Genomic DNA, 207,500 nt, shown 5'->3' with positions numbered 1-207,500 from the left:
TGCCCAGCTTCAGCCCACTTACTCATCCCCTGTCTAATCCCATTTCAAGACCTGGGTGCTGGCTCCTCACCGTACAGACCCCTACCCTCTCCCTTTGCCACCAGGGCTCCCTTCCCTCTTCCTGGCCCTCCTCTCGGCCATAGCAGCCACCAGGAGGCAGAAGGATCCAGAAGGGACACTGAGCCCTGGAATTCTCTTCTTCCAATAGAAGATCTGGTGCAAACTCTGAGGACGGACCTTGATGTGAAGAGTTTGCATGGACAGCAGGCTCAGGCATTGCCCCAGCCTCAGCCGCCGCTGCCCAACACTGCAGGCCAGAGGGACCATGTCCACCTGGCCCTGGACGCCAACATTGCCCTGACTTTCTGCTGGCAATACAGCCCCAAACATATTTTTTGCTTCTCCCTCTAGCATTGAACCTTGGGGATATTTCAAGGGAAACACAAGTCTGCCCACTTCTGATTCATACCCACTGAGCTCATCAAAACCAGAAACAATTTGGTAATCACTGCTGGGTTTACTGGATGGCCTCTGGGATCTGTTAAAATCTTTGTTCTGCCGGGCGTGGTGGCGCACGCTTGTAATCCCCGCGCTTGGGAGGCGGGGACAGGAGGATTGCACTGGTTCGGAGCCAGCCTCGCTGGCTTAAGAGATCCTGTTTCCACATAAAAAAGTTAAAAAATAGGTCTGGGAGTGTAGCTCGTGGGAGTGTATCCCGGGAGTAGAAGGGCTTCCAGGAACCCTAGTACAACCAAAAAAAAAAAAAAAAAAATCTCTGTTCCTCAGAAACAGGAAGTTTCAACAGAAGGAAGGAGGCTGGTTGCAAAAATCAACATTTGAGTCTTCTCTGCCTATTGGAAAGGCCGGTGCTCCAACACTTCCTTCAGCCAGTCAACAGATGGGCATATGATGCCTACTGTGTGCAGGGGCTGGGAGCACAGAGACGACTTTTGAAAGGGGCTCTGCATTACCACGCCCCAGCGGCTGTAACACAGCACCATGCGCGGCGGGGGGGGGGGGGGGGGCTCACACGGCAGAAATGGACTTCCTCCTAATTCTGGAGGTGGAAGTCCTCAGAGGTGTGGGCAGGGCTGGAGAGACCTTTCTTCCTCTCCCCTTTGCTTGCAGAGGCTGTCTTTTCTCTGTTCTCTCTGTGTCTTCCCAGGGTAGTCCCTGTGTGTGTCTGTGTCCGGATCCTCCCTCCCCTCTTCCCCTCTCCTCCTCCTCCTCCTCCTCCTCCTCCTCCTCCTCCTCCTCCTCCTCCTCCTCCTCCTCCTCTTCTTCTTCTTCTTCTTCTTCTTCTTCTTCTTCTTCTTCTTCTTCTTCTTCTTCTTTTCTCTCTCTCTCTCTCTCTTTCTGTCTCTCTCCCTGTAGTACTGAGGATTAAACTCAAGGACACATCCCTATTTTATTTTATTTTATTTTATTGCGGGCCTGGGGATGGAACCCAAGGCTATTCTACCTTCGAGCTACACTCCCTGCCCTATATTTTTTTTATTCTTTATTTTGAAACAGGGTCTCACCAAGTTGTGGAGGGCCTCACTAAGTAGCTGAGGCTGTCCACGAACCGTGATCCTCCAGTCTCAGCCTCCCGAATGCTGGGATTACAAGCATTCGCCACCACGCCCAGCCCTATTTTATTTATTTATTTATTTATTTATTTATTTATTTATTTATTTTTGGTGGTACTGGGGGTGGAACCCAGAGGCTTTCTACCTCTAGGCTATACTCCCAGACCTATTTTATATTTTTTATTTGAAAACAGGGTCACACTAAGTTGCTGAGAGCCTTACTAGCTGAGGCTGGCTTCAAATCTGTTTGATTCTCCTTCTCAGCCTCCCAAGTGCAGAAATAACAAGCGTGTGCCACCATGCCCATCTTATTTTTTTATTTTAAAAGATGGTCTCACTTAGTTGCTGAGGTCTTCTATAAGCTGCTGAGGATGACTTTGAACCTGTAATCCTCCTGTCTCAGCCTCCCAAGTACTACGATTATAGGTATATACCACCACATCCGACAGATCTCTTCTTATAAGGACACCAGTTGTGTTGGAGTAGGGCTCACCTGGTGATCTCATGTGAACCTAATTGCCTCTTTAAGGGTAATTTCTCCAAATCAGTCAGATTCTGAGGTGTCGTGGTTAGGATTTCAACATGTGAATTTGGAGGCAGGAGAACGCGTCTGCGCACGACAGCCCCAATCTCCAGAAGTCACGTTCCCATCCCACGTCCTCTTGGGTCGCTGTCTGAGGTTCGAGCCTGGGTTGAGGTCATTTAGGGAGCTTCCTTGGGCTGTCGCCCCTGTTCTACGACAGGGTGATTCAGGGCGCCGGCCACCGCACCATCCGAGCAGGACACACGTGGGTTCTCCTTCACTCCTAGCTGGGTGATGTAGGCTGAGTTACAGAACCCTGAAGCCTTGATTTCCTTGGAAATATACAGGATAATGTCTGTCTCACAGGGGATGGTTATAAAGATTCAGAAAGACAACCGATGTCGTACACAGCCTCCTGCCTGGGGACGTAGTAAGTGCTCATAAAAGGAGCGGTGTTCTTTTCCCACTCTTGCCACTCACATTTCTCTAGTTCTGTCCACAGATGTTCAGAATATCCTCAGCCTTGGTTAGCCAGAGCTCCAGGGTCCCACTCAGGGAAGAGAGGAGACAATAACCAAATAAGAAAATTTCCTTAGCTGAGCATTGTGGTGCACGATTATAATTCCAGTACTTGGGAGGCTGAGACAGGAGGATTGCAGGCTCGTAGTAACCTAGTGAGAGGTTTTTGATGTGCTCAAAACAAAAACATGAAAAGGACTGGGGCTGTAGTTCAGAGGTAGAATGCCTCTGTGTTCAATCCACACATGCAAACACACACACACACACACACACACACACACACACACACACACACTACACTCCTTTGGCAGCCATGCTTTCCAAGGATAGGGGAGGAATTGTTCTTCCCTGTGATTTTTTTTTTTCCAGGTCTGGGGATGGAACCCAGGGGCATTTGATCTCCGAGCTACAACCCTTGCCCTATTTTCTATTCTTTATTTTGAAACAGGGTCTTACTAAGTTGTGGAAGGCCTCACTAAGTAGCTGAGGCTGTCCACAAACCGCGATCCTCCAGTCTTAGCCCCCCAAGTGCTGAGATTGCATGCATGCGCCACCATGCCTGGCCTCCCTGTGACGTTTTGCAAAGGTTTGTAAAGAGTTAATGTAGTCTAGTCATCCCCCTCCCTTACATAAAGGCATTCTACCCAGAAGGAATGTGGGAGTCACGCTGAGCTCCAGGGTCAGGACTAAGGTCTGGGCTGTGCAGACACTGGGAGTCACAGACTCTGGGGCCCCTGAGCGCCACGTCCAGTGTCCAGCAGCCTGGCCTGTGCCTATAATGGACGAGTCTGTGTGAGTGCCGGCAGTGACCTGGCTCCCTAGTGGAGGAGACTTGAATGGTGATGGTCCTTACCGCAGCTACTGTGTACAGAGCACTGACTACAAGTGGGCGGCCTGCAGAGAGCTCGCCACATGGTCCCTGGCATCCCCCCTTCTCCCGGGAGCCATGGTCTCTTGAGGACACGAGGCCCTGTCATCTACCAGCAAGGCTACTGTTCATTGGATTCCAAATCTTGACTAAGGGTGAACAGATGGGTGACCATACCTTGTGTTCTCCTGCCTGGCCCAAGCACCTGAATTTAGCACTGTGCCAGATACTGTGGATAATAGGATGAACTAGCCGGACATCACCTCTGCATCTAGAGAAGCATGCTGGCCCCTGGTCTCCGCTTTCTAACCCGGAATAGGCACTGTTATCCCTGCTCACTGGAGCTGGGGAGCATTACTTGGCTCTCTTACTCAGATGCTAAGTCTTCAGGGCATCTCTGCTTTGATCTCTTAGTCTCTGCCCTTGACTTATTATTTATTTATTTATTTATTTATTTATTTATTTATTTTGCGGTACAGGGGATGGAACCTAGCGGCATTCTACCTCCAAGCTACACCCCCAGCCCTACATTTTATTCTTTATTTTGAAACAGAGTCTCACTGAGTTGCAGAGGGCCTCACTAAGTAGCTGAGGCTGACCCTGAACGGCGATCCTCCTGTCTCAGCCTCCCAAAGCTGGGATTACCAAGTGTGCGCCACCACCCTCAGCTGTGCCCTTGACTTTGACATTTGGGTTCATGGTCACGGCACATCTCCTTCCAGGTTGGACAGGCCCCTAATTGCAATCGCAGGCACGCCACTTCCAGCTGCTATGCCCACCAGCTTGGTCGACCTTCCAGGTCTATCTTTTCTTGACCCACTGCATCTGAGGCCTAGAGGCTGACCCATCATCCTAACAGGCCTCCTGTAAATATTTACGAAGCTGAGTCAACTCAGCAGTGGTTCAGAAATTCCAGGAGCCTCTAGAAGAATCCAGAGGAGTTGGCTGCCGTCTAATGGAATGTTCCAAGTTGAAAACACCTTTCGTTCATGCTTGTGGTTTATTTATTTTATTTATTTATTTATTTATTTATTTATTTATTTATTTGGTGGTACTGGGGTTCCTGGAAGCCCTTCTACCTCCGGGCTACACTCCCATACCTATTTTTACATTTTTACTTGGAAACAGGGTCTCCTAAGCCAGCGGGCGCGGCTGGCTTCGAACCTGCGCGATCCTCCTGTCTCTGCCTCCCAAGCGCGGGGATTACAAGCGTGTGCCACCGCGCCCGGCCATGCTTGTGGTTTAGAAATTTAGAAAACAGTGGTAGATGTCGTGGTGGGCGAGTCGGTGTGGGAATGGAGGCAGCTCTCCACACCGGGCTTGCACACCCAGGGAAGGCTGGCAGGCTCGGCCGAGCCCCTCGTTCCTGGCCCGCACAACCCTCCACTGGGAAGTGCTGGAAACAGGTTCTGCCTGTTACTGGCTGCTGGAGAGAGCTTCTCACCTCCTCACCTCTGCACAGCAGGCTCTGCCCCCACGGGAAGCAGGAGCCCCACCTGCCACGGCAGCTCCTTGTTTTTCTTGAGCCTCTTTGGGTTTTTTGCACAGGCTATTCATTCTGGATTAGAAACCTCTTGTTGGATTTGAGAGCTCCCATCATACTCAGCAAGGTAGGTGCAGATAACTGGCGTGGGGCACCAGAGCTGAAGCCCAGTGAAGCTGGTGATCAGCCCCCAGCCGAGGGGCAGCCGGGGCCACGCCTGCCCTCTGCTCCTTGTAGCCACCCTGTGCCGGGGCCCAGTCCTAGCAAGAGTCGAGGTTCGTGCGTTGGTGAGAGAGAGCCGAGGTCGATGAGAGAAGATTGCCACACAAGATCAATCTTCTCCATTTTATTCAGGATTTGTTACAATTTTTATATTTTTTTTGGCAGAAAAGCAAGCGCATAGTCATGCAAGCAGGATCTCCAAGGACAGGAAAAGTTATTGTTTACAGACTTCAGGGCAGGGTATCAGACACTTAAATAATCATAGTATGCTTTGTATCCCTTCACAAGGCTGACTACGGTCAGTTTGAACTTAATGTTTGACCCAATAACTTTATCCTTGGAAAAATATCTTTGCTGCCTGAGTCTCTCACAAGCCGCTGCCCATCAGTTTTAGTTATAATGCTTATACATAAAATTCCAATTATACATGTTGATCCAAATAATCCTAAAATAATTTTTTGAAGAAAGGAAAGCTAGACATACTTCATGGGGATCTACACCGTTGCGGATCCCCTGACTGAGCTTTCTCAAGATCTGCATGAGATGCTGTAGCTGCCTGGTCACCAATGGGAGCACACTCGGGTTCTTGTTTACAGTGAGGTCAGACCTTCTCCTGAGTCATTTTTGTTTCTTGTTGATTTCTCCGCTGGGATTAGAAAATGATTTTGTCTTCTGAAAGACTGAGAGTGCCTGAACCTTCACACCCGGATTAGCGGCCTGGAAGTTGACCCCCATGTCCCAGTATCCATGCCCTCACCCGGAGTCACGCATTGTCCCAACAAATGGGATGCGACAGAGGGATGGGATGTCACTGCAGAGACTAGGTTATAAAAAGACGGCGGCTCCTGCTGCCTTGGGCATTTGCTCCTTCTCTCTCTCTCTCTCTCTCTCTCTCTTTCCTCCCTCCCTCTTCTTTCTTTTGTTTTTTTCTCTTTCATTCTTTTTTCTTTCTTTCTCTTTTTCCTTTTTCTTCTTTCCCTCCCTCCTTCCTTTCTTTCTTCCTTTCTTTCTTTCTTTCTTTCTTTCTTTCTTTCTTTCTTTCTTCTTTCTTTCTTCTTTTCCTTCTTTCCTTTTTTCCTTTCTTCTTTCTGTCATGTTGTCAGCAACACTGTCGAGAGGCCTTCACGGTGCCACGAGGAATTGAGCTCCTCAGCCCAATAGGCGGCGAGGACCTGCAGCCTTAAGCTCCCTCATGGTAAGCCCGGTAGTGGATTCTTCCTCCCTGTTGCATCTTGAGATGACTGCAGCCTTAGGAGAAGTTCTAAGCCAGGATCACTCAGCTAAACTGCGCCTGGACTCCAGACCCATAGGACTGAGAGGTAATAAATATTTGCTATTTTAGGTTGATCTAGTTTCTTGATTCTGAGGATTGAACCCACAGGCGTTCTACCCTAAAGCGACACCCCCAGCCCTTTCTATTTTTGAAACAGGATCTTGATGAGGGTCTCACTAAATTGCTGAGATCCTTCTGCCTCAGCCTCCTAAGAACTGGGATTACAGGTGTGTACTACCAGGCCTGGCTTGCTAAGTTTTTAAGTAACTTGTTTTGCAGCAAAAGATAAATAACACAGATCTCACAGATGTTGGAGCTCCAAATACACAGCTCTTTCCTAGCTACTCATTCATAACCTCCTTGCCATCACCTTCTCTCCTTATCAAGGTGGCTTCCAACCCATGAGGCACCTTTGTGCCAATTAGGAAAAAAGTCTCGTTCCTTAAGATGCTTTTATCCCTTTGTGGAAAATTGTCATTAACCTTTAATTTGTGATGACTAAGAGGGGCGTGGAACCCAGTAGATACGTCGCCTTTGTGCAGTGCACAACCTGCACCACTGCATGTAGCAACCCTGCCCCCTGCCCTGCTAAAAATCCCCCTTCCAGTATCATCAGTGATTTGCTGTTTTGCAAGCCTGATGACTGTTCCTTCCTTCTCTCCTTCAGCGGACTTTGTGAGCCACACCCTCACCCTTACAGCTTGTTACATAGCATCACAGGAGACAGGACTGAGATAGAATAAGGACACGGTGGTATAGGCTGGAAAGATCAAGCAGCCATTGCAGTCATCCCAAACCCCAGCACAACTAGGCTGGTCCTTTGTGGCAGATGTCTTAGTCTGCTTTTTGCTGCTGTAACAAAAAACCACAGACTGGGTGGTCTATAAGCAATAGATGTTTATTTGGCTTAGGTTCCTGGAGGCGGTGAAGTCCATGAGCATGGGCTCACATCTGCCTTTGCTCTCGGCACATGGACAGCCCATGGACTCTCCATGCCAGCATCAAGCCCAGAGCCTTCAAGACATCACTGCCTTCCTCTCCCAAGTGGAGTCAAGGCAGAGACTAACTCAACCATTATTCTTTCATCAGTCTCCATCTGCTACATGTAAGTTACATGAATTGGTCCAACTTCATTGCTAGGGTTGAAATTTGACAGAACTCTGATCTGATAGGTGATTTTCAAGTGCTTGATGGACAGAGGACTTAGAAATATAACCGTAGTCAGCAAAGGGCCAAAAGGGCCTGCATTTGGTTTATGCCAATAAACTTGTAATTGTCCCAGGAAAGGAACGAATGAAATCTTAGAGTAAGCTCCTGGGTGAAATATTGTACAATTCTTTCTATTGCCTTCGAGGTTTTGTGGGCACAAAACACATGTAAACCATTTGATCTTTGGAAAGCTGAGCCAGGACTTGTGGGAGGGGGTGGCTGGTTTATGGCTACAGTGGTTTTATTTATTTATTTATTTATTTATTTATTTATTTATTTATTTATTTTTTAAGAACTGGGGGGGGGACCCAGGGATGTTCTACCTCTGAGCTATACCCTCAGCCCTATTTTTTATTCTTTATTTTGAAACAGGGTTTCACTAAGTTGTAGAGGGCCTCACTAAGTAGCTGAGGCTGGCCATGAAACTATGATCCTCCTGTCTCAGCCTCCAAGTACTGGGATTACAAGCGTGTGCCACCACACCCAGCTCCAGCCACTGTGTGTTAGAAGGCTAAAGCACTCAGGTTGTTCTGGGCATGGGTCCAGAGATAAAGGTGGGATCAATCATTCCGTCAGAAGAGCACCACTGCCCTGTGGGAACAGCAGTAGAAAGCTGTCACTCAGAGAAGTGGGAAGGCACGCAAAGCTTCTGGGGGGAAAGGCAGTAACGTGCACAGTGTAATCAAGCTGTGTCGTGCAGTTGTGGTAAGAAGGGATTACAAGGCTGGAAGCGGGGCAGTGGCCCTGGCTGGGAGAAGCTGAAGAGGAATTAAGGTCCTATTTGGAGTTGGATCTGGACAGCTGAAAAAGTATTGGGTTCCACGGTACAGACGACGTGCTCTCCCTTCCCCCGAGGCCCGTCCCCAGTCCTCAGGATGCTTAGCAGAGGCCAGGGTGGGTGACACTTCTGGCCCAAGCTCCTGCCAGAAGGTTTCTTACGGGTGGGAAGAAAGGGAATGAGGTGAGCATGTCCCCCTGAGGTGGCTGTTCTTCTAACCTACTGTGGAAAATATTGAGGAAACCTGAACTCAATTTTAAAGTTCTCAAATTTTAATGTGTCCCTGAATCATTCAGGGATGAGGTACAGCATGATTACGGCAGAAAAATATATATATATGGGTTTGTTGAAATACAAATTGCTCTCTGTAGTCCTGAAAATTCAGGTTCTGAAGGTTGGGGTGGGGCTTAGTAATCCATCTTTTTTATGAGCCCTCCAGGTGATGAATGCCAGTGGACTTTGGACAGTATTTGAGCATATTCTTAACTCTGTGGAGGATATCTAATCATGCCACACCTCTACTTTAAAAAAAAAAATCCTTCCCTGTTGCCTATGAGACTGTCAAAGGCATCCTGGACCAAGTCCAACTCTTAAGCACAGCTTTTATGTTTCTGCAGTTTCCCAGACCTGAGTCCTAAGGAGGATAACACTGCAGGAGACACGGTGTCTCACCAAGGAAATAAAACATCCCAAGTGAGTTTTAAGAAAACACAGCACAAGGTTACCGTGAGGCGGGCACGCCCTGGGCCCCTGGTAGAAGCCTGTTTGCGCCTGTGCCTTCTGATCAGCCCCGACCATCTTGATGTTTCCCAAACTGCTCACCATTTACTCTGCAATTCTGTGCAGAGGCAGACGCTGTCCCAGCTGCTTGTTCTCCCTCCCATTGGAGGCAGCCCTCTTTCAAAGCCAGGCTCCCAGCCAGGTGTGGTGAGGCATGCTTGTAATCCCAGCATTCGGAAGGCTGAGACCTGAGGATCACGGTTTGCAAACAGCCTCAGCTACTTAGTGAGGCCCTCTGCAACTCAGTGAGACCCGGTTTCAAAATAAAGAATAAAAAATAGGGCAGTGTTGTAGCTTGGAGGTCGAATGCCCCTGGGTTCCATCCCCAGACCTGCAAAATAAACAAACAAACAAACAAACAAACAAACGAAACCAAAAAACAAAGCCCAGCTCCAGGCCTCATTGTGCCTCCTTGGACTCTATGTGAATTTCTTGCCCCACAGCCCCAGGTGTGCGCTTTCTTACAGCTTGCACCACATCTGGTTATATGCCAATTTCTTCATCTGGCTGTAAGTCCTCAATGCTGTGGCCTCTGCCCAGGACAGATGACCCCCCCACCACACACTCCTCCAGAGACATCTCCGTGGAGCTTTACCCCACGGAGCTGGAGTGCAGAGGCCTGCGTTATTCCCTCATTCGAGAGCGCTCAGTGGGTCGCAGGTGTGGGATGATGGGTCCTAGCCACACCTCTGCGCCTCTGCTCAGCTGCTTCCTGGGACACAAAGCTTGTCAGTCAGGAGCCCAACCCCGAGCTGGAGTATGTGGGAAGGAAATGTCAAATTTACTACTTGCATGCTTTTTTCATCTAAAGGAAGAATTTTGCCTTCCTAATATTTTATTTGTGGCTAGACTCCGGTGATCGCAGGCGTCACATGTCATACGCCCCATGGGCAGTTTCCTTTTTATAATGCTGTGATGATTGTCTTGCAAAGTTATCAAGTACCAGAACCAGAATTTGAAATTATTGTAAGGTTGGGGCAGGGCCGGGAGCTAGGAGGTGGAGCCCTGCGATTCCAGGGACCAGGCCTCCCGCCCCGGAAGAAGAGGAGCAGAGTTCAGAGAGGACCCGGAGAGGGAGGGAGGCATTCTCTCGCCCGCCACCGGCCCCCGCGGCCACGCGGGGGCTGGAGGCCGATCCCCCACGAATAAAGCCTCTCATAACTTATTATGGATCTCGGCGTGTCTCTATGCTACTGGACACACACACGCTCATACAATCTTACAATTATGTCATCAGATAAGGTAACAAGAAAACTGGCAAAGCCAGGCACAGTGGTGCAAGCCTGTAATCCCAGGACTTGAAGGACGAGACAGGAGGATCCCAGGTCCAAGGCCGGCACATAGTAACTTAGCAAGACCCAGTTTCAAAATAAAATGAAATAGGGCTGAGGGTGTAGCTCAGAGGTGGAATGCCTCTGGGTTCCATCCCTAGTACCACATACAAAGAAGGAAAGAAGGAAGGCAGGCAGGCAGGCAGAGCTGACACGCATCTTGCAGTAAGGGTTCTTTGTACCACAATGATGATCTGATCGCGGCTGACAACCCTGGGCTTACCCAGCAGTCTAGGTTGAATGTTGGGTTGATGTGCGCCCGCCTGGGTACTGCCCAGCCCCTCCCATGTGATAGGAAGCCATATCGACTTCAGGGCTTTTGAACACTAAGCGCACTCAGGTTATGTCGACAAACCAGTCTATTATTTTTAAATAGCAGTGTTTGAAATCACAGAGTTCTGAATTCAATACTTTGCAAAATTTCACTTCATGATAGATGCTTGGAAACTTTCTCCCCCACCCCGCCTCCTGCCTTTCGCTTTTTTAGGTTCCTTATTAGCAGTGGCAACGTGCCACATGCCATAATGACTAACTACAACAAGGGAAACCACACAACAACAAAAGCAGTAGGTACTGCTTGCACACACGGTTGGGAGTTGCATAGAAAACATTGCCAAGTGTTAGACAAATTCTGAAGCACTGGGCAGGTGGCTAAAATGTGGATTGTTTAAAAAAAAAGACATGCCTTAGACTATGGTACTTGTTGGATTATTTCAGTTATGAAATATACAGTGTGTGTGTGTGTGTGTGTGTGTGTGTGTGTGTGTGCCAATAAAGGAAAAATGTACCAGTGAAGATATAGTCTCAACAGAAAAATTTACCTTTGTTTTTTTTTATTTTTATTTTATTTTATTTATTTTTTTATTTTATTTTATTGGTGCACTGTATTCATACATCATAGTGGGATACAAACTTTTGTAGACATACATGCACACATCACCTAGTCAGCCCCCACCCGATCCCCACCCCATTCTCTCCCCATCCCTCCTTCCCATGCTTGGCTTAGTGGTTGACATCTAGTATTATAGCAATTTATCCAAAATTAAAAATGATAATCTCACATAACAGTTTCATTTGTCTGATACCAAGCGTTTGATGATTTAAAGATAGCATTTCAATATTTCTTTTTGCTTTCTTTCTTACTAGAGCATATTTTTTTTCTGTTTTTTTAGGTGAAACTATCATATATTTATATATTTATTTTTCAGAAAAAAATCTATCCTAATATGGAATATGAATTCTAGATACCCAAAACGATCTTGAAAAAGAACAAAGCTAGCAGATATATATTTTCTGATTTCAAACCATATAAAGCTACAATAATTGAAACAGTGTAGTACTGTTCTAAAGGCAGATATATAGACCATTGGAGTTAAATACAAGCCTAGAGCTAAATTCTTCCCTATTTGTCAAGTTATTTTTGACAAGGTTTCCACGAACTTTTGGTGGTGGAAATAATAATCTTTTAACTAAATATTGTTGAAAAATAATAATTACATGGAAAAGAATAAAATTGGACCTTTACCTAATCCCATATACAAGTATTAACTCAAAATAGATAAAAGACCTAAATATAAATCTTAAGACTATAAACTTTTAGGAGAAAATCTGGGTCATAAAACCTCACAACATTGAAATTGGCAGTGATTTCTCGGATATGATTTCAATGGCACAGGCAACAGAAGAATATACAAACTCCCTAAAAAATAAAAGAAAATATTGTATATCCAAAGACAATGTAAACAGAGTTAAAAGTTACTAATAGAATTGGATAAAATATTTCCAAATGCTATATCTGAAGGTATATTAATATTCCAACTAGAAATCCTAAAAATTAACAACAATAAAGGCAAACAATACAACTTAGAGATAGGTAAAAGACTAACATAATGAATCTCCACAGATAACCAATCTTAGTTGTCTGTTGGATGGAAACTCTTGTTTCTCTGGTTCTGGTGAGTGTTACCTATTTCTTCTTTGTAGTTAATCTCTTTGAGTATTTTCTCTAGCGCTGGTTTTGAAGACATAAATTCCTTCAGTTTCTGTTTGTCATGGAAGCTTCTTATTTCTCCATCTAATTTGATAGAAAGTTTTGCTGGATAGGAAATTTTTGGCTGGAAGTTGTTTTCTTTCAGAGTTTGGAATATGTTACTCCAAGCCCTTCTGGCTCTCATGACTTGGTTTGGGAAGTCTGGAGTGATTCTAATTGGTTTGCCTCTGAATGTCACTTGGCCCTTTGTTTTTGTTGCCTTTAAGATTCTCTGCTTGGCTTCCACATTGGTCATTTTGACAATTATATGCCGTGGGGATCCTCTTCTCCGATCCTGTCTAAAGGGAGTTCTATAAGTTTCCTGGATCTGTGTATCAACCTCTTGCTCTATATTTGGAAAATTTTCTGCTATTACTTCCTTGAAGAGATTGTTGATCCCTTTGGTATCACTTTCTTTTCCCTCCTCTATTCCAATTATTCTTAGGTTAGCTCTCTTAAGATGGGCCCATATTTCTTCAATGTCAGATTCCTGCTGTCGGATATTTTTTTCTAGATTAGAAACTATGCATTCATTTTTGGATTGCTCATCTTCTAAGAGCGAGATTCTGTTCTCCATGTGGTCTAATCGGTTGTTTGTGCTTTGAATTGAGGCCTTTACTTCATTAATTGCATCCTTTATCTCTTTTTGGCTCTCTCTGAGTTCTTTTCGAAGCACCTCTATTATTTCTACAGTTATTTTCCTGATTTGATCTTCTAGAAATCTCTGATTTTCTGTTTTATCAGGTTCTGATGTTGTGGGGTTGTGCACATTCATTACTCCAGTGTTATTCCTCTTTCCCATGATTTCGGAGGTTTGTGCCTTCTCTGGGTTCTTCCCTTGGGTCACTATGGCTTCACTTAAGGTGCTCTGGATCTCGAGTCTGTATTATCTCAGACCCTACTACTCCTTTACTGGGTTGTATCACAGAGTCTCCGACCCAGGGAGTCGATAGAGGCTGCTTTAAACTATGGGGGGTGCCAGGTTGCACGTTCTCCTATGGTGTGATATCTCTGCCACCACCACTCCCTCACTGGGTCAAGTCCCAGGAGGCCCAATACTGCGATTTCTCCTCTGTGGCCCGCAATTTGACTCACTGTTCTTGAGTACGCAGATGTAGCTGTACTGGACTCGGTGAATTCACTGCTGCTGCCGCCGCCGGTGGCAATATGGCGCCGCGGCCACGCCCTCGGCCATGAGGCTGGCGTATTTTTTCTTCTCTGGTTTTGATTTCCACTCTGAATCCCTGCAGCGTGTGCTGAGCTCAGCCACTGGGAGCTTTAAATGCTGTCTGCGCCGAAAGATCCCGCCTGGCTGTTCCGCAGCGGCTCACCTGGCTTGCTGTAGCCATCCGTTGAGTTCGCCGCTGCCGCCGGCAGTATGGCGCTGCTGCCGCGTCCTCGGGCGCGTGTGTCTCCTCTGTGGCCCTGAGCTCTGTTCTCAGTCCGCTTTCTCTCTGGAGCCTGGTGGGTTTTTTTTGTTTTTCTGGTGATGGTGTTTTCTGGCTATGAAAGGCGCTCTTTTTGTGGTAATGGAGATTGGTTGTTAGTGGGACTCTTAAGCCCCGCTTTTCTCGGTTGCCATCTTCCCGGAAGTCCAAAAATTTACCTTTGTGATGAAAAAACTTTTGTTTGGGGGCTGGGGTGTAGCACACTGATAGAATATGTGCGTAACACATGCAAGGCCCTGAGTTTAAAAAAAAAAAGTGCTTTAACTAGAATAAAAAGATTCTTGGGCAAGAATACAAAGACAGTGGCATGAAAGACATACTTTCCATTGCTCTGTTTATTGGCAAGTTAAAGCTGCAGCGTGAGATGTATCCAATAGGTGACAGAGTAGCGGCAAAGTGATAATTGTCACAAAAACAAGACTTCAGGTATAATAGGATTCGCACAACACCCTGTAATGACATAAGGGGCCGTCAGGAAAGTATTCTGGCAAAATATTTATGAGAGCAGTCAGCTTGAAGATGAATTATGCACTTTTACATCAATAGACAACTTGTTTCAAACTTGTACCCTTTTCTGTGATGACAACTGTCAGTATCAAATGTGTTTTTTTTTAAAAAAAAAAAAAACTCTAGGAAAGAAGAAGAAACAATTGCTTTTTGAAAGTAACTGCAGTGTGGGGGTGTAAAGGTGATTTTTAAAAAATAAAAGTCAGGGCAAGCCAGGTATGGTGATGCACGCTTGTAATCCCAGCATTTAGGAGGCTGAGACTGGAGGATCATGGTTCGCAGATAGCTCAGCCACTTAGTGAGGCCCTTTGCAACTCAGTGAGACCCTGTTTCAAAATAAAGGATAAAAAAATAGGGCTGGGGGTGTAGCTCGGAGGTTGAATGCCCCTGGACTCCAGACCCACACACAAAAAAAAACAAAAGTCAGGGCAGATGTTCAGAAATGTGGCTGCTGTTAGATGATGCTGCAGCTGAAAATGATGAGCTTTGATTATTCAAAACTCTCGTGTCTGTGTACATTAAAAATTGGAGGTAGCCAGGTGTGGCAGTGCATGCCTGTATTCCGAGTACTTGGGAGACTGAGACAGGAGGATCACAGGTCCAAGGCCAGCCTCAGCAATTTAGCAAGATCTTATTTTAAAATAAAAAATAAAAAGGGCTGGGGGTGTACCTCGGAGGAAGAATGCCCCTGGGTTCAATGCCCAATACAAAAAAAAAAAAAAAAAAATTAGAGGTAAACCCTTTCAACCCGTTTTAAACTTTTTATAATGAAGAATACCACTGGGGTTTGATCACTTTGCAGAAATAAGACACCCTAGCCAGACATGGTGGCACAAGCCTGCAACCCCAGTAGTTGGGAGGCTGAATCAAGAGGATTACAGTTTTGGGGACAGTCTCAGCAACATAGTGAGACCCTCAGCAACCTAATGAGACCCTGCTTAAAATAACAACAACATACAAAAATAATAAAAAGGGCTGGGGGATGTAGCTCAGAGACAGAGTGTTCCTGAGGTCAATTTCCAGTATCACACGAAGAAAAGAAAATCAAAGGACACCTTTCAATTAGGTTAGCCCTTCCAAAAAAATTGACATTAGGCAGAGGGGTAAATTATTACTGAAATTCCAGCAAAGTCTTTGAAGTTGAATGAGAATTGTAAGTTCATTATCACAACCCATAGAGTATGTTTTCCTTTGGAGTGGACCATTTTTGTAGTCTTTTCAGCTGTGGTAATCTTCGAAATCAAGTTTATAAACAAAAGTAGGCCCCGGGCCGAACTTCGCGTAGCACGCCAGACTCCTGGAGAAACCGGGCCCAGTAAGACGCTGGGTTCTGGGCGGGGGTTGCGCGCAGGGAACGCCAGATGGGACCCGGGTCGCGGGACTCTGGGCCCCGGACCGAACTGCGCGTAGCAAGCCAGTCCCCTGGAGAAACCGGGCCCAGAACAGAAAAAGATAAAGAAAAATATCAGAGAGGAGGTAAGAAAGCCGTTATGGATGCCAGGACACTGGAGATGCAGACAAAACTTATCTAAATGCACTGGAACTTATGGAAAAATTCCCCGTGAAGGAGGACTGCTATTTCTCTATATTGTTAAGAATCTCAGGCATCACCTGTAAGGAGAGAGTTTAGCGGAGACCAAGGAGAAAGGCGGTGTAGAAAGAGGTCTCCGTGATGGTGGTGGAGACTTGTATTCAGGAGAAGCAGAAACCAGATCCTACCAACTTTATTTTTTTGGAGAAATTACACCAAATGTCGAATGCTACCATAACGCATGCTTAGGAACACTGGACAACATTCAGAGTGGAAAAAGAGCCTGGGAAGGATTTGAAACGGTGCAGACAGTGGCAATGCCAGTGGCCAATACTCAGGGGAGGCAGAGAACTGATACATTACACCTGGAACCTTTGAAATAATAACCATAGAGACAGTGATCGGAACCTGCTGAGGGGTTAGGCAGGCACCGGGACCAGTGGCCGACATCGGAGCTTGCTGTGAGGCAAGGCCACTACTGAGGCCTGCGTGGCCGGGATTGGAACCTGCCGAGGGGTTAGACCGATGCTGGGGCCAGCGAGGCCGGCATTGGAGCCTGCCATGAGGCAAGGCTTGTGCTGGGGCCTCCGAGGTCGGGTCCGGAACCTGCTGAGGGGTTAGGCCGGTGCTGGGGCCAGCGAGGCTGGCATCGGAGCCTGCTATGAGGCAAGGCCGGTAGTGGGGCCTCCGAGGCCAGGATAAGAGCCTGCCGAGGGGTTAGGCTGGTGCTGGGGTCAGCGAGGCCAGCATCGGAGACTGCCATGAGGCAAGGCCGGTGCTGGGGCCTCCGAGGACGGGACCGGAGCCTGCTGAGGGGTTAGGCCGGTGCTGGGGCCAGCGAGGCCGGCATCAGAGCCTGCCATGAGGCAAGGCCAGTACTGGGGCCTCCGAGGTCAGGTTAAGAGCCTGCCGAGGGGTTAGGCCGGTACTGGGGCCCAGTGAGGCCGGCATCGGAGCCTGCCATGAGGCAAGGCCGGTACTGGGGCTTCCGAGGCCAGGATAAGAGCCAGCTGAGGGTTAGGCCGGTGCTGGGGCCAGCGAGGCCGGCATCGGAGCCTGCCGTGAGGCAAGGCCGGTGCTGGGGCCTCCGAGGCCGGGATAAGAGCCTGCCGAGGGGTTAGGCCGGTGCTGGGGCCAGCGAGGCTGGCATCGGAGCCTGCCATAAGGCAAGCCCGGTGCTGGGGCCTCCGAGGCCGGCATCGGAGCCTGCCTTGAGGCAAGGCCGGTACCGGAGCCTGCCAAGGGGTTAGGCTGGTGCTGGAGCCAGTGAGGCCGGCATCGCAGCCTGCCGTGAGGCATGGCCTGTGCTGGGACCTCCGAGGCCAGTATCAGAGCCGGCCGAGGGGTTAGGCCGGTGCTGGGGCCAGCGAGGCTGGCATCGGAGCCTGCCATAAGGCAAGGCCGGTACTGGGGCCTCCAAGGCCAGGATAAGAGCCTGCCGAGGGGTTAGGCCGGTGCTGGGGCCAGCGAGGCCAGCACCGTAGCCTGCCATGAGGCAAGGTCGTTACTGGGGCCTCCGAGGCCGGGATTGGAGCCTGTCGAGGGGTGAGGCCGATGCTGGGGCCAGCGAGGCCGGCATTGGAGCCTGCCGTGAGGCAAGGCCGGTGCCAAGGCCTCCGAGGCCGGGATTGGAACCTGCCTTGAGGCAAGGCTGGTACTGGGGCCTCCGAGGCCAGGATAAGAGCCTGCCGAGGGGTTAGGCCGGTGCTGGGGTCAGCGAGGCTGGCATCGGAGAATGCCGTGAGGCAAGGCCGGTGCTGGGGCCTCCGAGGCCGGGATTGGAGCCTGTCGAGGGGTGAGGCTGATGCTGGGGCCAGCGAGCCCGGCATTGAAGCCTGCCGTGAGGCAAGGCCAGTCTGAGGCCTCCGAGGCTGGGATTGGAACCTACCTTGAGGCAAGGCCGGTACTGGGGCCTCCGAGGCCAGGATAAGAGCCTGCCAAAGGGCTAGACCGGTGCTGGGGCCAGCGAGGTTGGCATCGGAGCCTGCCGTGAGGCGAGGCCAGCATCGGAGCCTGCCGTGAGACATGGCCAGTGTTGGGGCCTCCTAGGCCGGGAATGGAACCTGCCGAGGGGTTAGGCCGGTGCTGGGGACAACGAGGCCGGCATTGGAGCCTGCCGTGAGGCTAGGCCGGTGCTGGGGCCTCCGAGGCCAGGATTGGAATCCTGCCAAGGGGTTAGGCCAGTGCAGGGGCTAATGGCCAGCATCGGAGCCTGGCGTGAGGCAAGTTCACTCCTGCAGCCTCCAAGGCCAGGACCAAAGCCAGCTTAGGGATTAGACCAGTGCAGGGGCCAGTGAGACCAGAACTGGGGCCTCCCATGAGGCAAGGCCGCTGCTTGAGCCAGCGAGGTCTGGATCAGTCCACTGAGTAGCCAGGCCACTACTGGGACCATCAAGAGTGGGATCGGTACTTGCAACGCAGCATGCACAGAGAAATATCGCAGAAAATATAAATCAGACGCTTCTCTTAATCAGCAATAACTAGGAGGAAAAGGGCAACAGGAAGAGGTTGAGCTATAGAAAGGGCCCTATAGTGAAGCAACTAATGTGACCAATCAGAGGGTATGTAATACTGGAGGACGGAGCCTCTTTAAAACTCAGGAGGTACATTAACAAATGTATCAAAGTAAATCACCAAAGAAGCGTGGGATGGAGGGAGGGGGAGGGAATGGGATGGGGGCTGTAGGAGGGCTAATTGGATGATGTGTGCTTGTATATCCTCTCAAGTCTTGTACTCCAATGTGATTGATATATGACTACAATGCACCAATTTTAAAAAATAAATTAATAAAAAAAAGGTGACCAAAGAGAAAAAATAAATAAATAAAAATAGTTCTGCTGAATAACTCGTTCACAATAAAGCACAAGATGGTTATTCCTCAAAAAAAAAAGAAACAAAAGTAATATAATTTTAAATCAAGATTTTAGGCTGGCCGTGTTGGTGCATGTTTGTAATCCCCGCGCTTGGGAGGCGGAGACAGGAAGGAGGATTGCGCAAGTTCGAAGCTGGCCTCACTGGTTTAAGAGACCCTGTTTTCAAATAAAAATATAAAATAGGTCTGGGAGTGTAGCCTGGAGGTAAAGGGGTTTCCAGGAACCCTAGTACCACAAAAAAAAAAAAAAGATTTTAGAAGGCGTGAAGTACATTGCATCAAAACAATCTTATTATTTTAGCGAGAGCAAAAGGGCTTATTTCACTTACGTCTTGTTTAAAATGTTCTCTTTTTCGTTATTGTTTTGCAGTTTGTATGGTGGGTTAATACAGCAATGCAAAAATATGCAATTTATAAACAAGAGCCTCTGTATTGGGCTATGCCAGCTCTTGCTGGGCAGGTACCTAATAGAAAGCTGGGGATTGGCACGACGCACTGACAAGCTGGCCTCGCCGTGGCTTCCCCGTGCCGGCGCTGGTGGCCTCATGGGCACTGAGAAGGGCTGTCACTTGTTACATTCACTTGTCAGCTGATGGGAGGAAGGGGGACACAGGCTGGTCAAGGTGCTCCAGGAATCACATCAAGTAGGAGGACAATAGCACTGAATCGGTAAGATTCGGCAGAGCAACAAAAGCAATGGAATAAAATATGAATTTGAGGTGCTTCGTATAAATTATATTAATAAAAACTAATACACCCCATGCTCTCAGCCCGCCAGGCAGTGCCCTGGGCCTCCTTGGGGACCTCCCCACATGCTCACAGCAGGCTGGGTGCTGGGGGGTTCATTTCATAACACTGTGACATCATCTGGGAAGAAGAGAGCTTTCCCTGGTGCCAATTCAGAAAACTTCGTTTCTTTGTCTCTCCAGAGGATTTCAATCTCAGAGAGCCCAGTCCTGTGCCCTGCCAGGTAAAATGGGTTACAAAAATAGAACCGGAAAAGAAAGGTCGAAAATGAGCCTCATATATATAGTGACATTATCATCGATTCGCTGGTCCCAGGAGATAAGACTCTGAGCTGTTTTCCCAGCAAGTGCGAAAAAACCAAGCTGCTCCACAGGCCTCCACCCAGCTTCTACCCTGGGGCTAGGCACCTTCGTCTCTAGGTAGGTGGCCCCTCTCAGCCACCTCCTTTTTTCCTGCTCACACACGGGGCACGGAGGTGTGGGCATAGCCTGTCACTCTGGCACTGAATGGCATAGGCCAGGCCAGCTTTGTGGGTATGAGACCTGTGATTCATTTGTGGCCCTGTGGTCAGAAGCCCCATGCCTGGTTTAGTGCTATGCTGACACGGTCCTAAAATTCTTAATCAGCTTTCAACAAAGGGCCCTGTATTTTCACTTTGTACCAGACCCTGCAAATTATGTGCCTGGGTTTTAGGTCTAGGCCAGAGTGGGGACTACCTGTTGGTGACTCGCTTGGAGGACTGGATCCAGCTGGTGTTCAAATCCAGGTCCACTGCCACCTTTGAAATTACTAGAAATAACTTGATTTTGAATAGTTGTATTGCAAAGTCCCCTGGCAGAATGGGCAGCAGAGGCAGTTGCCCACAGGGTGATTTGGTGGCTGGCTGGAGAGAGCCTGTTGTTCCTTTATTCCTGGGCCCTGAGGTTGGCCTGCCAAAGATGCAAAGTAGTGCAAGAAGGCAGTGCTGTCGGCCTCTTTCATGGACCCATAGGGACAGCAGTAAAGATAGACAATTCAAAATCGAATCTTAACAGCGCTCACAAAGAAGAGTCTGATGTGTGTCCCGTGGCTGCCTGCCCATCTGAGTGTGAGCCTGGAGCTGCTGCCTCAGTAGACGGGCCTCCCTGGAGGTACCAGTGTAAGTCTAAGACTCTGCTAGAGACATGGAAAGGCAATCATTTTATTCTAGGCTCAGGCTGAACCAGGGTAGTGCCGGAGCCAGCCGGCAAAAGTATGGGTTCTGAAGAGAGGAGTTAGGAAAATAATTCAATTCTAAGAATTTGATTCAAAGAATATTTAATTCTATTATGGAAGGATTGCCAGTACACTCAAAGGTTGATATCTTTACTGACCGATCCCAGGTTTATCACTCTCATCCTATTTATACAGCTCCAGGTCAATCAACCCTCGTGCCATCACCACCTGTGCGCATAACGGTCAAGTCAATCAGTCCCACCTGAGCTTCTCTCAGACCGTGAACTTTCCATGACCCCAAACCTTATTGACTCTGGGCAAAGGACAGTCAGAAGTATTCTTTTAGGGGAAGACCTTAATGGCTCACCACAGGGTAGGCAAAGCGCTCTAGGCTGGGGAGAACAGGCCGATGGATGTCCTTCTGCCCCTGGCTTGCACACAGAGAGGAGTGTGACTAAGCTCCCATTTATCAAGCACCTGCTGGGTGCCAGACCCTTTCCTAGTTTCCCACGGATCCACAAATGGCCCTTCTGGGGCATGCATCGTCCTGTTTTATTACACTTGGAGAAATAAAGTCATCCTAGGCTTCGAATCCTTTTTCACTTCATCTAATCCCCAGCTCCCTGACTCCCCAGGCAGCGTCCACTCTTCAATCACTGGGCCTGATTATGCGGGAGATCTTAATGGATCATGAAGAATGAAATCCAAACAACTAAACTCGTGTTTGTGTGGATGTAACAAGGTGCCTGTTTTTTTCTTCACTTTTCTTTTCTTTTCCTTTCCTTTCCTTTCCTTTTTTTTTCTTTCTTTCTTTCTTTCTTTTTTTTTTTTTTTTTTTTTGCAGTACTGGGGATGGAACCCAGGGGCATTCTACCTCTGAGCTACACCTCCTGCCCTATTTTTTATTCATTTTGAAACAGGATCTCACTGAGTTGCAAAGGGCCTAAGAAGTAGCGGAGGCTGTTTGCGAACCACGATCCTCCTGTCTCAGCCTCCTGAATGCTGGGATTACAAGCGTGCACCACCACATCCAGCTATTTCTTCACTTCTTACCCTTGCTTCCTTCCATGTGCCCACTGCCTGGGACTGTGTGAAACCAAATGATAGCAGCATGCTGGCCATTGCCCGACACATCCAGAGACCCATAGTGGTGCACTTCAGGTCTCTCCAGGAGGGCAGAGAGGCCCTTGGCAGATGGCGGTGCCAGTCACCAGAACAGCCTACAGGGGCAAGTCTTCCAGACATTGACTAGAAATGCAGGGGGTGCACCCTCAAGAAGGGTCCCTCTGCTGTGCCCAGGCGAGCTGTGAGGTTTTGCTAATAGACACCAAACTTGTTAATGTCCCACACGGCTATAAAATACTTGAGGTTATTTTAATAGTCAGAAATCCAGAAGTCAATATAACTTCATCGTGTCTGAACTCTAATCAAATAGTAAACAGCAAAGTCAAACACAGGCTGCCGGGCGTGGTGGCGCTCGCTTGTAATCCCCGCGCTTGGGAGGCAGAGACAGGAGGATCGCGCAGGTTCAAAGCCAGCCGCGCAAGCTGGCTTAGGAGACCCTGTTTCCAAAATGAAAATGTAAAAAATAGGTCTGGGAGTGTAGCCCGGAGGTAGAAGGGCTTCCAGGAACCCCAGTACCACAAAAAAAAAAAAAAAAAAGTCAAACACAGGTACATTCTAAACATTTCTCTTGGATGAGCTTGTTAAACATTGACAGGACACGTGGTCACTTATTTCTGAGTTTGGGATACTTTATCTTAACAATATGGTATTTAGCTTTCAATAAATAAAAGTCTGTGGTGTGGATCAGATGAGAATGTATTAAAGTTTTGTAAATGCCAGTGCTAGATATATTTTGACAGTATGATTCCCTCACAGAGCCCTTGAGTCATCTATTGGAATCAGTGCTGATACGGGAAGGAAGGAGAGATCTAAATGTGGAAAACCTATTTTTTTTTAACATGTTTCACTTTCATTTAATTTTTTTTGTGTGTGTGTGGTACTGGTGGTGGGACTCAGGAGCTTTCTACCTCCGGGCTATCCACCAGACCTATTTTATACTTTATTTGGAAACAGGGTCTCACTAAATTGCTGAGAGCCTCACTAAGTAGCTGAGGCTGGCTTCGAACCTGTGTAATCCTCCTGTCTCAGCCTCCCAAGCACAGGGATTACAAGCATGCGCCTCCATGCCTGGCTTAAGTTAATTTTTAAAGTCATAGATTACTAACCAGATATAACCAGGTTGCATTCTTCAGACAAATTGGAAGCAGAGGAACCATGATGTCACCATGACCTTGTAAAGACATGTTCTCTTTTCACCTAGATTTTTATTTTATACCTCATTCACTGGGAACTTACTGCTGAAATTGGTTGTTGTATATTTTGGGATCACTTCCCTACTCCAGACGCTAGTGTTCATCTTGAATGTTCTGCTGTGTAATGAGAGGGGAGCTATCATTCATTCCCTCTCCTCTGAGTTTTGGTTTCCTAGACTGTGAACAGGAGATGGGACCAGGGAGGTATGAAGTTTCATTATGCATTAGGGGGCCTGTCCTACTGTATGCATTCTGTCAACTTTCCTTCATGTGACTTCCTTTATACTAATATTTTCTCACTAGCAATTACAGTTCCAAATCAAAGGTGGCCTCACATTACAGCTATCATTCCTATGGAATCGCTGCTAGCTCACTGCTCTGCCCAGCGTTTCTCTAGTCCAGCCAAATGACTCATCTTCCTCTGTTTTTCTTTTCTTTTCTTTTTTTTGATTTCTTGTCATCCCTATACACATACGTCTCCATCTCTCTACCAAGATGGAATTTCCCCAGTATCTGCAGCCCCATCTCTTCGGCTTCTGTCCAAATTATCTCTCCATCTTTCACAGCTCAGTTAATTCCTAAAGCCTTTATGAATGTTTTAGATCAGGTTCCATCCACAATATTATTTCTTTTTGGAATTCAAAAGCCTCTATGGGAAATACCATGGAGTGTAGCTTCCTCAGGTTAGGTGGTTTTGTTCATGGTGTAGCTTTGGGGATCATCCAAACTAGACTGAACAGTTTCCCTAAAATACATGAAGATGGAAATATCCAGTGTATACAGGTTGAGTATCCCTGACCCAAAATGCTTGGGACCTGAATTGTTTTAGATTTGGGAAATTTCAAATTTTAGAACATTTGCATATTCATAGTGAAGGTATCCTGAGAATAGGATACAAGTCTAAACACAACATTCTTATCTGTTTTAAATACCCTTATACACATGGTCTGAAAGTAATTCTGTACTATATTTTCCATGTATGTTTTTTTTAATTAATTAATTTTTTAAATTGGTGCATTGTAGTCATATATCAATCACATTGGAGTATAAGACTTGAGAGGATATACAAGCACACATCAATCAATTAGCCCTCCTCCAGCCCCCATCCCATTCCCTCCCCCTCCCTCCATCCCATGCTTCTTTGGTGATTAACTTTGATACATTTGTTTATGTACCTCCTGCGTTTTAAAGAGGCGCCATCCTCCACTATTACATACCCTCTGATTGGTCACATTAGTTGCTTCACTATAGGGCCCTTTCTATAGCTCAACCTCTTCCTGTTGCCCCTTTCCTCCTAGTTATTGCTGATTAAGAGAAGCATCTGATTTATATTTTCTGCGATATTTCTCTGTGCATGCTGCGTGGCAAGTACCGATCCCACTCTTGACGGCCCCAGTAGTAGCCTGGCTACTCAGTGGACTGATCCAGAGCTCGCTGGCTCAAGCAGCGGCCTTGCCTCATGGGAGGCCCCGGTTCTGGTCTCACTGGCCCCTACACCGGCCTAACCCCTCAGCTGGCTTTGATCCCGGCCTTGGAGGCCGCAGGAGTGGCCTTGCCTCACGGCAGGCTCCGATGCTGGCCATTGGCCCCTGCACCGGCCTAACCCCTTGGCAGGATTCCGGCCTCAGAGGCCCCAGCACCAGCCTAGCCTCACGGCAGGCTCCAATGCCGGCCTCGTTGTCCCCAGCACCGGCCTAACCCCTTGGCAGGTTCCGCTCCGGCCTAGGAGGCCCCAGCACTGGCCATGCCTCACGGCAGGATCCGATGCTGGCCTCCCTCATGGCAGGCTCCGATGCTGGCCTCGCCTCATGGTAGGCTCCGATGCTGGCCTCACTAGCCCCAGCACCGGTCTAACCCTTCGGCAGGCTGTTATCCTAGCCTCGGAGGACCCAGTACTGGCCTTGCCTCACGGCAGGCTCCGATGCAGGCCTCACTGGCCCCAGCACCAGCCTAAACCCTCGACAGGCTCTTATCCTGGCCTCGGAGGCCCCAGTACCGGCCTTGCCTCACGGCAGGCTCCGATGCCGGCCTCGCTGGCCCCAGCACTGGCCTAACCCCTCGGCAGGCTCTGATCCCGGCCACGGAGGCCCCAGCACTGGGCATGCCTCACGGCAGGCTCTGATGCTGGCCTCGCCTCATGGCAGGCTCCGATGCCGGCCTCGCTGGCCCCAGCACCGGTCTAACCCTTCGGCAGGCTCTTATCCTGGCCTCGGAGGCCCCAGTACCGGCCTTGCCTCACGGCAGGCTCCGATGCCGGCCTCGCTGGCCCCAGCACTGGCCTAACCCCTCAGCAGGCTCTTATCCCGGCCTCAGAGGCCCCAGTACCGGTCTTGCCTCAAGCAAGGCTCCGATCCCGGCCTCGCTTGCCCCAGCAACCTAACCCCTCGGCAGGCTCCGATCCCGGCCTTGGGGGCCCCAGCACTGGGCATGCCTCACGGCAGGCTCCGATGCTGGCCTCGCCTCATGACAGGCTCCGATGCCGGCCTCGCTGACCCCAGCACCGGCCTAACCCCTCGGCAGGCTCTTATCCTGGCCTCAAAGGCCCCAGTACTGGTCTTGCCTCAAGCAAGGCTCCGATCCTGGTCTCGGAGGCCCCAGCACAGGCCTTGCCTCACAGCAGGCTCCGAAGCTGGCCTCGCTGGCCCCAGCACCGGCCTAACCCCTCGGCAGGCTCTTATCCCGGCCTCGGAGGCCCCAGTACCGGTCTTGCCTCAAGCAAGGCTCCGATACCGGCCTCGGAGGCCCCAGCACCGGCCTTGCCTCACAGCAGGCTCCAATGCCGGCCTCGCTGGCCCCAGCACCGGCCTAACCCCTCGGCAGGCTCTTATTCTGGCCTCGGAGGCCCCAGTACCGGCCTTGCCTCATGGCAGGCTCCGATGCCGGCCTCGCTGGCCCCAGCACCGGCCTAACCCCTCGGCAGGCTCTTATCCTGGCCTTGGAGGCCCCAGTACCGGCCTTGCCTCACGGCAGGCTCCGATGCCTGCCTTGCTGGCCCCAGCACCGGCCTAACCCCTCAGCAGGCTCCGATCCCGGCCTTGGAGGCCCCAGCACTGGCCATGCCTCATGGCAGGCTCCGATGCTGGCCTCGCCTCATGACAGGCTCCGATGCCGGCCTTGCTGGCCCCAGCACCGGCCTAACCCCTCGGCAGGCTCTGATCCCGGCCTCGCTGGCCCCAGCACCAGCCATGCCTCACGGCAGGCTCCGATGCCAGCCTCGCTGACCCCAGCACCGGCCTAAACCTTCGGCAGGCTCTTATCCTGGCCTCGGAGGCCCCAGCACCAGCCATGCCTCACGGCAGGCTCCGATGCCAGCCTTGCTGACCCCAGCACCGGCCTAAACCTTCGGCAGGCTCTTATCCTGGCCTCGGAGGCCCCAGTACCGGCCTTGCCTCATGGCAGGCTCTGATGCCGGCCTCGGAGGCCCCAGCATCGGTCTAACCCCTCGGCAGGTTCCAATCCTGGCCACGGAGGCCTCAGTAGTGGCCTTGCCTCACAGCAAGCTCCGATGTCGGCCACTGGCCCCGGCGCCCGCCTAACCCCTCAGCAGGTTCCGATCACTGTCTCTGTGGTTATTATTTCAAAGGTTCCAGGTGTAATGTATTAGATGTCTGCCTCCCCTGAGTACTGGCCACTGACAATGCCACTGCCTCCACCGTTTCAAATCCTTCCCAGGCTCTTTTTCCACTCTGAATGTTGTCCAGTGTTCCTAAGCATGTGTGACGGTAGCATTCGACATTTGGTGTAATTTCTCCAAAAAAATAAGGTTGGTAGGATCTGGTTTCTGCTTCTCCTGAATACAAGTCTCCACCACTATCGCGGAGACCTCTTTCTACACCGCCTTTCTCCTTGGTCTCCGCTAAACTCTCTCCTTACAGGTGATGCCTGAGATTCTTAACAATATAGAGAAATAGCAGTCCTCCTTCACGGGGAATTTTTCCATAAGTTCCAGTGCATTTAGATAAGTTTTGTCTGCATCTCCAGTGTCCTGGCATCCATAACAGCTTTCTTAACTCTTCTCCGATATTTTTCTTTTTCTGTTCCCTTTTTTTTTTTTTTTTTTTTAATAAGAGAAGACAGTATATGTGGTTTGAGGAGGTAGTGGGATCAGGCACTCACTCAGTAGCACTGTAACCCGGTCGGTTTCCCCATGGGTCCAGAGTGCCCCGCACTACTCCGCCTGGGCCCGGGTCCCGCGACCCAGGCCCCGGCTGGCGTGCTCCATGCGACCCCTGCCCGTAACCCAGGGTACTGAGTCCGGTTTCTCCAGGGATCTGGCGTGCTACATGTCTTCCGTCCCGGGGCCCGTAGTCCCGTGACCCTGACCTGGCTGGCGAGCCCCACGTGACCCCTGCCCGGAACCCAGCATGTTACTGGGCCCGGTTTCTCCAGGGGTCTGGCGTGCTATGTGCATTCCGGCCCGGGGCCTGTATCTGTGTTTTTATTGTGATCCATTATGTGAGTTTCGGTGTGGAATTTTCGACTTGTACTGTCAGGTTGGTACTCAAAAAAATATCAAGTTTTGGAGCATTTTAAATTTTTGGATTAAGGATGTTCAACCCACGTAGAACCACCAGTTTTAATAGTACTTCTCATGCATTTTTAAATTTTTTAGGCTATATCTGGTGGGGATCAGGGACCTGGTAAGACCACTCTTCACATTTTTTTTTAAGCCTGGATTATTCTGATAGCGTACACTGCAATCCCCGACCCAAGTGAAGGCAGACTTGTAGGTTTGAATTCCAAGCTCCTTTAAGTGGGGAACCAGAGGAATGGGAACTTGCAGAAATGGTATTAAAAAGAGGTGTGGTTTTAAACTCTTGGATTTAATGGGCTATCTTTGTTGTTCCACTGTCTTAAGGCAGAAGCACACACTGGGATGTGTGGCTCTGTCGGGCATTTTGCAGAGTGAGGAGCAGGGAAGGTATGCCGTGCACATTGAAGAGAAGTAGAAAAGGAGCCCAGGAGAATGCTGAAAGGGAGTGTGGGCTCTCTCCATTTTTTTTTCAAAAGAGAAACAATGAACCCTCATGAGAGGAAGGCAGGCAGCCTGCATCCCTCTTCCTGCCCAGCTCCCCCATTTCCACCTTTGGACTTCTCTTCCCCAACAGTCTGGGCTCTCCTCCTCCCCTTTGCAGGAGCAAACAATCCATTAACATTTGTGCAGTGTTTTAAAGATACAGAGCACTATGATACACAGTTTCTTACTTTTTCAAAAGTGAGTGAATACTCTTATTCCAATTATTTTATAGATAAGGCATCTCAGAAATTGGGGCTCAGGCTGGTGAAGGGGTTTGCCTCCCAAAGCTGCCCCATTTCAGTAGTGTACCTGGGTCTATTTTTGTGTATGTGGTACCGGGGATTGAACTCAGGGGCATTTTGCCCCCAAGCTCTAACTCCAGCCCTGTTTTATTTATATTTTGAAACAAGGTTTTGCTGAGACTGTCCTCAAACCTGCGATCCTCCCGTCTCAGCCTCCCAAGTGCTAAGATTACAAGTGTGTGCCACCTCGCCCGGCTTGACTCAGGTTGTCAACCCAGGATCTGGGGCCAGAGAAAGACTTAAAACGCAGACGATAATGTCTACTTCCCTGGGTTCTTTTTTGTCTTTATTGAGGTGAAATTTACATGGCATACAATTAGCTATTTTAAGGCGAGCCATCCAGTGTCACTTGGTGCATTCAGTGTTGTGCACACACCACTTGGATTTGCAAAATGCTTCACTGGCCCCTCCCTGGGCTTCTGCAGAATAAGAGAATCTGTCTGAGGCATCCCTGAGTCTGGCCCAGGCGCGGGCCAAATGAGCGGCAGCCTGTATCTTCCAAACCTGCTAATGTAGAACTAGGAATTATTGCCTAAATGTAGCACGCTGAGGAAGTCAGGTTGAGGACACATGACATGGTCGCATCCCAATCTTCTTTCCTTTTTCTTTTTCTTCTCAGACATGTCAGACAAGTCTTCTCATGACATGTCAGAATGGCTCTCTGCCAGGGAAGCTTCTCCCGAGGGCCTAAAATAGTCTCTAAAATAGTCCGACACATCTAGCTACATATGCCCAGCACTCAGTTAATTGTGCCCTGTCATGTAGCCGCTTGTTTGTTGAAGGAGTTTGACTTCCCAGCCAGGTTGAGACGTGCCCAGCAGGGGAGGCGCCACCAGGCACCACAATGCTCTCCATTGTTCTGGGCACAAAACAAGACAAGTACCGAACAGATATGCTTTGGATTCGACAGTGGTCAGCCAGCTCCGAAATTCCAGCTACCGCCCGATGACCGGTGTCTTCCACTACCCTGAAAATTGCAGGTTTGGTGTGCGAGAGTGCACCTGGTGTTGTGCTGAGTTGGAGCCAGACAGGCAGCTCTGCCCCTCTGACTCCCGTACCTGTATACTTGATAGGTGGGAGGTGAGGGCTGCAAGCAGGCTAAGCCAAACCAGATAGCTTTTGGCCTTTATGGAAATTGGCCAATTCTGGGAGCACAGGCCTGGAAGAAGCCCAGGCTCTCCCCCCAAAAAAACAGGCTCCAAGAAGTAGCAATGGTCTCTGTGGCTTCTAAGCCACCAGATGCTGAAGCAGTGCGCCTATGATGGTCAGGGCTGCTGCAGGCCGGGGCTGGGCAAGGAGTGTGGCTGGGAAAGTGAAGGCGTCTAGAAGTTGGAGGTGTTGGGGCTCACTGGGTGATCTGCCCTCTGGCAACATCACATGCCTTTCCATACACTCAATGCCAGGACACCGATGACCAGGCTCACAACCGCCGCCACTGGCACAGCCCAGAAGGGCACCTTGGGGACTTTTCCATCTGAGTCTGGGAGGAGCTGGCTGTTCTGAAGAGTGTAGAGGTAAGGGCTGTCCTGCAGAGGAGGAAAGGACGGACAGAGGTTAAGGGGCTGCGTGAAACCAATCATCACCCAAGACCTTCTCAGCCCTCATCATCATAACTTTGCGAGTTTTCACAGCCCATCCCTGTTCCTGAAGCTCCTTTATCGACACTGTACCAAACATTCTGTATGAGGCTGGGCCTGTCATATGACCAACGCCCAGCTACATCTGTTCTTTGGTTTCTCGTCAGCATCTCCTGACCTGATTTTGAAAGACTGGGAACTTATGGAAGAGAGGTTAGTGTTGGGAAAGAGGTGGGGGAGTGGGTAGAGCGCTTGCCTCTAAGTTCTCCAAGTCACTACTTGACATTGTGTCCCAGCCTCCCAGCGCACGGGTGCCCAGGGACCAGGGAGGCTGATAGAGAAGGACAGCTGGATCTCTGGTGGATTATGATTCTTACCCCCAAAGTGGAAAAAATCATAACAAACGGGTACCAACAAAAAGAGGAGACCAAAGCAGGGGTGTGTCTGGGGGCATCGATAGGAGATTGAGAAGACTAGGCAGAAGAGTAGCCCAGAGAGGGCAACATCCGGGCCTGAAGGAGAGGAGATGGGATGAGCATCCAGGAGCAGACGCTGGAAGGGAACACAGACATGGGCAACATTGAGGCCCGTCTGGGAGGGAGATCCGTTTCCCAGGAGCGCGGAGTGTATCGTAGCAGGAAGTGGGCTTGTCCTCTGGATTCTGGTCACTGGGCAGTGAGGACCAGGAAAGGATTTCAGCAGCCTTGACAAGACTGGAGTAACTTTTTAGAAGGCTGATCAGTGTCTGGTACAGTATAAGACGATGGAGAAGGTAGAGGAGAGCTGGAGAGACAGGTAGGGGCTTTGTGAGTGGTCCAGAGAAGGCAGTGGGTGTGCAAAGGAAAAAGAGGTCTGTTGGTCCTGGGAAAAGATGCTGCATCTTATTAACCTTTGCCTCCTGGTCTCTGGCTTGTATAGAACCTGGCAGAAACCTTCCAAATGAGGGTGGTCCGTCACGTGGCCATGGCCTGGGAGCTCGATGTCTGTTTAAGACCAGGGGGCTCTGAGCCTTTGGAAGTTAGCGAGTGTCTCAAGGCATCTGGCCAGGACTCACTAGCCATCTCCCTGAGCGGCTCTCCTCCTGCCGCTGGAGCTGTGGGACCCTCCCTCCCCTACTCTCTGGCTGCCCACCCCTGGGATATTTCAGTGGAGTGAGAAGGGACAGTCCAGAATAAGGGAGAGTCCAGAATAATGGCAGAGAGGAAAAGTGTGCCAAGGCCCCAGGGGTCTCTTTTGTGTCTCCTGGTGGCAGTCTCCCACCCCCATGCCAGGCATCTTCTCCACCCCCCCCCCCCAGGTAGGTTTACTCACAGCGGAGGGGCACTTGAGTTTGGCTCTGCTGTAGGTGAAATTGTTTGAGGTCGTCTTATTGCCCACTGGTTCCAACTGGAGAGGGGAGAGAGATACTTTGATTCTCTTGAGAGCTGGGAGAGACTTCCCTGCCAGAGGAGGTCGCTTGCATTGGGTCCCCTCCCTTTGAAAGGAAAGTGGCCAGACGCATGGCAGAGGGCAGTAGCCTCAGCCTGAGCAGGGACTGACTTCTGACTCACAGAGTGATGAGTCAGAGTCTGTCTGAGCAGGGCAAAACCCTGAGATGCTGCCCCTAGATTTACCAAGGAAGACACAGAGGCCTAGGAAAGACTGGCCAGTCAGGAGTCCACAGTGAGTTTCTGATAGAACTGCGATCAGAATGCCCATCTCCTGGCTCCACCCCTAGGCGGCTGTGATTGCAGACACGGCATTTTCAATTTTATAAAATGATGATAATTATATTTACCAACTTTTCCAAGTGCGTGGGGCTAGTCAATGTCAGGAAAACTTTGAAAACATACTGGTTGCCATGACATCCCTACTACACTTGGCTTTTTCAGCCTTAAGAAATTGGAATCTTCTCACTTGAGCTGCTGGATATAGTTGTCACATAGATGAAAAAATTTACATGAAACACCCCAGGGAGCAACTGTGGTCCCATGGGGTTCTGTGGAATCTCATCCCAGGACTCCAAGTGCCAGCTAGCAGCTGCTGTGCCCTCCCCAGAGACTTTGTTCAGCAACCTTTCCTGATGTGTGTCCAGATTGGGGAAATCAGACCTGGCCCTTGCACCTGGTTGCAGACTCAGCCTTGAAGGTCTGGCTTCTACCTACTGTATAATCTGCTTTCTGCCTGTTCCTGGCCATCAGGGTCTATCTGTGTGGGAACTGAAAGTGCTGTCTCCAAACTGATGTCCACACCTGGCCCATGTTCTGTTGTCTTCGAGCACGCACTCCTTCCTTAGTAGCATGATTGGAGGAGGAAGGTCCTGGGAGGGACACCACAGTGATGGCACTGAGCACCGCAGGCAGATGGCTGTGTCCAGGGTCTGCCAACAGTGACCGTGTGGTGCCAGGCAGGCTAATAACTTCCCCAAGACTGGAGAGAGGTGTTCAGTGCTGACCTGAAAACTCCACACACAGCTGTGAGCATCAAATGAGATGCTGGGTGCCTGATGCAAGTGTGGTGGCATTATTTCTACTTTCCTGGAGCAAAGGAAACGCAATTGTGTTCCAGTGTAACGGATTGCCAGAGCACGGAGGGGAGGCTAAAGGCCAGGCCCAGATTCCCAGGGCTGCTCCAGGAGCCATGGCACAGAGGAAGGCTGTGGACACACAGGTTTGGTGAGCACGTGGTTCCCCTGTCCGGCTGGTTCCTTCCCATCAGCACTGTCTACACTGCAGTCTCCCTCCTCAATGCCCTCTCCGCCCTCACAGTCACTGTACTGCCTTGGTGGTACAGTGTGTCCATCTCTGCACACAGCCAGAGGGTAAGTCAGGGCGCACCGCTCCCCCAAGGGCCTGGCCCTGGCCACTCACTTGACCTTCCCGCCCCTCAGTCACACTGAGTGTAAGTTCCTCAGACACTTGAAGCTCACTCCTGACTCCAGGCCCACGCAGGTCCTGTCTCCTCTCCGTGGAACACCGTGGCCCTCGTCCTCTGCCCGTGGCATGCGGTGCTCAGTTCACGGGTCTTGCCTTCAGAGAGGCCCCCCCCTGCTCGGTTTCATTGAACATGCTAGCTCGCGAGGCTCACAGTGGACCCCCGTACGTGCACATGACATTACTTGGTCTGTTTCCTTCCTCGCGGCTCCTTTCTCGTTCTTCTCCCTCCCTTGACCCCTCTCCCACTACTCTTCTTGTCCTTATTCTTATCTTCGGGAGGTCCCTTTTCTTTCCTTTTCTCTCTCCAGCTTCTATATATATGAGAGAAACCATGCGATCCTTCATTTTCTGAGTGTGACTTATTTCATACAGCGTTATGTTCTCTGCTTCCGTTCATTTTCCTACAGATGACATAATTTTGTTCTTTATGGTTGAGTAAAACTCCATTGTGTGTATGTTGTGTGTATATATAAATGCCACAGTTTATTTATCCATCTATTGATGGACACCTAGGCTAGTTCCATAACTCCGCTATTGTCAACTAGGTTGCTATAAACATGGGTATGTGTCTTCCACTCTAGTATTCTGATTTTAGTTCTTTGGGAAAGATAATGAGGAAGCCGGGCATGGTGGTGCACACTTGTAATCCCAGCCTTTGGTAGGCTGAGACCAGAGGATTATGGGTTTGACAACAGGCTCAGCTATTTGGTGAGGCCCTTTGCAACTCAGTGAGACTGTGTTTTAAAATAAAGAATAAAACAATAGGCCTATGGGTATAGCTCGGAGGTAGAGTGCCCCTGGGTTCCATCCCTAGTGCTGCAAAAAAATAAAAAGTAAAGATACTGAGGAGTGGGATAGCTGGGTCAGATGGTAGTTCCATTCCTAGTCTTTTGAGGAACTTCTATACTAACCTCCATAGTGATTTTATTAATTAACAGTCTCACCAACAGTATATAAGTGTTCCTTTTCCTCCACAGCCTCACCAGAATGTGTTATTATTTGCATTCTTCATGATTAGCATTCTAACTGAAGTTAGATGAAATCTCTGTACTTTTCACATTTCCCTGAATGCTAAGGATGTTGAACATTTTTTTTTATATTTGTTGATCACTTGTATTTCTTCTTTTGAAAAATGGCTGTTTAGTCCAACTGCCTATTGATTGAGTTATTTGTTTTTTTATGTTAAGATTTTTGAGGTCCCCATGTATTTTGGGTATTTATCATGTTAAAGAAGTAGCTGGCAAAGATTTTTCCTATTCTGTAGCCTCTCTCTCTTTATACTGTTGTTTTGTTGTTGTGCCGAAGCTTTGAATTTTATGACATCCATTTATTAATTCTTTATTTTATATCCTGAGCTTTAGGGGTCTTTTTTTTTTGGTGGTACTGGGGTTCCTGGAAGCCCTTCTACCTCCGGGCTACACTCCCAGACCTATTTTATATTTTTTATTTGGAAACAGGGTCTCTTAAGCCAGCAAGGCTTCGAATCTGTGCGGTTCTCCTGTTTGTTCACCTGGCTGTAACTGTGTGGATTTGTTTCTGTATATTTTAATCCACTGACCTATGAGTCTGGTTTTTGTGCCAATATCAATACCAGTCTGTGTTTTGTGCCACTAAAGCCTGTAGATTCTCTCTAAATTCATTCCTTTGGCCTTCTTTTAGCTCACTTCTTTTTTAATTTGGTGGTACTGGGGCTTGAAACCAGGGAATTCTACCTCTGAACTAAATTTTATTTCTTATTTTTATTTCCAGTTTTATATCTTATTGGTAACAGGGTCTCATTAAGACCCTGTTTTTTCTGAGGGCCTTGCTAAATTGCTAAGGCTTTGAACCTGAGATCCTCTTGTCTCAGCCGCCCAAGTACTGGGATTACAGGTGTACACTACCATGCTCAGATAGTTTGTAAGTTTTTTGTTTTGTTTTGTTTTTGTTTTTGTGGTACTTGGGATGGATCCCAGGGGCTTTCTACCTCTGGGCTATACTCCCAGACCTATTTTATACTTTATTTGGAAACAGGGTCTCACTAAGTTGCTGAGATCCTCACTAAGTAGCTGAAGCTGGCTTTGAACCTGCGCGATCCGCTTGTCTCTGCCTTCCAAGCGTGGGGATCACAAGCGTGTGCCACCACGCCTATCTCCAGTTAAGTTTTTGAAGATGCCTGTTTCCTCATGTTTTCAGAGGACTTAGAATTGTGCATCTGTTGAGATGAATTATTATTATCCTTTTATGTGGGAGTCCCTTTGGCAAATACTTATTTCTTTATAATAAGTCTCTCATTTGGGGATATATCATAGTTTCAACACATCCAGACAACACAATCAAGATGTTAATTACATCCCCCAATACCTCTTTAAAAGGAGAAGGCACCTGCAAGTTACAATGGTTATTTAAGAGTAGGCCATCTATCGATCCACTCTATAAATGTGATTACTAATGGTCTTCTCTAGAACCCTTTAATCAGGGAGAAATGTGTGGGCACTAATGAAGAATAGGCTGAATAGATTATGATGAATGTGTGTTAAATTGAATCAAGGATATGGAATGAAAAATTAAAAAAATTTGAAAAGAGAAAAATAAAGAGGATGGGAGAAGAGAGGGAGACAGAAGTTATCGGAGTAAAATGATGCAGGAGAGGGGATGAGAGTTGGGAATGAAAAAGAAGAGACATTGGGATGATTTATGTGAGAAAATACATAGAATTAGAAATCTAACAAAACACAAATTGCAGAGGGGAGAGCAGAATTTCTTTAATATAAATAAGTGTATGCAGATCTTATCGTATAGGTGCTTGGTATTCTTTCTGGAGATGTGGAGGCGTGTCCTACTGTGGGGGAACTTCTTTGGGCCCTGTGTGGCTTTGGGCTCTGACCCACACTGGCCAAACTTGTTTGTTAAGTCAGTACGCTGAGATCAGGCCCCTACCTCTGCTGGGCCAGAGAGGTGGGCAGGCTTGTTGTCTATTTCAGAGTAGACTTCATTCTCAAAATGGATTTGCTCTTGCTGTATTCAGGGGCTTCCTTGCTTGTTTCCTTTAAAGGTTGGGAGGGGGCTGGAAGTTTAAAGGTAGGGGAATGACTTGGTCAGGTTTTCTTTTATAAGATTACTTAAATCTGTGAAGAGTAGATCTAAGGCATTGGTTCATAAGCCCTGTAACCCAAAATCATCTAAGAAGCTTTTAAAAGCGTTGAATCTAGGACCCACACCCCTAACCAATGAAGTCAGGATAAGCACAGCTGCATGTGTATATTATTAGGGACTGAACCCAGGGACATTCTACCTTTCAGATATATCTCCAGCCCTATTTTATATTGTATTTTGAGACATAGTCCCTCTAAGCTACTGCTCACTGGCTTCAAAATTGTAATCCTCCTGTCTCAGTCCCCCAAGTACTGGGATTATAGAAGTATGACACCAGGCCCGGCCTGGTACTCTCTTCATGGAGTCCCATGTGCGTAGAAACAAGTACAAATCACAGGTGAGCAGTGAATCAATTTGATGAGGAAAACACACTAGCATCCAAGAAATAGATCATTAGCAGTAAGTACTCAGAGGTATCTCCCTTCCAGTACTCGACGCCCAGTAAGAGAGACCACCCTGATGACTTAACATTACAAAAGAAATTGCTTGCTCTAAAAATATATATGTGTGTGTGTGTGTGTGTGTGTGTGTGTGTTTGCATACATGTTTTTGAAGTTTGCTAGCTCTTGTTATATAAGAGATTCCACAGTTCGTTTACTCAGGGAGTTTCCAGTTTGGAGCTATTCTAAATAGTAAGGTATGAAAATTCTTGTATGCATCCTGTGATGAACATGTGTATGCCTTTCTTTGGGAGATATACTCAGTAGAATCGTCAAATCTCAGAAAATAATCTATATTTCGCATTACTAGATATGTCAAAGAGCTTTCTCAACTGGTTGTTTTTAAAACATTGTTTTTAAAAGTTTTTAATATGTAGCCAGAAAGCTGAGAATTGCTGTTCTAAGGGCCGTGAGGCTGGAGATAGGATGCTAGTTAGGAAAAAATGCAATTATTGGCTGGAGCAGGATTTGTAGAGAAGAGGGAGCCTGCGGGATGAAGAAACAGGCCTCAGAAAGAGAATGAAAAAACTATAGAAGACGAAAGAAGGCAAAGGCAGACATTACCTGGTGCTGCTGGTACTGAGGTGTGAGCCATTGAGAGCGGCAGCGCAAGAGATGAAATAGTTTCAGGTGTGTGTGTTGCCCAAGTAGGGAGCCCAGGGAGCAGCAGCCAGGCCTGCAGACACTACGCCATAGGACTCTAATTATAAGACATGCGTTCCTGGCTCCGTAAGCTCGTATCAGGTTGGGGGCAGGAAGGAGGTGGGTGCTGTGGCCGGGACCCTCGGGGAAGACGTGGAAGACCCAGAGTCTCGTCCCTGGTGTGCCAATGACTGACTGTGTGATGCTGAGCAAATGGCTTTGTGTCTCTGCATTTCAGTTACGGAATGTTCTGGCTAGATGACCTCACAGATCTGTTCTAGTTCTAACAGGCTATTATTTACTTGATGTCACTCGAGGGGTGAAATTCCAGAAATATCATTGGAAAAGTTGGCACGATGCTACAGTTTTATGTCTGAGGTAGTTTGGGCTGAAAACATTGGACTCTGTAATTACTTCTCAAAATGATACAGTGCAGAATAAGAAACTCTTGGGTAGTTTGACTTTAGTTTTGCTTTGTTTCTGTTATATTTAAATTTGGGGGTATGACTGAGATAATGACAGCCAGGAAGCCAGGGACAGTCTTATATTGTTACCAGTATGGCTCCACAGCAGTGCCTGCCTTTCATTTTCTTCTCTATATTCCTCTTATCTGCTTTCATAAAACAAAAAGCCTCTCATCTGGGTGAATGAAAACAACTTCTGGGATGCTTTGGAAGAGGCCAGAACTACATGGTTAATTCACACAGAAAGATACCAATGGGCTCTGCCACGTTTAGATCTTAATAGGACCGCTGAGCCCCAGGAGACTCCTGAGGGCTCCAGGCTTGGCAGGCTTGGAATGCCACCCAGGAAGAAGGGCCACATTCTGATGGAAAGGCTGGGAAGGAACAAAGGCTTAGCTTTCCTGTTTTTCTTGAAATCTGTGTATTTCCCTGAATTCTTAGGGGAGAAATAGGACAGGAACTAAATTTCTATTCTTTAAGGGAAGTATGTGTGTGTGTGTGGGGTGGGGGAGTACTGGGGATTGAACTCAGGGGCATTCTGACTCTGAGATATCCCCCCAGCCCTTTTTATTCTTTATTTTGAAACAGGGTCTCACTAAGTTCATAGCTGAGGCTGGCTATGAACCTGCTATCCTCCTATCTCAGCCTCCCAAGTCCTAGGATTATAGGCATGTGCCACCATGCCCGACTCGGGGAGGGAGACTTTAAAAGGAATTGAAGTCACGTGAATTAGCCACTGAAGAGCAACTGGCCTTCAAACCAAAATCTACAAAAGAAACCTAAATGGTCTTAGGAATTCTATTGTGCAAACTTCAATTTAAACAAAATACCATGGGGGTTGGGTGGGTGGGAAGAAACTCAAAGATAATTGATGGCAATTCAGGGAACTAAGCCACAAGAGTATGATATTACAATTTTAGAAGCAGACAGATAGAAAATGTCCACATCTCTCTGATCATCATTTTACAAGGTTCCTTTCTCCCCCTGGGAAAGGATGGAGTAGGTTTGAGGCTGGGAGGACAGGCTCTGTGGCTCTTTTCTTTTTGATGTTTAAAGGAGGAAAACCCCAGGACAGCACAAGCAAAGGAAAGCTGAGTCTGCACTTCACTCAGCCAAGGATAAGACCTCTCACACGTGTCTTTAAAAAGAAGAGGTTGCTAGAGAGGGGGAGGTGGTGTAGCTAAGGAGAAAGTCAATATTGTGAGTCAGCTGCGGAAGATACTGGACATACGGGAGGAGCTGACAGGTGTGGGGATATTTGCACAGCAGTGGTTGGCAGACACCTTGGGCTGGAAACTGCAATAAAAGCAGCAGGATTGTAGCTTGTTCAGTTGCCATGGGAGAAATGAGGGAGCATGCAGATCAGGGTGAGGATTGGGTTACACACCAAGCTTAGATCAAAGGAAGCGACTGGACAGGGAAGACATTTCATTTGCTCCATGCAAGAGGATACAGGTATCAGGGTGGCCAGCCAAGTTCTGCAAACATAGCTGATCCCAGTTCAGTAGTGAGCGGCCGACCTCAAAGGGCAGAGGTGAGGTGGTCCCTGGGCTGTGTGTTTGCAAGGTCCCTGCCTCCTCCAGCAGAAAAGACTGGGACAGGTGTCACCCCGGGAGAACAGGCTGTGCAAATCTTTCCTTTTTGATGTTTAAGGAAATAATAGCTGGGAGTATGTTGAGACTGGATTTGTTGAAAGCTGATTATTGCACTGGCCTCTGCATACACTTATGTCAATTAACTTTGTTTTGTTTTCACTTTTTCATAGATGTTGATACAAATGGCCAGGGAGATAGATCACTTGCCCAAGATCCCACAGTAAAGGGTGAAGCTGGTTATTTTCATTCAGTCTATCTGATTACAATGTTATCTTTGCACCTGGGCATTGCTGAGCAAACAAAGTTCATACACACACACACACACACACACACATACCCTTTGAAAACACATCAGGATGCACAGTGTGCTGCCATTTGGGGCTTTGGGGTAAAGGGAGCAGGTGGGACTTGGAGACAATGTCCTGGGGCTGGCTGTCCCCTGGACACAGCCCACCCGACCCCCAACCACTCACCATGTTGTTCCAGAGCGCGATGGCCATCTCAGCGTGGCTGCGTTCTGAGAAGTGCATGCAGTCTTCAGAGAAGAAGGTGTGGTCCGTCCCGCCTCGCTGTGACCAGAGGCAAGGAGGTCACCATCCTGACTTCGACTCCAGGACCTGCACCTTCCCCGCCCAGCAGGGACCTGGCCAGGTCTACTCTCACCCTGTCAACTCTGCTGCTAACTAGTTCAGGACATATGAAAAATCTCCCAGATTTTGGAATTAAAAACAAAAGAGGAAAAAAAAAAAGACATAAGTTGTAGTCACCCATAGTCCATTCCTGCCCGGAAGTTGAAAAGCTGTTATCATCATTTTAGAAAGGTATCTATCTCAATGCAGCAAATTATCAGGACCATGCCTGGGGAATGTGGCCACTATTAGTTTTCTTTTCAACTATATCTAAGTTCTAGTCATACTGAAAGAAAGAAGGAAAGAAATAAAAAAATGTTAAAAGATAAATAACCAGGCATGGTGGCATATGCCTGTAATGCCAGTGCTTGAGACAGGAGGAACACAGGTCTGAGGCCAGCCTCAGCAACTTAACAAGACTCTCAGCAACTTAGAAGGCCCTGTCTCAAAATAAAAAAATAAAAGAAGCCAGGTGTGGTGGCGCATGTTTGTAATCCCAGCATTAGGGAGGCTGAGACCGGAGGATCAAGGTTCATAGACAGCCTCAGCTACTCAGTGAGGCCCTCTGCAACTTAGTGAGACCCTGTTTCAAAATAAAGAATAAAAAACAGGTCAGGGGGTACAGCTCGGAGGTCAAATGGCCCTGGGTTCCATCCCCAGACCCGCAAAAATATATAAATAAAATAAAACAGGGCTGGACATGTACACTCCTGGGTTTAATCCCAGTGAAACAAAACCATAAACAAACAAAAACAAACAAGCAAATAAAAACTCCACTTAGGGAAAGGAATACACCCATCACCTAAGGTAAGACTTCCATACCCAAGCCTTCCAGAAATACCCATAGCTTACCTTGTTCAGTGGGGGAACAGTGGTCCGGAAGAAAGGCTGAATGACAACGGCAAAGTCCTGGTGCTTCGTGTACTGGTCCCCAAGCCTGGAGATGCCGCTCTGGGGGCAGGAGAGGCTGCTCACCCCGCCGCCAGGTCTGCTCCTGCCGCCCCTGGAGGGCTGTGACAGGAGCCTTGCCCGCCCTAGACAAAGGTGACTTAACGGGCTACGCTAGTGCAACACCTGCTAGTGTGAACACACTCTTTCATTCTATACCCTTTAACGAGCACCTGCCTATCACGGCTCGTGCCGGTTGGCAGGATCCAAGCTGACCGAACCCAATGTCGGTGGGTGGGGAGCCCCCTCTGCACCGACGCACCCTGCTCCTTCTGAGGCCCCTGCAAGGCTGCTTTTGGCCGGCTGGCCACCCCAGGAGGCCGGCTAGCTCCAGCTCCAATGGGGAGCATCTCAGCACCAGCCCCCAGAATGCCTGTGGACTTTGGGGGATGAGAGCACATTTGGAGCCCAGCACCAAACATGAAATGTTAAAGGAACAGTCTAGATGGCCTTATCCTCAAAGAGTCCATCATCCATCTGGGGAAAGGGAGATAAGATGTAAAGACAGTGGAAACAGAGAGCGCTCTAGGTCAGCCAGTGCAGCCTGAACTCCATCCGGAGGGACACCTCGGGGGAGGTCTAGTGGAGCAAGCTTTGCAGAGGAGGGAGGAGGACTGGCCTCGTGGATGAAGAGGGTGAATCTGCAGAAAAGCTCGGGGTGACGTGTCCAGAGCGGGAAGGGTGGGGGCAGAGACGAACAAGTCAGGGGTGCAGACAGGAGGGGGCTTGGGAGGAATGGGGGGCTGGGGTGAGTGGGGTGGGGCTGAGCCTCAGGTTCTTGAGGAGGGTGGAGGGGAGCGGAGAGGTAGGAGACGGGTGCAGTGACCCCATCTTCCTCCTCCGGGTGGAGGTGTGGCTCACAATGCAGGTTCCTTGTGGGGGATGGACCCCACCCTCCTATGGGCCAACCCTGGGGGGCCATTCCTGGGGGCCGAGTGTTCTGACTCTGGCCTGGGAGGTGGGGATTGTCCCAGTGTCCACTTTGGTGTCTCCCCCAACTCCTTTCCCTGGTCTTGGTGTTCAATTTGCCTGGATAAGTATTTAGAGGGATGCAATCTGCCTTTTTATTGTTTTTATTTTTATTTTTTTGTGGGTCTGGGGATGGAACCCAGGGGCATTCTACCTTTGAGCTACACCCCCTGCCCTATTTTTTATTCTTTATTTTGAAACAGAGTCTCACTGAGTTGCGGAGGGCCTCATTAAGTAGCTGAGGCTGTCCACAAACCGTGATCCTCTGGTCTCAGCCTTCTGAATGCTGGGATTACAAGCGTGCGCCACCACCCCTGGCTCAATCTGCCTTTTTTGGCGTGACTTGCTGAACCCATGATTTCTGCATGCCGCTGGGGGACATTGGGGCAGAGAGGGAGGGCTCACCTGCAGGTCCCGGTTCAATTTCTTCAGGTTTTTCATGGCCAGGGAGTTCTGAGCATGCTGGAGGCAGCTGCAGTTTCCCCTGTGAGACACAGACTCTTGTGCTGGGCTCCCTAAGGCTGCCTGGCTCTGTCCTCCCGGAGGCGGCTGCTACCCACAGGGACCTGCAGCCTGTGCTGCCTCACAGGGGGTGGGGGTGACACACAAGAGCCCCCACAGCACGCCCTTTGGACTCTTGGACCAGCTCACAGAACCGTAACTCCGGGGCCGTGGTCCAGAGCTGCTTGTTTGAAGCTGGAGGAGCGCCCCTAATGCCAGGTCTCCTGGTGCTCCTTCCATTTGTCCCTTGTACACTCCCTCCCAAGCCTCTGGCCCCTGGGGTTTCTGCAGAGGGCTAGGTAGAGAGGGGCTAGAGTTTGGGGAAGACCAACCATGATGGCTCTGTGTGTGGGGACAGTCATTCCTCCTGCCCTCGGGGCCCCTCGGCTCTACCTCTGAGGCCTTAGGACTCCAGTGTGGGAAGACTACTGAGACCCGGGGAGGGCCAGCTTGAGCCACCTCTGACGAGGGAGGTTTGCATTAGAAGTGGTCCCCTCATGCCAGGAGAATTATTGCTGAAGAATGGAGGAGCCATTCAGAACAATGGCCACTCCACCTGGGAGGCCTGGTTCCTAGCAAGAATGGGAACCAGCTGGCCACCTTCACAGCCAATCCGTTTGACCTCAGAGAGGACACCTCAGTGACCGCAGGACCACAGCGACAAGCACACTCTCTCAGAAAGCCCCTCCAACCTCAGGAGATGGCACCTTCCAGTCAGGGGCCTGCTGATCTTTAAAAGAATCTCAGCCCCCAAGGCAAAATTCTGCCTTGCGCACCAGGACCTCATTTCCATGCCTAGCCTTCAAGGATGGAATAAAAGTTGCTATTTCTTGCAAGCCTGGCCCATCTTACAAGAGTTTCCTCCTAGGACAAAAATGATGACATCGTATCTACCTTGCAAGGTAGGTGTTATCCCTGAGGAAGAAAGGCCCAGAGGGGTTATGAGGTCTGCTGAATGGCAGAGCCAGGATATGGCTAATGGCTCCTATCCACCCTGTAAACAGCCCGACTGCCTCTACCCGCACTGCCCTACCAGGCCTGCAAGCCCAGCATTCTCCGGGCGGCCTGGGCCCTGGGGCTGTGACCCGTTCACTTACTGAGCTGCCAGTGGCATGACACATTTCTTGCTTTGTCTCTGGTATAGGCCCGTCAGCTCCAGGATCTCCACCACATTGATGAAAGCCCTCGGGAGCTGTGGGGAGCAAAGGGGTGGGATTCAGAGGTCTCCAGGCAGACCTGGGAAAAGACACAGCAGACTGCTGAAAGGAGCGTGGGGGAGGGCCTTCAAACTGTTTTCAAATTGTTTTTGCTGTGCTAGGGATCAAAACCAGGGCTTTGCACATGCTAGAGACATTCTCTAGCCCTGAGCCACATCCCCAGCTGCTAGAAGATTGTCTTTACTCTAACCTCACCCTCCCCAATTAGAAACTGAGCCCAGAGAGGGAGTATGACTTGTTTGATCTCACTGCATCTTCTGTAGTGTCTCCCTTTATCCACCTGGAAACTGAGACCCAAAGTCCCATTGCTAGTAAACCCAGGCCAGCTGGCTCCAGGGTGGGTTCTTTGCCACTACACCGTCCAATGAGCAGAGAAGCTGGCGCTGCTGCCCTCCCATACTGCCGGGTGGCCGCTCCTGGCGCATCTCTGCTCAGGGGACATCCCATTGGACATGACTTGCTCAGATGCGCCAGAGAGGAAGTTCTGCCTCCAGCGAGGTGGCACACAGGTGCGTGGCGGGCAGGATGCAGGAACGAGCTGCTCGTCATTCCTACCTCCTTATAGAGGATGTCCAGGGCCTTCTGGACGTGCTGGACGTACTCCTTAGCTATGTTGTCCTCCTGTGGAGAGAGGGGTGGTCCTCAGCTGCTGCATCCTACCCTGAGAGGGGATAGAGCACAGCCGCAGGGGCTGGGTCCATGGCTTCAGTGGTCCTACCCAGTCCTGCTGCTGGTTAACCCAGAGTCCCCTGTTAAAAGTCCTCCCTTGGTGCCTGCTAGACGCCAGGCATAATTCCCCCCTGCCCCACATGGTCTCAGACCCACAGGCAGAGCCTGGCAGCTCTGGGCCAGGTCCGCCCCCTCCCAGCCTCATTTATTGACACTCTCAGCCTTCTCTGGCCATTTACAGGACCCCTGACGACTCTCTTTTCTCTCGGCTTTGGCCCAGGTAGGTCCCACTGCCTGGAACCCTCCATGCTCCTGCATTCCTCTACCGTCTATGCCTGTGACTCTGTCTAAGGTGCTCCTCTGACCCAGCTTCCTGACTGGAGGCTGATTTAGCGGTGCCCCATGGTGCTCTGGGTGATGTGTATGGGGTACACAGTAGTGCTCCGTAATTGTTTGTTGACGGATTCTTGGGGCTTTGCTTTATAGCACAAGGAAGATGCTATATGGGTCTGGGCTCCTCAGAAGGTACCAGAAGCGAGACCGATACCACAGGGTGGGCGTTACCAGAAGCTCTCATCCCCAGGATGGATGAGTGCCAGGCTGCAGGAGGTGAGGCCAGGAGCTGCCTTAGGTATTCAGGCGGGAGGCAGGAGCTCAGGCAGCCTGTTTCTTAAGACACAGAGCTGCAGCCAGCTGAGATTCCATCAACTGAACATCAAAAGTACTCCATGGACACCTGATCACAGATACAAGTCGTCCATAGATTCGGGGTCTGCCCCGCTCCCTTCCTCAAACTTGGCTTGAGTTACCTGGAGCCCTTTGCATAAAAGCCTGCTCTCAGGGGTAGAGGCCTGACTGTCTGCAAGACGGACAGCTGTTCTGGGGCTGCAGAGGGCATTCCCCATTCTAGGTGTCCACAGGCAGCCCTGGGCCACCTCTGGTTTCCAGGTAGCCTTGTAGTCCAGACACAGCAATATGTAAACCACCAGGCAGCTGGATCACCCCTGCCTCTCCAGGCTGCGCAGTAAGGGAGAGGAGGGAGGAGAAGGGGCTCAGCGAGGCCGCCCTGGGTGGTGGTGGACGGGGCACGATCTTGCTCGTCGCTCTTCACGAGCCAAGAAGCCCCACACACTTCTCCCTGCCCGAAACTGCCCGTCACTGTACCACAGCCTCGAAGTCGGGGCAGCTGCCTCCTTCTGGCCAAATAAAATACAGGATGTCCCCAACTTAGAACAAGATGTACTTAGAAAGTTACAGCTTCCCAAAGTTTGTAAGTCTGGACATGTTTCCCCATAGAAGCAACACTGGGAATGGGGTCCGGTTCCCAGGCCAGCGGGTTGAGGTTGGTGAGCTCGTGAGAACCCTGGAGGCCAGCAAGCCACACTCAGTTATATCCAACCTCATTTATGACGGGGTTTGGTTTTTCTTCCAAAAATGGGCAGGGCTCCGGGCATGGGATGCAGAATTGCCGGCCACCTATTTGGATCCAGAGGGTGGTACTGTGCACCCAGGAGACGCTTCACCCTTAGCTCCAGAGAGTGGGCTCCTCCTTCATCTTGTCTGGCTGGCTGGCTGCCTGCCTTCTTTAGGCTGGGGATTGAACCAGGGGTCATTCTATCTCCAAGCTACACCTCCAGCCCCATTTTTTTTTTTTTTTTTTTTGCAGGTTTGGGGATGGAACCCAGGGGCATTTGACCTCTGAGCTACACCCCCTGCCCTATTTTTTATTCTTTGTTTTGAAACCGGGTCTCACTGAGTTGCAGAGGGCCTAAGTAGCTGAGGCTGTCCGCAAACCTCGATCCTCCGGTCTCAGTCTCCCAAATGCTGGGATTACAAGCGTGCGCCACCACACTGGTTCCAGCCCCATTTTTAAAGTGTGTGTGTGTGTGTGTGTGTATATATATATATATATATATATATATATATATATATATATGGAAGCAGGGTCTTGTTAAGTTACTGACAGCCTCATTTAGTTGTTGAGGCTGGCATCAAATCTACAATCCCCGTCTCAGCTTTCCAAGTTCTGTGATAACATGTGTGCACCACCATGCCCAGCTTCATGTAGACCTTTCCTCTGGAGTTGGGAGGGGGTGGTATTCAGGCAGTAAGAAAGGCTAAGCCTCACCTGCTCTGTGTGAACTGGGGGCTCCCTGGGTAGGTTCAGGTGCCTGAGGGCCCAGGCAAGTGTGACCCTGGGAGGGAGGGTCAGGCCCTAGGCAAGAATAATGACCGAGGTCAGCAACTTCATTCTCGGTCCCCATTGCGGGTGGCCAGGGGCCTACCAGGTTCTGGCAGTAATGACACAAGTCCTTGCTCCCTACGAAGAGTGTGATCAGCTTCCAGTCTTTCTTCAGGTTGATCTCCTGAAGCGACAGATCCTGAGTTTAGGCCTGGGGTGCACATGTTGGTGATACTTACCCCGCCACCCGGCCAGGTTCCTAAGAACCTTTTCTTGTACCACGACAGAAGGAGCATGAAGGGTCCCCACCCTCACCTGATGCCACAGAGAGAGCTGTGTGGGGGCATCAGCCCACCCAGGGAAGAGGGGGGACTTGCGCTTTGAAGTGCATTCGAGAGCTGCTGCGGGTAAGTGGCGAGGGGCCTGTCCCAACCTCCCCGAGCCCAGTAAAGGCCTAGTGGATTAATATGCCCCCCCAAAATATGACCTAAGGAATTCAAAGGACCAGACCACAAGGATGCAGCTGGAGTCAAAGCCAGAGGGCTGGTGTTTGTAGGGCCTGAGTCTGGGGAAGACGAGGAGGAGCCAGGGCCCCATTGCGGGGCTGGGGGGAGGCCTGGAGGCTTCCTGCTCAGCCACCACCATCACAGGAGGCCTGCCAGGAGCTCCATTCCAAGGCATAAACATAGAACATAAAAAAAAAGTGCAGTAAGAAGTTTCAGAGGGGCCGGGAGAGCAGGGAGAAGACAGGGTTGGAAGGAGAAGCCTATTTTTAGTACCTTGCGTTTATATAATAGGGCTCTGGGACGCCAACTCTGAGGTGAAGGGGGAAGATACCAAGGACCAGGCCTCACTCAGCTCTGGGCTGGCTCTGCCTTGGCCTCCTGCAGCTGGCGGGGTGGGGTGGGAGCTAGGTGGAGCCTTTGGGCTCCCTGTGAGCAGAGCTGGGGACAGGAGTCGCTGCTGTGCACTCCCAGGGCCAGTCCCAGCCCAGCCAGGGAGAACCCACACCTTTCGCCTTTCCATGTGGCCCAGGGGCCTGCACTCACCGGGCTGCTCTTTATCTTTTTCACCAGGAGCCGGGCCTGGGCGGGCATGTCCCTAGGCAGGGGAGAAGGAGGAGGCTTTAGAGTAGCTCAGGATGAGGGCTCAAGCCCTGGGCTTGAGGAAGGCTTCAGGAAGAATACCATTCTCCAAAGGTGATTCCTTCAGGACCCGCCACGGGCTGTCCCTGGTTCAGGCCTCAGGCTCCTGCTAATCAGAGTTGCCAGGCACCTCCAGGCCACGTTGGGCCTGACCCTGTCACCCCATGATTGGTCTCCCAGCACCCTCCTCAGTGGGGCCGCTGGGGTTGGGATCCCATTGACCTTCCTATACTAGTGAGGAGATAGAAAGGAAATAGGCAGATAGGGAAAAGGCCTTGGTAGAAAAAAGTTAATTTCCTGAGTTTCCTGAGGGGCGACAAATGCCTGAAATTCCAAAGGCTCAGAGATAAGAAGGCCAGAGCTTCACAAAGCCATCCTGATTTTCCTAATCAACAAACCCACTTAGCAAGTCTGGCATTCCTGAAAGGAGACCCTTCAAAGGACTTGCAAATGCCCTATGCAAATTCTCCTTGGAATCCCAAAAGTCACCCTCACCAAAAAAAGAATGGCAAAAGGGGGACTTTCCCGATCGGGACTCCCTCCCCTTTTGGGGAGCTGTTCTCTCTCTCACAGGTCATGTTGGCCCTGAGAGAAGGCAGAGTGCATCTGAGGGCACGTGGCTCGGGCGACTCACCTGAAGGCCTCTGCTGGACATCATGGCTGGCCAGGCCCCTAAGGGGTGACCTGTACCTCTTTTCTGGCAGATCACATGGACTCTGGGAGAAAGTAGTTTGCAACTGATGGGCATTTGGCTCGGGCGACACTTGGGTAGTGACCCTGAAGGCAGCTACTGGACCCCGGAGTTCCAACCGCCCCTATGGGGTGTTCGGCCACTTTTCTCTATTCTTTTGGCAGATCGCGTGGACTCCGGAAGAAAGCAGCCTGCACCTGAAGGCAATTCGGCTTGGGCTACTCTCAAGTATTGTCCTGAAGGCAGCTGCTGGACCCAGAGTTCCAGCCCCTTTGGGGGTGTTCAGCCACCCTTGCCCCATTCCCTGCTGCTTCCAATAAACCTTTTACTCCCCTTCCTGAGGTCTGTAGGTGTCATTCTTCGCTCACGGTAGACATGAATTCGCCGGGTTTTCTCTCAAGAAACCCCGTTTCACTGGGGGTGGAACCCAGAGGCTTTCTACCTCCGGGCTTTACTCCCAGACCTATTTTATATTTTTATTTGGAAACAAAGTCTCACTACTGCTGAGAGCCTCATAAGTAGCTGAGGCTGGCTTTGATCCTCCTGTCTCAGCCACCCAAGCATGGGGATTACTAGCATGCGCCACCACGCCTGGCTATTAATGACTCCTTTAACCTTTACTTCCAATCCCTGCACTCTGCTCCTGTAATAATTTCATTTTTCTTCTCTGTAGTTACTTAGATTTCTATACTACTCCCATCCATCCCTGCACTCCTCGCTCCCAGCCAAACAGGATTAATTCTCCCTTCATCCCATAGATGCCCACTGAAAGGTTAGAGCTGCCCCTGCCCCACAATGGGGCAGGGCGGGAAGCTAGGAGGCAGAGCCCGGTGATTCCAAGAGGGGACCACGCCTCCCGGTCAGGAAGAAGCGAGTTCAGAGTGCAGAGGGGAGCCTGACAGGGGAGACAGAGAAACGCACTCTCCCCCACCAGCCTACGCGTGCACGCGGGGGCTGGAGGCCGACCTCCCACGAATAAAGCCATCCATATCATATTATGGATCTCCGCGTGTCTCTGTGCGACAGGGGGACGCGCCAAATATCTTTCACCCACCATATATGAAACAATGGCACTTGGCATTCTGGATAAGTGATGTATATGCTGATTAAATACTACTCAGCAATAAAAAAAGGTATGAGTAACAGCTTCACTCAACAATATAGATGAATCTCAAAATATTTTTACTGGGTGAAATAAATCAGACTGCAAAACACAGACTACATGCTCTTTGATTCCATTTATATACAATTCTAAAGAATTCCCCTTCCCCAGCCTCAGGGGAATGGATAAGAAGGAAGAGATCATAAACAGGCACAAGGCAGCTTTTGCAAGTGAAGAACATGTTTAGTATCTTGAAGGTGTCAGTGGAGCCACAAGAATATGCATATGTCAAGACTTACTGAATCACATACTTTTAATAGGTCCAGTTTATTGTGTGCCAGTTGTATTTATTTCTTTGAAAAGATAGGTGTACAAGAAGTTAGGTTAGCAGAATGCATCCAGCCATGGCAGCGTCCATGAAAGAAGCCATCAAGACAATAACCAAGAGCCAGGCTTGGTGGAGCAGGCTTGTAATCCCAGTGCTTAGGAGGCTGAGACAGGAGGATCACAGGTTTGTGCCCAGCCTCAGCTACTTAGTGAGGCCCTCAGAAACTTAGTGAGACCCTGTTTCAAAATAAAGAATAAAATAGGGCTGGGCCTGAGCCTTGGAGGTAGAATGTCTCTGTGTTCTATCCCAAGTACTGAAAATAAAAGCAACTGATGCAGGGTGGCCATTTCAAATCTATGATAAGCTGAGCGCACAGGGCACCGGCCCTGCCCTTATTTCTCATTGAGGAGAATGTCACATCTAGGATATTATCCTGTACCCTGAGCCTATAGATGGATACACCAGAAAGCTGCAAAGAAAGCCTATCCTGGGTAAAGGTGATCCAGGAAGTGTCTCTATCCTTTTATTAGGTTCCAGGTGTGACTAAGGGGATTCATGGGTGTGAAAAGCCCTCTCCTAGGTCTTGGGGGAGGAATATCCACGGCCTCCCTCTTCCTGGCCATCTTCTTCACACCCTCTGTCCAGGCCCAGGACCAGTCCACATGAGGCTCCTCTGCACTCCTTTATCCACATCTCCCCTATTCTCCTTTTCCCTCCAGGTCCCAGGGCTCTGGCTTTCAGCTCTACTCCTATCTACTGTGGGAGCTGCACAGCTGGGGTTGACTCCATCTTGTAGAGGAGGGGGTGGCTGGAACATTTTGGGGGTCCTTGCTGAGCGTTAGCTGCTGTGCCAGGTCCCAGGCCTGGGCTCGCGTGTTTTTAGGTAGGAGACAGCTGTCTGTTGACTACTCAGCTCAGGCTTTATTGTTCTGGAAACTATAGTCTATGACTAAGTATCAAATTATTTCAGTTCGCAGTGTTGTCATCCGCAACACCATCTTTTCCCAAAAGTCATTTCCTGTTTGCTTCCTCTCTTTTTAAGAAGACAGAAAGCTCTTTGTTGTAAGCAGGGAGTTCACCTTTTGATTCTTTTATATCTCTTAGAAACCTTCCTGGGGCTCAGTCCCCTGCAGGTTGTTGAATAAGGATTCTTGCTTACTGATTGATGGAAGAGGCGTTATCTGTTCAGTAAAACTTTGAAATTAAATGTTGGTAAATATATGTTGGTAAATATCGGGACAAGGAGTGCACAGCTGGACAGCAGAACAGATTTATTTGGGGATAAATCTGGGAGGAGGCACCTGACCGGGGAGAGAGTTCAGGAGCGTCAGGGGCCCCTGCCATCCAGACTAGGGGCTTTTTATGGGGCATCATGAGGGAGGGATAGTTACACAGTCATGTGCCACTGCCTCATCTTCCTCTGTGTCTGCGTGCGTCACCCTGCGTGCATGACGTGGCACATGCTTAAAGAAAGCAAGCCCCAAGGCCAGAGTACTCCTTGCTCTTATATATTCTTTCATAACTATTGTTCTTTTGGTAATGATTCTATTAACTTTCCACACAAATTGCTCTGGTGATGTAAAATCAGGACTGTGGGAAAGACTGAGTCCGTGGAAGATAAATTTTCTAGTAATATGTCCAGTCATTTCAGATTTCTCTCCCAAGTCCTGGGATAAACCCCCACGTTTAGTGCCGAACAAGGACTTGAAGGAGTTTTACTTGGTAAGAGAGGAAAATCGCTGCAGAGAAGCCTCTGCAAAACACAGCCGAAGCCTTTGCCCATCTTCCAGGAACTAAGTCCCAGCAGTCTAAGTGCTCCAACTGAGCTGGACCCTTGCAGTCATGGCTCTTCCCCATTGGTGGTCTTGACAGGGGACCTGACAGCTTTATGGGCTGGTGGATGGGGACTGGTTAGGCCAGAATTCTTTGTTCTCCACCTCCTCTGGCCTGGCCTCACAGCCAGACCTCACAATGCCCACATTAAATATCCTGATACAGGCAGACATTTTATCTGTGCGTATATACTATATACTGTACTAAATTCTTTCCAAGAACTATTGGTTTCATTTAATCCTTGTGAAAAACGAGAGGCTGAAGGAACAACCCTTCTAAAATTATTATTCCTATTGATGAAGGAAATGGAGACACAGGGATGCTTAGCCATTTGCCCAGGGTCACACAGCTAGCGAGTCTCTGAAATGGGATTTGGACACAGATGCTATGACCCCAAACCTCATAATCTTAGGAGATCTGCTATGGTATTATCTCTCTTTACAGGAGCTGATGTTTATCCAGGCTGATAAATGACAGGGTGGAGATAAAGGAGAGTCATAGGATGATTCCCCAGTCTTACTCCTAAGTCAATGACTCACTCTCCTTTCCCCTAACACTGGACACCAGAAATGAAGGTCTCAGCCATATTTCTTGCTACTAATCCTGCCTGGCAGGGATGCTGAGCAGCCGTAAATAGATAAGGCAGAAAGAGAAGGGTAGCAAGGAGATAGGGGCTCCAGGGTCAAAAGAACAAGGAAAAAGCCCTGGTGAATGAACCTTGGGCTGAACAATAATAATAGCAAATGATGATAGTAGTCAGAATCATTAGATGTTGGTTTGAAGACCCCACAAAAGCCAGGTTTTGTAGAAAAATAAGTCCTTCCTGCATGTGAAGTGGAAGAATTGACACGCTTCCTGGCTCCGAGACTCACGCAGAGCTGGGGGCCTGGTTGCTGCTTCTGAAAGGAACATTTCCTGTAAACAGTGACTGAAGCCAGTACCGCGTTTCCCTGGTGATCTGAGCAGAGCAATCCTTCTACAAAGCAAACACCCAGCGCGCTCTGTGCAGAAAATCAATGAACCCAGTCAGGCATTTCAGCTCTAATGATCCGGGTTGTTGTCAACAGCAGAGATCCCAGGGAAAACAAACAGCCGCCAGGCTATCTGAGGGGCCCTGACATCTGACTCCCCAGCATCAGAATACAGCCTTTCCAGTTCTGAGGCGAGGCGGGGAAGAGGGGAAGGGCGGATGCTCATGAGGTCCTGCACTTAGTTTCTCCGGGTGCTGAAAGCCTCCCTGCCTGTGTGCCTCTGCTGGGTGGGAGGTGGAGCTGGGGTCAGGAGGAGAGTGCCCGCCAGGGTGGTAGCACACAGAGGTCAGGGCTGCCTTCAGGACTGGTCTGATCCTGGCTCTTCTGATAACTTGCTAGGCGACCTTGGCTGCTCAGGAAACTTTCTAAGCCTCAGTGTTCATCATAGTGCCCACGTCCAAAGAGGTAAAGAGGACATGAGCTAATCTAATCCGCATGGAGGGTCTGGTACAGGGAAGAGCCCCTGCAGAGTGAGCATGACTCAGCTGGGACCAGGCTCCCAGCCACCATCTTTCTCGCCCCCTCCCGTGTCCACCTCCATCTCTCAGCCTGGCTCCCACTGTCCCTCTTGTACCTAAGTCTACTCACCGAGCTCTGGCCTCTTCTGCTGCTACATTTAATCCTGCCGTCGCCTGCGAGGTACCGGTGGAGAATCCAAGGATGGAGGGGTTGAACTTCTTCAGAATGTCTTTAGAGAAGAATGAGACAGAGCGGGGTGAGGGGAGGCAGGAGCCCTGGGAACTGAGCTGGGCTTGCAGTCTCGGGCCCCAGTGCAGGCAGGAGGTTCGAGCCTTCCCAGGGCTGCTGATGTTCCTCCCTGCAGATAACCTTGTCTGCAGTGCTTCTCCATGTTGGCTACTTACTGGGCAGCGTGGTGTGGGTCTCCAAAGCCCCATCTCCGCCAATGCTGGGGAAGATCAAGCAGCCCTGTTAAAATCACCCTGACACACGTGTCAGAACCAGAGATCCTGCCCCTGAGTGTCACTCCATCACCCCCCGGGCTCACACAACAGCACCGAATCTCCTTGGGTCTCAGCCCTGGTCCCTGAAGACCCAAAACTTGCCCCTGGGGAGGGGGAGTAAGAGGAAAACACCCTCCTCACACCTAGCTGGGGAGCACTGCCAATAGAGAACAAGCCAAGAACATCCTCACCTCCAGGAGAGCCCCCTCCAGGAGGTGAGCAGGGCTCCGGGGTTACTCGATCGAGCTCCCATCGCTGTCTGTGAAAAGCAAAGAGAAGCTTCCAGAAGGCTGCCAGGCTGGGGTGCAGGCCACAGGCACTGGGAGAGGCCCTTCTGGCCCAGGGGAGCAACTGGGGCCCAGATTTGCTCTGGTGAAAATGGCACTGGATCTTCCAATCCAGAAGCTCTGGATTGATGTATTCTTCTCCCCAGATCTCTACCAGCAGCCAGCAAGCAAGGCCTGTGGACTCTTCTCCCCCGCCAAATCTTCCTAGCATCGGTCCCTTGTTTTGCTCTCTGTCATATTGCTGGTGGAGATGCTCCTCTCCCTGCCACGGACAGCACTTTGGCCTCTGCTGGACCTCGCCATCTCTAGTCTCCATTATCTTCCACCAGCAGGGCTGCCACCCGCTGCTTTGAGCGCATCTCTCTCCACACCACCCCATCCTTCAGCGCATCTCCCTCACCCTCAGGGTCAAGGCCAGGCTCCGACACTGACGTGGACACTGTAATCTGGTGTCTGCTTTCCTTCCCCTCAGTGGCTCCCTCCTTCCCCAGCCACACAAGCCTCTATGTCTAAGCACACTCGGCGGTCACTTTTTCCCAAGCATGAGGGTCGTGGGCCACACTCCACCCTTCCTGAAGTGCGGGACACCCTCCTCTCCAGCATCCTCAGAGATGTCCGTCAGTTCCCACCTTCTCAATAAAGCTTTCTCTCTATGCTCTGTCTTAAACAAAAGACCAAAGGGAACTCCTCGTTGAAACTTATAAAAGTAACATATGCTCACCACAACCAGTGAAGCAATGAATAGATGTTTAAAAAACGAATAATCTACTCCCACCTTAAGAATCTCACCCCTGCCACAATTCCACGCCCCCTCCCTTGCACCCACACCCACACCCCACCAGCACGAACTCAGGGTTATGAGCTTGGTAAGTGCCTCCTGAGGCTCGCCTATGTTTGCACCAGCAAGATAACATATTCATACACACACGGGGATGGTTTCGTTTCCACAGAAATACTCTCATCACACTCTATTTTGAAAGTTCTGCATGTCACCTTAGGAATGTGCCTGTTTCTAGTCCTAGCCAGGGGCCCCGAGTCCTGTGCTTCTTTTCTTTCAGAATTGCAGATAGAGCATGGTGCACACAGCAATGGCTGGATAGTTGGCTAAGTCCATTCAGTTAGTGACTGTGCCATGTGCTGGAGGTGGGCTCCCTCTGCCCCAAGGAATGCATCCTTAAGTGGGCTGCAGCATAGGGCAGGGCACGACCTACCACTCTTTGGATCTGGGTTCATGAGGATGAGTCAGGTGCTTTGGACAGGTGCAGTCGCACCCATGGAAGGCCTGGGAGCAGTGGGGCCAGAGGAATGGCTTCTCCTGGGGGTGGAGGGGTCCTCGAGGAGAAGGTGGAGTTTGAGTGAGAACAGGGATGGTGGAGGGGCAGTGTGCATGCTTTGGTGCCTGGCACAGCCAGCCCTCCCATGGTAAGGGACTCAGTGCCGACCACAGAGCCAGAGCTGAGAAAGCCAGCTGCACGGGAAGGAGCCTGGCTGGGCTCCCAGGGGCCCAGTACTCACAGTCATCGAGTCACCCAGGGCGGCCACCACCTTGATGTCTGCTGGTCGGAGCTTATGTACTAGGAGAACCAGGCAAAAAGGAAGATGATTGGGAGGGGGATAAGAAATCTGCCTTTCAAAGTGGGAACTCTACCAGGGGCTATGACTCTGCCTCAGTCCCATAATCCCCCATAGCATGTATTTCTGTCCATGGAAATTATTTTCACGGTTTTGATGGCTTTCACCCATCCTGACAGGAGCCCAGGGCACACTAGTGGCTCAGGAAAGTTCTAGCTGCAAGGTCACAAAGCTGGCAGACTCCACCCCAGAAGGGGCCTGCCTTGCCGTGCAAGGAGGCCTGGGGCTGCCACTGGGACTACAAGAGACGAGAAGTATGGTTTGGGGAAGAGGCCTGGGCACCTCCACATGGGATCCCAGCCATGGGGGAGGCCAGCTTCCCCGGCTTTCCAGATATACTCTGCATGAGAATCCGCAAGGCCTTTTCAAAGCCTTAGGGTACATCTGCGAGGTCTCCCACCCAGCCCCACACTTCACAGGGCCCTTCGCTGCAGGGAGTGGTGATGTTTTCACTCACCTGAGGTGGGCACGCTTTTGGAAGAACTCAGCTCCGTACACAGGAAGTCACTGCCCCAGTTCTAAATCAAAGGGAGGAAGCACACGGCCAACAGTCACTGCGTAGCAAGCAGCCGCCCAGAAAAAACAACTAGGGATTTTTTGGTAGAGGTTAGAAATACGTCACTGGAGGAGGTCAGGGGGGTGAGGGCTGTTAGGTGTAGGCTGAGAGGGAAACTGGAGGAGAGCATTGGGTTTCTCCACATACCGCTCACGGTGCGTGCACGACATGTGCACTCCACGCCTTCCCATCCCAACTTAGCTACACTCTTGAAGGCAGCCCCAAAGCCAGGGAGAAAACCGTGGCTTCTTACTACAGGTGTTCTCCCCAAAAAACACAGGGTTTGGGTGCTTAATACAAGAAATTCCAGATGTGCTCTGGTGTTGTTGACATTAAACCAATTGACAGTAGTTACAGCGCTAGGCTCTAAACCAATCATAAGTTAAAATAGTTTTAGGAAAACAAAAATGATTGCAAAGCTCTTGGTTTCCTGTGTTTTCTCTATATACCTGCCTATCTTTTTGCATAGTTAAGAGTTATTCATTGCTGGTACCTGATGATTGCCTACATGTTATGGTTTGGATCAGGAGTAGACCCCCAAAAGCTCATGTGTTGAAACCTGGTCTCCGGTGCGGTAAGGTTCAAGATAGGGCGTTGCTAGAGGAGGCGGGTCACTGGAGGTGTGTGGCCTTGAGAACATCATCCAGGTCCTTTCCTTCCCCTCCCCCTCCACTTCCCACTGCAATGAGAAGCTTTCCTCTGCTTCATGATGTTTCTGCCTTGGAGCCAGCCAACTCTGGACTGAACCTCTGAAATCTTAAGAGCCAAATAACGCTTTCCTCGTCCAAGTTGTTCTTGTCAGGCATTTTGACCACAGTGACACAATGGTAACACATGGTGACTTTAAATATGTTTGGTCACTTTCCTTTTCTGTGTAACACAGAGCACATTTTCCAGGTGCTGGTAGAGAGAAGAGGGGAAGTAGAGGGCAGAGAAATGACTAGGGCCAGAAAGCTGGTGGAGAACCGAATCTCTTTCTAAATCCCTACATATCTGCATGTTAAGTGTGCGGAAGGGCTCCACTCACAGATGACTGACTGTCGAGCAGTCACCAGCAGAGGCTCTGAAAGCTAAGCTCATCTGTTTGGTCAGATGATGATGAACACAAGCCCTGTTAAAATGTCCCTTTCACCAGAGAGTGAAAACACAACTTCTCTCCAGTATTATTTGCCTAATCCAGTGGAATTTAGTTTTTTCCAAGGGAATGCTCAATTCGCTGCACTGATGGATTTCTTCCTCTCTTTGGAAGGAAGCTCTAATGAAATCAAGAAAAGGCCTGTGTGCAGATGACAAATACTCATAGAAAACTCAATTAAAATAAAAAAAGTTACCCAGCTGTCAGCACCTTAGAAATATCTCTGATAGCTGGGAAGTCAGAGCCACACATTCCCTGTAGTTTAACAACACAGACTGGAACTTGAGCACGTTTGTCTGTCATAAGAAAAGAACCCGCATTTCCCATCCCAAACCAACGCATCCCCATCCCCTGGGGATCTTGTGAAGTTAAAGCTTCTGATGGGCTCCTGCCCAGGACTCTGCATTCCTAACAAACCCCCAGTGATACTGATGTGGCCTATCTGTGGCTACTTTAAGTGGCAAGGCCTGGGTTTTTAACTCTTCCCGCAGCAAAAGAAAAGATATATGAAAATGAAGGTACAGGAGGACAGGCCCGGGCTCAGTCTGCTCACCAGTCTACTCAGAACTCAGCATAGTACCGGCTCCATTTCAGCATTCAGTAAGTAAATGTGGAATAAAGAAGTAAGTGTCTGATTGACTAGATATAGCTGACATGTTAATTAAAATAGAATTTGGGGTGTATTCATTTTGAGTCACCCCCCCCCATGCCATTTTGGCATGGGGCTGTATATCTCTTTTCTGTGTTTCTATTTTTCTAATAAACTTCTTTAAATCTTAAAAAAATATATAGAATTTGGCCACTGGTACAAACAGGATGTGACTCCATTGGGTAAAGTAAGCTGGAGAAAACCCAGCTTGAGAAAGCACAACCCCAGCAATGAGGCTGTTACTTATTTTACCCCGGGGCTTAGCATCTGGCAGTTCTTCAGTAACTCAATAGAGGTCAATCTCAACTCTCTGGTTGGCTTGTAAGAGGTCCCTTCGCTGGGTGTGGTCCACACTTGTAATCACAGTACTTGGGAGGCTAAGATAAGGAGGATCACAGATTTAAGGCCAGCCTCAACTACTTAGTGAGGTCCTCTGCAACTTAGTGAGACCCTCTTTCAAAATAAAGAGTAAGAAACAGGGCTGAGGGTGTAGCTCAGTGATAGAATGCCCCTGGATTCAATCTCCAATACTACAAAAAAGAGAGGCCTGTCTCCCATCACTAATCTCCAATCCATTCCTCACCCTGCAGTCAGGGAGACCTCTTAAACACTTGAGCGAGACCCTGCCACCACTCCTAAAACCTCCAAAGGCTTCCTACCTCTTCATGTGAAACCCAACCTACTGAGGGACTCAGGCTCTGCGCAGCCTGGCCCGAGCACCTCCTCTCTCATCTCACCTCCCACCTCTCCACCTCACTTCCCACCACCCCCAACCACGCAGACCTTCCTCTTCCTCTCTCTAACACAGGCCTGCTTCCGAGCCTCTGTGCCCCCTGGTGCCTCTGCTTGGCACTCTGTTTCTGGCTCTTCACACAGCTGGCATCTTTTCTTCTCACACACATCTGTTCAAATCTCCCTCCTCACAGAGGCCCAGCCTGTATGACGCGCCTGGATTTTCCACCCTTCCTCTGGCCCAGCGCTCTCTCAGAGCACTGTCCTCGGAGACATTGTCACTCTCTGAAATGATCATTTTAAGCAATTTACTGGATGCCTCCCTTAGCAGATCGTAAACTTCATGAGAGCTGGGACCCATCTGTCTGTCTTCTCCTGGAACTCTCTGAACTGGCGCCTGGTGCATAGTAGATGCTCAGGAAGTGTAGAATTTCTATTGGACTCTGACTCCCTCGGGTCAGAACCATGTTTGTTACTCCTCTGAATCCCCATCAGCCCCTAGGGTAAGACTGGTGCGACATGGGTCTGAAACCTTAGGGATGAAACCAAAACTGGTAGCTTGCAAGGCTTGGTGTGGTCCAGGATCCTGCCGGCCATCTTTAAGAGTTGCAGTCCCTAAGATCACAGGCTCTGAGTGCTCAGAGCTGGAGCAACTGACTTGGCTCAGCCAAACCCCCCCCCTCTGGGGGGGGGGGTCCCGTTGGATATGCGTCAGCTTCCTGCCGGGCCTTGCCCCTGGCACCAAGAGAGCCCTTCTTACTTGTCTTCCACCTTCAGAGAGTGTGGCATCACCCCCACAGCCTCCCTTCACCCCGTGAAAGGCTGAGCTGCCTGCACAGAAATGATGTGGGTGAGCACAGGATTGCCAAGGTCAAAGAACGCATTCATACAGGCGCTTCTGGTTGGCTGTGACGTCAGGCAGGCAACTTGAGAACATGTCAGGACAATCCTGGGGCTCTGGGGCTCGGGAACCTTTTTGGTACATTCCAACTCCCAGTATGTCAGAAGGGCACACTTCTGCTTAAGCTAACACCCTGAGACTGCACCACGCCCCGGACCCTGGCAAGTGGAAATGGCTTGTGTCTGAGACAGATGTGAACCAGGGGTTACCTCAATGGTAGGCCTGGTGGAGTATGTGTAGTTACTGTTCCGGGAAGTCCTCAGGAAGGGCTTATCCTAAGAGAGAAAAGAAATCACACGAAGAGTTGTCAGACAGACCAAAGGTTGCTTCAGAACTCACCCTCAACCCTCTATTTTACGTGGTTCTTCTGCGTGTAAGTAGAGCGGTATAAACACATGCATTCCCTGCAGGGTTTTACACAACAGGTTGGCAAAGGGTGCCCAATAAATGGCTTAGAAAGGGTTCCACACCCAGCCCAGTCTGGGCTCCAGGTTTTTGTCTTCACTCTAGCAATTGAACAGCTCCCTAATCCTCAGACTGACTTGCTCTTCTTTGTAATTCCTATGGCAAAGGATTCATAGTTGAGCCTTTTTTCTTCTCCAGGAAGTGTTGTGATTATCAATATATTTTTATTATCAGTCACTTTTATATTTCTGCCTCCTTTGAATTACGTGTTTTATCCTCTTTAGGTTGGCTTCCTTTTTTTTTTTTTTTTTTGGTCTCTTCTTTCTTTTCTTGTTTTCTTCTTTTGCAACATTCTCTTCATTTCTTACCCACCTATCTATTTCACAATCGGTTTTCACACAAGCCCAGTCAGGACTCCAAGTGCACCCAGTTGCAGGTGAGGGGTTAACCAAAGACGGAAGACAGAAGTGGACAGAGAAACAGGCAAAGCCAGCCAGGGAAGAAATGCAGAAACGGGACTGAAGCCTGGTCCAGTCAGTAAAGCCAGGTCAGGAAATAGCGACTCGGGCCAGTGGCCAGGGGCACGTAAAATGTTCCTGTGGAGTAGGGACAAGGGTCTGGGAATTTGGAAGTAAAACGGAAATAAGAAAGAAAAACCAGAATGTTGAAAAAGTCAACTCCAGGGGCTGAAAACTGGGCTGAATCCAGGCAGGAGATGTTATAATTTGTTTTGGCTGATGAAGGAGGGAGTGAGGGAAGGGAGAAAAGGGAGAGAGAGGAGGCAAGGGAGGAGGCAAGGGAGGAGGCTCTCCCGCTTTCTTCAGTTCTGGTCGTAACCACTTTCTCTTGTCTCCTGGCTGACCCTGTGTGCACAGTCATGTCCCTGCCTGGCATATTAAACATCTTGGCTTTGCAATCCTCCAAAGTCCCCATTTTACTGATAAGAAACAACTGAGGTGCAGCACTTGGGGAAGGGACCTGACCCAGGTAACAGAGCAAATCATGAGGCGGAGGTGGGTCTGGTTCCAGCCCTACCATGACAGGCCTCTTGTCTGGCTCCAGTCTTCACTCAGAGCCAGGCCAACTGAAGACCCTGTTGGTCAGATGTGGGGAGCCATTAAGGTTTTCCCCTTTAAGAATACTTCTGACTGTCCTTTGCCCAGAGCCAAAAAGGTTTGGGGTCATAGAGAGTTCAAGGTCTGAGAGAAGCTCAGGTGAATTGATTGGTTTGACCTTTAAGCGCATAGGTGGTGACATCACTAGGGTTGGTTGACCGGGAGCTGTATAAATAGGACGAGAGTGATAAACCCGGGGTCGTTCAGTAGAGATATCGACCCAGGGATGTACTGGCGATCCTTCCATGAGAGAATTAAGTATTCTATGAATAAAATTCTTGAGTACAATTCTTTTCATTCTCACATCTCTCTTCAGAACCCGTACTTTTGCCAGCTGGCTCCAGCAGTCAGACAAAGAGGGTCCGTTTGGAGCACAAAGACTATATACACAAAGCTCTTGGCCCCCAGCCCAGACCCTCCCTCCCGGGCTTCAGAGGAGCCTCTCCTCTTCTCGGAGTCATGCGTTCCTATCTGCAGTGCCGGCCAGAGGACAGCCTTTTAGGGAGAAGCACTCGGGGCCAAGGGCAGGAGTGTGCCCCAGATGTCTGCAGGACAGAAGAGAGCTGGCAACTGCATGTCTGCATGGCTAACGAGAGGATCCTGGTTCAGTATGCTCGTGTCCCCTGAACAGTCACCTTGGGGGAGGGCTGTCTGGAAGCATTGTATAAAGAAGTGACCCCCACACACGCAGCAGCTCCTATGTTCAGAGCGGGTTCTGGCAGCAAGATGAGGGCAGTGACATAGAGGCGACAAAGCATTTAAGAAAAGCAGGTCCGATAAGTGCAGGAATTGGTAAGGAACTACTGCAAGCCTTGGGGACAGGTTCTCCCCAAAACCAAGACTGGGGGAGGAGGTGCAAGTTCTAATTATGATTCTCCCTCCATGAAGGAGCGCTGCCTGGGCTCAGGGTCCAGGGGCTGGAGCACTAGTTCCAGAGTAACCAGCTCAGGAAGAAGCAGATGGCCAGACGCACACTGCCCTTTGGGGGGCCTGTCGGTCATGTGTATTTAACGACAGGATGCATGGTTGGGGGAGAGGAGACAGCACTGTAGGGAGCAGAGGTCTAGGAGGTGCTGGAATGCAGGAGGACCCAGGTCAGGACAGGAACCTCTAGAACAGGTTCAGGTGCCCGGCGCCCAGGGCTTTTTTTGTTTTGTTTTATTAACCACTTGTTGCATATGCAAGTGCATGGGTCTGAGCAGTTTGAGGCCTGGAGTGGGCCAGGTCTGGTGGAAGGGGGGATTCCACAGGGTCTGACTGGCTCTGGAGGATTGGGTTTGTAGCACACAGGTAGCAGAAGAGGTCAACTGAAGGCCAGCACAAGGAAGCTGTCTAGTTTCCACTGTGCAGACTGCGCCTGACTCCTAGGCAGAGCCAGGGCAAGCACCTGTTGTGGGCCAGTGGCTGAGTCAAGGAGTCAGAGGCTACAGAGAAGAAGGGATGCTGCTCTTTCTGCAGAGCACAGAATCACCAACTCAAAGGGTGCCACATTCCAAGGAGAGATGCCCCCATGTGGCAGGGCTGCGAGAAATAAAGGGTTGAGAACCTGGGGGGGTGGGGGGGGCTGGGGCCAAGGGAAGGTATAACAGTCTTCCATGGGGCGCCCCTAGGTTTTCTGTCCAGTTCCATTCCATTCTTTTCAGAACATGCTGGCTCTTTACCTACATTGATGGCACAACCTGCTGCCGGGTAGCCCCGTCAACATGGCCGTTTGATAAGCATGCCTCAGGAGAGCGTGGAAGGGTAAGCAGAGGCAGGGGTGCCTTGGGAGGGATGTAGAAGAACTCAGTTACTATATGAGAGGGGGGGAGGTAGGTAGGTATCAACAGATTGCTAAAGCCAATCCTAAGGTCCTCTAATTCCCTGCAGCTTTATGACAGGATGCAGGAGAAGATAACCTCGCACATGCTGTGATGAATGGCAAGAGGGGCAGGCAGGAGGTGCACTGGGAAGAGTCTCTTTGGAGAGGGTGGCTGCAAATAACTGGCATAATGGCAAGTGCCAAGGAGCAGAGGGTTTGGGAAGACATTTATTTCCTACGTAGACTTTTCTTGCTCAAAAAATTATGCTTTGACTGACTGTTGGGTTTGAGGTAGAGGTAGGGTTAGGGCAGGATTAGGAGGTTTAGAAGCTCTGAGCATTAAAAAGATAACAGTGGACTGGGTGAGTAGGTGCTCTCTTGTAATCTCAGTAATTGGGAGGCTTATGCAGGAGGATCGTAGGTTCAAAGCCAGCCTCAGCAACTTAGTGAGGCCTTCTGCAATTTAGTGAGACCCAATTTCCAAATAAAAAATTAAATAGGCATGGGGGTGTAGGCTGGAGGTAGAAGGTCCTTGGGTTCCATTCCCAGTAAAATACACACACACACACACACACACACACACACACACACACACACCAGTGTCTCCATAGGTAATCCAAAACAGAAAACTGCTAACCAGTAAGGTTTAAGGGAATTCAATGAACAACTTTTTCTTTTCTCATGATACGAGATAGGATGAGGCGCAGGACATCTTTTCAGGCCCTTCCCCATCCTTCCTCCTTTTTCTTCCTGCTTCCCCGTTTTGTTGGTTCCCTGACCATACATTTAATGTTTGGGGGCATCCTTACATCATATTGTGAGCCTCCAAGAGAAAATGTGTTTTAAGGACTGGAAATACAGAATTGGAGTTTGGGGAAAAAAGAAATGAAGACACAGATTGAGGGAAATGATGTGTTAAAATTAAATGGGAGACTTCCGGGAAGATGGCGACCGAGAAAAGCGGGGCTTAAGAGTCCCACTAACAACCAATCTCCATTACCACAAAAAGAGCGCCTTTCATAGCCAGAAAACACCATCACCAGAAAAACAAAAAAAACCACCAGGCTCCAGAGAGAAAGCGGACTGAGAACAGAGCTCAGGGCCACAGAGGAGACACATGCGCCCGAGGACGTGGCAGCAGCGCCATACTGCCGGCGGCAGCGGCGAACTCAGCGGACGGCTACAGCAAGCCAGGAGAGCCGCTGCGGAACAGCCAGACGGGATCTTTCGGCGCAGACAGCATTTAAAGCTCCCAGTGGCTGAGCTCAGCACACGCTGCAGGGATTCAGAGTGGAAATCAAAACCAGAGAAGAAAAAATACGCCAGCCTCATGGCCGAGGGCGTGGCCGCGGCGCCATATTGCCACCGGCGGCGGCAGCAGCAGTGAATTCACCGAGTCCAGTACAGCTACATCTGCGTACTCAAGAACAGTGAGTCAAATTGCGGGCCACAGAGGAGAAATCGCAGTATTGGGCCTCCTGGGACTTGACCCAGTGAGGGAGTGGTGGTGGCAGAGATATCACACCATAGGAGAACGTGCAACCTGGCACCCCCCATAGTTTAAAGCAGCCTCTATCGACTCCCTGGGTCGGAGACTCTGTGATACAACCCAGTAAAGGAGTAGTAGGGTCTGAGATAATACAGACTCGAGATCCAGAGCACCTTAAGTGAAGCCATAGTGACCCAAGGGAAGAACCCAGAGAAGGCACAAACCTCCGAAATCATGGGAAAGAGGAATAACACTGGAGTAATGAATGTGCACAACCCCACAACATCAGAACCTGATAAAACAGAAAATCAGAGATTTCTAGAAGATCAAATCAGGAAAATAACTGTAGAAATAATAGAGGTGCTTCGAAAAGAACTCAGAGAGAGCCAAAAAGAGATAAAGGATGCAATTAATGAAGTAAAGGCCTCAATTCAAAGCACAAACAACCGATTAGACCACATGGAGAACAGAATCTCGCTCTTAGAAGATGAGCAATCCAAAAATGAATGCATAGTTTCTAATCTAGAAAAAAATATCCGACAGCAGGAATCTGACATTGAAGAAATATGGGCCCATCTTAAGAGAGCTAACCTAAGAATAATTGGAATAGAGGAGGGAAAAGAAAGTGATACCAAAGGGATCAACAATCTCTTCAAGGAAGTAATAGCAGAAAATTTTCCAAATATAGAGCAAGAGGTTGATACACAGATCCAGGAAACTTATAGAACTCCCTTTAGACAGGATCGGAGAAGAGGATCCCCACGGCATATAATTGTCAAAATGACCAATGTGGAAGCCAAGCAGAGAATCTTAAAGGCAACAAAAACAAAGGGCCAAGTGACATTCAGAGGCAAACCAATTAGAATCACTCCAGACTTCCCAAACCAAGTCATGAGAGCCAGAAGGGCTTGGAGTAACATATTCCAAACTCTGAAAGAAAACAACTTCCAGCCAAAAATTTCCTATCCAGCAAAACTTTCTATCAAATTAGATGGAGAAATAAGAAGCTTCCATGACAAACAGAAACTGAAGGAATTTATGTCTTCAAAACCAGCGCTAGAGAAAATACTCAGAGATTAACTACAAAGAAGAAATAGGTAACACTCACCAGAACCAGAGAAACAAGAGTTTCCATCCAACAGACAACTAAGATTGGTTATCTGTGGAGATTCATTATTTATGTTAGTCTTTTACCTATCTCTAAGTTGTATTGTTTGCCTTTATTGTTGTTAATTTTTAGGATTTCTAGTTGGAATATTAATATACCTTCAGATATAGCATTTGGAAATATTTTATCCAATTCTATTAGTAACTTTTAACTCTGTTTACATTGTCTTTGGATATACAATATTTTCTTTTATTTTTTAGGGAGTTTGTATATTCTTCTGTTGCCTGTGCCATTGAAATCATATCTAAGAAATCACTGCCAATTTCAATGTTGTGAGGTTTTATGACCCAGATTTTCTCCTGAAAGTTTATAGTCTTAAGATTTATATTTAGGTCTTTTATCTATTTTGAGTTAATACTTGTATATGGGATTAGGTAAAGGTCCAATTTTATTCTTTTCTATGTAATTATTATTTTTCAACAATATTTAGTTAAAAGATTATTATTTCCACCACCAAATGTTCGTGGAAACCTTGTCAAAAATAACTTGACAATATAGGGAAGAATTTAGCTCTAGGCTTGTATTTAACTCCAATGGTCTATATATCTGCCTTTAGAACAGTACTACACTGTTTCAATTATTGTAGCTTTATATGGTTTGAAATCAGAAAATATATATCTGCTAGCTTTGTTCTTTTTCAAGATCGTTTTGGGTATCTAGAATTCATATTCCATATTAGGATAGATTTTTTTCTGAAAAATAAATATATAAATATATGATAGTTTCACCTAAAAAAACAGAAAAAAATATGCTCTAGTAAGAAAGAAAGCAAAAAGAAATATTGAAATGCTATCTTTAAATCATCAAACGCTTGGTATCAGACAAATGAAATTGTTATGTGAGATTATCATTTTTAATTTTGGATAAATTGCTATAATACTAGATGTCAACCACTAAGCCAAGCATGGGAAGGAGGGATGGGGAGAGAATGGGGTGGGGATCGGGTGGGGGCTGACTGGGCGATGTGTGCATGTATGTCTACAAAAGTTTGTATCCCACTATGATGTATGAATACAGTGCACCAATAAAATAAAATTAAAAAAAATTAAATGGGAAATCCTGGAAATGGATAAGTCATAGAGTGAACGAATGTGAAGAGAAAAGAGAGCACGACTGAGACAGGAATGTTGGGGAGGTCTACATTTCTAGGATTAGTAAAGAAAAGGGGTCATTAAAAGAGATAAGAGGAACAACCAGAAAAACAAAAATCAAGGTTGTTTTGCGTCCTCGAGCCAAGGGAGAAATCAGTTTCAAGAGGAAGGAGTTATCTTTGACAAGACAGATCAAGAAGAATAAAAGCAGCTGGGCACGGTGGTGCACACCTGTAATCCCAGTGCTTAGGAGACTGAGACAGGAGAATCACAGGTTCGAGGTCAGCCTCGGCAATTTGCTGTAACTATTTCAAAATAAAAAATAAAAAGGGCTAGGAGTAGTTCTGTCCCCAGTACCAAAATAAATAAGTAGACACATACATACATTTGTACATATATGCATACATAAAACAGAAGAATAAAAGCTGAAAAAGGATGCAGCTGATCTTACAGATGGTTTAGCCAGCCGCCCTGGGGTTAAGAAAGAAGTGGGCAGAAAGCCAATTAAGGCAGAGAGGGAAAAATAGAGACCACAGAACAAATCTAAAGTTGGCTATAAAGTAATTCATCCAACCTAAAAATACAACAGAAATCTGTGGAGCGCTGTTAGCCACCCTACCTGGCAGGGTAGAATGTACTAGCAGGGTGTCTGGGGCTGAGGGAGGAGAAGGGAGGAGGCTGGAGATGCTCCTCAGCACACACATTCGTCTTGGCCACCTCCTCCCCTGCATTCTGCCTGTTGCTTCTATGTTTAGACATTGCTAGGATGAAAATATGTGCTGCCTGGCCCCTATCAGCTCACGCTGAGATGTTGGTAGACTTTTGCAGGGCTTCGAGGCACATATGGGAGGGAGCAGATGGAACCTGAGCACAGTGCCCAGGGCTGGCCAACAGATGGACCCCTTTGGAATGGGCTCCAGGGTTGCTTAGCAACTGCTTCTCCTGGGCGAAGCTTCTGCTGGCTCAAAGAGGCTAGGTTGGCTCTCCAAATGGCTGTGGGTGCTCTGTCCAAAAGAGAGAGGCTGAGCCCATTGTAGCTCAAGATGTTGGGTGCTGGAGCATCGCCCATTTGGGGCTCCCTTCCAGGTCTGAGGCAAATAGTAGCAGACGTTTCCATGGTGGCAGGGATTTCCCTGATCCTATGTCTAGGCTCCACATTGGCACTTATGTTTGTTAGGAGAAAGAGCAAACAGTGGTTGCTTGGTGTACATTATTACTTTTACTGTTTGATGGAAAGGGAGTCGGCAGCTTGGAGAGGGCCTTTCATGGCTGATATTCAATATGACCATGTAGCTTGTTCAAGATATTAATACTTGTAGAATGACTCATTGCTTGAATCCTCAAATGTTCCACTACCCAAGTTGCCCTGACCCCTCCCTGGAACCCCTGGACATCCTCAGGATCTGGAAATTAAAGGGCTGACGCCTGGCTCCTGGGGACCTCGTCTGGCTGGCCCTCTGTATCTGTGTGGCACTGGTTCCTCCATGATCGTCCTCTCGCCTTTGCTCTGAGCAACCAAGGCCTCTGCTACCACTTTTGTTACTTCCTGTCTCCTCCTTCCTGCCATTCTGGCTCTCCTGGTGAGGCTGGTGGTATGTCCCAGCAAGCTTGGGCAGGGGTATCCCCGCTCTTAGGCGACCCGGCAGACACACAGGGGAGCTGCAGGCCCACTCCCAGGCCCTGGGCAGCTGGGTGGGTGAGAGAGGTTGGTGCAGCCTCTGGCTTAGGTCAGGCCTTGTGCTTTTATTGCCATTGAGGGCTCTCTGGCCTTGGCCTTATTTGGTTAGAAGCCATAAGACAGGACCTAGAAACTGGAGCTGAATGGGAATGTGAACCTGCCCCCACCCTAGGCCTAAAATCAAGTTAACAACCGCTTACTTATCCCTCCTTAAAAGGAGCTCCAAGCTGATCCTCACAGATCGCAGGAGGCTGATCCTCCTCCGCCCTCCTGCGCACAGCTTGCCTCTCCCCTTTGCTGCTTCTGTGACCCTCTGCTTGTCAGAAGCCCCCTTCAGGCTCTATGCTCTCTGATGGCTGCTTCTGAGCCTGCTTGGGCCCTTGCTGGGCCCTCCTATCTGCAGCCACATGTTCCTGTCCACCCCAAACACCACTGTCAAATCAAGCCTTCATACTCTCCTCCAGGCTTCTGTCCACCTTCTTAAAAACCCCTTATGGCTCCTGGTCAACTCCCTCTGCATGGGCCCCGCTGCTCCTGTGCCTTCCTGCCTGGCCTGAGCCAGCTCAGGGAAACAAGGAAGCCAGGCCTGGAGATGCGGGCAAAGGCAGGTCCGAGCTCTGGTTTCTAGAGAAGAACAAAACAGGCCTCCCTCATACCTGGGTTGGGCAGAACAGGGGGATATCTGCTGCCAGGTCCAGGGTTTGTGTTTTATTTCCCAGTGGTTCAAACTGATGAGAGAAGAAAAGAGAAAGATGTACTTATTTATTCCCATGGAAGTAGACATTCCCTGGTGGCCTCCTACAGTGGAGAAGGCTCAGAACTTGATTTCTGGGGCCGGAAGTCCACTCCTGGCTCTGCCAGGATCCTGAGCAAGACCCTCAGCTCCCCTGGGATTCAGCTTCTCTTGCAGGGCAACGGAGGGGCTAAATGAAATCACATGGCTTAAACCGCTTAGCACAGGTGCTGGCACATGGAAAATGTTGAATAACCGTGGAGTTTCTGCCTGGCTTTTATGAAGAGAGCACCTGTTTCGACAGTTCTGAACACAGAAGACATTGTGTAGTGGAAGCTGGGCCTGGCCCCTTCCTATAGGAGCTGGTGCTAGATTAGAGTTCCAGGGACACACTCTTATCTTACCATATTGACCCAAAGGGCTCTGGCGAGCTGGGAATGGAATTTCTGATTTGGTTGGATACAGTCTGGGGCAAAGAAGGATGTATCTAGACGCCCATCCTGAAAGAAAAAAAAATACACTTCCTCAAGACCCTTTTGGGTTACAGGGAGCCATCATCTACTGGCTAAACTGGGACTGATGTCACAGTGCCCTCCTCCTCCTGGGAGTGCTCCAGGTTGTCATCCTTCTAGGGCCTGCTCCGCTTAAGCAGATGAGAGCAATCCCTGGGCTGACTAGCTGTGAGTGATCCCAAGTCTCACCCCATTTCTGGCTCCACAATTTTCCCTCGAGTTTAAAAAAAAAGTCCTACATTTATTTTGGGGCACATTTGTACCATGCCCTGGCCCGAGCCGTGGGTGAGGGCATGAGCTTCCAGTCTCTGGGGAGTCTTGACCAGCTGGGTGAGAAAGGCTACGACCTGGTGTCGACTCACTGCTCCGGGTGGTCGTAGTAGGGAGGAGGGAGCCGAGCCCTGGACAGGCCTGGGCAAAGCGGGCACCACTGCGGGCTGTCACCTGGCTCCAGCTCTTCTCTCTGGGGCACTAGTGAGCACAAAGCCATTCTCTTCTGGCTTCTCTCCAGTTACAAGAGGCCCCGTGGGTGGAACCCTTAGCTCACTCACAGATCTATTGGAAGTGCCAGGCAGAGACACGATTGGGGGAGGAGATGATAGCAGAACTGTCTCTTATAACTCTCCGAGAGACAGCAGAGAGTTAAGGATGTGGACTTAGATATCTTTGCATCTTGCTTCTCTGTCCCTTATATCCTGTCTGACTCGGGGAAGGGTACACATCTCTGGCCCTCTGTTACAGGGGGATGAGAATCCCCCCCAGGGGCAGGCAGGGTGGTTTTATCTAAGGGAAGCACAGCGCCTGGTGTGTGGTGGGTGTTCAGGGCGGTCGAGGCCGTTCTCAGTTGCTCTGGGGACTCTGGCACCAGGCTGCCTCGGGGAGCACGGCTCAGACGTTCAAAGGCCTGTTGGAACAGTGTCTGGAGAGCTCTCTGGGTCTTTCCCACTTCATCCACAAGCCTGGAGAAGCATGTGGCGTCTCTGCCTTCACTGTCCTCTAAGGGCGTCCACATAGGCTACCCCCTGAGCCTGCAGTAGCGGCAAGGAGCGTACCTCCAGGACAGGGACCTGGACGTGGTAGAAGAAGGGTTGTAGCACCACGGTGAAGTCCTCCCGCGTGTCATAGCGGCCAGACTCCACCAGGTCTTGTATGTTGTCCTGGAGATGAACACACACACACACACGCAGGGTAAGGGCAGGGTGTGTATGTGCTGTGGGCAATGTCCCTTACCCCATCTCCCTGGATAGGGGAGCTGACTCAGCCCATCCCTTGAGAATAGAAATGCTTGTGATGGCAAATCCCTTTCTGGAGATTGGAAACGGGGTTTGTCACATTTAGGTTTGGGATTTAAGTGATCTGCAGTCTCTAAAGTGCCGGGCAGAGAGTCCCACAGGAATCTCGGGGACCTAGGCCTGTAGCCACCTTTTTTGTGGCCTGCCTGGGAGTGGGGAGAGTGAGGGAGAGCTGGAGGTAAGAGGCTCCTGGTGGTCTCAGGGGCATGTAGGGCCACTGGCCAAGATTGTGGTTAAGCTTGGCCATGACACCCTTGTCACCTGGGTGCCACGGGAATTATGCTCAGCGAGGTATGGCAGAAGAAGGGGCCTGGGGTGGCTGATGTCTCCCATCAAGCCCTGAACAACTCTCCCCAGAAATTCTCCCCTTCCTGGGTTCAGCCCCAGCTTGTGGTCTTAGAGTGAGTCTCACCTGGTAGGCCTGGGTGAGGGTCTGCAGTGCGGCCAGCTCCTGGGAGTTGTTCCGCAGGGTCAGGACACAGTTACACAAAAAGCTGCACAGAGATGGGGAGACAGGAGAGTCCAGAGTCGGCCCAGGCTCACTCAAGCCCTGATTTAGGAGCAAAGGTGTCTTGAGACTCCAAGGCATCTGCTCAGTTGCAGGTTTTAGGGGGACTAGAGAAAGGGCCCAGCAGGAAGCTGGTGTTTGAATTTTCTCCTCTATTTTTCTTCCAGTGCTGGGGATTGAACCCTGGGCTTCGTGCAGGATAGGCAAGTGCTCTACCACTGAGCCACACTCCCAGCCCAGGAAGCTGGAGTTTGAATGAGCCCACGTTCTCACAGTTCCAGGACTGGACCGCAGGTGATGGGCCTGCAACAGATTACGCTGATCAAAAGAGTTTAGGTGGTTACGAGTGCACTTTTAATTATTTAGTTAAAAGTAAAACAAAAGTGTATCCTGTGGCATTGGAGCAGGTGTTTGGGGCTCACAACCTCACACACCCTCTTCAGTGCCACACAGACCCCTTTTGTTTTCTGATGAGTTAGTTCGCATAGATATGTATTTAGTGTTAAAAGAAAGATTAATGGCACTCCTCCACTTAGAAGTCCATGGTGAGTTGAAAATATCTGAAGTCAAAGTGCAATCACTACGCCTGCCCTGCCTAACATCACAGCTTAGCGATGCTGAACGCGGTAGGGTGTGGGGCATGTCCACTTGTGATCCTGGGTTGACTGGGGGCCAGAATCGCTGCCACCATCCAGCTCCACACCACCAACCGGGAAGAGATCAAAGTCAAGATTACAGTACGGTTGCTACTTAATGGGGATGGCTTTTGTACCATCATAAAGTCATAAATCCCAAGTCAGGGATTGTTCTTATTTCTACAGCACTCAGAACAGTGCCCTGTGCACAGTATGTTCTGTGTGATTTGTTAAGTCAATAAATGTATGTATAAGAAGTGAAAACATCCCATGTACTGATCACTCAGCTTAAGTAGCAAGGCATGCCTGATCTGAAGTTCCCTTGGGTCCCTTCCTGTTCTCATCTTGCCCATGAGGTAACTATCCTGTGTGTTTCTTCTCTGTTCTCCATTGGCTTTGATCATATATGCGTACCTCCCTACAGGTGACCTCTCTCATAGTCTGGTCTATACTGTTTCTTACACACCAGCCCCCACTGCACACACTCCTAGTATCACAGACCTAGTACCTGGCACCTTGGGATTGGTAAGGGCAGTGGGGTCAAGGCTCTGACCTCCAAGAAAGGTGAAAGTCCCCTTTTATAGACATGGACACATGGACAGACCAAGTCACAAAGATCCGGATGCATCGCCCTTGCATGTGGGCCTGGCCATGGGTGAGGGCATCTCCAGCCTGGGATAGCCAGCGCCTGCCTACCTGACCTGCTGGACAGGGCACCTGTCTGTGTTCCCCAGGACCACCTGCCGCACGACGCTGGGGTCCATGAAGTCCACGAGGTTGACCAGAGCTCTAGGCACCTATAAAAAAAGCTGCCGATGAGAAGGGGCTACAGGGCCTTCTCCTCCAGCTGCTGTGGACCCTGAGAAGTGGTAGTTCGCTACTGGTCTCCCCCTCAGTTCATCCCTGAGTGGGGCTCCAAGGAGGAATCTGCACACTTGGACACTACAGGCCATGCTTTACAGAACCGCATGGCTGCAACCTGAACCACACTGCCTAGAGCAGAACAATAAAGGCTCAGAGTTCAGCTCTGTCCAGGTGCCATTTAGTGAGCCCAAACACCTTAGTTTTAAATTTGGTAAGATAGGTGCCCTGTTTGCCTGGCCACTGTCCTTGCCAGCTCCTGCTAGCCCAATCAGACCTAACTCTGCTACGGAGAAGGCACAGGGTCTCAGCACCCCGCAGAACGCCCAGTGGTCAGAATGCTCCCTCCTTGCAGGGGATGACAGCAGGCTGGGTGCAGAACCAGACAGGGGTTGCTCTAGACACACCCCGTGGCTCAGAAGGCAGTGCCCAGCCTGGTGCCATGTGGGTGCTGTCTCCAAGGAATGCAGGGACATGTTGCTTTCATTTCTTCTAACTTCTGGATTGATTCCAAATGGAAACAGGCTTGTTTGGGAGTAGACCTCAGCCTCGGGACAGGGAAGGAGCCCAAGCCCTTGGCTCTCTTCTCCAGGGGAAGGAGACTTCTATCATTCTTTCCCCTGCAAACCTTCACCTCCACCATGCTGCAGTGGTACCAGCTGTGGGAGCTCTTACCCACCTCCCTGTGCAGGATGTCCAAGGCATTGCGGAGATGGTCAAAAAAATTGGCTGCAGAATACAAATTCTGGAAAGAGACCAGAGGGAGGAAAAGGAATTGCTGGTTTGGACAGAGGGCAGTGTGGGCAGCTGTGGGCCTCCCTTCCGGCTCCATCCCCAAGGTCAGAGTCTCCCTGTGACCTCCAACTGACTAGCTCACAGCTGACCACCCATGGTTGTCAAAGAGGGGGCCAGCCAGAAACCCGGAACCATCAGCCAGAGCTTTAGTTTGGGAGCAGAAAGTAGAGTGCCCTCTCCCAACTACTTGAGGTCTACAATTTCTCCTGAGTTCTCAAGCGGTTGAAGATAGAGGAGATGCACCATGCATCTTCCACCTGACCACCTAGGGTGTAAAGATGGCTCCAGGAAGGGGCTGTGGGTTACGGAGAGTACGTGTGCGCGTGCGCGTGAGCGCATGCACACAAGCATGTGCCTGGATAGTCCTAGGGTGGGTTCTAGGGGTTCTCCTTAGAGGATTTCCATGGCCTACTGGTCACTGTAGGATCAAGGAGCAGGCCTGCCCCTGCCCCATTACCGAATCCGTGCAGTGGTCACATAAATCACTGGCTCCGATCTGCACTGTGATGACCTTCCAGTCTTCACGGAAATTGACTCTCTACGCAGAGTAAGGAAAACATTTGATGATTTTCCAGAAACAAAGAAGTGAAAATATCACAGCTCTAGGAAATCCACTCAACCCATTTGTGATTTCTTTGCCCGCTTGAAATAATAGGACCAGAATCTCAGAGGTGAAGGAATTTTAGAGGTTTAATGGTAGATCACAGATTTGTGCATCGGGAGGAACTATCAAGGTCTCTGTGACCAGCGACAGTCATTTCCCCATTGATGTAACGTCCTCTAGAGAGCACAGGACAGGGAACCTCCCTGCCTCTGCTCGGATGCCTCTGGTGAGAGGGGCTCACTGCTTTTCATGACAGGTTATTCTGTTTGGGGACTTTAGTGGGGGAGAAAATTAATGTTTATAAATAACCATAAATTGGACTTACCTGATCATCTCTCATCCTCTGCACCAGAATCTGGACTTGGCTCGCAAGTTCCCTGAGAAAGAGAAAATCAGTTCTTTTGTCCTGGACCAATGACTGTGTGTGTGTGTGTGTGTGTGTGTGTGTGTGTGTGTGTGTGTATATATATATATATATATATATATATATATATATATATATATATATATATATATATATATTGTCCTCCTAAGAGGCCTAGAGGTTTCCTGATATCATCCTCACTGCATGAGCTGGCAGAGACCCTGAGGCTCAGAGACCAGAAGCTACTTGCCTCTTCTAGAGAGTTATTCCAACAACCTTTTGAAAGGCCAATGATGTGTTTTTCCTAAAGGTGTAGTCAGAGTTACTTCCAATAACTCTCATGCTCATGATCTTCTTTCTAGGGCTTGACATGCAAATGTCCTCTAGAATCACATGATAAGAAACCATTCATCTCTTTTGAAAGACTGCTATAGATCCTGCAATTAGACCTATAAACATCTTGGCATGCTTTCTCTTCCCCGACTGCCAGGAAGCTGAGAGTTTGATGCTCACTCCTAATAACTATAAAAATGCTCACGCTGACACAGCTGCTTTCTCTTTGTTTCCCCCAGTAGCTGTGCGTTTTCCTCTCCTATTAAGTCTATGTTATGCTATTCTTGTGAACCTATCTAGATGCTTGTTCTAGAAAGAGGCGGAGAGAAGGTACATATTCTGTATGTGCCTAAGTTTCTAAGTCATGGGGGGAATAGGATTCAGGCATTTGAGTCTCTCTTTTATCAGCCCTAAGTGACAGATCACAGCATGTGACCTCCTGGGACACAGTGGTGGGACTGTCTGTCCTAAGCAGTTCCTATTACCAGGAGGAGCCTCCCCAGGCTGGCTGGGCATGTCTGGGGGCCACGCCCAACACCCAGGGAGTGTGGCAGAGGCTCTAATGGCTGAGTCAGAAGCTGCCAGGGGCAGGATCCCCAGGCTTCTGGGGCCTCCAGGAGCTGGGTGAAGGCCCCGTTTAGAGACCATCCCACAAGGCCCAGCAGCTCTTCTGCGTCAGCAGCCCCTGGGCATCTCCACTTTCTGAGGGAGAGGACATATTGCTTAGAGGCCTCCCGGACTGGATGTTTTGGGGAATTGCCACTCACAAGGCTCTGAAGAGAGCAGACCTCTCTAGCATCATTAGGCCAGGGTAAGTTGTAAAAGTGGCTAAGTTGGCCAGTTAGTCCAGTTCTTAGAAGATGCTGCACAGGAAAGCCAGGCCAGGATCTGGGCGAGCGTTGCAGGAGCGCTTCCCAAGGCCGCAGCCCTCTAGCCTCCTTGCTATGGCTACAGGATGAGTGGCCCGGGCCTCTGAAATCAGTTGTTGCTGAAGAGATGAGCATTGTGATCTCGGGGAGACCATGTGCCTCGACGCCCACTTTGACCCCCAGTGCCGTACCCAGCCTTTGCTCCAGGAACAGCCAGGTTGAGGAAGGCATTTGTGTCGTTGGCATCTCCGGTGCCCACCGAGTAGCCTATGAGGTTTCTGTTAAACTCCCGGAGGATATCTGGAAGAGGAAGGTGGGCAGGGCACAGAGAGCTCAGGCCAGGAGGTCTCTTCTTGCCTAGAGCCCTCACCACGGGCTGTATCATCACCCTCACATTTCCTGGGGATGGGCAGGGAGGTTGTGAGTGCCCCATAGAAGCGGGGGCCCCTCTGAGATGAAACGCTTGGGTGACAGATGAAATGCCTGGGTGACAGGGGGACCACGGCAGCAAGAGCGCCTCACTTGAAAAGTATTTTTATGCAACTCATGGCGCAGTGAAGGGTTTCTGTCTGCTGGGCCATATGAAAAAATACTAAGGCTCATGTGTGGTAGCTTGCCCTAGGTCACCCTAGAGGCACATGGAGGGTCAGGCTTGGACCCAGGTCTCTAAGCTCCAAATCCAGTGCTCATTCCACTCCCTCCAGCTGCCTGTCTACGGCTTCCGCACCCACCTGCTTGAATGGTGCCCCAGAGGGAGATGCCATTCCTCCCTTTCTTGGCTGGGAGGCACATGGAATGAGGGGACACATTCTAGCCCTTGGGAGTTACTTACTAGGTAAGGTGGTCACGTTGTCCAGGGAACCATCCCCGCCTGAACTGCAGGAGGTGAGAAGCCAGTGATGCAGAGACTGAGTTAATGCACAAGCTTTGCAAAAGAGGCGCCCGCCCCTCTGTGCCCATCAGCACCTGCTAGGTGTACCAGACGCATCTCTGTATTTAAGCCATCCTGAGAGAACCTTAAATTCACCAGTGGGTTGGTTTCCCTCTAAATCCAGGACTAGAAGGCAAGAGAGTTGTTTCTTTTCACCAACACAGGAGGGAGAGCCTTTAGTGCGGGGTATACCATGGGTCCTGTGGGGACTAGATTCCCTGCATGAGTTCTCGCTCCTCTCCCAAAAGCTTGTGAGGTAGACGTGCCTGCCTCCACTGGACAGAGTAGAAAACAGAGGCGCGCAGAGGTTAGCTAAGTTCCTAAAGGTAACTAGAACCCAGCCTGAGCTGGAAACCTTTAGAACACAGATAAGCTCTTCTCTGCCCAGTGTCAGGTAAATTCCACTGGGAGGTTCAGAGGATGACCTCCCTCTGCCCCATCAAATTTCTTCTAACTTCAAGACATGCTCTAAAAGAGTTCATTCACTTTCACGTGCTTAAGTTGAGCACAACATGCAAGAGGCAAGAAGTATTTCTTTCCTTTCTTTTTTTTATGGTACTGGGGGTGGAACCCAGGGGCTTTTCTATCTCCAGGCTACACTCCCAGACTACACTATACTTTATTTGGAAACAGGGTCTCATTAAGTTGCTAAGAGCCTCACTAAGTAGCTGAGGCTGGCTTCGAACCTGTGCAATCCTCCTCTCTCAGCCTCCCAAGCGCTGGAATTACAAGCATGCGCCGCCCGGAAGTCTTTCTATTGACTAAAACTGCTCAATGTGCAGAGTATCTTCAGTTTATTTATTGTTATTTTTCTTTTGTGCCTCTTTTCTCCACCCCAGCATTGTTATTCCAGGCCAGTAAATTTTAAGAGCACAGCCTTACAGCCTTAGGGTCCAGCCCACCAGTAGAGACTTCTAAAGGACAGGCTGGAAATCAACCAATCATAGCTGTTTTTAATTCAAGAAATGCTTGGAATGAAGCTGACTCTTCCTCATATTAGGCTGGCCACAGTCTCAGCAAGCACCCAGGGGAGAGGGGAGGGGGACAGACATGAAGTAAGCTCTGCCCTACTGCTGCCCTCAGGCCTCTCTCCCCCTTCCCATAAGCTGCCTGAACCTAGGTTGACCAGTGCTTGCCCATTTGTTAGTGCTTCTGGTTCTTCTACAACGGTGCAAAAGTTCCTGATCCTTCTTTGTTTGGACCAAAGGCAATGAAACAGAACATCTTACATTTGAAAGGAAATTAGAAATCCATACATTCCCTCCAATCTTTTTTTTTTCCTTGTGGTACTCGGGATAGAATCCAGGGGCCTTCTAACCCCGAGCTATACCCCCAGCCCTATTTTTTTATTCTTTATTTGGAATCAAGGTCTCACTAAGTTTTGGAGAGCCTCACTAAGTCACTGAGGCTGTCTGCGAACTGCGATCCTTCTGTCTCAGCTCCCAAGCACTGGGATTACAAGCGTGAGCCATCATGCCCAGCTCCAATCACTACGTTCTAACTCTGCCCCCCTTTCCCTTCAATAAACATACATAAACAGAGAAACAGACACAGACACAAAACACACTGAGAACGTTCTACTATAATTCTAGTTTAAAGGCGTCTTGCTGCTGAAACAAGTGCGGTGGGCAGACCAAGGTCAAAGGCTAAGAAAACCTCTCCCGGATGCCATTCTAGAGTAAAAATGTCTACGAGGAGAAAAGACAGCTATCCAAATAAATATGGAGAAGAGCTATTCAAGTCGCCATTTCGATCAGAACTACAACAGGAAATGGATCCTGTCAAATAGCTCGTCTTCCTTAGACCATTCAGGGATAGAATTTATATGACGCGGTAACCTCGATGGCTGGGCTCTGCTCATCTGCTCTCACCACAGGGAGTAGAGGAGATGCTCAATAATGTTTACTGAAGAAGCTCCAGTAACTAGATTGAACTCTTAACAACAACAAAAAAAGAAATGCACTTTTTGGTAAATACATTTTATTTTGGTCCATTGACCAATCTCAAACAAGTCAGCAGAGAAGCCCTTCTCTAAAGACCTCCAGCCTGGTGAGCTAGGTAAAGCTGGAACTGTCCCCTGGTGTATGACTCCCAAGGTTCAAGGGGCCTTGGAAATATACACAGCCAAACGCCCTCTGCTGGTCCTGCTCATGGCCACCCTTCCCCAAGAATCCAGGGTCCACTTCTCAGCTAACTACGTAAGGCCCACTCTTTCCCCTCTGTGTCCCTGGTAGAAGAGAGGCAGGCTGCACTCCTAATTTACCTGGAATTATTAGTTACATACTATTTCCCTTCTAGAAGCTACCATGGCTCAAAAAACTTTTTTTCTTTTTCTTTTTTTTTCTTTTTTTTTCTTTCTTTTTTTTGGTGGTACTGGGGGTGGAACCCAGAGGCTTTTCCACCTCTGGGCTATACTCCCAGACCTATTTTTAATATATATTTTATTTGGAAACAGGGTCTCACTAAGTTGCTGAGAGCTTCACTAAGTAGCTGAGGCTGGCTTCAAACCTGTGTAATCCTCCTGTCTCAGCCTGCCAAGCACAGGAATTACAAGTGTGTGCCACCACTCCCAGCATAAAAATTAGCTTTTTTTTTAGATCAATCTATTACATAAGTCTTTCCCAGGGAATGTCCTTAGGTATTACAAATGTAGAAAAAATTCTGGGATTAAGAGAAATGCTGGGTTAAACAAAACTTCTATTTTTTTTTTTTAGCAGAGTTTCTCAGAGCCTTTAATATGTTAACAGGCATGTGGCTTCCCCAGAGAAAGGCTTTAGTAGATTATAATTCCCCCAAAGCACAAGATTTTCCCCTCTAGGATGGAGTCAATGTTACATGGAACACACATTGATAAACACTTAGTCTACCGTGAGTGAAACTCTCCGGCTCTGACCTGAAGCTTCCATCTTTAACACAGGTGCACTGGGCAGATCTCTGAAACACTTAGGACAAATAAGGCTAAGCAAGTCCTAAGGGTCCTAAGGGGTCCGTGTTCAATAGCAGCCATCAAACATGGGGCATCAACATCGAACAAGAGAATGCAGGCCTGTCACTAGTAGGAAGAAACAGGACAATGGCAGGATTTTCCCATAGCTTCCGAGAGCAACTTTTAGCAGAAAATTGTATTTGCATCAGAATCCTGGGGGCCCAGCTAGTTGAACTGTCTGAAGTTAGATCGATTGCCTCGTTTCTGCAGGCTGCTCCCCCGGGTGTGGCTCACCAACCTGTTGTATGATTCACCGGCTTCGTTTTCTTTTCTTTTCTTTTTTCTTTTCTTCTTCTTCTTTTTTTTTTTTTTTGTGGTACTGGGGTTCCTGGAAGCCCTTCTACCTCCAAGCTACACTCCCAGACCTATTTTTACATTTTTATTTGGAAACAGGGTTTCCTAAGCCAGCGCACGCGGCTGGCTTTGAACCTGCGCGATCCTCCTGTATCTCCCTCCCAAGCGCGTGCGCCACCACGCCCGGCTACCGGCTTCATTTTCTAAGTCCTCAGGACATGAAGTGAGGCCACTGCTGTCTCTGAGACCAGGTACAGCGGCTACAACCCCATTTGTTTTCAGTATTACAGCCAGCCCTGCTTGAGCCTGTTCTCGCCTGTCTATTTGTCTCTTTCTTTCTCCACTAAGGTTTTACCTTGTCTCATGCAGCCTCTTAGAAACCACCAACCTGGCTGAGCACACATGGAAATTCGGGGACCTCTGACTGGGAGGCACTGACCTCAGCTTTGGGAAGAAGAGGCCCTGCCCTCCTGCTAAGGACACACTGGGGCCTCCCTGCAGGTGGCTACCAGCTGTGCCATGATACCTCTCTCCTGCCCTGGAAACCCTTCTCTGTGGGACTCTCCTCAGCTCTGACTGCAGCAGGGTCACAGTCCTGGTCACCTGCCTCCTCACTCTCCTTGGGGCAGACATTTCACAGGAATTCACCCTGAGGAAGGGAGGCAGCAGGCATGTTCACGTGGGGCCGCTGTTCTCAGCGCTCTGCCCTCTTGTGGCTGTATTTGGTCCAGAAAATTCTGAGCCTTTTGCCTATTACTTGCAAGCATACACAGCACAAACTTTATTAGCTAAGAGAGAAACTTTAGAATCCCTATACCCAGTGCTCATGGACGCCCTGTGCTCGTCTACTGTGTCTGAGATGTTTTGTCTCACCCCATCCTTATCCAATGGCAAATTGTTCAAGACACACTGGGCACCACCTTCTCCAGGAAACCTTCACTTCTCTGCTGACAGGGGAACTATTCTCTCTTCTCTAGTCCTCTATCACTAGAGTATCTTTCATTTTTTAATTTATTTAAAAATTTTTGTACTAGGATTTGAACCCAGGGACATTCTACCTCTGAGCCATAGCACCAGCCTTTTTAAAATTTTGAAACAGTGTCTTCATTAAGCTGCCAAGGCTAGCCTCAAACCTGTGATCCTCCTCCCAGGTACTGGGATTATAGGAATGTGCCACAGTGCCTATCATATTTAAAAAAAAAGTTTTTGTTGTGGTACTGGGCATTGAACCCAGGAGCATTCTGTCTCTGAGCTACACCTCCAGCCCTTTCTATTTTTTACTTTTGAAACAGAGTCTTACTCACTAAGTTAACACAATGGCCTTGACTCTACAATCCTCTTGTCTCAGGCTCCCAAGTATTGGGGTTGCAGGCTTGTGCCTCTGGGTCTGGTGGCATCTGTTATTTTCAAAGGGCAGATCTGGGCTTCTGCCTTACATCCAGCAGCCTCACCCATCCACCTCCCTCCTAATGCTGTGCCCATACGTAGGCAGGTTCGGGTTGTGACACTGTCTCAGGTTTTTCCTCCTGAAGCGTGTGCGGGTTTGGAAAGTTTTGTATACAGATGTTTATGTAAATATACATAAAGGCAGAGGTGTGACTGAAGAATGACATGAACAAACACATAGAGACGCAGGAACATCGACATGGGCGCATATACATGCAAGCTGGTGGGGAGGGGCTCAGGGGTTGGTGCTTTTCGTGTACATTTCCAAATGCATTTGCTGACCCAGGAGTCTGATAAGAACCTTGATTTACATTTTCTGCATAATTTAAAAATAAAAAGATTATCAGCAGCAAAATACTGTCTCCATCCATCATATGTTCACATGTTACAGAAATATATAGGTCATCCTCTGAAAGCCCTTTCCAGGCCTACTCCTTGTCTGGGGGAATTGTGCATTTATGAGTCAAATCCCACTCAACTTCTGGAGATGAAAAGGTCAAGGGTTACCTTTACCTGAATGACAGTCCCCGGTACTGAGTAAAGATATCAAAATGATTGCCTGGTCTGGAGCCAATTCCATTGCCGGCCTTTGAGAACACACCAAAACACAGAGGAAAAGCAAGTCAGAGGAGAGGGAGGCTGTGAACACGCAGTGCTTCCAAGACGTGGTTCCCGGGGCTCTTGTCACAGCTGGAGCAAAGCAAGAGATGGAGCCAGGACACGCAGGCTGGCGTCTCCCACCTCCCTCCTGGCTCCCTGCCTTCCCTGACCTTGACATCTCTTCCTGGACGCTTGTGATCCAGGCCAATTTGGATTATAGTTGTAAAGACTATTTTGAAGTCTCACATGCTTTACAAATCCAGTTCTTTACGAGTGGGAAGGAGGAGCTTGTGGATTTGCCACTGCATGGAGAGATGCCTCATCATCTCTCATTTCTCTGCTTCCCCTGCAGGACCCTGGGTAAGGCCTTGGCGGAGCCCTAGGCTTGCTCCCAGGAAGCCACCAGAGCCCAGTTGCCGGGAAGGCGAGCAGAGCGTCTCCCGCCTCTGAGGCCTCCAGGCTGCTTTCTGTGCCCACACAAAGAAGCAACAGATGTGGGCGTCTGAGCCAACCTTAAAGCAAAATCCAAAGAAAAAAGAGCACCCACACTGGCAGGGAGAATTTTAAGTCAAAAGAATATATTTTTGCCTATGTTTAAAAAGTGCTGCTGATGTGTTCAAAACCTCCGCTGACACATTTCAGCGCACTCCTGAAAAAGATTTCCCCTCCACACCTGCTTCAGAGAGTAGTCAGAGATCTAAGTACAGTCACTGTCTTGGACTGACAGGGCCAGGACAGAGGGGCAAGAGAGGTCAGAGGGCAGGAGAGCAGGTCCTGGTGTCAGGAGGGCTGGGACCCAAGTGGCCCAGCCACGCCCAACCCGCCCTGGGCCCAAGGGTCCTTACAATGAGAGTATCCCCCAGAGCGGCCACCACCTGGATATCTGCGGGCCTCAGGGCATGCACTGGAAAGACAAGTGGACACGCTTGAGATTGCGGGAAAGCAGCTGCGGTCAGTGTAGCACTTTGTGCTTTAAGCGACACCGGAAATTCCACCTGCCTGTAGGTTTTGACTGCAGTTTTGACCAGTTGTCTCTGCTGCCGTGAATGGAAGCAGAGTTTATGCGAGCAGTTTCCCAAACAACCTAGCCCTGGTCCTATGTCAGGGGGTGAAGAAAGGAGAGAGAAGCGGAAAGAAGGAAGGAAGGAGGAAGGAAGGGAGGCAGGCCGGCCGGCCGGCCATGGTAGGATCTGAGCACTTTAGTGAGAGGCAGGCTGCGGCCTGCGCACACACCAGACAGGCACTGGGCCAGAGAGATGAGGGGCAGGGCTTGATGTGCGGCCCATTTTGAGCTGGGATCTAGAATCTTGAGGAATAATCACGGGGGGCCTCTCCCTGCCCCCAAGTCTCTTCTGAAGCGCTCAGGGAATCTTCCAGGCCGGGCTGCAGCAGCAACCACAAGCCTCGGGCCACAGGTTCACTGAGGTAGCCTTCTCGTGGCACTCCCTGACCCCCTCCCACCTAGGAGCTTCATTGCAGAACAAGATGGAGCTCACGGGGCTCCTCCATCTGCGCCGCTCCAAGAGGCTGAGGCCAGACAGCAGCACGGGACCCCTGGTGTGACACTCCGGGAGGGGGCAAAGCAGACCCTCGCCCCAGCCTGGAAGCAAGCGTTAGTCATACAGTGCAGGGAGCTTATGAAGGCGGTCAGGCTGCTCGCTGTGCAAGTCCTTGTGGAGGGGCCCTGGGTCCTGGGATGTCATGGGGCTTACCTGAAGTGGGGGGCGAAGGAGAAGGGCTTCTTTCCCGGCATGGCAGCCAGGTCGCGTGGCCCTAAGGACATACAATGAATCCCAGAATATCAGGGGTCAAACAGGCTTACTGGGCAAAGGCATAACCAGAGGGCTTGTTTTGTTGAGTATGTATGTGGTACTGGGGATTGAACCAAGGAACATTCTACCTGAGTTACACGCCCAGGGCTATTTTTTATGCTTCATTTTGAAACAAGGTCTAAGATGCAAAGGGCTTTATTAAGTAGTTGAGGCTGGCTGTGAACCTGCGATCCTACTGTCTCAGCCTCTCAAGTACTGGGATTACAAGCGTGGGCCACCATGCCCAGCTCTGGAGGGCTTTATACAGATTCTTGGGTCCTACACCTGGGCAGGGGCCTCAAATGGGCATCTAAAGAAGGCTGCATAGGTGATTTGAATATCGGCCACATGGAGATCATCTGTCAACCTGGGTCAGACTCTTCCCTCATCCTGGAAGAGTGACCCCAGCCCATACCACCTCCACTCCTGCCAGATGGTGAGGACACGTGTTTTTCCCTGTGTCTTCAGGTGCTGTGGTATAACTGGTTGGATGCCATGCCATGAGCAATGGAGTTTGGTCTGCCCTCCATCCTATCTAAAGGCTGAAGTGGTCTTTATAAGAGTGTGATCCCATCTGGCCACCTGCGGAGCTCTCACCCACTTCCACGCCCACCCGTTGGGCCAGTCCCTACTTGGGGGCTCCCCACTGCACAGCCCAGTGAGCTGATACCTGCAGGTTGTTCTTGTAGGTGCTCAGAAATGGCCAGACCTGTGGGAAGAAGGGATGCATGCTTGCAATGTGTCTGTCTTGCTCTGTTTATCAAACTGTGATAAGTGCCCACCTGGACACACATGCCCTTGGCCTCCCCAGCTCCATCCTCTCAGCCCAGGCCCTCTCAGGCAGGCCAACCACTGGGGGCTTCCTCCCAGGATGCACTGGGGCCTTCTCTGCAATCCAAACCCAACATCAATACAGAATGAATAATTCAGGTGGCTCCCAGGATCATGTAAGCCTTCCCTCCACTGCCCGCCCTATTGGCTGAGGACACTGTGCCACCACCTCTGTCTCCACCCCACCAAAGTGCAGCTCTTCCTGCAAATAAAAATCCCTATCTCCACTTTGCAACCAGGCACATCCCGCCCTGCATCAACCTGGGCTCTTTCCTGCCCAAACAACAAAGGTCCATGCAAGTCCTGGCACAGTTTCCCAGTGTCCAGCTGGGACCCTCCTGGAAACAGAAGGCTTCATAGGGGTAAAAACAGCTTCAAGAATCAATCTGGAAGTTTATGGGTGAAAAGCCCTCTGGTTCTGCTCCCTTCCTGGTTAGTTAGCATCTGCGTTCCTAGCTCCAGCTTCCAGTTCATCACCCTGTCCTTCATCCTCTGTCCAACCAGTAATTATTCTACATCTTGGTTTCTCATCTGCCCCAGATGGTCACGGAGGTGGCTACATGGAGACAGGGTATCCTTCTGTCCCGCCTGCCCTTGAAGCTCTCCCCTGCTCCCAGTCTTCAAAAGGAGAGATGAAAGTGGCCACCACTTTCCTCCTGCCTGCCACAAAGAGTGGTGTCCAGCCAGAGCCCTTGGCCGTGTGGGAAGACAAGGAGTGCTCAACGGCTCTGGGTCAGGGGGCCAGCGTCCCACTAAGTTCAACCAGAGGGGGCATGGTGGGTGGCTGACGTGGAGTATTCCATGGGGTGGGTAGGTGGGCAGAACAGGGACGACATGAACTGAGAAGCAGATGAGAACTGGGAACCTGGAAAGGATGCTGTCCTGAGAGCACCGCGTTTCTTACTCTACCTGGCTGGGACACACGATGTCAATCTTGTTATCAAAATTATGATTTCTTGTCTTCTGGCCCACAGGTTCCAGCTAAACCAAGAAGCAGGGAGATGAGAAGTGGGGAGGAGATGGTTGGTGGGAAGGTCAGGGCACACGCAGGTCAAGGGTGAGGGAGGGGGAGCTGTTCTTACCATGTTTTTCCAGAGGCCTCTGGCTGCATGGGCGTGAGCCTTACGGTGGAAGTGGAAGCAGTCGGGGGCGAAGAAGGAGGTGTCAGGCAAGCCCTCCTGGTCACCGGGCAGAAAAAGAGGCAGTTACAGAGATATGGAGCCCCCGTGGGGCATCTGGGGGCTCCACTGATCCGCGCTGCGTGTTTTCTTTACCGAGGTCCTTGGCAAGTCCATAGTTTCAAAAAATGGCTGCACGACCACTGTAAAATTTTCCCGCGTGTCATATCGTCCACTGTCAATCAGCTGCTGAGTCCAGTTCTGCAGGGGGAAAGGTGGCAGAGCTCAGTCAGCTCTTCCTGCATCTGTTTGGCCCTGGCCCCACCTCTTCTTTGACACAGAAATAAACAGAATCTGGTTGTTGGGTAAAATGAGTCTTCGAAAAATCTCAACTGATCAGGAGGAGCCAGCTAGCTGCTCTTTGATTCTAGCCCTAATCTCACCCGAGGTCCCACTTCTGACGCAACTGCATATATTGATTTAGGCTGTGAAAAAGGAAAGGTGAGAAAAATCCAAGGGTCCCTCTGACCCCCTTTTAAAGCGGTTCAGATTAAAGGCTCAGAGGATGGTATTTGATTAAGCGACATTTTGCATGATCCTTACATTTACTTCTGTCCTACATTCAGAAAATTCAAAGGGCGGTCAGTAACGTTTAATGTGTGCTTTTGTGGCTCGTGCGCAGGATGTGCTTCTTTGAGGCTCTCAGGTCAGTGTAGGAGGGTAACAGAGTGATAACCTCACAGCCTCTGCTTAGGCTCAGTTCTAGATAAACCAACCACCTCCTTCTGGCTCCCACTCTGGTCAAACTCTGCCGAGTTACGGTTCACCAGGGTTTCTAGCATTTGAGGCCAGGACTCTGGCGGGAGAGGGGAATCGGGGCTATAGAGCTGGGAATATGTCACTACAGAAGTCAACCTGCACTTTTAAGGTGAATAGAAGGAGAGCCCCTATTCTAGAGAAGCCTCAGGTCTGACCCCCTGGGCCTGTGTCCTCCAACTGCAGGCAAAGCCTCCAGTGTGGCAGGAGGAAGGGAAGAAGGCGGTCCCCCGGAAGAGGAGAGAAGGTGCTGCGGTGCTAACTAGCTGTGTGACTTGTAGCAAGTGGCTTTCCTCTCTGGACCCGTTTCCTATCTGCAAGTGGAGGATGTTGGGCAAGACCTGGACCATCTCTTAAGCCCCCTCCAAAGCTGCTGATTTCTTGGGGTATCATCCATGGTGGTTCACAGTTGTACAATTGAGAGAAGCATAGTGAGCGCTAAGTGACTGTGGTTATTAATAACAAAGTTTCTCTCTGAGGAGAGTGATGAGGACGGCAGCTTTTGCTGGGAGAAGGTAGGAGTGAGATGATTCTGAGGGTGCGATGGCCTACTGTGGCTGACGTATGAACGTCTCCAGGACATGGTATCTGAGTCTCTGGCTGAGGACAGACCTGGGAACAGCTGGCCAGAAACAGGGAACAGAGGTCCAGGAAGGTAACTGTGTGACTACAATCATGTCTCATCATCTGTTAGAGATGGATTCCAGGACTTCCCATGGATACCAAAATCCATAGATGCTCAAGCCCCTTATATGAAATGGCACAGTATTTGCACATAACCTATCTATGCACATCCTCCATATACTTTAAATCATCTCCCGATTTCTTAGAATACCTAACACAATGTGAATGTTGTGAAAATAATTGTTATACGGTATTGTTTAGGAACAATGCCAATAAAACAATAGCATCAGACCACAACAGCACCAGACAATGTTCAGAACAGAGGCAAGTTTTCTCCTGCTCTGAATATTTTTGATCCGTGGTTGGTCAATCCCATGGACATGAAACCTGCAGACATGGAAGGCCAGCTGTTTCTCCTCTTTCCCTCTTAGGCATCTGAACCCACTTCCCACATCTGGAGACACCACTTTGGAAGAGCAGTCTGCCTCCCATTGGAGAAGCTGGAAGGCAAATGCTAACTTTCTCAACCTCCACATAACTGAGGCTGTCCACCCATGCCCCACCTCAGGTACAGCACACATCTAAGTCAACAAGGGCGGCAACTGTTCCAGTTCCTGGAAGCAGCTGTGACAGTGATGTCAATGATGCCCTTTAGGGACAAAGTCTCTGGCCTCCTGTTGATTCTTATGGCTCAGCTTCTAGAATCCCATGATTCTAATTCCTAGTGGTCTACCTCGGATCCTAGCTCTCTAGTTCTTCCAATATTCTACTTATATATTACATCTGCTTAAATCAGTCACTATCTGCATAAGTTGCTATTGCTTGCTCCCAGGAACCAGCCACGAACAGGGCTGCTCTTATGGCCATAACTTCAGCTGCCTTCCCTGTCTTGGTGCAAGCTGTGGACTTCCTCACCAGAGTAGAAGGCAGTGTGGCTAGGTGTTGGAGACAGGGGATGATGAATAAAGGTTCATTTTTTGAAGTCCTTGACTCCCTCAGCTGGTATGGCTACCTTCAAAAGAACTTATCCAAGCTGCCCATGGACTTTGCAAGGATGAATCCTCTCTGCAAGATGTTTCAATTCTACTCCAAAAGGACATCATGGTCCCCTCCAAGTGACTGGACAGTTGTTTGAGGTGAAACTCAAGACAATCAAGGAGGCCAGGCATCTGGTCGAAGAGTTGGCAGCAAAGTGACTAAAAAGGACAACCTGCAAGATCTTGGCCATCTGAGGACCCTTCTCTGGCACTCCACAGGAACACCTCCCCAGGGAGGCGAAGATGGGGAAATGCATGTCATTTTCAGATCTGTAAGGCCCTTCAGGAAGGGGGTGTTGGAGCATCTGCTTCCTACCCAGGAGTCAGCAACTCAGAGAGTTGGGGTTTGGATCTAGAAAGACCCACACTGAGACTTCTCTCCATGATACACACTTGTCATGACAACTAAACACATTTGTTTTCACGTAAAGACCAGTAATTGGGATTCAGTGAAGCACATCCTATGGTTTGGTTCCATAGCTTCATCCAAATAAGCGGAACCAAAGCCCCTGTAGCCCCTGGGCATCTTTATACCAGCATGCTGGTCAGTGGTCATCGCCCACCCAGTCTGGTCAAATGACCTAGCATCTGTTCATCCTCTGAAAGCAGCAATCCAATCCCAGGGCAGCTCTGTCCGACTGGAGGACCCCTTCTTGGCTCACCTGATAGTTCCTGTTCAATTCGATGAGGGAGTTGAGTGCATTTGAGTTATCATCTAACATTATGACACAGGGACACACAGACCTGCAACAAAACCGAGAAGATGCCCCACCATGATCACCAACTGAATAAATGATGTGCAAATGTTGGCTCAATACTCAGGTTGGCCAACCTGTTGAATGGGCCCAATGAAGCTGAAATGAGTGTCCCTGAGCCGGATTTGTTTTTGAAAATGAAACAGTCCTGACACTGTAGGAGTGACATTTGTGGAGCTGAGCACCTTAGGGCTGTCTGAGGGGAGTGCTGCAGAGGCCTCCTCCTCCTGGATGAGAATTGCAATCACAGCAGCAGTTATCGCCGAAGTACATTGTGTGGTAATTGAGTCAAGCAGCATGATGAGAGCTTTATTTAATCCTCACCACTATTCCAGAAGTGGAAATATCATTATCCCCCCCTTTATAGAAGAGAAAACAGAAGCCTGGAGTAGTTAAGTAACCTTCTCAAAGGCACACAGCCATATAAAGGCTGAATGTGGCAGCAGGTACTTGAGTGAACTCAAGTCTCTCTTGCTCTGAGCTGGAGTTCTTAATTGCTGTATTAAACTGTTTCTGTCCAGTCTGCAGCTCCACCCTGGTGAGCCACTTGGCAAATCTGAGTTTTTGGTACAGGGGAACGAGATGATAAGAGGTCAGGTGGCTCAGAACAGACCAGCACCCAGCAAAGCTCAGCCACTGAGTCAGAACACAGCTAGGAAGGGAGGACAGAGAACCGGAGGGCTGCAGGACAGGGGACCCCGTATCCATCCGACTCTGAAGTTCAGTGCCTTCACTATTTCAGATCTTCAAATAGACCTGGAAAATGACCACCTGAACCTTGAGTTTAAGTCTAAAAAGGCCAGCAGTGATGGGTAACAGCAGACTTTTGGGAGAGCTGCTCTGAGTAGAATAAATAAAATACACTGAACACATGTGGCCTGGTGACTGGGGAGGGCAGAAGCCAGCCGATCAGCCAGCAGTTGAAAAGAGCTCACGTGGAACCAGGGCGTCAATAGCGTGTGTCACTCAGCGGCCACCTGTCTCTGCTCACAGTGCCGATGCCTTCTCCAGGGCACCTGGGCATAGCAGACCGCCCCAGGTGAGGCCTGGCACGGATCTTCAGGGGCTCAGCCAACCTGCCCCTTAATTTCCAAGAACAAGGCTGTCTCTCATGAATGATGCATTCAGCCATTCAGCAAGTGGCCGCCGAGCTCCCTTGCTGTCAAGTGGTGACTCAGTGCCCGGGTGATGGGGAATAATTACCACGAAGTAATTAATAGATAATTACCACGTAATGTGCTCAGGGACAGGGTGGTGGCTTGTACAGAGATACAGAGCTTGGGGGACGGTGTTTGCAGAGCCACTGTGACCTATGTAAATGGTCCAGAGGACTTGCAAGCAGAAACACTGTGGGAAATGGTAGGGCTTCAGTGAGAAGAGCATTGTATTATTATTCCTCCTCCTCCTCCTCCTCCTCCTCCTCCACCTCCTCCTCCTCCTCCTCTTCCTCCTCCTCCTCCTCCTCTTCCTCCTCCCTCTCCTCCTTCCTCTCCTCCTTCTTCTTCTTCTTGCAGTACTGGGGATTGAACTTGAACTCAGGGCATTCTACCTCCAAGCCACACTCCTTTACCCTATTTTTCATTATTTATTTTTTGAAACAGGTCTCACTGAGTTGCAGAGGGCCTCACTAAGTAGCTGAGGCTGTCCACCAACCATCATTCTCCTGTCTCAGCCTCCCAAATGCTGGGATTACAAACGTGAGCCACCACGCCCGGCAGGGCATTGTACTTCTGAAGTGCAACACTAGAAGGGGAGCCATAGCTGTTTGGCTCTGGAGGCTGAGGGGTGAAGACGGCCTCTTAGAGGCATCCTAGGACCAGGGCTTCTGTTCTCTGGGGAAGATGCTACCTCTGGACTCTGCTGAGTCTGAGTTGGCTATCTCCTCCATTAGCAAGTGACAGTAGCTTGTATTTGTGAAAGTCCAGCCTGGAGCATACACACCAGCGAGGCACTATCTGTCCTGAAGACAGGCCTCAAGGAGGGGTGGGGGCACTCTGAATACACCATGAAGTGTGTGTGTGTGTGTGTGTGTGTGTGTGTGTGTGTGTGTGTGCGCGCGCGCGCGCGCATGTGTGAATAGTACTGGGGATTAAACACAGGGCATTCTACCTCCGAGCCACATCCCCAGTCCTTTTTATTTAGTTTTGTTTTTGAAACAGGATCCCATTAAATCACTCAAAGTCTTGTTACATTGTTGAGGCTGTATTCAAACTGTGATTCTCCTGACTCAGCATCCCAAGTGTGAGATTACAGGTGTACTATACCACACCCGGCCGGAATGGGTCTTAACCATACCCTGAGTGTTCCCTGAGCTTTGCCCACACAGCCTGACGCCACTCCTTGTCTTGCTCCTCACTCGCTGGAGGATAGCAGGTGCTGTGTGGCTACCATGGCAACAGATGTAGGGCTGGGTTCCAGAGCACACCCTGAGGAAGGTAGCTGAGGATTTTGCTGGGGTCAGAGCATCCTGGGATGTCCCCCCATGAGACTTTTCAGGTTAAAAAACAAGGTGGTCTTAGCACTCCTCACACCCAGCCCTGGGGATTTTCTAATGAATCTGCTAAGAGTCCACAGCCCTTTCCAGAACAGGGACATAAGTTTCTGTCTGACCTGAGGATATCCTGCGGGCAGCTGATTCTGGTCTCCTTGGACATCTCCCTCAGTTTGATGATCTCAAATGTCGTCACCATGTTCACAAATGCCCGAGGAACCTGTGGAGAACAGACAGTGGCCAAGAAGGTGGCGGGGCCACACCAGGCTCTTCTGTGGCCTGGCCTGGCACATCCTGCTGAAATTCAGAGCCAGGGCTTCCTGTCTGGCTCCAACTACTTCCTTCCTCTTTCCCTTCTCCCTCCCTCTCCCCTCTCTGTGATACCCTTGCACTCAGGCTGCTGGGGTGAGACCTAGGGACCTGCCAGGGGACCTCAGCAGGAAGCAGAGGGCCTCAGGTGAGGTCTGAGGCCCAGGTGGAGCTGCTCAGGGGCCGCACAGCCCCATCGCCGTACCTCAGAGTGGAGGAGGTCCAGGGCCAACCTGATGTTGGCTGTGAAGTTCTGGGGAGAGAAGTGGTCCTGCAGGAAGAGAAGGCGTCATCTAAGCCCCATCCCCCCACATCATCTTCTTACAGACCAGGGCTGTTTTCTCTCTTGGCTCCTCCTCTTCCTGTAGTTCAGAGTGGGCAATATTGAAATAGAGGGATTGTCTTTGGGGCCCCGGCCTCCACCTCAACCCCATAGTCCTCAGGTTTGTGGCCGTGACCTCAGGGAAATCTACTTCTTATGAACTGGACGCAGAGCCTTAGCTAAGGCATGTCTCTCTCCAATACCATTTAAGATGATGGTGTTGAAAGATGGCTTCTGAGATTGCCTACAACCTGACCGGGCTCTGGTCCCATGCCTCTATCTCGTCTTCTTTGGGTCTCATATGTCTGGGATGCTGTATCCTACTAAAGTGTTGTAAAGAAATTTCAGGAGAAGAAGGTCTTGTGAACCCTCCTTCCACCCCAAGCATTAATACACTTTTACTCTTATCTCTTCTGATCTCAATATTTGTGTTTCTAAATGTTTAAAAGCACTGGAACTCTTTCCTTCACTGAATTCTAACCAAGAGTCTTGCTCTATGAAACAGATCAAGCCTTGTCTCTTAGGGGGTTCTGGAAGGAGCCTGTAGTCCCAGCCCCTCCTCTGCCTCAGGTCCCCATGTGTCTTTCACATCACAGCTTGAAAGCCTCTGCCCCTAGGTGACTTTGGTCCAGGAAGATGGACTGTAGGAGGCCAGGGAACAGGGTCATCCCTCTGGGCAGCTCAGAGCCTACTGCAAGATCACCACCCCTCACCTCACTCTGCTGGTCCCCTTTCTGCCTGTCCAGAACACCCATCTTCAATCCCTAGCTGGGGGGGGTGTGTCTCTGGTGCTGTGCTCTGATCACCCAACCCCATGCACACACCAAGTTCCCTGAGCAATTCTGATTTTAGACTCTCGTCTGTGTATACCAACAGAGCTGTACAGTGATGTCTTACCTTGTTATGATGAGTAGCCTGTCTCTCCTCTGGTGAGGAGACAGAGGGGAGGGCAGAGCCTGTGTTTCATTTGCTACCGCTCAGCTCCCAGAACAGTACCCAGCACAGGCATGTGTGTGTGGGCAAGAGACTCAGTGGTCCTGAGAGTTTCTCTGCTCAGAGACACTGGGATTCCGGGAAAAGGTGCAGCAGCACTTGAGTTTCCCTGGGAAACCCAAACTGGGGAAACTTGGGTTCCCCATCAGCCCTGAATGATGTGGCTCTGAACCTTGCTAAATGGCCTCATAGGAAATCAGTTTTCTCTACCAAAGTGGCAGAACAGAAGCGGGGCATGGTCAGGCTGGTGAGTGCCAGAGAAGGAGCTGACTGAGAAGATCTATGAAGATAGGCAAGACTTTTCTAGATCATCATAATGTTATCTTGGCTTCCAGAAAGATATGATCAGGTCCCTGTGTTAGGACACTTCATCAGAATCAGTCTTATGACCAACCCTGCTTGCCCTGATGCATCTCTTCCTAGAGGTGAACGCCCTCTGGGTCTCAGGGTGAATCTCAGGCTGGATCCAAGCCAAACCTCAAGCCAAGTCCCGACCCAGCCACCCTGGTCTGGGAGCCAGTGAGCACCCATGGAAATCCTCCTTGAGGAAGGGTATTGAGCAAAGGGCATGTGACCTACCGGATCATTGCAGGAATTACAGAGATCGTTGCCTCCAATAAACACAGTGATTATCTTCCAGTCCTCCTGGAAACGTATCCTCTGAAATGGACAGGAAACAAACACATCAGCACCCATCCCAGAGTCAAGTCAGGGAAAACACAGTCCTGAACACTGAAAGAGCTGGGTCCTCCCAGCCAGATAATTCAGTAGACATTCACAATTTTAGTTCTGTCGTTTAGGGTCCTGAGATCATCGGTGCTAAATATTGGTATGCATATTTTAAATGAAGTCACTGGACTTTCATACATGTAGCAGACTGTCCTGGTGGATGAGGATGCTCTCAGAGCTTTCTTCATCTTTAGCATGGCAAAGGTGTGTGTGTGTGTGCACGCGCGTGGAAAAGCTGGGACTGGCCCTGGGGAAGGACGTTTTGTTTTGGGATGCTCTAGAAATCTGGAATGTCTTCCATCAAGAGGGACCACTCAGATCCTTCATGAGTCGAAGCTGCCCTGAAGAAGTCAGCTACAGAGCTGGTCAGAACAACGAGTGGCTGCCAAGCACTTGCTCCGAGAAGATCTCTCCACCTTTGGAATCTGCCTCCTTCAAGAGGAATCCTTCTCTGATACCCAGGGAAGTATCAGAAGTCACGGGGCTGGGAGGAAGGGGGCAGCCATACACTTTTCATAAGTGGTGGCCCGAGGGCTTGTGGCTCTCACAGCCTCTTAGGTTGTCCCTGGCTTACAGTTTTGCTTCTCTGATCTGTTTCCAAAACAGGTGGGGGAAGAAAGATGGAGAAGAAAAAAAGCCAGAAAAGTTTGACATTAAGGATAGAAATATTCTGAAATTTCCTGATAATAGACTTTAGAGTACATTTAATTTTATGCAAAACAACAAATCCCAATCCCCCCTCTTCATCCACCTGGGAACAGCTCCAAAACAAAGTCTGCACTATGAACCTGCTTTGGTTTGACGGGTAGATAACCTAACGCTGGTCTTTCCGAGCCCAGCGTTACCATCTCCATGCCCTTCTCTGGCCTCCCAAGCAGAGGGCCCATCCCTTCTTCTGCACCCCTACTCCACCTTACACACAGCGCTCCTTACATGTCAACTTTTATCATTTATATTCATCCCCTTGATCTCTCCTCCTAAGCAATATGAAGGTAGGACTGTATTACATTCCCTGGCATATTTCCAGCCCGATACCCAACTAGTTTAATTTGAATCCCTGGCTGGCTGATGTACTAATCAAGTGAATGGGAACCCCCTTTTCAGTGAAGAAGAGCGTCAGGCCTTTCTAACATGCCTGTTAGAAACCCAGCCCAGCTCTCACCCCATCGCTAGCCTCCTCTGTGGCCCTGGGTCTCTCGGGCCCACTTCCTATTCTGGGGAGACCCCCCACTCTCACCGAGTCAGTCTTCATCCGTTCCACCAGGTTCCAGGCCTGGGCTGCTAACCCCCTGCGGGCACAGAGAAGAGGAAACAGGTGAGGACAGGGGCTGGGAGGGGAACTTAGCAGAGAGATCAGAAATCAGACATGCAATGGAAGAGGATTGCGGGGCGGGGGGGCAGCCTGCAGGGTGGAGGAGTGCTGGGGAGGGCAGAGCGCTACACATTTGAGGGGATGACTCTCGGTGTTACTCTTTGGTGGTGGCAGTGTTTGATAATCTACTTCTCTTTCTCTCTCCAAGCCAGCGGAGATTTCCCGTCATGGTCGCTCCAGCGTGTGCCCACCGCAATCCCCTCGCTCTCAAGGTGACATGGTGGGGGGCATACCTGCCTTAAACACTTTGTTGCCTCGTGGTAACTGGGGAAAAGTAATTTGAATTTTTTTTTTTTTTTTTTGGTGGTACTAGGGTTTCTGGAAACTCTTCTACCTCTGGGCTACACTCCCAGACCTATTTTTATATTTTTATTTGGAAACAGAGTCTCTTAAGCCAGCGCGGCTGGCTGGCTTCGAACCTGCACGATCCTCCTGTCTCCACCTCCCAAGCACAGAGATTACAGGCATGTGCCACCATGCCCGGCCAAGTACCTAGAATTGGAGGTTATATCATCTACAGGAAAATGGATGGAACTAGAGAATATTATGCCAAGTGAGGTCAGCCAGTCTCAGGAAGTCAAGGGGCCTAAGGTTTTCTCTCATATGTAGAAGTCAGAGAGAAAAGGGACTTTAGATAAATGAGGACAGAGACCAGTAGAATAGCAGAAAGGGGGCTAGGGGAGGGAGGTGGGCGGTGCAAGCAAGGCTAGAGGAAGAGAACAGTTCAAACAAGGCTGTGTCTGTACAGGAAGGTATCACCAGAAAGCTCACTAACTGCATGGTGGGGGAGGGGAGAGCAGGTGGATCGGAGGGGAGCGCACCAAGTGCTGTGTGCCTGGAACGTTTCTAGCACTTCGAACCTTGCTGTTATGCGGAATTGCAATGCACCAATAAAAGTAAAAAAAAAAATTATCAATTTAAAAAGAATGCAAAATGGAGGCAAACCAACCTGTTTTAGAGGGTCATCTGGGAGCTAGCAAATAAAATCAACAAAGTAGCCCCCTGGAGTAAGCCACTGTTGGTGCCAGATAGCAGGGACTTGAATTCTGCTGTCACCACTGTCCAACTCTGAGACCTTGGCGAAGACTTTACCTTACAAACCCTCACTTAATTTGTCTCTATTGTAAAATGAGGACGGTAAGCATGCCTTCTTCACAGAGTTGTTGGAAGAGTTAAATGAGGGTGTCATATAAAGAACTGAGAGCAGTGCCTGACACATGGTGAGCGTCCATTGAATTACTTCTATTTCACCACCACTATCACCATCAATAAAGTCCCTGGCTCGGTGCCTATCAGGAAACATTAATTTTCCTCCTTTTCTCCACTTGATGACGAGCCCAGTGGGCCTGATCTTGATCACAGTACACTAGGTATCAGATAACCTAGGAGGGGACTTTGAGTGAGTCACTTAACCTGGTGGAGCCTCAACTCCCTGACTGGAAATCTGAAGTGAACAGGGCAGCTGCTCTGTCTGGGGCCAGAGTTGGGGGTGGTTCCTGGACCTCTCTGAGCCTCAATTTTATCATGAATTCAACATGGGACTCCCGCCCTCTGCTCTGTCCATCTCAGAGGCACTGTACAGGACAGGGGTGAGGACCATGGAGGCACTTTGTGCATGGTGCACTGTGGTACGTGTGTGAGGGCTGTCATCAGGCTTGATGTGCCTGCAGACGCAAGGCCAGACCATGTGGTCACCATGACGCATCTGGCCAGGCCATGTAGCCTCCTTTGTGTACTTAGTGCCAACAGAAATAAGGGAATAACAATCCCCCACTTTCTACCACCCATGATGGCTTGACTGCTCACATGGAGAAGCCCCAAGGCCTCGGGAAAAGCAAGGCCAGACCCAGGGCCAAGTGATTCACGCTCATTTTGGTTACTTCTACGCTCCCGACTCAGAGGCTCCCTTCTTGGATGCCGCCCTGACATAGCATGCTTGAGCTGCCTCCACTCTGATATGACTAGCTGCCAGGCGCTTGGAAAGAGTAAAGTTACAGTGATACTAAAGCAAGTCAGAAATCTAAACCTGTGTGTCAGTAACCTTTACCCCACCAAAGGGAAACAGACACCCAGAATCCATTGCAAAACCTGTTGGGCTTTGTGTGATCAATTTTCCTATCGGGGAGAAATGGGGAAGCTACTTAGTTGGCCTGTAGCCTCGGGATGCGGCTGAGAGCTGGGAGCTCATTGGGGAGTCTAGGAGCCAAACCATAGGAATCCTGGGAACTGCATGGAAAGTGAGGCTGGTGATTTCTCTAGGAGAAAAATAGCATTAAATAGAAAGGATCCATCCATTTCTTTTTCCTCAATTGGGAGTTGCGTTTCCGTGTTTTCTAACCAGGCAGTAAACCCCAAGAAGCACTCAGTCGGCAGTGGCGGCTCAGGGCACAGGAAAGCTAACCCGCTTCCTCTTGAGACTTGCATGTGTGACCTCTGTCCCCTAGCAGTTTCCCCAGCTGAGCCCTGCCACATCACTGCTGGGCCCGCTGTCCTGAGCCAGTGTAGACACCACGCACAGCTCAGCAGTCCTGAGCCAATGTGGATACCACCCACAGCTCAGCAGGACCCCTGCACCCATGAGGAAAGGCCAGAGAGAGGGCTGGGAGGGAGCTCTAAAAGAATGTCACAGGGAGGGACAGACTCCAAAACGGAGCAGGAACAGGGTAGCAGCTGGTGTCCTGTGTGAGTCCTCTGACAGCGACTATTTTGTGTGGCTGTGAGATTTATAGACGAGGCCAGGAGATCTGCTCAGAGCATATGCCAGGCATCAGAATAAATTGTGACAAGTTCCTGGGGTAGGGTTATGGGCACACTAGCAGCTTTCTGGGCTCAACAGCAAGGGACACCCCCAAGAGAGGCCAGTCCAGCCTCCTACCCTCAGACCCCTTCCCAGACCTGCAGCCATCGACAGACTCAGAACCATTTGCTGCCACCCCGGGGTGCCGACTCACTCTGATGCTTCTCCTGTCATGGCCAGGTTTAAGAAAGCCCCAGGAGTTTGAGGTCCCCCAGTGCCGACGGCGAAGCCCTGGAGGGAAGGGTTGAATTCCCGCAGGATGTCTAAAAATATAAGAGAGAGACATGTTTAGGAATTATCCCAAAGCAATCTTCACATTCCTTTGATGAGAACCCCAGTCACCAGGACAAGGCAGAGTCCCCACCCCACAGCCCTTGCACTCAACATACTGGTCACTCGGCACGAAAACAAAATGATCCTTAATCACACGGGCAGCACACAGTAGGTGCTTAATACATTATTGTTGAATAAATGTGAATCTGGGTTACCTGCTTTTCTTATGCATTTTTTGATTCTTTCAAAATATATTAAGATGTACTGAGATATAATGTATACCATAAACCCACCAATTTATTTATTTATTTACTTATTTATTTATTTATTTTATTGTGGTACTGGGGTTCCTGGATGCCCTTCTACCCCTGGGCTACACTCCCAGACCTATTTTATATTTGTATTTGGAAACAGGGTCTCTTAAGCCAGCCCGGCTGGTTTCGAACCTGTGAGATCCTCCTGTCTCCGCCTCCCAAGAACGGGGATTACAAGCTTGCGCCACCACTCCCAGCTAAACCCACCAATTTAAAAGAACACATTTGACCAGGCGTGGTGGCACATGCTTGTAATCCCAGAATTTGGGAGGCTGGGACTGGAGGATCGTGGTTCGCAGACAGCCCAGCTACTTAGTGAAGCCCTCTGCAACTCAGTGAGACGCTGTTTCAAAAATAAAGAATAAAAAATAGGGCAGGGGGTGTAGCTCAGCAGTCCAATGCCCCTGGGTCCCATCCTCAGACCTGCAAAAAAAAAAAAATACATTTGATAGCTTTTATTTAGTATATTCATATAGTTATGTAAATATTACCACACTCAATTTCAAAAATTTTCACCTTCCCCTGCCACCTCTACTTCCTTTTCCTCGGCATCTGCGTGAAGATATTCCCACGCAAGAAATTGGCTAAGCTTAAAGAAAGCAGAGCCCTGAGGGAAAGTGTTGTCTCTGGCCAAAGTATTCCCCTACCCTTAGATATTCTTTCATAACTATTATTCTTTTGGTAATGATTCTTTTAACTTTCCACACGAATTGCTCCAGTGATGTGAGATCAGACCTGTGAGAGAAACTGAGTCCGTGAAAAATAAATTTTCTAGTAATTTGTCTAAGCCTCTAAACGCCCTCGGCTTTGCTCAACTGGTAATAAAATCTAGTCAGAATTCAGATGCTGTGGAAGCATCCAGCTACTGCAATTACAAACGCAGAATTCCTCTCTATATCTGACCTTCATTCTAATCATTAACCTATAGTAAAAGCCTTAAGAGTCAGCTGAAATCATTAGCCCTAAAAACTTGCAAGGGAGGCAACTGGTGCCTCTGTTTACCCCCTCTCCTTGTGATCCGACCTAGATACAGAGAAGATAAACTTTGTGTGTGATTTCAAAGCAGCCTAGTTGATGAGCAGTCAATACTGCCCAATACAATAGAGCCGAAGGCTAGGAAGATTCTTGACCTTTACACCCAGTATGTGCGCTGCCTGAGACAGGGAGGTGCCACGTGGTTAAGAAATGAATATGTCAGAACAAAAAACAGATACAATAAATGTGTAAGTGTGAAAGAAAGGAAATATGGTGAGAATAAGAAAGCATTTTTGTATGAAGAAGAGCTTATCCTAAGATTGTCCCAAATGCGAAAGAGAATCAGGGTAATCAGGAAAAAAAAGGAAGTTGCAGAGGGTTTGTGATAGGAAAATGGATTATTAAAAGAGGAATAGGCTTCTAATAAGCCTGTCATTTGAAGAAAAGTGCTCAGCAGCTAGAGAAGTACATCTGACAACTAAATTTAAAAACTTCATGTTACTTTTGGTGTTTATCTACTAAACTGTGTTGTGAGAGCTTCTTTAAGCTTTCAGACTTTGGATGGCAATGCAGACAAAACCCAGGAGACCTCCATCGCAGCCCCTTAGATCGCCATATCTCCCCATGCCAGCCATATGGACTAATCCCTAGGAATGGAAAGTTCTGAAAAGAGTTAAAGGAGATTCCATGAGAGGCAGAATTCTCCAAGCCCTAGATGTGCCTGTACCTTCTGGAATTTGCCCTTTGGAGCCGCCTGTCTGCAAGGGCAGGGGGCTCAAGGGCAGGGGGCTGGATTTGGTCACAAGATCCAGAGCTAATTATGAATGCCGGACTAGTGTCTTTTTGTTTACATGTCCTTCACTATTGTTTTGTAGTGACCTTCTTCTTCTTTTTTTTTTTTTTTTTACTATTAATCTCACTGGAGAAGGATATAAATTTTCCTGGGTTCTTGTAATAAAGTGTCAATTGCACAAGAGGCATTTGTCCATGTCAGATTTTTTCCTGGAGAGGAATCTCCACTTTTAGCGTTGTGAACAGGAACGTAAAGGAGTTTATTTCATAAAAAGGGAAAAAATCACTGCAGATAGGTGGCTGCAGAACTGCAACAAAAACCTTTGCCCACCTTTCTGAGAAACTCGATCCAAAACTCAGTGCTCATATTTAATGCTCGGCTAAGCCAGTCTGCCACATTCCCCAAAAGCACACTGTGCCCATCAACAGTCAGTCCCCATTTCCTCCAACTCCTGGCAACAACTTATTTATTTTCTGCCTCTAAAGATTTGCCTACTTTAAATATTTCATATAAATGAAGTCATCTATCTATGATATGTCTTCTGTAGCTGGTATCTTTCGCTAGCATAATGGTTACAACATTCACACATAGTATAGACTACAATGAGTACTCCATTCCTTTTTAATGCTGAGTAATATTCCACTGTATAGATATGCCGCATTTTAAAAATTCACTCTTCAGTTGATGGACATTGGGGTCATTTCCATTTTGGGATATTGTGAATAATGCTGCTATAAATATCTTTGTACAAATTTTTGTGTGGCTTTCTCTTGGAATTGTTGGATCATATGGTACTCTTCTTTTTTTATATACTAGGGATGGAACCCAGGGGCATTCTACCTCCAGGTTATATTCATTTATGATTTTGAAACAGGGTCTCATTAAGCTGGTGAGGGTCTCATTAGGTTGCTAAGGCAGGTCTCAAGCATCCATCCTTCTGTCTCGGCCCCCCAAGCACTGGGATTACAGATGCGTGTCACCGTACTCAACTAAAAACTCCTCTTAACCTTTTGAGGAACTGCCACACCTTTTCCCCAAAACCAGCTATGCCAACATTTATTACATTAATTGATTTTGATGTCTTTAAAACCTTATATTTCTGGGCTAAATCCCACTTGATTTGAGGGTATAATGCCATCATATGTTCCTGAATTGGGTTTGCCAGTATTTTTGGGGGGATTTTTGTGTCTGTTTTCCTGAGAGAGATTTGTCTGTAGTTTTCTTTCTTTGTGAAAATTTTGTCTTATTATCGAGAAAAGATTCATAGAATGAGTTGGGAAGCGTTCTCTCCCATTTGGAGGTGGAGTTTGTAGAGAATTGGTAATTGCTACTAATGTTTGATCGAATTTACTAGTGAAACCAGAGAAGCGAATCTCTGGGGAAGGTGTTGAATTACTAATTTCATTTCATCGTTATCAATCAATTCAGATTTCCTACTTATTATTGAGTGTGTTTCAGTAGTTTATGCCTTTCCCATGCTGGGTCTACACTTGACTTTTCACCTCCCCATCTCTTTACCTTGGCTGAGAACTCCTCAGAGCAGGGTCCATATATATACCCCAGAACCTCATATATTGCTCAGTAAATGTTCCTGGACTGAACTAGGATTAAAGCGAAGTTCAGAGAGGCTGGAGGAGTTGTTCAAAGTCATATACCAATGAGAACGGAAGCCTGGGCTAGAAGCCTGGTGTCTCAGCTCTGACACAGCACTTTCCCTGTACCACACTCCACTAGGAGGTGGGAAAGGACGGCCTGGGGCAGCCAAGACATTAGGGCCTCACGCCCTGCATGTTCTCTAGAGCCAAGCCCTGCCGCGGGGTCTACCCAACACAGGTGGCTAAGACTCATCCAGTGAGTGTGTGACCCATGGTAGAGTGCTTGTCTAACATGCCCTGGGTTCAGTCCTCAGTACCACATACCTACACACAAATTCCAATAATTTCTTACCTCCTCAGACCTGTGGCTTCCACAGAGAAACTGGGAAATCATCAGAGCTGCCTGAAAGTCTAATGGTTTGTGGGAAGTGGCGGGTCCCCCATTACTGGAGGAATCCAGCAGAGGCTCCGCAGCTATTTGGCAGCAATGTCATAGAATGTCAATACCCCCTGGATAGGGGCAAGAACAGACCAGTCCATGCAGTGGTCTCTGCCAGGAACATTCCATCCCCTCTCCTTACCTGGGGAAACCTAGTTTTTTTTTTTTTTTTTTTTTTTTTTTGCTGGTACTGGGGTTCCTGGAAGCCCTTCTACCTCTGGGCTACACTCCCAGACCTATTTTTACATTTTTCTATTTGGAAACAGGGTCTCCTAAGCCAGCACATGCGCCTGGCTTCAAACCTGCACGATCCTCCTGTCTCTCCCTCCCAAGCGCGGGGATTACAAGCGTGCGCCACCACGCCCGGCATGGAAACCTAGTTCTTGAAGTGTCTTTCCAGAAGACAAGAGTCAGCAGCCTTCTTATTTACTTCCCCTAAGCTCCGTGCATGGCTGTGACCATCAGTTCATGTGCCTGCCTTTAGGGGGGCACGTCCCCAAAGACACTTGAGTGAAGTCGTCAGGACACTGTCCTCCTGCTTCCCAAGCACCCAGCCCCGGAGTGTCTGTTGGGCTGAATTGAACGGCATCGGGCAGAGGTTCGTTCTGACTTTACATACTCATAAGCTTTGATCACATTTCCATCTAGTTATTTCCCCCTGGATTCTGTAGCCTCTGTCATCAAATTGTCTTTAACTCTCTAGCAAAGAGACTGGCTAAGGGTACTGGGGGAGTCCACCTGAGGGGCGACGTGGCCTCAGTCCTTTGTAAAGCACTTTCATGAAAACTTTAAGCTAGATGATTTCCAGTTGTCCACAATAATGTCTTAGGAATGAGAGCCCAGCAAACTGTCGTATATGCTAAGCAGCTCACACCCAGGCTAATCATACTCACAGAAGCGTCCTGGACCATCTCCTATCAATCAGGAAGCTTATTTATACTCTTGTGTATAGGCTAGAAATGGAAAGGATGGGGAGTTCTCGTGGCACAGAGCAGTTCCTACTTAAATTCAACACAATCTGCCAATAACCCAAACAGATAACAAGTATAAAGTCCAAGCCTTGGTGACTTACAGTGTGGTGCATGTCTGTAATCCCAGCTACTGGAGTCTGGGGCAGGAGGATGGCAAGTTCTAGGCCAGCCTGGGTATCTTACAAAACCCTGTCTCAAATAACTTTAAAAGGCAGGGGAGCGGGTGTGCGCGCGCGTTTGTGTGTGTGTGTGTGTGTGTGTGTCTCAGTGGGAGAGGGCTTGTCTAGCATGCCCAAGGCTCTGGGTTCAATACCCAATACCACATATAAAAATTAAAATAATTTCTTAGTTCTTCAAAATATATTACAGAGGAATATATACCAGAGAAATTAATGAGAACGAGACCAATTAAATCTCTCTGGCAAAAATTATTAGCCAGAGGTTTCAAGAAGGAAAGAATTCAGCATTAACACGTATCCCAGGTGATGAAGCAAAATTATGTGTGTTGCACTAAAAAGAACAAAAATTTGAATGAGATAATCCCAGTACTTGGAAGTCTGAGACAAGAGGGTAGCAGGATCAAGGACAGCCTCCACAACTTCGTGAGATCCTCAGCAACTGAGCAAGACCTTATTTCAAAACTAAAAATTAAAATACAGACTGTGGGTACATAGAAATTAAAATATATTAAACTACATTAATATTAAAATTTAGTACTGGGGGTATAGCGTGGAGGTAGAATGCCCCTGTGTTCAATCCCTAGTACGCCCTCAGCCCCCTCCCCAATTTTTTTTTTTTTTTTTAGTAAAACACTATTTGGAGCAAGTAGCCAGGCTTAAAGAAAAATCTTACCAATAAAGCTGTGGGCAAATAATTAAGGAGAATGGTGAGACTCACAATGTCTGTGTTTGTATTGCCTGAGCCAAGTAACTTCATCTGTTGTTGCTGCGATCACAGCGGTTCATAAAGGGGCGCACCACCCAGAGGACGGCAGTGCCTGTGAGTGGAGATGGTGCCTTGGATTGTTCAGGGCTCTGGACAACAAAGCAGATGGGATTCCAACCCTGTTTCTTTCTTGAATCATCTTTTAATGACTTGCACTAAGATTCTGTGTAACCTCTCTTTTCTTCTCTATCTCCCTTCCTCAGACAAAATCAGTATCTTTTTTAAAAAGCCAAAACAAAACAAAAAACTCCAGAGCTTTAACCCCACCGGGGAAGCTGAGCCCATCTCGCAGCTGGGGAAGCAGCGCCCCCTGCTGCACGTAGCTGGCTCCACCGGAGCCTCCAGCACACAGGCGCACCCCGCCCGCCCAGCCCTGGCCGCGGGAACTCACTGGGCAGAGTGGTCACGGTGCTGATGTTCTGGTCGCCGCCGCCGCTGTGTGTGGGAACCGAGAAAGAAAATAAAACTTTAAAATATCAGCGATGTGAAACACATCAGATGTAACCAAACAGACCTTGCTCCTTTGGCCAGTCCCATCCTAATTAGCCATGACGTTCTGCTGCACAGAACTCTTACTAGCAAAAACAGTGTTTATTTTATCCTTTTTTATTTTTTGGTGGTACTGGGGATGGAACCAGGGGCTTTCTACCTCCAGGATATACTCCCAGACCTATTTTTATACTTTATTTGGAAACAGGGTCTCACTAAGTTGCTGAGAGCCTCACTCAGTAGCTGAGGCTGACTTCGAACCTGTGTGATCCTCCTGTCTCAGCCTCCCAAAGGCAGGGATTATGGGCGTGCACCACCAGGCCTGGCTTAAAACAAAAAAAAAAACAAAAAAAAACCCGGTATTTTTATTTTTAAATGTTGCTCTTCCGCCCCCACCCCCCTTCTTCTCTTTTAGCTTGAAAAGCCATTTTTTTCAGCTGGGCGTGGTGACGCACGCTTGTAATCCCAGCATTTGGGAAGCTGAGACTTGAGAATTGCACTTTGCCGACAGCCACATCTATTTAGTGAGTCCCTCTGCAACTTTGTGAGACCCTGTTTCAAAATAAAGAATAAAAAAATAGGGCAAGGGTTGTAGCTCAGAGGTCAAATGCTCCTGGGTTCCATCCCCAGACTTGAAAGGGGGGGTTGGGTTCCAAAAGATGAGTTCTAGACCATAAGTCCTCTCCCAAGCGAATGCTAAAATTCCAAGGATATCAAGACACTTAAGGTTTCCAGGCATGAAAAGTCTCTGCTTTTCTCTAGCGCCTTGCTCTTTGCCAAGCACATCTGGGAACATCTCAAAGGCTCCGGAGACATTCTGGGTTTCTGCGGAGTCACATGAGGGAGGTGGCCAGGCAGTCTGCACTTGGGTTAAAGCCGGTGTGGGAAGGAGTTGCCAGATTCCAGGCTGAGGAAGCACCAACTGCGCCCCGGCAGCATGTCAGCCCACTGTGTGAGCCCCACTCGCCACAGCTTATGGCAACAGGTAGATCGTAGGTGAAGCAGGAACCGGGCAGCACAAAGTAAAATGTGCTGGGAGAATGTGCCAGTTAGGGCTCAGGAATTCCCTCCTCCTCCTCCTCCTCCTCCTCTTCCTCCTCCTCCTCTCTTCCTCTCCTCCTTTTCCTTCTCCTTCTTTTGCAGTACTGCAGCTGGAACCCAGGGGCATTCTACCTTTGAGCTCTACCCCCAACCCTGTATTTTTATTCTTTTTTTGTGTGTATAGTACTGGGGGTAGAACCCAGGGGCTTTTCTACCTCCAGGCTATACTCCCAGACCTGTTTTATATTTTATTTAAAACAGTGTCTCACTATGTTGCTGAGAGCCTCACTAAATAGCTGAGGCTGGCTTCGAACCTGTACTCACCGCCTAAGCTCGGGGATTACAAGCATGTGCCACCACGCCCGGCTTTATTCTTTTTTTTTATTATTATTATTTTTTTGGTGGTACTGGGGTTCCTGGAAGCCCTTCTACCTCCGGGCTACACTCCCAGACCTATTTTTACATTTTTTATATTTGGAAACAGGGTCTCCTAAGCCAACGCGCGTGGCTGGCTTTGAACCTCCGCCATCCTCCTGTCTCTGCCTCCCAAGCCCGGGGATTACAAGCGTGCGCCACCATGCCCGGCACCGGCTTTATTCTTTATTTCAAAAAAGGGTCTCATTGAATTGCAAAGACCCTCACTAAGTAGTAGCTGAGGCTGTCCTCCAACCACAATTCTCCTGTCTCAGCCTCCCAAATTTTGGGATTACAAGTGTGTGCCACCACACCTGGCTGAGGTATTGTTTTTCAGAAGGCTCTGGAGTCTTCAGGGTCCTCTGTGCCCTTACTCACCTCCAGGACAGGCCTCGGTACTCAGTCAAGACTTCCATGATGTTCCCAGGCTGGGCCCCAGCCCCATTAGCTGACTGAAAAGGGACAGACACAAGGGTTGGGTTCCTGCTTTTCCCTGCCCCCCCCCCCCCCGCCTGCCCGCCTAACAGTGGGTCCAAGGTCTCAGCCCGGCCAGCACGCCTGCGCACACCCTAGAGCCTGGAGTCTAGGTGGCACAGTATCCCGATTCACACCCGCCTCATCAGAGATGAGGGAGAGCCCCTGGGGAGCCTGGTGCCATGCCCTGCTCAGCCTCAGTGCACAGCTCTGCCTCCGCTGAGCACCCCTGCTGGACCCAGAGCTCTGCAAAACAGGCTGCGACACGACTTCTCAATAGTGCATCTTTTAGGATACTCCTTTGATTTATTTTGAAACAGGGTCTCACTGAATTACAGAGGGCCCGGAAGTAGAATGCACTTGGATTCAATGCTTAAAAAAAAAAAAAAAAAAAAAAAGCTAGAAGTGAAACCTTCTCTTTCCACCCGCACACTCTCATTCATCAAAACCTTCCCTCTCACCCCTTCAATCAGAGCGGCTTACCGTGAGAGAGTCGCCCAGGGCCCCAATGACCTTGATGTCAGCTGGCTTCAGCCTGTGAACTGAGAATACAAAGTAGGGTGACTGGCAAGTGTGGGATAGAGGGCAGCACCAGGCCTGTCTCCTCTGGAAACCAGTGGCCACTTTCCCGCAAAGTGAAAAGTCAGCTTATAGCAATAGATATTGGACAAAGAGTCCGAGAAGCCTACCCTGTCATAGAACTCGGCAGTAGCAGCCAGAAAACCCTGGCTGGTCCCCACTCTGGGACACCTGGACTCGGGGCTGGGATCTAAGACGTGGACACTGATCTAAGGGGGACCTTCAGCTCGCAATGTGGGTGGCATGGGCTGCTGGCAAGCCTTTGGCAGGTGATTTTGGAGTAAGAAAGGAATCATGGTGAGATGCGATCTGTGCTCAGTCTATTCTAGGCTCTGATGCTATTTGGAATAAAATGTTTCAGCATCCTCTGAAAGATCCACTCCATTTTGCTATCATAAAAAGGGAACTGCTTTTACAAAACTGGCACTTTTGGTGGTACTGGGGCTCCTGAAAGCCCTTCTACCTCTGGGCTACACTCCCAGACCTATATTTTATATTTTTACTTGGAAACAGGGTCTCGTAAGCCAGCACGGCTGGCTTCCAACCTACGTGATCCTCCTGTCTCCACCTCCCAAGTGCGGGGATTATAAGCGTGCACCACCATGCCCAGCCACCACTGACATTTTTAAAATGAAAGCCACATAACATAAACTTAACTCTTGTAAGGTACTGCTTCAAGAGCATTTAGGGCAATCACTATGTCAAATCACACCCAGTATCCAGTTCCATAACATTTCATTACCCCAAAAGCAGATGCTGAACCCATCAAGAAATCACTGCCCATTCTCTTCTCCTTCCAGGCTTTAGCAACTAGTAATCTACTTTCTGTTTCCAGATTTACTCATTCTGTATATTTTCTATAAATATACCAGTCAGGCATAGTGGCACACATCTGTAATTTCAGTACTTGGGAGACAGAGAGGAATGTTGCAGGTTCGAAAACAGCCTCAGCAAGCAATGAGACTCTCATCAACCGTCTCAAGATAAAAATAGGGCTTGGGGTGTAGTTTTGAGGTAGACTACTCCTGAGTTCAATCCCCAGTATCAAAAATAAATAAACTGATCACAGGACATGTGGCCTTATGTGTCTGGCTTCTACTTTGCAAAATGTTTTGAACAGTCATTGCTGTTATCATTTATAATTACACTCCCTTTCCTTTTTAGCAGACACGGTATGCCTGTGCAAAGTTTTTCTTACCCATTCACCCATTGATGGGCTTTTGTGTTGCTGTGAACAGCAGTGCGCAAGTCTTTGAAAACTGACTTTCGGTTCTTTGGGGTATATGCCTGCGAGTAGAATTGAGCCACTCATATAAAACTTCTATATGTAATTTTTTTTAAAAAAAAGAACCACCAACTTCCCTCTGTAGACTGGATCCTTTCTTTCTTTTTCTTGCTTTTCTTTTCTCTTCTTCCCTCTCCCTCTCCCTCTCTCTCTCGCATTTAAGCATATACTATGATGTGTCTGAGCATGAACTCATGCAACAGCAATGCTGAACACCAGGCAGTGGCTGGCTGCCCCGAGACACCACAATGACCAGATATGGGGAGGGCCCTCTGGAAGCTCCCAGGCTGAGGAGCTCTGGAAGGGCATCCCTAGTTACAATCAGTTATGGCTTGATGAGCTGTGGGAGATACAAAGTGATAAGAAGGTCCAGCGCTGGAGGGAAGAGCTTCTCCTAGGGTCATGGCAGGAGAGCCATAAGAGCCTTCCTGAACAAGGCCTCAGAAAATGGTGCGATGAGGGTGAGGGCGGGCTCGGTGGGTGACGGGCGGGAAAGCAGGAGGTATGGTAAGGTGTGTAATGTCTGTCAAGCACAGCCAGCTGTGCAGTCTGGCTTATGTGAAGGTATATGAAGGAGATGAAAAGCATTGGAAAGGTAGAGCTCCAGGCTTTTTATGCCTGGCTAACAAGTTAGGAGATTCACATGGGTATTGTTATCTACGTAGTTACTTGCATACATGTGCCTGTCCTATAGCTGTCTGTTCCCTTCTACCTTAAACACATGCCCATATGAATTCAAGTGCATTTTGGGGACCACGACTCAATTCCTCATGCCAGTCCCTCAAGTCATACACTTACCTCACTCCCCCCAATACCTTACTCCCAGGGTCACCCTAACTTTGCGATGGCTTTGCTTGTGCGTGTCCCTTCTGTCACCTCTAGTGGCCCAGTGTTGCTGCACCAAATTGTTTAATGGCTCTCCTGCCAGCCGGGCGTGGTGGCACAAGCTTGTAATCCCCGCGCTTGGGAGGCAGAGACAGGAGGATCGCGCTGGTTTGAAGCCATCCGTGCTGGCATAAGAGACCTTGTTTCCAAATAAAAAAGTATAAAATAGGTTTGGGAGTGTAGCCCAGAGGTTGAAGGGCTTCCAGGAACCCCAGTATACAAAAAAAAAAAAAAAACTTAAAAAAAAAAATAGCTCTCGTGCCTTGGAGGAAGCCTAATACAGAGCCGGAGCTGGGAACTGCCCAGCCAAGCTGAAGTTGTTCATCATGTCAGCGGGCTCTTGCTTACAGCGGAAAAACTCAAAGCTGTCTTCAGGACACGTCCTTGGCAGCTCTTCTTGCAGAGACAACCTGTAAAGCCTGCAGGTGATACCGTGGACAAAGCTGGAGTACACACAAACCAAAGCACTGCTCTGACTCCCAATCACGGTTGGGTTATTATGCCTGTGGAGGAAGCTCAGTGGAAAGGATGCCCACAGGGGTCTCCAGGTCTTGTCTCCTGTCGTAGAGATGTTTGGGCCACCGTTTCTTCTGCTACCTTCAGAGGAGCTGACACGCCCACTGAGCATTTGCTCTTATTGGAAAATAAAAAGTCCCTGCCACTTCCTAGGACAGGTTGCAAACAGACACATACATAGTTCTGAATGTAGGTATTGATGCAAAATGGATGAGTAGTCTTCAAACTTGATCATGCATCAGAGTCACCTGGGCAGCTTGTTAAACACCAATGACAGCCTGCCCTCCCAGGTTTTGCTTCATTAGGTCTGGGGTGGGTCCAAGAATCTGCATGTCTAACAAATCCCCAGTTACTGCCTGTGCTGCAGATCTTGTCTGGGTATTATGTTTTGGGAATTACTGATAGAGATCCTTTTAGTTTTGAAACTGTTGACAGAGGTGCACTTCTGCATTTGTTGGTGAAAAGATGAGAGCCATTTCTTCCATGCATATGCAAATGCTTTCTTAGCTCACACACAACTGTGGCCACCATTGCAAGGCCTGCAGGTGGGGGTGCCGCTCTGCCTCTTAGATTCCAGCCACTGAGTGCCTCTGTGTCTTCTGAGTCCTCCCTCTCCCCCTTGCCTTGCCAGGAATCCATCTTGCACGCATGCCCACACCCCACCCCACCCCCACACCTCCACGTGATTAGAGCCTGCTCGGCCCCTCCCAGCCTCCCACAGTTATGCTATGTGGTTAGGAGAACAATATCAAATCACAAAGCCAGCTGCACACATTGGCGCACATCCTCAGGGCTAAGCCTGACAGCTTTAAAATGACCTCCTCTCCAGAAATCAGACTCTGGGTAAAAAAGGCAACAACGCAGAAAATAAGACGCCCTCTCCTCAGCTCTGGTTTATTTTAGCTCCTGGTGATGACAGTGAATCACATGTTCCTACTGCCATGACAGAGCCAGTGCCGGGGCACTGGCTGGTATACAAAGCTTAGGGGAAATCTTCAGGGCTGAGAGGGTGGGGAAGAGATGGGCAGACTTGCTGCAAAGGCTTCATTACTAAAATTTGTTTAAAAGGCAGTGGAAACTGACCATTACCGTCTCCTCACACACACACACACACACACACACACACACACACACACACACACACAGACGTGTCTGTCTCCCCCCCTCCCCTCCCCCCTCCCCACCCCCTCTTTCCAGAAAGACAGACAAATACTATTTCTGGAAGGGAGATTCTCCAGTTGGGTCATTTGGAAGGATTCTCCACAAGAGATAATAAACTAAGTGAAGCAATCTTGGTGGGAGGAATCAACTTATCTGGGATTTTAATAATTGAGATAGAACCCAATGGATTTCATTGGTTTAATTTTCTGTAGACCTTGGTTTAAGGTTTATTAATGTCATCGTATATGCGTAGAAATATAGCAAAGCTCTTCAGCAACTGTTCTCCTTGGAGGAAGAACACTCTAGAGATAAGATTAAAATTGACTGTGATGATTAGCTAAACATTATCTAGGACAAACTGTCCACTACCTTGAGAGAGAAGTTGATAAACATATCACTAACATCATGATTTGTACAGAGGGAGCCTCTTATCAGAAGGCCCTCTATACTCTGATGAAGGATCATGAAAGAGACTGCAAAATACTGAATGGGGAAACCGCCCCCAATAGGAGACCTACTCCCAGGAGAAGTGCTAGGCACCACTGATATTTTGTCTTGTGTAACTTAACAACTTAAATCTTATGAGCCAGTCGTGGTGGCACACGCTTGTAATCCCCACGCTTGGGAGGCTGAGACAGGAGGATCACACAGGTTAAAAGCCAGCCTCAGCTACTTAATGAGGCTCTCAGCAACTTAGTGAGATCCTGCTTCCAAATAAAATATAAAATAGACCTGGGAGTGTAGCCAGGAGGTAGAAAGCCACAAAATATAAATAAGTAAATAAATAAATAAGTAAATAAATAAATAAGTAAATAAATAAATAAATAAAATGAAGCTGTCATCGTAAAAACCCAACTTTGTCTCACTTGATTGTCAGCTCAGGCTGCCTGACCCATTTGGTGTCTGATTCTAAGGACTTATCAAACTTGTACAATGGTGGCAGTTTGCTGGCCAGAAACTTGTTTCTGCTTTTGAAGTCTTTGGTATGTGTTTATATGGATAGATGTGCACCTTGCATATAGTAAGCTCAAGAAACATGTTAACTTCATAAAGATACGATACAGGTCAGCTAGGCATGGTGGTAGATGCTTATAATCCCAAACTTAGGAGACTGAGACAGGAAGATCACAGGTTTGTGGCCAGTCTCAGCTTTACTGAGGCGCTGTTTCAAAATAAAATAATAAAATAGATCTGGCGGGGCATAGCTCGGAGTCTGAATACCCCTGGGTTCAACCCTAAGTACCATAAAAAAAAAAGATACATGTAAGCTGGGTGTGATGATGCGTGTCTGTAATTTCAATACTTTGAAGACTGAGACGATAGGATTGTAGGTTCAAGACCAGCCTAAAAGACATAGGGCCTTCACAGTTTCATGAAGAATAAAATAGAGCTGGGGGTGTCCCTCAGAGGTAAAATACCCTAGGCTCAATCCCCAGTACATAAAAGAAAGAAATGCCAACTACCATGATCTGCTCGTTCCACATTGTGCACATATATTAAAATGCCACACTGTACCCCAGAGTGTGTGCAATTACTACATGTCAATTAAAATATGCATTAATAAAATGTAGTAACTTGAATTACAAGCTGTTATTCCATAACAGAGATTTTGCAACTCTCAAAGTTTTAAATAGCAAAAACTTTTGGGGCAGGTAAACACTTGGATAAATAAGTGTTTGGGAATAAATTTGAACTTGTTCAGTAGGCTGGTTGCACCACGGGACAAGCAGACTTCTATTATTCTCTATGGGGCATCATTTCTTCTTGATCGCAGGCTAAGTCAAATCACAGGCCCTTGAGCAGCTGGTAACCATAGAAACAGCTTCAGGACCACACTGAACCTTATCCTGCTGACTCACAGTGGGTGAAACAGGTAACAAATGACCACCTAGTGCTACTGAAACACAGGCATTTTTTTAAATAGCTTTTGAAAAGCTCAGAGTCATTAAATGGGTCAAATAAACAATATTGGAGGCTCAGATAGGAATCGATGGCTTACAATAAGTAAACTAACCTTTCTAGTATATATTATTGATGACAGCAGCATATTATTAACTTTGTGGGCCTTTATTTTTCAAAGCTACAAATCTCTCCCTAGCTTGACTTTGAGATAGCCAACTTCAGTAAGAGATCCAGGAAGCCATATCCTCCTCTCTTACTCCTCATGGCTGCTCTCATTTTCTGAAAGCTTTTCCCATTGGGAAAACCTGAAATAAGCGACTACACCCCATCTATTTGTTCTCAGCTATCCCAACTAGGTGTGAGAGCCCAACTAGTAACATAAACATTCATTCCAGTGTCTATGAAATTGTGACGTCCATTAAGAGATAGCCCAAGGCAAAGTGCACGTGTGCACTGACTGGGAGAGAAAACTCCGAAGATGTTACTTTTTATTGGCTACCAAAGGTCAATTGGTTATCAGAACATCACTTACATCAACTCTCTCTACCTCGTCCCTAAGCCCTGTAGATCTGCGGATGAGGTTCGTCACCCACGAACTCTGAAGTGTGATGAGCAGGGGGCACTCTCGCTGCCAGCCATGGCCTGGGGCGACAGGCAGTACCCAATTAAAGAAATCACTTTTGGTGAATCCACATATCTTTGGGTTGAGACATTAGAAAAGGAGACTGCAAAGAAGGTTTTGGGAATAATTCTGAAGGTGAAATAATGACTTGATAGCACAAAATCATTTTAATGGAAGAGACTTTGGTCTAGTTGATTTTTCTTAAAATTTTTTTCTTTTTTCTTTTTTTTTCTTTTCTTTTTTTTTGGGGGGGGGGTTGTACTGGGCTTACTGGAAACTCTTCTACCTCCGGGCTACACTCCCAGACCTATTTTATACTTTTTTTTTTTTTTGAACAGGGTCTCTTAAGTCAGCACGGCTGGCTTTGAACCTGCGTGATCCTCCTGTCTCCGCGTCCCAAGCGCGGAGATTACAAGTGTGCGCCACTACACCCAGCTTCTTAGATCTTTTTTGACTCAGAATTGATTGGATGAAACAGATATACTCGGTAATTCAGAGACATTCAACAAACAGTTGTTGGGCTCCTACCCAGGGCTGAGGTGTTGGAGGTAGAAGAGAAGGTGACCATCTGTCTAGGGTGTGTGCCAGGTGCCTTCACTTCGGTTGGTGTATTGCAAACATGACCTCCAGAAGAGAAAAAGAACTTGCTAGAAACGTGATGATTATCAAAGGGAAATGATAAGGTAGCCCGTGAAGAGGTTTTGGTTTTGGTTTTGATTTATTTGGGCATACCTTGTCAATCACAGGTATGGTTAGAATATTTAGTCAAAGATCAATGGTACAATAAATGTGTTTTTCATTACTGTTCAGTTAACTGTGGCTAATTTTCTCCCTTCTTTCCTTCCTTCCTTTCTCCCTCCCTCCCTTCTCTCCTTCCTTCCTTTCTTCCTTCCTTCTTCCTCTTTCTCCTTCCTTCCTTCCCTCCTGCCTGCCTGCCTCTGCCTGTTTGCCTGTCATTCTTTCTTTTTTGGATTGCACCCAGGGATATTCTACCTCTGAGTTGTCTCCTACCCCAGCTCTTTTTTCTTTTTTCTTTTTTCTTTTTTTTTTTACAAATTTTCTGTTTTGAAACAGGGTCTACCTAAGTTGGGGAGGGTCTCACGAAACTGCTGAGGCTGCCCTTGAATCTACAATCCTCCTACCTCAGCCTCTCAAGTACTGAAATAACGGGTACACATTTCCATGCCCGGCACCTGTGGCTCTTTTTCTGATTGACACTTTCCAGAAGGGATTCAGCTCTGCAGCCCAGTTGGCAAGAGCAAGTGTTTTGGTCCTATGTCACCTTGGTAGCTCAGGGAGGCCTAAATCTACTTATTTGTTTATTCCAATAGCTACTATCTTCAGAGGATCTCAGATCTTAAGGTCTTGAGATTTCCTGTTCTTATATCTTCAAGCACCAATAAACACAATGATCTGGAAGGCTGGGGAGTAAATAGGTTCACATGCTATCTGGTTTTCAGATGCTGAGATGTCCTAATGGGTAAGTTGTTGTTAGAGAAGCATAATCTGGAGAGATTGCAAAGTGCTTTATAGATCACTTTCAAAGTGATAAGATTTAAAAGGAATAGATATTATTTAATTGCATAAAGTAGACTATTGAGGCATTCATCTGGATATTCTATCTTCATATGTGTATACATATATTTCTCCTTCCTTCCTTCCTTCCTTCCTTCCTTCCTTTCTTTCTCTCTCTCTCTCTCTCTCTCTTTCTTTCTTTCTTTCTTTCTTTCTTTTATTTTGGTACTGGGATTTCTGAAAACCCTTCTACCTCCGGGCTACACTCCCAGACCTATTTTATACGTTTTTGTTTTTTTGTAAACAGGGTCTCTTAAGCCAGCACGGCTGGCTTCGAACTTGCTCCTGTCTCCACCTCCCAAGCGTGGGGATTACAAGTGTGTGCCACCACACCCAGACATATATTTCTATCTGTATCTTTTGAGTGAGGGTTTTTACTCCAGGAAAGCTGATATATAAAGCTCATCATTGACTTCTGCTATTAAAGTCCAGAAAGTAAACTAACCACAGATGAAAGGATAAAGAAACTGTGGTATGCACACACAATGAAAGTTTACTCATCCATTAAGAAGAACGAAATTATGTCATCTGCTAGAAAATAGGTGGAACGAGAGGTAAACCAGTCTCAAAAAGTTCAGGATTATAATGTTTCCTCTTCTATGTGAAAAGTGGAGAAAAAATAGAAAAGAGACTTCAGATACATGGAGAGACCAGAAAAAGGGGTTGAGGGAGGAAGATGGGGATGGGAAAAAGGAGACTTGAGGAAGAGAACAGTTCAAATAATGCCATGTCCCTGTACGAAGGTATCACTACCAACTCACCAGTAGGCATGGAGGGGGGATCTGGAGGAAATCACACCAAGTGCTCTCTGCGCATGTGTGTGTATCACAAGAAGCCTCACTACGCTCATAGCATAATGACAATGCACCAATAAATGCATATTAAAATGAATACAGATTTAGCCGGGCGTGGTGGCGCATTCTTGTAATCCCCGCGCTTGGGAGGCAGAGACAGGAGGATTGCGCAGGTTCCAAGCCAGCCGTGCGCGCTGGCTTAGGAGACCCTGTTTCCAAATAAAAATGCAAAAATAGGTCTGGGAGTGTAGCCCGGAGGTAGAAGGGCTTCCACGAACCCCAGTACCACAAAAAAAAAAAAAAAATGAATACAGATTTAAAAGCCGTAACCACTAGGGATGAGTTGTCAGCCAGAGTGGGGCGAGAAGTCGACAGATAAATGCATGCGTGTGTAAGGAATGCATCACCTCTATGGTTTGCGTGTGGAATTTATTTGCCATGGAATTTATTTGCTCTATTCATGGAACAAGTAGATAATTTGATATAAAGGCATTTTATCCAGGGACAATTCCTTGTAGGCACAGTGATATCTCCAAACTACTTAATTTTCTATATTTTTGGAAATCTTGAGACCATGAGCAGTAACCAGGAGCAGAAACTCCTGGAACTCACATAGGAGGCACTCAACAATTCACTAGTGGATTAATGAGCAAGAAACAGAACACATCCAGTTGCCCTCTAGGACCAGGCATGGAGATCTGTGGCATAAATGCTCTTGGGTTATTCTGAGTCAAATGAGTTACCATTAGAACCCCTCATGATGTCCCACCTGAACACAGGTGATATACATATGGCCAACACTCCCAGGCTGCCTCACTGGGAAGAAAAGGTACCGACCTCAGGCAATTTCTCTTTGGAAAAGTTGAAGAAAGTCTGATGACTGCCTAATTCTATTTCTTTAAGTCTCCTATTCAGAGTCCAAAAAAAAAAAAAAAAACATTTCAGAAATTCTGAGAGGCAGTGGAGATAGCACATCTGTAAGATGGCACGCTTTCCTGTCCTGTGCATTATTTCAGAGCATTCCATATAGAACTTGGGTGGGTATTATGGGCTGCCTCCTGTTTAAAGGCACTTTTTTTTTTTTTTGGTGGTACTGGAGGTGGAACCCAGAGGCTTTCTACCACCTGGCTATACTCCCAGACCTATTTTATACTTTATTTGGAAACAGGGTCTCACGAAATTGCTAAGGGCCTCACTAAGTAGCTGAGGCTGGCTTCAAACCTGTGCGATACTCCTGTCTCAGCCTCACAAGCGCAGGGATTACAAGCGTGCGCCACCACGCCTGGCTTAAAGGGACTTTTGCTTCTATAAGGAACACATTTCTCCATCAAGGCTTCAAGACAGGACCAATAACATCAATTCATTCAACTACTTTGGTCTCTCTGGAGAACATGGAATCCTGCATAGGACCAGTGCATAACAAATGCTTTCTGAGAATGAGGCTATCACGTTTTAGTTAAAGAATAATCAAACACGTGCACGCCCTTACGAATGCACACAGCTTTTTCTTGCATCCTTGCAAAGCCCTCTGGACTATCTCAGATTGTGTGGGAATCTCACATTGTGCGGTCTTCAGGTGACTCTGCCTTGGGTCATTTCAGGCCTGATGTGAGTTTGAGTCACTGAACACAATCTGCATACCTGAAGTGGGGACGGCGTCAGAGGGGTCCTTGTCAGGACATAGGACTTCTGTTCCTTCTCTCACCTGAAAGGGGACACACAAAGAAATAAGGAGAAATGGGTCTTAGGATGTTGGAAACTGGGCTGAAAGTGGGCCTCTATTTGGAGAAATGTCACTTAAGTAAAACGCTTGGTAGCCTTTAGGATTCCCCCACCCCCGCCCTTCAGCTTTCATAGCCCATTGTCTGCAATGCCCTTCACAAGCACCACAAGATTGTCCGCACCTCTCCTGCGCTCCCATTCAGCCTGGACACTGCGGCCTTCACCATCTGTGGTCCTATGGATTTGCCCCGCGCCTTCCGAGCCCATTCCCAGTGGTCTAACTCCACATGACTGTGGTGTTCCCCTGCCCAAGTTCTTAGTGAAGCCAGGGTTTGGGGAGGGGGTGCTGAGAATTGACCCCAGTGGCATTCCACCTCTGAGCTACACTCGCAGCTTAGTTTTATTTTTTATGTTGAAACAGGGTCTCACTAAGTTTTTGAGGCTGGTCTGGAACCTGCGCTGCTCCCGTCTTGGCCTCCCCAGTACTGGGATTACAAGCATGTGGCACTATGCTTGGGATTCTTGTTTGGGTAGTTTATGGTGTCCTCAGAACCTAGAACAGCGCCTGATCCAGCAGATGCTCAGCAAGTAATTGTTGGTTGAACAGATAAATTACGGCTCGGTATTAACTTCAGTACAGAGTCCCTTCTCACTCTCATGGCCCCGGAGGCCTCCTGACATCTCAGTCGGGAGCCTTGACCAAGTCTCCGTGCTCCTGCACCCCTGGGCCTTTGCCAGGCATTCGCCCCTCCCCCTAAGATTGACCTCTTCCTGGGTCAACCTTAGCTGTCAAGGCAGAGGTCACCCTTAGGAAAGCCTTCTCAACCTCCCGTCTGAGTTACTTTCTCATCCTCTGTGTTCCCAGAATACCCACAAAACCTTTAATTAGAGTATTTATTACGTTGTGTTATATAGCTGCTGGTTGGTTCTCTGTTTCTCTACCTGACCGAGTTCCATGGGACGTGCCTTTTATTTAGACTTTTCTCTCCCGGGCCTGGAACCTCTCTCTCTGCCTATTTATTCATTCAATAGTGGGCTCTGGCCTTGAGGCCCCGCCCTCACTGCACTTCATTCCAGGGGTACACAGCAGGTGTTTAATAACTGTATCCTGAAGAAATACATTACTCCCTCTTCTCAGATGGTAACAATTGCCACACTTACATAGGACTCGTGGTATGCCAGATCCTATTTTAAGTGCTTTACATTTATTAACTTACTACCATTTCACTACAGTATACAGTCAGACATTGCCATCACTATTTCCCAGATTTAAAAACCAAGACATGGAGAGATTGGTGACCTTGCTCACTGACACAGAGCCAGTACCTGGAAGAGTTCGGGTTGGAACCCACAGCCAGTTATCTGACCGCCCCGTGGGACACTGTCTCTTAGATGCAACGTCACTGCTATGATATCAGAGAGCGTGGGACCAGTTAAAAGTCTTTCACACTCAGGGTGGCGATCCAGGCCACCAACTTAGCCTCCATCACTTAGAGTAAATGCCACCCTCATTCATAAAATAGGGAGGCAAGAATCGGGGCCAAATTCAACTCAACCCACGTCTGTCCAGAGAGCCCTATCTAATCTTCACAGGAGGTATCAGAAAGAGACACCTGAGATAAGCCAGGAGTGAGATAGGAATATGGCGGATGCTGTGGGCATGTACTGACTTCTCAGGCCTGTAGGTCTCCACACGGTCTGGTTCCAGACTTTACTGCATTTCTCTACTCTTTCCTAATGTTCTCAACAGATTGAGGACTCCTGTTCTGCATCGTTAAGAGACAGGAGCTTGCAGTACCCAGCAACATCGACGCCCGGGATGCTCCAGGAGTCAGTTGCTATAATAGTGAGATCTACTTCCAGGCACCCAAAAAACTGCCTAGCACTTGATTCACCACCCTCCCCCAGTCTGCCTGGACTGAATTTCAGATGCCTGTCACAGCCTCCAGCACTTTGCAGCTCTCTGGGTGCCCAAAGGCTAACAAAGTTCCCAGGTCCAAAGAACCATGTGGAAGGTTCCAAAGACAGCAGGGCGCATGGCCCTGGCTCATCTGCTTGTCTGTCAGTCACAGAAGGTCTTTCCTTACCGTCCCTTGGGGTTTTAGCACCATGGCCCAGTAATTGCTATTCTTGTAGGTGAACAGATAAGGACTCTCCTGCAGAGAAACGTAAGGTATTATAACGATGGCAGAGAAATCTGTATCCCTTAATAATTAGGGCTATTCATGCACCTTTGAACAATTTGGAACATTACCATCTTTTATTTTGGTGGGGTGTCCTGGGGATGGAACCCAGGGGCATTCTATCTCTGAGATACACTCCCAGGCATATTTTATTTTGAAACAAGGTCTTGCTAAATTGCTGAGGGCTGAATTAAAACCTGTGATTCTCCTGTCTCAGTCTCCCAAGTATTGAAATTATAGGCATGCACCACCATACTCGGCTCATTTGCAAACATTCAATGATGACCAAACCCTTCTCTGGCCCTTCTTCCCTCTGCTGACCATTCATTCTCTGGAGGAGCTTCCTGAATCCTTGCAATGTCCCATTTCTAAGCCAGCATCTCTGGTTCTCTCTACCTGGAAAGTCTGTGCTACTGAGCCAAGCACGCATATCTCAATGAGAAGAGAACTTAATTTTAAGGTTCTTGGCAGCCAAAGTGAAGAGAGACACAAGGTGAATTAAATACTTGACACCATCCAGTAACAAAACACTTGTGAATTCATCAAGAAAGCAAAATCTTGAAATGATAGGTGTCACCTCATTCTTTTGTGTTTGGTCATTTTTCTCATCTATTTATTGGGCAACATTAATTCCACATCTACTGCATATTGGACACATGATTAAGATGCAACTCTAATGACTCACCTTCAGGATTATATAGATACTCATCATCCCTGCCTCCTTCTCCGCCCCAAGGTGGAGCAAAGGCTAAAAATGGTATGAGGGCCAGGGCCCAGGGAAGTGACTGGCACCATGGTTCATGGTCAGGTGAGCCGTGGCTTCTGTCTTGTGCCAAAGGCCTCGCTTTTGCTACAACTGCTCTCGTGGTCTGCAGGTATAAACCTTAGGACCCCTGCATGTGCACAGCTGTGCCCCCACATGGGAGAACAGACTCAAGACTCCCAGTGGCCTAATAGTTCAGTCAGGAAGGACCCCACTGCCCAGCAAAGACATGGTCCCCTCGCCTGCCCAGTCTCCTACCTGAGAGGGACATTTCACTGGCTGCCTCTCTGTTGCACCGAATGGCTCATCTTTCTCTCCCACTGGCTCCAGCTAGGAAATAAAGTGACTATTAGAACAGGAAAGTCGTGCACAGGTAGCAGCCCTTCAAGCTACCGCTAAAAAAGACTCCTTGGACCAGCGTTTCCCCGTGTTTGATTCCTGGCATGGCAGCATCAGTGCCACCTAGGCATTTGTGAGAAAGACAAATTTCCAGCCCCTGCTGCAGGCCTCCTAAGTCACAAACCCGAGGCTCGGCACAGCCATCCATGTTGTAAAAAACCCACCCCAGGGTTCCAAGGCACACTCAAGTTTGAGAACCACTGTGTGAAAAGAATCAGATTTCTGACATTGAAGAGACTTCCCGTTCCATCACTGCTGAGTCTAGGAGGAGGTCGAGGTGGAGCCCAGCTAGCCAGGGTAGACAAAGACACCAGTGTCCTGCATCCAACCAGACTTCTTGCAGTGGGTCACATAGCTCCCAGTCACCTGGGACCAGTTATCCAGCTGGGCTTCTTGTCTTTCTCCTTCTGCCCAACTCATGGTTGGCTTGTTGATTAAATCTCCCCTTAGAGGAGAGCAGGTGCAGACGCAGGAAGGGCAAATCCATGGCGTTATGTAAAGCACATGTCCTTTCCCTAGTCCCCCACCTTCACTCCCAAGCTCATAGCCTCTGTGTATGCAAACACAGGCACATAGGGATCAAAACCCTCGGCTACATAGCTGCAAGAAAACAGGTTATGGGGCCCATGACAAGCAAGTCTCACATCTTCAACGGGGATGCAGAAATACAGACCGCAGCTCAGTCTCCACACTTACAAACAACCAAGATGTCTAGCAATTCTGGAATGAGTGGTATGGTACCTACTCTGAAACAGGCAGCTGCTTGAATGATCACCATGAGTGCTACCCAACAACATAGACAAAAAACATACGGTCTAAACTGTATGGGAGTGGCGCGTGCCTGTAATCCCAGCTACTTGGGAGGCTGAGACAGAAGGATCCCAAGTTCAAGACCAGCCTGGACATCTTAGCGGGACCCTGTCTCAAAATAAAAAATAAAAAGGGCTGGGGCACAGCTCAGTACTGAAGCACTTGTCTAGCATGTGTGAAGCTCTGAACTTTCCTTAGAGCCCCACCTCATCCTCTCCCCCAAAGGAGTACGTAGCAGCAGGGGGAACCAGCAGACTATAAATTTAGATGAAAGCATTAAAAAAACAAACATGCAGGCAGTTGAAGAATTACAGCCCTGTCCTCATGTCCCCTTCTGAGGATTCCAGAAGAGTTCTCAGGAGTCTACATGCTGAGGCGCCCTGCTGGCTCAGATCCTTCGCAATATCTTATCCAGTATCTGTGCCCTTGAAAACTAGGAGCCAAGAAGGAACTTTACCCAACCTGGGACTGGATTCAACCAAATGGAAGGAAAGTCAGATAAGGGAGTATAATTCATAGCACATTTGGAAAAGGCATAGCCCTTTCGCTCTGGGGCTGGGGGAGGGAGGGGCTCCCCACTTAACTTTCAGTTTTATTCTGATGGTGGCTGCTTGGAGGAATGGGAGGTGGAGGGGCCGCCAGCACATTCAGGGCTGCTGGCGAAGGGCTTGCTCAGTGGCTGGTTGATGGCCAGGTGTCCATCTGTCTTTCTTTCTTCTTTCCCACACTCTTTAAAGAATGTAAGCAATAGGGAATCCAGCTGGAACCTTGAGAGAGCCACCTCTACAGGATTTTTTAAAAACCTCAAAGAAGGAAAATGCATAGCTTTTCCCAATGAATTTGTTTCTATCAATCACCTTGCCCTAAATGTCTCAATTTTTTTCCTTTTTTTGGTACTGGGGATTGAACCCAGGGACATGCTACCTCCAAGCTACACCCCCAGCCCTATTCTTTATTCTGATACAAAGTCTCACTAAGTTGTGGAGGGCCTCTCTAAGTAGCTGAGGCTGGCCGAGAACCTGGATCCTCCTGTCTCAGCCTCCCAAGTACTGGGCTTTACAAGCGTGCGCCACCACGCCCGGCCCTAAATGTCACTATGTTAATCATATCCATCCTTCCTGCTCCTACTCGTCTCGTTTACACTGCTCTGACCCTCTACACTCAGAAAGGATGGCAAATAATCTGTTTTAAGGTACTCCTCTTTCTCCTGCCTCTGCCCCCACTGCACACAAATGCACATAGACTAGTCCCCCCCCCACCCCCCAGGAGCAGCCAGCTGGTCTGCGCTTACTCCACTTTCTGGCCTTTTAATTGCTTACATCTCCTCCGCTGGCTCTGCTTCTCTGGCATGGTGAAATGAGCGAGAGTGTGGGCAGGAGGGGGGTGCACTCTTATTCCCCTTGAGCAGCTCCTGGTTTCCCTATCCTGCCCTGTGGCTCTAGCACCTCCCAGAGGGCTTGGCCCAAGGCCACGGGATGGCTGAAAGTTCCCTAAGGGTGGGTCTCTCCAACATCACCATTGTGCAACCAGAAATTACAGAGGGGATGGCAGAAGGTCCTAGGGGTGAGTTATGTCCCCAACCACAAAGTCCTCCTCAACTCTGTACCGGCACTAGGGCTGGGTTGGGGCTCATGCAGCTGGGACAGTTCCATTGTGTTGCAGACAGAGCTGGTGACATCTGGTCACACCCCTTTCCTTCCTTGGCCTTCAAAGCCCACCACACCTGTCCAGAGGTAGATCAAGGAGGGTGGACACTGAAAGGATCCAGGAGACTTGCTAGGTTGCTGAGAGTGTCGCTAAGTTGATGAGGCTTGTCTCAAACCCGAAATCCTCCTGTCTCAGCCTCCCAAGCACCAAGAATACCCAGCGTGGGCACAGCCACACATGGCTCTGTGGGACGCTGAGCAGGGAACCCTCCTCCTGCAGGTGTGTCCTGCGTGTGGTCAGGACAGGAGTGGTAGACCTAGGCCCCTGTGATCATTGGAAAGGGGCCCCCTCTCAGCTCCCCACCCAGGAGGGGGCTGTTGCCCAGGCTGAATGTCTGCAAAGGTGGGCACAGAATGGGCACACACTCCTGACTCTGACCATAGTGGCTCTGGCAATAATCAAGGAGGTGGGGCAGAGACTCCTGCCCTCCACCACCCTAGGGGGGCACGATGAGTAGACAGGAAGGCAAGAAGAAGCTGCAAGGCTCCCCTGTTCTCAAAGGCCCTTTGAGGTCCTCTGAGGACCCCTTTCAGCAGGTAGAAATAATGGAGGCCCAGCAAGACCACAGGCTTTGCCTCACCATGCCACCAAAAGGGGACCGGGAGCAGAACCAGGGCTTCCGGGCGCCTTGCCCAGAGCCCCTCCTGGGGTATGGACCACAAGGAATTTCCTGGGAAGCGGTGGACTGTGGTCACTTGGCCAGGTCTAGAGAGACAGGGACAGCTGCCTGCCCAGAAAAGCCCCTGCCTCTTCCTCCTCCAAGTCCCACTGACACTAAGCCCCAGGCCTTTGGCCTTGGAGGGTGAGACTTTCTCTCCTTTTGGTACTAGGGGTTGAACTCAAGAGTATTCTACCTCCAAGCTACAGCTCTAGTCCTATTTTATTTTTTAATTCTTATTTTATTTATATATATTTTTGGTGGTACTGGGGATGGAACCCAAGAAGCATTCTACCTCCAAGCTACACCCCCAGCTCTATACTTTATTCTTTATTTTGAAACAAGGTCTCACTGAGTTGCAAAGTGCCTAAGCTGATGCTTCTGACCTCTCAAGTGGGTCAGAACAAACTGGGTGTGCAGCATGTCTGGTTATATGAAAGGGGACATCCCCTAGCAGCCCAGTGAAGATGGTTATTATCGCCGCTGCCACCAATACCAGGACAACCCATAGCAAGATAAAAAGAGGAAGTGAAGGAGCCAGCAGCTGCCCTCTGCCCTCCAGCTGCTCCTCTGGCGCCCCAGGCTGCACCTGCTCTCTGGGCCCCATCGCCCATGCTCCCTCTCTGGCTGGCCCTTCCTGGCCTGCCTGCCACACCGGATCCTCTCCTCTACAAGCCCCCTGCTCACAAAGGTCCTCTTGCCAAAAATGCCTTCCAAGACTCTTCCAGCACCCTCAAAGCCACCTCTGATCTTATCTCAAGGTCTCCCCTGGCCCTGTGGTCCAGATCGCCTGTGGGTGCAGTCTGGCACATCCGCTCTGGCTGAGTTCCTATCCACCCTGTTCCTTGGGTTACCTGCCCTTCCCAGCCACCCCTGAAGCTCCATGGGGACGGAGGCTTCACTTGATGCCTCTTGTATCCTCCTGCCCCCCTTACCCCCGCACAGGGCGGGGCATGCTGAAGGTGCCTGTCCATGTGTTGCCTGGGAGAAAGGTGGTACAGGAAGAGAGGATTAAGTCATGGCTGAGCTGGAGAGGACGTGGAGGAGCAGCCCCCACTTTAGGGGTCCGGCCTTTCTTTGCCCTCATGAAAGATCAGCAACAAATGGTTTGCTTAGAGAATATCCAACCGAGGGAATGGGTCCACAGACAAACATCCCTATTCTAAGAAGTCCAATGTCCCCTCTGTAGGGCAGGGTGCTTCCGTCTACAGGCATGGGAGGCCATCCCCCTCCCATTCCCGCTCTGTCCTAATGTGTGCCAAGGCACAGCTGCTCGGATACTCAGCACAGGGCAGCAGTTGCAGAGATGGAAGAAAGGTTCTAATCCTTTTCTGTCGCTGGAATTCTAAAAATAGGGCAGCTTGGATCGGGAATAATATAAATGGCAAAAAGAGGTCTCTGTCTGGTGCCCTGGACAGGCTCCAGGCTTTGCTGCTGCAGTCCATCCACTAGCTAGCCCGAAGCCCTTGGGGAAGCCCGGCACGGTGACATCACAAAGCCGGCACGTGTGAGTCCTTAATATGGCTGCGCACTGGATGCGTGGGTCAGGGGCTTTGCAGAAAGGAGCTGAGATCCGAGTCCACAGAGTTGTGAGGGCTGGGATTAAGAAATGAACCCAGGTCTTCTCCACACTGAGGTCTGTGCTGGCACTACCCAGAGGCCTTATTGCTGTTGTTACTACAACCTATTGCTACTGCTGCTGCTGCTGCTACTACTACTACTACTACTACTACTATTACTACTACCATTACTACTAATATACTGCTACTGAGATTTGAATTCTGAAGCATTCTACCTCTTAGCTACACCCCAGCCTTTTTAAAAATTTGAAACAGCCGGGCGTGGTGGCGCAGGCTTGTAATCCCCGCGCTTAGGAGGCTGAGACAGGAGGATCACGCAGGTTCGAAGCCAGCCTCTCTGGCTTTAAGAGACCCTGTTTCCAAATAAAAGTATAAAATAGGTCTGGGAGTGTAGCCCTAATTTAAAAGGGCTTCCAAGAACCCCAGTACCACCAAAAAAAAAAAAATTTGAAACAGGGTCTCATTAAGTTTTTGAGGGCCTCATTAAGTTGCTGACGCTGGCCTAGAACCTGTGCTCCTCCTGCCTTAGCCTCCCAAGTACTGAAATTACAGGCATGTGCAACTGTACCTGCTTATTCCAATCCCTAACACTGCACGATGCCACCCACTAAACAGGAATGGCAAGGGGGTCCCATGCCCAGAACCCCACTCAAAGCATGTCTTCCACACACTCTGGGGAAATGGCTCAGCCTCCTGGGAGAGGGAGACAGGTATCCCCTGAGCACCTGTCCCTGGTGGGGGTTGGCCCAGCTATGAGACAGAAGGTCAAATTCCTGGGGAAGAGCTGGACCTGTGCCAGGTATGAGAAACTTCCTCATAGCCTGCAGTCCCCTGTGTGCAGCAGGCAGAGGAGGCTCTGGGTGGTAATGGCGCTGCCCCTCCTGTAAGCCACCCCCAGGCTGGTGGCCCCCGGCTCCGCCTACTCACCATGCTGTTCCAGAGGCTCACGGCCAGGGTGGTGGGATCCTGGAGCAGGGGCCCCTCCTGGAAGAGAACCAGGAGAGAAAGGAGCTCCCAAGAACACGATGCTTCTACAAACTGGTGTCCATCCAGCTCCGTCCCATAGGCCCTCCCCATCTACAGGATTATAGGAATGCTGCCTGGGGCCTGGGCTCAGATGCCAGGGCCAGAAGAGCAGGGCAAGTATTGGCTTGCTCTGTGTTATCAGGGGTTCTCCGTTCAGGTATGGGCTGAGCAGGAATGAGGGGGGATGCCCTTCTTTCCTCCTTCTCCTCTTAAGCCATTATATTAAACATTGGTAGATCCTGAATGTAGCACAATGATCCTCACGGGTATGAACTGGGGAGTTGCAGGCAGGAGTGTCCCAGTCAACCCGGAAGCCTCCGAGGCTGCAGAGACCCTGTTCAGCTGTGGACCCACCCCCAGGGCTGCATGATCTGGGTGGCTTCAGGCCCAGAGACAGCAAATGCTCCTCTCTTGGGGATGTGTGAGTGTGCAGAGGGAGGAGCAAGAGCTGGTGCTCATCTTAGTAATCACAGCTGCGAAGACTCCCCAAATCTGCACTGCTCGGAGCTCTTCCCACCTATTTGCTTGAGGTGAGCTTGGCACCCACCCTAGAGGGAAGGAATATTAATAACAGCATAGACGCAGAACCAAGGCACAGAGACGTCAAGCCATTGCCCAAGGCCACAGGCTGGCTCATTCCAGATCCAGGAGTGGAAGCGGAGCCCTCTGAGTCCCGGCTCTTCCCCTTCATGGGACAATGCAACAATCCCTTGTGGAAAGGGCATTCAATAGTATAAAAGGGTTTTTCAGCACTCACTGCCCTGGGTTCTGTAACTAGGGCATCTGAGGGGATGGGGCGAGGGCAAGAGAAGGACGTGGGAGCAGATGGGGGGCCCAGACTGTCCCCCCATCTGCACCCACTTGTCTCACACAGCCCACTCACCTGGGGTCGTAACATCTTGTAGAAGAAAGGCTGGAAGACCACAGTGAAGGACTCCTTCCCATTGAAACTGCTGGAGGCCAGGAGGCTTTCCCAGGCTTCCTGGGGAAGGGAGCAGAGGGGTGCCATCTGGGAACAGAGCCAGCCAGAGCCGCCTGGCCGACGGCTCCTCACCAGAATGGCCCATCCATCACATGGGAGCACGATTGCTTGCTAGTGGGACGCTCCCTCTTGCCTCGTGCTCCGGGACTCGTGATGAGCTCTCACTATCTCTCAAAGGCCATTGGGTAACACCAGAGACACCTGGGAGCAGGCTGGCTCTGGAAGTGGTTGGTTAGGATATGTTTTGTTCTGAGGTTTAGATGGGAAGTTCAGCCATTTTGTATGGAACAGCACAACCAGTGCCTGCCACTTTCCATGCATAAAGTTTAGTGAGATGTAAGATCTGATTTGTGCTTATTGGAAGTAATTGGGAAAAAAAAAATCTACAAGGCCACGCAGCACGCTCGCTTCAAGGGCCGAGCTCTTGTGCCAGGAGCTGCTCAGGAATGCTGCCGTTTCAGGTACAGCTTCCTTCTTCAACGCCAACGGTCATGTTAGCCTTGTGCTTTGTGTGGCTTGCTACTGGAAGCTCAATGAGGATGAGGACTTTCACAGAGCCCTCTATGCTCTGCTGGGATCTCTTCTGCCAACCAGATGCACCTCTCTGGGCGCCCTGGCTTGCCTCTGGGCTGTAGTCTGGAGTATAGGCACCACCTGGGCAAAACCAACTCACCAGTCCCAGACCCGGCGGCACCAGTGATCAGGACAAGAGGAGGCATTTCCAAAAGAATGTGTGTGGAGTGTCAGCGTGGTATCTGTGTCCCATCCCACCTGCACTGTAGCCCCTCCTACTACCTGCAGGAGTAGGAACTCATCATGGGAAGTGACCTGAGAATTAGTCCCAAATGCTGATTCAGAAGTCCCAGGGAACCAAACCTACCAACACCTCATCCCCGGCTCCCCGTTCCCTACCACCTCCCACTGCGAGCCAGCAGCCCAGGCTCGGGGGCTCACCTGATAGGACCACTGCATTACAGCCTTGTCCAGCTTAGAGGCGTCTCCCGGGCAACTGCAGGAATTTGATGTTGAGCCACTGCAGGTTCAAGGGAGACAGAAAAGAGAGAGGTCGGTGGGAAGAAGGGCCACCTGGGGCCTGGGGTTGCTTAGGGAGTGAGGAGGGAGAAGCTGGGATCTTAGAGGGTGCAGAGGGAGGGGGCAAATGCTGAGGAGGGTACAGGTCAGGGTGGAGAGGCACCTGTGGAGATCTGATCCTGGGAGGCAGGTGGGCTGTGGAGACCATCTTCCTCTCCCGCATCATCTCCTGGGGTGCCTCCTCCCCCCATTTGCTCCTCAACCTAAGACTCACATCCCATCCTCCCTCCCCTACTCGTGTGTGTGTGTGTGTGTGTGTGTGTGTGTGTGTGTGTCCTGGCCCTAACTTTTTTCCTTTTTCTTTTCCTTTTTTTTTTTGTGTGTGTGGTACTAGGGATGGAACCCAGGGGCATTCTACGTCTGAGCTACACCCCCAACTCTATTTTTTTATCCTTTATTTTGAAACAAGGTCTCACTAAGTTGCAGAGAGCCTCACTAAGTAGCTGAGGCTGTCTGTGAACCGTGATCCTCCTGCCTCAGCCTCCCAAGTACTGGGATTTCAGGAATGTGCCACAGTGCCTGGATCTGGCCCTAACTTTTTCCACATGAATTTCTTTCCTGAGTTCAAAGCCAAGATTCTTAGGACACGGGCCCAAAAAGGGTCAATCCTGTGAAAACTTTCAGCACTATTTGGAAATCAAGTTCTGAGAAAATAAAATACATTTAGGCTACATTCTCCCCCCACCCCCATCAAATCTCCAGAAGTGATACTTCTTGGCTCAGGGATGTTTTGCCAAACCTGATTTTTAAGCTCTCATTTTTTCTGCAGAGGGAATCCTCTAGGCACTGCATCAACGAGACCGAACATTTTATCCTTAACTTGGTCGCAGGAGCAGCACTTGGTGGCACATCCTCCCCACGCTGGCTGCAGGAGGAGCTCACACCTGCGGCTGAGCCTCTAGGGTCTCCCCATTCTCTGTGCCCTCATGCAGGACCTAGCACATGGCGGCCATAAGCAGCTGCTGGTCCCGTTCTACCTCCTTGAATACCTGAGTTGAGTCCCCTGCTGCGAGCGCGACATAGCCACAACCTCGGAGAGATCCACCAGGTTCACAAATGCTTTGGGGACCTAGGAGGACAGATGGATAGGAAAGTGTTTACAAGTCTCCATGGTTGCCTGGGAGCTCTCTGAAACTTGGGCTTTAGGCCTAGTTTGGGGCCACCCCCAGGTTAAGCAAACAGGCTCCTTTGGGAAGCATTTGGCTGAGGCTGATCAAAAGCTATCACCCCTGCACCTGTGCTGCTCCCCCCTCCTGGTGTGCCGGGGACCTCCCAGAATGGCATCCACCGGGCCACAACCCAGGGAGCATGGGGGAAGAGAGCCACAGCACTGTCCTTGCTTTCTTACACCTTGAAGATTCACCAGGTCGTTCTAGAAAGTGGAACCCTGTAGGCTTTATACTCAGTGGCCCAGTCTCAGTTAGAGAGCGGCCTCGGGGAAGCACAGAGCCAGGGGGTGTCTGCGGGGATGCTCACAGCCTCACCTCCTGGTACAGGTAGTACAGCATATCAGCCAGCTTGGACATGCCATCTGTCAGGTGGTTTTCCTGTGGAGAGTGAAATAGGCTGAGTGATGGCGGCTACAGGAAGGATGTTAAGGCCAGGGACACCCAGACTCAGCCAGGCCAGCCTGCAGGAGACACTGGCAAGCCTGACGGGGACCCTGGTTTCCACCACAGGTGTGGAGTTCCTGGAGCTTTCTTGTTGTGTGTTTTTAATTTGGGGTCTATTTTCTGTTTTATCCAATCTATTACTCACAAGGAAAATCAAATCCCCCCAGAAGAGATGGTTCATGTCATAAAAGGGTAAGCCCAAGGTCAGAAACACCTGGTGCCACTCTAACTGATGCTCACATTGAGGCATGAGGGGCTCACTCCCAGAGGCCAAGAGAGTCATTTTTATCTGAAGAAAATCAAATCTAAGAAGGAACACAACCAACCCTGGTTAAAGGCTCCAAATAGCAGCCTCCAACTTCTATGCTGTGCAGGGGTATCTCTCCACTGAAATCCTTGGGATCAGAAGTGTCCAGATTTCAGGGCTTTCCAAATTTGGGAATATTTGCATAGACTTTACCAAGTGAGTATCCCTAACCCCAAATCCATAATGCTCAAGTGTTGGATTTGGAAGCATCTTGAATATCAGATTGGGGATGTTCAACCTATATTATTTTGTCAGCTCTCTCTCTCTGCCACATTTGCCCCAAGTAAAAGAAAGGTTTCCTGGGGGAAGAGAGAGAGACCTCTGCTACTGACCCAACACACATAGTCCTCTTCTTCCATGCAGTTAATAAAAATAAAACTACCTCAAAAGTTGACCCACCTTTTCTTTTCTGTGTGAAAAATAAATAAATAAAATGTACAAGAAGACAAACTCCTAAGCTCCAGGCAGACTGGCTGTCCCCTGAGGCAACTTAGGAGACAGGAGGCTGAGGAGCGACTCCATCTCCTGGGGGTGGCGCAGGCAAGGACCCCAGAGACAGCTGCTGCTCACCAGGTGGGGGCTGCACAGAAGGCAGCCGGGAAGGGTCCGCAACATCCCTGTCTGTCCCGTCTGTCCCTGTTTCAGTTCGAGGTTGCCCCAGAGGTCTGTTCAGCCAGGTCTGTTGCAGGGCTAGTGGTAAAGCCTTCTTTCTGTCTTATTTCTTTCTGAGGCTCTTCCTAAGCATGATCTTAGGCACCTCACTTTCCTCCTGCAGAGCCCCAGGGAACTCAGTCTAGAAATGTCCTCGCTGAATGGTTCTTGCTTGGGTTGCCAACTATCCCTGTTTTTTAGCGAAAGATATTGTGTTCCTTTAGAGTGTCCCTCTTCTCGAAGGTCACATATAAATTCCTTGAGTCCAAAGTCAGGAAGAAAACTTATTTCTCTTCCATGAGTTGTATACTTTCATTTCTATCTCCCCCACCCCTAGATTCAGAAGATCATGTGCCTATCAGACATGTGCCTAAGACCAGACTTAACTTTTTGTAATAGTTTCTTTGAGATTTAGTCCAAGGAAAATGATTATAGAGTTAAAAGATAAGATCACTTTTAGGTTTGTTGAACCAACAAGGCCAGAGTGCCCTTAAAACACTGCTCCCTCTTGCTAAGAGCATTTGCAGTGCATAAATGCATATGTTTTCTTGCCCTGTATCTGCTTTTTTTCTTCTGATTTAAAAAATCTTATTAATAAAACTAGGCTTTAACTACAGAACAGTGAACAAGCACCAAGGCCCTAAAAGTACCCTTTGTCTCTGCTATGAGCAGTACTGCCACTCACCTCAGTGGGCAGGGCCTGGCACTGGGTCAGGGGCAGGGAGCTTGAGACAACCAGGCTTCAGACTCCCAAAGGAGAGCCTGTGTGCCACTGATGTCGCCCTGGCCCGGGTTTCTCAGCCCCCGCCCCTTATATTTGTGACCTGGATGGTCTTCAATAAAGATGTAAGTCATAGATTGTCACCTAAAAGAATAATAAATGAAGTCAAATGTCTCATGTCCTCTTCCTGGGAAAGCCAAAGAGCCTGGAAGATCTTTGTCTACAATTTACCTCAGGTAAACAGCGAACTCCCCGTTACAGTTAGAGCTCCCAGGCCCACAGGAACAACCAACATGCATCCTGCTTTATTTCCTAAATTGGCACTTACATGAATTACAATGAAGAGGTGCAAAGATGTTTTTTAACTAACTAGGAAGTTGGTTTTCCTCAGTTGTGGCAAGTAAAAAATAAATAATTAAATAAATGAATAAATAAATAAACATTAAAAATCCACTGTCCCACTGATGGCCATGAATGTATGACATTATGAGTATATTTAAAACCACCAGGAGATTCAAAATGGCTACTGTGGGACACAGCACTTCTCAGTAGCTGAAATAAATAAAGTTCAACTACTGAGAATGCAGTGTCTTAACCAACAAAAGAAATATATCACAGAAACCAAAATGATCCAGGATCTTCGGAGGAAAGAATTCAGAAATCCTGAACGGTGAAGAAAAAAGAAAAAAAAAAATGTTCGATCGGATCTGCTGCAGCCACAGCAGTGGCGCTGGCGCCAGCACGGGCTGTCAGCCCAAACAGCAGTCTTTCAGGCACCCAGGGAGCCGAGCCAAGCCACCGCCCTGCCAACCTGCCCGCCACCGTGCCAACTCGCCCGCGGCCGGTAAGCCACCCGGGGCTGAGGAAGCTCAGGCTACACTAAGCCTAGCCCCAGCCCTAGGTGCTGCAGCCTCCGGCCCCAGCCTGAGCCCTTCAGGTCCACCCTGGCGGCCTGAAGCGCAGCCAAGCTTACGACCCAAAACAGACTTGGGGACTACCGCGGTAGAAACCCACCTGTGAGAGTCACCGCAACACACCTGCCCTACCCCCAGAGCATCAGATATAGAAGAGCTGCCAGTCCTTCAGAGCCCCTGACTGGGCTGCCAGACTGCCCGTGGATTGCAGGCACAGGCAGCCACCCCCATAGCATTCTGAGAGAGGCCCTAGATTCTGAAAGTGGCCATAGAACTCCAGCATCGTAAGGTATGAGCTCACTGGAGCTCCTGAGCTGCACCTGCACAGCTTGCCCACCAGATGCGGCCCCGCAGAGGCACCTGGAGACCTTCAGGGACCCGGAAGCGGACCTGCTAACGGTGGGAGCAGAAAATCAGCGGGATATGGAAGAGCTTTCAGAACTTCAGAGCCCCTGACTGGGATGCCAGGTAATAGCTTGAGCTCAGACGAGCCACAGGACCCAGCAAGCACACAGTGAGTGCCACCAGGCACGGACATAACTGTGGGCACCAGTGGGCACAGAGGGGGCCATTTTATCTCTGGTATCACAGAAGGGCGCTTAAGGCGTGATACCTGCACAGGGCCACAAGGGGCCGCTCCAAGCAAATACAAGACAGTGGCACATACACCATATATTCGTAACGTAGTAGGACTGTTATTTTTTTTATTAATTTTCTATCTTTTTATATTTTATTTTTTAGTTTAGCTGTTTGGTATTGTTTGTTTTATATTTTGGGTCTTTGGGTTTGTTTTGGTTTTTGGTTTTCTAGGGGGATAAGCTTTTTTTTACTTATATATGGTGATTAGTGTTTTGTTTCATTTTTATTCTGTTTATTCTCTTAACCCTTTTTTTCTCTCTTGGCGGTATATTTTTGTTTTTGTCGACATTGTCAACTATACATGATGTATAATAGTTAGCCTTTGTACCTTATTTTGTTTCTTTATCCGTTTGTCTTTGCTCCTTTCCCCCATTCCTTCTACAAAGACTGTAATTTAGGCTACATACTATCTTCCCTCAAAACTTTCTCTTTGCCCCCCAACTGTATCTTTCTGTTTAATACACAAAGTTTCTCACATCTCTATATTAAATATTTCAATTAATACAAGAGCCTTACTATCTAAACTTCTCCCATTCTCAACCTGATACAGTCTTATTATACTTAAACTCTTCCACAATCTATTAATATTCTATACCTTACCTGACTCCTGCACCCATCACCCCTAGCTACTCCACCGCCACCCAACCCTTACCACCACTGCTTACTAGTTGACTTTTCCAAATTCCTGCTATTAAGACTGGACTAAACATAATACCCACAAACGATGGGAAGACAGCAGAAAAACAGGCCTGAGAACATTGAAAATATGAGAACCAGGAATAGTGGAGAAATGTCAGAAGTCACAAATACTGACCTACAAGAAATGCAAGAAGGGGAGTTCTGAATCTTGATCTACAACATGATGAAAGGATTTAAAAAAAGTTTAGAGGAGGTGAAAGATGAGCTAGAAATACAAAGAAAGAATAAGAAAGAGGTCTGGAATGAAATGAAAGAGTCAATAAATGAAATGAAATCAGCAATAGAAAGAAATTCTGGAAGATCAGATGAAATAAAAAATAGAATATCACTGTTAGACAGTACATCCAAAACCGATAACTCAGTCAATAGCATACAGAAGTCATTACAGCAACAAAACCTAAACATCAGAAAATTTGGGACAACATGAAATGTCCTAACTTACGGATAAAAGGCAATGAAGAAGGGATAGAGGTGCAGACCAGGGGCATCCGTAATCTCTTCACAGAAATAATTTCCAAGAATTTCCCAAACATGGAAAGAGACATAGATCTTTATGTTCAGGAGACATACAGAACACCATTAAGACAAGATCAAAGAAGGACCTCCCCACGCAACATAATAGTCAAAATGACTAACATAGAAGCCAAGGAAAAGATCTTAAAAGAAGTGAGAACAAAAGGTCGGGTGACATACAGAAGCAAAACAATAAGAATCACCCCAGACTATACAACCCAGGAACGACGTGATTCAGACTCTGGAAGAAAATAACTTCCAACCAGAGCTACTATACCCAGAAAAACTACTATTCAAAGTTGACAGAGAAATAAAAGTATTTCAAGATAAACAAAATCTCAAAAAATTTATGAATTCAAAACCAACACTAGAGAAAATACTTAAAAAAAAAAACCATAAAGAAGAAAAAAGAAGCAGACTTCAGAACCAGGGAAGAGAGGAGAGTGATCAGAGGGGCTTCTAAGTAAAGAAGAAAGAAAAAGCTACCAAACAGATGACAGAACACAAAATGACAGAAAACAAAAACCATATCTCAATAATAACTCTTAACGTCAAAGGACTTAACTCACCAATCAAAACACATAGACTGGCAATGTGGATCAAAAAACATAATCCAAATATATGTTGTTTGCAAGAAATTCACCTAACAGCCAAAGACATTCATAGACTGAAAGTGAAAGGATGGAAAAAGATATACCATGCTACTGGGGAACAAAAAAGGGCAGGGGTAGCAATCCTGATATCCAACAAAATTGACTTTAAGCTAAAACACATGAGAACAGACAAATCAGGGCACTTCCTTTTATTAAAAGGAACAATACACCAAGATGATATAATGATAGTAAATATTTATGCCCCAAATTTGAGTGCAACCACATTTGTAAAACAAACCCTTCTGGACATCAGATCTCAAATAGACCCAAATACAATAATTCTGGGAGACTTTAATATGCCTCTCACACCACTGGATCGATCTTCAAGGCAAAAGATGAGTAAAGACTCTTTAGAACTACAGAAAACTATAAACCAAATGGACCTAATAGACATTTACAAATTTCAGACAAGAACTATAGAATACACATTCTTCTCAGCAACCCACAGGACTTTCTCCAAAATAGATCACATCCTGGGACATAAAGAAACACCAGCAAATTTAAAGGATATAATTCTTTGCATTTTTTTCAGACCATAATGTAATAATAGTAGAAATCAACAACAGGAAACTCAAAAGAAACTATTCAAATACATGGAAATTGAATGATACACTATTGAATGATGGATGCCTAAGAGCAGAAATTAGAGAGGAAATAAAGAAATTTATGGAAACAAATAAAAACAGAGACACAACTTACCAAAATCTATGGGAAACTATAAAGGCAGTATTAAGAGGAAAGTTTATATCATTGAGTGCCCACATAAGAAGGGCAGAGAATCACCAAGTAAAGAACCTAATGACACAACTCAAGGACCTAGAAAGACTGCAACAGTCTAATCCCAAAACCAGCAGAAGGCAAGAAATCATTAAAATTAGACCAGAAATAAATAAGAGAACAAAAAAAAAAAACAATTCAAAGACTCAATAAAACAAAAAGCTGGTTCTTTAAAAAGATCAATAGAATTGATAAACCCCTCGCCAACCTAACCAAAAGAAAAAGAGAATCAACTCAAATTATTAAAATTAGAAATGAAAAAGGAGACATCACCACAGATAGTGAAGAAATTCAAAAGATTGAAACTACTTTAAAAATTTATACTCCAATAGACTAGAAAACATGGAAGAAATTGACAGATTTCTAAGTACAGTTAACCTACCTAAACTCAACCAAGAGGACATAGCAAGCCTAAACCAACCAAGAGCAACCAAAGAAATAGAAATGGCGATAAAAATTCTTCCACCAAAGAAAATCCCAGGCCCTGATGGGTTCCCAGCTGAATTCTACAAAACCTTCAATGAACAATTAATACCAATACTTCATAACTTGTTTCGGGAAACTGAAAGGTATGGAACTCTCCCAAATTCCTTCTATGAGGCCAGTATCACATTAATCCCCAAAACAAATAGAGATACCTCAAGAAAGAAAAACTACAGACCAATATCCTTAATGAACATAGACGCAAAAATTCTAAACAAAATACTAGCTATACGCATTCAAAACCATTCAAGAGAATATGTTGCGACCAAGTTGGTTTCATCCCAGAAAAACAAGGCTGGCTCAACATACACAAATCAATACATGTTATTCACCACATAACTAGAACCAAGAACAAAAACCACATCAGCATAGCAATAGATGCTGAAAAAGAAGTTGACAAAATCCAACACCCATTCATGTTAAAAACACTCCAGAAAACTGGAATAGAAGGAACATACTTCAACATTATTAAGGCAATATACTGTAAACCCAAAACCAACATTATATTGAATGGGAAAAAACTACAAGAATTTCCTCTAAAATCAGGAACAAGACAAGGATGCCCATTATCACCACTCCTTTTCAATATAGTCCTCAAAACCCTTGTCACAGCAATAAGACAAAAGAAGTAAGTCAAAGAAATTCACATAGGAAGAGAGGAATTAAAATTATCTTTATTTGCAGATGACATGATCCTTTATCTGGAAGACCCAAAGAACTGAACCAAAAGACTTCTGGAGTTGATTGACAAATTCAGCAAAGTTGCAGGTTACAAAATCAACCTATAGAAATCACTGGCTTTTCTTTATGCCAAAAATGAATCTACAATAAAATAAATTAATTCCATTCACTATAACCTCAAAACTAATAAAATACCTAGGAATAAATCTAACCAAAGATATAAAAGGCCTCTGCAACAAAAACTATAAAACATTAAAGAAAGAAATTGAAGATGACCTTGGAAGATGGAAAGATCTCCCATGCTCATGGATAGGCAGAATAAATATCATCAAAATGGCCATTCTACCAAAAGTGATCTATAGATTCAATACAATTCCCATTAAAATACCAGCGACATTCTTCAGAGACCTAGAAAAATCAATTATGAACTTTATTATATGGAGGAAGAAAAGACCCAGAATAGCCAAAGCAATTCTCAGAAATAAGAACCATGCAGAAAGCATTACAATCCCAGACTTCTAATTATACTATAGAGCAATAGTAGTAAAAACAATAATATTATTGACACAATAACAGGTATACTGACCAGTAGAATAGAAGATACAGAAACAAATCCACACACCTATAGTCAATTAATCTTTGACAAAGGGGCCAAACTCATACGCTGGAGGAAAGACAGCCTTTTCAACAAATGGTGCTGGGAGAACTGGCTATCCATTTGTAGAAAGATGGAACTAAATCCTTACCTCTCACCATGCACAGGAAGAAACTCGAGATGAATCAAAGACCTAGAAATTAGACCAGAGACTGTGAGGTTATTAGAGGAGAGCATAGGCTCAACACTACAACATATTGGCACAGGCAGTAACTTTCTCAACAAAACTTCCAAAGCTCAGGAAATTAAAGCAAGAATTAACAAGTGGGATAGCATGAAACTAAAAAGCTTCTTCTCGTCAAAGGAAACCATCAAGAACCTAAAGAGGAAGCCTACAGAATGGGAAAAGATCTTTACCAGCCACCACTCTGACAGGAGGCTAGTATCCAGAATATACTAAAAGCTCAAAAGGCTCTACACTACAAAACAAACAACCCAATCAAGAAATGGGCAATTGAACTGAATAGACACTTTAACAAAAGAAGAGATACAAAGGGCCAATAGATACAAGAAAATATGTTCTACATCATTAGCCATCAGGGAGATGCAAATCAAAACTACACTGAGATTCCATCTAACCCCAGTCAGAGTGGCAAACATAAAGAAATAAAATAACAACAAATGCTGGCGAGGATGTGGAGAAAGAGGAACTCTTTTACACTGTTGGTGGGAGTGCAAACTAGTTCAGCCACTATGGAGATCTGTGTGGAGATTCCTTAGAAAACTGGGAATAGATCCACCATATGATCCAGCTCTACCACTCCTGGGTATTTTCCAAAAAAAGTTGAAATCAGAGAACTACAGCAACATATGCATACCTATGTTCATAGCAGCACAATTCATAATAGCCAAAATATAGAACCAACCCAGGCCCCCATCAACAAAAAAATGGATTAAAAAATTATGGGATATACACACAATGGAATTCAATTCACCTATAAAGAAGAATAAAATCATGTGATTTTCAAGAAGATGGAAAGTTTGGAGAGCATTATGTTAAGTGAGATAAGCGAAGCACAGAAAGAGAAGGGACATATGTTTCCTCTAACACGCACAAACTAGAGAACATAGGGGATACCAGAGGAACTCGAGATATTGGTAGAGAAATCTCAGCAAAGTTTGAATGGAAAGATAGGAGAGGAGGAAGGCTGAACTTGATTAATGAGGGTCTACATCCGAATATGTGTAAAAATATGAATAGGCGCCGGGCGTGGTGGCGCATGCTTGTAATCCCTGCACTTGGGAGGCAGAGACAGGAGGATCGTGCAGGTTCAAAACCAGTCTTGCTGGTTTAGGAGACCCTGTTTCCAAATAAAAATATAAAAATAATTCTGGGAGTATAGCCCAGAGATAGAAGGGCTTCCAGGTACCCCAGTACCACCAAAAAAAAAAAAAAAAAAAAAAGAAGAAGAAAAGAAAAAAGAAAGAAAGAAAGCCCAGAGCTGTCAGGCATGGTGGTGCACACTTGTAATCCCAGCATTTGGGAGGCTGAGACAGAAGGATCACAGTTCATGAATAGCTTCAGTCCTACTTAGGCCCTGTTTCAAAATAAATAATCGAAAATAGGGCTGGGGGTGTAGCTCAGAGGTAGAATGCCCCTGGGCTCAATCCCCAGTACCGCCACAAAAAAAAAAATATATATATATATATATATGAATATGCCATGGTTACCCTGGACAATCATTGGTGGGAGGAGAAAAAAGGAAAACGGGGGTGGGGGGGAGAGGGCACCACGTATAGTTCAAATGTATGCCATTTATTTTCAATTAAAAAATTATAATAAAAAGTAATAAATAAATAAAACCACCAAACTGCATGCTCAAAAATGGCTGATGGTCAATTTTATGTTATGTGTATATCATACTGCTATTAACACATGGATAAAATAAAGCGAATGTGACACCCTCCAGGGTGTTTCCTTGAGCTTTTCTGCATCCGCCCATCCGCCCAGCCATCCATCTGCCCGAATTCTGAAACTGGTGGCCTCAGCCCACCCTGGCAGGGGCAGCAGGCAGATCTGGTTCTCTGTGCCCTGCACGTCAAGCCCTCAGCTCCAATCCTGCAGTTTACCTGTTGAGCAGAAACACACAGGTGACACTGGCTTGCGTTAATGAAGAACACGTTGATGAGTTTCCAGTCATGTTGAAAGTCAAGTTGCTGGGGGGTAATTGCATAAAAGACAGTGGTAAGAACTGTAGCCAAGCAATTTTTTCAATTTCATGAACCCACTCACTTATTGATATAAGTATCAATAAATTTATATTTATTTAAATATAAATAAATTTATATTTAAATTTATAATTTAAATATAAATTATATTTATAAATTTTTAATGTCAAAAAAAGTATCCAGAGGGGATCTAAAATGGTATAATTGTTCTAGAAGGCAATTTGGCAAAATATGAAAACAATTTTTAAAAGGACATACCTTTTGATACAATAATTTTATTTCCCAAAAAATATACATACATACATACATACATACATACATACATACATATATATATTTTGCGGGGTCTGGGGGTGGAACACAGGGGCATTCGACCTCCGAGCTACACCCCCAACCCTATTTTATGTTCTTTATTTTGAAACCGGGTCTCACTGAGTTGCAGAGAGCCTCACTAATTATCTGAGGCTGTCTGTGAACCACAATCCTTCAGTCTCAGCCTCCCGAATGCTGAGATTACAAGCGTGCGCCACCACGCCCGGCTTACAAAATATATTTTAATGAAACAGGATACAAAAAAGATTAGCTACCGTGATTCTTTTTTTATTCATAAGAATTTTTTATTCATAAGAATAAAAAAAAACTCGAAACAACATAAATAAAATAAAATAAATAAATAAATAAAATAGGGGATTATGTAAATTATAGAATGCTCATAAGATGAAACAATATGTAGCTATTAAAATGACACTGAAAGATGTAACTATTGTCATGGGAAATAACACAGGCTATAAAAAGTACCTACAATTGGAAACATCCCTGTTTTGTAAAAGATATACATATATATTATTTGTACATACATACTTGGGTTTAAGGATGGCGCTAATATCCTTTCTAATCTTTCTGTAATGAGTATGTTACTTGTGTGATTAAGAAAGCAAGTTCTTGCTTTTTAAGAGGCTGCACGGTGCAGCTGAGGAGCACTAGTCTGTGAATTCACTGCTTCGGATCACAGCTCTAATTAGCCTTGTGAACCTGACCCAACCACGTGACTCCAGAGCTTCAGTTTCCTCATCTGTAAAATTGCAGGGTTGAATTCAGGGCCTCTCAGCTACTTTGCAGGATAATTATATCCTTGTTCTTACTCCAAAAGTTCTTTAAAGTTCTACTGCAGGGGGAACCCAAGGACTCATGGCATAGCTCCTGTGTCGGCCGCTGTCCCCGTAGCCTGGGAGCAACCCCAACTTTTTTTCTTCAACTCTAATTATGCATATCTGGCTGAGACAGCAGCTTCCCTTGGTTTCAGGGGTCCAGGCTTGGTTAGAGCCAGCTTGGTGCAAGCCTTGCTCTTGTAGCATAAGGGCAGGACAAGAAACGAGGATGCTTACTGCCAATTCACATAACTTATTGAGAGAAGTGCATCTGAACTATTAGAAGAGTGGGTGTCAAGGTACCTAGTATGTCTGTTACACAGGCCTCCATCCCCAGAACTAAAATAAATTAATAGGGCAACTATTAATAACAGCAGTGGTTATAATAACACAATGGTAACAACAGCTACAGAATTTTACTGAGCATTGACTGTGCCAGGCACATGCAACCCTCACTGAGTTCCCCGTGACCTCTATGCAGCAGGTGGTTGTATTATTCTCATTTCAAAATTAGGAAAAGCAAGGCTTAGAGGAGACAAAAGCTTTGCCCAGCATTGAGCAGCTGTAGGTGGAAAGCTTAGGAGTCAAAATCAAGTCAGCCTCCTCTAGAGCCCAACCTCCTCCCTATGAGAAGCCATGTAGTCCATCTGCTGACTTTCCACATAGAAGACCATTCTGAACGTAAGAGGTGATCCTTTATTCTACTGATCTTCAGAGGATCAAGATTTGGGGAGCATTTGTTGTTTGGTTGGTTGATTTGCTACTGGGGATTGAACACAGGGCTGTTCTACCTCCAGGCAACACACACAGCCCCTTTTTATTGTTATCTTGAAACTGGATCTCACTAAGTTCCTGGGGCTGGTCTTTAACTTGTGATCCTTCTGTCTCAGCTTCCTAAGCACTAGTGTTACAGGTGTGCGCCACCCACCACACCAGGCTGCACTAGTTCATGGAAAGGCTGCGCCAGGACCTCCCTCACTCACCATCTTGAGTGCCTTGAAGCCCGCCAAGGCAGCCCATCCACACCAGGGTTACACAGACTTACCCGGTTCCCTTGTAAGCTTCTCACCAGGTCTTTAGCCTGAATCTGCAAGTCTCTATGTAGAAGGAGTAGAAAGAAACATCAGATTTTTTTTTAAGGATCTGGAAGCTCACCCCTCACCCCAGCCCATGTGCCAGTCTCTGAGCCTGAGGCTCCACTGGACCACCCCTGGCTTCTGAAGGATGAAGATTGAGCTGATTTTTTAAAAAAGACTTATCAGGCACAGAGATCAGCATGGGAGAGGCAATCTGGCTTTGGCATAATAACGACCTCTATTTTTAAGCTTCTTTGGCTTTTGCCAGCCCACAAATCCTCCCAAGATCAGCAGGAAACACAGAACCCTGGAGAGAGAAAGGGCACTTACTCAACGGCATCGCGGGGCACCACATTCTTCCCAGGAGGGCACACGGGCGTCAGAACAGAAGGACTGAAACGTTTGATGATGTCTGAGAGGACTAAAGAGAGCTGGTGTGAGCCCTGACCTTGGCTGCTGGAGGTCACCACCCATAGGCTGAGGTGCCAGCCTATGGTTGGTGTGCCCGTCTTGGCCCATAGGGTCGCCCTGCAGCAGGCCCTGGAGGGGAGGAGCTAAGGATGGACATCTGCCTGGCATAGGCACCTCACACCCCTGCCAGAGGTGCCTTCCACACACCTCTCATTTAATCCTCAGTAAGGAACTCATGGCAACATGATTTCCAATTCAGGGCAGGGGACTCTGAGACAAGGAAACTAAGCAAGCTGCTCCAGTGACCAGAGGCTGCTGGACCAGCGGTCGCTGAGATTTGAACCAGAGCTCTGGGATACCAAAGCTTTTAGCTATCTGGGCTGCCTTCCAGTCCCCCTCCTGTCTCCTGAGTGACAGCAGGGCGGGAAAGCTCCAGGGAGCACACAGAGAACATGTCCCAGAGCTGACAGCCAGAGGATGCTAAAAATAGCACTGTCAGGAGCAGTTACACTGTGTCTTGCTCCTGAGAAAGGAGAGGGCAGAGCAGGGAGACATCATGGACGCAGACATCTGCACCCGCTTCCCTGTCTCCCTTCCTTGTTGCCCCATCCAGAGGTGCCTGGAGGCTTATGGGAGGAGGATCCAGGAAGCAGCTGGAGAGGGGCTCCCTACAAGAGAAGCCAACTCCACAGGCAGCCAGCAGGGAAGGGGTGGGAGAGCTGGGCTGGAAGACAGGAGACTGGTCACTTGGCTCTGTGACCCTGGGCAGCCGCCTATGTCCTGTGTGACTCAGTTTCCCCATCCTTAACGCAAATGGATGAGCTTCCTTTTCTCACTGCTGACCAGCTGGTAGAAGTGTCCCAGGCCCACATGTGGTGGGAAATTGGAAAACCCGGGCCCAATTCAAGATGATGGGGACAGTGTGGGGGGGGGGGTGGGATACTCCTTTCTTCACAGAGTCTATAAAGATCAGTGATAAAACATGAAAATCTGGTGATGTTTTTAAGAGAGAAGGGCTTTCAAAAATAAGGGTATTTGTATCACATTGCTTCTTTCTGATCACACTTGACCTTAGAATTCTGGTATAAATTTGCTGGTCATCTTGTCTTCTGTGTTCTTGCTCTGTCTCCACTAAGTTCTCTTAGGGGTCCCTGGTGGCATTGGGGTCAGAAGGACAGAGCCATGGGCTGGGCCACCTGGGTTCCCAGGGACTCTGCTACTTACTGAACACATAACCTAGGCAAAGTCCATTTACCTCCCCTGACACTGAGTTTTCCATCTGTAAAAGGCCATGGTGAACCACAGCCATGGTGGGCATGGCTAGATTTGGAGCTTTCTACAGTTCTGGCCTTGAAGGACAGATGGCCTGAGCCCCGGCCAGCCCCACCAGACACTTACACTGGCCTGGATGTCCCTAGAGCACGTTCTCCTGGGACAGGTGGGACAACTGCTCCTTTTGCTGACTCTGCTGTCCAGAGGCGCACGGTACAACTCCTCTCTCCCTGCCTCCCTGTCTCTGGCAGCTTGGGGTAAACCCTGCCTCTGAGGGCTTCTGCAGCAGAGTCTGCCCTCCCCGCCTGCTCTGCTCACTCTGGCCAGCTGGGATTCCTGGCCACTGTGTGTGCTTCAAGAGAAGCGACCAGACGTGGCAGAGGGTGAGGGAGGGAAAACATGAAGACAAGATGAGAAATCAGAACAGCAGCAGGTGTATCTGTGGCTCCAGGGACTAAACTGTATCCTGCCTTCCCAGGCATCTCCTAAAGAAACCACTTCATTTTGTTTTTCTTACCACTGAAAGGTCAACAAGGCCAGTGCCCAACACAGCTTTGACAGCCACCAAGACGGTGAGCCACCTCTCCTGGAATGCTCTGGCTCTTCCCGGGGACCCCCCATCCCCTGTGGCCAGCAGTATTCCCTCATTTGTCAATCTGGTGACAGAGGGCTGGACAGCAGCCTCGGCCTTCCCTATGCACTGTGAGTTCTGAAGGAGGGGCTGGTATCTTGTACATCCCTGTCCTTTCCGGGAACCTAATAATTCATGGGCCCTTCATGTAAATTCACTGGCTGGATTGACAGGGCGCCAGCTACCTCACCTGCTCATCACTCCAGCGAGTGTCAGCTCCGCAGCGTGTGCGTCGCTAAGTCACTCACTCTAATGACGCCCTGAAAGGTGGCGTCCCTTGTTCTTGATTTGTGAGCACCAGCCATCGGAGAAGTTACTCACCAGGCGAACTCACTGGTGTCCCGGGACTTGTGGTTTTAGGATGACTTCATAGGGTCAGAAGGGACCTCTCATATTAAATTGAAAAGCCCAGGTTACAGACAGTATATTTATAAGCTCGTCGGCATATAGAAAGGCCAAAATGTTCATAATAATTCTCTCTGGATAGTGGGATTATAGCTGCCTTTTTCTTCCTTCATTTGCTCTTTACCCCTGGTGATGTATTTATATTATAAGTGAGAAATATATTAAAGTTAAGTAGACTGAAAATTAGACCTGGATCCTCCCCCAGGGCAGGAGTGGTGGAACAATGGATCAGGACATTTTCCTAGATGAGGGTGTCATGAGTCCTGCCCTGGAGAAGCAGGAGCCTCAGGACTCTGGCCCAGCCACCCCAGCCCGGCTCCAGACCCTCATGGAGTCCCTCAACCTGAGCCCAATGCCTACTAGCTTCTCATTGCCCAGAGACCTTTGCATTCAGTTGTCACGACCTCCATTCCATGACTTTCCCTCCTCAGACTCCCTCATCTGTCATCTCAGATGTTTTCACCTTTTCCCAAGCTCTGGTGGTAAGGTGGCCAGACAGAGTGCATCCTCTTTATTTAACAAAAGCACTGCTGTGTCAGAAGGATGGGAGATAATCTGGAATCTGAGCAGGGCCCAGGACTCACCTGTCATCATTGCCAGGCAGGTCTGCTGCCGCCTTTCCCCCATCCTGCGGGCAGAAGGGAGGAAGCAGGTGTTGGGCTGCGCTGCTCACGCCCTGCAGCCCCTTCCCTCCGGGCCCTGCGGCCCAGCCTTGCTCTGATTCTGGATGTCAGAGGCACACTTCAAAGGCAACAGAGCAGCCCAAAACAAAGAGGCAAACAGCTCCCTCTGCACCCTTCTCCCCGGCTCTAGCTGACTCAAAGCTAGAAAGGGATACACTATAAAATGACCCTGGTCCAAACCCTGTACAGTTCCCCAAGAGAGAGGCTTCCAAGGAAGCAGGACTTCCAGGCTGGCCTGTAACTCAGAGGGAGAGCGCTCACCGAGCCCGCAAGAGGCCCTGGGTTCCATCCCCAGCACTGCAACATAAATAAGAAGGGGCAGAGATCCCAGCCTTTGGGCCCTTCCCATTTTCCTTCCCCACATCACCCAGAGGAACCACCAGGATTCACAAGCCAGGAGTCTTGGGCTGGGAGGTCAGCTGCTGGTCCTGGTCCCTGCTTTGTCCCCTGCCCCCAGGGGGGCCTTGAGCCAGGGCCCCAGCCTCCCTCGCCCTTGGCTTCCCCTGTGAATCAAGCAAGAAGACTAGATCTGCGGAGATCCAAGGCGCCTTTCGGCTCGCTGTGTTCCAGGACAGGTACCTTTTGTGCTTTTCCAGGTGTTCTGTCCCAGAGTCTGGAAGCTGCAAAAGACTTGGTGTTAACAAAACAGCCAGAAAAGGCAGCACAGCCTCTCCCGGGGCTCCACGCTGATGGTCAGAACACCCCTCCTGCCCGTAAGAGAGACCCGCTGGATCCAGAGGAGGACAGAGCCCACCCTGCTCATTTTGTAGGGAGGGAAAACATCAGTTCCCTAGCAACATGTCTGTCAGGCATCTGAGCAGTAGAGGGGTGAATATTGTCCTTAAAGTTTAAATTTAAATGCCCCCCTAAAGTCTGGTTACTAGTGAACCTGCATAATCTAAAATGAACTTTGCTTATTGTCTGTCTCCCTCACCAGTCAGCAAGTGCCACGAGGGCCAGTGTCTGCCTCTACTGTGCTGGCTCCATTCCTTGGACCTAGATGAGTGCTTGACCTGTTGAAAGGACTCAATGTATATTATTGGATATTTTCTGAATGAAAAATGGGGTTCTGACTTTCCCATTGGTAAAATGCTAGACAATACAGGCCATTCCCTGTTGGAGAAGTCCTGATGGTGGGGTTGGGGACAAGAACCCCTCCCCACCCCCCATCAAGTGCCATGTTCTTTTCAACCTCTAGGTATGCTTGGAATCACGCCAGGGACATAGAATATGCTCAGCAGGTATTAGTTATTATTAGTAGTAGCATTTTCACAGTTTGACATACATTCTCTCTCTTTCGCAAAACTTCTAAAAGACAGGATGCCAGGTGAGGTGGTGAAGGGAACACACTGCCTGATTGCCTACACCCAGCACTTTTAAGAGCCCAGCTCTCCTAACCCCAGGCTCAATTGATGTCCAGCTATAGAACTGGTGCACATCTCTTGAGCCCTCTACAGAAGCAGGCTGTCATGAAATTCCTCTAAGGGCAGAAGCCTTTGCTCTTCAATTAGACTTAGAAAAGGTGATCCTCCCGGGAGAGGTGACAAGTTAAACAAAAAGCACACTAGTGCGTAAGACAGGGTTGTGAACAGATGCTGGATAGGTTAGGTGGGGAGGAGCGCAGGCCTCCTGGGTGGACAGCCCGGCCAGAGTGGGCGCTTTCTGCCAGCCTGAGCTGATGTGGGCCGCTAGGAATATGGCGGACAACTTACAGACCCTATTTTTCAAGAGAAGCTGAAAACACACACATTTATTAGATTTTTTTCTGTGTTGGCCGCTGATTCAAATATAGACATGGCATGTCTTAGTATCACCAATTTGCTTTTTCTGATAATTGGTGAAGAGCAGATCTTGTCCCCAGAGGAAGTGGGTGAGGGAGGGTGGGGGGAGATGAAAGGAGGAGAGAAGCAGAGAAGGATAGGCCATGAGGCCAGGGGGGCTCTGTGGGAAGTCACAGAGAGGAGAGGAACACCCTCAAACTCCTACTTGATTCTGCCTTCCGCTGCCCGCTGTCTCTCCTCACTCACTCGCTGCCTATGGCGGGTACTGTGACACCAGGACACAGAGCTAAGACAGACTCGGGCTCTACCCTCAAAGAATTTGGTATAGTGAACAAAGAAAATTTCTATGGCAGCTAGGTAAACAAACAAACAACACATATTGCACTGGGATTCTAGTCAGGCTTCTATGGCACCTGTGTCTCTATGTAACACTACAGACTTTTATTCATTTCGTCGCTGTGGGCCTCGGGCTCACCGGGGAAGGTTGTGGCAGGGAAGTGGCAGCAGGAGCTGTCAGGCCCATATCAGACGTGAACAGAAGAACTCTCAGAGATGGGAAGGAAGGGTAGAAGTCCCCAAGGGCTGCACATGAGAAACCTTACTGGGTGGAGCTTTCCTGCCCAAGGTAGAAGAATCCAAGAGTCCTCCAGCAATCCAGTCACATCGGCTGGACCCATAGTGCCCGCATCAGGACGCGTAGACCCAGGCTCAGCATCCATCATGCCATCTAGGACATGGAGCCTCTTTTCCTATTGACTTCCATCACAAGGACAGAAAGAATAGAGCAAGGACGGGAAGCTCTGCCCACCAACTGCCGGCAGCTCGAGGCCGTGTCCTAGGGGCAAGTCCCCACCTCCACAGGCCTTACCTCCTCGGCCTCTCCCTCCACGCCCACCTGCCCATTCACACCGTTGGCAACTGCTCAACGGGTACAGAGACTTCTGCGTCTAGACAGCTCCGCCCAGTGCTCGGGCCGAGGTGGCATTCATGAACATGGTGGAGCCCAGCCCAGCAGGGCTCAGTGTCCAAGCCAAGTGCCACAGAGGTTGGCTATTCAAGACGACGAGGTGGAGGGGAGGCCCAGGGTCTCTGGGCGCTGCGGTCAGCTGGCACTGCCCACGGAGTAGTGGGTGGAGACCAGGCCTGCAGGGAGAGGCTGAGGCTGTGGAGATTGCAGGCTGCAGGAGGGACGGAGTGGATGCGGGCAAGGAACCAACTGAGGGTGCAGATTTGGGAGGGAGCCACAGGAGGAAAAAGGAAAATGTCCTGGCTCGGGTGTGGGAGGCACAGGAAGCAGAGGGAGACCTGATAAAGAAGCATCTGTCCAGCGAGGGCTGCTGAGCTTTGCTAAGACCAGGGCAGGTGGGACTGGGGGAGCCGTGACTGACGGGAGTGTGGTCCCCTCTGCGCTCACTCTCTCCTCTCTGGATGCACCTTTTCCTGCATGGCCCCTTCTTCCCTCTCTTTACATCGCTTTCTTTCTCCCTTTCCTGGCCATCAAGAACACATCACCACTGATGGACAAAAAGCACATGAAAGATGCTCAATATGGCTAACTATTATGGAAGTAAAACCCAAAAGGAGAGGCCACCTCAAACCCATTAGGATGGCTTCTATTGCTAAACAACAACAAACAGGAGGTAGGTATTATTGAGAGTGTGGCGCAACTGGATGCCTGCACGTTGTTGCTGGGGGTATGAAATGGTGTAACTACTATGAAAAATAGAACGGCTAATCTTCAAAAAATTAAAAATAAGCCGGGCATGCTGGCGCATGCTTATAATCCCAGCATTTGGGAGGCTGAGAAACGAGGATCACAGACAGTCTCAGCTACTTAGTGAGGGCTTTTGAAACTCAGTGAGAGCCTCTATCAAAATAAAGAATAAAGCCAGGCGTGCTGGTGCACGCTTGTAATCCCTGCGCTTGGGAGGCAGAGACAGGAGGATCGCACAGGTTCAAAGCTAGCCATGCTGGCTTAAGAAACCCTGTTTCCAAATAAAAATATAAAAATAGGTCTGGGAGTGTAAACCGGAGGTAGAAGGGTTTCCAGGAACCCCAGTATCACAAAAAAAAAAAAGAATAAAAAATGGGGCTTGTGGTGTTGCTCAGAGATAGAATGCCCCTAAATTCCATCCCCAATACTGCTAAAAAAATAAATAAATAAATAAATAATTAAAAATATAATTGCTCCATGTTCTAGCAATTCCCACTTTTTGTTATATATCCCTAAAATTGAAAGCTGGTTCCTGAGGAAATATTTGTAAGCCCATATTCATAGCTGTATTATTTACAAAAGCCAAAAGACGAAAGCAACCCAAATGCCCAGTGAAGAGTAGATGGATGCACAAAATATGGTGATACACATGTGATAGAATATTATCTATCATTAACTAGGAAGGAGATTCTGGCCCATGAGGGCATTCTGCTGAGTGCACTAAGCCAGCCACAAAATAAATACTGTATGATTTTGCCTTTTCTGAGGTCTGTAGAGCACTCAGATAAATAGAAAGTAGGATGGCAGTTGCCAGCAGCCAGAGAATTAGGGTTAGGGTTAGGGTTAGGGAGTTGTTGTTTAATGGGTGGACAGTTTCATTTTTGCAAGATGAACAAGTTCTAAGCCAGGCGTGGTGGTGCACGCTTGTAATCCCAGCACTTGAGAGGCTGAGAAAGAAGAATCATCACAGGTTTTAGGCCAGCCTCAGCTACTTAGCAAGGCCTCTGCATCTTAGCAAGACCTTGTTTCAAAATAAAGAATAGCCGGGCATGGTGGCGCACACTTGTAATCCCTGTGCTTGTGAGGCAGACACAGGAGGATCGAGCAGGTTCGAAGCCAGCCCTGCTGGCTTAAGAGACCCTGTTTCCAAATAAAAAGTATAAAAATAGATCTGGGAGTGTAGCCTGGAGGTAGAAGGGTTTCCAGGAACCCCAGTACCACCACACACACACACAAAAAAAGAATATAAAATAGGGCTAGAGGTGTTACTTGGAGGTAGAATACCCCTGGGTTCCATCCCCAGTACTGCAAGAAAAAAATAATGAATTCGGGAGATTACACAACAATAAGGATATACTTTGCACATTGAAAAGTATGCACACTTAAATGGTTAAAATAATAAATTTCATGTATATATTTACCATAATTAAAGAAAAATAATTTTTGTGATACTGGGGATTGAACTCAGGAGTATTCTACTTCAGAGTTAAACCCCTAGCCCTCTTTTATTTTTACTTTGAGACAGTGTCTCTCTAGGTGAAGACAGTTTCACTACTTGCTAAAGCTGTCCTTGAACCTGTAGTCCTCTTGTCTCAACCTCCCAAGTACTGGGATTATAGGCATGCTTCACCATGCCCGACTGTAAAAATATTTTTTAAATTTTACATTCTTAAATGTATTAAAATTGATAAAGATTGATGTATTTTTAACTTAAAAAGCAAGGAAGAGATTTTCATTTTATAAATAGAAAGTTTAAAAGATTGTTTTAAAACTCTGTGATACTTGATTTATGTATTTCATTTATTAGTAAAAAAAAAATCCCAAAAGTTTCTCTCCCTGATGTAAAGGTAGACATTCATTTGATTAAAGAAAAAAAATATCAGAACCCACCTGGATTTTAGGATTCCTTTACCCACATAACGCTCTCTCCCAAGATGGATATTCTGCCTAGAACTCATTTGGAATATTCTGCCTAGCCACCAGGAACTCATTTGGAGGTTCTTCAGCTGACTGATGGGAGGTGCTGACAGTCCCCTCCCTCCCGTCCCTCCTTCCCCCCCAAGCTTCTTTAAATACTCACCGTCTCCAGGTTGCCAATGGCTGCCACAAGCTTAATGTCAGAAGGTCTCAGAGAGTGGACTGTGAAGACAAGACCCCGTGTGCTAAGGTCAGACCCACCTTCCCCACGATGTCGACTGAGAATGCCACATGGGCTGTGTGGAGCGGACCCACAGCCCACAGCCTGCATAGCTCCTGAGGTCCAAACTGTTGGTATGGGTGTGCAAAGCTAAAGACCATGCAGCTTCAGTGCGCCATGTTGGTTAGAGGCCCTCTTTCCTCTGAAGGTCATGCTGACACCTTGGGCTTGGGCTCCCCGAGAAGGTGTCCTATGGAAGGTCACTCCTGGCCCAATTCCCCCTCTCGTTTGGCCCTTGGTCTGCCTCTCATTTCCCTCTACCCTATGGCTCTGCACTTCTGGACCATCATTAATAAGAGGGCAGCAGATTAAAATAGAAACCAGCTGAGTAGCCAGAGGTTAACTTTAGCTTGAAGGTCACTAGAGCCTCACAGTCGAAGCCTATGAATGTCTAGAAACAGCCTGTGTGCAAAAGGCACCCACGGGAGTGTGCTTGACCCACTTGAACCACCAGCCTTTGTAGAAACTCTCTCCCTGGAAACCACTGACCAACTCCCTGCTTGTGTTATGGGGTATTTAAATGTAAACCTAAAGATGCTGTTCCCTATTAAGGGCATCCATTTATTTTTTCCACCTGAGGTCTTTGAAGAGCAGAAGAACAAGCACGGCCGGAAACCCTGATCAAGTCAGCACAATGTAAATACACACAGCGCCAGTAGACTGTCAGCCACTTCACATGGTAAAGCTAGAAAGAGGACCACCTCAGGAGCAGCACCCATCATATTCAGGTATTAGGCCATGTAGCCCATTATAAGGGGAAATGGCTAGAATGGCCGCATTAAAGGACTGGGGAGGCCTCTTGAGTGACCAAGCTGCAGCTCACCGCTCCTGTGACACTGCCTAACCACGGGGAGGTGAGGACCAGGAGGTCGCCGCACTCAAACAAGCCACATGAGGCCATTTGGTTTACCCCAGAGTGATGTGTTGTTCTCTCTGCCTCCCTAGAAGTGACTTGGGGGGGAGGAACAGAGGTGGTGTGAGAGACTGAGGGTAAGGAAGAGGAAGAATTGAATAGCCACAAGGTGCAAGAGAGTAGGCGCAAGCCTCTGATGGCCACGCTGGAGAGGGGATGCTGGGTCTTTCCTGCTCATGGCCAGAGGGCACATACCTGATTTAAAAGGCATATTCAATCTTAACTTCTTTGGGTTGCACAAAAATGAGAAATTCTTCAGGGTCTGAAAACAAACATCAGAAACATCAGCTGTCGTGTATGAAAGTATTGCAGGTTCTGACTGGGCACTTGTTCTATCTGGGCTCAAAATCCAGAAGCATCAATTGTCCATAGTCATGGTCTCCTCCACCCAACTCTCCTGGCCAAAGGGTACAGTGTTTATTGACAATGATCTTTAGCAGATAGCAGGTAAGGATGTTTACAACAGTGGTGTGGACAGGGAGAGCAGAAGATGAAAGAGAATAAAATTTAAATCTTGGGATGATGAAAAAGTTCTAGACATGGGCAGTGGTGATGGTTGCACAAGAATGTGAATGTAGTTAATATCACAGAACTGTACACTTACAGTTGAAATGTTAACTTTTATGTATCCAGTGCACTCAGACTAAAAATTTAAAAATTCTGTTATTTTGTACTATCTACACTCCCTCTTTTACTTTTATTTTTTAATTTTTTTTGCAGTAAGGAGGATGGAACTCAGGGGCATTCTACCTCCGAGCTACACCCCCAGCCCTATTTTTTTATTTATTTTGAAACAGGGTCTCACTAAGTAGTAGCTGAGGCTGTCCTCGAACCGTGATCCTCCTGTCTCAGCCTCCCAAATGCTGGGATTACAAGCGAGCGCCACCACATCTGGCTTATTTTGATGATTTACACAAAATCATGTACATGAAGCATTGTTTGCTGCTGAAAACTGTGTAAACTTAAAACTGGGAGACTCATGCTCCCAGAAAACTGGAATGTCCTGAGCCCAGAAGGGATGCTGAGAGCAGAGAAGGGATGCAGTGACCAGTCCTCTGGTCCTCAAGACCACTGGCGCCTCTTCAGGTGCTGCTGGGGAGAATCTAGAGCAGCTACTGCTTTGGGAAATGCCATGGAAGGCTTTAGGAAAGGAGATTCTATATCTTGTCAAAAATTAAAAGTGGAAGGGGAAACGCTCCAACAGGGAAAAAATGTGCAGTAAATGGAGTGCTTGGCCACATCTCATGACCACAAAAATACACAAGTTAATTTCTCTTGAGTTCCTGATTACAGCAAGAGATACAGCATTTACTCTCATCCCTTATCTTGTGGACATCCTGGAAAGACTTCACCCAGATGCCTTCAGATAACTCTCAACATCTACTTCAAGGTCACAGAGATAACAAAACCATTTATAACACTTTCTGGACACTTCTGGGAACAACACACTCAGGCTGCAGGGATGGTGAACCCCAAATTCCAGGAGATACGGTTGTGCTCTGCCAGGCAGCCCAGCTGTCCTGTAAAAGCAGCTCATCTAGCCCATCCCCTTAAGGCCTCAAGTGGGGGTAACAGTCTCCATCAACTGGTTCAAGATTTGGATTTGGCCAGTGGAGGGAACCCATATCTCCCCCACATCCCCCCAGGAAGAACACTTACCTCTGGCCATCGCTGTGCTTCCGTGTTCTTTCCAAGAGAACTATGGACTTGGGTGACTCCTATAATAATAATAATAATAATAATAATAATAATAATAATAATAACTTAAGTTTTTCTAAGCTGGAATTAGCTCCCACCTATATTTGACTTTTATGCTATCAATATGTCCATCCCAATAGTGACCTTTTTATTAGAAAAGCCCAGATTCGGGGACTTGTGGGAAGATGGCAACCAAGAAAAGCAGTTTTTATGAGTCCTGCTAACACTTGATCTCTATTGCCACAAAATCAGCGCTTTTCATAGCCAGAAAACACAATCAGCAGAGAAATAAAAAATGTAAACACATGGAACAGAGAAAAAGAAGACAAGAAGTATAACCAGAGAACAGAAAAGACACCAACCCGCACTGCAACAGTGGAGCTGCACCATCGCCATCTTGCCTCACATCACCAGTCTCCGGAGAGGAAAGGTAAACAAGGAGCTAAAGTGAGCAGCTGCGGTTCATTCGGATGTAATTCAGCTGTTCTTTCAGCGCAAAGAACGTCTAAAACACCCAGTGGCCAAGCTCATCACGCCTACCAGGGACTCAGAACAGAGCTCAAAATCAGAAAAGAAATACGATAGCCTCACGACCAAGGGTGTGGTAGCAGCGCCATATTGCCAGCAGTGATGGCAAGTTTACCGTGCCCTCGACAGCTCCAGATCAGCACACACAGTAACCATAAGTGAAAACTGCAGCCCCTAAAGGAGAAATCCCAGTACTGCACTCCCAGGGACTTGTGCAGCTTTAATAATCTCCCTGGGTCTGAGATTTTGCAGTCCAACCCAGCGAAGGAGTAGCGGTGGCAGAGATACCACACCCTAGTCACAGCTCCCCATGGGAAAATGCCCAGCCCGGCATTCCCACAGTCTCGTGCAGCCTTATTTAATTCCCTGGGTCTGAGACTTTGTGATACAACCCAGTAAGGGAGTAGTAGTGGCTGAGATTACCACAGACTCAAGATCCAGAACACCCTAAGTGAAGTCGTAGTCACCCAGGGAAGGCACAAACTTCTGAAATCATGGGTAAGAGGAACAACAATAGAGCAATGAACACCCACAACCCCATATTATCAGAACCTGATAACACAGAAATTCAGAGATCTCCAGATGATCAAATCAGGAATATAACTGTAGAAATAATACAGGACATGGAAAAGAATTTAGAGAGAGTCTAAAAGAAATAAAGGATGCAATCATTGAGATAAAGGCATCAATTCAAACTATAAGCAATTAGACCACATGGAGAATAGAATCTTGCTCCTAGATGATGATCACTCCAAAAATGAACACATAATTTATAACTTAGAAAAAAAATCAAGACAGCAGGAATCTGACATTGAATAATTATGGGCCCATTTTAAGAGAACTAACCTAAGAATAATCAGAATACAGGAAGGAAAAGAAGGTGAATCTAAAGGGATCAATAATCTCTTCAAAGAAATAATAGCAGAATATTTTCCAAACATAGAGCAAGAAGTCGATACACGGGTCCAGGAAACTTATAGAACTCCCTTTAGACAGGATCAGAGAAGAGGTTCCCCACACCACATAATTGTCAAAATGACCAACGTAGAAGCTGAGCAGAGAATCTTAAAGGCAAAAAAAAACAAAGGCCCAAGTGACATTCAGAGGCAAACCAATTAGAATCCCTCCAGACTTCCCAAACCAAGTCATGAAAGCCAGAATGGCTTATAGTAACATATTCCAAACTCTGAAAGAAAACAACTTCCAGCTAAAAATTTTCTACCCAACAAAACTATCTATCAAATTAGTTGGGGAAATAAGAAGCTTCCATAACAAACAGAAACTGAAGGAATTTATGCCTTCAAAACCAGCGCTAGGAAAATATTCAGAGATTAACTACAAAGAAGAAATAAGTAATACACACCAGAACCAGAGAAACAAGATTTTCCATCCAGCAGACAACTAAGCAAAATAGAATATAAAAATCTTTGGAGATTCATTATTTTAGTCTTTTAACTATTTTTAAATTGTATTGTTTTGCTTTTATTGTTGCTAATTTTCTGGATTTCTATTTGGAATATTAATATACCTTCAGAAATAGCATTTGGAAATATTTTATCCCATTCTATCAGTAACTTTTAATTCTGTTTACATTGTCTTTGGATGTAATTTTTTTGAAGTTTATTCTTTTTTTGCCTGTGCCTTTGAAATCATATCCAAGAAATCACTGCCAATTTCAATGTTGTGAAATTTTATGACCCAGGTTTCTTCTAAAAGTTTATAGTCTTAAGATTTACATTTAGGTCTTTTTATTTTGAGTTAATATTTGTATATAGTGTTAGGTACGGGTCCAATTTTATTCTTTTTCATGTATTCTTTTTCAACAATATTTAGTGAAAAAAATTATTTCCTTAACCAAATGTTCTTGGAAACCTTGTCAAAAATAACTTGACCATGTATAGAAGAATTTATTTCTAGGCTTTTTATTTTACTTCACTGGTTTATATGTCTGCCTTTATAGCAATACTACACTATTTTTATTATTGTAGCTTTATAAGGTTTGAAATCAGAAAATGTACATCTTTTAGCTGTGTTCTTTTTTGAGATTGTTTAGAGTTCATATTTCATGTTAGGATAGATTTTTTCCTGAAATAAAGTATGATGGTTTCACCTTAAAAAAAATCCTCTGGTAAGAAAGAAAACAAGAATGTAATATTGAAATATTATCTCTTAAGTGATCAAAAGTTTGATATCAGACAAATGAATCTGTTATGTGAGATAATCATTGTTAATTTTGGATAAATTGCTATATTAAAAAATAAAGCTACATTAAAAAAAGGGATGAGGAGGGGATGGGTGGGGATTGGGTAGGGGCTAACTGGGTGATGTGTCCATGTATCTCTACATAAGATTTTTACACCATCTATTATGATGTATGGATACAATGCACCAATAAAAAAATTAAAAAAAAGCCCAGATTCCATTCCTCCAGCTATCAGTTTGGGACACTGTGCTTCCATTGATGCAACCTATAGCGCAAAACCCCCAGGTAGACATGCAAACATATGTTATCCAAGAGGGGGCAAGAACAGTAGATCAAGCCGGGCGTGGTGGTGCACGCTTGTAATCCCCGCGCTTGGGAGGCATAGACATGAGGATCGCGCAGGTTTAAAGCCAGCCTCGCTGGCTTAAGAGACCCTGTTTCCAAATAAGAATATAAAAATAGGTCTGGGAGTGTAGCCCAGAGGTAGAAGGGCTTCCAGGAACCCCAGTACCACCAAAAAAAAAAAAAAAATCAATTTCTTAGCAAAGGGGCAGAAACCCTCAGGAAGGCAATGTCTGTAAGTTGTTGTTGGGGATCCAGGACACAGCACACAGAAGGCAAAGGGCATTCTAGAAGAGTCTGAAGGATGACATAATCTGAGCAGAAATGTTAGTTGTGGGATGCCTAGCAGCCACTACTGTACCAAGTACCTGGATGGGGGCTGTATTGAGGGGCCTTGCTGAATGGGTGGCCAAAGGAGAGAAAAGAAAGCAGAGAGATGGCAAACACAAGAGCCTTGTCCCCGCTGGCTTTTGACCAGTCATTTAAAAATTTTTACTAAAGGTAAAACTTTTTACCTTTAGTAAAGGTAAAATTTTTAGCTTTAGTAAAAATTTACGTTTTTTTTTTTTTTTTGGTGTGTGTGTGTGTGTGTGTGTGTGTGTGTGTGTGTGTGTTACTGAGGATTGAACCGAGGGGCATTCTTCCTCCAAGCTACACCCCAACCCTATTTTTTATTATTATTTTCATTTATTTTTATTTTTTTATTTGCGCATTGTAGTCCTACATCACATTGGAATACAAGACTTGAGAGGATATACAAGCACACATCATCCAATTAGCCCTCATCTAATCTCCATCCCATTCCCTCCCCCTCCCTCGATCACCTTATCAAAGATAAGGTGATTATCTTTGATACATTTGTTTACTGTAGCTCCTGAGTTTTAAAGAGGTTCCAGCCTCCCCCATCCCATCCCATCTGATTGGTCACCTTAATTGCTTCTCTATAGAGCCCTTCCCACAACCTGACCTCCTGTTACCCCTTTCCTCCTAGTTTTTGCTAATCAGGGTAAGCATATGGTTTTATTTTTATTTTTTGGTGGTACTGGGGTTCCTGGAAGCCCTTCTACCTCCAGGCTACACTCCCAGACCTATTTTATATTTTTGAAACAGGGTCTCTTACGCCAGAGCGGCTGGCTTCAAACCTGCGTGATCCTCCTGTCTCCACCTCCCAAGCGCAGGGATTACAAGCGTGCACCACCACACCCGGCTAACATCTGGTTTTAATTTTTTTATATTTCTCTGTGCTTGCCACATTGCAAGTTCCAATCCCACTCTTGATGGCTCCAGTAGTAGCCTGGCCACCCGGAGGACTCTGATCCCGACCCTGCTGGCTCCAGCTCCAGCCTTGCCTCATGGTAGGCCCCAATCCTGGCCTTGCTAGCCCCCGCACCAGCCTAACCTCTCCGCTGGCTCCGATCCCAGGCTCGGAGGCCCCAGCACCGGCCTTGCCTCATGTCAGGCTCCGATCCCAGCCTTGCTGGGCCCAGCACGGGCCTTGCCTCATGGCAGGCTCTGAAATCGGCCACACTAGCCCCAGCACCAGCCTAACCCCTCGGCAGGCTCCGATCCCAGCCTCGGAGCGCCCAGCACCCACCTTGCCTCATGGCAGGCTGATCCTGACCTCGCTGACCCTGGCACCAGCCTAACCCCTCCGCAGGCTCCAATCTGAGCACCCTCTTCACCCAGCAGGTTGTCCCACGTTCCCAAGGGTGCGTGGTGGTAGCATTCTGCCTCTGGGGTTATTTCTTCAAAAGTTCCAGGTGTATGATATCAGATCTCTGCCTCCCCTGAGTACTGGCCACTGCCATTACCACTGCCTCCACCATTTCAAATCTTTCCCACGCTTTTTTCCCCACACTGCGTGCTGACCTGTGTTCTTAAGCATATGCAACGGTAGGACCTTTGGGGTAATTTCTCCAGAAGATAAGGTTGGTAGGATCAAATTTCTGCCTCTCCCAAATACAAGCCTCCACCGCCATCACAGCAACTGCTGCCAACACTGCCTTCCTCCAAGGTCTCCACTGAACTCTCTTCTTACAGGTGATGTCCAGGATTCGTAAGGATGTGAAGAAGAAGCAGTACTCCTTCGCGGGGAATTTTTCTAAAAGTTCCAGTTCAGTTGGGTATGTTTTGTCTGCATCTCCAGTATCCTGCCTGCCACCGCAGCCATTTTGACTCCTCTCCAATATTTTTCTTTTCTTTTGTCTTTTCCTTTTTCTTTTTTAAGTAAGAAAAGACAGTATGTGTTGTTTGAGGAGATTGTGGGATCAGGCACTCGGTAGCAATGAATTTTTTTTCTTTCCTCCCTTCCAGGAGCGAAGTCCAACAGCCTCACCAGGCAGAGCAGAATCTGCTGTTCTAAGCACACCACAGCCTGGTGCAGCACAGCAGTGCTAGTTCCTCTGTACCCACAGCTTGGCCTCTTGTTTGGTACTGGGCCTCCTGGAACTTGGGTTTGGCCTCCTGCCCCGTACCATGCCATCCTGGGGATAGGCCGGGCCACCCGCCCCCCGCCAGAGGCACCAGACCCTCCGGGCCCGAGGCTCAGAACCTTCCAGGGGGCCGCCAGGCCACACGTGCCCCCCACCCGGGACCCAGGGCCTTGCAACCCAGGCCATGGTCCTTCCAGTGGGCTGGCTTGCCCCGCGCGCCCCCTACCCAGGACCCAGGGCCTCCTGACCTTCCGGGGGGCGGGCGTGCCCCACTCAACCCCCACCCAGGGCCAGGGCCAAGCAACCCGTGCTGCCGGGGGTCCGGCGTGCCCCGTGCTACCCCCACCCAGGGCCCAGGCCCTTGCTGCCCGGGCCTCCAGACCTGTGGGGAGTCCTGTGTGCCCCGCACGACCCCCGCCCGGGGCCCAGGGTCTTGCAGCCCAAGCCCCAGTTCTTCCGGGGGTCCGGCATGTTCCCTGTGACCCCCACCCGGTGCCTAGGGCCTTGCCGCCCAGGCCTCTAGTCCTTCTGGGGGTTCAGCGTGTCCCGCATATTCCTTATTTTTTTAAACAAGATCTCACTAAGTTGTGGAGAGCCTCACTAAGTAGCTGAGGCTGACTGCAAACCTGCGATCCTCCTTGTCTCAGCCTCCCAAGTGCTGGGATTACAAGCGTGCGCCACCACACTGGCTTTAGGCTTACTTTTTTACATATGCTAATAGGCAAATTAGACTCACTTTGAGTGTATGGGTTGAATCTTTCCATATAATATTTAGCTTAACTGTGCAAATAGTAAAATGAACACTCTAAATCAAAACAACACACACAGAATCCCCCCACTGCTGCTACTCACACTCTAATGGGATGTCATCTATTCCCATTCTCGTACCCCAGCTCAGGCATACATTTCATTCAGTTATAATCACTGTACATAGAATTTTGTATCCTGCAAGCTTTCTTTAAATGCTATATTGTGAGCATTTTTCATGCTGCTGCATAATCTTGATATTTGTTTCAACAGCTACATGATCCAGCGATTCAGATCCCTTTCTTCCTCCGACTTCTCTCCATCTGGCTAATTCTCTACCCAAAGTATAATCTCCTTTAACAGATACCAGAAAAAAAAGAAAAACACAAAGAGCATCAGATAAGGCCAAGGGGAAACCTGACTTGAGAGGCAGGCTTAATTTCTTTTCCACCCCAATCTCTTTCTGCAGCTTTACTTTCAGACCCCGAAAATAATTTATCTAGAGTTCATGAGGAGAGGAAGTATATTTTCGCTTTCTGCTGGCTATGAAAACAAGCACTTCCATGTGGAAGCTCACACAAGGAATAATGGCTGTAGCTACCTCCAGACCCAGTGATCCTTTGTCAATTCCCAGAAACCAGCTGTGGAGCAGAAAGAGCCCCCATGCTGGGAAGGCACAGTGGTGTGGGCAAGCGCTGAATGCTGGGAAAGGCTGGCACACAGACTTGTAGCTGGAGGGCAGGGAAGGGTGGGCAGACAAGACAGGACTGCACAGACCATGAGAGCTGGGTTGGGGGGCCACAAATGCCAGGCTGGTCTGAGAGCCTGCCTGCTCTGGGAAGAGAGGACTTGAAGGTGTATTGTAAGATGATCGTCATTCTGGGAGTAGTGTAGAGATTTGAGACTACTTTGGTAACATTTTTTAATCTTTCCTACATATTTTGATTTGTACATTGTAATTATACATCATGGGAGATTCAAAGTGATATAGACATACGTGCACACAGCACTTGGTATGTTTCTATCCGGATCCCACCCCTTCCTGTACGTGTTAGTGAGATCAGTACTGACACCTTCATATATGGACAAAGAAAGCATTATTTGAACTATTTCCTTCATCATCTCTCCCTTTGGGCAACAATTTTTCTAAGCCAGAATTAAAATATAAGTGGTAACTATGGCTTACATAGAGCCTCTATGTGCCAGTCGCTGTCCTGGGCTCTCATACAAAATAATTCGTTTAATCCTCACGCATCTATGAGGTAGATCCTATCACCACTAGAGATAAGTGAAACCCAAAAAGAGTAAATGGCATTCTAAAGGTGACACGGCTACCAAATGGTGACAGGGGACTTGAAAACAGGCAGCCTAGCTTACAGCTCCATGGGTCCTGCTTGGAACCAATACGCTAAGTGCAATCCACACGCCCAAGATCTAGACCAGGGCCAGCCAATTCTGCCTGGATAGGTCATATAGTCAGTATTTTAAGTCTTTCCACCATAAAGTCTTTGTCAAAACTATGCACTGTGCTGAAAGCAGCCATGGGTAAGGTATAAATGGATGAACTTCATTCATAGAGCTATAATTTATCTTTCATAAAATATTCAGGTGTCGAACCGGGCGTGGTGGCGCACGCTTGCAAACCCCACACTTGGGAGGCGGAGACAGGAGGATCGTGCAGATTTGAAGCAGCCGTGCTGGCTTAAGAGACCCTCTTTCCAAATAAAAAGTATAAAATAGGTCTGGGAGTGTAGCCCAGAGGTAGAAGGGCTTCCAGGAACACCGATACCACCTAAATAAATATATAAATAGATAAATAAATAAAATGTTCAGGTGTCATCAAATGCTTTTCTTCATTTTATTTTATTGTGGTGCTGGGGATTAAACCTAGGGGCAGTCTACCTATAAGCTCTACTCCTTAGCCTCCATTTTGTGTTTGGATTAGGGTTTTGCAAAGTTGCTGAGAGGCTTGCTAAGCTGCTGAGGCTGGTCTTGAACTTGAGATCCTCCTATCTCAGCCTCCCAAGTACTGTAATTACAGGCATGCACCACCATGCCCAGCTCTTTTTTTTAACAACCATTTAAAAATGTAGAAACCTTTTGTGGTTAGCAAGAAATAGATTCTAAAGTTTATAAGGATTTTTGACAAAGGGGCCAAAAACATACACTGAAAATAAGATAGCCTCTTCAACAAATGGTGCTGGCAAAACTGGTTAACCATATACAGAAAATTGGATATCAATCCCACTTTTTCACCCTGTAGAAAAGTCAACTCACGATGGATCAAAGACTTGGAAATTAAACCAGAGACCTTGAAGCTCCTTGAAGAGGGCATAGGTCCAACACTACAACACACAGGCACAAATTTCCTCAACAAGACCCCAAAGGCACAACAAATTAAAAGGAGAATCAATACATGGGATTGCATGAAATTGAAGAGCTTCTGTTCAGCAAAGGAAACTATCAAGAACCTCAATCGAGAGCCAACAGAATGGGAGAAGATTTTTGCCACCTAAACCACCGATAGAGGACTAATATCTAGAATATACAGAGAACTCAAGAAACTCAACACTAAGAAAACAAAGCATCTAATAACAAAATGGGCAAATGAACTAAATAGACACTTCATGAAAGAAGAAATTCAAATGGCCAATAAATGCATTAACAGAGAGATGCAAATCAAAACTACCCTGAGATTTCACCTAACTCCAACTAGAATGGCAATCATTCAAAACACAAACAACAACAGATGCTGGCGAGGATGTGGAGAAGTGGGAACTCTAAGACATTGTTGGTGGGATTGCAAATTAGTGCAACCACTTTGGAAAACAGTATGGAGAATCCTCAGAAGAATGGGAACAAATCTACCATTTGATCCAGCAATACCACTGTTGGGTATCTACCCAAAAGATAGGAAGCCAAACTAACAAACTAATGCAACTGTATCTATGTTCATAGCTGCACAATTCACCATAGCCAAACTATGGAACCAGCCAAGATGTCCATCAACAGATGAATGGATTACAAAACTGTGGGATATGTACACAATGGAATTTTACTCAGCCATCAATAAAAACTCAATTACATCATTTTCAGGGAAATGGATGGAACTGGAGGACGTTATGCTAAGTGAGATTAGTCAGTCACAAAAAATAAGAAAGCAGATGCTTTCCCTAATATGTGAAAACTAAGAAGAAATGGGTCATAGGAGGAACTCTTGAAAGAGGAAATCCTATAGAGGAGCAAACAAGACCAACCTAGAGAAGGAGAAAGGAGGGGGGAAGAGGAAAATCTCTAAAACACACAATGTACTTAAACATATCGAAGTCAATCACTAAGCCAAGCAAGGGAGGGAGGGACGGGGAGGGAATGGGGTGGGAATTGGGTAGGGGTTTCTGCTCCGGTCTCCTCAGTTTGGTTTCATTGTGCTGACAACCTCAACTAGCATCATGGACCACGAGGAAGCAAGGCAGAAACACACAGGAGGGAAAATCCTGGGCTTCTTTTTCTAGGGATGTGAAACGTGTACAAAAAAGCCTCCATGGACAAAAATAATAAATAAATAAAGTTTATAAGGAGAGGCAAAAGACCCAGAATAGTCAATACAATGTTAAAGAAGGTCAAAGCCAGAGAACTGATATTACCCAACTTCCTATAAAGCTACAGTAAGCAAGGCAGCATGTTATTAGCTAAGAACACACACAAACAGAGCCAAAGACCAGCTCTGGCCAATCCAGGGGTTCTTGGAGGTGAGCGAGGAGTCAACCCTTTTCAGAGGCGTGACTCTGCCATTCAGGGTCAATGCTTTATTTTTATATGCTTTAACACGGCAGTATTTGGTATTAACAACTTTTGACAAAACATACCCTCAGTACACCTGGGTATAAGCAACTTTTGGCAAAACATATTTTTACACAAATTTCTCAACACGCACCTGCCCTGATGAGCTCATATCCCGATACCGTGGTTGGGAAAGAAAAAAACACCCAAAATTATCCAAACTAACATCATACAATTCATTCTGGTTGCCTAGCCACAGAAATCAATTCTATTCAATATTAACCTAAATAACAATGTAATTCTGAATAGCTGGAGAGCACATTCACACCCAAGGCTAAACCAAAAGTTAAAAAAAAAAAACAAGAGGCTTTTCCATTGAAAAGGACACAAAGATTATAAAAGATCTTTAAAGATTTTACATTTATGTTTCATATTTTAAAATACAAAGTGTACAATTTATTAAGTTTTTTTTTTATCTTTGGTCAGAAAACACCCAAAAGGGGGGGCCCCACCTGGCCGATCTCTCCATCACCCATAATAAACTTTAACTAAACTTATCCTTATAAACACTATACATACTATTTCTACTTTTAAAATTAACTGCTAATTTTATCTATTTTAACCACTAGGTATTCTATTAACTTATTCTGACCCAACCACCAAACCCACATTGAACTTATTTTTCTAACATACAATGTCTACACCTAATTTTTTATAATGCCAATTATACTGTTTACTAAGAAAATTCTTTTCTGCTTTAGTGAGCAAGCACCAAGGAGGACCCTGCCTACCCAACTTCTTCATAAGTCTGTTTTCCTTTAACCCTTACTATCCATACTCCATCCTATATTATTCCTGTAAAGGGCGGGAGGGCTATGTATCGATTAGCTCTGACTCCCTGAAGTGGCAATCATGGACACTCTTTAATCATATAAGCTGGCCCAATTAATTTTGCAGGCGTCATGTCAGGCTTTTCCTCAAAAGAGTCAGCATCTATAAATAACTGTAATTGTTTCCATTTTTACTAGCCAGATTCTTACTATTTGGGATTTTATAAATTTCTGAGCAATTCCCAGGTTTCTTAATACCCTTTTTCCTGTAACATCTTCATATGCAAAGAACAGCATGTCTCATTGAGACCACCCAGATCATTTGGCTTGATTGATAATTCAATTAAAACCAAATACAAAACAGGAAGGCCTCCTCTCACAGGGACCTTGTCAAACAGCTCAAGGGACCCGGGCCTCACCAAAATAGATCAATACAACAGAAGAGAGAGACCAGATAGACTCACAAAAGCATAGTCAACTGGCCCTTTACAAAAAACAAAGGCAGGAGAGAAATGAGAATCTTTTCATAAAATGTGACTGGAATGACTAGACATAAAGACACGAGTAAAGAATCTAAAAATGCAAAAATTACTTTTAACTCCTGGCTTATACAAAAAAAAAAAAAGCAAGTAGGCTACATTTGACAAGGGGCCATAGTTTGCCAACCAACCCCCAACCTAGACTGATACTGACAAGAAGTTATGCAAAGGCCTCTGGTGATGAGCAATAGCCCTCTCAGGATGAGGCAGGAGAATCGAAATAGTAGATACTGAAGGAGAAAAGGAAAAGAGAACACAGGACAGACAGAGCACATTAAAAATATAGATAAACATTATATTTAACACAGCAGGGAAAACCAGAAAAAGAAGAGGAGAAATATTTATGAGAACTTCCTTCAGTATCAGCAGGGCTGGATGCAAAGGGGGCTGGCCCTAGTCTGCATAGCCCCCAAACCAGGACCAGACCAGGGGAGACAGGTTGATCCTTGTAGAACAGCTGGAAGCCCCCAAAAAGGAATGGGTGGCCCAGGGTGCCGATCCAAGCAGACACTGGAGATTGTGGTACACACACCAGACAGAGGTGAAAAGCTTGGACACCCCTAATCTGGACTTCTCCAAGCTTCTGTTTCCTCACCTATATGGTGAGTTTGGTAATGCCTGCCTCATGTAGTTGGTATGAGGATAGAATGATCATTTGGAAACAGGATCTTGCTAAGTTGCAGAGATCATTGCTAAGTTGCTTCGAATCTGCGATCCTCCTGTCTCAGCCTCCCAAGCACTGGGATCACAGATGTGTGCCACCACACCCAGCCATGACATGAAGGTTAGATGTGTGTAAACAGTCAGCACCGTGTCTGACATATACAAGGCAGTAATTGGTGGTTACAGTTGTTCTAATTTCAGTATCAGAGAGGCGGTTGACATGGATCATCTTTCCAGAGCCTTGCAGCCTTAGTGTTCTGGGATTTCCAGCTAAATGCTCAGAAGTCCACATTTTTGGTTTGGTAATGTGATGATTCATGTTATCACCCATGATAACAGCCCTGGGGTGTCTCAAAGGGGCAATGCCTGGAATCTAAACATGAAGTGTCCAGACCTGAAAACCAGATAGGAACTTAGGGCTATTCCGTCTTGTCCCCACTGACTCCAGGAGGGATGTGGGCCCCAACCCTACTCTCTGCTTCCTACCAACTACATGGGAAGACAAATTCTTGCACACAGTAGCACACAGTAGCTCGAGGCATCGTGGGAGAAATTATCAGAGCACTTGTGACATAATGGAACCTAAGTCACGGGACCTCAAGGCAACTTTTCAAGCTCACAAATCTATGAATGGCTTTGGGCTTCTGGAAAAATTCCCACCTAGGTAAGGTCAGTAAGGGAAAAACACATGTATTTTTCCACCCTGATGGGAATGAAAGAGAAAAGTGCCTGTGCATGCTCTGAGGAACTCATTTGACTGAGCTCAGTCATCCAGGGAACACGGAGCTGTGACCTTCGGGGCCTGGCACCAGCAAACGGCCAATCCAGCCCGGGCTTTAGCCAGGTACAGTCACATGGCTTCTGCCTCAGGAACACGCCTTCCAAAGCAGCAGCTCTCAACCCCTCACCTGCTGCCTGGATCCCCCCACCTCCAAAGATTCAGATGTGTTTGACCTGGGCAGTACCCGGTTATGCTGAGCCTGTACAGTTTTAAAAGTCCCTCAGATGAAGCTGGGCATGGTAGCACACACTTGTAATTCCAGCATTTGGCAGGCTGAGACCAGAGGATCGCGGTTCATGGACAGCTTCAGCTAATTACTGAGGCCGTCTGCAACTCAGTGAGACCTGGTTTCAAAATAATGAATAAAAAATAGGGTAGGGGGTGTAGCTCGGAGGTCAAATGCCTCTGGATTCTACACCAGATCTGCAAAAAAAAAAAAAAAAAAAAAAAAAAAAAAAGTCCCTCAGATGACACTCATGGCATTGCAAGGTTAAGAGCCTAATTCTACAAGGAAACCCAACTTTTGTTAGCCCAGCTGCTGCCAGAGTGTGTGGGGTGATTGCACAAGCCAAACTAAAATGGCGTGTGCTCTCCGATTTATAGATCTCCTTGATGTTCATCCACTTATACTGTGTCCAGAGCACAATTGTCCACTCTCCCCACTTCCTCCAGGAAGGCCAGCCATTTGGTGAGCTTGAGCAAGCAATTAGTGTCTCACATCTTGACTTCCTCATCTATAAAATGGGAACAAAGCTGACTTCCCCTGTGAGGAGCAAAGAGCAGGAAAGTGCTGTGCGTGCAGAAGGCCATACACACGGGAGGAGACTGGGCTCTCTGGAGGGAAGGAGGGAGTGTCCCCGGGCACCAGGGAGGAGGGTCAAGGCTAACCAGCAGGAGTGGAACTCAGGTCAGGTCTCAAGCATATTAAACTCCTGGGCTCTTTGAAAAGCATAATGCCCTCGCAACAGTCCTAGAGACAAGTTTATGGCCCTTTTGTCCTTTTTATAAACTCAGAGAAGCCACCAGCTCCTAGGAGCCATGCCAGGAAGAAAGGGGAGGCCTAAAGTCAGCCCTGTCACCCACTAAGAGCAAAACAAGCTGTGCTGGTGAGCACAAAGGGGAGGACAGAAGCAGGCCCACACTGTCCCTGCCCCATGCTGGACCAAATCCTCTGCTCCTGGGGACTGGGAGCAGGCCCTGCCTGTCACCAGCTGTGGGGCTGAGTCAGAAAACCCCAAGTCACACCTGGATGCTGCTCCAGCCTCAGGATGCCAGTGCCCTGAGGAGCACAGGTGTCCTTCTGTCGGTGTGGTGCTTGGCAGCCACAAGCCACTGTCAACGGAAAGTGACACTGAGGTCAGAGCATCTCTGGGGCAACTGGGGTGTCCTCTGAATATGTGTCTCTGAATTCTAGCATGACTGAGGGGGCAGAACTCTGAAATTGCCTTATTCACTACTTCCTCAGGAACCCAGTGATCCAGGGAGGTTGGTACAGGTGCCAAAGTCCACTCAGTAAGGCGCTAACAGGGCTGTGTGCAGAGCGCAGTTCTCCTTACCCCGGTCTTGTGTGCTTTCTTTGGGATGACAACTCCCCGCCTGATTTTGAAGCATCAAGCAAAATATGTTTGCTTGTTCATTTTTTTCCCATGTCCTGCTAACCTACCTCAGTGATTTCAATTAATGATATTTTTTCCAGCACTGGGGATCGAACCCACAGGCATTCTGTCTCTGAGCTACGCTTGCCGCCCTATTTTTTATTTCTTTATTTTTGAAGCAGGGTCTAAGTTGCAGAGGGCCTCACTAAGGAGCTGAAGCTGGCTGCTAACCTACATTCTTCCTGTCTCAGCCTCCCAAGTACTGGGATTACAAGCATACACCACCATGCCCAGCTGCCACTGTCTTTTTGAAGGAGGTTATAAGGGTTATTTGTTTTTTCTTCTGCCCAGAGTTATAAACTTCTAGAAATATATGCAGCTGCCCTGTCTGCAAAGCCAGTATTTTTAGCTGCCCTTACTGTTTTCAATTTAGGCTTATCAAGAATGATTTAGGATTAACAATGTCATAATCTTCAGATAGATTCAGTCTCTAGTCTTTTGAGATTACAAAAGCCATTGGAGACAGTTTGAAAAGTCCCAATCCACCATTGTCAAAACATCAGTGTCTTATCCACTGGCCAGAGGAGAACCGCCACTCACCCCAGGACCCAGGCTAGGTGGAGACTAGCACATCCTCCCATGTCCATTCCCGGCTGCATACCTCCTATCCAACTTTGCACACCCCGTGCCCCAGGAGGATGCAGCCCTGGCAGCAGAAAGCGCATTCAAAATTGACCTGCAGTTTTGCCCATGGCCTCAAATATTTCACTTTTCCATGGTATTTTTCTCAACTTTTTCATGGAGACAATTCAGGCCAACCCAGAGCCAGGAAGGAACAAGCTATAGAAGAGAGTCCCATGGTGACGAGGACCAAGCAATCCTTTGCTCACAGCGTGCTAGAGACTAGACTGGTCCCAGTCTAATGTCCTCCATCACCACCTCCCGGCTCCAACTGTGCTGCAGCCACTGTGGACAGAACCTTCAAAGCCACCAGGAATGCCCAAGTTGAGATGAGGCAGGAGCGGTGAGCAGGCAGCCCCAACAGGAAGGGGGAAATTCTCAGGGATCGCATGGTCTCCCCCATTAGGAAGGTCTCCTCCTAGACACGGGGGGGGGGGAGGTTGTGGTATAAAGAAGGGGCTCTCTGCAGCTACTATTCTTCCCCAGGATGCAGGAGGAAACAGTGGCTGAGACAGAGGCGCACAATGGCCTTTCCCAGAGCCCAGCACCCTCCCCAAAGAGGTCTGGGGTGTAGCTCAGTAGAGCACTTGCCTGGCATGCATGAGGCTCTGGGTTTGGTCCCCAAAACTGCAAAAATAAACAAAAGAAAATCAGCCTGGGCTATAAATTCAGGACTTGGGAGGCTGAGACGGGGGAACCACAGGTTCGAGGACAGTCTCACCAATTAGTAACCTAGTGAGGCCCTGATTAAAAAATAAAAAATAAAAAGGGCTGCGGTTGGGGGTTTTATCTTGAAGGTGAAATGCCCCTGTGTTCAATTCCCAGTACCAAAAATAAAATAAAAATTTAAAGCTGGGCCTATGCATGTTGCTCAGGGATAGAGCCCTTGCCTAACATGTATAAGGCCTTGGGTTCAATCTCCAACACTACAGAAACAAACAACAAAAAAAACAAAACACCGCCCTGCTGGCCTCTCCCTCTGAGCCAGGCCTCTTTATTCACCAGCTTGTTCTCACTTTCACCCCATGACCCTACACTCCAAAGCTGGCAGGCTGGCCTGGCTCAAAATACCATTTATACCATGCCATAAGAGCTCCCCGCTTCCCACGACAGCCAATCTAAATTTGAGACGTGCCCTGTGACTGAAGGTCAGTCCTTCAACCTCTGTTGAAGGGAAGAATTCATTTTGTGTAGATGTAAAACAAAAGAGATCTAACTTTAAGAATGTAAATCGAATCATTTTAGAAGTGTCTGTAAGCCCAAAGGCACTCTGACCACCTCTCTTTGTGGCCTGTGTTGGGATTTCAGCATCCTACTGAAGCCAAGTCCTCGCCTCCCCTTACACCACCTGAGCATGCGCTCCAGTCTAGATGGCCGGCTCCCTGCCCCTCAGTCCCTGGGCGAGCCCCACTCCACCTCTGTGCACACACTGCGCCCCGCCCTTGCTCACCGTCTCTTCTCACTGGGTTTATTTTAGTTCCACTAGTTTTATAGCTCTCAAGGAGTCTCACCTCCCCCTTGGGACTTCTCCAGCCCACATGCAGCCCTGAGTTCTTGGAACCCTGTTGCCTCGATTACAGCTACTTGCACCTATTCCAGTGCTTAATTCTTCCACTGTAATTTTATAAAAATCCATCCTCTCTCCCCAGCGTGTGTCTCGCATTTGCCTAAGTATCTGCCAATCAGGTTCAGCCCAACTTGGGTTCTTCGAAGGGTGCTCAGACAGTTAATTGACAGCAGCCAAAATGTAACTTGATGAAAATGGTAATTGACAAGTCCTAAAAATCTATGGGGCTCAGGTGACATCCCAGGGAAGTGGAGCTTTTGAGCCCCCAGAGAAAAATCCCAGACCCGTCCTGGCTGCTCTGGCAGGACCGTGGAGGCAAGCCTGTGAGTTGCTGCAGGGTGGGGCAGGTTCAGCCATGCAAGGCAGAGGAAAGAACCTGACAGCCAGTGCCAGGGGGGGCTCTGCCGGCACCCAGGTGGGGGCCCGAGCAGGCACCCTCCCCGCTCAAGTCAGAAGTATGAAGGCCACCAGAAGTACTCCAAGGCTCCTTTTCACTCTTACTTGGAAACACAGTATGTCTAGGAGGCCAGGAAGAACTTCCCCCAGGGAAAGAGGGGAAACCAACCTCCAGGAAGGACGCTTCTTGCCAACCAGATGGACCCGCTTTACTTGTGTGAGTTGGGAAAGGTACCTCTGCTCTCACAGTGAGCTCAGCCGGCCCCCACCCTTGGCTGTGCATTGACAGGCCTGTCAAGGGTGCGTTACCAAGGCAACCAGTACTTGTTCACCCGCATGGCAGTCTCCTGGAAGAATTTCTGACCCATTCAAGGAAAGTGAAATTCTAGCAAAAATCATATTTTATTATATCAGTGGTTTCTTGCCAACTTGGTTTCGTTAACTGTGGTTTTGAGATTATTCGGTGTCTGATTTATAAGCTAAACTTTGAAAGCAGGTATCTGTTTTCATATGTATTGCTTAAGCTTATTTTGAATTTTTTTTGGGGGGGGTACTGAGGACTGACCCAGAGGCATTCTACTTCCAAGATATACCCTAGTCCTCTTTTTTTTTTTTTAATTCTTTGTTTTGAAACAGGGTTTCACTAAGTTGCAGAGGGCCACACTATGTAGCTGAGGCTGTGGTCCTCCTGTCTCAGCCTCCCAAGTACTGGGATTAGAAGCATGCACCATCATGGCCGCTATTTTGAAATTTAAAGAGAAGGCCGATCTCGGGTCTTTCCTCTCTTGAGTTCTAATGTCACACAGAGGGTGGCTCTGGACTCAGACTTGGGACTCAGTTCAGGCTCCTTTTCTTATTAGCTGGGTGACCTTGGGCAAGGTACTGAATGTCTCGGTTTTCTCATCTGTAACCTGGCAATGACGGCACACTCCATCCTAAGGGGGGGGGGGCTGGTATGTACAGTCAGTCCTTTGTATCTGCATGTTTTATATCACAGGTTCAATGAACTGCACATCAAAAATATGTTTTAAAAATGTGTCTATACTGAACATATCTAGGCTTTCCTTGTCATTATTCCTTAAACATAGTTACTTAATAGGATTTATATTAAATTAGGTATTAAAGTCATCAAGAGATAGTTTAAAACATACAGGAGACTGCACATGGGTTTGTGCAAATATATTATTTTATAAAAGGAACTTAAACATCTGCAGATTTGGGTTCTCAGAGAGGTCGGGGTGGGGGTCCTTGGAAAAGTATATGTCAGTGCTTGGCATGGGGCTAGACTGTTCTAAGGACCTTATTCAATGCATGTCATTTGATGCGGTCCTCAAACGGTAATGCCTCCAGTACCTGGCAGAGTTGAACAGCTCTGCCCTCTCTCAAGACAGGCACCTGCATTCTGGACTTCCAAGAAACTCAAGTAAATTCCAAGGAGCCTGAGCAGCATGCAGTAAAAAATAACCAAGCACGTAAAGAAAGAAGATATCCATGAGCCAGAATGATCAGGAAAAATAATAGAGCAGAAACAGATCACAAAGTCTCTGGATATTGAAATTGCCAATAAAAACTGCTATGTTTTCAAAACTAATACATCCTCGAGTTTTTTATAGGCACCCCAAATAATATAATAATTGCAAAATTGGTAAAGAACTCAATGTAAATTTGAGAACTGAAATCCCTCATTTTCAAGTTTTTCAATGATCAACTTTAACAGCAAATTCGACACAGCTAAACAGGAATGAACAGACTAAAGGTGTCATCACAAAATACTTAGAATGCAGCACAGAAAATGATGGTTATGGTGGAAGAGAGGTTAGGAAATGCCCTACATGAATGAGCGAGCCTAAAAGACAGGGAGGAAAAGGGCAGGTGGGGGCCCAAGCAGGTACCCTCTGTGCCTTTTGACATAGACGCTGTGTTTTGAGACCTATTGGTTGAGAATTCATGAAAACTCATGAAAGCCACTGAACCACAGAGTTAGGATACAATACAAATACCAGGCAAGGGAGACTCATAGAGAAGTTGATAAACTAGCAAACAAACATACGATATAGACAGTGGTGGTATATTTTTCCAAAAGATGGCCATGTTTCCTTCCATCTGTCAGCCCTTTAATAATGCAACTTGTTATTCCTCCCAAAAAGCTGTGAAGGGCGTCGATTTCCTTCCAGCCCAGCCCTGTAATTTGTATTAACCAACAAAAATAGCAGAAATGACTTTGGGGCCGAAGCATTAGAAGGCCTTGTGGCAGCTGGGCAGGGTGGTGCACTCCTACAGTCCCAGTACTTGGGAGGCTAAGACTGGAGGTTTACTGGTTTGAGGCCAGCAGTGAGACCCTGTTTCAAAATAAGAAATAAAATAGAAGGCTGGGGAAATAGATCAGAGGTAGAACCTGCCTGAGTTCAATCTCTAGTACCACATGGAGGAGGAGAAAAAGAAGTCCACCTCATGGCTTCAATTTGTTCTTTTAGGCCTTGAGGAACCATGTAAAAGAGTTCGGGCTGCCCACATAGAAAGGCAGGCAATGTGGAGGAACACCGAGACCCCAGTTTACAATACCATGTCCCCAGACATTTCATTTGAGAGCCTCCAAGTCAATCCCAGAGGACTCTATGTGCAAACAAGGTGTCCCTGCTGGGGGTCTTTGCAAAGTGCAGATTCAGCAGATTGTGAGTAAATAGAATGGGGCTACTATAAAACACCAAGATTTTGTGCACTTTGCTATGTGGCAAAACATAGCTATGACATAGAAGACCAACAAAATAAAAAATTAGTTATTTGAAAATATCAACAGTCGACAAAATTCTAAAAAGAATCAGAAAAAAGAGGGTTGGGGATGTAGCTCAGTGGTAAAGCACATATTTAGCAAGCACAAGATTCTGGATTCAGTCCCCAGCACCTGTCCCCAACCAAAAAGAAAAAAGAAAAAAAGAAAGCAAGAAAGAAGGAAATAAAGAGGAAAATGTCACAATTAACTAGTAATAAAAAGGGGAGCATGACTATAGAAGATGCAAACATTGAAGAGATAGTAAAAGAAATCATATATAGTTTTACGCCAAAAACACAGTAATTTACTTAAAATAGCCAGGTGTGATGGTACACGCTTGTAATCCCAGCATTCAGGAAGCTGAGAACAGAGGATTGCAATTTATGGACAGTGAGACCCTTCATGACTCAGTGAGACCCTGTTTCAAAATTGAAAAGACTAAAAAAATAGGACTGGGGGCGTAGCTGTAGAAAGAGAGGCACTTTCAGGAGGGTGCAGTGGTGAACGCCAGCACTTAGGAGGCTGAGAAAGAAGGATCATAGCTTCAAGGCTATTGTGCAGTAACTTAAACAGAGCCTGCTTTAAAAGTTAAAAAAAATAAAGAGGGCTGGGGGTATAGCTCAGTGGTTTAATTACCAGGATCACAGAAAGAGAGAGAAAAGAAAGAGTGAGAGCAAGAGAGAAAGGAAGGAAGGGAAGAAGGGAGGGAGGGAGGGAGGGAGAGGAAAGGCGGGAGGGCCCTGGATTCAATACCCAATGCCATAGAAAAAGAAAGGAAGGAAAAAAGTCAGTTTCATAAATACATACATATATGTGTATATATTATATATGTATATATACACACACAAAAGGTGGGGATGCAAAAAGATAGAATGCTTACAGAGGAAAATTTAGTAATATCTAACAAAACTATACTTGTTTACCTTGTGACCCAGAAATCCCAGTTCTAGGAATTTATGCTGAACTCTATGTCCAACAACGTGAAAGAGACATATGTATACGATTGTCCATGTCAGCAGTATTTGTAATAGCAAAATATTAGAGAAACCTAAACGCCCGTGTGGGTAGGCTAGAGGCATAGCAAAGGCACCTCGTGGAATATCTGCAGCTGCAAAAACTATGAAAATTTCTGAACTTCCAAGACATGACTTTGGGACCTAAAGTTAAGAGAAAAAAATCAAGATGCAAAAAGTGTACAGTAGATTATCTCTTAAGAAAAATTAAGAGTGTATTTTAAAAAGCAAAGGATATGAAACCAATGAAACTGGTTACCTACAAGATAGAACTGGAATGGAAAGTCTAAAGAAGGGGACAGAAACTCTCTGTGTGCATCTTTTCACATGGTTTAACTGTGGAACCAGAACTAAGGTAAAATCAACAGGAAACCCTAAACTAAACAGACAAGCTTAACTTGTCAATCATATGACCACAGCACAAAGGGAACAAAAGAAATAAAGGACTGAATCCAAGTGAATCTTTTTGTGTGTGTGCAGCAATAGGGATTTAATCCAGGGGCATTCTGTATCCGAGCTATACCTCAGCTTTATTTTATTTTTTTTATTTTGAAACAGTCTCACTAAGTTGCTGAGACTCTTACTAAATTACTGAGTCTGGCCTCAAACCTGTGGTCCTCCTATCTGAGCCTCTCAAGTGCTAGGATTACAGGCATATGCCACCATGCATGGCTTAACCTAAGTGATTTTGAACATAATATTTTAATTGATATATTGATTCAGATTATATGCCCATTATTGTAAGGGAAAAAGTATAGCAAAAGAATTTTGAACTTCATTTCTTGGTGGAGATATTTTAATTGCAACTCCAATATTATAATGTATGGATTGTAGAATATAGCTATGAATAAATTCATCAACACATTTCATAACTCTGATTTGCACTGGGGAAGGATAACAATATAAAGTAGGGGGTGGAAATAAAATAGCCCAGTTCTAACTAAAATTAAAAATATATGTATAAATTCACTGGCTTTTTTTTAAAGAAACTTATATTTCTGAGCTGTCACCAAAAGGTTCTAGACATAGTAACACTCCAGCCACAATGGACGTCCCTAGCACCCAGGCATGGATGGGTTCCTAAGTAACATCCCTTACCAACTAGCACTTTGAAGAAAAAAGTTAATCCAGGGGTGGGGCAGAAGAAATGTGAAGCTAGCCTGGAGTAGTTTGTGCCATGAAGTTCAAGCGAAAGAGGCTAAAGCACAACTCTAGACTTAAAGAGTTTGCAAATGCAGGACAAACAAATGAAACATGTAGTTTCTAATGAAAATAATAAGCAAGGACTGAAAATTAATAAAAAGTCATGTAATTCCCCACATTATCACATTAAAGGAGTAAATCACAAATCCTCTCAATAAATGCTGAAGGAGTAGATATAATTCCACATCCACTTCAGATTTTGAAAAAGAAGTGTCTTTGCAAATCAAGAATAAAGTCGAACTGCCTCAGTCTCACAGGAGTACAGGTTGAGTATTTCTTATCTGAAATGCCTGAGGCCAGAAATGTTTCAGGTGTCAGTTTCCAGAAATGCTTCAAAATCTAAGATGTTTCTTTGCTCACAAAAATTTTGGAGCATTTCAGACTTTGGATTTTTCAGATTAGGAATACTCAAACCATATCTACAAAAACATCCTACATGAACACAATACTTACTGGTGAGAAACACATTCCTTTAAACTTGGAAATAATATAAAAATACCTACAACCATTTCATCCATGAAAATTGTAGACCAGGTACCAGTCAGCACAGTAAGGTACAAAAAAGAAATAAGAGGCAGATAGGTTGAAAAGGAGAAGACAAAACCATTATTATCAGAAAGATATCATATCCAGAAGATCTCAGAGAATAGGTAGATCAATTAAAATTTGAAAGAATTTAGTTGAATCTTTTTTTTAAAAAATCAACATGTAAAATCAGTATTTCTATATATCTAAAATAAACATTTTCAAAAGAAAAATTTAAGAATCTATTTGCTATACAACAAAAAATATAGGCCTAGAAATACAACGAACAAAATATGTACAGTACCTCAAAAGAGAAAACGAAGTCATCACAGAAGATCTAAATACATAGCCATGGTTTTCAAAACTCAATATTATAAAGATATATATTTTCAACTTGATTCATAGAGTTCAATGCAATATTTATCAAAATCCCAACATGTTTACTTGGTAGCTTTATAGTCAAATTGATATGAAAAGTCAGAGCCAAGACACTTTTAAACAAGAAAGAGAAATAGACTTCTGGTGTCAAGTAGCAGAACTTACTATAAAACTGTAGAGTTAAGACAATGCCTGCATTAGCACAGGGATACACAAATGGATGAACCAAGCAAAAGAGGGCTCTAGACCACTTGGAAGCAGGCGTGAACTTCATCTGTGATCAGAGGTGGCTTTTCAGACCAGTGGGAGAGGGATGAAGGCAAAGCTCGGCGATAGAGCATTTGTCTTGTGCACACGATGCCCTGAATTCAGTCTCAGAACCCTACCCCACCCCACAAAAAAGTGGTGGGAAACTATTTGCTTTTTAATAAATGGAGAGGAAACAATTGGGTATATGTATGAGAAAAAAACACGTAAAATTGGGTTCCTCTCTTACACGGTTCACAAACGTCAGTTGCAGATGTATTGGAATTGACCCGAGAACAGTGACTGTATTAAGTTTTTAGAAAGAAATATAGGAGCTCTTCATAATCTCGAAGAAAGAGACGGAGTTCTTAAATAAGACACACAGAGCACAGATAATAAAAAAGATTAAAAATGCATATACTTTGGAATAGAGACAGCATATACAAGCAACAACAGCTAAGCCGTGTATATTAGAATTCTGACTTACAATCTGTGGCCATCGGCCCAGATGGTCAGGACTTGATTAACAACTGCCATATTCTCTATTTTTGTGTTCCTGTTTCCAACTCGGGTCCGGGCAGAGAAAGCCAAATCCACTCCTCAAGTGAATCCCTTAAGATGCCTGGCTCTTCCTTAGCTTGTCTCGGCTTCCCTGGGCCAATAGCCTACAATCAGAGCAAACCCAGAGCCTTCCCTTTTTCTACCAGAAAGCTCCATTCCCCTGCCCACCTTTAGGTCTCTGCCTGAGGTGTGTCATGGCTCGCTCTAGCAAGCTCTGAAAGAACAGACTCTGTTCATTCTCATCTGGGTGGTCTCCACTGACTTCCACAAAATTGAGAATTTTGCTCACCACAGATAAAGGCTCCATAGAGAGCACAGAAGGACAAGCTTTGGACTGGGAGAACATATTGCCACCAAAGAGCCCGTGCGCAGCAGACGCGGGGAACTCCTAAAAATCCGTGGGAAGAGATTCATTTATAGAAAAATGGGGAAGAGGCTTGAGGGAAAGAGAAACTCAAATGATCAATAAACATGAGGAAACTCCTTGGCTTCCTTAGTAATTAGAAAACCAAAACACCATATAAGGTAAACATGGCAGGCACTCTCATCCTCCTGAGGCTCCTTGAGGGGGCTGGCTTGCCCCAGCTGAGCAGAGAACTTGGGGGAGGATCCCAGGAAGATCAGGCCCATGCCCTGAACCTCCTTTACCTCTGGAGGCTTAAGGGCAACTGCCTTCCTGCCCCAAGCCCAGGCCTCTCATCTGGAAAGGGAGAGAGACCATGCTCATGGCCCTTTCAGTTCAAAGATTCTGCCTTCCCCAACCAAGGGAGAACCAGGGATGGGAGGAGGGGAGGAGAGCTCATGAGCTGTAGCCTCAGGATGAATCAGAGCCCAGCTGACAGCCCCACACAGTTCAATCAAGGCTCAGTAAGCTGCTCCATAGAACCACAGAATGTGGGCAGTCCTTTAGAATTTATCATCAGAATAATCACATCTTTTTTTTTCATACTGGAGATTGAACATACTGGAGATTGAGCCGGACGTGGTGGTGCACGCTTGTAATCCCAGCATATGGGGAGGCTGAGACCAGAGAGGATCACAGTTCACGGACAGCCTCAGCTAGTGAGGCCCTTTGCAACTCAGTGAGACCTTGTTTCAAAAATAAAATGACTAAAAAGTAGGGCTGGGAGTGTAGCTCAGAGGTACAGTTCCCCTGGGTTCCATCCCCAGTACCACAACACACACACATGCGCACACCCACACACAATATACTTCCAGTTCTACTTTTAATTTTGAAACAATGTCGAAGTTGCTGAGGCTGGCCTCAAACCTACCATGCTTGAACCTACAATGCTCCCGCTTAGTATCTCCATTTCAAAGATGGAAACCATCAATGTCCAGGAGGTAGAGTTTGCCCAGGGCCACACAGCACAAGGATCTAGAATGTGCCTCTTTGTGACTCTCCACCTGTGGCCTTCCCCACCACGGTATCGTAGTGCATGGTGTTCCTCACCTCTCCCAAGCCCTGCCCCTCATCCCACAGCCTTTGGGATACTTATATACCTTCAGTCACCTCCACCTCCTATCTGGCAAGAGGCCAGCCAGTCTTCTTGTGTTTAAACTGTTCATTTTGTGTTGTGCTCCATCGAAAGGGCATTGTGCCCCTAACCTCCTGGCCTAAGCACTAGAGGACCCAGCAGGGTCAAAGCATCGGTGTCTCTGAGCAAAAAGGCACTTACCCTGGCTTAGCAGCAGCAGCAGCAGCCCCATGAGAAAAGCACCTGGATGCAGCCCCATGCCAGAGTACTCCCAGCGTCTCAGGCCTCTGGGCAAACGGCTTCCTTCCGCAGACGAATGGGCTAGCACGCCTCCTCCTGCTTTTATACTCCTGAGATATGATAGTGCACCTCTCATAAATTTTACCGTGTTCACCTTTGAAAGAAGGCAGTGGTAAATGATAAATATAATATTGACATTGGGCAGAAGGAAAAAAAAGCCCAGCAGGTAGAAGTACTTTGTGACAACTGTAAACTATAAAGCCACCCCGAATGCAAGTTCTGAGTCAGAAACACGCTCCCACCGTGTCTCGGGAGTGCCACCAAATTGTGCGGTGCACCCCCTTACCCCCGCCTCCAAACCCATGGGAGGCTAGAGGTGTAGGGCCGACGTGCGCACAACACTTTTATTGTCTGCATGTTGAATTGAGAGATGCAAGCCAGAGAGGTGAGGCGTGGGACTGAGCTGGACACCATCAGCAATTTCCTTTGGGGCTGGGTCTAAGCTGGGCAGACCAGGCTGCAACTGGAAGTCTGAGAAATGAAATACCCTTGAGGATCAAAGTTTCCTCCCTCCCCTCCAAGTATGTTTAAATCCCCCTTGACTTGCAGCCACCCCGGAGACCGCGGCCTGAGAGCAAAACTTCCCAGGATCCAGCTGGGAGTCCCATGCTGGCTCCCTTTCCCCTACCCAGATCTTGCTGCCTTGGCTGACCTGGACATTTGTTCATATTTTTAAAGCCATGGTTATAAGTTTTCTTGTCTTGAGTTGAAAGCAAAGCCCAAGCGGGCAGCCCCGTTCCTCATAAATTCCCCCATCCTAGGATGTCATCATCCTTTCTCAGCTGCTCAGCAGAAGGTGATGTGGTGACATGAAAGGAGCCCTGCCAAAGCTTAGCCTCAGCCTCAGGACCACGCATGGACCTTGGGCTGGGCCAGAGGGCGTGGGCACCACCACACTAGCCCTGTTGGACAATGGCTAGTCCCAGGGCCTGGGAGAAAAGGAAGAAGAAAATGTGCTTATGGCCCAGGTCATCTGAGCACAGACACTCCCAGGCACCTGGCCACTTGACTGCCCATGAGGTCAGTGAGAGACCCAGAGCGGCTGTGCCACCATTAGGGTGTCAGGCGTCCTCCCAGCTGGTGCCACCCGCGGCTTTGAGGAGCATCGCCGAGCCTGCTGGTGCGGAATGAGCATCCACAGGTTCCGGCTCATGCTCAGGCAGGCTGGAGCAGGGCGGAGGCAAGGGCAACCTGGTTCTGCATTCGTGTGCTCAGTCCTGCCTCTGACTGCTGCTCTGACTGGCCACCACATCCTCTAATCTCTTTCCTGACCTAATCTCTTTTCTTTAAAAACGTTATTATTTGTGGTACTGAGGATTGAACCCAGAGGCATTCTACCTTCTAAGTATACTCCCAATCTATTATTTTTTAAAATTTTATTCATTTATTTATTCATTTTGTGTGGTCCTAGGGATGGAACCCAGAGTCTTTCTACCTCCGGCTATACTCCCAGACCTATTTTCTATTTGGAAACAGGTTGTCACTAAGTTGCAGAGAGCCTCACTAAGGAGCTAAGGCTAGCTTTGAACCTGTGAGATCCTCCTGTCTCAGCCTCCCGAATACTGGGATTACAAGAGTACGTCACCACAACTGGCTTTTTATTTTTTTCGGTACTGGGGATGGAACCTAGGGGCATTCTACATCCAGGCTACACCCCCAGCCGTATTTTTTATTCTTTATTTTGAAACCGGGTCTCACTGAGTTGCAAAGGGCCTCACTAGCTGAAGCTGTCCTTGTCGAACCGCAATTCTCCTGTCTCATCCTCCTAATGCTGGGATTATTTTTATTTTGAAACAAGGTCTCACTAAGTTAAGGAGGGCCAAAGTAACTCAGGCTGAACCTGAGATCCTCCTGTCTCAGCCTCCTAATTACTGGGATTACAAGCATGCGCCATCAGCCCAGCTAAAAACATTTTTGATCTCTGAGAGGCACTTGTATGGACAGACTGAACTGGCAGGGTCTCTGAGCCCCATCAGTGCGTCAAGGAATTCTCGGCATCTGGGGAGCAGTGGGGGACATCATTTCTTGGGCATTCTTGCCAGGCCCTGTGGTGCTTGCTTCACGTGTGTGAGCTTTGCGGGCACCTACTAGCTGTGCGTCTAGGAACTGCTGGGAACACGGGGGGAAAGCTGTCATCCAAAGTCAAAAGGAACTCTGGCAATTGTCTATGAACTTAAAATTTTTTTGTACTAGGGAATGAACCCAACAGCCTGAGCTACATACATCCATAGCCCTATAAATATATATATATATATATATATATATATATATATATATATATATTTTTTTTTTTTTTTAAATTTTGAAACAGAGTCTCGATGAGGCTGGTCTTAAACCTGCAATTCTCCTGTCTTAGCCTACCCAGTATTGGGATTACAGGAATACACCACCACGCCCAATATATAATCTTTTGTTCTCTAATTTTTTTTTTTTACTATAAAGTGTGTTTAAGGAGGTGAGTCCTAAAGAAGCAAAGATACTCCATTCCAGATTTTAGCAACAATCAGTAGGCATGAGAAAGACACAGAAGGGTGAATCTACACCTTTAAGCAATGGAAGTGTGCGCCTTGTTCAGAATTCTCCTAGGTGACTCCAAAACTAACAGTTGCTGCTTCCCACCATTCCACAAGGGGCGCTAGACCAGGGCTCTGGCTCAAAGCCCATATGGATTAAAGCAGGATTGGCCTTGGAAAAGGATTCTTCAAATTTAAGGATACAATTCACTGAATTTAATTTGGTGAATGATTAGCCCTTCTAAAATGAAAAATACTACAAAATATCTGAGATTGTTGAATATGATAATTATAAGCAATGTACTGTGGAAACTTCTCTTAGCTATGTGTAATGATACATATATATATATATATATATAATCTTCCTTCCTTTTCTTCTTTCTTTCCTTTCTTCTTTCTTTCTTTTGGTCCTGGGGATTGAATCCAGAGACATTATGCATCTGAGCTACATCCCAGCCCTATTTTTATACTTCATTTTGAAACAAGGTCTCATTAAGTTGCAGGCCTCACTAAGTAGCTAAGGCTAGCCACAAACCTGAGATCCTGTCAAAGCTCCCAATTACTGAGATTCCAAGAGTGTGCCACCATATCTGGCTTAACAATATGTATTTCTTAAATGTGGGTCATAGTTGAAAATTTTGAAAGCAACTATCTTGTGGTAGATCCACAAAGAAATCCCTAAGCTTTGATAAAAATAAAAACTTAAGCCGGGCGTGGTGGCGCACACTTGTAATCCCCGTGCTTGGGAGGCGAGACAGGAGAATTGTGCAGGTTCGAAGCCAGCTGCACTGGCTTAAGAGACCGTTTCCAAATAAAAATATAAAAAATAGATCTGGGAGTGTAGCCCGGAGGTAGAAGGGCTTCCAGGAACCCCAGTACCACCAAAAAATAAAAATAAAAATAAAAAATAAATAAAACTTTCCAGCCGGGCGTGGTGGTGCACGCTTGTAATCCCAGCACTCAGGAGGCCGAGACGGGAGGATCGCGGTTTGTGGACAGTCTCCGCTACTGAGACTCTCTGCAACTCAGTGAGACCCTGTTTCAAAATAAAGAGTAAAAAATAGAACTGGGGGTGTAGCATGGAGATAGAATGCTCCTGGTTTCCATCCCCAGACCCACAAAAAATTATTTTAAAAAATGTAAACCCAGCATTTGGGAGGCTGAGACACGAGGATCGTGGTTTGCAGACAGCCTCAGCTACAACTTAGTGAGGCTTTGCAACTCAGTGAGACCCTGTTTCAAAATAAAGAATAAAAAATGGGCTGGGGGTGTAGCTCCAAGGTAGAATGTCCCTGGGTTCCATCCCCAGTACCACAAATAAATAAATAAATAAAATAAAACTTTCCCTGGCCCCATTTAAATATTTGAGAACTGGGATCTGGCCATGGATGTGCAAGCCTGTAATCCCAGTACTTGAGAGATTAAGATAGGAGGGTCACAGGTTCAAGGACAGTCTCAGCAATTTAGCAAGACCCTGTTTCCAAATAAAAAATAAAGTAGGACTAGGAGTCTAGCTCGTAGGTAGAACGCACCTGGGTTCAACCCCAGTAACACACACATACTCACACACACTGATCACACAGATTTGAGAACTTGGGTGTCATGATATCTTGAACTTGGCTGCCCTGAATCTAACAGGCATGATCCCAGCTCCTGTGTGCCTGGGTGTTCCTCCTAGGAATCTCACCAGCTCGAGGACTTCTGAAATAGCAAGCAACAGGATGCTCTTCTTTGGGGACCCAGATCCCCGGTCCTAGCCATACTGTGCACAGACCAAGAACAAACCTTCTCCCCTCCCTCAGCCCCTCTCAGCTTCTGCCAGGAAGATCCCACTTGCTCAAAGGCTCCTGGGCCCACGTGTGGGTGGGAGGCATTTTTTTATTCATCTACCATTCTGTGCATGCTGGGCTTTCTGTGAGTCAACCCATTTTGGGTGTTACTAGGGAGACCAAAAAGATGTATGATATAGTCTCTGCCCTCACAGGTCTTATCTCTATGGGAGATAAAGCGAAACTTCGCAAATAATAAAATCTAGAAAGATTAAGCAGGAGGAAAACCTGTGCAGGTGTACACAGTGCCAGGTGCAGGGTGAGGGGTGTTCTGGGGGAGCCGCTTGGTGCCGGCCAACTTCAAGCCTGGTGGGGCAGAGGAGGAGGGGGGAGGTCGGCTGTAAGTGGACAGATGTGAGCTTGGCCTGGCAAAGTCACCGGATTCCAGAGATGGGGAGACAGGGGCATGGCTGCTTCCCTCTGGGTACACACGCCAGGCCCAGGATGCAGCCAGCACTGCAGGTCCAGTGCCGCATGGGAAAGATGCTATCCTGCACCAACCTGCTCCCCACGGGGGTCCCTTCAGCCCAGACCAAGATATCCAGCTGCACTGCTCACAGCACATCAGGGCCAGGGCTACGGGAAACTATTGATGCTGAGTTCTCATCAGACCCTGCCCGTCTTCATCCCCTGACCAAGTCCACAGAGGGCCGTTTCTCACCTTGACCTCACACGGGCTGTGTTCCATTTCTTCTTGGCCTCCCGCTCTGCTCCTGGGGAGATGGGCTCTGCTGGGCCTTTCCTGAGCTTCTCCTGAGGCCTACCCGTCGAACCTGCAGCCCAGGATAGGAGCCTCTGGAGCATGCTCTTGAGGATACTGCTCTGCCAACAGAAGGGAGGTGGCTCCTCCCTCCTCCTCCCCTCTGCTCCTCCCGCTCCTCCCAGGAGCCCCACTTCCCCAGCAGCTCTGAGCATGTCTTCTCTTCTTTCATCCTTCTCTTCATGGGCTTCTCCTGGGTGCTGCCATGTTGAGCCTCCCCTCCCAACCCCCCATGATTCCTGTGGCTTTCTAGAAAGAGCACAACCCCCTCCCCAGGCTCCCAAAGACCCCACAGTGATCCAAAGCTCCCATTTGAGCCTCACCCTAGAACAGTCCCCTGGAGCAACAGGCCAGTTCTGGTGCCATGGCCAGTTCTGCATCTTCACATCAGCTGTGCCTTTGGCCAGGTGTGCCTACCTCCACCCTTGTCCTCCAGGCACTTGCCCAACCCGCCTACCTGGGGAGCACAACTCAGGGGCTCTGCACCTCCTGCGGGGCCACCACACAGACGCCCCCAGGCGAGCCCCACCTGTGCTTCCCTCTCCCTTTATAACAGGAGGGGTCAGTAGGCCCAGGGAGCACACAGCACAGCCTCTGGTCCTCAGGAGCCTTGTGTGGCTGGTTTGCAGGCCTCAGTCACCCAACGTGATCTCACCTCTTTTGAAGCTCCAGAACATTCCTGGTCTCTCAGATAGCACCCAAATCTGCCATCGGTCACAGGGAAATGCGGGGCTTCTTGTTTGTCTCACCTTGGGCATGTAAAAGGCACTTGTTAAAAATCAGGATCCACCCATCCTGAAAGTCTGAGGAACAAACACTTTCCTGTGACTGGAGGGGCCCACTGCCCACAAAGACCAGGCTGCAAGCCCTGGCCTTGACCCCAGACTACGCAGCAGCAGCATCATGTCTGTGCAGCATCACAGTGACAGGGTGAGAGGACTAGGGTGACAGTATACTGAGTTTTTTTTTTTTTAATCCTTAAAGCAAGACTTAGAATGGTATTAATAGAATCTTATTTTTGTCAAGAAAAGCAAAACAAAGCTAGTCAAAGCCAAATGTTATTTGTGTTAAGTTGAAAATAGAGTTAGGGGGTTTAGGAAGGAGGTAAAAATACCAACCGGGTTATCAGAGACCACTGATTTGGACCTGGTCCCTCTGGAGAGTCAGCCGGCCGTGGGGAAAGGGACCGATGGGCTGTGCGTCTGAAGAGTTGGAGTGTTGCGCATAATCCTGATCGGCCAGCTGAGCCACGTGGAGGATCAGGGGCACCGATGTTTTACAGGCCTGCCATAGTTTCACAATGTTTGGAGTCTCCAGGCAACTTCTAGCTTCCAAGGTTCTGCTTCCAGGTTCCGCTGCTGAGATCATGTGGGGGAGGGGCCCAACTACCATCCGGGCCTTTTGGTGATAATGGGCGGAGACTGAGTCTTAAGCTACTTCCTGCTGTCCAGGGGCATCGTAAGGGGGTCCTTGGCCGGGAGAGGTCGGGTCCTCCAGAAGTGGACAGGTGGGAGTATGGCTATAGCCTGAGTTGGAGGTTACCCTGCACAGGTTGGTTATGTGCATTTGAGCAGACTCTAATGGATGAGGAGCTATTAAAAGAAAAGGCAAATCGTGAGAGTGAGTCCTGGGAAAGGCAGGAGCCCATCAGCTGCTGGCCTTTGCCTGGAAGGGAAGGAGCCCAGCAGCTGCTGGCCCTTAGAGCCTTTCGAGATATGAGGTAGATTGTCACTAGATTTATTAATATATAGTAGCATTTCTCCTGAGAAAGACGTACACCACCCTTTTAGCAATGAGTGGGTTTGGGTCACACTGGTTAACTGAAAACATGCTATTGGGTAAGGAACATCAGTAACTGATTTTAGAGAGTTTAATATTTATGGCTGTTTGGCATCCGGATAGCAAGAGCGTCATACTATGTAAACAAGCGTACCTGCTAAAATAAAAACATTAAAGAGAATTATGTGAAGAAAAATGAAGTTTAGTAGGCCCCAACACTGTGCAAGAGAATTTGTCATGAGGCTGTTGTAGCACAGCCCTTTTTAGACTTGGCCTAAGCTTTAGGCAATGCAGTTTTGTCCTGTAAAAGAGGGCCTGTAATGCGTAGGCATGAGAGCTTGCCGTCAATTCCCCTGTACCAAGATCGGAAAAGAAAAACTAGAACCTGAAAGGATGGAAGGACTGAGTAGGCAACCAAAAAGGAGACTGGCTTACCTGCTGCATGGAGAGTTACCCTGGGCTGGAAGGAGGATGGAGGTTGAAGGATCCAGGAATCATCAGTCTTCATCCATGCTGAGTAGAGCCAGTGGTGGGGCCTGGTTTGGAAAGGGGATACCCCTGTGTTGAGGCACTTGAGGCTCACTGCTTTTCCAAGGGTTCCAGTGGCCCTCCTGGCCACACGCCGGGCATGGTCTGATTGGTGGGCATGGCCTTGCTTCACTTGAGTCAGGCTCCTGGAGATAGTCATCATTGCTGTCCTCCACTGCTAGGTGGTGCTCCAGAGGACTGAGCCACCACTGCCAGCCACAGGGCAGCTACCAGGGATCTGCCTTTTGGCGAAGTCAGAGTGTACACTCCATCTCCACCTGTTCCTCTCTGGAATTAAAAACTAAATGCCATGTTAACCAAATCTCGTATAGGGGTTTGAGGACCATCCTCAGCCTTTCTTAATTTTTGAAAAGCCTCCTGAGTTGGTTCCTTAAGAAAGGATGGTTGGGAAAACAGAGTGGTTTAGAATAGGAGGGTATCCTAGGATAGGATGGTGAATGAGGCAGGGAGGAGATAACCTATAAATCAATGTCCGCAGAAAGTGGCACCTACAAGCCGGCTAGCCAGGTCAGATGCTGGCATCCATCTGGTGCCACAATATGTGCACTGTGCCTGTGACTCAGCAAAATTGAGGCTGGCGCAGGCCAAGATGGCAGCTGTGTAACATCACATGGTCACGACTGTGTAACATCACAAAATGGTGACCAAAATGGCAACTGTGATATCACCAGGCAGCGACTATGTGCCATCAGAAAATGGTGGCTGGCGGGATAATGGCAGCTGATGGGGGAGAGCATTTGGAAGTACGGGAATGCAGGGGAAAAAAGCCTGGACATAAAGACTTCCGACCATTTACCGCTTACGAAGTTAACTTCTTGGGCCACCGCAACCCATTACTCAACTTGTATCAAGGCCAGACAGGTGCTCAGGGGCTCAGGCGCTAGTTTAAAGGTTTCACTTCTCATAATTGGTTCGCGGGGGAAAACAAAGAACAAGAAACAGGAGTTCCCATTTTCCTGATCAGTCGTTTGGAAATGGGGGTTAAGAGATCGGGAAAGACGTCAATCCCTTCTCAAAACGGGAGAATGACCTAGTCATCCAGAGGGTCATCCAGTTGACCGGGAAACAATAGGTCACCAAGCGCTTGGATTTCAGGGTCCCAGTGGACCAAAAGAGCCAAGTCCGGAACCAGCTAACCAAGGGAAGGAGAGGAAGCTTACCAAAGTGTAGTGTTGCCAGCCAGTGCTGGCTGAGGCAGGAGCACTGAGAAGCTACTGGGGTCACAGTGTAGCTGGGGTACATGGCGCCTGTGCCTGGTGTGGGCGGCACTGGTGGCTGGCACAGGTGGAATAAAAAGGTGGCGTGCAGGTGGTGTGGCTTGTCGGGCCTTCGGCATGGAAACAAAATGGCTCCCAGGCGTGTGGCAGATGCTGAGGCCTGGACACGAGGAGCACCACCAGTGAGCCTGGCTCGGGGCAGGCGGAACGCAGTGGTAGCAGCGAATGGAGCTACTCCTGCAAGTCAAGCCTAGCGTGGGTGGCTGTAGCGGATGCTGAGGCTGGGCTGTGCACCACCCAATAAGTCTGGCTCAGGGTGGGAAGAACAGAACAGCCAGAGGCCCCGGCAGTGACCAGATCTGAGCCAGAATGGTGGTTGTGGGAGGTCCAAGTGGCAGGCGGAGGTCATGGCCCAAGCAGGCGGTCAGCAGCTAGAGCCGTCGGCAGACAAATCAGGAACCAGCACCCTCAAGGAGCCTGGCTCAGGGTGGGTGGAACTGGTGCCCTGGCAGCCAGCGGAGGCTGCACACTGCAGTGGCAGTGGCCGCGGCGGTGGCAGCGGGTGGAACTGCACCTGCAAGCCGTGCACAGGCGCCGGACCTCACAGTCAAGCTGCTGGCAGGTTGGAAAGTCCGGGGCTCAAAAAGAGAGAAAAAATAGAGGAAAAAAAGGGGGAAAAAACCCAAAACTCCTCCCCAGAATGTTAGGTTGAAAATAGAGTTAGGGGGTTTAGGAGTGAGGTAAAAACACCAATTGGGTTATCAGAGACCGCCGATTCGGACCTGGCCCCTCCGGAGAGTCAGCTGGCCATGGGGGAAGGGACCAACGGGCCACGCGTCTGGGGAGTTGTGCAGTCCTGATCAGCCGGCTGAGTCACATGGAGGATCTGAGGCACCGATGTTTTATAGGCATGCCGATTCTCTCAGGACATCTGTAGTTTCGCGATGTTTGGAGTCTTGAGGCACCTGGAGTCTCGCAATACCTCCACTTCTAGCTTCCGAAGTTCCGCTTCCTGTTTCCGCTGCTGAGATCACATGGGAGAGGGGCCCAACTTATCAATTTGTACTTTTATACACAGAGAACAAAAACTATAAGGACATCCTTTCACCTTGGAGGTAGAATACTCCCTGGGTTCCATCCCCAGTACCACAAAAAAAAGTGTGAGTGAAAAAGTAAACAAATAAGTGATTTTTAGCCTAGACCCTGTCTTTTCAGGAATTTGCTTGTTCTTAAATCCAGCTCCCCAGAGGGACTTACTCAGAATAAGGGGTCATCGACCTCCAGACCAGTCCCCTGAGAGGGAAAACTATAACTCCAATGCCCTGGGGTACAGCTGTGAAATCATGAAGCCAGGGCCGTCGTCCCTGCGTCCTGCTGTCATCAGGACTAAGGTAGGGCCTGTTGCCCATCTGCACAAACCCCTCTTTGTTTTTTTTTTTGTTTGTTTGTTTTGGTTTTTTTTTTTTTTTGGTGGTACTGGGGTTCCTGGAAGCCCTTCTACTTCTGGGCTACACTCCCAGACCTATTTTAACATTTTTTTATTTGGAAACAGGGTCTCCTAAGCCAGCGTGCGCGGCTGGCTTCGAACCTGCGCGATCCTTCTGTCTCTGCCTCCCAAGCGCGGGGATTACAAGTGTGCGCCACCACGCCCGACTGCACAGACCCCTCTTTGGATAGGAAGAGGGCTATCCCTCCAGGAGACCCTAGGTACCACTGCAGCTTCTCCTATCTCAGTCCCCGATGTCCCCTCGCAGGGATGGAGAATTGCTTCCATCCCTTCAAAATGGCAGTGGCTATGGCCCCCAACAAGCAGAAGGCATGCTTCTGAGGCAGCTTAGTGCCACTGCTCAGCCATCAGCCTCACCCAACAGCCCTCACACTTTGTCTACAAAGTAAGTCCCTGTGGGGAGCTGGCTTTAAGAACACCTGTCCAAACTCCCTGAAGGACAAATAGGTGTCCACTCCCAGGTGTCCACACAACTCAAGCAAAAATAATCCACTCAAGGGAGTGAGCGGAGCTCACCCCCCCACCCTCATCAGCCCCTTCCTTGGCTAAGAGAGAGCCAGACAGCTGGACTGATCAGAAGTGGCCTTCACACACAGAGACAGGGTGAGTGCGGTACCAGGGAACGGGACCTCTATGAAAGCTCAGTGGAGGGCAAGGGATTAGTAGTTCGCAGCCTTCCAGCCTCTGGGATTCTCTAGAGAGTGCGTCAAATGGAAATAGCACTCTTAGGGCTCATCACCCCAGTCCCTCACCCACCTGCACCAGGACCCCTGGGCCCCTGGCTCCCATTGCACCAAATTCTCTGAGTATCCACATTTCACAGCAGAAAACACCTCCTTCTCTCCTCCCTCCTTCCCCACTTGGATAATTCTTACATTAAAAATACATCCTGCACCCCTGTAAATGCCCCCCCTGCCTGTTCCTCTCTGGAGTTAAAAACTTTAAATGCCATATTTACCAAATCTCAGGTAGAAGTTTGCGGCCCATCCTCAGCCTTTTTTTTTTATTTCCTCTGAATATCAGGGGCTGATTGTCCAATAAAATGGGTTGCCAATACTGAGCCTGCCTCAGAAGACAGATCTAAGCGGGTATAGAGGGTAAAAGCCTCTTGTAATTGATTAAGAAATACCACTGGGTTTTCATTTGGACCCTGAGTGATTTCCGGCATCTCGCATGCCATCAAGAAGGCATAGTATCATATATTTCTTTATTCCCTCGCCCCTGTCATTATAATCCCAGTGGGGATCCTCAGAAGGAACTGCAGCTATTCCGGTAGGGAGCTGTGGATTGGTTAGGTGAGCCTGATCAGCTCATTCCCTGGCAGCCTTAAGAATACGATCTTGTTTGTCTGGGGTTAAAGAAGAGGTTAAAATGACATGAAGATCCCGCCAAGTTAAATCATATGCTTGTGCAATATGTTAGAATTCCTTAATAAAACTGGAGATTGGCTGAAAAAGAACCCAGTCTCTTCAAGTTGTGCAAGGTCAGGAAGGGAAAAAGGAGCATGGACACGGACCACGCCTTCTGCACCAGCCACCTCACAAAGTGAGGCCAAGAAAGAAGGGGGGGGGTCTCTGGAACGGGTGCAGTGACCTATGGGGAGGTAAGGGTTGGTCCCTTAAGGGAAGAAGGCGGGGGAGAAAGGAGTGGGTTAGAGTGGGAGGCTGCCCTGGAATAAGATTACACTCGCTGTGGTAAAGAGAGGTCTTGTGGGTCAGGGTCGTCAGGAAATAGGGCCTACAACTTGGCCGGGTCAGCCTCCAGCATCCACGTGTCATCAAAGAATGGGGACCTTGAGTTGCAGAATAGCAGGCCTGTGACCCAGAAAGGCCACCAGGTGGCGCCTGTGAGTTGCCATGAGCAGTAGAGTCAGGAGGGGTAGAAAGGGAAAGCCGGGAATGCATGCACAGGAAAGCCTGTACATACAGAACTTCTGACCATTTATTTGCCCGTTTGCAAAAGTTACTGAGATCAGTTAACATTTTAAGATCTAACATACATTTTAAGATCTAATGTACGTTTTAAAATCTAACGTACCCATCTCAGGCCACCGAGAACCATTACCCAACTCAAAAGTGGGCCAGACTTTTGTGCAGAAAAATATGAGCTGCTCAGGGCACAGTTCCCCGGATAAACCTAGAGTCTGGAGATTAACCAGAAAATTGCCTAGTGCAGTTTGGGAGTCCATTTTAGATGACTGGCTTCCCCCATGACTGGCCAGCGAGTGAGGACGAAAACAGGAATTTGGCATCCCAAGATCCTACCTAAGGTCCGGAAACAGTGTGGTTGTGTTAGAGGAGGACAGGTCTGTTTCCTTGACACAACCGTAGGGCAGGAGAACTTGGACAGCATCTGGGTTTTTTAACAGCTGTGAGCACAAGTCCGGAAAAGGCTAAAAGGTAGAACCGCTTGTCCAAGGAAGGGGAAGCTTACCAGTGTAGTATTATCAGCCAATGCTGACTGGAACCGAAGTGCTGAGAGGCTGCAGAGCCAGGAGGGCATACTGTGGCGCCATTGGGTGGAATCAGGGCTGGATGAGGTTTATGATGGCCTTCAGGGGCTTGGCTGGATGCTAAGATGGCTGCTGGCTCTGAGCATGTGCGAGGAAGCCAGCCGCTGGCTCTCCCAGCTCAGGGCTGGGAAGATGGCCGTGGGTTCTCAGCAGAGCTCGGTGGGGAAGATGGCTATGGACTCTCAGCAGAGCCCGAGGTAGAGCCTGGGGCGGGAATAAGGCCACCGCTCTCAGCAAAGCCCGGGGCTGGAAAAATGGATGGCCGCAGGCTCACTGGCAGAAGATGGCCGCGGGCTCTCAGCAGAGCCTGGGCTGGGAAGATGGCTGCCGCGCTCTCGCGGCCGGAAGAGAGCGCGGTGGCGGGGAAGAAGGCCGCGGGCTGGGGCCAGAAAGATGGCCGCCGGCTTTCCCAGAGAGCACGGGGCTGGGGAGATGGGCCTGGGCCGGGAAGATGGCCGCCGGCTCTCCAGAAGAGAGCGCGGGCCTGGGGCTGGGAAGATGGCCGCGGGCAGGAGAAGATGGCCACCGGCTCCCCAGAAGAGAGTGCGGGCCCAGAAGGCCGCGGGCTGTGAAGCCCGGGCCGGGAAGATGGCCGCTGGCTCTCCCAGAGAGCGCGGGGCTGGGGAGATGGCCACGGGCTCTCAGGAGAGCCTGTGACGGAAAGATGGCCGCCAGCTCTCCCGGGGAAGATGGCCGCCAGCTCTCCAGAAGAGAGCGCGGGCCTGGGGCTGGGAAGATGGCCGCCGGCTCTCCTGGGAAGATGGCCGCCGGCTCTCCAGAAGAGAGCGCGGGCCTGGGGCTGGGAAGATGGCCGCGGGCCGGGCGAGGTCCCAGCAGTCTGAGAACCCCGGTGGATCCAGGCGGAGGTTTCCGCCAAGCCCGGCCTGAGCACACCGCAGGGGTGGCAAGAAATTGAAAAAAAAATAAAAATTAAATTAAAACAAAATAAAGTAATCGTCCCAGGTTTCGGCAACAAATGTTAAGTTTTTTAGGCACAATAAAAAAGGCGAGAGACACGGTGTGCCAAAAAGAATTTTAATTCGGTCTTCTCTTGGGGATAGAAGCCGAACGGCTCGTGAAGACATCCGAGCTCCTCCGCAGCTGGGAAAGAAACGCCCCTTCTTTTAAAGCTTACGGCTTGTGGGTGGAGCTACGCATGGAAACTCCGCCCCTCTCGCGATATCGCCTGTCTTGCAATATCGCCCAGCAGAGTCTCCTCCTCTTCTAAGGTCCCGCCCCTGCCTGGAGGGACCCAACCTGTCAGGCCCAAAGTCAGCACATTCTAAATTAGTCAGCTGAGTGAACTGATAAACACCCTATTTCCAAGGAGGGCTCCATGCTGTCAGGGCTCGTACATCCCTGTGGGCCGGGTGAATCGGCACACATAGGGCACATGCAGTGTTCCACACACGCCTCGGCGTGCACAGGCTCTCGGGGTCTTGCACTTCCTCACACCCGAGCACCCACGGCTCCACATCCCTAAAGTAGGAGAAAGCGCTCAGGAGCTGAGCATGGGAGCCTGATGTCATCCCTAAGTCATTGGTCCTGACTCGCTGGGAGGTTTGGGCCCATTCGCATCACCTTTTCGTGCCTATGTATTTTCTTTTTTGTCCCTCTATGGCTACCATAAAACACACTTTTCGGCCTGGCATAAAACAATGTTTTGGCGTGGCATATATCGGATATTCTCTATGATTCTCTTTTCTTTGCCTCATGGCCAAGAAACCTCTACCACACCTTCAGTAGTGCTAACAGCGTCTAAAGGTGGGAAGACAATGCGGCTGTTGTTTTAATATTTATTGTTCTCTTTTCATCACAGAGAAAATCTTTCCTAGCGGGCTCCAACCAACTTCTCAGCTCTCACTGGGCAGAACTGGGTCACGTGGTCACATCTAGACCAATCTTATTGAGGGGTGGAGTTACCAGGAATGGATCAGCCCTAGCTCCACCCTCAGCTACTTAGTGAGACCATCCGCAAATTAGTGAGACCCTGTTTCAAAAATAAAAAATAAAAAATAAATAGGGTTGGGGGTGTAGCTTGGAAGAATGCCCCTGGGTTCAATCCCCAGTACCAGTAAAAAAAAAAAAAAAAAGTCTGCACGTTTAGAACTTTCATAAATTAAGAACAACCCTTACAACACACGACAGTAGTTTCCATTTTCCATCTAAAGTTGTATCACCAAGCAGCAACATAAACAGTTTATAGTTCGCTTGCCTGCCAGGTTCAAACTATGCAGAATTTTCTTAAACTTTGAGGAACTCGTGTTATTTCATCTGTTGCATATAAATCGAAGCTATATTAATATTTCACTAACATGATGTGTAAGTGGAACAATATTTTTGAAATTCTATTTTATGCAAATTTTCGAATGTGCCCTGCAGCCTCCCCAGCCTAGGCTATTCCCTAGGGCCCAGAGACAAATGCAAAGACACTTCAGAGCTCCTCATCCAGGCCCCTCTCCCTGGAATTTTCTAATTTGCATAAAGTGCCACACTGTCTCAAAGGTAACTTGATCAGGAGGGTTGGTCTTATGTGAGCGGAGGGGATGGGGGAGAGGAAGTTGGAACTCATTTTCCCAAGGCGCTAGGAAGACGACCTGATATTGTAGGGGAGCCACTGAACCAGCAGAGAGACCTCAGGCAAATTACTCTCTGCCTCAGTTTACCGCATTTGGCCAATGGTGGGTTGAAAGTCTTCTTTTGGCTGCGAAAGTCTATGATTCTACGGAGTCTGTGCCGATGCTAGGCGTTTATGATAAGCAACACTCTTTTCACCCTGTTTTAGAGCTGAAAGTATATAAAACCATGACTATGCTCACTTCTTTGCAAATAGGCAGTCTTGGGAAGGAGAGTTTGAAGTCATTCAGGAAGCAAGGGGATGAGGAAAGACGAAGGTTCTCTTGTAAGTAGACGATGCCCCGGGCTGGATCCCAGGCGAGGCCTTCCTAGCCAGTCCAGTCCAGGCTCCAGTGCTCTCTCTGCCTGCCACACGAGCAAGAGACCCAGCACGCTCCCTCTGACCCCTCTTCAGATCAGCAGCTGCTTTTCTGAAATTGGCCTGGCTATAGCAAGGATTGGGGAATTATCTGGAAAGACCTAAGCAAAAGGTGGAGGCTGTGGGGCATGGTGGTGCATACCTATAGTCCCAGTACTTGGGTGGGTGGGACAAGAGGATCAGAGGTTCAAGGCCAGCCTCAGCAATTTAACAAGACCCTCAGTAACTTAATGTGACCTTGTTTCAAAATTAAAAAATAAAAATGGTTAGGGTTGCAGCTCATAGAGCTCAGAGATAGTATGCCCACGGGTGGTTTAATCCCTAAGACCAAGAAGGAAAAAAAAGTGGGGCCTTCTAGCCCTGCGAGTCAGTTTCACGTGTAGCCAAGACACTGTTGGCTCGCATGGTACTTTGAAAATATTTTGAATGAGTTGAATTTTTTTTGTTTTTTGGCAGTACCGGATGGAACCCAGGGACATTCTACCTCCAAGTGACACCTCAGCTCTATTTATTTTATTATTTATTTTGAAACAGGGTCTCACCGAGTTGCAAAGGGCCTTTACCAAGTAGCTACGAGGCTGTCAGAAAACCTCATTTCTTTTGTCTCAGCCTCCCAAATGCTAGGATTACAAGGGTGTGCCGCCATGCCTGGTTCTGAGTTAACATTTAATATGGGGTGATTATGCACACACACACACACACACACACATACACACACACACACACACATATACGGGGGGGGGGGGACTGAGTGTGTTGCTGAGGCTGGCCTTGAACTTGTAATACTCTTGTCTCAGCCTTGCAAGTTCTGATGTGCTTTACCATACCCAGATGGGATGATTGTGTTTGTGTGTGTGTGTAATATATATTATTATGATATATATATATATTACACATATATATACATATATACTAGGGATTGAACTTGGGTATTCTACCTCTGAACGACACCTATTTTATTTGATTTACTTTGAAACAAGGTCTCACTAATTTACTGAGGCTGACCTCAAACTTGCAGTCCTCCTGTGTCAGTCTCCCAAATACTGGGATTGCAGGTGTGCACCACCATGCCCAGCTTGATTCTGTTTATTTTTTTGTTTTTGTTTTTATTTTTTGGTGGTACTGGGGTTCCTGGAAACCCTTCTACCTCCGGGCTACACTCCCAGACTTATTTTTATACTTTTAAAATTTGGAAACAGCCATATTCTCTTTCACTCTCTCTCTCTCTCTCTCTCTCTCTCTCTCTCTCTCTCTCTCTCTCTCTCTTTGTGGTACTGGGATTCCTGGAAGCCCTTCTACTTCCGGGCTACAACTCCCAGACCTATTTTATATTTTTATTTGGAAACAGGGTCTCTTAAACCAGCACGGCTGGCTTCTAGCCTGCGCAATCCTCCTGTCTCCGCCTCCCAAGAGCGGGGATTACAAGCGTGAGCCACCACGCCCGGCTTGATTCTGTTTTAAAACTCAGGTTTCAGACTTCTTTTGAAACCGTGGATGACCCAGAAACTCACATTCCTGCTTGGCCACAATTGGCTTGAGCAGAGGCAAAGCTCCTCCCCTTAATGGAGCGGGTACTGCCGAGCTCGGCCCAGTCCCCGCCGCCCCCTGGTCTTCCTGTTGGAGACGTGGAGGATCTGTGTCCCAGGCCCCTGCACCTTTGGAGTCTGAGACGCCCTAGTGCAGCCTTTGGATTTTGGCTCTTCCTGGACGGGCTGTGCACGCTTCCGCAGGCCTGATTCCTTCGAGGGCCAGCTGGCCCCTACCCCAAGGGAGCGTGCTCTGGAGCGAGGGTCCCTCCCACTCCACGATTTGCGCTTGCTCGCCTGTCTTTGCTCTGATGTGGGCTACTAATAATCGGAGCGATGTTGTTCGTTGTCAAGCAGCCAGGCCATGGGAGGCGAGAGCCTCTCTGTTCTCTGCCCTGGTCCTCTGTGTGGGGAGGCCGGCGTGGAATTCTAAAGCTGATGTTTTCAGAGAAGCATCAATTGGCTAGAAACCTGCCGGCATCAGGAGGGCAAGGCGCTGGCTGTGAAGGAGCAGGAAGCCCTACTACGTGCGATTAATGGAACTGGGGGCGTTTAGTGTAAGAAAGAGAAAAACCAGGCGACACAACTTCTCCCTTTAGACATAATGAAGAGGCGCTGTGAGGGAAAAGTTGTGTTTGATTGGTTACCTCTGTGAATAGCATTAATTTGATGCATCATAATCACGCCTGTGACATGTACTTATCTAGTGCATACTATGTGCCTGGCAGTATCTCATTCATTTTGACATGAAGACTAATAAATGAAAGCCATAGGAATATGGGTTTTGCCAAATCATTATCCCAAGATAGAAGGAGCTGCCTTGGTAAGGAGGGTGTTCTCTGTCACTGGAGGAAGGCAAGCAGAGATTGGAGGCCGCTGACACACATCAGATAATTTTTAAGGACTCTTTCACCCTGGACATTCTGTGATTCAAGTTGTTTAACTTCAGGGGCCTCCCTTGGGACTGAGTAGGGGGAGACAGAGCGTTGGGTGCTGTAGGTCAGAGAGGATTGAAGTGGTGAGCTCGGCCCTGCAGCTCTCGGGGTGCAGACACGCGAGTCTATTTGAGGTTGGGTGAAGCGGGACAAATTGTATATTTATACAAATGTGCCCTAAAGTCCACATGGAGAGATACATGGAGGTAACGGTGTGTGTTTGAGGCTTCATGGGGCCTTGCGCGTTCATCACTCGTGAAGCTGAGACAGACCAGGGAAAATGAGCTTATGTGATGTGACCGGTGTTTTCATAGGTTAGAAAATCCATTTGGTTTGTTGTAACAAGCACTAAGGAAAGGAGGAAAGAAGAGGAGGAGGAGGAGGAAGAAGAGGAGGAGGAGAGGAGAAAGAGGAGGGGGGGAGGAGGAGGAGGAGGGGAGGAGGAGGAGAAGAAGGAGGAGGAGGAGGAGGAGGAGGAGGAGAGGAGAAAGAGGAGGAGAGGAGGAGGAGGGGAGGAGGAGGAGGGGAAGAGGAGGAGGAGACTGAAAGCATGTTACAAGTACAGGTTGTTTCATTGAAGTTTAATGCCATGTGAGTTTATATGTCAGATCTCTGTGTGTGCACTGATTTGTGATATAAAATTGCTTTTTAAAAAAATTTGGGCATAGTGGTGCACGCTTGTAATTCCAGCATTTGGGAGGCTGAGACAGGAGGATGGTGATTTAGGGACAGCCTCAGCTACTTAGCAAGGCCTTTTGCAACTCAGTGAGATCCTGTTTCAAAAAAGAAAAAAAAAGACTAAAATAGGGCTGGGAGTGAAGCTCAGAGATAAAATGCTCCTGGGTTTCATCCCCCAATACCGCAAAAAAAAGTTTGAAAATCACTATATCAGCCATGCATGGTGGCACATACCTGTAATCCCAGTACTTGGGAGGCTGAGACAAGAGGATCACAAGTTTGAGACCAGCCTCTGGTCTCAAAATCTAGTAAAGAAGCCAGGCGTGGTGACCCACGCTTGTAATCCCCGTGCTTGGGAGGCTGAGACAGGAGGATCGCACAGGTTCAAAGCCAGCCAAGCTGGCTTAAAAGACCCTGTTTCAAAAAATATATAAAAAATAGGTCTGGGAGTGTATCCCAGAGGTAGAAGGGCTTCCAGGAACCACAGTACCACCAAAAAAATAAAAAACAAAAAAATAAAAAATAAAAATAAATAAATTTTTAAAAATCCAGTAAAGAAATCTAATAAGACCCTCAACAAACTCTGTTGCAAAAAAAAAAAAAAAATAGAGCCAGGCTTGATGACACCCACTTGTAATCCCAGTTCTTGGGAGGCTGAGACAAGCACCTCATGGGTTCATGAACAGCCCCAGCTGCTTAGTGAGGCCTTCTGCAAATTATTGAGACTGTTTCACAATAAAAATTAGGGCTGGGGGTATACCTCAGAGAATGCCCCTGGGTTCCATCCCCCATACTGCAAAAATAAATAAGTAAATAAACAAGGCTGGAGGTAGAATGCCCGGGGCTCAATCCCCAGTGTGAAAAAAAAGGAAAGAAAGAACAAAGGATGAAAGGTAAAGAAAAGGGCAAACTAGATTTGAGATGGAGTAGAACAACCCTGCTCTGTGGTCCAGACCCTGTCTCAGATCCAAAGATTCCCAAATTTACCTTACCTGGTATACAGCCTCCTTTTCAGAGGGGGGAGAAGAAAAAGACAAAACAAAGAAACAAAATTACTCATCGCCCCCTGAATAAACAGAAAGGTGCAGTGACAAATTGCATCCTCATATGCATGAATGGTATCCTATCCCAGCAGCCCCAGGGGGCAGAATCGCCCACTAGGTTCAGGCTTGAGCAAGAGACCGCCAGCCAGTGCGGTCCTGAAGGGAGCATCGCGTCATCTCTGAGGGACTCCACCCCAGGCTAGCAGGCAGCAGCAGAATGCACAGGGAGGGACCAGACTTCCCCCGGGAAGATGCTGCTGGTCCTCCTGAGCAAGCTCTGTGCCCTGCCCCTGTAGACACACCTCCACACGGTCACAGCGCTGCCCTGGCATCTTCACGGGGACCACACTGCTCACCCGCCCCAGGAGGAGCCCAGGGCTTCTGCAGCCATGAGCCTCAGGACCCTGCCAGACCCAGTCTGCTCTGAATGAATCCTTCCCTCCCTGCCCAGAGCAGTGAGTTGAAGGCATAGCCCATACGCCCTCCCTCCAGATGTCTGAATTACTTACCAGACAGGTTTAGTCGACATCTCCTGCAGCCTAAAGGGACGGACAGAAAGCACTGGCAAAGCCTGGTCAGTTCTGTGAATGAGCTGCCCGTGCGAGCGTGTGTCCACCTAAGGCTGACCCCAGCTGTGCGCAGAGCCCCACGCTCCCCTGCAACCCACCAGGGTTTCCTCTCTACTCTTCTCTCCTTTGCCATACCAACACGGTAGAATTGTTCCCAAGATCAAAAATCAAGATAAAAACCTCTCCTGAGCCGGGCATGGTGGCGCACCCTCGTAATCACAGCCTTCGGGAGGCTGACAGGAGAATCTCGGCTCACACTGCAGGATCGCGGTTTGTGGGCAGCCTCAGCTACTTAGTGAGGCCCTGTTTCAAAAATAAAGAATGAAAAAATAGAGCTGGGGGTATAGCTTGGAGTTAAAATGCCCCTGGGTTCCATCCCCAGTATCAAAAAAAAAAAAAAAAAACTTCTCTTGACCTCAGATCCTCCCCCACTTCAAGCCCATGTTGATGTTTTCGTTGACAATTTCCTTGAGAAATTTCTCCATAGTCTGGGACTACATTGTTCATTTCAGAGGGTTGCTCAACACCCGTTCAACACCTGAGGAGAACAGCACCCAGTACCTTCCTGTTGCCAAACCCAACAGCCAGTCTTCCTCCTCAAGTCACTTAACATCAGCAGCATTTCATACAGTTGTCCATTTCCCCATGTCTTGAAATACTTCCCTTGAACTTTAAGACAACACCTTGTGGTTCTTCTCCTCCCTCCTCCCTTCTTGTTTGGTCTGCTTTGCTGATTCTTCCTCATGGTGCTGATTTAAACGTCAAGTACACTGGTCTTGATTCTGGACCTGTTTCTCTTATCATCTACACTGACCCTAAGTGAAGTTACCCACTCACGTGACTTTCTGTACTTCCATGCCCTGACTAAGGTTAAGTGATTCCTCTTCACAGTTCTAGGTGCATCTATCCATCTGGCCAGTGAACATCTTTGCTTGAGTGTCTACCGGACATCTCAAACTTAATGTGTCCAAAATGAAGCTGGAAATTTCTATTCCCAGGGCACCCCCAAAAGCTCCTATTGCACAAACCCTTGTAGATGAAAACTTGAAACTGAACAAAATATGAAAAGCAATCCAGAGGTAGGGTCACATGCCTGTGATCCCACTATAGGCTGAGATAGGAGGATCGCAGGTTTGAGGCCAGCCTGGGCAACTTAGTAAGACACTGTCTCAAAAAATGAAAGGGTGGGGGCCGGGATGTAGCTCAGTGGCAAAGCGCCTGCTTTGCAGGTGTGGTGCTCTGGGTTCGATCCCCGGTTCCAAAAAAAAAAAAAAGACAAAAAAAAATTTTGCCGGGCGTGGTGGCGCACGCTTGTAATCCCCGCACTTGGGAGGCGGAGACAGGAGGATCGCGCAGGTTCGAAGCCAGCCGTGCGCGCTGGCTTAGGAGACCCTGTTTCCAAATAAAAATGTAAAAATAGTTCTGGGAGTGTAGCCTGGAGGTAGACGGGCTTCCAGGAACCCCAGTACCACCAAAAAAAAAAAAAAAATGAAAGGGGGTGCTGGAGATGGAGCTCAGTGGTAGAGCACCCCTGGGTTCAATTCTCAGAGAAAGGGAGGGATAAAGAGAGGGAGGAAGAGAAGGGAAATGAGGAAAGAGGGAGGAAGATCACTCTGACCTGGAGAATAAACAGAGTTTGAGGCACCCAGGCTGTTGGAAAGTGAAGAGGGGGGATCCATGAGGAGAGAGAGAGCAGGAATTCTGTGTGCAGACCCTGCCCAAGGCCTATTCCACATGAGCCTGAGATGCACTCATGAGAGGACAAACTGAACTGGGATTTGAGCTGTTGTCCAAGGCACAGTTTATAGTTTGACCCAAACAAGCCAACTGCCAGCTGCTAAAACAAAACAAAACAAAACCAGCATTTTGTAGGAGCTTCATAACAGAATCTGGAATTTCTACAACCAATCATAATGACCAGAATGCCAAAGTTATTCAACATATAAAGAAAGTGGCAAGTGTGACCCATTCTTAAAAGAAAAGGTAATCAACAGAGACTAACACACACACACACACACACACACACACACACACACACACACGCGGCTAAAGGACCAACACAAGCTTTAAAAGGTTTTCTTGGTTACCCTGTGGGAAATTGACTGTAAAGGAGCAAGACTGGAAATAGGAGATCCATTTGTGGGCTATTGCAGTAATTCAGACAGGAGATAATAGTGGCTTGGACCAGGCAGGGGAGGAGGGAGCATATAGGAAGGCTTCCTGGAGGAAGTAGCATCTGAGTTCCCAAGGGGTGAGGTACAGGCAGAAGCTTAGCACTGGCAAGGTAACGAGGGGCTGGGACACAGCGTGAAGTTGGTAAAGGGGAGGGATGTTCCTATAGAGACCTTTACTGCCTCACAGTTCTACCAAAACTTTCCAGCATGACAGCTGTCCCCAGAGAAGCCCATGGCCTAGACAGGCAACAAGAATGCTCACGCGGATGACCCTGTCAGGAGAGAGCGTTTCTGAATTCCCTAAGTGATTTTCCGTCTATTGCATTATTCAGCCCCAGGACAGTCTGTGAGGTAGGATATAGGCTGAGTGTCCTTGCCCCCGCTTTCTATTTGGGGGAGCTAAGGCTCAGCTATTAGACATGAACAGTGTTTTTTCTACTTGGTGCTTTTCCAAGGAATGAGATCTCTACCACGATGGGCCCAGCAGAAACTGTGCGACTCTGAGTCAGATTGGTGTACACGAAGAGTGTAAACAAAGCGTGTGAACACCAGAAAAATCAACAGAATCAGCTCTGGGGGCTTTATGATATGGTTCTTTTGTAAAAAGAAAAATTCGCTCTTTCAAAAAGATTTTTATTGTAGTAAAAATATACCTACTTTATTGGTTTAACCATTTTTAAAGTATACAATTCAGTGGATTGAGTCCATTCAGTGTTGTACAATGATCAATACTATCGATCTCCCAGTCTTTTATGCCACCCCAAACTGAAAACTTGCACCCACCAAACACCCCTCCCCATTCCCTCCCACCCCCCGCAACATCTGTTCTTCAGAGAGTCCCTGACTTGCAATGGTCCATGTTTAATTTTTTTAACTTTTCAATGGCATAAAAGTGATATATACTTCGTAGTATACATCCCACTGTATACATGCCGCTGTAGTATACAGCGGCAGCGATCCCAGCACTAAGTCAACTCCAAGATCACAAGGGGAAGCAACCACCATTTCCTCCAAGTTCCTAAGCTCTGATGTTCCACAGGCTAAGTGCATTTTCAACTCAACACGTTTCAACCTACAACGAGCGTATCAGAATGGAATCCCATCATAAGCCAAGGAACACTTCTGTCTCTGAGAATTATACTGCTTCAGGTCCGTCATATAAATGGAATCATAAACTACTTGTCATTCTGTGCCTGGCTTATTTCATTTAGCTGATGTTCTCAAGGTTCCTCTATATTGCAGCAAGTGTCCGAAAGTATCTGTTGGTGTAGTCCGATCTTGCCAGCCAAAACCAGCATTCCTTTCACTAGAAATGTCTTTCCTTTAAGCTGCCAGCCCCAGCATCTTGTCTCCTCCCCCTAAAAGGCTCCCCCCACATGATGGGGCCATGTACACAGGGAGCTGCCTACTTGAGATAGGATCTTCTGATAAGGATTAGACTTCCTAAAGATTTCTGTTCTTCTAAGTCAATACTAGTGAAAATGAGGCACTGAGATTTGTGTGTGTGGGGGGGGGGTGCTGGGGATTGAATCCAGGGGGGCTCTACCTCTTGCCTACATCCCCAGCCCTTCATTTTTTATTTTGAAGTGGGGTCTCCCTAAGTTACTGTATACTGGCCTCCATTCAGTCCTCCTGTCTCAGCCTCCCCGCCCAGCTTGAAGAAGTATTCCAGGTCTTCATCCTTCCTCAAACCAGGAAATGTAGCTCAGCTTCCTACGTTTCCTGGTGAAAGAAAGAGGCCCTTGGGGAATAGCTACTATTTCTATCTTGTTCCCTTAGACAATCCCACAAAACTGTCCTGTTCCACAGAGCCCTGGGGGTTTAAAAGCAGCACCTGGGGTGTGGCCACCTGTTGGTCACCAGGGGTAGTGCAGCCTGGGGCCAGAAAGACCTTGTCCACCCGCCTGAGAGCCACCCCAGGCCTGGGTGATGGAAGGGCTGCAGGCTGAAACCACAGCAGGGCCAAAGCCAACAACAGCAGTCCCTACATCCAGAAATGGAATTTGACATAACACCGAAAAGAAATGTACAATAAATCCCTGAAAAGATGGAAAGAATCTGAAGAGCCTGTTACTAAGAGGAAGAAGGCAGCCTGAAAAGGCTCAGCACCTCCAGACGATGTGGAGAAACCGCAGAGGAGCCAGGGACAAGATCTAAGGGTATGGCTGGAGGAAGACTTAGGTTCATTAATAGAAATACTACCACAGACTATGTGTATACATGTGAGTATATACCAACATCAATCTGGGTAATTCGTATTGGGAGGAAGAGAAATGGGGACGGGGTACCAAGAGCGTGTGCATGTATGTCATTGTCAACATGATTTACATTATGATGTGAGAATCTAATGCACCATAAAAGCACACACACCAAAAAGAGAATTCTATGGAGATGGAAAAAAAAAAAGACCAACCGTTCCAGGGGGTGAGGAGACAGGATGAATAGGTGGCGCCCAGAGGACTTTGAGAGGTGAGACGCTCCTGGTACCAGAAGAGTCTCTGGCTCCCCTGCTTTTGTTGAAACCCATAGAATAAAAAAACACTTGGTGTTTTTTTGGGTGATATTATTGTGTTGATGTAGATTCAGTGGTTGTAACAAATAAGCCGTGTGTGTGTGTGTGTGTGTGTGTGTGTGTGTGTGTGTATGTGTGTGTGTAGGAGGTGTTATCTGGGAACACGTTGTGCTCAATTTTGCCCTGAATCTAAAACTGCTCTAAAAAATAAAGTGTATTAGAAACAAAACAAAAGGAGCCCCCGGGCTGTTTGTAAGGAGGAGGGCCACCTGGCTCCTCATGCCACAGCCCACAGTCGCTCCGCCCAGGGCCTTAAAGACCAGAGCTCCTCAGGTCTCTTACCTGGGTCACCAGGAGTTGGAGTAAATTGCAACGTGAGTCCCATGTCCGCTTCCTCGTCTTAGATGTCACCTCCCCAGACCTTCCCCTGGACATCCTCCATCCCATTCCCCTGTATTTTCTACCTAGAACACATCATTATTTGAAAGGACTTGTTTACATGTGTCTAAGTCAGCCCCTAATAGCATGTAAGCTCCACCCAGTGCCTAGGACTGTGGGTGGCACAGAGCAGGAGCTCAATAAACACTTGTTGACTGCATGAATAATTCTGCCACCGGCCAGCTGCATAACCAAGGGCAAGGCGGTTAACCCTTCCTGGGCCCCAACTCCCTCATCTGTAAAATGGGCAATTACACTTAATGGTTGTGCTGAGTTCTTGCCACAGCGCTCTGAGTGCTGTAGCAGGGGTCGGCATGACCTTGCGGTGCTATGCAAGGGCTTCGCAGCCATGGGGCTGGCTGGGAGGTTCTTAGGAAGAGAATTCCTAGAGGCCTGCTGTTGCTTGGCCTTTCTGGCTAGGGTTCTGAGATGCAGGAGGGAGGCTGGGACATGTCTGGGTAGGTTGGGGTGTGTAGCAGGTCTCCCCCAGAACGTCAGTCCCAAGAGGGCAGGAATCTTGAGTTGCATTGATCTGCACAGCCAAATGTCTAGAAGGTGCCCAGAACACAGAGGCTCAGGGAATAGTTACTGAAGGAGCAGAGGGCCCACGCGCACCCGCAGCACTTGGCGCATTCGTGTCTGGTCCTGGGCTAGTGTCGTGCAGCGTGAGCACAGCAGTGACGGTCCCGTCCACTGGTAGAGGCTCCACCGAGGTGTCTGTCTTCACATCATCTCATTTGATCCTCATGACAACCCCAAGTGCCATTAAGTGTTATTATCCCCAATTACAGATGAGATGACCGAGGCTCAAAGAGTTCGACCTGCCCAAGGCCACATTGCTGGGAAGTGGCAGAGCCTGATTTCAAACCCAGGTTTTTCTCACTGCAGAGCCAATGCTTCTGTGCATCCGTGGGCCGCTGGTCAAACTCTGGGTTGGAGCAGAAGCAGGAAGCCTTGTGTTACGGCCAGGACACCGTGGACGGGAACAGCGGGCAGAGGGAAAAAGAGTTGTCTGTGGCTGAGTCCTGTCTGCTTCTGTGGCTTGGGACTGATGCCGGGAGAGTAGGGCCAGGGATCCCTCTGCTCCAACAATGACCAGGTGACCATATGACCTCACACAGGCACTACTGCCCTCAGGCCCAGACATGCGCAGCCCCAAGCAGGTCCCTCACAGGGCACAGATGTCAAGGATGTGGACAAGCTGGTTTAAGGAACACAAAAACCAACTCAGAGCTTTCTCCTCTGTTCCACACAAGGCATCAGCCCTGTTCTGTCACCCCTGTGCCAAAGAGAACTCTTCAAAATGGGTGCTTGCCCAGCCCCCAGATCTCCTCGTCATTGCCAAAGTCGCTTATCTGTCTCTCCGAAGCAGACCCGCCCCCTTCAAACTCACAGGGCCAAGCCCCAGGCCCTGTGGAGATGCCTGGGCCCATCCTGTAGACTCTTCTTTCTGCTTCCTTCTCCTAAGACATCTTTGGCTTTCTGCATCCAAGCCTGCCCGAGTCCCTCCGCCCTGGCCCTGGCCGCTGGGGCCTTCCACTAGATTACTCTGCATGTGCACAACTGCTGGCCCTGCCCTGCCCAGTCCCTGAGGGCCGGCCTCAAGGCTGGGCTTCACCTGTGTGAGGTCAGAGATGCTGGCCACCCCTGCCAGGGAGTGCCAGGCATCCACAGCTAGGCAGGCCCTCCTGAGGCCTGGCCCCCAGAAGCCACGAGGACAGCGTGGGGAAATGGCGGCCCAGGGTGGGGTGGAGGCCAGCACAGGTGGTGGCCCATACACTCACCCATTAGTCATCGAGGGCACCCAGCAGAGTAGGGGACAGTGGGGGGCCGGAGGGTCCATGCTCAAGGCCAGTGGGAAAAGGTGCTGTGTCCAAACGTCCCTCTGTTGCTGGACATGCATCTGGACTCCCAGCAAAACCTGAAAATGCAAGAGGAAGGATGTCTTGACTGGTCAGAGCTGATGCTTTGGATGCACTCTGTCAGCCAGTGCACGCCGAGCCCCAGGGACCACCCTCCCGCCACCTGCAGACCACAGCCTACTCCTGCTTCTCCTGTCCTCCTATCCGGAAATGGGCTCCCAAGGTGACCATGGCTGCCACCGACTGCGGCCAATGGCCGTTCATGGGGCTCA

At 48.0% G+C, this 207,500-nt stretch overlaps 1 protein-coding gene across 1 annotated transcript; it reads right to left on the bottom strand.

The window, feature by feature from the left end:
• Positions 1-29,787: 29,787 nt before the first annotated feature.
• On the bottom strand, positions 29,788-179,789 carry LOC308273937 (phospholipase B1, membrane-associated-like; the record flags this gene model as incomplete). Its single annotated transcript, XM_080711344.1, has 63 exons — positions 29,788-29,826; positions 29,914-30,048; positions 31,411-31,485; positions 39,764-39,859; positions 40,772-40,870; positions 42,149-42,320; positions 43,435-43,529; positions 44,110-44,175; positions 46,509-46,589; positions 47,455-47,506; positions 53,124-53,223; positions 53,399-53,442; positions 53,689-53,756; positions 55,300-55,358; positions 55,874-55,934; positions 59,599-59,664; positions 68,793-68,864; positions 69,274-69,369; positions 70,434-70,538; positions 71,086-71,167; positions 72,513-72,613; positions 73,357-73,422; positions 73,930-74,010; positions 74,402-74,453; positions 75,834-75,942; positions 76,475-76,518; positions 81,813-81,886; positions 82,745-82,803; positions 83,612-83,672; positions 84,381-84,419; positions 85,451-85,522; positions 85,624-85,719; positions 85,816-85,920; positions 86,436-86,515; positions 87,028-87,097; positions 88,799-88,880; positions 91,502-91,602; positions 91,897-91,962; positions 93,586-93,666; positions 94,973-95,024; positions 98,059-98,167; positions 104,601-104,644; positions 106,532-106,605; positions 107,111-107,169; positions 117,588-117,651; positions 119,756-119,824; positions 120,537-120,599; positions 126,696-126,752; positions 127,678-127,776; positions 128,731-128,809; positions 129,858-129,937; positions 130,353-130,415; positions 132,125-132,164; positions 133,376-133,464; positions 140,245-140,331; positions 142,537-142,588; positions 142,898-143,107; positions 145,871-146,009; positions 147,784-147,910; positions 148,619-148,645; positions 151,545-151,603; positions 168,363-168,449; positions 179,732-179,789. 63 exons carry the CDS (start codon positions 179,787-179,789, stop codon positions 29,788-29,790), a joined length of 4,989 nt encoding a protein of 1,662 aa, XP_080567470.1.
• Positions 179,790-207,500: the final 27,711 nt, after the last annotated feature.

The sequence above is a fragment of the Muscardinus avellanarius genome, assembly GCF_963383645.1.
Source record: "Muscardinus avellanarius genome assembly, chromosome: 15".
NCBI classification, from domain to species: Eukaryota; Metazoa; Chordata; class Mammalia; order Rodentia; family Gliridae; genus Muscardinus; species Muscardinus avellanarius.
The sequence above is the reverse complement of the archived record's forward strand: the minus strand, read 5'-3'. Positions and strand labels throughout refer to the sequence as shown.